The 265,563-nt window shown below is 42.0% G+C and overlaps 8 protein-coding genes and 1 long non-coding RNA gene across 19 annotated transcripts in view; 4 read left to right on the top strand and 5 right to left on the bottom strand.

The window, feature by feature from the left end:
* Positions 1 to 2,224: 2,224 nt before the first annotated feature.
* cerk (ceramide kinase) lies at positions 2,225 to 55,708 on the top strand. Of its 2 annotated transcripts, XR_004613067.1 has the most exons (15): positions 2,225 to 2,509; positions 16,542 to 16,649; positions 18,433 to 18,555; positions 20,817 to 20,942; positions 21,539 to 21,605; positions 22,696 to 22,841; positions 26,842 to 26,916; positions 27,119 to 27,271; positions 28,496 to 28,601; positions 29,165 to 29,244; positions 32,456 to 32,661; positions 36,034 to 36,248; positions 39,490 to 39,650; positions 45,881 to 45,883; positions 55,699 to 55,708. XR_004613067.1 is itself a non-coding variant. In XM_034578223.1 (13 exons), exons 1-13 carry the CDS (start codon positions 2,362 to 2,364, stop codon positions 39,596 to 39,598), a joined length of 1,662 nt encoding a protein of 553 aa, XP_034434114.1. In that variant the 5' UTR covers positions 2,225 to 2,361; the 3' UTR covers positions 39,599 to 41,112. The 2 variants fall into 2 exon arrangements, 1 of the variants encoding a protein (XP_034434114.1); XM_034578223.1 differs by lacking the exons at positions 45,881 to 45,883; positions 55,699 to 55,708 and having other exon boundaries at positions 39,490 to 41,112.
* A 24,116-nt stretch (positions 55,709 to 79,824) lies between these two features.
* gramd4a (GRAM domain containing 4a) lies at positions 79,825 to 125,115 on the bottom strand. 6 transcript variants are annotated; one of them, XM_034578237.1, is made up of 20 exons: positions 124,640 to 125,115; positions 116,235 to 116,448; positions 112,060 to 112,180; positions 97,539 to 97,659; positions 95,852 to 95,913; positions 93,926 to 94,061; positions 93,426 to 93,451; positions 93,002 to 93,093; positions 92,133 to 92,224; positions 91,601 to 91,649; positions 91,448 to 91,519; positions 91,305 to 91,348; positions 91,081 to 91,190; positions 89,218 to 89,372; positions 88,448 to 88,465; positions 86,908 to 87,052; positions 86,582 to 86,675; positions 86,095 to 86,185; positions 85,563 to 85,631; positions 79,825 to 84,560 (listed from the first exon to the last, which is right to left on the bottom strand). In XM_034578237.1, the coding sequence occupies exons 1-20, from the start codon at positions 124,666 to 124,668 to the stop codon at positions 84,450 to 84,452; spliced, it is 1,851 nt and encodes a 616-aa protein (XP_034434128.1). In that variant the 5' UTR covers positions 124,669 to 125,115; the 3' UTR covers positions 79,825 to 84,449. The 6 variants fall into 6 exon arrangements, with proteins under 6 accessions (XP_034434128.1, XP_034434127.1, XP_034434130.1 ...); XM_034578236.1 differs by having other exon boundaries at positions 93,926 to 94,064; positions 124,640 to 125,112; XM_034578239.1 differs by lacking the exon at positions 88,448 to 88,465 and having other exon boundaries at positions 124,640 to 125,111.
* Positions 125,116 to 133,045: 7,930 nt separating this feature from the next.
* Positions 133,046 to 224,435, bottom strand: celsr1a (cadherin EGF LAG seven-pass G-type receptor 1a). 3 transcript variants are annotated; one of them, XM_034578573.1, is made up of 37 exons: positions 220,695 to 224,435; positions 185,904 to 186,259; positions 185,527 to 185,815; positions 182,062 to 182,284; positions 180,319 to 180,434; positions 178,165 to 178,253; positions 170,679 to 170,759; positions 161,169 to 161,326; positions 158,908 to 159,071; positions 158,359 to 158,487; positions 154,650 to 154,816; positions 154,372 to 154,557; positions 154,164 to 154,277; positions 153,725 to 153,899; positions 153,494 to 153,635; positions 151,854 to 151,974; positions 151,381 to 151,564; positions 149,320 to 149,421; positions 147,950 to 148,044; positions 147,323 to 147,532; positions 146,548 to 146,731; positions 146,313 to 146,456; positions 146,030 to 146,216; positions 144,995 to 145,162; positions 144,723 to 144,849; positions 144,425 to 144,625; positions 140,495 to 140,669; positions 139,697 to 139,809; positions 139,520 to 139,599; positions 139,267 to 139,393; positions 139,007 to 139,132; positions 138,748 to 138,884; positions 136,695 to 136,795; positions 136,468 to 136,611; positions 135,898 to 136,161; positions 135,434 to 135,812; positions 133,046 to 134,803 (listed from the first exon to the last, which is right to left on the bottom strand). In XM_034578573.1, exons 1-37 carry the CDS (start codon positions 224,227 to 224,229, stop codon positions 134,779 to 134,781), a joined length of 9,318 nt encoding a protein of 3,105 aa, XP_034434464.1. In that variant the 5' UTR covers positions 224,230 to 224,435; the 3' UTR covers positions 133,046 to 134,778. The 3 variants fall into 3 exon arrangements, with proteins under 3 accessions (XP_034434464.1, XP_034434465.1, XP_034434466.1); XM_034578574.1 differs by having other exon boundaries at positions 138,790 to 138,884; XM_034578575.1 differs by lacking the exon at positions 170,679 to 170,759.
* A 2,285-nt stretch (positions 224,436 to 226,720) lies between these two features.
* Positions 226,721 to 230,704, bottom strand: trmu (tRNA 5-methylaminomethyl-2-thiouridylate methyltransferase). The gene is made up of 11 exons (XM_034578509.1): positions 230,482 to 230,704; positions 230,192 to 230,357; positions 229,370 to 229,476; positions 229,122 to 229,244; positions 228,845 to 229,017; positions 228,667 to 228,720; positions 228,446 to 228,512; positions 228,152 to 228,252; positions 227,803 to 227,947; positions 227,574 to 227,656; positions 226,721 to 227,412 (listed from the first exon to the last, which is right to left on the bottom strand). The coding sequence occupies exons 1-11, from the start codon at positions 230,561 to 230,563 to the stop codon at positions 227,263 to 227,265; spliced, it is 1,251 nt and encodes a 416-aa protein (XP_034434400.1). The 5' UTR covers positions 230,564 to 230,704; the 3' UTR covers positions 226,721 to 227,262.
* On the top strand, positions 230,631 to 234,230 carry srr (serine racemase). Its single transcript, XM_034578511.1, has 7 exons — positions 230,631 to 230,807; positions 231,295 to 231,472; positions 231,566 to 231,747; positions 232,286 to 232,416; positions 232,944 to 233,092; positions 233,193 to 233,282; positions 233,747 to 234,230. Exons 1-7 carry the CDS (start codon positions 230,652 to 230,654, stop codon positions 233,986 to 233,988), a joined length of 1,128 nt encoding a protein of 375 aa, XP_034434402.1. The 5' UTR covers positions 230,631 to 230,651; the 3' UTR covers positions 233,989 to 234,230.
* A 477-nt stretch (positions 234,231 to 234,707) lies between these two features.
* Positions 234,708 to 236,860, bottom strand: tprkb (Tp53rk binding protein). Of its 2 annotated transcripts, XM_034578513.1 has the most exons (4): positions 236,611 to 236,852; positions 236,383 to 236,505; positions 235,353 to 235,532; positions 234,708 to 234,990 (listed from the first exon to the last, which is right to left on the bottom strand). In XM_034578513.1, exons 1-4 carry the CDS (start codon positions 236,749 to 236,751, stop codon positions 234,904 to 234,906), a joined length of 531 nt encoding a protein of 176 aa, XP_034434404.1. In that variant the 5' UTR covers positions 236,752 to 236,852; the 3' UTR covers positions 234,708 to 234,903. The 2 variants fall into 2 exon arrangements, with proteins under 2 accessions (XP_034434404.1, XP_034434403.1); XM_034578512.1 differs by having other exon boundaries at positions 236,383 to 236,860.
* Positions 236,861 to 237,044: 184 nt separating this feature from the next.
* On the top strand, positions 237,045 to 241,379 carry alg10 (ALG10 alpha-1,2-mannosyltransferase). Its single transcript, XM_034578508.1, has 3 exons — positions 237,045 to 237,395; positions 238,483 to 238,680; positions 238,767 to 241,379. The coding sequence occupies exons 1-3, from the start codon at positions 237,231 to 237,233 to the stop codon at positions 239,826 to 239,828; spliced, it is 1,425 nt and encodes a 474-aa protein (XP_034434399.1). The 5' UTR covers positions 237,045 to 237,230; the 3' UTR covers positions 239,829 to 241,379.
* A 5,486-nt stretch (positions 241,380 to 246,865) lies between these two features.
* On the top strand, positions 246,866 to 259,494 carry LOC117757598. Its single transcript, XR_004613159.1, has 2 exons — positions 246,866 to 246,896; positions 259,042 to 259,494. It is a non-coding gene; the product is annotated as an uncharacterized LOC117757598 (long non-coding RNA).
* Positions 259,495 to 259,499: 5 nt separating this feature from the next.
* The window catches only part of LOC117757595 (copine-8), a 72,574-nt gene continuing 66,510 nt past the window's right edge, over positions 259,500 to 265,563 (bottom strand). For both annotated transcript variants that reach the window (XM_034578863.1, XM_034578864.1), the window contains 4 exons: positions 265,375 to 265,477; positions 263,372 to 263,429; positions 262,528 to 262,601; positions 259,500 to 259,926 (listed from right to left, as the gene is read on the bottom strand). In XM_034578863.1, the coding sequence (XP_034434754.1) occupies positions 259,738 to 259,926; positions 262,528 to 262,601; positions 263,372 to 263,429; positions 265,375 to 265,477 (424 nt within the window). In that variant the 3' untranslated portion in view covers positions 259,500 to 259,737. The remainder of the gene's footprint in view (positions 259,927 to 262,527; positions 262,602 to 263,371; positions 263,430 to 265,374; positions 265,478 to 265,563) is intronic.

Here is a 265,563-nt window from a genome sequence, read left to right as displayed (position 1 = left end):
ACAGTGTTATTAACTGATGATAGTTGTACTTTATTAAAGTTTGGGTATTGTATACACGTATTTATATACTTTCCATATACTTTTATTCATACACAACTTTAAAAAGATGGTTGTCTATAGAAAAGAAGATAATGTTATGTTCTGTGTTGACAAATGTTATGATGATCATTGACTGACATCTTTTATTGCTGTCTCATCATTATGCCAGTTTATCAATGCAAGCTTTCATTAGAATCACAATCAGCTTTATTGACCAAGCATGTGAACACATACAAATGATTTGACTCCGGTTTCACATTACCCTCATGCTCCACACATAGAAATAGACATTCAGCTGTAGGGACAAGGACAACAACAAAAGACGTTGACAAATAATTCAAAGAATTGTACAACTTTAATGACAGTGGTGGATGGTCCAGAGTGTACTGTACAATAGCAGGTGAAAAGAAAGCTGGAGACTATGCAATATATTGGATCTAAGGACCAACACCATAAGTATACACCATGAGAGTATGTACACAAGAAAACTGGTTCTGTAATGTGTGGCCAGCATGAGTAGTACAAAGAAGCAATAATGTAGTGCAATATTAATATCATGAAATATTAAATAAATGTGCAGACAGGGGATGGATATGTGTACCCTTTTTGAAATAGTAGACCAGAGAACAGGTTAGATGGTCTGTTAATTTATTAAACTATATTCATATCTAACACAGTAAAGTACAGAGCCCCTGAAGTCCCAAAAGATGATTTTTTTTTCTCTTGTGCCCACAAGATATTTATTAAGCTGCACACAGCCACCAGATTTGTAATATAACATGGAGAAAACTCAATCCAGTTTTATGTCATACTATTAAATTCTTGTTGCTCTTGCACATTTGTTTTGCATTGTGAAGGAAAACAGCCGCAGCCGACAAACTCTTAAAAACTATAAACGCAACTTAATGTTGTCTTTAAAGCATCGTCCAGTCATGTCTTTACAACGCAGATATTAACTCTGTGTGCACAACTTTTGTATCTTATGCGCACAACATAGTAAATTGTTCCCACAAGAAAAAAAAAATACAGTCTTTTGGGACTTCCGTATAAAGCATGGATTTGTCATGGTGGGATAAAAACATGAGACAGTAGAACACGACTTCATTCATAATTCTGAAGAAAATGTCTCCTCACCCATGGCTTCCCGAAGAAACTCCACTATAGGTCAGAGACTTAAGTTTGTGTCTGAATGTCATTTGCTGATTTAGTTCCACAGTTTAAAATCCCAACAGGTAAGATTTAAAAAAGTTTGTACTCCCTCCTGTTTTGTTTTCTCATATGAAGCAGCTTTGCTAAAACAAAAACCTGTTTAAATTCCTCATGAACTGTCTTCCTCTTTGTCACTGTCACTCGCAAGGCCACACCCATGAGCACTTCTCCAGGCTATGAGTAAAAAACTGAGAAAAAGGCAGTGGATTGTCTGTTAACACATTATTTCCATTATCTTGAAATCAGCCCAGTGTCTTTCCAGAGTTTGAGGTGAACACACAAACATCGGTGCCAAACAACTTCAACACAGTTTAGTCATAACTTGTGTTCACGTTGTGTTCATGTCATAATGATCAGTGTCTGAGTGTTAGGACAGGTTGAGATAAGTCCTGTACTGTGTTGACCTGCAGGGAAGCACCCAGCTTCCCTGCAGCTCTGAGTCATACAGAGTTTGCGTGTCCCTGCAGCTACTGATAGACGTGTCTGTTCACAGAGCCAGGAGCTATCACTCTGACACTATTTTCAGCTCCTGCAAACCTCACCTCTGCTATTGGCATTGACCATTGCAGGTTGTAAACTTTTTCATTCATCACTGCTTTACTTTACTTCATTTGCATTCATTTTACCTCCCAACTTATTTCTAAATCGTGATATAGATTTATCCTTTTTATTTCTACTACCTCTTTTTTAAAAATCTTTATCTTTTATTTTGCTTGAAAATGATCTTAAACTTTTTTTTTAATTTTGTGTCTGTTGTTTTTTCTTGTCTCTGTGCAGCACTGTTTATGACAGGAGCTTTGTAAATAAAATTGCTTTGACTTGTAAAGCACATTTACTGTGTTATTATTATTATCTTGATATCATTTCTATATCGCCCAGCCCTTTAATACATATGCAGCCGGATGTGGGCCGGTTTTACTTTTTTTTAACTGCTGGAGTGCTGGATCATCTCGCTCACAGACGATCTTGGTTTGTGGTCCCTTCTCCTCCTGTCAGCTCGGGCTCACTCACCGGACTCCTCACCTCACTCAACGCGCCCAGGAGCCGTGCCGTGCCGTGCCAAAGCGGACATGACAAGAACCGGGCCATAGAGCAACACGCGTGGGCGCAGTAATGGAGAAGCAGCCGCGGCTACTGTGTTCGAGGCTCCTCCGGGGACACAGGCAGGTGGAGGTGGCCCTGAACAACAGTGTTTTGGGCTGGAAGGACACTGACCGGAGCAGAAAGCGAAGCTCAGGATTCAGCAGTTTATCCGGAACCGGTGAGTGATTGAGATTTTGTCTCGATTCCACGCGAAACAGCTTCTGTGTCGTGTCTCTAAACTTCAGGAACACGTGCTAAACAACTCGAGTGTACACAGTGTTGCACAGCATACGAATGGAACGATCCCCCTGTAAATCATTGGCTCGTGGATATAAGAGCTGTCTTTGTCAGGATCGCGTTGAAGCAGCAGCTGTCAGGTCAGGCAGTAGCAGTGGTCGGGGTCTGCTCACTGACAGCAGCAGGTCACATAGGTGCAAGGCTTCTCAGTCAGAGACAATTAGCAGACCCTGTTTCTTACAAGCGAGCACTACCAGAGGCTGACAGTCATTTGATGCAAGTCTCCCAGGATAGGAGTGGATTCACCCCCCCCACTCAGACTCATGCATGAAAGCTGCCCTCTGCCCCAGTCAGCCCTTTGAACATCTCCAATACGTGAGAACAGCAGCCCCTGGGTTCAGCTCGGTCACTAGAAGTTTGGAGTATTTATCCAGGAGAGTTGGAGAAAGACAAACTGACGTAGAACTTGAAAATGCAGGAGATAAGATTTTTCTTCTCTTAATAATGATAATAGTATAATAATAAACTTTATTTGTATGGCACCTTTCATACAAGAAATGCATCTCAAAGAGCTTTACATGCAATACTACATCCATTCATTCGTACCTCTGGGTTTACTCTGACTCAAAGCTGGAGTGTATTGTACCAACTCTTTACCATTTTAGACTCATTTTAACCTTTTATTATGCATTGTAACTACTTAACATCACAACTTGTTTTACATATGTGTCACACGGCCTCCTAAAGCTGTTAGTTTTTCCATTTCTGCTCCAACATGTGACGTTCTACTTACGTAGCTGATAGCTATTTGTGTTCAACAAATGTTTTAACAGGCTGAGGCGAACGTTATGTTTGAATGTCTCTACCTAATTAAATAAACCAGTTATCTGAAACCAGCTCGTAGCTACTTATAACTGAGGGGAAACTTCACACACAGACACAATGTGCTTTTCCACCAAAGGCTTCTGAAACATATAAGTTCAGGAAGCTCCCCCCAGGGTAAATGTTCCTGCAGCGCACTGTGATTTATGTTTCTACCGCGGAGCCAAAGCCCTGATGTGCAGATACAGCAAATTAGACTGTTGAACTCTGAAAAGTGCCTTCACATTATTTGTGTGAGTGACAATACACTGAGATGATGGTGCATAAATCGAGGCGTAGTTTTATTTGCACATGGTTGTCAAATGTCATTTTTCCCCCTCATAATTGTGTTTATTTTTTCCTGCATAGCCAGATTACAAACTGACAGAAGAAAAGGAAGAAAATAAAAAAGTAACACAGCACATCACGCATAACACAGTTATAACCAAAGTCGCAGTTAAAGTAGGTATATGGTGGTGATAACAAAAAGGGACACACAGCTAGGTTCTTCACATCAGATTCAACATTTTATTTCCCACCTCCAGTTAACGTCAGGGTCCCATATCGTCTTTTATCTTCATTATATAATCTCAGTCTCTCCAGGTGCAGTGACGTTGACATTTCTCCCAGCCACGCATCAGATATGGGTTCACAGTCTACAGCTTCCTCATACGGAGAATGAGCAAAACCAAAAAAAACAGCAATTTGTTTCTTATTTATTGGCAAAAGCTAACAAGCTGGTTACTTCTAAGATTGCAGTCAGCGGGTTTCATACAGGCCCCGGCAAAAAAGTAAAAAATGCTTTCCTATGAGTTTGTATGTTAAGAATGTGCCAAGTCACAAATACCAGACCAAGATCTGAAAAAAGACTGTATCTCCTCATCATAACATCTCTGGAGCTGCTGCGTCCTCATTCTTGTTTGCCACGAGAGGAATGTAATACCTCTTTTACACCCAAATTATCACGTATGCATGTTTTTAAATATGGGTAAACACAGTTAAAAATAGGTCATTAACTCTTTTCCCATTGCCAGTGGGGAAGTTTGATCTCTGTTTTCTTTCCCTGATGGTTCATGTTCGACATCATGAACACACAGAGACACTCCTCACCTCACTGTCGTTTCAAATTATTGCCGAAGCCGATTCAAAACCTGAGAGTCAATGCCGATTGAACCTTCAGAAAGGTTCCAAGCTCGGACATTTTTGGGGATAAAACTTTTTTTTCTGAAATTCAGAGGCTGGTTTCTCCTCAAAAATGTCCCTCTTCCTTAAGTTCTATTCTTATATTGAAGACCGACCTCACATGTTGTGTCAACAGACAGCTACGCACCGCCTTCCAAGTTCTAAACAAGCTAGACTCTGAGCATACACTGGATCAACGGTATGTATCTTAAATTCTCTTTACTTTCACTGCTGTTGCAGAGCAGTGTCCCAAACTTTGGTCTTTTCCATCCTTTCTATCGGAAACCATTTAATCTGGACGTCCCTATGACCTCCCGGGGCTAATGTTTGTTCATCTAGATGAGGTCCCTGGTCTGCAATTGCTCTACCACATCCAGAGGTGTGATTACAGCTGGCACTGCACACTGGAGTTTAAACCCGGCCATTGACCTTCCTCAAAGTGGTATCAAGTGCCCCATAATAACCTGCCATAAAGACTTTCATTTGTTGAGTCTATGCTCAACGCAGCGACACCAAAGTTCCCCCCCCCCCCCCAGTAAGCATTGTGACAAGAGCAGTTCAGTTCACACTTGAGTTAGGAATCAAACAAAGAATGTTTGCCAGTAATAATACACAATACATAATTTCTTCTACAATAAACATTGTTGTTAAAGAAAAGGAATGGTGTCACCTTCATTTCTGAGAAAATCAAACAACTTGAAAGCGAAAATGGCAGATTCTGGTTTCTCATTCGTGGCTGATACATTGGAGTTAATCAGTTACTGTAGTAGAGATATGGTTTCTCGCTGTTTCTGGGCTCCAAGTGTTTTACATGTTGTTCACGTCATCGGCTGGTGAAACACTCCACGCTTCCCTGCCTGTGTGTGGGTATTTCCCTGTCTGTGTTTACCTTAGATTTGGAACAGCCCAAATTTCACAGCTGTCTGAGTCTATCAGGTGAAATGAATGTCCTTGAGATATGTCTCTCGAGCTGGTGGATTTTTTCCCTCTCTTTTGTTTGGTGTGTTTAGACACCAGCTCCTCACTTACACGGTCACAAATTGAGCTCAAATACCGCAGATGAAGAAGTATGTCAGGAGCCGGATGGGTTAATTTTCTTTGCCGCTTACCGTCTAATTTTTCAATTAAGTTTACTGAAAAGGAAAAATAAAAAGTGTGACAAATCAGGCCGGGGCACTGGGAGAAATATAGTAGATAGGAAGAGACGTGGTGGCTGGTACAAATTTTTCTATCAAGAAACATTTAGAGAATGAATGAGTGGCGAGAGGTAAGGAAAAGTTCATCCTCGCAGAAAATCATGCAGCGTGACTCAAATTAGACAAGTCTTCCTCAGCCTGTATTTTCCATTTTTACCCAAACATCAAACTGATGTGCAAGTGCCCTACATGTCCAGATGAATTGTTTTGAGCAGTGCACATCACTCTGGCCTTGATGTTTTGACTTACACAGCAGTAGTGTGTGTTACTGGTTGATATTTAAGTGGATTTGGCCCGAATCAGAGCATGCGTCAGTCAGATGTGCTGAGTGGAGCACCAGACAGGGTATCCCTAGTCACATGTTATTTGTGTCCACAAAAAGACTCACTGTCACAGATACACACATCAAATCCAGCCACTGAGGAGGCATGATCTCCGAGTCTAGAGTAAATCTAGAATAAATCATGGCATATGCTGTAGAGAGCGTCTCGCCTTCCCTCCAAATCTCTTTGCTTAGCGAGGAGTACTTCCTGAGGCCCTCTGAGCCGGGCCATTTCTCCTGGCCAGGGGGGGTTTAGATATTTGCTTTTCCGCGAGGTAGAGCTGGATATACATCTGATGTCTTATAACGAAGGATTCACTCCCTTACTGCAAGTCTTGGAAATCATGGTGATACAGGACAGAATTGTCTCTTTGATAAAATCCCTTCATAAAGTCAACATATTATTCGTAAAAATGTTTTGGTCTAAGTCTATCCAGTAGGATATTTGAGTGACATTTTTTAAATCTTTTTGTTGTGCTTTATTAGTCGATAGAACAATTAGGGTTCATCCTCAAGGGACCATAAATGTCTGTACAAAATGTCAAGGTATTTCAGCCAGTCGTCTGGAAGTGATGGATTATTCAACTGCTGTTGATATTAGTTCATAAAGCTGCTTTCGGACACACACTGAAAAATGTCCAGAATATTTCTAGAGGGGTTGTTTTTGAGGACACAAATGTCTGGACATTATCCGGAACTTTTCCTGCCAACCCCAGATACAATTAAAGATACACTAAAATTCACAGCAGTGCAAAAATCCAAGAGAAGCTCACGACAATTACAGAGAATCCAGTTTAATTGGCTATAATTGACTGGTACTCGTTTTGGCATGGGTAGTGAACTGACAGTACCACTGCACCTCCAGCGGCTGTTCTCCTGTTATCCCTTCCACCTTGGCTGCCCTTTCTCCTCCATCTGTTTGCCTAAGCATTGGCTTAACAAAACCGGCGCACCTGGGGGGAAATCCACGTCTTGTCTGACAGCTCACTGCCATGTGTACCCAGGCAGATCTGTGCTTTGTAATCTAAAGCTGGTGCTCAATGCACAGCCCTGTCTGTACATTGAGAGACAGCTACAGAGGGAGGGAGAGAGATACAGGGAAATAAACGCTGCCAGAAAACGACAGCTGGAGTTTGGGTAAACTGCACTGGTTTATACCTTATTGTGTGCATTTACCCGAGACTATGTTCAATAAAAGTAAAGAATAGGATCTCTAAAGCTAATTACTCTATACAATTACCTGAAGAACAATGTCGGAGCCCCTCAGCTATCACCTTATGATGAATTAGCCTCTGGGTGTAATATTGTGGAGTCTCAGAGACTCTTTGACCATACGAGTCGAACACAAACAAAACACAAAAAGCGTTACCTTTTCTTGCTATTTAATCGAGACGACATGTGAATACAGATAAATTACAAAGCCGATAGACTATGCCTTTCAGTTCATGTGTTCCGCCTCTTTTGTTCTCCACAGGGACTGTTTACCTGCAGGCAAACAAATCCTGGTCAAACTAGAAATGGAAACCAGATAATAGCTCACATTGTTTGGTTATACTAGAACTACTTAAATGGACCCTGCTTCCACTTACATCCAGCAAGGGGCCAAATAATCTTAAATATTAGGTTGAATCCCCAAGAACATAAACAGTTTTATCACACCCTCAGTTGAGTCTTATCTCCTCGCTTCCACCTGCGTCGCATGTCACTCGGTATACAGTATGTACGAGCAAAACAGGAATGACATAAACACAACAGAAACGGTGTTGGAACGCCTAAGTAAGTATTTTCTTAAGCTTGCACTGGCTTGTCCTCTAACACATTGTCAGTGCCAAACCAGAGTAACAATAAAGGGATTACATATTGATCCACTGTGTACAGGGACGGGTGCAGAGGACAACAGCAGAATGTGAATATGATGACAGCTTCGTGTTGTCAGACGACTAAAAGATGACGAAGGGCAGGCGCCGCGCTGTCACAGATATCTTGTAAACAAACATCAACTCTTGTGGACAAACATACTTTCATAAATTAAGCTGAATTAAGATCCATTAGAGTAAAATCATTTCCAAATTTCACATGCACGTTATAATTTTCCTTTACGGTTAGGGTTGGGTCACTTCAACACCAAAAGCATCGAGGGTGTGATGAGGAATTCGAAGACGTTAGGTTGACTTTATGAGTAAGCAGTTATTTTGAGGAGAATCCTGTAAGGTGGGAGGCCATCTTGTTTTAGGGAAGCAGGATGAGCAGGATCAGGAATCCAATCAAAACATTTCAGCAGGTACTCGTTGAATCAGCGTAATGATACCAAACGCGATCCAAAATTTATACTAATTAAATCAGAACTTAAATAACTGTCGCTAAAGTCAGTTAAAGTTGGTGAAACCACTTGCGTTTTGACCCAATAAAAATTTTATCAGAGGATTTGGTCGCGGGGCAACATAAATCTGCAATTTGTTTTATGACAAATTCAACTTTGGTAAACATTGACACAGGCATATGCACCATTGACCAACAGCAACAAGCTGTCTTGACTGTGTCGTCCAAAGGAGTGGAAGCTAATCAGAGCTTATTTACTACAATGATTGCATCATAGACTGTAAATGAAAAAGGATGACATGACAGCTGCCAAAAGTGAAGCACAATCATTTTGATTACCCCCTAGTGGCTGGCTGCAGTATTGGTCATAAAACCCACCTTTAACAAATAAAAGCAAATGAAAAAAATGCAATTACACATCAAATACAATTTTTTCAAAGATGATTTCTGGCATTTGGGGTAGTTTATTAGACTAATGCATCACAATCACAGAAATCTGCACAAACTGTGGCTCCAAATGACGTCAAAAGTGCGAGGTGGAGGTACCGTGTCTCAGAAATTGAATCGTCATTTTGTTCAAAGGGAGGAAGTGGAGACCCATTGTCCTTTATGTACTGTAAATAGGTTGCACCGTCCGCTGCTCATTGACCTTCTATGTCAGGATATAAAAAGCTTCACTTAAAGGTGAACAACAGTTTAGAGACAGGAGTCGATGGTGCAACTTAGTTTTTTCAAGCACCTGTAAAAAAAATTGCTGTTAGTTTGCAAATGCATTGCTGTGAATTCTCCTGCAACGGAAGTTCAAAAACGAACCCTACAAGTCCTTACTATGCAAACAAAGCTTCTAGAACCAAATAGGTCGCCAAGAAGTGCAGATGCATGTCACCATTGGGTCCTTTGGGTCTGACTGAGCCAAGCCTTCACAGCCTTCAGCCTGTAAGGGGTCGGGGGAAATCCAAACTGAAACAAAATAGCAAAAAAAAAAACGTAAGAGCCATACTCCTGATATTACATGGTGGATTGTGTTTCTACCAAAACCTCATGAGCTCTGTTACATTTACACAAAGATCCTCTTTGTTCCATTGTTATCGGATAAAGTTATTACCAAGATCAGTGGCTGTCAAACGAGTCCTGCTTGACTCTCGGCCTCTTTACTGATTTTAACTTTAGGCTTAACTTCGTCCTATAATAGACATTCTTAAAAAAACACTACAATAGTTAGTGGCCTCTGTCCTACACCTGAATGGGGGGGGGGGGGGACGACATTATCACATATAGGATTAAGCTGGAGTGACACAACAACAGATCACAGATTGTAGTTATCAGTGAGCGGAGGTCATATTTCATCTAAATTTCCTATGCAGACTTTACCCAGACTTAATTTTACCGACAGGCCCTCTGAGAAGTAATAATCACCGCTTGGTTACACAGGTCACCACCTGTAGATTCACACAATCTGCCTCATTTTAATGAGTCACTGGTGTAAACAATCATGTGCATAACAAATTCACAGATTGTGCAAATATCTGCACACCAGTCATGGCTCTTTAACTGTGTTCACTGTGAAGCGCAGGTGTTAATCCATCTCATGTGGCTGCAGTGGAAAGCGGTCGCACCCTGGCCCCTGAGGACTCAGATGTGTCGGGCTCAGTGGAGAAAGGCACTAACAATGCCAGTGCGAGGGATTACACTCCCACTGAGGGCAGAGCGACGCCGTGCCACTGCCAGAATTTGAGGTCCAGTTTCACATGCCAGGCTTGGGGAATGAATCTCTGTTTCACTCCTTGTTCTCATTTCACGTGCCCGTCTCTGTGAACCTGGCGTCACTCCCTTGGCAGTCAACCTCTCATGTGATCAAGTGAAACCTGAACTCAAAACCTGACAGGTTGTTTACACTTGTGTGCCAAGAACTCTGAGACCAACATAAAAAAGATATGTGTTACTTTGTAAACTTCTCAGGGACAAACATTAGAACCACATGGATCTGATAAGACTTACTGGAAATAAGAAAGTCATCAACGTAATCGTTCACTGATTAACAACTGAAAGCAAGAAAACGAGGCTGGAGCAATTTTGAAGGTGATGCAGCGCAGTGTCCATATTCTTTTTTTAATTTAGCTTTAGACTCATGGGTCCATATCTTTCAAACTGGAATATTTTTCTTTGTTTCCAGTCTTTGTGCTAGGCTAAGCTAACCAGCTGCTGGTTGTAGCTTTATACTTATTATACATATCTGTATGGTGAGAGTGGTATCAGTCTTCTTCTGTAACTCTACAAGCAAACCTATTTCCCTAAAGGTTATACTGTATTTGCCCCTCTGAAATTATTATTACCACCTGTACGCAACCATTTATAGAATCATATCCATAAGTCTATACATCTACGTCTGCATACCTCTATTTAAACAGCTTCTGGCACATTGTGAGATATAAGTTTAAAATAAGTTCTTTATTTTTTCCACAACTCACAGTTAAAACTCTTTATAAGAAAACACTGATATCAATACCACCAAGAAATCTCAAGTGTTTGCAGTGGGCTCAGTCGGGAAAACGCAAACACCAAGGGTCACGCTCCAGGTCGCACTAATCACTCATGCTTTGACTGGTGTTGAAATGACAATAATATTGTTTGCTTTTAATTTTCATGCAGTGGAGGTTGCTCTCCTCGTGACTGATCGTTCTTAGTTTGTGTCCCTTAAATGTTAGAGCTCGTCCTCCTAGGCCCTGTTGTCACATTCAAATCTTTGGAGCAACTGATGCAGCAGTAAGGTCAAACTTAGATTATTTCAAAGTTATGAAAAACAAGTAAATGATTTATGCCATTCATCTTAAAAGTATTACATGACCCAAACACCAGTCTTTAATATATCCGTGTTCTCAGGTATCACCGTAGCTGCAAAGCCACAAAACAAACATTTGTTATTGAGGCGAAGTGCTATGACATTATACAAGTAGAGCGCTAGCATTTTTTGTTTTCATCTCCAATTTAACAAGGAGGCAATGCATACCGATTCTCAGTGAACCAACCCTGCTTTAAACTTGATCACAGCAGTAAAATAGCCAAAGTAGAGGGTCAAATAAGATAAATAGTGCATATGAGTTATCATGGGCTGACAAACACCCACCCATTCACTACCCACTATCTAGGGACTTGCATGTAGAGGACCACACAGTGAGCTCATCTGCAAAAGAAATTAAAAAAAATTTGGACAGTACTTTGTCATTACGTCATTGTCGCAGCATTATGACGTACAGCAACAATTGATCTTAAAATAAATTAAATGTTTATTTTACACTTGGCTTTTATACTTTTAGAGAAAAGACGTACAGATAAAATAAACTAGTTTGCCGCAGTTTGTGCTGTGATGCACTGCTCTGCTCTGATTACATATTTTAATGCCACAAATATAAGTAGTAGAATCGGCTGAGATGAGGCTGAGACGAGCTGCCCCCTCTCCTCGGCGCCATTTGTTTTCGTGACCAGCAGTTGTACTCTACTTTTTCAAAATGCATTGTGGGAAGCAATGAGTCCATTATATAGGGTTTTAAGTAATTTCACTAAACTTATGGACAGTTATGGACGATATAGTGATTAGAGAGTGATTTTGGACACAGCCACAGAGAAAAGGAAAAAATAAATTGAAATAAAGGGATGCTTACATCCAGGCAACGCCACACATGCACAGTATAAATGTGGGGGTCTGGCTGTAAGTGTTGTGCACAGGCAGCGAGGCGTGGACCTGGTGTAGAGAGGAACGAGATGAGATGCTATGGCGGCATATCGCTTGGGGGAAGGCGAGCCGCAAAGTCGATCAGCAGTCCCCATCAGGAATAGAACTTATCGGAGGGGAACTTTATTTCTATTCCAATTTCAAGAGACATAAAGTGTCATGCAGCAGATCTTTAAATCAGAGGGGCAGAGGGGAGTTCCACAAAAAGAGAGTTTTTCTACGTGCATTTACAGAGGCGAAGGCGATGACTTTTGTTTGCCGATTAGTCGATGCTTGACCTTCGACTGGAGGATGGACAGATTTTAAGTTTTAAACTAAACAATTTTTCCTTTGAGTGCAGACACTGCAGAATAAACCCCTTTCCCCTCCTGTTCCTGAAAAGCGGACTTTCTGCAGATAGCAGTCCTCTCTCCAGCTCACACTCACACACTGAGCCCTGTGGTATGAAAAGGCAGTGCAGTGTCCTGGGTGACTGCCAGCGCTAAGATTCTTTTCAAGCACAAAGAAAAGTGTGTCAGCGCAGAGTCGAGAGGATCTGGCTTGTATGGCCGAGGGCTTAGCATGTAGCTCATAGGGACTGCACTGAGCTAAAAAGTCCTGGAAGTGTGAGTGTGTGTGTGTGGGGGGGGGGGGGGGGTCTACGTTCTCTGTTGGTGTGTGTGTGCTGATGGGATTACTGTGTGTTTATGCCTTTGTGAGTGTGTGTGTGGCAGGGTTATTGGAGCAGTGTTAGAAAGTGGGAATGTCAGCCATTGTCTCCAGTTCCTTCCCTCGAACCCACTTCACTGGGATTATTGGCTTTGTGCTTGTCTCTGGTGTTAATTTGACCAAGTCGTTCATAGGCCCAGCCTGCACAGAGACAGAGAGAGAGAGAGAGAGAGAGAGAGAGAGAGAGAGAGAGAGAGAGAGAGAGAGAGAGAGAGAGAGAGAGAGATAGAGAGACAGAGAGAGAGAGACAGAGAGAGACAGAGAGAGAGAGACAGAGAGAGAGAGAGAGAGAGAGAGAGAGAGAGAGAGAGAGAGAGAGAGAGAGAGAGAGACGCTGTATGTATTCAGTGACCCCGCAGGTTGTGAATACCAGATGAACACAGAAACATATTTCATGCATTTTTATATTTTTTGAAAGTCACTGTAAGCCAGGGAGCTTAAAACGTGTAACTGTGTAAGATACAAGATAAGATATTGATATATTCCACTCAGTGTTTTGGCACAACTCAGTTAAAAGTTTGGTGTTGAATCATCTCCACTTTGTTATAATCCTGGGCTCAGTGCGACTTTAATTGTCGCCATCGACGTGCAACGTTTCACCAAAAGATAATCTGCCTCTGCTTATCTAGTCACGCTGGCATGAAATGATTTGCGACACAGTGGAACATCCCGATCAATGCGACGCGTCTGTTTTTTTGTAGGCACACCTCGGTGATAAGTCAAAATGTCGGTTGGTACACGTTGCACGACTTTTACAGCAGCAGAAGAGTCTTCCTGCTGTTTGGAAGGTGGACGGTTGTGCGTAAATCAACAGCTCAGACAGTAAAAGTGCTCACTGATGTGCCCTTCCAGTCAGACTCAGTGTAAACATGCACAGCTGTTAGTCAGTAACATGCTGCCTCCTTGGGGGGGGATGTAAAAAAAACAACACATGAAAACATAACCTAAGTAAAAAACACGGGTACAGTTTGTAACTAGCATTCAGAGGTGAGAGCTCTATGCCCAGTATGTACTGTTTTTTTCTCTCAGCTTAATGACATATAGGTCGTGTGATTAAAAACTCTAAATTTAATTGTATGTATTGATCTCTATGTGTGACACATGGACGACTCCACCAGTGATGGTTCAGTGTCCGGCCGCTCGCGACCCTCAACAGGATAAACAGCTTAGAAAATGGATTGAATGTTAAAGTCTGAATAACCTTCAGTCATTCATTATATGTTTTAATACAACACCAACTATCACTTTGGCAGAGCACTAGGTGTCATTTTTCAAATAGCGGGAATAAACACCTCATTCTTCTTTTTTTTTTCTGAAATAAAGCCATTACCCACACGGCCATAACTCTTCTTCTTATTTGTCAAAGTGTGAATATCGATGGCCATAAAGTTATTCATGCCTGCATGGCGCATCATCTTTATTTGAGAAAGAAATGAAATCCTATTCCCTCAGACTCCCAGGAGGGAAATAATATGTCATGCCTCCCTCCCATCCATTTCACTATATCACCTGAATAAATTTGTAGGAGAGACTGGAATATCTGTGTGTGTGTGTGTGTGTGTGTGTGTGTGTGTGTGTGTGTGTGTGTGTGTGTGTGTGTGTGTGTGTGTGTGTGTGTGTGTGTGTGTGCGTGTGCGTGTGAGAGAGAGATGCAGTTGAGGAGGTCAGTTAAACTCTTTGCAAGTAATATCGTCCTCTCCGAGTGCAGAAGTGCTCTTGTGAATTTGTTCCGTGAGTAGCAAAGCCATCGGTTGAGCTCGGGCGCCCCGAATATCTGAATCTCGATATAGAAACTATTTACAATGGCGAGATATATTGCGAGATCTACTATAGAGCATCGAAGCGTCCCCCTCCCCCTGCAGAGTTGCTCTTTTTTTACAGTCCACGTCTTTTTAAAAAGTGATTTCAATGCCTTCGCCTGGATTTTCTCTGGTCACTCTGTGTCATAAGCTGTTTTCAGACATGAACTTTGAAGTTTGGCTTTCACATATAAATTCCTGTGTAGAAAGCCCAGTGTTTGTGTTTACAGCACATTGATGCTGGCGTCTTATCGCCAACAGCTCTCGCATCTAATTATTTGAAAGCTGACATCATCTTTGGCCTCCTTCTCATCCTGAGATATTTGCAGTGGTGGGATGTAACAGAGTCCATTTACTTTATTTCTGTACTTAATTGTTATGTATTAAGTAGATTTATATCCAGGTACTTTTCACTTTTACTCCACAACATATATCAGCAAATATCTGTTCTCTATACTCCACTACAGTTTTACAATGTATTTTGTTACACGTTCACATTGTCTCTGTATATTTTTAAAAGCGATCAACAACAAGGGGGTGATTGGTCCATTGATCCAATCAGAGTGGGCAGGTAACATTAGACTCCGCCTCCTGCAGCAGCCACAATGATGTAGTATTGGAGAGGCTACGTTCAGCAAGTAATTCAACTTTTAATACTTTAAGTATATTTAAATCAGGTACTTAGTTACTTCTAATCTAAGTTATTGTGGTACTTTTACTTGAGTACATTTAGTCTATTTGTACTTTGACATAAATTAAATGTAGGAGTATTTCCTGCACTGCTGGATATTTGTCTTCCTCCAGTTTTGTGCCCGTCATGTGTTAGAAACGTCATCAACGTGAATTGTTCAGACCTTTTTCCTGGTTGCTGGCAGGTAAAATTCCATTTGTGTTCTCACATGGGCTGTATGGGCTCACTCTGGGTGATTTCAGCAAAGGGTCCAGACTCCCATGACTGACAGCAGCTACATTACTGCAGAAAACAACAAAAGAAACCGTTTCCCTAAATTCTCTTTAATTTCCTAATCTCTGCCTTCCCATTGAAGTAAATGAACACTTAAGTTCTTTAAGGTCTCTCAGGCGCTCCTTCAGGCAGCCGACCTGCTCTGTGCCAGAATCGACTACATCACACAAATGACAAGTAATGAACTATGATGGTCTGACCTTCCTTGCAAGGAATAAAGTATACTTAAAAGATTATTATTCTCAGATCTCTTTATTCCAGAAGTCTCACCAGGTCAAGTTTCCACCCAAATAACGAACAAATCATTCAAACTTTACCATCCCAGTGGCCTGAATCCCGTTTCCATGGGAAGGAAATCCAGGCACATTTTTGTTCCTCCTCAGACACCCACCTTCCCTCTTGGGATTCAGCCTTGTGATACCTCACGTTCATTTTATTGCTTGTTCCAACACTGACAGACTTCCAGTGAGTCTGATGAAAGCAGGACTGAGCCGAGACAGTTATGTTTTACAACGGAGATCTGAAACATGCCAAAGCACTCTGCAGCGGCGTGGAGAACAGCAGGGTCAGGGGATGACTCCTTGGATATTACACGTAGCCATGTGATTATTGTTAATGTTTAAAAGATTAAATATTATAGCAGCTGTGATCTTCACAAAGGCGATGGTGTTTTTTTATGAAAATGTCCTTTGTGCGTGCTGCTGTGAGGACTCCACAGCTGCTTTGGTTTGTCATTGTGTGTATGCGTGTGTGTAATTATACTTTCTGTGAAAAACAGACTTCTTCCTAATAACAGAGACTAACTGTGACAGCAAAGGAACATCACCGCTTGATTATTGCTTCCTCAGCTCAGTGTTAATTCATTCATACATTCTTTTGTGAATCTCCGCAGCTCACAGTCACGCTGTTCCGGTGTGTGAGATAGTCGCTGTCAGCAAGACTGAAGATGACAACACAAAGAAGAAGCTCGGCTCCCAGCTGTATCCCCATGCATTCACAGGTACAACGTTTGATTAAAGCAACACTGTGTAACTTTTTACTTATCAATTCTGTTGGGCTTCAAGCGATTAAGTGTTTTTTATGTAGAAAATTAACTGAAACACAATTGAACGCTGGATATTACCCATGATCCCCAGCTCCCTGAACCAGAAGAGGTTTAAGACATTTTTTAAGTTTCCTTTTCAAATGTTGGAAATCAACTTTTTATTAACTTCTAAGTCTTACAAATAACTTGACTTCAGACTTGACTCATGAACTTCACTCTACAGAAAATCAAAGTCCGTTACCTGAAACAAACACGGATCATGTGTCAGAGCTTCCCTTTAAATATCCAAAAGTCGGCTTTCAGGGGTTTAGCTCCTTCGTAATTCAAACCACGCATCAAGCTAATTTTGAAGCTGCCATTTGAAGGTAAAAAAGTGGCATGGTGTTGTTTTAAGGCCATTATATGTTCACTAGTGTGCATTTGACAGCTTTGCTTTTACTGCAATGATTTTCCAATTCTTTGAAAAATCTGTCCTTCATCCTCCACCTTTCTGGAAGTGCAGAGCTTAATTGCTGAAGTGCCACTTTAAGAAACAGTTGCAGGATCTTTTTTTCTTTTGTCCTTCCAACAACATTGCCTGAAGCCGGTTTTCATCAGTCGCTTTCATTTTATGTGCAGTAGGTAAATGCCATATCACAGTTTTTTTGGTGGTGAGCGTGCCAAGTGGTACCAATCACAAGCGATCTGGCAGTGGGGAATAAGCCGGTAGACAGCTCCACAGTCTTGCAAGTAATGCATTAACAAGAGAGTCAGTCACAGCTTAGCCTGACTGGGTCTAGGATGGCAGCGTGCCCCTGACTTATGAGCTCATGCTTGATTTTGGAGCCATTAGATTATATCCAAAACAAGATCGGATTTACATTATTTATCGCAGCCGAATGTTGCAAAAAAAAAATTACCTCCCTAAAAGGAGCTTTTACTGGCATTAGAGTGCGTCGACTCTGACACGGCAGCATCCGCGGAAACTTGGCTTCAAAGACGCGTCCTGTCCTGATTATGTAACTTACTAAAAGGATGATTCAACATCTCTCCTGCCTACCTCACTGTAAGAACCGTAAGTGAGGCCTCCTGCCTGGAAAGTTAACTTCTCTATCTGATGGAGAGAGAAAAAAAAAAATGCTTATGTGATAACTTCACTTTGAAATGCTTAGCGAGTGAATCCGCTGTCAAAGTGCTTAGCGAGGGAATTTCTTTCGGTCTTTAACGTAAATATTTCAGTAATGTTCCTCGAAAGATATTTCGCGACTTCCATCTCCACATCCCACTTCCTCTTCCCTGGCTTATCTCCCTTTTTCCCCTCATGCCCTTATTTCTTACTCATTCACGTATATCTGATTTTGTTTCGACCTGGCGGCTGGAGATAAAGTCGGGGTTCATTCTCAGTAGCAAGTCTGAGCCGGAGGAAAGTCAGGTAGTCGGAGCCAAAAGGACATAGGGAAAGTATGATACGTCTGTGGTGACAAAATAAAGACCTGCACTAAAGCCCAGCAGCACTCGCAGTGATTCATAGCTGGGGAAGCACTTTTTAGATGGCTGATGGCAAACATGATATGAATGGGAAAGACCTAACTAAGGGTTTCTTTAGCACGTTTGAATCAGATTAGGAATTATCTTGTTTTCCTCTGTGTTCCTTTGACTATCTTTCTTACGTGACCTGAAAGTACCTTTGTGAAATATAAAATACAAGCCACCCTCAAAAGTATAATTTTTTTCTCACTCTCTGTTCTTTTTTTTACAGTTTCCTACGTGGTGAGGACGCGGCAGCACCAGTGGCGCTGTAGTGACGTCACCTTCCACTGTGCCGATCTGATGCTCTGTGAGCAGTGGGTCCAAGTTGTCAATGAGCAGCTGTCACTACTCAGTGCGTAAACTTTTATTTTTTTTGATTCTTTAATGCATTTGATGACGTTTATTGACTAGACGCCAAAAAAGTGTCATTTACAACAGCAGAGCTGTGAAATCGTAAACCCTTCCTCCTCCACGTTAGCAGAAAGGACATAAGCCAAACTAAAAAGTCAAAATACATATCCAATACATTACATACATATGTTTCTGTCATTTTTAATAAGAGCATGCATTTTTTACTATGCACTAATGTACTTTTATTAGCATATAGGTGCATACTAGTATGTACTTTAGTGGGTCACTGCTGCTGATTATCATCCTACGGGTGCTTGTGTCTGATCTATACATTATATTTATTCAGGTTTGATGTATTTCTGATGTTTTTATTCATTTTTATTAAAATTGCTCATATTTCTATGAAGATGGGTCAAATGTAACTGTAAGTACTGTATATTCAATAGCACTTAGTCACATGAAAGTGGCAGCTAAATGGCAAGGATACATTTTGAAATTTCATTGTAATAGTGGTCCATGCTGAACAGCTACACTTGTTCTGAATTATGGTTTAGAAGCTGCTACAGCTGTAATTTGCCTGTCAGGCCGAGATAAGACTAGAAGGTGTATATTGTGTTTGTAGGCACAGTGCGTGCTGTGAGAATCAGGCTATCTGACCTCTCGAGCAGTTCTAACAGCTGACAGCAGCTCTGGGCCGTGAATAAACAACACAGTGTTTTTCTCTGCTTTGTTTACGGACTTCTTCACAGGGACGCCGTACAGCATGTATGATAAGTTACTGTTGTTTCCCAACGAAAGCGACTCCCTCAGCCTCCCTCATCATTTACCGTAACGTCTGTTTGATTCATGACACTGCCTCCTGTCATGTTATGAAGAGATTAAATTATATTTGTATTGAGGGCCACATAAACAGTGTTTGAGACAGTCTGGGAAAATGAAAGAGCTTTAAGTGTACTGTTGAAAATCAAAGCTGTGCTTGCAAGTTACCTTCATAGACTGTAAATAAAGATGGACGATATGAAAGTTCATCAAAAGTGAAGCCGAAGCGTCCCGATCGCCCCCTGGTGGCTGGCTCCAGTATAGGACATAAATCCTGCCTTCTCCATGTCAAAGGATTTGACTGGGACTAAAGTCAAAAGTCAAAATATACATCAAAATATGTTTTTTTTTGTAATTTTAGGTAGTTCTCATTACACTGATGTATGTTTAAGTGTTCATGTTTACTATGAAAAACGCGGTAAAACGTCATTATATCGCACACTCTGGCTCTGCGTTCTTATCCAGGATATTTCTGCTTCATTTCTGTACAGTGGGAGGACATGGAGATGTGTCGTCCATCTTTATGTACGGTTACAGTCTATGTTCATTACAAGGTATATTGTTGCCAGGGAGATTGTGACCATACCTGCTGCAACTTGTCAAGTTGGTGGAGATTGTAGATGAACAAAAAAATATAATATAAAACGTCGGTGAATATCTACATCGTACAAACAACACGTCATCCATCAGAAATGTTTGGAAATAATAAGTCTACCTCTCGATGTCGTAAGTAATTTCTGTTTTCCAGTAATTTATGAGCATGTTAAATTACCATAAAAATGTTATTACACCATCAGTCAGAACATATTAAGCTTTATTACATGTTTGACTGAAGAAAACCCATTGTTCAGCACTTTGGGACTTGTATGATTTCACGATCGTTCTATTGGGCTCTAAAGGATTCAGTGTGTATCTAGCATGTGGAGATAAGCGTTTACTTGGCCTCATTTTGCCTGGAGAGATTAGTCAATTCGAGGAAATGAACGACATTCATCGTGAATATGAAGCCTCGTTGTGCTCCAACAGTGTTCGTCTCCTCCACAGTGCACCCTTACATCACCCGGTTTTCGTTGGTGCTCATTTACCACTTGATCCCAATCCATTCGTTCTCAACTATCTCGGTTTGTTGTCCCGAACGCAGTCTTCCACAGCAGCCATAAACAAACCATTTACCATGCTCCATCGCCGCACTTTGTAGGTTTATCACCAAATGATGCAGCACCTCTGAATCGCTCCCCGCTCCACCCAAAGCCAGTAGACACACCATTACTTCTCCAGCAGCGCGTTTTGGAGACCAGTCAGTTTGACGGAGCATTTTGAGAAAGGTCTCTGGTTAATGAAAACTTCATCAGGCTGCTGTCAACCACACATTTGAAGGAAAAAAAAGAAGGTAAACACTGGGTCTTTTTAATGACTATCTCAATCCCCTCCTTCACTTTGCAGCCAACCGGCCGAGGAGCCTCCTGGTGTACATCAATCCCTTTGGCGGAAAGCAGCGAGGGACGCGTATTTACGAGCAGAAGGTGGCTCCACTCTTTCGCCGCGCCTGCATCTCGGCCGATGTGATTGGTGGGTCCCTCTCAGTGGCGTTCTTCAACATTTAAATAAAAAATGAGTCCCGGTGGCGGCCATATAGATCTCTGTGGCGGCCGTGGCCTCGCGTGGGGACTGCAGAGGCTGGCGAGGATATGATGTGGCTTATGGCGCCATCAATCACATCAGCACCTTAATGGTAGCTGTGATAGTTGATAAGCTTGGGTATCCAAACACATCTATTATTCAATAAGTGCTTGCTACTGCTACACATAGTCTGGTGTGTTGATAGTCCATCAGAGTGAACGCTGCTCACTGGGCTTACTATGAATCGCAGGATTGTATCTGTGTTGACATTCTATGACCGGTGAACAGATTTACTTTTGAAATATTACTTTCCGGACTGATAGGAAACAGCTGAATTACATTGCTGGGTGCCGTTGTGCCTTTTTTGGAACATTAATCCGCACAACGGGTTCCGGGTTAATGTTTGAAAAGTGCAGCACTATTCCCTGTCTTTTATTTCAAAATGCCAGTAATAGCACACCTGCTGTACTCCTCAATCCACACAGAGTCAAGTCATTTTTGTCTGCGCGTTCCCTTTCATTGACACTTGCCATTTGTTTCTATAGTTACAGAGCGTGCCAATCATGCCAGGGACCACTTGAAAACAGAGGCCAGTCTGGATAAATATGACGGGTGAGTGCTCGAGCTTTCAGGCTTTTAACACTGGTACTTCTCTGTGGCATGAATAGAGTTGACTGTTGTGGTTCATACTGTAATAAAGCCACTGAGAGGCCCGACCATGAGCTGTATGTCACTTAGTGCGTATTAGAGGCTTTTTTTTATAAGGCCCTGCTGCGTTTAATGACTGGGACAAAGCCCTGCGAGTTTCTCACACTTAACCACTATCATTATGCTGATCTCAGACACTGACCTGCCTTCCCTTCTCCTAAACATCAACAAACACGTGCATGGTCAAACACCAAACAAATACTAAATGAATTATTGATATAAAGTATTTATATCCTGCTTTTCCAGTCTTATCGATCACTCAAAAGGCTTTGTACTATAAATCATATTCACCCATTCGCACACACATTCATATCGTGCTTCTATACACAGCACTTTTTCTATCACACTCAATTCATGTACTGCTGGCACAGCCTTCAGGGGCAATTTGGGGGTACAGTGTCTTGCCCGAGGACACTCTGGCATGCAGACTTGAAAATGAAGTGGTCAACTGGAGCAGAAGCAGCAGTTTAGCTCTAAAAGCACTAAAATAGATGTCACTCAAGATATATCAGAATTACCACATTTAATATATCCAGCATGTAGAAGCACTTACAATACAGATAAGTCAAAGTCACCGTTTATGTTTTCAAATCAAACTGTGCACAATGCTGCTGCTCAGGTCTGAGTGAGGGGAGAGTGTGACGTAAAGTGCAACTGATAATTGTAATTGCACATAAAAGGTACCAGTAACATGAAAGGGTTTTCCTGCAGAGAGCCCAACTCCAGCCTCTGTCCATCAGATATTCAGCAGCGAGGGGTTAGAGGCATTATGCTTTCACCCGGCAGTTCAGACAATTTATACGACCACTTCTCTAAGGTTTGGTGAGATGGACCTAAAAGACTGTAATGCAGGGTGGCACCGCGTGATATTCTGATTTATTAAAGGGTTTCACAGTTAAAGCTGCTGCCCAGATGTGTTAATGTCAAGGTTAGAGGTAAGAACTTTGAGCCATGTGTGCAACTTGTAAGTTGTCGATGTCATCTATCTGCCCAGGGTGGTGTGTGTGGGGGGAGATGGCATGTTCAGTGAGATCCTGCACGGGTTGGTCACCAGGACCCAGACTGACCATGGCATGGACCCGAACCAACCGGATGCTGAGCTGGTGCCGTGTTCTCTGCGCATAGGGATCATTCCTGCAGGTGAGCCTTCTCCATCATGCTCAAAGGCTGTATATGAAGATCCCGAAAAGTGAAGCCAAAGTGTCTTGATGCCCCCTGGTGGCTGGCTGCAGTATAGCATCATAAATCCCGCCTCCTGGCATAATAGGAAATGCTGGCTTCACTACTGGTTAGTGTAAGGAAATGGATACGTGTCGTCCATCTTTTTACACAGTCAATGATTATATCATGTAAAACACATATCCAGGTTTTGAAAACGTAATTAGTGGTTTTAGTGGTAATCCCCTCACTTTCACCCCCGCTGTTCCTCTCTCCACCCTCACATGAGCATAAGTCCCCCAGCGCTGAATGCAGAGTTCACGCCAGGTGTCTCGCTGTTGTCAAAATGTCCCTGGGAAATGGAGGAAATAACTTGTGACTCCATGGTGAAAGTTAAAAATAAAGATAATCGATGAAGTCCTGCAGTCACAAATTGAGTCAGAGGGCTGCAGTCATTCTACTGTACATGTGCAATGTATAGTGTTGAAACGTTTGATGGTGGTGTTGGATGGATGTCCAGTTTCTCTCTAAAATGTACAATTGAGGTGCTGGAGTTTTAAGAAAATTGACTTAATCTGTCACTCCTGCATAAACATCCCATCAGGGCTGTAATTGATTCTCATTGTGAGGATCAGCTGATCCCTGAGTTACACAAGAGAATCGCTATGGCAACAGGGCAGGCGGTCCCGCCTGGGCCCCGTGGAGGGTCAGTCATTCAAAGTGCCATCAATGGGAAACGTGCTGGGTGACACTTTGAAATAATTTCGAAATTTTCATGAAGATGGGAATACAGTGCATGAGGCTATGTGACAAATGGATTGTGATAACAGAAGGGTTCATTTACAGCCATGATTTGGATGTGGGAATCAAATTATCATCATTATTAGTTTTCCATTACAAAAGCAGATGAATTACAATGTTAGCTGTGAAACGCGGTGCTGTCGAATCCTTTCAGACGACTGTACAAAGGTTTAACATCTTATCATTACACTCCTGCTCAGGTACCGTAATCTGTCAGCGGAAAAAACATCAGGGCCGCCACGATGAAAAGTCTCACTGTTCAACACCTGTTGCCAAGAGGTTTTTAAATGTCATCGCTATGGCATTTAAATACGAGCACTTCAGTAGTTGGATGTGGTATTAAAAGTGCTTTCTTTTCTTGATGGCACCGACTTAAACAACCCCTCTCGTGGCCAAGGCCAAGGCGTCTCTTCAGTGTTTTTTAAAAAACCTTCAAGAACATTAAATAAGCACAAACATGTTGATGAGCAGTAGCTTGATTTCTAAAGGCACCTTCAAGAGTCTCACCTCAGCTCAGTCACTCATGGGAACAACTGCTTAGGAGTTTGTGGGTGACATGTGATGCATAGACACATTCAGGATGTATTGAAGGAAAGCGGTGGCCTGCTCTCTCATATTACCGTGCCTGTCCTCCCTCCTCACCACCCCGCGGACCTGCGCTCACTTTACATGTCACCAATAAACAAAACCACTAAACAGAAGTCATTAGGACATGAACAGGACTTTACTTTGTGTTTGTTTGATTCGCTCTTGAGTTTTAGACTCGTATTAAAACACATTGAAAAAAAAGTTCAACATTTTGTGATCGAGCGGTTCACCTGCCACACTCAACACGAGACGTGACGCGCAGCCGGGACATCAGGGTTAGAGGGACCTGAACGATCCACATTCATGAAAGCGACAGAGATGAGCACACAAACAGCAAGGTTTTATAAAGATAAGTTTTACGTGTGAGTGGTTAGAAAAGAGCAGACTCGCCGAGTAATGCGCCTCATGTCCAGGGGGGGGTTGCAGTGTCAGATCACAAAGGGCGTAAAATAATCGTTCTTTAATCGTAATTGAGGTAAAAGTTTGAAGTAATCATGATATTGATTTGAAGTATTATCGCCCAGCCCTACCAACGATTCCTGCTTATACTATCACAAAGGACTGTACCTTATCCACCTGGGTGTTGTTTATGATTTAATTGATGTAGTATCAATATTACTATCGAAGTAATACTTCGTAATAACTGTGGTACCAAAGTCATGGCCTTGTCACATGAACTTCTCTAACCACCTTTGGTTTTAAAGAGAATGTCAATTAACCCTGAAACTTTAAAAGACGATTATAATTTTTTTTTAAAGGAAAAAACAAGTATAAGTTGTACAAAGATCCCCTGTCTGATTCCAAAGGGTTCACTGATGTCGTTATGTGATACTGTCACAAGTGCAGCCATAAATCCATTCATGCACTGAGGATTCCAACAGCGGGAAACATCCCGCACTAAAAAGCATCTCGACCCCATTGTTGTCCCGGAGATAAAGATGATCTCCCTGTCAAGATGATCTTACTGGCGAGACAGTTTGGGGGAGGATACGCAGATAAAAACTGGAACTTCTCCGCTGAGGATATGCCTTGTGACAGTTTCCGCTCGCTCGTCTGAATATTCCAACAGGCTCCTGTGCTTGAGCAACTTAAGGGGGAATAAAACATTGAACATCTGAGGGCTGAACACCATTGAACATCTGTGAGCGCCACTTAAATCCATTCAAAGTTGGGTGGCTTTTACTGTGTTGCTTCAGAGGAGTCAAATGGCATATGTCACCGCTTTTTTTCTACGCTCGGCAGAAAGAGCAGGCGGCGCGGGGCTTGTCAAGAGCGATCGCAAAGTGTTCGGATGTGATTACAAAGCTCGGAGGAGAAGAGGCAAAAAAGGCCAAAGTCATCTTCATACTCATCTGTTTCCCCGCCGCCGAGTGACGGGCCTGATCTGCTCCGCCACGCTTCCGTGAGCCAACTCAAAAACATCACTAGTTAGATTTCACTCACTCCTCTCCGTCTTTTATCTGCGGCAGTGGGTCAATTTCACCACTGGAAGATGATCAAAGTTGGATGGATAGGTCTGAAATTATGGCGCGAGGGGAAAAAAAGAGGGATGGAGTCTTATTACCTCTCAAGTTGAAAGATTTAATTTCAAACTCAACATTTCTCTTCAGCCAGGGTAGGGGGCGGGCCTCTTATCCTTCATTTCCTGGCTGAAGGGAGCCGATGATCGCCCAGGGGTCAGCAGCTCCCCGATTGGTCGACTTTATGACTGAAAATGTCTCCTCACTTCCGCTTAAAATAAAATCCCTCAATTTAATTTTTCTCACTTGGCAGCAGATGTGCTGTGACTCTGACTTCTTTTAAGAATGTGCTTATGATAAGAATTTCAAGTCCACTAAAAACCAGAACTAATTTTTTGATTTGTAGAATGAGTCCTGCATCTGATTCCCTTCCCTTCTGCAGCACAGTTGAAAAACATGACTGACAGTTGAACCATCCTTGCAACTATGCTGGGATGGGCCGACCAGACCAGACCTTGACATAGTCGAATGATCCATTCATTTCAAGGAAAAACACATGGGTCATCTAATGGAACATTAATGAAGGAGAGATGGGATTTTCTCTGCAGATAAGATGAGATAAGATGAGAAAATTCAAAACTGACACAGCAGCAGGGGAAAATGTGGTAAGACATAAATAAAGAATCTAGAATAAATAAGATAAAAATAGATCATTGTGGTTTTTAGTCAAGTGTCTCAACAGCTATAATAAAATGTTCCTTTTGTAAAGCTGAGACAATCCAGATGAAACTTGAGCTCCTTTCAGACGTGTAATGAAAAGGGGCGGAGTTTCTCCGGAGTGACCTGACCAATCACAACAGAGTGAGCCAACTGGCCAATCAGGGTAAAGAGCTCAAAGAGACAGTGTTTCAGACAGAGGCTGAAAAGAGGAGCTGCAGCAATGGACAATATGAGGAAACATTAGAGCATGTAAACCTTTTCAAGTAATTACCCAAGTTATAATTATGAACCTGATTATGAGCATAATGTTTCCTCGAAATAGTGGATGTTTGTTTTTGTGACAATAGAGTCTATGCGTCTGACTTTCTTAAATGAAACGCTAACCATGGACCTATGTGCCTCTCATCCACCAGGGTCCACCGATTGTATCTGCTTTGCCACAGTGGGAACCAACGATCCAGTTACTTCTGCTCTACACATCATTGTGGGTCAGTAGAAATGCTTGCAGCCCACGTGTTGTGTAGCTCAGTGGGTTCAGGGTTGCATCCTGTTTCCGTCTCATAGGGTTTGTGTAAGAAGTCACAACAACCTGTGGATGATAATCACAGCAGCTTTCTGTTTGTGTTGCCTGTCGTAACAACCACAAAGCCAAGTGCCACCTCACAGCTTCCACTGGGCATGTCTCCACAGGTGATACTCAGCCGATGGACGTGTGCTCGGTTCTCCACGACGACGTCTTCCTCAGATACTCGGTCTCGTTGCTCGGCTACGGTTTCTACGGAGATCTGCTGTCAGACAGCGAGAGGCAGAGGTGGCTGGGTCCTGCCAGATACGACCTGTCAGGTACGAGGGCCGCGGTTCTCTAAACGTGACTGACTGTCCAGGCTAATCCTGCTGTGGCTCACCGGTCTCAGAGCTTTAATGACCACACGCCTGCTTATATTTATGTCGGGTAAAAAACTGGAGCTGATCCCAGAGCTTCCTGGTCTCACTCCAGGTCCAGGATTCGGGGGATTAAAGATATAAATAATACACACAGCCTCAGGCTCGCACTCCCGTGTAGTTCTGCAGTGAGACTCACTTACACCACCTGACTCACTAACACCACCAAGATTTCTCTCCGCACTGGGGCCACACATAAATACTCACATTCATTGTGGTGTAAAGGCATCCACCCTGTGATGCCAGTTATGGAACCAGGCTAAATTAAAGTGGGGCCGACTGTACAGAGGAGAAAAACAATGTTGAAACGGAAACCTGGGGCCTTATTTATCAACGCATGCATAAAACAAGTCCTAAGTGTGCCTCAGCATGAACACAAAAGTTTGCATTTAACTCTGACATCTTTACACTATGATGCACTGTGCTGTAAAGCAGCAAGGCACACAGGCAACAGGCAAAAAAATCATTAGGTTTTATTTTATGTCTTTTCCCATAAGGATACCAGTGTTAAAACATAAGATTTCACTGTGTCTTTTTTTATTTGTTCTTATACAACAACAACCTAATATAAGCAGGGGTGTTGGCCCCGAGCTGAGAGGGGGGCCCCTGAGAACGTCTCATTCTGTTAGTACGCAGCAATGACAATTTTGTGAGAATTCTATGACTATTTTATATAAATGTTGAGTTCATTATCACATTCGTTTCTTTGTCGATATTAATAGCGTTATGAGCAATAACGTAATGCCATATTGGTCTGGTTTTTCATTGGTCCTGATATCGCGAAATTACAAAAACAGCCAAAATTACCCTTCTCTCTCCGTCTGTAAAATATATGCATTTCATGAATCTATCACCAATTCGTATATTCGTATACGAACACCGTATATGAAACGAGTGCATCAAGGACAAACTACCACACTACACACTGCATTTATGATGGAGGCCACTGGACTGCATTAAGCACAACTAGACATGACACATGTTAACTTACAGCGGCCTCGATAGAGAAAAGGACGAGTAGTGCAGTTGGTTATGTCACATTTCTCCTCTTAATTGTCTTGTCAAATACAAAAACACATTGACACGCATTCCGTGGCTCACACTGTGTGGTTTTTTTTCTTCCAGGGGTGAAAACTTTCCTGAGCCACAAATGCTACGAAGGCACCGTCTCGTTCCTCCCCGCCGAGGACGATGTGGGGAACCCGAGGGACAAGCTGCTGTGTCGATCCGGGTAAATAAACCATCGCAGATATCTATTTCCCTGCAGCCTCCCGGCACTATTTCAAAAGGTGCTAACTTATCTGATGTGCTGTAGTTCAATAGCGGCGCTGCACCTGCCAGAGCTTAAATGGGCCAGTTTTACGTTGTCAGGAAGCCTAACTGATTTATGGCGGACCAAAACACGTTCGCTCTTTTCTGAAAAGTGCCTGACTAAGTGCTTTGTTGTTGTTTCTGTTTGAGATGCAGACATTGTTTGCATTTGTTTTACGGGGACTGAAAAGAGGGCTGAGAGCCATTAATCTGTTAAAAAAATAACGCCATGTTCCCTGACAGCTCACTTCACCATAAAAAAGTGGTTTGACTGTGCTGCACAAAGGCCGCTCTCGACTTCTGTGAGCAGCTCTGACATAAAAACCCTCTAATATTTAAAACGCAGTTACAGTGCACTTCAGTTAAAGATGGACCCAATTCATTCCCGCTTAATGAATCATTTAGGCTTGTTAGAGCGCCGCGTGTCACTGCGGGCGCTGATGGTTCGATGACTGTGAAAACAAGGTTACGCTGATGTTTCAGGTGCCACGTGTGTCAGCGCAAGGCCTCATCAAACGACAAGCGGCGGGAGATGTCAGCGGAGAAGGAAAAGTCTGATAAAGGTACGAGTCCGGGGGATGTTACTGGGAATATGTCAAATAAATCATTTCTGCCTCGTTATCGGCTTGTTTGTCTGTTTTGAAAGTTTGCTTGTGAAAATGAGCATCTCTAAACCTGTGGTAGGAGAGGAGAAAAAACCCAAAGCAGAGACGAGACAATCGCACAAAGGCTTTCTTTTCTCTTGAAGACACACACACACACACACACACACACACACACACACACACACACACACACACACACACACACCAAACCAGGGGAGATTTGCATTTTTCTCTCTTTTACACCGTAAAAGAGAGAAAAATAACATCATCTTCTGACTCTCATATTTTCACTTTATCTGCATTTTCTTTCGGGGCTATTTTGTCCCTCCCTCGGCAGCATGCTGAAACTGTTGATGAGATTCTTGATGAGTTATTGACGAGAAAATATAAAACGATTTTAGTGACAGTGCACGACTCCCCCCCGTCGGAGGCTTTTTTGGGCGCCTATCGATTTCCAAATCTCCATAATCCACCCCCTTCACCCTGCTTGATCACTTGTTCCTCGATGAGGCTGGTGTGTGTGTGTGTGCTGTCGGTGTGTGTGCTGTCGGTGTGTGTGTGTGTGTGTGTGCACTCAGCTTTGGGTAGGGCAACATTACCTCACCTAATCCCTCGCCTGTCCCCCCCTGACCGTGGCGCTCTCACACACACACACACACACACACACACACACACACACACACACACACACACACACACACACACACACACACACACACACACACACACACACACACACACACACACACACACACACACACACACACTTCATTATCTACAATCCTCTCAACCCATCAACACGGCAGCACAAGCCTCTGGAGGCAGTTGAAATACTGACTCCTGTGGTACATGTTTGTGTGTGCTTTGAGCTGCAGGATGAGCTGTGTGTGTGTGTGTGTGTGTGTGTCTGTGTGTGTGTTTGTGTGTTCTTTTCCCTCTCTAATTAGTGTCCTGATGTTTAATGTTTATCTTGGCCTGGCTATCTGGAACTGAGGCTTCCTATGGCACATGTGTGTGTGTGTGTTATCTTGTGTAAATATTCAAGCGAGCGCAACCTGTTTGTGTGTCATGTGTGACAGACTCCCACTAATCAGGATGAAATTCGGCTCTGGCGGCTCTGACGGGGGGGGTTCGCCTCACGCCACCGCCGCTGTTTGCTTTGCGATCCTCTCTTTCTCCTTCCTGGCGTGGGAAATCTCCGACAACTGCTAAATCAATGAGGCACGACGCACTCACTCTCTCTGCAAATGAGCCCCAGCCTCTCCTCCGAAAGCAAATACTCATTTGGAAACATTTCCGCTAATGAAGAGCCTGCAGGCCACAGTTGGATCTGTTGTTTAGTTTTTTGGGGAGTTTTTTTTTGAAATTTCGCTTTAATCACTTCTTCCCAATTAGAATATTGTTGTTTTTATGTAGCCTCAGCGGGCTTGTTATCATCGGTTCGCGTTATCACCTCCGTCGGTTTGTTTTTGCGAAATGAGGGGGAAAGGTAATGAATCGTTTTGCTTTGCGAGATCATATAATTTTCCCTCTGAGATGCTCGTAAAAACAGTCAGATGCTAATTTGGACGTCTGTGATCACTTTTTTGCAGCTCACTCCGCTGACTATCACGCCGGTGACAGGCGCCGCCGCTCCCACGGGTGACGCCACTGTGTCTTTTGATACGCCGCCGCTTGTAAACAGGCGCTTAATCTCCGAGGAGCAGGGTGGCGATTTGTGAAGTGCAGCCATCGCGTCTGTCACTCGAAGACTCGGAGGCCACGTGTGCGTCTAATCACAACAAAACAACTTTAAGTGAACGCAGTCTGTCTTCTATCTCTATGACTTATCTCCAGATAAGGGCGAGCCCCCTCCTCACCCAAACTTAATTGCGTTTTGGCACAGAAGACATTTCAGTACAGTACATTCAGCATCAAAGTTTCTATCTGGGCTCAGTCGTCAGGGTAACGCCGCTCCCAGGCTTCCTGCCAAGACATCTGGATCTTAATGGACCCTCATCAGCAACACTGACGTACTGTGACAAGCTTGGAACTTAACCTCAGGACTCATAAAGCACTTGGAAAAAATACACAGTGGGATTTCAAAACCAAATACCTGCTGGAACACAGATGATTTGTTTCAGAAACTGGAGGCTGAGAGGAGTTTTGTGGTTTATATTTATCTCTTATCTAACACACACATATGCACGTCTAACATACACACAAACTCGAATGCTGTGCTGTAAAGTCATAATCGCAGTGCAGCGTATTCACTGCGGCACCAGCTCTCTTCATTTTGCATCGTCAGTGTCAGACGGAGGAGCTTTAATGCTGCAGGAAAAGAGAGCAGCTTAGTAAATGGTTGGTGGACGAGGCCTGACGTGTTCGGCAGGGCTTGGTTTTTTTTTATTTATTTTGGCTTCAAACCCACCGGTCTCCCAGCGTGAACGTGCCAGATTTCACTTGATTTCGAGCGAAGGGAGTTCACTTATTTGTTCTAGAGTTATTTGAGTTTGCTGCCTGCTGAAAAAAACTCACAGGCGACTTTTTAAATATTTAAACTTGCCTACTGTGGTTTTGTGTAGCTTCTCAACAACAAATATACAAAAGAATTTTGTAAATTGAAATACTCACAAAGCACCTTAATAGGGCAGGATTCAATTGTATTATTATTTTGTTTGTTTAAGCTTTTCCTCATCCAAAAATACATTTTTCTATCTCTATGTTAGAGCATAGTAATAAAACACTTTTGTTTGACAAAGCCATTGGCTGCCATCATTTGTCATCCCGGCTCTTAGACCATAAATTGTCCTCCCTCAAAATTTTGAACAAAGTGGAAAAAAAAACAACTTGGACCCATCCCCATAATTTAAAGGGGTCTTCCTTGTGTCATGGTCAACTTCTCCACAACATTTCATGGAAATTGGTTGAATAGTTTTTGCCTAATCCTGATAACTAACAAATAAAAAAGTAAACCTCCTTAGACGAGGTAACTAACAAGTGGATATTTATTATTACTAGATTTTTAAATCAAGATCAACTTGTCAGACTTTACAGTGTAGTAGATACATTTGGATTAGTTCATTCACATTAATCTAAACTGTGAATTTAAATTGGTTGAACAGAAGTATACCAACCGAAAACTAGTAAACATGGTCATACTGATAATAACCCTTGACTTCTGTTTCAGATGACGACAGTGGTTGGGGTGTGATCCGTGGAAAGTTCATCGCCATTAACGCCGCCAGTATGAGCTGCGCGTGTCCCCGCAGCCCACAGGGCCTGTCGCCGTTCGCCCACCTCGCCGACGGCACCACCGACCTCATCCTGGTCAGGAAGTGTTCCCGTTGGGACTTCCTCAGACACCTTCTTCGACACACCAACAAAGACGACCAGGTAGGAGGGAAGCCGCTGCTGTTAACATATGCAACCTTATTATTTTCTATCTGCAGCATGTCCCCCCCCCACCTCATATGGCAGTTTACAGCACATGAACATTGTGCATGTGTGCAACATATTTCAGAGCTGAAATAAGCCATGAGTGGGATCCAGCAGGGATAAAAGAAGCCCCGTCTTCAAAGAGCGAAGAAATCTCTCCAAAAACCACAAAACTTTTTAGACGATTTCATTTCAAAACGCCCCCCCCCCCCACCAATCGCTCCCTCTGCTGCAGAGTTCAGCGCTCGACATCAAGACTTTCTCCATCTGTGCGCTGATGAATTGAGAGCGTGTTAAGTCTGTGAATGAGCCCGCTTGCTGTGCTAGCACCTCCGTTTGCTGACTCCGCTCAATTTCCCAACTATGGTTCAATTTAGTTCAAATGCCTCAGCCCTTGTGCCTTCCCACGTATCATAAATAACCTCCACCCCGGTCCGGAGAGGCGCCGGTAATCGCTGCATCAGGGATATGCTGTATACTAGAAAGCAGGCTGATACCAGACTAATGCCCTCTTAGGGTAGCGCAAGTATTACCAGGGGAAGTCTGGTGATTAGTAATTATTACCTCAGGAAAGACCTCGGGAAAGTTTATCCCATTTAGAAGAATCGTGTAGAGTAATTTGAGTTGCTGCCTTGGTACAAAAAAATGCATTGCCAAGTGTATTTTGAGCCAACACTGACATCCTGAGGTGGGTTTAAACTCCTTAAGATCCACATTTTGCCTCGTGCACACGACATTGTGGATCAAAAGGAGGAGTTTTACCCTCGGCGTCAGGTAAAACCGAGAGATGATGTTTTTTTAAAGAAACGAGAGCAGAGGATGGTGAAATGTATTAACTGGAGGAAATTGGATGCGGCTCTGTGACATGAAGCGTGTCCTTGGATTGCTTCCATCCAGACGACATGAAATGGTGACACGCTGAATGTAATTACCAGCGTGCGTGGTTAAGGTCAAATTATCAACTTTTCCCAGGTGATACTGCTGCAGAGACGCATTAAATCAGTTTTATGACAGAAGATTACAGTAAATTTCAATAATGAGAGACACCAGCAAGATGTTACTGTATCAATATAAGACACCTCGAGCAGTGATTCTAACAAAGGGTTACCGACCCTCACAGGAGCTGCGAAATAATTTCTGGGGGTCTCAAGGTGGCTGTGGAGAAAAAATAAATCATTGTACAATAATCATTCGGACGTTCTCTTTTATAGGTTCTCTGGCAAGAGAACTTCTGTGTTCACACATACAGCCGCTCAGGAGAATGTCCAGAGATTATCTGGAGCTCATGTGCACCCACCTTCGGAGAGACTCCCTTCGGAGAGTTCAGTGCATGTCACTCACTTTAAAATCACTTTGCAATTTGTTGACTAATAATAATCAAAGTTTTTAGGACCATTTAATTCTGCACTCATGGTGAGATTTTGAAGATCCAGTGACCTTTACTCTAGCGCCACCAGCATGTTTAACACATGGAAATAAAACGTGATTTATCGTAAACCTTTGCCTCAGGATCACAGTATATCTCAGTATCCTTGCTGTGGTGCCGGCAGTTAAAAGAGACTCCAGCTTCGGGATGTCTTGGCTGCTTTACTTGCAGCACACTAACGGTAGACAAGTGGTCGTAGGAGCGGGCGGAGCGGGACTTTGCATCAGAGTTCACTTAATATCAGCATCACTGTCCAGCCGAGCAGAGAGAAACAAGGAGTGAGAAGCCACTAAGCGTATTCATGGCCTTGTCAGAAAGCCTTTTAGGCAGACCGACCGGCATGAATGCAAAACGGCTGCAGTCATAAAGTGGGTCTGATGTGAAATAAATGGCTGTCACTCCTCTTTTCGGGACGATGGAGGAAGAGGAGGAAAGGAGAGGAAGAGAGAACAGAGGAGGAGAAAAGAGGAGAAAAGAGAGAAAGTGCCACAAACGTGAAGTTGGAGAAAATAGTGCGGCGGACCGAGCTGAACCTTTCTGCGACGCAGAGTGAGATGAAAGGGGATTTTGACAAAATAATTTATTTTTCGCCTCGCTCTCTCTTCTACTCTTCACTCCTCTGGCATTTACATGTTTTTTTTAAAGCACCTGAACTTTATCCCGACCTCCTCTCCCCCTCCTTCCCTTTTATATTTGTTCTCCTGTTTGCTGTTTTTTGATAAATAGCGGAAAAGAAGGATAAACCCACATGTAGTTTTGCACTTCATTACAAAATCAGTAGGAGTCCTTGAAAAAGACAATAGAGGAGAAATTACATTTTTACCTCTCACCGGGAGATTGTGGTCTTAAAAAAAAGGAAATTACATACCAAGGATCGGTTTACCGCGCAATGTAATCATCATATTTCAGAGAAATGGTCCACTGCCCATTTTCAGGGTTGATTTGTGTATAAAATAAAGTAGTTTAGACGTTTAGATGTTCAAAAAGTTTATGTTGTTTTCTGAAGACGGCCTGAGCTCAGTGTGAACACTAATGGATTTAGTTTCAGTGATGATGCAATCGTTTTATTGTTCTGACTTCAAGTAGAGCCATAGACCCAAAATGGAGATTAAGGAGAAAAATTAAAAAAATAAACAATAATAATAATTATCATAGTACTAGCGCTTCTCAAAATAAAGTTGCAAAGTGCTTCACTAACAAAAAACACAAGGAAGAATACATTAAAAAACACATAAAAACAAGTACAAACTCAGCTATGAAAGAATAAATAAAGAATAAAAACACTTAACGTGCGACAGAAATTTAAGTATCACCTCCCAATACGAATGAAATAAGAAATGGAAGGAATGCGATACAATAAAATTACATCTTATGCTTTGATTCAGAGGAAGCTACTGAGGGCTTCATAAATGGACCAACTGTTCAATAACTCGACAAAATTCTTTCAAGAAATATTTACTATACATTTAAAAGATAGAAATTATGAATAAATATTGAGCTAAACATACGCAACATTTGTTTATTCTAGTTTTCAAAAGAATGTTTTGGGATAAAAAGTAATTTACCATTAAAACATTCTCAAGTTCTTAGGTAATAATTCATGCAATAGAAGACAATAACCCAAAATTAATCACAGCCTCCTGAAACAATTATTAATAATTAAATATAATAAAAGTAATATATAATTTCATTAACACTCTTTTCTTTCAGCATATGTTCCTTTATAACATTTCTGTATTATTAAAAATAATTTTGTGATTAAACTCCTTAAATCATTCAAGAGACTTGGGGTCTGTAACCTCTGCACCATCTGTAGCCACATCTGTTCCTTCATCCGTTCATCTCTCCGTCCCCCTCCTCTCTTTCATCCACTCCTGCATCTGTCTCCATCTCCCTCCCCCCAGTTTGACCACTCCTTCGTGGAGGTCTACCGCGTGAAGACGTTTCGCTTCCTGCCGGGGGACCAGGAGCCAGTTTCGCTCGAGGACCAGAGCGAGACGCAGTCAGAGAAGACTGGCTCCGCTCCCATCTGCTCCGTCCAAACAACCTCCTACAGCAAAGCCCACAGCAGCTGGAGCTGCGACGGGGAGATCCTGCCTCACGCCGCCATCCAAGTCAGGTAACCAATCAGCTGCACAACTCCAAATAAACCATAGACTGTATTTAATGGACGACATGACAGCTCCCTCAAAGTGAAGCCAAATCATCTGAATTGATCCCTGGTGGCTGAGGCTGAAGTATAGGTCATTAACCCCGCCTCCTCTATGTTAGTGGATGGGACTTGGACCAAAATAAAAAAAAACTTTAAAAAAACACTTTCAGACAATACTCGGTTGATCCGTTCATATATTTCTGAGCAAATTTTCCCACATGAGGAAATGGGATATATTTACCGTCTGCTACAACCTTTCATTCTTTTCAAACTAAACTTTTCTGTTTGCTGCAGACTTCTATTGAGTTTCTTTTTATTCGGATGTGACATAATTTTGCATTCACATCATACAATACTCTCTTTTATCACCTGTCATAGCGCAATGCATGGTGGTATATATTGCTCGTTTAATGACCATCGGTTGGACACTACTTCTCACAATGCATTGTGGGATACAATGAGTTCATTGTATTGGGTATGCAGATTCTCACCAAACATTGGGACAGCGCTACACTAAGTAGTGATTGATTTGGGACTCAGCCCACTAAGGCGAGGTTTGGTACAATACTTACGTTCACGATTTCTTGGTAGCTTCAGTGGACTCCGAGATGACTGTGTGTTAATGAGTGTAGTCTGGTGTGTATCTCTAGCTAGTTTTTAGATAGATATGTGGAAACGTCCCCTATCCAGAGGTGGGTGTACGCCATAGACCTGTATGCACCACTACAGCCACTAAACCAAAGAAAAGGCAAAATATCAATAATTATAATAATGATGAAAAAAGTTATTGAATTGTTAGGATTAATCTTCAGAGGAACATGAATTCTTATTGGGATATTTTATTCTAGACCAAAGACAAGTGTGGCTATAAATTGTACGTGTGAATTTTACTTCAGTGCATTTTTAGCCCAGAGCTCCCAGGCACATAGAACATGGTTTCTTCCTCCTTCAGTTCATGACACTCAGTAACATTTTAGGGCAATTTAAACCAACATTAAAGCCTAATACCCAAAAGTAGAGTCTTTACTGTGAATACCCAGCTATGGTGATGCAATGGGTGTGAGCTCTGCGAGTGTTTCAATACTTCTTCCATTACAGCGCCTCTACAATATTATGTGCACAGATTCAAACCCATTTGCCAGTCGTCATCTAAGCAGAGAGTGATCCTGCCCGCCTGCCTGCCTGCCTCATCATTTTCGTCACAGGCTTCAAAATACAGAAAATAAGCAGGCACGGTGGGGAAATGATTGAAGTGTGCCTTTCTTTAGCAGGCAAAATGCCTCTGTGTGCCAGTGTTAAAAAGCCATGTACATGAGCAAACATTCATCACTACAAGTAACAATAACTTGTCTGTTTTCCACTGCTGGCTGCCAAGGTTCTTATTCATTCTCTACAACGGAGTTTGACTTTCTCATGTTTTCAGTTGAGCAACTTTATAGCTTATAGAAAACAGAAAAGAATGGCAGATGTCGCTTGAGATAACGTCTACTGTATGTTTGGAGCATAGACTGTGAATATAGATGGACGACTAGTCTCCGCTTCCTCCTGTTGTACTAAAATTTAAAATAACACAATACCGTTGTCGCTATCTTGGGCTTTATTTCCGTAAGAGTCTGCGAAGTAGTGATTGTGGTGTGGAGCCGTGGTATCGAGGTCCCACCCACACACATGCTTGACTTGCTTGAGCCAGTCTCGGCTGTCAATCATGACATTTCATCAATTCAATAATTTAAACCAAACTTACCTCTAAAATCCCATAAAACCCATGAGAAAAATGTATATGACGTGTACTTTGACTTTTCCATGTCCCATCAACTAACATGGAGGAGGTGGGTTAATGTAGCCAGTCACTAGGGGGGTATCAAGACACTTTGGCTTCACCTTTGGGGAACAGTCATGTCATCCATCTTTATGTACAATCTATGGGAAGTGTCTATACAACGAATGAGTGATTTCGTACACAACCATCGCCATTTTGGGCCTTTTAGCATTTAGCTCAAAGCAAAGTGGCATGGTTGCAGGTTCCTACTGCTGGTACAACAGTAGGTGTCTAAGAAACAGGATATGGATAAAGCAATTGATCTACAACAACAACAGGCCAAGTATTAATATGTAAAATAGTGAATATCAAGGCAAAGTCATGAAGAAGCTGTCCTACTTGGTGAGACAGCAATGAGAGCAGTCGTGCCATTAGCGCTGCAGAGACTCTTTCATTGTTCTCTGCTGGATCATCTCGGCACTGCGGTGGAACCAGCCACTCCTCATTATTCCGTCCCCGTCCGCACCTCAGCCTACCTCCCTATCAGATCTCTATACAACCAGCGGGCCGCCGCGCCACGCATCATTTATTTCATGCTCCATTGTATTTTGCCAATGATGCATGGCGCTGTAATGTTGCTAATTTAATGGCCCTCCCCGTGTTAAAAGGCTACTCCCCTTTAATTAAAGCAGAAGTCCGTCCTTTTATTGCCTCTTCCGCTCTGCTAATCGTTCTTAGAGTGAGCCAGCCAGAGTGCGGATAATTAATGGTGATGGCCCGGGCGAAATAGAAAGAAGGTAAGAAAGAAGGAGGGAAGGAGGTGAAGAGTTTTGTTTGGGAAGTTGCACATATGTTTGGAAGAGAAAGTCAAGGTGCAAACAAATGAAACGAGCTGAACCAACGCTAAATATGCTGCTGTAGTTTGATTTACGGGTTCTTCTGAGCCTTTTGGGGGTTTTTTTACATGATGTATAACAGGAAATAAACCTTTCTCATTGAGCTGAAAATGATAAGTTATCATGCTACTCCATTATTCCAACCGCAGCTGAAGCCTGCAAGTAAACAACAGGTGTTCCAGTAAAAACACAGGTGCCAGACAAAGCCACAGGCGATACAGCACTACTGTACTTTGACTGTTGCTTTGACTGCTGTTTTAAATCAGTGTACTTTTACTTGTATGCATCAGGGTGTGTTATGCATGTCAATAAAGTACGTCAGGCCCATCTGTATTATAACATCTGTTCTCGCAGCTCTTTATACTGAACACACTACAAAGAGCTTCTCACTTAAAAGTTTGTGTGTCAAGTTTGCACACAGGGGCGCCGTTCCATTCCGTTTACATCCGCCACATGGACAGTGAAGTGTCATTGAAATGAGCATAGTCGTTAAGTTGATGGTTAGTTACGCTAAATGATGTGTTGTGTATGTGTGTGTGTGTTTCCTCTGTAGTGTCCAGTGCCAGCTGATCAGGCTGTTTGCCCGTGGTATGGAGGAGCAGCAGCAGTGTGTTTCTGAAGACCCCTGCACTCTGTGGGCACCGGAGCCAGACACACACTGAGTGAGTGGACTGAGAGCTGGATGGGCCACTAAAAAACACAAACTTGGCAAAAGTAAACTCAAAATGTTGGCATCCACGTCTCTCTTTCAGTGCGTTTGCCTGAGGGAAACCTGCACTATCTGCACAAGAAGTGACGGAATGATTGAAAAAAAATAGCTCCAGAAAAAAGATGGAAAACTGCCACTAGAAAATGAAAGATGGTGATCCAAAGAGACCGTGTGGATGTTCACACGGCCACATGAAACAGAGCTGAACTGGACTGAGCTGGACTCATAGCAATCAGTCAAAGGTTTCCAAGCTGCCATGAAGGAGAAGGCAAATAGGATTTCTCCCTATACACAGAGGAGGGACAGCCAAGGAGATACAGCTTTGTGAGACGGATGAATTAAAAAAAATACCTGTGAAGTACACTGATAATATGAAAAGACTTAAAATGCCTGGGCTGCACCAAAAAAGACCAACGCAGGCAATCTGCTGGTCCTTTTTGGGACAAAAAATATTTCATTTCCTTTTCACCCAGGTGAAAGCCGATACGAGCCGGGGGCACTAATGAAAAGAACTGAATACCCTGCTAATACACTAACAGGACCCCGGTGGCTTCTGGGTAATAAGGCAAAGTGGTTGCTAAGTGATTCACTGTGTCTCAGCACTGCTGCGCTGCACCTGTGGCTCCGAGCTCTGCTCCCCTCCGACTGAGAAACTACCGGCAGTTCAGTCATCGCCTGGGATTAGCCAGAACTATACGTTGTTAATGTTTGTAGAGATAATCTATTGTACGGCTCTAAAATTAGCAGGTCAAGCTGGTCTTGATGTGTCTGAAGAAAGGTCCCTGCAGAAGGACAGCGGCAGCTTTTATTATTCCTACTGCTGCTTCAATAAAACTACATAGAACTGCCTCTATAATAATATCTAAACGAAATGAAAGGTGTGTGTATGTGTTTGTGAGCGTCCGAATGTCTATCTATAGTGATTTAGTGAATACCATATATCCTTACAAATTCAAAGGACTGTTTAAGGTTAAGGTAAGGGGCTAGGAAATGCATTATGTCAATGAGTGTCCTCACAACTATAGAGAGACAAGTGTGTGTTTGTGTGTGTGTGTGCGTGTCTGTGTTTGCAAAGGTGCCAATGTGATGAGTTAGTTTTATCACAATTAGCCTCATGACTGCTATTTTGCAGATGCTCTCTCACTGCAGCCAACACACTGCTAAAACAAGTATCTAGACAGGCGCACGGGCACACACACGCACACACACACACACACAGTTTCTCTAATGCACACACACACACGCTCTTTAACTTTTAACACCATAAAAGCTCTGTCCGCTCTTTGAATCCTCTCCAGTTTAGTTAATACTCACTCTGGATGTATGTGATGCTTCACCTTCAGCACTGGCTTTTGACAATCTGCACTTTGAGGCTCAGATGCTTTTAAGTCCACACACACAAACATGTGCCTTCAGCGAGGATTGTTTGAGAAATTTAGCAATTAGTGACTGACAATGCAAAAGCTGGAAAAAGTCCAGATGAAAATTGGAAGTTTCTTCTCTTTTGTGTAATAAACATTAAAGGTTCGGCGTGCAGGATTTATTGCCATCTAGTGGTAAATGTGCCTATTACGACCAATTAAACCAGCCTTGCCTCATGGCCCCCTTCAAGTGTGTAGGAGAACATGTGGTGGCTACACAGGTAGTGTTTACATGTGAAAGGTCCTGTTGAGAGCCGGTGTTTGGTTTGTCCTTTCTGCCATTTTAAGCCAACAAAAACACAACAATTGCGCTCAGCTAGCTAACATTAGCACGTATTACATGTCCTTACATTATACAAATTTGGTTAACATTAGCCCAGCTCATAATAGGACGACAATCTTGTGTCACAACTCAAAGTAACTAATATTTGGTTTTACTTTATGTGGACTAAAAGTCGTTGATCTCAGTGATGGTTAAACGCTAACAGCGTTTAAAATGAGGAACACCCAGGTTCACAAATCTCAAATGTCAAGAATATAATATACGCTGATTTCTTAGCAGAAGATAATTTGCATTTCAGCTTGACAAGTTTTTTTATTTAATCTTGTTGTGCTCCCCGTATTTGTGAATACGGGGAGCATAAATGAAACTGTGATGTAAGCAGATACTGTGATGTAAGTAGATTTGACCTATTTTATGAAAATGCTTAATAAAGTGCCTCTGAAGTGCGTCTCTGTCCTTAGTGTGATCTCCGCGGTGTCTTTGACGCCACTGATGTTTCATTCCCTCCTTTTCTTTTTTTCTCCCACTCATGCACAGAAAGGTCAGAACACCCTTGCTCTGGCTTTCTCAATCTCACTCTTTCTCTGTCTCCCTGTATGAGTGGAATTTAATAGGGTGCTCTGATGTGAGCGAGATGTTTCATTAAAGAACATCAGACATCAAAGGTCTCTGCTGAGATGGAGTGGTATTTCAAGCTGTGCTCATTCTGCACACAGTCTGGAGCTTGTTTCTTCTTTTTGATACCGCCAGGCAATTGCAAAAGTGTCAGGCGGCAAAGGAGAAGGGAAGTCGGAATTTGGCATCCGTGTTGTTCAAAAATACCAATCCATAGTCGGAGTGATCCCGATGATGATGCAGGCTGTGGGTGATACAACTTTTGATCTGTGAGTGGAGCTCATGGAATCTGGTGCCAAAATACACCACAACAGCAAATGTCTGTTACTCACCAACTGTTCAAAGGCAGTGCCAGAGTAGCCATTCAATGTCCATAAGATCTCCTACCCTGTAAATTGTTACTGATCACTTTACTTAAAAGAAATTTTGTATACAGGGTCATATTCCTGTTGGAAACAAGTGTCTGTCTCCGTCACAGCAGAACAATCACACTTGGCTGAGTGAGTTTCGAGGCTGCAGCAAACTCAACTCACTTTTATTTGTATAGCGTCAAATCACAAAATAAATTATGTGAAGGCACTTTATATAGTGAGGCTGAGACCTTAACAAATTACAGAGAAACCCAACACTTCCCACACTGGCGACTTTGGAGAGAGAAAACTCCCAGAATGATTTCATCTTCAAATTTCACGTTTTGTCCGATGTTTTTCTGTTTATGTGTAGAGATATAAAAGCAGAACATTATTTAGAGGATAGATCGCAGATGTAGAGATGAAATTGTGTGAAAGTTTTGTATCTCAATTACAGTATTATTGTTAAAATGTGCTGACAATGATTTAAACCTCTGTGAAAATATTTAGTAGAAGTAAAAATACTAAAGCAGCTTATTAAATGTGCAACAATAAGATTGAAGGAGTTTGTCATCAGCTTGTTAAAGAGTCATTTCACTCACAGTATCACGATGAGTCCATTAAAAATCGGTGTTTTCTACATGAACTTCCTCCTGACAGCAAAGAACTGACTCCAGAGCAGAGTTGAACATTGACTGAACTTCACACAAACACAAATCATCAGGTCACAAAGTTCCCGTGGAAAATCACACACAAGAAGCAATAACGTGGTGTGAACAGCAGCACATGTTTCTCCTCCATTGTCTGTTTCCCTCAGTGTGAGTCTCTACTGTGTGTTGTTGTTGTCACTCCCACAGTGTGTGTCTGTCACTGTGATGTTGTGTGCGAACACTTACTGTTCTCCCTCCACTCCAACTGGACTCGTCCGTCTCGGAGGCCGCTCGGTGAGGTCACGTTGCTCCGGTTCTGCAGCTTGCTCCTCAAACCCTCTTTCTCCCAGAGGTGCAGCACTGCTGCTGCTTGCTGCTGCTGCTGCACACCTGGGGTTGGAACTCAGATCAGAGACCAGAAAAAAATAAGATGTCTCACTCTGTATATATTTTACAAACTGATACTTTAGTTTTTCACAACAAGGTGCTGCTAGTTTTCACCCCTTCTGTTTGTTTCGGGATCATCAGGAGGAATCCCATTGGGTCTGTCACTCTGTTGGGCTTGAACCTCATATTTTGATGTGTCCTTGCACCAACCCCCCTCTAAGTATGTGATGCAGCACTTAACTGATGTAGATGTCATGCCAAAGCAAAACTGTATCGTGGAGTGATACCAGAGGCTGCAGTTTCAGGACTGAGGTGCAGTTGCTTTACTTTGGGGCTGGTCTGAGTGAGAACGACCTGGGCCATTATTTACTTGCAGCCATCAGGAGCACTGGAAGGAATCCCCGTGTGTTGGTCGCTCTGTGGGCAACTGGAGCAATCCTTTTTCCTGCTTGAGCAGCCCTCAGATAGCTGAATAAACATGCAGCAGGTTGCTCTCGTTGTAGTGTTGAATTTTATAATTTGTATTTATTTATTTTTATGTTTAATGTTAATTGTGTAGATTTTCTCTTAGCACCACAGACTCTGACTGACTTCCAACTTCCCTGCTCACACATTTACGGTGACGCAGTGACGCAGGTATATGTTCTACTGAGTTCTACTCTGGTTATCTTCTGCAATCCTTTTTGACCACCACAATGCAACTAGGCTATGCTGCTGTTACCTACACGTATTTAATATTCTCTAACAAAGTGACTGACTGGTCTCATAATCTAATACAAGCACGAGTGTGGCAACAAAGACCACGGGGGGATTTTAAAGCCTCTCTCCAGTCTGCAGCTGCAACCAAAAGTTGTTTCCCCTCGCTCTCATTTTCTCCTCTCATTTTCTTGCTTTACTACTTTCTTATTTATTTACCCTCCATCTGCTTGTCGGAGGCCCACGAGAGCCGCTATCTCATTCCCCCAACCCACCTGAGACACAAGGTGAAACCAAAACGGTGGCAAACACACACAGAGAGCGCGGCGGCTGTCCCCAATTCCCCTGGCGACTTCTCTCAAAGAAAAGGTTCCAAACAGGACGTGACAGCGCTGCCGCGTCCCCCTCCCCCCTCTTATTCACACTCTGCCCCTCTCTCACCTTCACACATACACACTCACACTTGCATCAACATGTCTCTCTTTCCTCTCCCACGTGAAGACTCACACCTACAACAAGCTCCCATCCTCTCTTTTTATTTCTACCAGAATGTGACCTCACGCATTCTCTCCCATGAGACTTTGTGGCTTTATGAGGTGTGTTGAGACGAATCCCATTATTAATGGTCTGATTTGGCCTTTTCAACTAGTTCCTCCAATCACGGGCAAAGTATGAAAGATTTTTGCGCCTTCAACCACCTCCAACGTCATTTTCTTCCTGTAACCTTTACCTCATCTGTGATTCACACATACACCGGGAGATCCAGTCTCCTATAAGCTAAACAAACTCTCCTGAGCTGGAAAGGTTGACGCCGCATTACACCTGCCACGGTTGCGTGACGTACAGTAAACAATTACAGTGGCCCACTATGGAAAATTACTGTTTTCCGAGCGCAGGTCAGTCAACAAGAGCCAAACAAAAGCATAAACTGTTTTGCTGGTCTGAGAGACTGAAGGGAATGATGTGGGTGGTGTGAAAGCTTTGCAGCTGAGAAACAGCGGGAGCAGATAATGCAGGGGCGGCGGTCCAAGCAGCACTTCTACCAGTATTGATTGGAGCGAGCTCCCTGTGAGAGATTTAGATCAATGAGGCCATAAAAGTCCATCTTCTCAGTCAGGAGCCACTACCGGCCACTTATCTCTCACTCTCACTCTCTGTCTCTGTCTCTCACACTCACACACACACACACACACACACACACACACACACACACACACACACACACACACACACACACACACACACACATTTCAACTCACTAATGCAGTCACACACGCTGGAGGTCTGACCTCAAAGGGATAGTTCACCCCCAAAAATGATCTAGTCACCACTATGCCGATGGAGGGGTGGGTGAAGTGTTTGAGTCCACAAAACACTTTTGGAGTTTCAGGGGTAAACAGTGTTGCAGCCAAGTCCAAGACAACTGAAGTAAATGGTGACTGATTCTGCAAACGTTAAAAAAACATAACATGTCTCCATGCTGTGTCATCCAAGTGTCCGTAAGCCCCGACATTCGAATTTGATGGCATCATTTACACCATGTTTTTAGCCTAAATGTCTGCTTTTATCCTCTAGTTACTGCTGCAGAAAGCTCTGATAAGGTAAGGTAAGGTAAGGTAAGTTAAATTAAGATAAGTTAAGATAAGAAGATAAGATAAGGTTATTATCAATCAGCTAAAAGCCAAAAATATGAATAATTTAAGGTTTGTCAGGAATCAGACATTAATACAAATTAGGTAAGATAAATAAATCATTTCAACCTCTGGTGTGTTTCAAGAGTAAAGTAGAAAACATCCACATTTAAACAGATGTGATCACCAGTTTATTTTGAAGGTTGTAAGTAAGTGATTGAAACAGCACTTACCAGCTCATAGTATATTCCTTCTTTCATTCATTATTTCATTCATCCTCGACTGCCAACCATTTTCCTTATTATGCTAATTTGCAGTAAAAGCCAACACTCAAAGTGAGAGGCCCTTGAATCAGCATTAATGCAGCAATTAGCCAAACCGTAGACGGCATGTTCGTAATCTGGAAAATCATAATAATCATCTCAAAGTACTGCAGCGACGTGTAATTCACTCAACAGTGTTTTCACTTGAGGAAGCGTGACCTCATGTGCACTCGGGGTGAAAACTCCTTACATGAGTTGTGGCTTAACATGGGCATTTACAAAATCTGTAGAAAAACAAAACACAGAAAAGGCATAGAAGATATGTTAAAGGTTCAAAAGGTGTTTAGTTTGTCCGGTCTGGGCTACTGTAAAAAAAACATGGCGGCCTCCGTATATAGGACCTGCTCCCAATGTGAATATAAAGTATTTAAATATAAAGGAGCCACTTTAGGGTAAAGAAAACAACAATTTGTACAATTCAGATGAAACACACTGGTGAAAACATCCCCAGGATTATTTTATATTCAATTTCTGCCAATAGATCCCTTTAAACTAAATCTTACACACTGAACCTTTAATAAGACAAAGATAAAGTTAAAATAATAATGGGCATTAACAGAATCATAAAACAGACTTAAGCTGAACTCAAAGCTGAACTCGACCAAGTGTTGCAAATCTTCTATGCATACAGACAATGTTAAAATAGCACTTTTTACAGTCTACTGTATTTCACTTTGTACAGCCTGTGGTGCAGCTGTAGTGGCGCAAAAGTGAAAAAGCTTCAGGTGGCAGATTTTGTTTCTGGGTGTCAATGTCCCCATTACCTGCTGTGATGAGGAATTCAATGCGTCATTTTATGTTTCGATTAACTGACTCAAAAGACATGATCATAAGAGCCTTAACCGAGCTAATCATCTTGTTTCTGGAAGAACTGGAACAAAAGTCTGAATATTTTTTTGTTCCCTGGCCACTTATAACGTGTGATGAGTGTATTTCGATATTTTTGGGCTGTATAATTTTCAGGTAATTAACTTTTTTTATAACATTTTTTAACAATCCCCTCCTGGCCATAAGCAGCCAGTGATGATGTTTGTTAATGATGACATTAGGTGTTAAAACAGTCAGATTGGTAATTTTCTCTTAGTTAATGTTTAAGTGTCATCTCATTTGAAAAAAACATATTTAAAAAGTTTCTTTATAATAATTAGCATTAAAGTGCTTCATCAATAGACAGTGAAAACCAGGCAATTACAAACTCATGACTAATAACTGTCTAAATCAATGGAAAGCTCTCCCACTCTGACAAGTCCATCATTCACGATGTAACAATGGTGCTTTGGGATAAACACTAATGATTAAACACTTCAACATGTCATCAAGCACAGATGATTGAAATAGAACCAAGCTGGGAGCGGTGACGGGCTCTAATACGCACGATCGATATACATAAAGAGAAAGTCACCAATGAGGCTCACAAATAATTGTCGTCAACGTGACCATAGAGGTCACAGTTAGAGAGGGTGGAAAGCAGTGCTCCCTTTAAACGCCGGAACAAACAGGAATACTGATAGAGGGAAGGTCGGTCCCTGTAGTGGATGAATGACAAATAGAGAAGTGATTTGGACCAATAATTTCAGTGTGTTTGCAGGATTCTCTTCTCGTGTCTCTCAGGTCGTCACGTGTGGAAACGCAACTCCATAGACCTTCATTCATATCGACTCTCAGCAGGTTTCTATTACGTGTTCCTAATAGAAAAGTGACACAGTGTAGTGTACTCCATAACTGTAGCAATTCATGGACCTCATCCTTCTGAGGCTGCATTTTAAGACCGAAAGCTGACCTGTGGATGGATGGATGGATGAATGGATGGATGGATGAATGGATGGATGCATGGAAGGATGGATGGATGGAAGGTGGAGGGATGCATGGATGGATGGACAGATGAAGGGAGGAGGTAGATGATAGATGTATGGATTGATGCATCAATCCATACATCTATCATCTACCTACATCATCTACCTACTCCATGGATAGAAGGATGGATGGACGGATGGATGAATGGATGAATGGATGAATAGATAGATGGATAGACGGATGGAAGGTGGAAGGATGGATGGACAACTTTGAGGAGTGGACAGGTAAAACTACTATCGTCTTGTCACCACAGGAAAGTGACAAAATCGGTTTTGTGGTGAAGTTGTGCTTCCCCTTAAAAGCGGATCAATCCAATGTGTCACTAATTACTTCCAAAGTACCTTAAGGCGGACCAGACTCCATCCTCAGTGACACACTGGGAAGTTGCTGCTGCAGTCGTAGCTGCTGGGTCCACAGAATCACTTCGGCCTGGGCCAGCGGGCGACTGCAGAGTGCTCCTCAGTGATAAGTCATTACCTCTGCTGGCACTCTGTTAGCAAACAGAGGATCTGTTGCCGGAGCAATCTACTCATTACTTGTTAATCACTTGAATAGGAGGTCTTGTTTGTACAGCCACGCATAAACCGAGCGGCACACGCACAGACACATCCGGCGAGCACGCTGGACTTTGTTTTCCGCTAAGCACGAGCGTTATTGTGTTTCTAATGGTGCTTGAAGTAATTACACTCTAATGTTACTCGCCGTCTAGTCCTCTCCAGCAAGCCTCAGCGTGGTAGCTCCGTTCAGAAGTACACACACACTCACTCTGCCATTCTCCCCTAAGCACCACAATGACTCCATTAACCAGAAGGCATCTGCAATTGCTTTGTCTTGTGCAAGAATATGAGGCATGCTTCAGCGACAGCCTAACTGACTGTACACACAGGGTGTGTGTGTGTGTGTGTGTGTGTGTGTGTGTGTGTGTGTGTGTGTGTGTGTGTGTGTGTGTGTGTGTGTGTGAAAGCGCTTAAAGATCTGGGAGAAGTTTCAGACAAAATGCTGTCGCACAAACATCTGAACAAAGACACTTTGCAATTCCATTGTGGAAATGGTTGAAGTGAATGTGAGACAAAGTAGTTGAATACATTTGAGAAACTCCAGCATTGATGCAATCACCTGCAACTTTCCCCGGGAGTGTGCACTGGCTGAGTGATGCCCTGAGTTTTGGAAACGGTGAGGACATGATGTCACGACGCCGCCACGCTACACACGGCAGATCCGGATACACACCAAAAAACTGAGGTCACTAATGAATTTGTTTATTATGACAGAGTATTAAGGCCACATTGAAGAAAAAACATCAGAAATTTTCAGAATAAGTCATAATTTTATGAGATTAAAGTTGTTGTTTTAGGCTTCTTGTCATGTTAGAGGGTGAATATCAGAAGGTCCGTCTCTCTCCTGAATTATAATGAAGAATACGAAGCATCTTGTCAAGTTATACTTGTATGTAAGCATCACAACAATGAGATTGGTTCAAGATTTTACATCCAGACGGAGTTGGACTCTGGCAAACATGGTTTGTCCTTACAGCACATTTCATAAAACATTACATTTTCTTGAGTCTCATAATCTTATGACTTTTGTCCACATTAAACTATGACTTAATATGACAACTTTTTTCTCTCAATTTTACATCTTCTATCTCTTAATATACAAACTTATTTCTCGTTAAATTACTTTTTTCCTGTTGTAAAATTACAGCTTTATTCTCGTAATATTAAGACTTTTTTCTTGCTAAATTACAGCTTTATTTTGTGATATTACAATTTTTTTCTCATAATCTTAATTATTAATTCTCGTTGAATTACAACTTTATTCTAGTCGTATCCTTCTTGTTAAATAATAACATTATTCTCTTAATAATAAAGACTTTTTCAAATTGAATTATGACTTTCTTCTTGTAATATTAAGACTCGAAATCTCAGAATAGTTTTTTCTTCAATATACCCCCTCTGTCTAAATTTACACTGTTAAATATTATGCACAATTTGAATAAAGGCCCTGAAAACCTATGTCGTCTTTTTAATTGGTTTGCAGTAGGTGGGTGGAAATACATCATCTCACTCTGTTTTTTTTTTGTGCTGTCAGTTTAAGAATAAATCAAAATCAAACTGCTTTAAGTTGTCAGGCAGTGACAGTGTTTTACTTCTGTTTTCACTGTTGAACTCGTGAAACATGAAGGGAAACTCACCTGTCAGGAGCTTTAAGTAAACCGAAGGACCCGCGCTGTCACCTTTAATGTCCTCTATTTAATGCTTCCTGTATAACCTTCAGCTTTGGATTCAACATGGCACAGTGTTGTCTGTATATTGCCTTCTTCCTGCAGCACAGGATGGATACGCTCCTTTCCACTGGCTCTTGGTCTGTGTCAAGACAAGATGCAGCCCAATCCAATATTAATGCACCTCAGCCGCTGTGACTGCACTGACTGGCGCTGTGAGGCAGTTTGCCCTCCGGAAAATTCAAACCGATACCTCCGCTCTCCAATCACCCTTACGACCCAAGCCTCCAAAGCCCCTGAGGAATATTTTGTTTAAGTCATTTCCTCCTGTGTCGATCTCCCTCCTCCTCCCTGCCTCCCTGCCTCTTCCTCCTCCTCTTCCTCCTCATATATTTCATGTCAAAGACTTATTTTCTGTTTATGACTGTGGATGATGGAGGCGCGACGCTCCCGCTCCAGGGGAGAACACAGTAGGACACGGACAAACAAAAACTGTCACCTTTACGAGTGGTTCACCTGGCATAGGGGGGATGAGTGTCAGTGTCTGTGTGTGTGTGTGTGTGTGTGTGTGTGTGTGTGTGTGTGTGTGTGTGTGTGTGTGTGTGTGTGTGTGTGTGTGTGTGTGTGTGTGTGTGTACGAGCATGCGGCCTCCTCCCTGGGGGCTGACATCTTATCTCAGCGGCGTCTGTGAGGAAAAACAGGCCAATATGTCGGTGCAAAGATGTGCCGTGGGTGAGAATGGATAAGGAGACTTTCTGATTTACCTGCAGTGACAGGACCATAGGGCGTCCTACTTTACTGTGCAACCAGCCATTGCAGACCAACTCTCAGAGACATGGAAATGGAGGCGGAAAGGTAAGGAAAGAAATTCTGTAGCAGGATCATCCAGGAGTGTTGTAGCACGCCACGTTTGTCTGTGGCAGACAGAGAAACCAAGCTGCCATATCTGACATGGGCTGACAAATAAAAAGTGGGTGTCCGACAGGCGTGATCGGTGGTGAGTTCATGCTGGAAACAGCACAGTCAACAAGTCACCGGACGTCTATTCATTTCCTGTTGAGCTTTGTCTACAGCACAACATAAATTCATTTTCCTTCTTGTTTCCCTACCAGTGTGATTATATGTTGTGACAAATCATCGCTGGGAGCTGGGGCCGTCACTTTTTATGACACTCGCCTCCAAGAGTCCACGATCAGTGATGAAGCACTCAGGCTAGGCCCTAAGACTTTGCTATACTTACAAGTGTTGACAACAGGATAGACACAAATCTCTTTGCACTATTCGATCACGTCCAGTAAGACTTCACCACAAAGCCATGAACACAGATTGTCCAAACACGTCTGAAGACGACAGGGTTTGTCATTGTTTAGACTGGTCCCACAGAGGGATGAGGATAATGGAGCTCAAAGTTGTTGCACTTGATTGTACAAACAAGTGGGAAAAAATCCTGCTTACTTCCTTTCCTCTGAAAAATTGACAAACTCTTCATGAAGACCTTTTCGAAATGCTACAAATATCGTCAGACCCCAGGTGACGAGGCTGCAGACACGTCAACAAGCACTTAGTTTGAAGCCTACTGCAATTTTGCAAAGTGTTCCTCCTTTAACAGTTGTACACTGACTTAGAGGATGACCAGCCAAGTTGATGGGCACCACCCAACCATCCATCCTGCAACATATGCTGGTCTATAGCATATCTACGAGACACAGCCAAGTTTTAATGAGGGAAATGCACCAGAAAAACAGAACTGCTTCTACTTTACCTTAAAATAAAAGCTCCAAAATCATAGTGATGGAAGCTGAGTTGTAAGAATAAACTTACTCTCCCATCCCACTCTCATGAATCCCTCATCCTGCACTATGTATGTATGCTGGCTAGAGGAAGTGCACAATGCATAAGCTCGGCTACTAGCACCTTCAGTTTAGTGCATAACTGCTGTGGGTTCAGATGTTTTCGCGCGGATGATCCAATGATTAATGGTTTGTACTGAGATGATGATTTTGTGTTTCCCTGCTGAGCGATTTTATGGACTTTGTTTTCTGCACATGAGCTGTTACTTTCTCCAGGTAAGCAGGGCCGTAGACAAAGCAAGGGATTCCCTGGGGCCCCAAGCTGAGAGGGGGCACCCCGAGAAAGACTGATTATGTTAGTCCACAGCAAAGACAATTTTGTAAGAACCTGCTTATATTCTATGATCTGCTCTGTACAGGAAACTTTGAAAAACAGAGTTTACAAAGTGCTATGACGGACAAAGCAGACACAGCATAGACAGACTCAGGGGAAATTGCAAAAATGCATTTACACTAATAACAACAAAAGCAATAAGACAACAGTATAAAAGTAGTAATTACCAATAAAAAAGAGGACAACATAAAAAAGGCAAATAAAGTAAGAGAATAAAAGGACAAAAACATAAAAGCACAAAAACATAAAAGCATAAAAACATAAAAGCATAAAAAGATGACCTTAGTTGGAAACCCCTTAATGAGAAACCAAACTTTTGGCCAAAAGCTTAATTTTAGAGACTAGACTAGAATTTCTAAATGTGTGTATGCTGTGCCAGGGATGATCTTTCTTTATCCTCTTTAGTATTATTTATGTGCATGCACTTTGCTTATAATTAAAGGAGTCATTTGATGATTGGAATTATGTGGGTTGAGGAAGGGCCCCTCAGTTCCCTTTTTCCTGAGGCCCCAAAGTCCCTTGAAACCCCCCTGGGTGTATGCTACTTTCAGTGTCTATAATATCTGCTCGTACCAACAGTGTTTAATACTCCAACGTCCTGCCATTCCCACTTGTGGCTCTGGAGGCCACTGTTGCCACTTCTCAGCAGAAGTTCACCGTCTTGCTTTAATTCAACCGACTTTCAGTCTATCGTCGGTTGACCTTACATCCTTCCCGAGAAGCTCGTTCCTACAAGTGGTCGTTACATCTAACGGCAATAGTGTGCATCTCAAAGGATCGGCCTGTGAGCTGCTCTCCTTCAAGCACTCCTCGAGAGGTGTTCATAAAACTGACAACCTGCTACCACTGAGAATGTAAGGAAACAAGTATTACCTTCAATTTGTATTTCCCATAAACTCATTCATCCCATGATGCTCTCAAAAATAGATCTTCTTGAGCCTGTGAGCTGGGGCCCCCCCCACATCTCTGCTTCCTGATTGCAGGTCCTCCAGTGCCCCCGTCAGGATCTTTTCTGCACCTCCACTGCACCTCTCTTCATTCTTTCTTTCTTCCTCACCAACTCATTTGCCTTGTTCTTCTCTCCACCACCACAATATTTCTTTTTTATTCCTCTCTCTCCTCATACCTATTTGTGGTGTGAGTCAGGAAATCCCACTGTATTGCCGTTGGGTGAAGCCATTAAGAAACGGCAAACAGAACCGTCGGGTCGGCAAACAGTGTTGTGCGTACAGGTGGTGCAGAGCCAACAGACAGGAATCATTACACTGTTCCACCTCGATCGCTGCAGGTCCGCTGGGACCGAGTCTCCACAGGCCTGACATACACGTCGATGGGTGCACGCGCACGCACACACACACACACACACACACACAGAATCAATCAGATATGCTGCACAGGTATATAAAAATAAAAGCATGCCAATACAGGCTTACAGGTGCATCGCTTTATCTCAGCTCCAGTTCCTGAAGAGAGGACAGACAGAGGAGGACAACTAGAAAGAAAGACAGCGAGCCGAGAGAAAGGCAGAGACAAACCTAAATCTCCACTGGTTATTGTACCTGAGGCCAGAGAGTCAGCTCGCTCCGCAGCCTGGCTAATGGTGCGACATTCTCCGGCATATTTCACCTGACACATTTACATTTGCTGCTGCTCTGACCTCGTCATAGCACATCTCTCCCTCATTTGTCCCCTACGACAGTGTGTGTGTGTGTGTGTGTGTGTGTGTGTGTGTGTGTGTGTGTGTGTGTGTGTGTGTGTGTGTGTGTGTGTGTGTGTGTGTCTGCAGCAAGGATAATGACTGCATTGATCAGAGACATCCCCAATGGGTGGTCTTGTTCCGTCAAGGCTGAGAGAAAACGAGGGAGAGAGAAAAGAGAGAGAAGGGGAGCAGGGCCAAACGGGATGCCCTCTGCCGCTACCCGCCTCATCGCATTAGCCAATCAAATATCCATCTTGGCTGTCGCCTTCCTGCACCACGCAGACTATCAAAAACCAATCTGCTGCCCTGTTTTTATCGCCTGTCATGTCTCCGTGCCTTCCTTCCTTCATCATCCCGCCTCGCTCCCGCTTAAAAGTATCATCTCTGGCGCTCACGTTTCAGATCTGCGGCTGATTTACAAACCTGGGGAAGAAAATTCTGCTCGTATACCTTTTCTTTTTGTAATTCAGCTGAGTTACTCACTCGAGTGGGTTTGACACAAACCCTTCAGCTCTTAGTGACAAAGGAAAAGTCTTTAAATGTAACAACTGCAGACGCTTCCTGCAGGTCAGGGTCACTGAGTGGTTTAATGAGTATGGAAATTGTGTGTGAATCATACACAATGACCTTCACAGTCACCTGATCTTAACCCAACAGAACACCCATTGGTGATTCTGGACAGTGGCAGTGCTCTGAGCCACTATTCTCCAAACACAGAGGGACCGGATGAAGCTCCTTTTCTCCAGTTGTGTCCATATTTGAGTCCTTTGCGTTGTGTTTTCTTTAAAAAAAACATTTCTCAACCCTGTAACGCATATTCCAGCAAAACCAGCTGCACTGCAAACCCCTCAGTTGCTCTTTTTTTCACCTTGCGTCACAATGAATACCAGGACTTGAACTTCCTACATCAGGGCTCTACACAGTACAGCTTGGAATCCTACGCACAGGGTCCAAGCTACATTATGATGCACATAGTTTTGTGGCTCCTCAAAACTATGGCAAGTTAATACTGAAGACAACAACAGGGAAGTTGAGGACAGTCTCAGCAATCAACTTGAAGTGCCTCTTCATCAGTGAGAAGTAAAAGAAAGTAAAAGCACTTTCGAAGGAATAAAAGGCTCTCTTCAGATTCAAGAGCAACGACGCTTACAAACAAGAGCAAATCCAAGGCCTGAGTTCAATAAATAAAAAAACGTTGATATTACATGGCTGTTAAAACATGACTGGAAATGTTATAAGACGCTTTGTCTGAGTGTTTAAGGTCAAATGCAAACACACACTACACACACTTATTCAACATAAATGAATGAATGAACCTACAGCACAGGAACACTTTCCTATTCATTAACGAATTTAACGGGATGTGACTCCATATCTGAGACACACAAGTTTATGTCTAACCCTCTGCCGCTCTTTATAGCATTAATAATTGTAATAATAATAATAATCATAATAATAATAATACTTTTAAATACAAGTAACACATTTACCAGCCTCTTCAGTCAACAGAGGCTCATTGCAAACTTGCAGAGGAGCGGTTTCTGTTCTGTGTAGGGACTGAAAACGGGATTGGAATGTCTCAAATAAGTTCTTTTCTGTCACGTATGCTACTTATTGTGTGAAGCTTTTTCAAGGATCTTGGATAAGAAAGAGAGTTTTAAAAGAGAGTCTGTAATTATTGAGAGTAGAGGTTCTAGGTTGGGTAATAGTAGTAAATAAAAGTATATAAATAGAGTTCCTGTAAAAACATAATGAAAGGCTGACAAGGTCTGAAGTACAATACAAACGTCAAGGATAACACAACAAAGTCGATTTGTGATCCTTGATGCAGCAGTCCTAGATTAAATGCATCTAACAAATACTTTGTGTATTGTAAGCAATTTAAAAAACAAATATATCAAATATGAATCACCCAAATTCTTGCACATACAGTATGAGAATTACATACATAAGTTTCCCAGACATTCAAACCGGAATCAGATCGAATAAACCAAACAAATGAAATCAAGACAACTAGCCGCAGCAGCCACAGAGTTTCGTTTAACAATTAACTTTGGTTTTCATCCAGCAAAAGCCTGGTTCCGTTGTTCATTTTCCCAACTTCTGTCCAACAAACGTCCTATCCACAATTTAGGTTTTGATCCAAATGAAATAAATTCTGTTTTGATGATATGAAACACAAGTCAATAATTACCCGCTGTTTATAGTCTTTACTCTGAATACATTTTTATTTGATTTCATACTCAAAGGAAAATAAAACAGCTGATTTATCAACATGAGAATACATTTCAAGTACAAGTTAAGTTAAGTAAATGTACATCCAAAATCAAATAAAAGGGAAACAACAGTGTGTCCAGAACACTACAGTGTGGGACCCCCATATGTAATTAGATAACCATGAGATGCTGTATTTGGCCTTGAACCTCATTTTTTACAGTGTAGAGACTATAAGGCAGGCCTAGACCTCTGATAACATTTACTGTGAAAATAATCACACAAGTGAGAAGTGTAGGATATATGGGGAAGATCGCCGACCCCACATTGTTTGACTTATGCAGTTTAAAATTGCATTTTAATCTACAAGGAAACAGGCTTCTTCTCACCACAAGGTCACCATGGTTCGCACGAAAAGTTTCCAAATAAGCACTTTTCTACGTCTCGCAACACATATGCACCCACTAACGTCTTCTTCTCATGACACTGAACATAAATTTGTATATGGAAGATCGAGGCATCGCTCTTATTTAAAGATAAAAAAAAAGGTCTGAGGTCTGACAGCTCTAAAGTTCCATTAAGAATTCTTCTAAATTTACAGTGAGAGCGAACCGCCACAGCTTGCCGCCCACAGAAACAAGGCAATCACTCACCTCAGCCCCTCCACACAGCCAGACAGCGTTCACACACACACACACACACACACACGCACAGGCACGTGCACACAAAGACGCAAAGACAAATGTTTGTGCATACATGCAGGCAGATTCGGAGATATATAGCCTACACACACTGGAGACTAGAGGAGAGTGCAGATGATAGTGCCAATGATTTCTCGTTGCTGACAGTTGGCTTCTCTTTCTCGAGTCCCACGTGTGTGTGCATGTGTGTTTGGAAACCTTTATGCATGCACGTGTGAGTGTGAGTGTGTGTGTGTGTGTGTGTGTGTGTGTGTGTGTGTGTGTGTGTGTGTGTGTGTGTGTGTGGGTGGGTGGATAAGGATCCGTCATGGAAAAGGTTACGTCTGGTGCCAGTGCAAACAAGAGGTGCAAGATCTAGCCACAAACCACCAGCCAATCTACAATACGCTTCCCCTTTGAGACATACATATTAAGGAGAAATGCGCACATGTGGCTCACAGACACACACACACACACACACACAGTCATGCCAACAAATATTGGAAAGAGGCATGTTGTCGCACACACACGTGGAGGGGAACACAGAAGTACTCCCCGTCTCATTATGCAATCTGAGGAGCACGTGTTGGGGTTGACACACACTTCTATGGGAGTATTAAATGTCTTTGCTATTCGTGTAGATGACATTCAGAAATATTGGATGTTCCTTGGTTTCTCATTTCTTCCTCTGCTCTCCCTGTAGGAGCGAGCAGGTCTTTACAAATCAGGGCATATGGCACGATGCCTGCAGGAGACGTGGAGGAAGGACCCCCCCCCATCTCATCATCAGCAATACACTTCTGTATTTGTGACTCGGGAAACACAAGAGGAAGAAGGAAAAAGGAGGAGGAGAGAAGATGAAGGGAAAGACAATGAGCAATGGAGATAATTGAGATGCGAAAGACAACAGTTTCAGAGCGAGATGAAACGAGTTGGCGGTTTGGGTGCGCGATCGCAAATTGACACAAAGCAAAAGAGCACACAAAGACAATAAATCCGCAGCTGTCTCCGGTGAGTTCGGCTGATGTCTCCCAGGCACGGTGAATATTAAATTGCCTCTTGTAAATCAAGAAGTGGTGTGTTGGAGTGGACTGAAACTGAACCAAGTGGGAAAGGGCACGTAATAAATTGACTATTTTCATGGATGATGCCAAAGAAGAATTCTCCCCACGTGAGAAGATACAGAGTGAAGTGTTGGAGTTGCCTAATGGCTTTGATTTTTCAATGCCACACACACACACACACACACACACACACACACACACACACACACACACACACACACACACACACACACACACACACACACACACACACACACACACACACACACTTTCAATAAGCCATAACAAGGAGAGTTATAGTACTGGTTTTATCTCATCATTTTTTTCATTTTCTCTAACATCTCACACAGTTGAGTGCACTTGTATTTGCATGAGTGTGTGTGTGTGAGTGTGTGTGTGTAAGTCTGTTTCCATGCCTTGGCGTTTACTGCACAGGGTCAGTGCAGATATTCGCACAGAAAGAGGAGTAGATGGAAACAAAGGAGGGTGTGTGTGTACTTTGTGTGCTTCTCTTTTCTTCCCTTGGATGCAGCCTTGGGTCGTAATGCGATGGGGAGACAGAGGAGAGAAGGCAACAGACATGAAGCGAGGGAGTGAAAGAGAGGGGGGGGGGGGGGGGGGGGATGATACAGGTGAGAGAGAAAATCAACCAGCCCTCACACAGAGACAATCAATAAGCTCTCTTCTCAGTCTATTTCCTATGGGCTGACCTGGGTAATAGCATTGTGCCAGAGCCGCCTGGGTGTAGCCTGGGAATAGGCTCAGGACGATGTGATAGTAAAGTACGAAGCCAGCGCTGCGGTGGATCTCACACTAATTGTTACTTTTGTCATAAAGAGGGCAGAGGAATCAGTGGGCGGTGATAAACGCACAACATCAGGGGAGTTTAGGTGCAGGGAGAGGAGGAGAAAAGCGCAATTACTCATATTTAGTTTTTCTTTAAATGGCCTGAATAGAGAAATTCACTTTGAGATATTTATGGGTTCTGTTTATTTAGGTTCCCAGTGCTCAGTTACAAGCAGAAGTCAAGCGAGCTCTTAATTTTCTTTCATACATTTTTAAGGCAGAATTAAAGCCAAATAATGATAATGTTACATTTCATAGTTTCTTTAACATCTGCCATATATAGATAAATGTTTACGAAATGACATGAAGCCAAAGACTCTGGCTGGCTGCAGCATAGGTTATAAACCCTGCCTCCTCCATGTTAACAGATGGGACATGCACCAAAGTAAATAGTCAAAGTTCACGTGAAATACTTCTTTTGTCAAAGATGGGTTAGGGAGTTCTTATCACTTTGATGTTTGTTAAACAGCTAATTTTTCTGGTAAGTTTTAATTACTTATAAATTGCTATAAAAACAGAGTGAAACGTCGTGATTGACAGCTGAGACTGACTCATGATTGGTCGAGCATGTGTCACCGAGAGGACCACACCCCCATCCCCTGATCACTACAGCACAGACTCTGGCTCTAAATGTGCAAGGTGGCAGCGTTCTTTAAGTTTATCTAGTGTTTATGTTTATGTATATTTAATAATTATTTAATGCGAGTACATTTTTCTGCATGACACAATATTTAGCTTGTTTGCAATCCAAACTCATTCATGTTAGAATATAAATTACACATCCCACTTTTGGCGGATGAAAGAAAAAGCTAATATGAAACATCACTATGTGAAGAGATGCTGGTAGTCAGCCAGTCAGTCGAGGTGGGCTGGAAAATATAACGTACAAGCACAACCCGCAAACGCTCGGGAAATGTTTTAATGGGAAAGTGTAGCTTTTTAAATACTACCAAACAAAATGTATTTTACATTGCTACAATCCTGAAAGGTTTATTTGGTTGGTTGACTTTAGTTAATCATCTCTCAATCAAAAACTAAAAATACTACTCCCCCCCCCCTGTGTTATTATTTGTTAATGCAGGAGCCCTATTTTTGCAGAGGGATGATTAAAATCTCATCTCATCTTACAGTTTCCGTGCATCACGCGCCTGCCTGTCCCTCTGAATCTCCACCAGGAGCAGGAAATAAAACCCAGTGTGACACATGGGGGATGACGAGAGTGGAATTTCCACTCCAGTGCAGGTGAACCCAATGATTCATTAAAAAGAACGAGCAAGTCAGCATGAGTGCTGTGGCGAGCAGGGATACTTGGGCAGGCGAGGGGGCGGGTGGCGTGGGGGTGGGCAATGCGGAGAAGAGGAGCGCGGTGCCGAGTGCAGCTTCCATCCATATGGTCAGCCAGTTGGTTGGTGGGCCAGTAGTCAGGTCCCGTTGATCCTGAGCTCCAACACGCACGATCGCCAAATCAACACACACCCTCACACTGCTCACATTCTCTCTGAGAGGCGAGAGGCGAGTGTTGAGGAGTGTCCACGAGTGTGTGCGTGTTGTTGGACAGGTGCACCAGATGTCCACTTTCCACTCCCATGGCCGCTGTCACTAACATGCTCAGGTATCATGGGGAGGGATGGAGGCCAAATGGCAGAGGCAGGAACCAGCGTATCGAGGAAACTGAGAGGGGGGGCTGCATCCACCTGGCGAGCAACCCAGGTAAACACCTCGCATGGCAGCAAACCCTGAAATATTTCACAACATTTAAAAAGGCCAAACAGGAGTCACACTCAATCCCTTTCTTCACTCCAAAGACCCAATGAAGTTTTCTGGATAACTACGGTGATCCCACCCGATTAGGATTATCCACTGCTCATGATAAAACACAAATTATGATTCTGTTTTACATCAGCTCAGTTACAAAACTTGAATGGGTCAATTAGCAAAAAGCTAGGTAATCTAGTTTATCATAAAAAGATCTGACACAGATAACAGAGGTAACAAAAGGAATAAGTCACAAGTGCCTATAAAGCTCATTCATTACCGTGTTATCTATTTAATAAACACTTTTTGTAAAAATGAGGGTGGGCAATCGACGTCATCGACACATCTACTCAACATTTGCGTTCTCACATACAGACCCTCCAATGTCTGGACTTCAGTGCTATCTGAAAGCAGTTGTAGACAGAGTGCTGTCAGTCATGTTTTACTCTGTACACAGACGTGTTTTGCTAAAAAAGCTACTTTTCCTGACCTCATAAAGCTGTTCTCATAATACAGATTTGTCAAAAGCCCAAATTGCCCAAGAATTTCAGGAGATCCCACACACAATGTTAATTAAAATCATGACAAAGAAACAACCGTTGCCGGGCAAAATACAAATACAACTGCGGCCTTTCAGACGGTCTTTAAACTGAGATCCTGATCACTGAACTCAGCTCCACAGGCCCCAGACCTCTCAGCGCCTCGGGCTGGAACAACGCAGCAGACAGACACAGAAGAAGAGACATCAGCGTTTGTTTTCCGCCCTGGAATAATGCACAAGTTCTTGCTTCCTTGATTGTGACTAATAGTATTTTGACAGAGCAGCCAGCTGTTGTATCGGCAGGATGGGCTAGCGCATCTGTTATCCTTCTCAACTTCAGCACGACCTCTTTGAGGGAAGTTGACAATGCAAACACACACACACACACACACACACACACAGCACAGGGGGCCGGCGTCCCATGCAGGGCAGCTGAGTGAGCGAGCTAGCAGCCTGTGACCACGCTGTAATTATGAGCTGTTTTCTAATTATGATGCACTCTGGTGGTTCGGCCTCGACCACCGAAACTTTTCTTTTCTTTCTTCTATTTTTCCTTTTTACGGGCTGCAGCAGCACAGACAAGAAGTATAAGGATGAAGGGAAAGGATGGGAAACAGTGGGGGTCCGTTTCTACTACTTCAGAAACGAGAGAGAGAGAGGACAGAAAAGCGAAAAGCAAGACAACAGCAAACAGTGAAAGAACAGGAACAGCTGTCCCTCAGCTGCAGTCTTCTCAGCAGGATTCTCCGTGGAGGAAAGTGGCAGCGAGGGGCCTGTAAAACACAATCATTACACCGTTAACCCCCAATCCATCTTCATTTGACTGTGCTGTAAGAAACTATATCAGTAAAGAAGCCATGGAGCTTCTCGGAGTCGAGTGGAGTCGAGTGGAAATGGGGTGGAGCGAGGGCTCGGACCGCTACCCCCCCCCCCCCCCCTGTGGATCTGTGGTTGGGTGCAGCAATGAGAGGTGACTCGTTGCCGATTGTGATTTATGTGGCGGCAGGTTCGGGCGTACGGGGCGTGGGCCGGTGGAGGGGAGAAGATGGATCCGAGGCGTGACCGAAGGAGACAATCTGATTACGGCCTTCTACCTCCTTTCATCTTCATCTTCATCTTCCACACTCGCCGGTTCACTCGCCCACGTCACGTCTCCATGGTAACCTCAAAACCCGGTGAGAAGCCAGGTTTATTTAGAGATTAGAGCTGAAGAGACTGGAAATCAGATCACAGAGGTGGAACATCACTTCCCAACAGATGAGCCAGTAACTCTCCAGTTTCCCACGTGAGACAACCAGCTGAGTGAAAACTTTAAAGCTCTTCATCAACACTTTCACTCATTTCAGAGAGAAGAAAACAACTACACATGTGTTTATCGTTAATATTAGAAGTTGGTTCATCAAAATAATCAGTAGGTCACCTTTAAACTGTTGCATACGTAGAAAATGCAACAAGTGAGTGAAGATTAAAGGGCACCAGTTAAACCTCGAACTGTGAAAAACTTAAAAAAGATTTCTCTTCACCTCGTGTTAATTTGAGGAAAGTGTCATTCAGATCAGATATCTTTGTTCTTCTGACAATATTTTGTCTCTAGAGTGGAGCCAAAGCTTCAGTGGACCCTGTTGAGTCACTTGCTTTATTTTAATTACACTTACATATGTTGCTCTTTTCCACCACATGAAAACTATTTGTGATTTTCGACATTTTTTTAATTTTGGCATTTACAAATTCCTTTTTTTTAATGTGCTCATTGAAGACAGGGGGTGAAACCCACCTGCTGGTTACTGCTTTAACATCCCAACTATTTGAAATGCTTATTGACATTTCATGTCTCAACTCTTCAGCTTTGAAAAACACACAATTTACTGAAGCTGCTTCTCACTTTCATTACACTTCAACTTACATCTCCCTTGGCTTTATACACTGACATTTCTTTTACAACTTCAGCTGTGACTGACCCTTCCAGCAGAATTTATCTCTGACCGTACACGTCTGGTGACATTTCAACTCCCTTAAATACTTGAACTCCAGCTGAACGCACACACACACGCACACACACACACACACACACACACACACACACACACACACGCACGTTTTTACGTTGTAGACTCAAAATGATCTTCCCAAAGATATCTGTATACACATACAAACACACACACACACACACACACACACACACACACACACACACACACACACACACACACACACACACACACACACACACACACACACACGACGGTGATTGACAGAACAGTCTGGTTTTCTCTATGTGGTGAGTGTGTCGTCTTCCCAGCTGCAGAACGCTTCTGCATCTAACATAGAGATTGTGATTAGTCAACAGGAACCTGCTGATCTCATCAACTCACCTTATACTCACCTCTCTCCCTCTCTCCCTCCCTCTCTCCCTCTCTCCCTCTCCCCCTCTCTCTCATCTGAATGCCAACCACTCTCACCCCCGCAGATTCTTTTATTTAACTCTCTTAAACTCAACGTTATTCTGTATTACGCCGAATCCTCACATCACGAGGAAACTTCTGTTGAATGAGAATAATGGGATCACAATTGCAACACCTCACATGTCTAATCCCAAAATGAGCCAGTAAATAACCAATCAGCTCGTCCTCTCACTTGAGAAGCAGCCAGATGATTGGCCGTGACTGGCACTGACAAAAACAAAAAAAAGTAACTTTCATCTGGTTTTTAATTGTTTGTCAGCTGCCACCGGTTGAGCTTCATCTCAACTGATCCTTTCGGAACAGTTAATGCTCCGACAGGCACTTGGGCTCCCTTCAGTGTTTCAACCTCAACTCAATCCTCAAATCCTCTCTGCACATTTGCTTCCACTGATATTTGCACTTCATGTGGCACTCACAATTAAAACGACTTGATTTGCATCTACAGTATTTCCCCTGTTAGAATATTTCACCTTCAGTTGAGACTTTGAGCTTTGTGTTCTGACGGGAGCCAGGTCAAGGTGAATCATGCATGATAGTTGATAAAGCTCAGAGCTGCATATCCTCAGGTGAAAATGTGCATGTGACAGCAGTGCATTGTTGATAATTGTATATTGAAAGATTTACAACTCCTGGTTTTATTATTATGAATGTATAAATCCATGAATCAGATATACGTCTCCTATCCAAACCCTACGAGCATTTGCAAACATCCACACAAACATATACAGAATGAATGTGCATGTACGTCAAGGCCAGCCATTAGTCCACTGTGTGCTGAGACTGCCACCAAGTGGCCGAAAGAGGGAATGGATGAGAGTGCAAATTCTTTTCTGCACTCATATTTGATGATAAAAATTATGTGACTGCATGAAATGAAGAATCATTTTTGGGTCGGATTTCAGAATCCTGGTTCAGTATTTATCTCTGCAGGGTCGAAGACCTGAGGACGGAGAGAAAGTGGAGGGAGGAAGGAAAGAGGGATGGATCTCACAGGGGTTCGAAGAAGAGGAAACAGGCGCTTAGAGTAAAGTAAAGAAAATAAAACAATCGGCACCATCAGCAGTGAGGGCTCAGCAAACATATTTAAATTGGCACCGACAAATGCTGACTTTCCCCACACGGCCATAACGATGAAGGTAAGCACTTCTTAGCTCTTCACTAAATCACAGCACAGACAGTAAATATGAGCAGTTGATTGTCTCATCTGGGGCCCGGAGGGAGAAGTGAAATGTTGGTCTTCCCCGGATTAGATCATTTATCACCATCGTCGGTACAGTGAGTGTTATTGTGCTGCGGAGGGAAGAGAAAACAGCTGAGCACACTGTGCAACCTACACCCCCACTTACAGCTCTCTGCTCCTGACTAAGACATTATGAGAGACACTAAAGACCCACACCTCTGATTAAAGAAGCAGCTCTAATGTCAGTGAATCACTTTTTAATGTGAAAGTTACAAAGATTAAAGTTGGTTTTCAAAATAAGTAGATTGAGGGGAAAAAAAGAACTGATAATGTATTTTTTGTATAATTTCTGGAAGGCCTAACTCTCTGTGTTAACTCTTTAAAATCAGTTTCCCCCCTTTTACATTTGTCATGTATCTGTACTTTACATAAGTAGATGTATTTTCACTTTTACTCCAATATATCAGAAACTATCTGAACCGTCTACTCCACAGAGCATCGTGTACAGGATCACATAGTTTTTAATGTTTTTAAAAGTAATCAAAACTGACAGGGGGATTTGTCCACTGATCCAATCAGAGTGCAAAGGTTTCGTATGAAGTGAGTACAGGTCGACAGTGTGCAGGAAGTTAAAATGATTTACCCGAGCTTTTAAGGACTCAGACTCAAAGACCACATTTTGAAGGTTTGATAAAGGTGATAAGTGGTAAATTTAAACAACATTGTTTATTTCACTGATATCCTGAAGACATGGAAAATCATCAAATGTGACACTTATGCCTCACACTGCTAATTTGACTGTAGAGACTGTCAGCAGCATTTCTCACGTCTACAGCAACACGAGCGTGTTTCACGTCGCACCCCACACGTCATCCAGTGTCTTTTTGGATCTCGCCTTTCCCAAGCTATCAAAACGAATTTGATAAAGATTCAAAATCGAGCATCTGAAGTTTAATCCCTCCACCTGTCAGGTTGACTGACAAGTATAAAAACAGACCAAATGGGCCGACAGACTGATTAACATCCAGACAACACTTCAGCTTATTACCCTCTGGCCTCAGCAGAGCAGTGTGTGTGTGTGTGTGTGTGTGTGTGTGTGTGTGTGTGTGTGTGTGTGTGTGTGTGTGTGTGTGTGTGTGTGTGTGTGTGCGCGCCGTGCACTCACTAACTTCCACCTTCCTCCTGCCTTCCTTCATTTTGGATGTGACATGAATAACCACATAACAATTATCCCCGGCTCCGTGATGCAGCACAAGCCTCCTACGCCAAGAAGAAAAAAAAAAAGGGAAAGGCTTTGTGTAATTAAAATCAAGACAACAAAAAAGCTTAGGAAATAACTTTTGAGTGTCAGGATGGACGACAGGAAAATGAGAGGGATGGGGAAGATGAAGTGAGGCCGGGTGTGAGGAGCCTCTGTAATTCTAGTTTGATTAGTCTGAGAGAAAACGGGGAAATAAAGATGGACAGCGTGGGTTGGAATCTTAAAGATGTGTCTCTTTTAGCCTAAATGAGAACAAATATCAGGGAGAAGCAGTTTTAGTTGAGACAGATCTGCCTCCGTGTCATGTGGAGCTAAAACTCTGTTCAGCTGAAAAAGACATTTTACAAAACCAAAGTTTAATTTCTTAAATGCTTCATCCGTCCCTGTTTAGTTTTCTCAGAACAATGTGAGTCACAACCCAGTTTCTTCTCATCTGATAAGGAATTAAAAAAACGAACGTGAATCATATTATACAATTTGTTTCTCTATTGTGGAGCAACGGTATTTAATTCTCAGTTTGATTCATCACCTGCTGTGCAACACATCAGTTTCCTGCCAGTGGCCACGTCCAACAGTGGAACTGAAATAATAAAGGTCCTAAGACTCAATTAGTGGAATAGAAATTCTTCTATGAACAAATGTAAATAACACACATGGGATTAAAAGGGACTGACTCCATAACTTCACAGCCTCATATAGTTGTAAAAAGCAAATGGCAGCTTCAGACAGAACAAACACAGCTTTAAATCTCAGCTCAGGAGAAGAGAGGGAGAGAGTCACAGATGTTCTTTTATCACCATCATCTGGCTTCTCCAGCTCCAACCGGCCAATAGATGCAGAGACAGTGAATTATCTCACGAGAGGACACAGGTGTGGTGCTTCTCCTGCCACCGAAAAACAAACGGTTTGTTTCCTCCTGAAAGATGAGAAGAGACTCTTCACTTTCCTGATGGACACGTCCTGTGTTCAGCCCTACAGCAGGAAAACAGATGCAAAGAATTACCTTAGGAGGGATAATTTGAGGGTTTTTAATTAAACCTAATTAGACTGAATCAGTTTATCGCCTAGGTTATCGCCCTATCTTGTCATTGTTATGTAAAATAAATAAAAAATATAAAAAATCCAGAATCCACCCGTTTATTCGGATCCGTATTAAATGTATTATGGTTCTTTCTTGGGTCTTGTCCCAGCGTTTCAAAAAGTCAATGGAAATCAGTTTAGCAGTTTTTGTGTGATCCTGCTCACACATAAAAAACTGACAAAAATCAATGAACCCAAACCTCCTTGGTGGAGGCAAAACTAGTTCCACTATTAGTACCACAAATACCAAGATGCAGCAGTTTACACTGAATAACATGCACATTATACACATTATTAATTATTATTAAGTCAGGGAAACAAGCTATAAACCCAAAATAGACATGGTCTACACACACACACGCACACACACGCACACACACACACACACACACACACACACACACACACATGCTCAATTCCATGCTGTCCTTCTGGAGAAGAGAAAATAAGGTGCCAACAACAGCTTTCATCAGACTTTCCAATGTTTTGCAAGTGACAAGCAGTGGCACAATATCTATTACACACACACACACACACACACACACACACACACACACACACACACACACACACACACACACACACACAGAGATTCCCTGTCTGATAACCATAGCCTTCGATGTCATGAGGAAACACACAGTTCTCTCCAAAGCATTTGGAGACTGAACATATGAAGTCACTCAAAATGAGCAGATGAGTTTTATATGTGCTGTTAGTGAACCATTTAGCCACTTCATCAAATTCCAACATTCATTCTACTTGTTTGCTGCCAAATATTGAAGGAATATCCAGTATGTTGGCTTTAAATGTTGTGTCTTTTTATTTGATGCTATACTGACTCCTGATTGGTCGAGTGTGTGTATCTGTGGGACCTCAACTCTTATCGCCACTGCGCAGACTCTTGCTGCAAATGACATCATCGGTGCAAGATGACAGCGTTTGTATCCAGGATATTTTGGCTTCTATCCTTTCTGGATAGTGGAAGGAGGAGGGCACACGTCGTCCATCTTCATTTACAGCCTGTGGTTCAAACTAACATTCAAAAACAAGTTTGTTCTAACTCACTGAACAGATTTAATGATGACTAAAATATCCAGGCGACACTGCTGCTCATCTCCAGGGTCGGTTTTCTTTTTTCAGCGCTCGACCCAACGAAACAATAATGTGAGTTGAAGCTTGCCCTTTGACGACCTAACAAATCTGCCACTGTCAGCAAGACAAGAGAGTACGAATCAGAACGTTTCAATAGTCAAAATCAGAGATACAACGTGTTCCTTCATTCGCCGAACGCTGGGTCGTGACACTCCTCGTCCCCTCCCTCATTTTACACAGATGCCAGTCCCACGCGCACGCACGCACGCACGCACACACACACACACACACACACACACACACACACACACACACACACACACACACACACACACACACACACACACACACACACACACACACACCATCTCCCTGTTCCCTCCTCAGACGTGTGCCAAATAAACATCATTAAAAGCAGGCAGCGGTTGCCCCCATGCGACACCCACCATGCATGTCGGGTAAACACCACAACAGCTCATTAGCATCCATAGCCATCAGATTACAGTGTGTGTGTGTGTGTGTGTGTGTGTGTGTGTGTGTGTGTGTGTGTGTGTGTGTGTGTGTGTGTGTGTAAGCAGATTCACTTTAAGTGCAGTGGGTAGCGGTACAGTGAGAAGGGAAATAGTTCTACATGTTCATGTGTGTGTGCTCACGACACTACATGCATGAGCGCCTCCATTGATGTGGCTTCAAGCGAAAGGGGGGGGGGGGGGCAGCTCATTGTGCAATAAGCAAAACTGGTGTTCAAATATTCATGAGCGGGCTCCTCAGCAGGTTTAGTCGGGTCGAGCTCATTTAAACGGCAGCGCGAGCGAAAACCGAGACAGCTGGAGAGTTAGGGTCAGTGATTTGAAACCTTTCGCAGCGGTGATGCAAATGTTGAGATGACAACATCTGAAAGGATTTCAAAAAGTCTTTAATGCCTTTAAAGCTTTGCATATATTTGGCAGAACATTTTCTGTTTGTCAGAGAAAAGATTAAAAGTTAAGTTTGGCCTTATTGTAATATTTCGCAGTGTTAATGCAGTGAAAACACCAAACCTCTCACTGTCCATGACGCCACAGTATCCCGGATGCAAACGCTGCCATCTTACACTGATGACGTCATCTGGAGCCAGAGGCTGCGCAGTGGCAATCAGGGGATGGAGCCGCAGTGTAGAGGTCCCAGCAATACATGCTCTCGACCAATCACAAGTCAGTCTTAGCTGTCAATTATGATGTTTGACAGTATTTTTCAAATTAAATAATGAATTAAAACCCAATTTTCTTCAAAAATGTGCACTTGACCAAAATCGGTGTGAAAAGAACTTCCGGAAATGACAGAGACCATCTTTGAGTCTTTAATTTGGTTCATGTTTGATCCGCTAACATGGAGGCGGGGTTTATGACCTATACTGCAGACACGTATGGGCTCATGTATAATCAACGTTAGATACGTGTTCGGAAACAGCCGGAGCCTTCTGTCTGTAGTCTGCGTTGATTTCGCACAGGAACAAACATCACAACATCCTCCACCGTCAACATGTTTGTTGTCAGGTACTCCTGACTCTGCGCTGCCCTCTAGTGGACGTATTGCATAACGACGGTGCCAACAAGGACGCATGGAAATATGTGGGCGGGGACGGTTACATCATTTGATGAGAACGCTTCTCTTTTTGGTTTCATAAAAGCAGCATAAACGATCCCGGAGAAAACCTCCTCTGGAGTGTGTTCACTGATAATCGGGCTGAAGGCCCACATTGAAGTGAAGCCGGAAAAAATCCAGCCCATTAAAAAAGACAGGGGAGAGATGTAGTTACACAGTGTGTCAGGCTTCCAGTGCGAGAGGAGAATTAACAGACAAACACAGTTTAACTGAACAGCTGAGCAGAGCAAACAAAAAAGTGCCTCATTAAACAGGGATTCAGACACAGGCGGCGGGAAGGATTCACGAGTGCAAACAAACCACAGCAGAGCGATCCGAGCATTAGCTGATGATTGTGTCTTCAGCACACGTCTGACTTATTAGATCTGATGCATTAATACATTGTTGCTGCCCAAAGTGCAGTTGCACAACTCCGTAGCAACTGCAGGAGTTGACTTCCCCCTTCTCCACTCTCAGTCTTCATTTTACAGCAAACAGCTGGAGGCCTTTGGGAAGGTCGTGAGTGTTCCTGTGTGTGTGTGTGTGTGTGTGTGTGTGTGTGTGTGTGTGTGTGTGTGTGTGTGTGTGTGTGTGTGTGTGTGTGAGAGAGAGAGAGAGAGAGAGAGAGAGTCGTGAGGGAAGGTTTCGGACCTAATTGGCACCGACGTGTCAAATGTTCCTGTGAACCGAGCTGGCACCCCTGTACGTTGCGGAGCATGAATGCGAATAAGTGAGCCAACCCCAGAGTGACTTTTAGCATCTGAGCGCTGCAGGCAGGTTATTAAAATGAACAAATAAAAGAGACTGTGACTGGTACACAACCTGAACTTCAGGCTCACTTGTCGTGCCTAAAATCTCCTAAAGCAGAGTTTCACTGCAGGATCATTTGCGAGCAACGCGAGAAAAGGCAATCCCAGAATATACGCCCATTCTCCTCCAGAAAAGAGGAGGAGGAGGAGGAGGACGACTGGCTGAAGTGACTGTAACTGCTGCATTGGACCTGTAGTGGAGAAGAAGAGCAGTCAGGGCTGTTGTGTGTGGGTCCGGAGGCGCACACAGTTTGGGGAATATCACCGTCTCCTCCAGAGACACATGGGGCTTCTCTCTAATCCTCCTCCTCCTCCTCTTCATCACATTCATGTCTCATTAATACATGTCACTGACTTGACTTCTCCCAGGAGATGGGGATTAGAATTACAACTAGACTGTTTCGAATATGACTAATCACATATACTACTATTACTGACCATTACACTTGTCATTGCTGCTCCTTTCATCGTTGTCAAACATTTTCATATTGTATAAATACTTTTAACATTGATTAACCTTTGATTTCCAAACTCCCCCATTACCATTACCTTTATAACGGTTCGACACTGAAGCGCAATGCATCCTGGGATAAGTTGTGCCACCGGTTGAGGCCTTCAAAATGGGAACGTCTAGCTGCTGTGACACAATAAGTATTCGAATGCAGCCACTGAATTGAGACACAGCCACTTTCTTTTCTCGTGAATGTTGTAAATATTGTTATGTCATTGACGTGCTCTGTAACACGCGACATCTATTGCACCTCTGTCGGTCCTGGGAGAGGGATCCCTCACTTGTGACTCTCTCTGAGGTTTCAGTCGAGGGTTAAGAACAGAGGATGTTAAGCCCAATGAGGCCAACTGTGATTTGTGAATATGGGCTTTACACATGAAATCAGGTTTGATTTAAAATGACAGTTTAGAGGTATATATAATAAACATTTGTCCTTTCTGCCTCGTACAAACTCTACTGCAACACTGAAATATTCTGAAACCTCATCGGTGAGCTGTGTGTGTTCAGCAGAGTCGATGAGCTGATTAAAGCCTGAAACACCTCAGTGGATAGATTTAGATTTTAATGAGGGGAGAGGGGAAAAAATATCTTCAAACTCTTATAAGTCCTTAATAAGTTAAGATGCAGCGCTGCCATTAATAATCGCCATTATGTGGAGACAAGGACGCTGACACAGAATTATTTGCTAATGAACTTGAATTAGCTTAATTAATGGCCTCATTAACATAACTACTTATGTTCAATATATCACGGAGATATGGCGCGACATTAAGCCGCTCAAGTGCCTCTCATTTATTATGGCTCCACCTAATTATACTATATATTTTAATATTTTATGACATGTCACATGTTACGTATGTATTTCACAGTTTCAGGATGTTTTATCTCATATATTCTGCACTTGTGTTAATCTTCACAGATGAGCGTTGGTGTTTCCGTGATTAGGGAGAGTCCAAAATTTATTAGGAAGGGGAGGGGGTCTAATAACCAAAGAAAATATATCTCTGTGGTGATTTGGCCTAGAGAGCGTCATCAGGTCAATAAGGTGATCCTACCCTGGAGAACTCAGCTCTCACAAACAAGAAAAAAAAGGCAGAAAATGGAGGGGATATAATTAAAATATGCAAAAATGATCTTAGCATCACAGGAAGAAGGTTCCCAGTTCGATTCCTGTAACGTCTGGTTCTTTTCTGTGTGAAGTTTGCATGTTCTTCCTGTGTCTATGTGGGTTTTCTCTCCTACAATCCAAGACGGCGTCCAGTTAATTGGAGACTCTAAATCCTACGTGTGAAATATGAGTGTGAAATATGAGTGTGAAAGGTCTCTGTATGCTGGCCCCGATTTATGATGGCGACCTGTCCACTTTGAAACCTCTCTTTGACCCTAAAGGTTAATACATGGTCACACATACTCAAATGTATCAGTGGCCAACTTTCGCCTCCTGTTCACTTCCAATCAGCGCGAGCGGGGGGGGGGGGGGGGCTTACGGTGGCGGGGCAAATCACAATGTGGCTTTAGGTGAACTTGAGCTGCGATATTCTCTTTGTATTAGCATGTGTGACCAGTGTGATATAGAAAGTGGATGGACGGATGGATGAAAAATGTTCTAACTAAAAGAGAACGAATAAAATCAGCCTGTAAAAAGTGAAATGCTGCGACGTTAAAACCTGCCTGGGGGGAAAAATATCTTGTCCAAATGTAAAAAGAACTAATGTGTCCTTGAGTTCATTTCTTTCTATCTTACTTAGATCTCCTGATGTATTCAGTGTAGCTGCTCCTCCTCTCTCATCTCCATCCTCTTCTCTTTAAAGGAGCTCCCTTTACATTTTACACAATGAAACCATAACATATTAGAAGAAAGCTAACCCTAACCCTTTAAGGGTTGCTAGGGAAGCAGGAGCTAATCCCAGTTCAAGAAATGACGTTTATCCTGGACACATCCCAAGCATTTGTGTTTATGTTATGATAATTATGATAGTCATTAACACTCACTCATGGCGAGTGCTTCAGTAAGACAAGTAGATGTATTATATTAAGAGGTCAGACTGTGTGTGTGTGTGTGAGAGAGAGATTACGCTGGGTGCTAGAGGAGAGCTGGGACCAGACTGGGCTGCTGTACTTTAGGGAAGCGTCATTTCAACATTTAACTCCTGACTGATGGCCTGGCAGACACACACATGCAGAGAGAGAGGTCACCTCAACCCACCACAGCTCACGGCTGGACACACACACACACACACACACACGCCCTTGAACATGTGTATGTAAGGACAAGGTCAGTAAACTCTGGTTACACCTCCTGCTTTGTTAATAATATTGACAGATGCAGTTAAATTGTTAAATCAAATGAAGTTACAAACATGTGTTGAGAAGCTTAAAAGCTTAGGATCGCCCTGCACCAGAAAGTGCATGTGCAAATCTGACAGCATAACACAGTGTGTCCACCCCCTCGGTCTGGGGAAGAGGTCCAATTAGGCAGTGAAGTGAAACTTGTGTAGATAAACAACATTATGGTTCTAAAGGTGCAAAGCTTCTGTTGCATTATCTGCAGTGGACTACAGAATGTCTCCCTAAATAAGTACTGCTAGTGTAGGGCTATGCAATAAAACAATCAATAATTATCAATATACAATGTTCATCATTAGCAATATAACAAAAGTCTAACGTAAGAGGAATTGAAAAGTTAGATGATACATTTCATTTCATATTAAATCCAGTTAATTAGTTGTTAATATAAATGCTGAACTCAGGCTTAACTTTACTCGTAGATTTAACGATTTTTTTGCCAGCACACAAACCACCAGAAAATTAAAGGGTTCTGAAATTGATTTGTGTTTACGATTTCATTATATTCTTATATATCTCATTATATTGTAGAATATTGAAATGTTTAAAATTGAGTGTTTTAGCTGTTCTAGTTTGAAAATAAAGTGTCCATGTCAACAAATGAGCAGCTAACAATGGTCCATGCAGTGGAGCAGTTCATACATTTTATGAACTTAGTTTAGTGAGTGTGTTTGATATGTACAACATGTACACACACACACACACACACGCACACCGAAGTGGACAAGGAGACAGAGCGGAGCTGTCAAACCGTGTCACCATTTTGTACGGTGTACAAATGGCAAAAGGTGCCACGTCTGGCTATGTCTCTTTTGGGCAGACTAAAAATATGCCGAATCCATCAAGCCAAGCAGCGGGGAAGACAGAAACCTCCCAATGACTCTGAGGTGTCATTTACAGAGTGTCGCTTCAAAACCACCTTTAACTGAACCACAGTTCCTGACACCCTTTTCTCTCGCTGGGGTTTGAAGTCGAGCGTTTATGAACAAAGAGAAAAAGTTTCTGTGCGTTAGAGGAGGAATTCTTCACACTCGCACGTCAACACAGATCAGAGGACGAGGCGTCTTCTCAAAAGTCAATGTAAGAGGAAAAGAATAATCTGTGTTGGCTTTGAGCTCTGACAGGTTCTCTGCAGGAAATCTGCTACAGATGAGATGCGTATCTTGTACTTTTGAAGAAAAATCAAATCTTGATTTCTCTATTGATTTCTTCACAGGTTTGGAATGAGAGGACATTGGCACTGTAGCAAATTTCTGTGTCAAACATGTAGAGTCAAGTGTTTGACCCTGATACATCAACTCCGATGAAAGAAAAACGTTTCTTTCAGATCCGGCTTTGTTTAGCAATGGACTTCTACTGGAACAGAAGACAATACAAAATAATACTTTTAAAACTGTCTTTTTAAATATTATAATATGCATTTTTATAAATATGCATAAAAGATGCACTTTTCATTAGTTTTTTGTCATTCTTGTGGAATACAAACACTGTAAGTCATACTCATATTAGCATTGCTTTTGCAAAACTGATATTATAAAACTAATATTATATTAATAAGTTTTGTAACTGTTTTCAACAGAACCACTAATCCATGCAGCTGGTGATGTGGAATGATCCAGATGGGAGATCACTATTCGTCCTTGAAAAGCAAAGCTGAATCATGGTGCCTCTCAGGCACACCAACCTGTGTACAAAATCTGTTTATGTATATATAATATATATACAAAATAAATACAGCAAATCTGTTTAATGTCCCTTTATTTATTACTGCACTTTTCATTTCAGTGTAAACTCAACTGAACAAACTATTGCAAAGCAAATGTGTGAAAATAGTAATAGAAAAACAATTACATTAAAAAGATACAACAGAAGTAATAATAATAACCCTAATTATATCCGTATGCACCTATATGCAGGTGTGTGACCTATATACTTATATACCTATATACTTGTGGTACTGTATGAAGCTTCCAGAGGAACAAATACAGCAGCTGGGGACGACAACACGGGTTCCCTGGACTAAAGAGCCATGTTGCCAATAAATAAAATGCTGATATGCTGCGGTAACAGTGTTGTCACCCCCCCGCTCTCTTCTAATACGATCTAACACCGTAACATCCTCCTGGTACTGCCTGTGAATATGTGAAACACTTCAGGGAGTACTGGGAGAAGTGCGGTGGTAGATCCTGACCACAGCATTTCCTCTGGCCGTCTGAAAGCTGTGTCCCTACAGCTCATAAGAACACCATGGCCCTCCAGCAGAAGGTGGGTCACCATGTGTGCAGCGGTCAGCCCCTGTGCTGCTCCACACTCATCTCTTCAGTAAGTGTCTGAAAACAAACAGAGGAGAAACTCAGGGAAGGATTTATTATTAGCTCTATGTTATGTTGGTTATATGATGATGTCAGTGATCAGGGCTTGCAGGCTGTAATGTTTTTATCCCACATGTGTAAAACAATAACAAAATATTCCTGTAACATACAGTGTTCATATAAATATAGTCCAGTGGTGATTCTGAGGTTTTACAGTCAGTGACTGACGTGCACTGCACAGCCGATGTTACAGTTACATTACTCAGCGAGATGTAAACACAGGGCTTTAACTTTACAACACACTTTAATAAAAACACAAACCTGTGTAGCTTCAGTCTGGTCCCATTGCTCCCAGTGGTCCAGTCCCTCCTCACTGCTGCAGATCCAGGATCTGTCCCTCTCCCTCGCCTCAGTTCAGCTCTCAGCTGTTTCAGTGTGTAAACGGAGAAAACACGTGTCCCCTGTTATCAGGCTATACGAGTCTGTTTGCTAACGTTAGCCCGCATTAGCATTCAGCTAACGTCAGTTATAAACGCAACAGCGTGGTAACATATTTCCTCCATGTAAACTAACTCCTGTTTACGGAGGAAATACACAGGTGACATTAGTACATATGGATCTGGAGGCCATTTTAAGCTCGAGTCTGATAAAGTGGCTTTGAAGTCACGTGTGAAAAAATGCACCGTTGGTCTCCATGACAACCACAGGCATTTAAGTTGATGTCCGTTCTGCTGCAGGTTCGAGTGACACGTGCTTTCAGACAGTTTGGAGAGATGTCCGGTCTGCGGGCCTTCGGTTCTGTGCCCGTGGACAAGTGGACAGTCCACCGCGAGTCCAGAAAGAGATATTTCTGTGAAGTCTTGCAGTTGGGATTCCGCCAGAGGAAACCAGGAAGCGCCTCCAGAGAGAGGAAGAGGATCCGATTCTACGGAGAGAGAAGGCCTCGCCGTCAGCCCGTCCAGAGGCTGAGCTGCAGAGGCAATACAAGGTCCTTCAGCGAGATGACTGAGGACATGAAATGTCCCCAAGAGATGTCCCCCGCCCCCAAGAGGAGGAGGATCAACACTGGGGAAGCGGTGAAGACCAATGAGGCTCCTCGCACCTCAGCAGTGGATCCTGCACCTGAGCTCAGGGTCCAGAGGAGGAGATGGAACCTCTGCTATTCGAAGGTAACTTTTTATTTACTTGTTTTCTCCTCGTGTTTCATATTCAACTCGAAACGGTGAACTATCCCTTTAAGTCCAAGAAATGATGTGATTTATAAATAATTTACAGCAGAGTTCACCGTCAACAGGTTTCTGTTGTATATTAACTACAGCATTGTGTTTTTTTATTAAAACAGCATTTGTTAACATTTATCTTTTATTTATTCATTTATTATTTAACACTTTCTTTTCTTTTCAAATCCCAGACGGTGCCAGTCACTGAAGACGAGGTCACAGAGGCAGAAAAAGTCTCTCACAAAAAGACCTGGATCACCGGATCCAGCTACATCCACCGTGACAGTGCTGAGGACACTGAGGCTCCTGGCACCTCAGCAGTGGATCCTGCACCTGAGCTCAGGGTGAAGAGGAGGAGCTGGAACCTCTCCTATTCAAAGGTAGCTTAATATCATCTACTTTACTTTACTATTCATTCATTATTATAAGTCAGCAATTTATTTCCTTGTTACAGAAAAAAAAAACTGATATCTAACAACATTTTCTTTTATTCTTTTCAAATGACAGATGTCACCTGTCACTAAGGAGAAGGTGACAGAGAGAAAAGTCTCACACAAAAAGATCTGGATCATTGGATCCAGCTACATCCACCGTGGGGAGAAAGCTTCCTTTGACTGTTTCGGCCAGAACTTTGGACTCGATGCCAAAGTGGAGTGGTTTGGCAAAGGAGGCCTGCGGTGGAGTGGAGTCCTTCCTCGCTTTTACAGCGAGCTGTCGACGCAGAGTCCCCCAGACATTCTGGTCGTTCACGCCGGTGGCAACGATCTGGGACTCGTGCCAGCCAAGAAACTTGGCGCTGAAATCACGAGAGGCTTGATGCAGCTCCACAAAGACTTCCCCTCCATGAGGATTCTATTCTCCTGCATCAATGAGCGGCAAGCGTGGCGCTACGGTGAACCAAGGGTCATCAACGGGGACAGGAGGACAGTCAACCAACTGATGACCAGGGCTGTTCACCACTTTGGAGGGGAAGTGGTTCAACATCCACTCCTCAGGTTTTTCAAGAAAAAGCTCTATCTCCCTGACGGAGTGCACTTCACCCAGGAAGGAAACCACATCTTTCTGTCAGTGATCCACGGAGTCCTGAGGAAGATGCTCCTCTAAAGAGACTCACTCGACTCCTCCCTGGGAGAAAGTTGTTGATGTAAATAGATTGTTGACGATGAAACCTCCTGATCAGTCGGGAAGCAGTGAACTGAAAACACTTTGAGTCTTAATGTTCAGTTGACTTGTTTCCTGGATCACAGGATGTGGATGACAGCACGTGTGCTTTGTGACATTTACAACACTGTTGAGAAAAGACGGCGCCTCACATGATTGGAGAGGTTTATCAATGTTTACAGTATTTATACAAAAGAAATGCAATGACAATAGTAATGATGGTGTTGCTGAGAATGATCGTATAGGAGTAGGCATGTTGTGTGTGTATATATAATATAGGACACATCAGCTGGGAAGAGGGGTGAAGTAAAACCTCCATATGATTCTATACTAGTGCACTGTGTAGAGATTATCGTGTATAATTATTTGTATTATTAGTAGTAGTATTGTTTTATCTTATTGTGTAAATATTAAAAGCACTAACTTTGAATAAATGAAACTAAATGCATTGGTGTAAAGAGTACTTTGAATTTAAGAAAGATTAAGTACAGTAAGGTGCTTGAATCAACAGTTTGCATCACAGCACATATATTACAGAAACAGTTCATTATAAGTGTTATTATACTCTTAATAAACATCTAATGCTAATAAACGTGTTACTGTTAGAGGAAGACTTTCATTCATCTTTGGTGTAAGATTTACACCAAAGAAAGGGATCTATTGGCAGAAATTAAATATAAAATAATCCTAGTGATGTTTTCACTCGTTCCATCTAAATTGTACTTATTGTTTTCTTTACCCTAGAATGGGCCATTTATATTTAAATACTTTATATTTACATCAGGAGCGGATCATCTCAAAATCTGTATTTTGACCAAGTTATTATATTTCTTTATTTCAAATCCGTCTTTTAAAAACATTTCTGTGGACATACTGCATCCCCTGGCTTCCTTGTTTTCCATTTGCAGTCATCCTTCACCTGCACAGAAATAACTGGTATTTGTCACAAGTTACCTTTCAATCAGACAGATGGATATTTCCACCGCCCGAATCCAGTCCATGGACTTCATCTCTACTGTGGCACAAAGACAACTCGTCACCCGCTCGCCCAAAACAAAACAGAAACGGTGTCATTTAAGCCAAATTGCACCGAATGTAGAAGATCTCAAACATCATCAAGTATCTTGCAGCCGTCATTCAAGAGGTGTGATAAATATAATTTACCCCCGGTCCCTTGGAAAAAAATAAACAAGAAAAATAAATAAAAGAAACATTGAACAGTGGTTGCAGGTTGTAGCTACAGAGTGTACATGGCTGTCGCTGATTTTAGAAAGGATTTATGTTTTTATTGCTAGGACATTTACTTAATTCAACTGCCTTAGAGTATTGCTGCCTGAACTCGTGAAGGTCACAGGAGCAACACAGAGTGTAACCACGTCTTCCTCCACATCGATCCCTTGGCCGCGCAATCTCCACAGAAATGGAGTGAGATTTGGTGGGAATGCAGAACGTGTCAAACTGCCCACTTTCTTATTCCTGCGACGAGGATAAAGGGCTGAAATATCCCTGAGTGTGAAGGTTACACAGCCAACCGTGACCTCTGACCTTCCAGTGGAGAGAGGGAGGGGGGGGGCTGAATGAGAAATCTCTGCCGGGCTGTTCGCTTTCACACGAGGTGTCACAGTGACCTCACATGGGTGAGCACTGGTACTGCAGTGTCGAGCCAAAAAGGGAAAGAAATTAAGTGGAACAGACAAAGAGAAAATAGCTTAAATTCATTTACTTAAATTAAAAAATGTACATCACATTATCCTTTACAATAGACATGTCTTTTAAAAACTCAGTGGTTTTCCTTTTCTTCACTGTACATTTCAATAATCTGTATACAAATTCCTCTTTGACGAAAAGAAAAAAAGAAAAAAGGCCTTACAGTGACCGTCACAAATGAGAAATGATTTACTCATCGTAATGATTCCCAGTAACACTTGGGCTTTAATTGGAAATTCACTGCCTGTACCAAATATCATGAGCTCTGTGTCCGTCCAGAAAAAAAAAAAAAGGACTGAATCCTTGAGTTTGGATTCATTTCGAGCTTTTACATTCACCTCATAATGTCAGGTGCACACAGTTAATTTGTTCATTTTAGAATGAGACGTGAGCACTTTGTCCACTCAGTGTTTGTATGTTGAAATGCTTTTTGGAAAACCCTTACCTAACATTTACACACAGTTAGAGGAACTACATATTTAATACAACAGCGAGGACACCAGCTTCAATGGAGGGGACCTTGAAAAGACAACACCACTGTTTTTGACCCAGTCCCTCCTTGAATATGACGGCAGTAACATCCTCAAACCTTTCTCCATCGTTCACCAGTAGCGATACACACAGTGTGGCAGTCGTTATGTATCTGGCCATTCATGGCATTAAAGGAATATTGCAACATTTTGGAGAAGGAGCATTTCTTGCAGGGTTATTTATGAAGCTAGTAACAGCAGTTGGTCAGCTTAGCTCAACACAGTGTCTGAAAACAGTCAGACACAATAAGTCTAGCTCTGCCCAAAGGTAATAAAATCTACAATGGAGGAGAAGTCAACAAATGGAAACAGTGTTTTATGAACCCCTAACAAACTTTGTTGTTGGAACTCATGCACACCTCCTATGACAGGCACACATGGAGAGCTGCTGCACACGAGAGGATTTTCAACCACAGACATAATGACAGGTTAAACCAATTTGTAATTACAAATCTTCGGGAACGCACACACTAGTTGATTTTGCCAGAATGTAAAACCACACACTTGCCCATTGTAGGGAAACGATTTCAAAGTGGCGACTCCAGAGTTCATCCCGTGTCATTAGCTTCATATTTATTTGTGCAGACGTGACAGTAGCAACATCATCAAATTCCTGGCAAGAAAGCAAAGTGATCCAATTTTCCAAAATTACTAAAACGGTTTCTTTAAGCCACTGCAGGACACTTCTAGTGCACAATACAGTAGAGTGCACACATTCTAGTTCCTTTTAAAAACAATAGGTATCAAGCTGTCGCTCTATTCGTCTTTCTCTATAATCTTCAAAAAGGTGCATCAAGTCACAATGAACAAACTTAACGTCAAAAACACTAATGTTGCCGTTTCAGTCCATCATGACCATCTCTGCTCTGTGTGAACCCTGTGAATCTGGTGTTACACTGCAACGTAACCAAGTACCGTGATGTTGGATATGACAGTTTACATGCTGTATGCGCTTTTAAATACTGCTCCTGTCGCTATGGTTCGAGTTTCCTGTCGGTTGAGCAGAGATAGTCAAGTGGTGCGGAGCCAATGAGACATTAGTTCAACAACAGTGTAGCCGTCCAGTCTTCATAACTCCAGAGTCAAGGGAATTCAAACTGGCTTCTTAAAAACAAACAAAATAATATTTACAAGCATCTGTAAACATGAGCGTAGGCAGAATATGGCAGACAGAAATTTTAAGATTTGGCAAAAGAAAAAGAAAAAGAAAAAAAAAGACGTGATACATTCTGTGCTTTACCCGAGCGCAGCCTCGTCGGGGTCAGCGAAGCCCGGAGAGCTGGTTTTCAGAGTTAACAGATCACAAAAGGCTTCAGGTAAAAAGCTTTAAGACTACGACGAGCCGTCCAATCACACAGTGAGACAGCATTCACTGATTTCATCTGCTCGGGTTTTCCACCGTTCATGGATTCAATTTTATTCCTAAACAAAAAAATACACATCCATGTGTGGAAAGGCAGCCTATTAAATAACAGGCTAAATACCCATGAGAAACTCGAATAAAGTGGTTTGAACTGGTCCGTTGCAGCTCTGGCAACTTCATATCCAGTCCCGTTGACTATAATTAATAACGATGACATGAGGATTTGAACAGACTTCAAGAGAAACCTTGACATTTTGGACCAAGGGCAGTACTAAAGGGCAGAGAGCTGAAAATAATCTGGTGTTCTTGAGAAAGGGTGACACAGACGTGATTAAGGATTGTTAAACTAGAAGGACGTGTTCAGTGAATGAAAATAAAAGTCAAGGTCTCCCTTTGAACCGTGTTTTGTAAGATTTACAAGGAAACTAAAGCCTGTGCTGCTGGGCTTTTAGTGAATAAGTGATGGGAGGGCGGAGCAGCCACCCCACCGTCTCTCATCATAAAATCTGAAGATTAATCAAGACCTCCAGTGTTACAACTCGTCTCACAAAACACAGTCAAGTGTCCGATGTAGTTTGGCATTATACTTCTACATATCGCACCGTTCCGCAATCGCAAAGACCGGCTTTATGCTCGCGAACGGTGTCTTAAAATAAAGTGACGGTGAAATATTCAGTCTAGACATTTATCCGTATACTTCATACAAAGCCGATAGGTTTAGAGGATCTGGAACAAAGTGGAAGAGCACCCAGATGACAGTCTCGACTCACTGTGGCGTTACACATAAGCAGAAACGAGAACGAATGAAAGAAACAATTAGGCATGTCTTTGTAGCTCATAATCCTGGTTTGGGATTTTTTGAAAACAGCTCATCTAACCTCGAGCAGCCTCACCAGCTGGCATTTACTTTAAGTGGGAACAGCCAATAAGAAGAAGTTGACTTTAACAGATATTTCTGCACTTGTTTCGGATGAGGCTTGGGTTTATATTTGAGGGGCTGAGATACCTCAACACTTTAATGTGTGAAGGGGCCGTGACGTGACAGTAATCTGCCAGTATTTTGTTCTCAAGGTAAAGTACCTTCTTCTTTTACGGCTCGGGGTTTGAAGGTCGTCTGACTCAGAGAAACATCCTCGCTGTGGTCGACATCAATCCTGCGTTAATACAGAGTGCTCAGACGGCGCTTTGAGCTGCCCCGACCTGCGCCGACTCCCGTACAAAAACAACTATATGGCAGCTTTGAAACTATCTGCAAACACTGACATTGGATTTGAAGTATATTCAATGCAACAGGTGTCAGAAATTCAAGGTGACGGTCTAATAAAGTGCAGGTAGAATACTATTGAGGGGGGAAAAAGAAAATCTTGGAATACGTGTACAGATTGTGCCTTGAAAACAGAAGCTTAGACATGGGAGGCTGTGTTCTCCACTGTGCCTCTAAATGGCAGTCAGTGTTGTGCTCTCATCTCCAGGACCAACAGCTGCTCATCCCAAAGGCTGTTTGTTACGAAGAAAACAAAAAAAAATTTTCTAAAATAAAGGCATTTGTTGAGAAAAAAACCCCTCACTGTACGTTTCACATATGCACACTTACAAAACACAGAAGCGGATACTGAATGCAGCGCGTGTTTTCTGTTCGTTGGGTGACTAACGCGTTCTGAAGCTGCCGACACGTGTCTAAAAAGCAGAGGGGGAATCCAGGAGTTAGACAGCAGCAGTGTAAACTAACAGAAAGGCTCTGTGTCAGTCAAACGGTGATCTGACACTCTCACAGCTAATATACATTTAAACACACACACAGACAAAATCACTGTCCACTCACACTTGTGCACTCTTTCAGTTTTGTTGAGCCATTCCAAGAGGCACCAATCATCCAGTTTAACGTCAAAATATTTCATCACTTGACTATAAGCCGTTTTTACACTGATTTATCAGGCTAAACTTACAGATATATAAAATCTGGCAGTTTAAGTTTCTATTATTTGTCACATCTGCCAAGTTATGTTTTCGTATGTCAGCACGATTATGTAAAAACTACATGATGCATTTCCACAAAACTTGGTGGAAGGACCCAATCAATTTTGCATTTAATAACCATAAAATAATTCATTGATCTGGGTGAAAAATATCAGGCATATTAAGGGGACTGACATCTATGAGTGTGTGTAATTTGGAGCTGCTTGATTGAATTTAAAGGGGACTGCAGGGCCTTGGCAGAGGTGTGGACTCTACTATTTCTAGTTTTATGATTTTTATAGCCAGGTGGAGCACTTTTTGAAATCTTCCTACTATAGCGAACCACAGTGACATTAACCCACCCCCAAAATACACACACACACGTGCACACACACAGGTAAGTCAGACACCAGTCGGTCAGTCAGTTGGGAGAGGAGAACCAGCCCCCTCACCAGCCATCTGCTGATTGATAAAAACCACACTTTAGCCCCTCTCCCTGGAAAATTTGTTCCATTGTCCCACACACCCACAAAGTATGTCCAAATCCAGACGACACCCCCATATCCCCTCAGACGTGGCCTGGACAGAGAAGCCGCCTATCAAAGCCGGCTGATGGCCACCAATGAGGAAGCTGGTGCCCGTCACAAAAGGAGCAGGCTTTCGCAGAGGAGTGTGGTGTTGGAAAGTATCTGCCATCCCAGTACAAACTCAGGAGGCTCTCTGCCTCAGACTGAAGCCCCAGTGCAGAGACGCGCTGCAGGGATGGAGTCTGTCTAGAGCTCTGCACTGGCTGGTGGTTTGGTGGTGGTCATGATCTTCATGTACTGTGTGAAGATGGCCTCGAAAGCCTCGTCTCTGTGGATCATGGCACCAAACACCAACGGCTGGAGGAAATAGAGAGATGCTGAGTCATTAAAACATATCTACAGCTTACATGAGCAAATCAAGACAGCCATCATAAAATAAAATTTAAAAAAGAATACGTGTAAACTGAATTAACTGATCATGTAGTCACATGTCTGAAGTCTGCAGGATTTCTACACTGACCTCATGTTTCCACTAGGAGATGCTAATGTGCAGTTATCCAGCCTAGATAACTGAAGACCTGATCAAACACATGTAAACATGCTGTGTTAGATCTCATCTACACACTGGCTTCTCATCTACTATTTAATTGTAGAAAATATTTATTCCATCTATCAACACTACAACCTTTCTCTCAGCTCGATGATGTTATCTGTGGCCGGTCAATTATTGAATGAAAAAAATGGTGAAAAACATTTCAGCAACTATATTTCAATGTTTTGAAGAATCTATGGTTTTGATAGTTGCATAAAAGTTAAATAAGATAATCCTTTATTGAGCCCAACGGGTTATTACAGCAACCCGAGTACAGAATATATACAGGTAAAAATTAAGAGCGTAAAAACAGGACTATATAATTGCACTACAGTCAAAAATAACTGTAGTGCAGTACATCCACTTGAACGAGTGGTACAAAGCTGTTACACAATGGCAGCAGGGAATCGGGTATGATCTTGTACACAGTAAGGTGAAAGTTGTGATATAACATTATAAACAGTACAGCAATATGACTCATCCTAGAAAGATATATAATATAGAATGAGCAAAGTTCAGTACAATGTACAATGAAATACGTTGCACTAATAGTAATGCTGCTGCTACTACTACTACTACTACTAATAATAATAGTAATTATTTATACATATATTGTACTCTATACTAACAAACAATATATATTATAATATACGTGTTGTCTGCAATATCTCAAGTCAGTCAAATAAGCAAAGTCTCACACAGTATATTTAATATATGTATAAATCAAATGAATCCACAATAAAATGGGAAAGAAAACGGTACAGTACCTTCTGGGTGGAGGGAGTTGCTATGGAGATTCCCATTCCACTTCCTGGCAGGACCGACAGCACTTTGTACTGAGATTAAGTTAAAAAAACACAAAGATGAGTATTTAACAGCACAGACTCTCACAATAAATCACTCAGCAGGTAAATAACTTCATGCTGGAAATTGATCAAATACACAAATGATCTATGATCAATATTAACAGTTAAAGGATGCAATGAAATCTACTGTTATGGATTTAGCTAATTAATAAGTACAATAAAAATCAATCAACATTACAAAGCAAGTAATCATTTGATATTTTATTGTCTAATAAAATGGGGAATTATATAAAGAAATTATACAAATTTAATAATAATTAACCAATTAATGCATGTTTCAGTACAAGTACTTATTTATTATTCAAATTCTTTATTATCATTTCCATGACACTTGTGATCCTTATATGTTTAACTGCATTTGCAAAAGTTAACTTAGCTGAAACATTCAATTGGCTTTTTTAATTAGTAATTAAATATAATTAAGAGTGATTACCTTTTGTATGTCTGTGATGTCCACCAGCTTAATAACTTTGTTCTTTTTAGAGGCGCTGGATCTGGAGCTGGAGCTCTCAAAGCACAGGTAACTGTAAGGGAGAGAGGGATGGAGTGAGTGACAAGTTGAAAGGGGCGCTTTGAGAAAAAAAAAAACAAGCAGGGCAGCCAAACAGAGAACAACCTTAATGGACTTCTTGTCAGTTCAACATCCAAAGAGGTGAAGAGATTTAAAGATCAGACATATTCTCAGGAGGAGGCCCGTCCTACTTGATACACTATTAACTGAACGATTGACACATGCACACAGGGAGGGAGAGAGAGAGAGAGGATGTGGTGCATCTCTTTGTTCAGAACGTAATACCACAGCCCTCGCTCAAGTGATTCCTCGTCTCTGCTCCCTCCTTTGAAGTGACATCTTTTTCTCTGCTGCAGTCAAGACATAAGACGATAAAAGAGACTCTCATGAGAGATAATGCCCCACTTACTTTTCTGTGACGTAAAGCACTCCGTTCCTGATGTAGTCTGTAGGCATCTTCCTGTCGCGGTTTATCAGGCAACACCTCCAGCCGTTCTCACACACTGAGAACACACAGAATAGAGAAAATTCAGAACTTTGTTTGTACTACAAGTGGTTGAAAAATCCTGGTACTAACCTATAAAGTAAACAATCTAGTTTCAAACCATTTTGAGAACTTCTATTTTTCTCTTGTTCATTCTCAGTCTCAAATCGTTCATGTGACATGCTTAAGAAAACAGATGCATGGTTTTTTTGTTGTTGTTGATTTTTAAATTCTGCAGTAAGGTCTCTTACCGGCCAGAGGGCGCTCTAACTCTGACACGCTGAAAATCTCATGAAAGGCTCCCTTCTTGGTGCTGTGGGAGCGACCAGTCTCCTCCTCTCTGCTCACCCCACATGGGACCGTGGCGAGGCTGCTGCGAGAGACTATCGGCTGGACCTGGAGAGAGAGAATGACACACAAAAGAGAGGGAAGGCGGGAAAGGAGGGAGGGGTGACAGAGAACGAAGGGGGGGGGGGACAGGATGATGGGGAGTGAGAGAAAAATGGCCACGGAGGAGGAGAAGAAAGACAATGTGATGGAAAGGGAAGAAGAGGGAGAAATATTTAGAATCAAGTATCGCTTTAAGTTCAATGGGACTGCATGTTTCCAGTTCTGTTAGGACAAGTGGCCACGCTTCAAACAGCTCAGCCTGTGCTGCCGCATCATGTGCTTCTCTGCATGTGCATTGTTTGCAGCAGGTGTGACATGCAAAGCACAGAGTGAGGCCATCATTCATTCATCATACAAACATTATCTGTAAAGAAATCGTGTAAAATACGTGAAAATTAAAGCAACACTAAGCAACTTTTACTGAGCAACAGCGCCCTCTGCAGTCACACATGGTCATTAATTCTGTTGACTGTGTAGTCCCACTCACTGAACAGAAACACCTGAACGCTGAATGTTACCCATGATCCCCGGCTTCCTGAACCAGGAGAGTTAGTGTATGTCAACACCAAACTCTGTTTAGAATTGCTCTAATATTTTAAAAGTTTCCTCACTGAATATTAGTATTATTATAACTGATCTACAGTTCAGCATTACTCGGAAACTTGCCGGGTCTGATTCTGGAAGTTTAATCAGTTAGACCCTTCTCACAGGGGATACCCCTGACACCCACTCACCCAAAGTTACATAGAGCAAGAACAGATGTTATGAGTAAAGAGTAGGAATTAAAAGTAAAAAGTTCCATAGTGTTGCTTTAAATTTACATATGAAGGTGTATGTACACAAAGTTCTACTAAAAATATCCTGCTTAATGTGCTGACGTTAGAATAACAATGTTGTTAAGACAAGTGTTTACATTATGACAAAAAGGTTGCAGGTAATCAATTGACATTTCAGCTCAAAATGCAATTGCATTAAAGGGTAATTACATAACTACAAACAGTGGAGAACAGTAGGGACTAAATGAGCCAATATGAAATTACAGCGGACAAGGAGCTATTCTACGTGCATGTAAACTACTCAGTAAACACACTGCTATTTCCCACCGAGCATCTATGTCAATGGATCAAAAATGTCAGTTATCATAGAAACGTTTATATATATATATATATATATACACAAATAGACCACTGGGATTTTTATGAGAAGTTGAAATTTAAAATATTTTATTAAATTATAGATTACAGGCTATTCTGAGATTTTGATCCATTCTGTTTACGATCACTGACGCCCAGTACCAAGGTGTCAGGCATCTCCCACGCACACACAAGCATACGTCCACACACGCGCTTAGAGGTGAGCTGGCAGCACACCCAGGCACTGAACACACACCAGAGTCCCTACCTTCTCAATGCCAGAGAGCTGAGAGAGAGAAACGACAGAGTAAACCTGTGACTGAAGCCACAGCAAACACTCACAAATGCTCGTACACGCAAACTGACAGATGCAGACACTGAGTGGTGTCCACACATAAAGACCACAGCCAATAAGAGGGTGCAATTTAGTGTCTTATTGGCAGGACTCATATTGGTTCCATACTTTACTGACCACTTCTATCCCTTCTGGTCAGTGGTGGGTTGAAACAGCAGCTAAAAGATCAGCTCATATAATATTCTGCCACTCAAGCATGACATAATTTTCACATCCATCTTGTGTCAAATGAAAATATGCACATTTAGTGCATTTTTAACATTTTATTACAATAAGCTTCTTGGCTTAACTGCCTCATTGACGTATGTAGACATGAGCCAAATTCAGAGATTTGGGGCTATTGTGTTCACAGAGCTGCTGTTAAATCTCCAATTGGCCTCAGAATAGTAGTTGCTGAAAGTTCTGTGACACAAATGCAAACCCTCTAAAGATACGAAACTGTTGACACTTCTCGTTTTTAGGTTAGCGACACAGAAAACTAAAGCTGAAGGGGAGCAGAAATAATCCCACATGCATTTTGATCATATATTATCTTAGACAGGATTCAGACCGTGTGTGTGTGTGTCAGAGAGAGAGAGAGAGAGAGAGAGAGAGAGAGAGAGAGAGAGAGAGAGAGAGAGATCAGAAAAACAAAGCCCTGTGAGGGAGGTGATAAAGATGAGTTTGAGTTTTCGCCCTCTTACCCGCCGTGACACAGTGGCGTTGGTCCTCTCTTTTAGTTGGGGGTCGGTGGGGAGGCTGTTCCACACGATGTGAGGCGTGTCGTACTTGTCCCGCAGCTTCGGACAGCTCTTAAAAAGGAAGTCTATGATGAAGAACTTGATGCCGGCATACAAGCCTGGGGAGAGGAAAACAGAAAAAAATTGGGGAAAGGATGGAAAAAACGTTGCTATGGAAACAGAGGTGATCAACTAAATCTTGTATAGCGATGCTGGTAAAAAGATAAGTCACGTCCTCCTTTCAGAGTCCTCAAATAATCGTAGACTTTACATTTTCCAGTTCATTTCAAACCTCAGTGCCATTCAAGGTGAAGCTTTTTTTGTCGTCTTCTGAATCATTTAATTTCATGGTTAAAATTCTTTTAGATAATTTCCTTTTCAATATCTTGCACATTTCAGTATTTTTAATCAGACATATCGAGGAGAGCTGAAGTTTTTACTGGCTTTATTCATACAACAAGAGTTTAGGACAAAGGAGCAGTTTTAATAATAAAAGCCTTGAATCCTACTGTTCATATTTCAACAGAACAGGGAGACAATGCCACTGAATGTACGAATGGAGTCAGCTCTTTAAAGTAACTTGAAAAGCCCAACAGTGAACATTGATAATTAGCAGACAGCGAATACGTTGAATGTAGTCACCAACAGTTGCCTGATTATCAGACTGAACTGCCATTTTGTTTAATTGCATTCATTCAGCCTCGACACTGTACTCACGTCAGTCAATTTGTTGATTGAAACGTCATGTCGGTGTTTTTCTGTCATTTCGCATCTATCTGGCACACGGATGTCATTTTTAACGAACATTTACGCTGCAGCTGCCTCCATTAGCGTCCATTGATCAATGACAAATGAGTTTCCATACACTGACATTGTACAAATACTTGGACAGCTGCATCGATCTCATCCACCCTTCGTCCTCATTTTACTGATCTATTTGTATTCAATATAGCTAGTTAACAATGTATGGAATGGATGACCCTGTTCTTAAGTCCACCTACTAAGCTCTGATTGGTCAATCAATTTAAGATTGTAAATATCCCTTGTACGTTTGAAGGTTCTCCGCATTACTTTGATGATAAGTTGCCAACCACCAGCAGATCTTAGTGATCACCAGTGGATGTTAGTGACACATCATCAGTTGTGTATCTTAGCATCATCGGCTGTTTCTGACTTGTAATCAAAGGTAATTCTTTCTTTTACAAAGGTTTATGTAAAACTTAACAAGTCTCAGAAGTGGCTGGCGATTGAGAGGTATGAAAGCAGGCTAGTCAAGTATATTTAGGGCTCAAGCTAAGGGTGACAACTCTGTTTAGCTCACAAAAAAACCCCTCAGCGTGTCAACTATAATTTTTACCGTAAACACCTATAAAAAAAATATGAACCCGAAGCATGTCGGAGACCTGTTGCTTAGAAGAAATAGCTGAAAACTATAATAATCAGAGAGAAATACCGACAGCCTGCAGCTGCCCCGCACAGGGAGGACTGTTACATAAGTGCTGTATGAATGTATTTGTTTGTGTGCATTGAATTGAGAAAAAGCATTCGCATTCATTCAGAGCCAAATGCAGTAAACATACAGTATGTGACATGATAAAGAAGCTTTGTGTGTATGTGTGTGCATGTAAAGAGCATTCATAAAGTATTCAGGCATTTAGTTATTCTTCAGCTTGATGCTAAAATCTTTTAAATACATGTTTTCCTCATCACTCTACACTCAATAGATACTGGTGTACGGAGTGGCAATGATTTCAGCATAAAGCTGAAGCAGAACAAAATGTAAGAAAGCGAAAGGGTTCTGAATTATTAGGAACTACTTTCTCTCACCAATCATGAAGCCCATCAGTTTGTATGGCAGGACGCAGGAGGTGATGAAAGCCATCCACAGGCAGATGTAAAGTTTCCTGGTGCTCTCCGGCTGCACCCACATGAACAGGCTGACGGGCAAATGCACCAGATCACACACGAAGGAGAAGAGAAGCACAATATAAATCAATATTTGAGTCATTTATTAACACTGCTTGCAATGCAGATAACTTCTTCACACTTACTTCTTTATCTTCTCCAAAACATCTGCCATCTTACCAAAAAGGTTCTGCAAAGAGAGTTGAATCACTGTGTGAACTGTGAACCAATACATGTTTCATTATCGCTGTCTTCTCTAATCCGACAGGAATCCTGATGCGGGTTGTACCTGTGCTTTTTGTGCAACGTCAAGTACAAGCTGGAACTTTTCAGACACTGTCAAGTCTTCCTTTGGAGGCTCCTGCAGAAATGACGAAAGACATGTTGACCTCTGCTGCTGGACAGATTTTTGTTTCTGACAGACAGGAAGCTGTTGTCTTACCATGGGTTCAAACACCTCAGGCACTATGCTCCACTGGATCCTCCAACCTCTGGAAAATTGGGAGAAAATGTGAGTGCTGTAGATTTACAGTGTTCTGTTTGTATAAAACTAGGCCACCAAACTTCGATCTCTGAAGTTAGTGTTTTCAACAGCTTTAAAAACACCAGTTTGATTAATTGCCTTCATTTCATAATAATCCCGGGAAAAAAAGACTTTAAATGATTGAATTCTATTTGTGTGTTAGCAGCTGTGAGTGAAGGCTGGTGTTTAGCTTGTTTTAAAATCCATTGGTCTTCTGTGGTGCATTATTATGATCATAAATACAAGCGTGTGAGCAGGTCTTAAAAATCTTTCATTATACCCACATTCACTGTGTGTCCACAGAGAGCATCTGTAACCCAGCTGTAGCCTCCGTTATTAAGTTAAATAGAGTATTATTAGACAAAATGTACAGTAAACCTTCTAACAGCAGTGTGGTAACCATATAATAAAAACTTGAGCTGCCACTTGAATAGATGAGAAATGTTCTTACCTGGCGATGAGGTAATTTAAGGACAAGCGCAGGATAGCCAGGAAGAGGAGCATGGGAATGGCCCAACCATGCCATGCAGCATTCATATAGATCTGCAGACACAAGGAAGTCCAGCTCAGTATACAGCAGTTTCTCATTTGGTGCATTGACCATGGGAGATTCATCATTAGAATTATTTTAGCCAACAATGATGTGTCATTGTTGGCTGAACTTATTGTACTTTCTGTATTGTTGTAGAGGCTTCAAGTTAAACTTTTATAACAAGTATTTCTTGAGCTCTCACTCTTACATCATTTAAGTATATTTTTCTCAACAGCCAACAGGTACTAGCTGTATTTGACAGACTTCTGCTTAAGAAAAGTGGGTGGTTTGACAGGGAGAATCTAGAGATGGTCTGTAATGATGATGTGGGAGGCTCACTCTTACACAAGCATTCGATTTGGGGCAACCTAAGATGCTTTAAGTCAAATGTGAACACAAGAGCAAGATTTTAAAGAAAGCCTTCCTATGTATGGCCACAATAAGTGGGTTGAACTTTCGGATTGGACCTTCGCAGTGTTTGGTTGAGCAAAAACATTCTACCATTTATTTCCCTTCACAGACATTTAATTTGGGGTTGTTGGCTTTGGATACATTTATAGATCTCCCTTTTTTGTAAATTAAATGACATGTGGAGATGTTGTGTCAAATACAAAAGTATAAAGTTCAAACAGAAATTAACTTTACAGTGACGTGTCATAAATTATTACAAATAAAGTTGTATTATTATTGCTATATAGTATAGCACTTTTCTAACTAGAACCCTAAGTGCATCACAAAAGGATAACAAAAACAACAATAATACATTTTGTTAAATCTGTGAGACTCACAATGAAGGCAATAGCTGAGGTGTAGACAGAGTGCCAATTGGATAAGGCAGAGAGGTTCCTTAAGAAGTTGGTGACAGGTCTGGCTCCTCGCTCTGAAACAAGGATAGAGGAATCTTTAGTTGGATTTATGTCATAAAAAAAATTCTGTTACATTAGTATTGATTTCAAAGCATTAAAATGCATCACATATTTGAGTATTTCCTAAAATGAGACTGTTTTTCAATGTGAAGGACATTTTTACTCTGAATTATCAGCTTTGGAAGCCTAAATTTGACTTCATGTTAGTCATGAGGTTAGTTCCTGCAGAAGTAAATTTGAGTTGTTGATACATAAATTCCAAACATCTACTCAAAACATATTGATAATGAAGGCAAAGTGGTTGTTTTTATAGTTTTCTGTGTATGTGTTTTTTCGCAGTACTCACTGAGTCGCCTCATATTCTCTGTCAACCTGCATGGAGAACACAAAACATGCAAGTCAGAACACACACAAGTGGCTGCTTGTGTTCAAACAAACGTGCACACAAAGAGAGAGCTGCTTTCAGTGTGAGAGGAGGTGGTGACAATTTGGCCTTCATGAGGCTGGCATGACAGATTCATCTTTAATAGAAGAGGAAAGAATGAACAGAGAAAGGAGCCTGTAATTTCATGTTCTCTCGTCCTGTGTTATAAAAGCTGAACTGAAATAATCATATGGAGCAATCAACAGACTGCAACTGGAGCAGTTAGCACTTTAAAAAAAAAAAGGTACGCACAACTTTATATGGTTTTGATAAATTATTATCCAAAGTGCAAGGTGAGAAATGAACGTCTGAGATGACAACTGTTTGAGCTGCACTCTGTCTCCACGTCTCCTAGAACAAGCACAGATGCTACAACTCAGAACAGAACTTCATGTACTACACTGAAGAAGCCCTTCACTCACCTTTTTGCACTTAGTGGTTCCTCTGTCTCCACGGTGCTCTCCTCCGGCTGGAAGCGGAAGTCTTCGATGTAAACCCCGAAGCGCTCGTGCAGCCACTTCTGCAGCCGTGAGCTCCACACCTCCTTCTGCTGTTTCTCTGCTAATGATTGAAGTCAATGTAAGTTTTTTGTTGATGTCTGAAACTCCACAAAAAAAGTATAGCAATGTAAATAATAAGAAATACTGAAGGAACAACATCCTGTGATGCAAAATCAAATCACAGCCCCAGATCCGATACATATAATATAAAAGTCTTACTTAAGACTTAAAGAGGTATTAAGACTTCAAGACCTGCAGATACTCAGTTTATTTCATATGGTGAATTACATTACCTCACACAAGTCAGTGTTACATTTACTTAACTCAGGTTATTCCTCATCCTCACATCCTGAAGTGAAGCATGCAGTTTGATATTATGCTTACTAAAGCATAAATCTAACCACTGTGTGGCTTGTTCAAGTACGTTTGTCTATAGTAACCTTTTTCAAACCATCCAAAGGTTATGTTAGTACAAAAAACTCGCTATCCCATCCAAACCACAAGCATAGCTACTGCTTAATTTGTGCTTCTTCTACAAGAACCATCAGCTGATGAAGAGGTTGATGTTTTCTCATGAACGTGCAGCTTCCGTCTTTAGACACAGTAACATCACAAAGCACCATCATGTTCTTAATTAGACCATTCGTTTTTTTAACCAATGGGAAACCTTTTAATAGTAAGAGGGACAGGTTTCAACCAACAAACACATTTTGTACTAGAACGCATGAGCTGATAAAATCTGGTTGTTCAGATCAGAAGCTTGCTTTTGTTTACCTCTGTATGAAATCATGACACATTATTTCAAATACTACTATGAATTTCTAAGGTTAATCTGCCAGGATCATTCCTGTGAACGTCTGTGCCATGCAAGAACAAAAGGCCTGACTGGCATAGCAACAGTAACTAAGTGGGGTGAGCTTAGTATACCCAGTGTTATATAAATAATATAAATGGCATCCAGTTTAAAATCAATTCAAACACATTTGTAACATTAACATTTGCGTTGGTTGGTCCCTTGTCAGACGGTAGAAGTTGGGAAGCACTGCACGTACTGACAGGTTGTACTGAGCAGTGACCACAGGTGACTGAGTGAAAAAAATAAAATAAAATCAGCCTGGGCTCAGTCCAGTGTCACTTTTGTACGAATTATGTCATCTCGCCTGTCTCCTTTATCCAACACATGATACTCACTTTCTCTCTGTCCTCTAATCCACACCAATAACCCCCCCCCCCCCCCCCCACACACACACACACACTCTCTCTCTTAATCCATTCCAAAAAAACACTGATAGCCACACACACTAGTTAGAGCTCAGGCATGTCTGCCCCAGATAAAGTGATCTACAATCATAACCCATTTTCCAAAATTAGCCCCCGTCTCTCCCTCCCTTTCCATTGCTGAAAAAACACACATAGGAATCACTAGGTCACTGGAGGTCAAACCACGGCAAAAGTTGTTATTCTGCCAAAAATAGACTGACCACACACCCACTCCCTCTTATGACACTGACAATGGCAGAGCTGATCTATAGTGATAACAGTAATTGGTTTTAAAGCAGATCCAGTTGTGTGCTTGTTCTTGTTAACACTTAGTACATGCTAGAAATCACCCTGGAAGTGTGTGTTTGTCATGATGTGCCGCTACACACTGTTATGCGCCCTAGAATAACCAAGAACACTTCCGACACACTATGTTCCTGTTAGGCACTCCTCCACACACATCCTACTTCCCCAGCTCCTTTGCACGAATGCACATACACACACCTCTTTATTTACATCCACACGTCTTCCTTCCCTACTCATTTCCTCTCACTCACCCCTCCCACTTTTTTTTCTTGAGGGCCTTACCTGTTCCATTGTTGGAGGGCGACTGCTGTTTCCGGGGAGGCTGTGGTGGAGAGTCCTCCAGTCTGGGGGGGAGGGAGAGAGAATTTTTGTCAAGTCATGGTCTCACTTCTCTATAGTCAAGAGCTGCAGTCCCACCAGACACGTCTCAGGAAGTTTCTGGACTGGACATATCAACAACGGTCAAAAGAGTAAGAGAGACATAGAGGATGAGGAGACGCCATTTCAGTCCCCTACCTTTGTGAAGTTAATATTTTTTAGAACAATCATAACAAAGAGTAAAAGAAAGCGCCGACACCAAGATGTCGGGTGGTCCTTTAGTATTTCTCTCACATGCAGTAAGGAGGTTGTATTGTATCAGATACTCTTTTCAACTGTGACCTGTAACCCTAACTTATTTTCAGCCTGTGTGAGTGGTACTCAGTAGAACTCATATCTCCTCTAAGGCCCAACAGTCCCCGTCGAGTCAATCAAGCTGCACCAAATTTCACACACTCACAGATATCAGTCCCCCTAAAGAGCCTGATTACTTTTCATCAAGATCCATGAACTATTCCCTGGGAAAATGGTGAAAATGTTGAAAAATGCCAATCTTCCCAAGTAAGTAAACAACAACAAAAAAAACTGATCTGGATCTGTAACAAAAATGAATGGGTTCTTTCCTAACACATACCTCATCCTTCCACCAAATGTCATGGTAATCTATCCAGTAGTGTTTTGCATAATATTGCTTACAAACAAACAGACAGGGGTGAAAACATATTCTTCTTGGCAGATGTAAATGTATTTCTTGTTTTCTATGACTTATCACAATGTTTTACTGTGAATTACTTACTAATTAATTATTCTCCTAAGACAAGCCACAAGTTACTTATGATATTGAAGTAATAGTCTTCCTGGTGAATCCCATGTCTGATAAATATGTTCACAAAGCAACTCTTCTGCCTTTTATAAAGTCTGCTTGGATATTAGTGAGAGAAGTAACATTAAGTGTCAGTTAACTTTGCATCTCTCCTGACACAGGACTAAATTAGGAAAACTGAGGTTGTCATAAATTAGTTCCCCTTTAACAAAATCCTGAAGTGTTTGACATTCTTGAGGCGGTTTCTCTCTGCTGGTAATCACTTCAGGAGCACCAGTGGAATTTCCCCATTGGCAGGGTGTGTGTGAGGCATCATCTGATCCCTCACACACACCCCCACACACACCCACATACACAGTTGATGTGCACCCTGGGTTTAAGGTTGGCTTGGCTGGTGTCAGGAGACACAGGTTTTGCCTGACACCAGCATAGCTACAGTGTCACAGTGCGCATTTGGAGACACACAGCAGCGCGTGACTCGTTTCTTGTTTTGTTTTTTTCACTCTATCAATCATCTCACTTGAAACACACGCGCACAAACACCTCCTTGTGGAATTCCATGCCTACCAAGCTGGTGAGGCGTCTATTTATAAACAGAAACCTTGGGCAGCACTGGGACTAACACACACACACACACCCACAGGCACACACGCGCACATATGCACTTGACCCATTATAAACCCAGCTGAGATGAAATGTTATGAAGTGCAATGTCATCATTTCCTGTCTTTCCCTTGTTATTACTTCCCACTTCACACATTTGAACCTCATCTCCCATCACCCACGTCATTGCACTTAGCTCTGTGTGTCTCAGTCTTCCTGTTATACCTGGACTTGAGCACCTCATTCATCTTCTGCTCCAGGTCTATCCTCTTGGTTCGCTCCTTGTCCAGCTCCTGTCGCAGGGAGTCCACATTTGTCTCTTCCCGCAGCTTCCTCAGCTCCTCCTCTGGGGAAAAGAAACACGACAAAAACATAAGTTTGAGAGGAAAACAATACAACTGAAAGAGGCTCCACACAAGTTTGCACATGGTCATGAAAGCAGTCCAGCATTTCAGCCATCATTTACATTTTTGGGAGTTAAGACAACTTAAAATGTTCCTAAACATCACAACATTGTAAATAATGGCAAATCAAATTATGGTTAAGGACTGAAGTCAAACTCTAGTAGTAGAGGAGATCTAAAAAATCTGCCTCAACTTGTGTGTCTCTCTTTCCATCTCTCCCTCCATCCATCCTTCCCACCTTCACCTGTCCCCCACTCTCCCTCCTCGTCAATCAGCTCCGAGCATTAAGTGGTATCAGGTATCAGGGCTTTGAAAGCAACATCAGCAGCGTTTCCTCTCAGTCTATTGTCCCTGACTAAAGGGACACATGAATATTGGAGGAGGGGGAGGCAATAAAAGTGGGCGAACATGTAGAATATAGTTTATTTAGGTGATTATAACCGTAGGCACAAAAACAAGAACAGAGAGGAGTGTATATAAAATACTTAAAGCCAAACCTTTTGATTTGACATAATTTCTTAATTTAAAAACGTCATACTGAGGATTTATAAGAACATTAAGCATCGTAACACTATGACATCAATATCTCTCCCACCTAAAAGACAACACACACAAAACCAAAGATTGTGCATCCCCTGCTAATGAAAATACATATCACCTTGTCCTCCCGCTCTCTTTCCCTGATATCATTACATCTCACACACACACAGTAGGGGATTCGTATTACAAGAACTTTGCTGGCAAATTCTCTTTCTTTCTTTCTCGTCACCTAATCTAATACCTCACTCTCGTCTTGTGTCGCTCCCCATTAATGCTAATGAAACATTCATTGCCAGCACCTCCTGCAGCTTCAGCCACATCACAGGGTGTTCCAACCGAGAGGGGACATATACTGTACCAGTATCAGTGTACCTGATAAGTACGTTCTTCTTTTGTAGTTTGCAAAAGCAGCTTGATCTGTCCTTTGAGAACCGTGTGCATTGGGGCATTAAGACAAAAATCACGTGGGTTTTTCCTCTGTGTAATATGACAACATAACAAAGAGTGTAAGGTGCAGTATTAATGTTCGAAAACAAGAAAGAGTGTGCGTGCCTGTGTACGCAGGAGACACAGAAAGCCAGAGGTTGGCCAAAGGTTGCTGTGGGCTAAGCAGCTTAGCGCTGGCTACCCTATGCCAGGAGATCCAAGGCCAACGGTAAACCTTTTAGTCAAATGGGTAACGGCAGCAGCAGTGCACCATGGGTGGTGTAGATAAAACTAGATCAGAAGTTTACAATGCAAGGATTAACAGCAACATCACTTGACACCTGTAAGTCCGAAACAGGCTTCATGTTTGTGTTACACTGTTTACATTTTGTCTGGTTAGTTTTGGTTTCACATTGTAATTCAGGGGGTGCATTTAAGAATTTTCTATTAAATACGTACGTCCTTGTCTTCACCTAAGTGGGCTGCATCTAAGTATACTTGACATTGATTGGTTTGTTGACCCTTGTGCCTCTGATGCTGGTGTGTTGTCAGTTCAGCAGGTAGTTATCTTTCCATTTAATGGAGAAAATGAATCAATTGGTTCATTTCGCTGCCACTGGAATTTGATGGTATCACTACTTCAGGTGCAGTACTCCACACTAGCTCGAATGCACCAAATGAATGTCCTCGACTCTCATTGTATTGTCTAAGGTGAATTTTGCAACCTATTCTTAAAGCCACTTTTGCTTCTTTTTCTTCCTCTATTGTTTAATTGTGTCAACATCCTGCATTAGTCTGAAAGTCTTAACTATTCAAAAAAGTGTTTTCACATTGCAAATGAACTGAACCGTGGTTTTATTCGGACCAGATTTTGGTCTCTTGGTCTGGACTTTGCTCTGAGGCACCTTCCACACCTGTTATTTTGGTTCAGGATAAACTTAAAGTCCAAAAGTCCAGACCAAACAAGGTTTGAAAATGCCCTAAGTCATTGAAGACTACTTCAACTACGTCCTCTACAACTCCTTTGGCTTTTCTTTCCAGCCTCTTCCCAGTTCCTTCCTTCCTTCCTTCCACACTAACTATAGCTGTGTCCCAAATCAGGAGCTGCATCCTTTGTCGACTGTATTCGTAGACCGATTACATCACAGAGGTGCGACTAGGCTGTCCCAAAACGAAGGCTCCTCCAAATGTGTCCTTCCAGCCCCGAGCAACGAAGGCTCCACCAGGTAGACCCTTCCCGGCCCAACATATCCCATGATTCATTGCGCTTCAGTGACTAACTGTTTTTCAAAGAGGTAATGGCGGCAAAAACAACATATTTTTAAATGTCAGTACTCAACCGATGAGTGTACAAACGTGTTAAAGAAACATGTTTTCAACATTTTTAATCAACCGAAGAACATTTAAATCCGTAGCTTTGTTGCTAGGCCACGGCTGTAACGGCAGGAAAAGCTGGAGACCAACGTGGTTTACGCGGGCGGCGTCGGTTGCGTAGAGCGTGTCCTCCGAAGGATGCAGCTGCTGAATTGAGACATATAGCTTATATCCTTCCTAACACCAGAAAAAGAGACTCCTCATTCCAAGCACCCATAACATTGTATTAGGTGTGGGGCTCTGTCTGTGTGATACAGCATAGCACAAATATGCTATGTGTGACAAACAGAGAGAGTACAATAATTTTTCTGTTTCACAGAGGCCCTCTACATCAGATAGACTATTAATAATTCTGTCAACATGCCCGCTCTGCTTCTAAAATTAATCTATCTTCTATATACAGTGTGTTCAGAAAGTACAGAGCTCTTTATTTTTTTTTACACACTTTATTGTGTTGGATATTGGATTTAAAACAGGGATAAATGGCTGTAATTTGCAAAGTGAAAACATGTACATGTGCACGTACTAAGCCCACAGCTATTAAATTTAGCTCCGGTTGCTCAAATTTCCCACAGATCTGGGAAATGCAACAGACCTTAAATTTCATTTTTTCCATGTAGACTAGGCCTACACTAGGAATATTTTTTCTCAGAATGCAATTCTCCACTCCATAAAATGTAAACACAAATGGTGCTGATAGGGTGAGAAAAGGTTGGATAAACCGTGTAAATATTGCAACACCTGATTTTACAGTTAGTCTGACAAGTGGTGATCAAGTCATCATATCTGACCTGTTTCCATCTTTCAGATATACAATGCAAATACTATATCTACTGTTCCCTTCAATGTAATCTATGAGATCACACTTCTAGATATTTGCTTACCAATGATCAAATACAGAGAGATAAAACAGAGGTATATTTAAAACTGCTTATGCAAACGTAAAGCACAATCATTCACATTAACACAGACTCCAACTGATGTTGCAGTGATAAAGTGGTAATTAAAAAAAGATTGATAGCTTCTTTGATGCTACTTAAAATTGTATCAGCTGAATTATACAATGTTTTTGCATTCGTCCCCAAATATTGTGGAAAATAAAACTGTGGGCATGTTGGATTACACACAACCCAGGTTAAAACTGAGGAAATAGAGCTATCATAAAGTGAGGTTGAGTTTCTGTTTTCATTTTGACAGATGAGTTAAGGTTAACCACTTGTTGAAATTGATAATGTCTTTCCAGTAAAGACGATGTTATCAAATTGCTATGGACTTTGATCAAACGAAAAACTGAAGTCTATGGTACCTGCTGACATGAGGTTTATTTGAGTGATTAATTCAAGATAAAGTTAGTTTGTAGTAGTAGTTTGAAACAGTGCAGTGTTACCTAATAAGTTACCTTATTCAAGTTTACAAGTTTACGATGAATTCCTGATGCTGAAGCTGATGAAACTTACTGAGGTTGAGGTTACTTTTATGGCTTTTAATCTTATCGACGGCTCCGCTGTAAAGCAGCTCGAAGCTGTCAACAGTTAAATCCTCCATTTTGCATAAATCCATTAGTCTCTGCAGTCGACCTGTCCCTGGGAAGCTCGAATAAGATCGGGTCGGCAGAGTGGCTGCCTTGGTCCTCTCTTGAAATCGAGCCACGGCTGCAGGATCTCCAGGGCTGACCCAGCTTGTATTGCACCGTCTGCTTCCTTATGACCTCAATACTCCTCAAAGCTCATCAAAGTTTAGGTTTATGCTCCATGTTTACTTGTCCCATCCAGAGACAAAGCACAGATCAAGGACAGGCTACTCTGTCAATATTTTGACAGGCCTCTACACACAGAGCGGTCAGTGACCGGAGCCTGTGTGAATGTGAAGAAATAGGAGGGCAGAGGAGGTAGGAAGAGGTGGGGCTTTGCTGGGTGGCCAGCGGATAAGAGGGCCTGGAATCTGAGATTTCTGTGCACACAAGGAGCCGTCTGACACGCGCATCATGCGTGTTCACGTGTCAGTACGGGTGTATGTGACTGCTCTCCGCACTGCATGTGTGAGCAGGAGGTATGCGTCTATTGTGTTCTAGTTTGTGCGTGTTCACATTTGTGTGCAGCAGCGTGAGCATGCATGAGTTACTGTACGTACGCAAGCAAATCGCTTTTCATCTGAACAGGCAAAGTTTTAAAGAGCTCAAAGGAAAAGTACTGTGAGGGTTTTTCAATCCAGGCCAGAGACAATAGCTCCTTTCATTAAAGGAAGGTGGGGGCACATGGGGGTGAGGGGGGGTGGCGGTCAGAGAGAGGGAGAGAGAGAGAAAGAATAAGCCGCTTCACGTCGGCTTCACATTGTTACCACTCACCACAGTGTTTGTCACAGCCAATCAGCAAATGTCAATACACCATTGAAGACACTAACCATTAAAAAGAAAAGGAGCAGATAATGAAGTTTAGAAAACAATATGAAGCCAGCACTGGAAAGTGGAGGGTTTGAGGAAAGCCTAAACTGTATTTGCGAATTAGAGGAAAGACTTAATCGACCCACTAATCTACACCGAAACATAATTTGTGTTGTCAATACTGAGACATCATGCTCTTTCAATTTGACCTTTGCCTTAGAAATGGAACCTTTTTATTCTCATTCTGCATGTGTCACAACCATAAAATTAGTTTAATGTTTTTAGGGGATTGCCAGTGACCATGTTTACATGGACAGCAATATTCGGACTAATGACCCTACTCTGAATTAGACGTTATTTTGATTATGATGTTTACATCAGCTGCCATTAGAATATTCCATTCATATTCCTGTTTACATGAAGTGCAATTACAACTCATGTAAACATTAAGTCCTACAACTTGTTTACACTCGAACACAGGGCATGAGTCGTCAAGCATCTGCCGTATGTCAATGTCACAAAAAACTGTGAAAACCAATAGGACGTTATAATGTGATTAAGAGTATGACCTTATTCAGGTTAAGGTAATCAGAAAATGCTGTTTACATGGCAGTGTCTTATTCAGACTATTGTCTTAAGTTTAATATCAGAATGTTGGTGTCCATATAAAAGTTTCTTATATTAATTAATACTAATCATAATATAAGGCAATTATTTAAATTGGTTGTGGACTAATATGCTTTGACACTTTTATTTCCAATTTTTCACTGTGAAGTTATTATGCAGTTTCTCATCAGACATGAACAAGTTAAGTCCTGTACTTTGTCTTCCTTTTGTCCTGTGTCTTTTGAATCCTCTGTCCTCTCAGTGGCCTCCTTCCACTCTGGCCTTGTTATCTGTGAGTGACCTGGATTTCACTTTTCCAACATTATCCTGACTTTATGGCTAAATCTCAAACTTCACACTTGTCTTGTGCCTTGGTGTCTTCACTGACCTATTGTTCACATGGAGCAGAGCCAGACTCCTTGACAGACTGTGTGTGTGTGTGAGAGGGAACTAACAATACGTCTGCCTCCTCTCGCTCTCTTTTGTTGCGGTCTTTGTTGTGTTCATGCTCAAATATTTACTAGGGAAAGTGAAATAAACATGCCATTAATAATCCAGATCAACAAGTTCCATAATCCAATGTTGTGTCAGCAGGGAGCAGAGCATCTGCTTGTTTGGAGAACAGTAATCACATCATAGATTTCATTACGTCATAGTTATCTGGTCAAGGCAGCGCAGTCTCCGCCAAGCACTGGGAACCAAGCGGTGTCACGGAAACCGCAAGATAAACAAAACAAAAGACATTTCCACAGTTTTTGCCAGTAAATTCAGGCAACTGATGTGAGAAACGTCCCTGCTTTAGTCCAGTGGAACTTCTATGTCTTGCTTAAAAACACAGACAGAACGTACAGTACATCAATTTCTGGGCATGCTGCCTGTTCAAAACACAGTTTGAGAGTTTTTTACTCAGGAATTTAGTCTCTCTACCCACATGACCACCTGTTGCAATCCCACATGCTCTGCTGCAGCAAATGATGACTTAACACTGCTGCCGCGTCTTAACTTATGAGAGTACAACAAAAATAACCTGCAAAAACTGCGACATGAACTACAGCACATCAAGAGAAACTAATGTCAAATTAAATATCTACATCAATATGGAGCTTACATGATTTTTGGTTCTATTCAACAATCTCAATAATCTAATTACAGAAACCTCTGCTTCTGTCAGGAAACCATTCTGCCTCATGGACTTAATTTCCTGGGGAGCAGAGCTCACCAATGACAGACGTCTCTTTAGCACTGAGCATGATGTCTTCATTAACATGCAGCATGTACTGGAGCTGCCTATTTAGAGGGAGAATGAATCATCATCACCACCAGAGTACAAGTATGAGTAATGAGGCAGTGTCCCACAGAATACTCAATCACAGATAATTAGCTCAAAGAATAAAAAAATGAATTTTCCATTCTTCACTGCAGACGTATTCTCCAGTACCCAAGTCATAATTACACCCAGTACTGAAATAAATTTCTTTCGTATTGTACTTTTAAATTAATGCATTAATAAGCTTGTTCAGTATCGTTTCTTAGTATTCATCTCACGTAATCAGCATTGTTGCTACATATCCTATGGCAGATAACTAACAAATGCAGACATGGTTGGATCATGGCAAGATGTTTTCAGGGCTGCTACAATATCCATATATTCACGGCAGCCATTTTGACATGAATTATTAGGTAAACACAAGTGTAACTAATCACATTGATTGAGGTTCTATCTAAATGGAGCACAAGCTGAAATAATGTGATTAGCAACACTTGTGTTTACCTACTATTTCATTTCAAAATGGCTGCTGTGAAAATGGTCTATTCAGGCTGACAGCAGAATTTTTTTTAACATCATCAAATTGTGAAGAAAATTGTAAACAACATACATTACAAAGACCGATATCAGTTTCTTTCCCAAACAGGTCCCAAAGGTTACTGCTGCAGTAGCCAGGAAATATTTAAGATTAGCTCAACCATTTTGAAAAAAGGGTTGATTTGATCAAAAAAATATATCACTGGTAAAACTTGAATAATGATGCAATTAAGAGAGTTTGAAAAGTTGCTAACGTGATAGCAGAGAGGTCTAAACTTCCAACTCTACTTAAACCCATAGTCCAGACTATCGGGATATGAAGTGCGGCTCGGGCTGCAGTTTTCTGTCCAACCCCCAAAGAAAAGTTAACCGAGCCCGACCTGCACCCAAAAGGCATTTTTGTTTTTTTGTGACTGAACCTGACCAGAGCTCAATGTTTCCCTGATTAGAGGCACATGCAGTTTAAAATAATCAAGTAGATAGCCCCAGCCAATATCACCAAACCCAACCCTAATGCGATTATCATTTCAAAGTTATTGTCCAACCTGCCTGGACCACTCTAGTAAGTAGGCATAGCTCAGAATTCCTAACATACGATTTTTTTATGTCAGTAGGGAACGAGACACTTACTTATTTCAGTTTGAAATATGCCACAGAAATTATTATTCTGGGTGGCTTCCCACTACCAGTGGGTTTACACAGTACCAGAGGGTATTGTGAAAGAAGGCTTTGCATTACAGCCCTATTGTAGCTCATCTCTGAATCCATTAGCTTTTGGTTGTGCTTGTTGGTGTGTGTGTGTGTGTGTGTTCCCCTCTGCAGTATGAAGTAGGACAGCAGCTAGGACACTATTGATCAGCCAGTCACTGTAGAGTACTGAGCGTGGCCTGATCCCTCGCACTGACCTTCAACACACGACCTCAAACAGAATTGCCCCACACACACACACACAATTAGTTCTTTCACAGAACTGTCACAGAACTAGTAGGAGTAAAACCAATAGACCACAATTAAGGGAGAGACTGGCTATTATATAGACAATGTCAGACTGTGCATCTGTGTGATTATCTTTTTGCCTCCCAAGCTCTAGGTACAAATGAGGTTAGCAGTGTAGTAAAATAAACTTAACAGAATAAGCTAGAGGTAACAACAACAAGCCAAGAATAAAAAGTAAGCGAGAAAAAAATAAAAAGAAACCACAAGGACAAAGGAAGAAAGGCAGTGTAGTTTAGAGATAGAAATGAAAGAGAATAAGAATAAATGCAGGGGAGAAAGAGAAAGGAAGCAGAAAACTAAGCACTTGAAGTCTGCTGTGTTACCCACGGTACAGATTCTAGTCATCTATCCCTCTGACTTTACTTTAATTATGACTGAACTATCACAGGGTTGTCTCTCAAGGAGACTGTTCTCAGAGTGCCTATTATAAATGTTGGTGTGGAGTATACGCAAACTGAGAGGCTCACAAAAATACAATTAAAAAACCGTGGTCATTTAGAAACACACACACACACACACACACACACACACACACACACACACACACACACACACACACACACACACACACACACACACACACACACACACACACACACACACACACACACACACACACACACACACACACACACACACACACACACACACACACACACACACACACACACGAGGAGCAGAGTACTGTGCAGTTTTTATGGTAAAACACTTGCATAATTTACATTTCTGTGTCTTCTGTGGCCGCTGCTATAAAGCTCCGACCTGTCAAAGCTCTGCAGGTTTGTATAACAGACAATGAAGCAGCAGTCGGCATATAATCGAGGGATGTTTGACTGAATGATTATTACACTGAGCACCAGCATAGCCAGGATATTGTTTTCACCCCCTGTCTGTGTGTACAAAATAACTCAACTACACATGACAGGACTTCCCCAATCTTGGTGCGAATATTACTTGGGAGGGTATATCCAGATGATTAACTTTTGGAGCTTATCGGTTGGGGGAGCAGGGGGATGACAACACACAGTGCATTCGTAAAGAGCAGGGCCAGTGTTAATCTGAGGTTTGCTTGCCTGATGAGAACGGTTTGCTTTTCATGTGAATGTGAACAGAAAAAAATAGTGTCAGTAAAATAGTGTAGAAACACTATGTACACATGTACTACTAGCACATTTATATTGTTCAACCGTAAGTGAAATACAGCCATTACTGTCTCCAACACGACTTAAGCACCAGGTTGAATTCAACCTCACGTTAATCCCACTGGTAAATTTCAAGAACATAGTAACATTTGCATGTATTCCAGCTTGCAACATAATGAAATTGATCTACACGCCACACTTACAGTTCTCACAGTAACATGACAAAGACCAGCTGACACAGAACATGTTCAGTTTCAGAGGATAATCCCCATACCTCACTGCAGACAGTTTATCAGGAGCTGCAGTTCTCTCTCTACGTCTGCGGATTATCCTGCATGTGTGACCAGAACAAAGCTCCTGAAGAAATTTTCCAAATGTAATTTCTTAAGTTAAATTGTATCGCAAACCAAATTACAACAACAAGGGTATGTAATAAATTCAGCTTTTAATGATTTGATTAAACCAACACTCACAGACAAATGACTGCAACAATTCATTTGAACAAGGTAAATTGAGGTGAATATCAATATTTATGCATGAATTCATAATGAAGAAAATAAGAAAGAGCGCACACTGCTGGCCCTTTAAACTAATGAGAATAGTTTGTTATGGGATGTGTGTGTGCATACTCACGACCCAGGGAGAAAAGAGAAATGACTGAAGGGAGTAGATTAGAGGAAGGGAATAGATGAGAACCAGGGGAACCGAAAAGAGAAGACAGGAAGGAGGCACAAGCGCAACATGGCAGAAGGGAATCACTACCGTGTGTGTGTGTGTGTGTGTGTGTGTGTGTGTGTGTGTGTGTGTGTGTGTGTTTTAGGCTCCTTCTATGTGCGCTCACGTTCATGGTTACAAATTAACCAATAAAGAGCCTTCGGAATAGCATGGGACAATCACAACAGAAGCCAAAAGAAAAGACATGGGTCAGTGTATTCACACCAAACACACACAAATAGAGACACAAACACTCACGCACCATCTGGAATGGAAAGTCACGCCTCCTGTGAAGGCAGGAGACTATATACTTAAGCAGTGTGCTTGTTTTAGCATATGCGTGGGCCCCAGCTTTATTTCAGGCAGCAAAAAGATATAAGTCAGAGGGAGGGAGGGAGGGAGGGAGGGAGAGAGAGAGACAGAAAGAGAGAGAGAGAGAGAGAAAACGCCTCAACTCAGTTCACTTTAAGTGAACAAGAAATTCATGTAATAACAATGACTGAAGATAAAAACAGAAGTACTTAACTTGTAGGAATCTACACGTTAAGCACTTCTGTTTTAAACTGAAAACCATAGACTACTTCCCTTTGATGGGTGAGATATATGCATCTCAAATGGAAGAGGAGATAGAGGCAGCAAAACAACACGGCGGTTCCAAAGTTGTACGGAAGTAAACCTTTGCTGCAGAGAAATGGAGCTTATGATTCCAGAAATTGACATTGATTTGACAATTGATGTCTCCAGCAGTTTAACAAGAATACATTATTTTACCTTCCCAAAATCTACCAGGGAAAATTATTGCTGGCTGGCCAAAAGCTCAGTTCTTCCAGGTGATAAGAAAAAAAACAATCACAACACATAAAATGCTGTGTGAGAGACCACATGTTTGTCCCAGAAGGAATAAACACAAGCATCTGGTTATACTCCTGCAACTGCTATGGGCTGAAATGACTATGCTAGCCGAGAGTAAAAGATATGTTTCATCATAGAATGTGACATTTGATGTGACAACGTTCGGGTGTATGTATTTGTAGATGCAGGATGATGGCCGATCCAGATGACTCCTTTCTGTGTATATTTTCAGTCACGAAAGAAGAATCACATTTATCTCTTCATGCTGTTTTGTGCAAGCACCAATTTCCCAGGGTCGTTACAGTGGAGGTGGTAAGGGCAAACGTTGTTAACCATAATGCAACAGCCACAATTGTGGTAAATGTGCCAGGCTGAAATAAAGCAGAATTACCCTTTAAGTCAGACACTGTGGTTCTACATTACATCCTTCGAGCAAACTATTTAGCTCTCATGTAATGGTATGTTGTGTTCCTATATTACCAGATAAACCCATTACACAACACACAAACTCGTTAAGTTTTGCAACAAGGAATCTTTTGTTTCCCCCCAATAATCTCATTAACTCTAGCTAATGACCAACTGTATATGAGTGTTTAAGTCTGTGTTCATCTGATCTCAACACATGACTAAGGACACGATGAATGCACACTTGTGTAGGTCGTTCCGAAGTCAGCTGTACTCTGTACTGTACTCGGCAGCCCACGCTTTTCTTACACGATGACTACACAAAGCACAGTGCCAGTGCAAAGGAAAATGGTAGAAATAGAATACACAGTAACTAGAGTGCAGGGCAGGGAGCTTAGGACTCCATTAGGTGCTAATGGGTTTTCATGCTTCAGTGTTCCCTGAAGTACGATTGCACCGGGCAGAGATTGGACAGGAGATTGAGAGGCATAAGAGAAATTGATAAGCAGAAAATGAGATGGTCAGGGTGAAGCATCAGGCGGCTACAAGAAATCACAGGGAGCAAAAAAAAACAAAAAAAAACACAAAAAGCTTGAGATAATGTGAAAAGAAAAAAAAGAATTACCCAGAGGTGCTACTACCCTTTCCCCATCACCAACAGAAGGCAAAGTGTATTAAGGTTTATCCCCTAAGAAAATGCCAAGCGGCTGCCATCTTAGTTAACGCTATGACATTTCTCTTCGTAACTCTTTGAGCTCATGAAACGGTCGCAGCCGTTTCACCTGCTTTGTGTGCAAACACATGTGTTTGTCAGATCTTAGAGGAACCTCCGGATACTGTGTCTGACGGAGAGGGAGCATAAAGGGAAAGGGAAATCAAACGAACGAAAAAAGAGGAGAAGAGGATAAATGAGGAGAGGGAGCGTCGAGACTGATCCAGAGACGAGGAGGAGAGAATGGCGGGCAAATTCTGAAAGAGCGGCTCAGCGGGATGGAGGGAAAAAGGCAAAGAGATCCCTGGAGGAATTCTTTAAAAGAAAAAGGTGGGAGGGAAGAAAGACGGGAGGAGGCAAGGAAAGGGCAAACAGGAAGGAAGGAGGGTCTAGTCTAGCTAGCTGCCTGACAATGTGACAATGGATTCAGCCCTTTTAGCTCAGGCACAGGCATTATGAGGGAGGACATAGCCTGAGGTATTCTCTTTCACATACACTCTACACACCACACGGCTGAAAACGTGCTGCACTGGAAATGTGTGTGGGTTGAGGGGGTGGACTCGGGATGAGCATCATACAGTTCGTTTCCCCTCTTTTCTCCCTGCCTCTGCATCACCCATTCGTTCCCTCACCAGCGACAGATAATCCATCACATCTTCAACCCTCAGTTTATCTCTGTCATTATACAGTTACATTCACTTTGCAAGTATTGACAAGTACACCCTGAAACTACACTGAAAATGTAACAGCAGATTCACAGCGGTGCCATCATTTTGGTACAGGAAGCTGGAAATCTTTTAAGTGTAAAAGTTCTTTCTCACCATTAGGATTGGTGGTTGGTTTCAAATTCAACTGTCTCTATGTGGTACTTGCAAATGTAGTAATATGTTTCAATGGGTCACTGTTGATTATACAGTGTCAGTCCTGGTCTTAAGTAGGGGCGGGATTCTAAATATTTACTCCTTGTACTGGTCAGCACGAATATCAGTGTTAATTTGGATGAAGTTAAAAGCTCTGTGTAAAAGTGAGTTTAAGGATGGTATTATTATTTTTCTAATTTCAAACAAATATCATTTTCAGTACAAAATCAATTATCATCCGTTTCTTTGACACTGGGCACCAAGGCCTCGGGTTCCTATTGAAGATGTAAATCTATTTTTAAAAAGCTCAGAAAGAGAGTTTCATAAATTTTCTTTTTATAGAAAATATATATTTCAGTAAAGTAAGTAAGTGTAAAGTAATAGAAGCTGGCTATTATATTATGTTAGATTATGTTGGCATGATCCTAATTTATGTTAATAAATTGGTATGATTGTTTTGCCATCACCGTCCCTGTAGACATTATGATATGCATTAAAGAAAAAGCAAATGAATAAACAGTAAGGTTTGTGGGGTAATTGAAGATGCAGTGCTGCTTCATGGATGCTTCCCCTCACAGTGAGTAGTCTCTGGTGAAACATGTTAAATTGATGAACATATGCTCAGCAGCTGCTTGCTTCCATTACTCTTCCTCTGCAATTTCAGGGTTGCTAACCTACAACTACCAAAACAGGATGTTACTGTCTTCAGTGCCAATTGTAAACATCAGATTATATAAGCTAAGTCCATGCAGCTTTCTGTGTTGACTTTTAAAAACCCTTCGCTTGAAAGATAAGACAGAATAAAACACTTGAATTTAAGCTTTTGACTGACAATGTTTGCACTAGAACAAAGAAGACAAATTAAAGCCTTTTGAGTTTTTTGTTAGTCAAGCTGCACACGGCAACCAAGAGCAAAGCACAAAACCCATCTCCTGCAAAACTGTGAAACCACAAAGCAGACTGATATCACGAGATGCTTACAGTTCGATAAACATCAGGAAGTGCCGGCATGTCAGGGAGAGAGTTTCATTTCAGCGACAACCCAGTTTAACTGGATCTTCTCATCTATGAGAGAAAGGCTTCCTTCATTCACTATTTAAGAGTAGAATAAATTGTATGGGAAAGCAACTGTAGATAAGAAGTAGAAAGAGGCAGCATCGTTATAACTGACTTTTTCCTCATTCTGTTGATTTCTTGCTCACCATCTATGTGTTGTTTATAACAAGGAGCTGAATGACACAAGATCAAGGCCTCTCTCTGGGAGCTAACCAGGGTCGCTCTGTAGAAAGCGACAATCTCTCACCAAACTTAGACACACTGGGAAATCGAAAAACTCCACCGGACAACACAGACTCGAAACATTTGGTCTATATACTAAACAGGCAATCCTGAGACACTCTACTGACCCTCCACTGCAACAACAGGGACACTAACATGTCTTTTTAGCATGTTTGGCCACATGTGTGTCAACCACAAAGATATGGAAACTGCATCTGTGTGTGTGTGTGTGTGTGTGTGTGTGTGTACTCACGTAAGAAATGTTTCTCCAGTAAGGCAATTTCCAGGTGACCTTTGACTTCATTCAGTCGGTCTGACTCTGACCTCTGGAACTCCTGGATGGCCGCAGCCATGGTGGGAGACCCTGAACCTGCCTGTGCACGCACACATGCACACACACACATACACATTTATGCATAGAGCACAAACACACATACACACATACATGGACCCATGCGCACACACAAACGGTTGCATTCACAAACAGAGAAGAAAGAAAAACATGTTTGGTTATAGAATTGCAAGCACAAGCAGGAATATCCCAGCTGATCTAACACACATGCACGCAGGCACACACTTGAGCCCTGCGCTTGACTCACAGTAATGTTTCCTCTCCCGGTTTAGGTCCAGCAGGAGTGAGATCAGAGGAGGAGAAAAAAAAAAGAAAAAAAGAGGATATTCCCTCTCTTCCGACAACAGCAACACTGATGACTCACACACCCCTGACTAAGGGCTTTCGCACGGACACAAACACACAGCTAGCAGCACAACGTGTGTGTAGGTGAACAGAGTGAAAGTCAAACGGATGAGAGATGACGACCGCGTGAGAGAAGAGGGGAACGAGGGAGAAAGTGTGAGGTATTAGGGGTGAGTGGATAACGGAGGGGGGAGAAAAGAGGAGAGAACGAGAGGAGAGGTGGCAGTGTTAGCAGGATGATGAGCTCTGCAGGTTGAGCAGCATCAGTGCTCGGCAAGAGCAAGGGTCCTTTAAGAGGCGCACACACACACACACACACACACACACACACACACACACACACACACACACACACACACACACACACACACACACACACACACACACACACACACACACACACACACACACACACACACACACACACACACACACACACACACACACACACACACACAAGCTGCAGCAGCTTCTCCCAGCCTGTAACCAGCATGGTGTGTGTGTCTGAATACTGCAATATCTTTAGCTGATGTGCTCTCTGCAAGAAAGAGAGAGGGAGAGATGTAGAAAGAGAGAGAGAGAGAGCACAAACCTGGAAGTGACCTCAGAAAGAATAAGTGTTTTGAGAAGGAGCCAGAAACCAACAAGGCAGCCGGGATGGAGAGATGGAGAGTGTCTCAGAATAAAGAAAACAAACGAGAGCCTCTTCTGGAAGTGTGTCATGGAGAAGAGAAAGGGGACAGCGACAGTTTGTGAGAATTGAGTGGAGACAGTGGGATGAAACGAAAAAGAAAGCGAAAGAGGCAGAAATGGAGTGGGCGCTCTACTCTGGTCTTTGGTTTGAATTTTGACAGCTTTGTATTTGACTAAATGCCGAATCAGCACAACTTCATGTGCCTAATTTTATAATCAGTCAGAGCGTCCTCGTCCTCAAAAGTAGGTCAAGCCATGACGTCACCCAGGGCGATTATCGGCTGATTAATTATAGTGTTCCCCCTCTCACTCGTTCATGAGCGTGGAGGAATGAGACGTTGTCCTGCTGGTTGAAAAGCACCGTCTCTTCTACGACTATTTTAACACCATTTTTTAAGCAAATATTTTTAATGAAATTTGTCACGCATCAGAGATTAACAACTACTGCACTCAGTCATCCTCCAATCATTTGAAAGTGCACATAAGGTCAGTGAGCAAGAAAGGAATCTCGTCTGTGTGGTGTGGAACAGAGGTGGACAGATGTTGCCAGAAACATTTTCTGCAACAGGACTGCGAATCTAAATTGAAGGTACACCACGTAACCTGTGGTAAGGTGTTATTTTCAAGACCTTGTTCTGCACGTAAACACAAATATCTCAGGAGACCTTCTCCAAGGGGCGACAGTGTTGTTGTCTACAGTTTTGATCAGCGATATACAATAAGTAACAATTAAGGAAGACATCTGGCCCGTCCCAAGCATACCAATAGTTGAATGTGCATTTTGTGAGATGAGCTGGCAACTGCTTTAAAAGAAAAAGAAAAGAGCAGTTGAGGTAAAAGAAAAATATCTGTGACTATAATCTCTAAATATTAGGCCTTTATGACACATGCTGTCAAATCAATGAGGGATTTATTGAGAAAAAAACATAAATCAAGCCAGAAGAGATGATGATAAATCGTCCGCTGATGGAAGAAAATGCTGAGAGTGTAACAGATAATTATACGGTTACACTCAACTTGACAGATGAAATTATCTCAGTTGTCCTTTCTACTTTCAATTTTTTTCCCGTCTGTGAAACCACACACCTTTCTTCATATATATTGATGAAATTAATGTGTTGAGTATGTTTCGTTGTCTTGACCTGCAACATAACACTATTCTTTAAATATAATTTAGATAGTCAGACGCAGTGAGGGAGCCATCTGATCAGCAGGGAAAGTGATGCAGGTCGTGTGCAGTCGCTTGTGCAAGGACTGAACACCATCTGCTTGATGACATTCTACCTACTTAGTATGGATGACACAAGCTAGTTTGTCATAAAGTCTCACTTCATGTTTCTGCAGCCCAAGGGCACAGCGTGTCCTCTTGTTAACAGATGAGGTAATGAAGGTGAGCTTAGGACCCAGGTCATGTGATCTGGCTACAGGAGAGATAGACATCGAATTAGGATGAGTGGGACTATAAAGGCCCATCAATCTACTATGAGGGACCGGGGATCTATGAAGGGCAATATGCAGGAAAGATGAAATCCCCACCAAAGCAGTGGCAGCTCTGAGATACTGAATGCAACAGCATGCTTTGTGTGTGCATGTGTACGTGTGTGTGTGTTTGTTTCCCAGCAGGGATAACAGCTAGCTTGGTCTATTTTGGGGCTTCAGAGTGTGACTCATCACTGCCGTTATGTGGGCGATGCTTTCCCGGTGGGCTGGTAATCATGCAGCCAAACACCAGTGCACATACAGACATACAAACACCAGCTCACAGTCACTCTGGTGGACAGAGGAAAACTCAAGTGCATACGTGCAAATGCAGACGCGCGTGTCACATGCCCATAGTCTGCAGATCACAACATCAATATATCCTGCTTTAAAACAAAATAAAAAATCTGCAGTTTAATTTGATCCTTTTGTGGTTTAAAGGTGTATTTGTCTATTTCAACTCAGTACCACTGAATTGACAGCGGGGCTTGAGTAGATTTCAACGGAGTGCAGGAAAACCCACAAATACAAAGGTTGCATCAGTTGTCTTTTTGAAGAGGAACGATGAAACTGTGTTTTTTGACTCTGGTGTCTCCCTCTCATTGCATGTGCATGATGATGACGACAACGCTGCCGTTTGTAGTCATCAACAAGTACGAGAGCAAGCTGCGGATTTCATGAAATATGAATAGTATCAAGCGCGGGTGGAGGAAATATCAGAAAACGTTATCTGGATCGTCTTTTCTAAGCATTTCCTCTCCATCCTGTCCATCTCCTCCCTTCTAGACATCAGAGTCCACTCGTCTGAGGCTACACTCCTGTCCTCTAGCACCCTTTATCACTTTCCCTGCTTTCATCTGTTCCCTCCCTCTATTTTTCATTCCCTTCCTGCTATGCAATATCTGTTCATCTCACCACTGCTATTTCTGTTCATGTCTGCGGCTGGTTGCCACCATTGGAAATTTGTTATCGCTGTCATCTCTTCCATATCATAACAAGCCTTCCATCCATCATTTCCCTCTTCTCTTCAGCTCAATGGCACAAAGTATAAAGAGAGAAAATGTAGCTTAGATTAAAGCTACATCACACTCTAGAATCAAGCTAGAATCACACTTCCACAATTCATTCAGTGAAACATCAGTAAGGTGAAACAGAGGCTTACTGCACATTCTCCTCGCTTCAGTTTTTTATGTTATTCTGAAAACGATGATGAGTCACACAGAGGTCAGATCCTTTTTCAGAATGAATAATTGACATTTTTGTAAACAATTATTATATTATAATATTATTGTATTTATGTGTGCTTGACTGAGCAACACATGGCTAATTGTATAAATGTTTCTGACAAAAAAACAAGATAACAGACTACAAAGAGGAGGGTGACATGGCGATGGATAAAATGACAGAACAAGATTGCAAAAGCAAAAGAAAGAAGAGGAAATGAAACAATTCACTTTTCTTCTTCCTCCCTCAAATGTGACCAAGTGCATGTGGCCATAGGAAAAAAGCCCCACCCAAACACACCCATTCATACAAATGCATTCAAAGCGAGTACTCACAGGGTCTCGCAGGAGGTCCTCCGTGTCCCGTAAAGCTGCCCTGGGCTTCACCTGCATGTCATCGCTACATTCGTTGTCAGAGGCGGGTGGCGACTCCGCCAAGTCCGGAAACTCGTCTCTCGTCCTGGGGCCTCGGAAGCGGATCTTGTCCAGGCGCTTTAGCATGGTCAACACCGCGCACCTGGGCTTTACCTTAACATGGTGGACGGCAACCCTGCAGGGACAAAAAACACAGTTTGTATACAACTTCTTTTGCCAGAGAACTGCGGGTCTATTTTCGGCCTTTTATTAAAATCAAATAATTGCTATGAATTTTTACCCTTGTAATCTCTTCTCAGTTTATCTATTTTTTTAATTCTCCATTTTTTCTTTTTAATTTGTAATACATTTTGTCTTGATGCCTTTTATATTTCAACGTAAGTTCCGTGTGAATTGCCTTGTTGAAATGCGCAACACAAAAACCGCGCCTTGCATCCAACCTCAAACCTTTCATAAGCATCGGTGCTCTAACCTAGTTTTTGCTCTCCCCTACAGCCTACACAGGAAGATGGAACCAGTAACCACGTTAGACCCATAATAACCACATCCTTTCACTCCTCCATCCTTTCAAACAGCAGATCTGCACATCTCACTTATTGATTTGATTTTCACAGCAGGACCAGTGGCAGTGCTGGAGACATGTGAAAAGCCTAATGGTTGTTTTATTTATTTTTTAAAAAGTATTGAAGGCCAAGATGTAATGATGACAGATCAGGAATGCTGTTTGTGTCATCGCACATAGAGCCACACAACTCAAGCTACTGCAGCATCTCTGCTGCATTCAGCAGCAGAGGCTTCCCTCTGCAGTAAAAATGAATCCCATTGATAGCAACTAAATAGAGATGGTATTTGTAACCTCATTAATACTCCAATATAGTAAAAGGGTGCCACTAATCATTATAGGTAAGTTGAAATTGGTTCCACTATTAAACCACAACAGGTGCTAACCTGCAAACTGTTACTGGCAAATTTATCACAGGCTGGTCACTGCTATCAGTTAACGCTTGTTGCCGGCTGGGACCCAGATTGACCCAATATAGAAAATTTAAAATAAAAAATTACTGTGTCAAATAAATATCACAACATACATTTATACATACATTCCTAATGAATCCATCCATCATTTAGTTCCCATTTAGTAATTGTTGACTTTCCTCTTTGAATAAAAAGTGCTGCTGACTGAACAAAACAGTGAGATTGGCCCGTAGTACTCCTCCTCTATGGGGTCCTTCCTGATCCGATTCAATGCAATATGTCAAAAACGTTCTCACAATGATCCATCACGCTTTCCAGCAGCTGACCAGGGAGCCTCAGCACGTCTAGTAAACATGACTGCGTTGTTTTGGACTGCTGGGGTTTGTCATTTGGGAAGAGATTAAGTGTAGTTCTTCTAGTTGTAATCCTTAGAGATTACCTAATCTGTTTGACCGGATGACAAACTGTCAGGCTGCCAGGAAGGTTGTCTGACCGATAAATTGTCAGACTGTTTTCTCTGAATGACTGATTGAATGACTGCTAGTCTACGTTGCTGACTCACTCGGTTTCAAGAAACTGTTGTTTAGCAAGTTAGCTGTCTAAATGCCAACACCCACAGGCGTAGTTTTCTCAATGACTACGCATACATTTAGGGGTTGTTTGGGCTAAATAAAGAAATGAAAGTAAAGTCACCCACTCACTTTCTTTTTGTGTTAATGTGGGGGAAGTGTACGTCGCCACTGTCAATTCTCATAAATATAATGATTTACCACAGTGGGTAACTTGACATTTCAGCAATTTCTTTGAGCAAAGAGACCAAACATTTAATGGTTCTAGCTTCTCAAATGTGAAAATGTAAAAACTGTTGTGTTGATACATGAAAGTAAATTGGATATATATAGAGAGATTTTTGACTGTCACACAAAACAAGATGTACGAATACACTACCTTTGGCTAAATGAAATTATAACAAGCATTTATAAAATGTTCTGTCATTTCACAGACACAGGGACTGACGTTTCATCTTGCAATGACCTACTCCTGACATTTGGACCACAGAGGCCTTGAGATCAGTGAACATCCTAAGAGGAAAAAGCAAGAGATGGCAGGTGTTATGGGATTTACGAGGTGATCCAAATTTGGATCGGAGCTTTACTAAAGTAAATGCTGAATCACCTGGTAACACAGCCCATAATTCCTGTAACCCCCCCCCCCCCCCAATGCTTTTCCACTCAGATCTACAATGATAGCGTACAAAAGAGATCTGTGAACCCTGTGGAAATGATTGAAAGATTAATCAATAATGAAAACAACTATTATACGGAGACAGCAGCACAGATGCTCTTTACATCTTGGATTCATCTGGGTGGTCCAGTAGGATAATGACCCTAAAGAAACATCACAAATGGATTTGGAGAGTCTTCACTAAGAGAAAATTAAGCTCTTGTGATGGCCTTCGCAAAGTTCTGTCCTCGGTCCATATGGTTTGGTTAAACGCTACCAATTCTGCAGAGACGAGAGGTCAAAGGTCCAACAAGTAGTTTGCCAGAAGCTTGTTGATGAATATCGAAACACAATTCACAAATATAGAGAAATCATATAAGGGAATGATTTTAGTTAAAACAAAGCAAATTTTCAAATAACTGATACAGGAAAATCACAGCTGCAAAAATAATTAAAATGCCAAAACATGTCCGTTATAATTTGCTATTGCACTTTGATCAAATAAATTACTCTTACATGTTAATTATGTACCCACACAATAAACGGAGACAAACATTTTAAGGGGAAACATGCACAGATTAATAATTTACTTGCTTATTTCAGTAGCATTGTTAGTACCCTTATTAACTGGGCAGAACGTGACATTATCTGTGCAAACTCAATTTGTCTACAAACGGTTTGTCAATTCCAATTTCCTCGCATCTCTAGACTCCACACATTCTCACTGAAAGGCACTAAACTGGATTCTCAGACAAGTAGACAAACAGGCACACAGGCAACAATAAGTTGAGATATTGGATTTTCACACAGGAACAACCAACCAACATCATGGGCTCAGGTAAGTGGAAATTGCAGAGGTGACTGGTGGGTTGATATTTCCTCCCAGAGGGGGTGAGTGGAAACATGGCGAGCGGCAGGTTAATAACGCTTAACCCCCCCCTCACGTCAGGCCACCTGCAACTGTGAAATATGTTCTCACAATAACTACCAACATCCACTTACAGCCTGCTGCATGCAACAGCTCAGTCAGTCACTTGCGTACTATGAAATCTACCCATAACACAGCATCTGATGTACGTACAGTACACTAGTTCAAAAACAACCTCAGAGTTATATTGAAAATCTGTTAATCTGCAATAAGTGCTAATATCATTACACCATTTCTTATTCATTTCCTTTTAAAAGATTTCCTTCTCCAGTTCTGTTGCAACCACATTTTGTTCAGAAATGAAAGAGGAGGAGGAGAAAGACGCTCCAGCTCAAGGTCTGATCAATGTGAATGTTACTCTGGGGAACACACACAAACAACCATCGTGAGTCATTTGCTCGGCTGAGTACAAGCACAAAGACGCCTCCATCCACCTTTTACCTAATCGTAAGTCACTGCTTACACCGGCTGGGGGAGAGGCTCACAGTGCACTTATAAAATATAACAAGAAATGGAAAGATACGCACACAAACACACACACACACACACACACGTGGATATGTGACACAAAAATAACATTGTAGCAACACATACACCAAGGCTCAGAGAGGTTGTTAATAACAGCATACATTAGTCAAGAGTGAGTAGCTTTACAAGCCCCTACACAAGTGAATATACTGTGTGTGCGTGTGTGAGTAAATCTTCTGCTAATGACCTGTAGTATCTGGAGGTTACTCTTGGTCAAACAGGTCCCACTCATAGAAACAGCCAATCACAGTCATACATGCATCTCAGGGTGTTGGAGGGGGGGGGGGGGGGGGGGGGGGAGGGAGAGTTCCGTGCCTTTTACCCTACATTAGTGTTTTTCAGTTTTATTACAGAATAACAGAGAGGTCTCATGTAGGGGTGTGGCGAATCTTAAACCAGGACTGAAAACACAATAAACACCCACAGTGGTGCAGCACACCACCATTAGAGGAACCCACAATAATGTTTTATGTTTATTGTCTTCATTTCTTTCGGCTGGACCAACTGATGGATCGGGAAAACAATCAGCATTTTCTATGATTAATATTTAATGAAAAACTACCATTAAAGAAACATTAAAATCTCCACTGTTTGCGGAAACATTTCAAGATACAAGAAGTAAATAAAATAAGATACGATTAAATAAGTTATACTCCTTTGGTTTATGGTAAGGGTAAGCAGAGGTTTTCTAAAAGTCATTTACTTAGATAAATTCAGTCATTACCTCTATATTTTGTTTTCATTGCCTGTCATTGCTGAGCTGAGTTGAGTTCAAACAGCCTTCACGGGATACAATGCATTTATGTAATCCAGCATGATTTTATCTCAGCGGCATCAGCCTCACTGTTCACTCTCAACACTGTATCACAGCTGCGTAACATCCCACTACTGTTGCATTACATTTACGTTCAGCTGTCAAAAACATGGGATTACTTTTGTGAAGAGGCTGCAGCGAACGCAATGTACCAATTGTCCCTGTTGTTTGCACAAACAGCAAGCATTCATCTAAACTGTGTGCAAAAAAAAACAATACAGTCGTGCATGTTGCCAAGTCAACCGGGACTGAAATATTAAGCATTATAACATAAGAGAAACATTAATCTGTTGAATTGAGTTCAAGAGTGAATCTCTTAGAGATGTTAGAGTGATCCTAACATCGCACTGCAAAGTCTCGGTAATTCTGGCTAAGCAGCCTCACCACACTACACAGATCACAATCACAAGAACCTGTCTTTTTTCTGGTTTGTCAGCAGGTTTACGCAAAGACTACACAACAAACTTTCACAAAACTTGGTGGACGGATGGGGCATAGGCCAAGAAAGAACCCATTCAATTTTAGAACGGATCCAGACAAGGGAGGGTCCAGGAATGTTTTTATAATTTTTGTATCACTTTCTTTAAGATTGTAACTTGTATTCATTCATTGGGCTTAAAGACAATCAGGAATATTTAGAGGACTAATATCTATGAGTTGGTGAGAAACCAAAAACTAAATAAAACTTAAAATCTTACTACGTCTAAGCTGATGTGGTTTCATAAGGTGGTAGGGTACAGTACAGTAGCAATCAATACTTTTAGAACTATGTCCCAACATGATGCATTTGATGCTGAATTTAAGCAGACTTTTGGGTCTTGGCAGAGATATTTGCTCAACTGAGTCAGAGACCTTTTAGATGTTTTAATCTCAGTATCAATTTGTTTGATTTATTATGTGCTTAAACAAAAACAAAAAAAAGACTTATGCCACCCCGTGCCACAGGAAATGTAATTAAACAAAGTTTCGATCCAGACTGGGGTCCATAGACTTTATATAAAAAGGTCAGGTCCTTTCCTACCTTGATTTATTATTTGGACCAAATGGTTGTCTAGCAAACCTACATGTCCTCAGCTACACCAACACACCAAGACTTGAATATCTATCCAGGAGCATTGCTATCTCTCCATCACCTCGGAGTATGCTGGCATGACATAGTCACATGACCTGGGAGTGGATGCACTCAAACAGGCACATACTGTTGAATACAATAGAGGCCGGAGCACTCGCACAAGTAGGCCTCTTTCTGTGAAAGTGCATTTTCTGGGACATTAGGCAGTCAGGTTCCATTTCACAATGAGAGAGAGTTTGACAATAACTACTTGTTAGTTGGAAATGCCACAGTGTAGTGTTTCCGCTTGAGGTAGCTGATGCCAAGCTTGTTTCCTTTTACAGGTGCCCTCAGGAAAATGTGCTGCGTAAAAACCAAGTTGTCCTCATCATTATCATCATCAGCTATGGTGCTTAATTTCTGCAGAAACTAGGCTCAGGATAGGAAGACAGTCACCTGTGGAGCTTATCTCTACTTGAATCTTTTAAAAGGCACTCAGAGACAACAAAAGGAGGTTAACACGACCACCCTTAAACATCTCATCTGTCAGCACTAACCAAAATATTACAATGAACACTTGCAACCTTCCCCCAGTTCATTTTAACACAATCATAATGAAGTGACAGATGACAGAGGGTCACGAACGCTGCCTGGTGCCAGAACAAAAAGATTCACTTTTTTTTTTTTTTAATCAGTAATTATTGTATCACTTCTCCCACAAAACTGCCCAAATTCTGACAAGTACAAATCAGCTCAGATGATTCACGTTCTTATTAAGCTGGAGCACGATCCTAAGCTTGACGCACATTGTTCCTGTAAATGTTTTCATCATGCCACTTCTTTTCTATTTGATGTCAGCCCTGGGGATGGAGCAGGAGGAAGGGAGGAGAGTGCAGATTTGATGGACTTTAATTAGACCCATTACACTCTGTTTGTAGTCGGAGGCTAAACAACAGCAGAGAAACATGTGCAAGTGGAGTCAGTAAACAAATTTGGAGAAAAAAAGAAAGAAAGAAAGGGTAGAAACGAGAAGAATGCGCTGGCTTTTATCTAGCCCACTAATGCAACCCTCTGGGCAGAGTGTTGTTGAGTGAACCAAAATAAAAGTCAGTTATGGTATTGCATTTTCCAAAGCCAACATCATGCCTGTGTTTTGGTCAGTGTAGCTTTTAAATGCTACTCGTCAGATTGTGTTTTTCACATTATAAGTCATGTGACTTATCTCTATTGGCATTTAAACTGTAGAAACTAAATTTTAAAGTCTGCTGAAGCCAGAGTCGGGGTAGAGCAAGCAGGAGGCAGGACATGACGTATAAACTCAAAGCACTTTGGGGTTTTCCTTTCACCGGTGTCAGCCTTTATCGCCAAAAGCTATCGAATCTCGTCTTTCCAAGTTGACATCTTTGCCAGATTCTTTTACCTGTATGACACCTCTTTTTCATCCTGAGATATTTGTATCTTTTTATTGTCATCTGTTGCATGTTAGAAACGCTATCAACATGCCCATGATTGCTGTGAGGTGCAGCCCCCTTGGACATTTGCTTTCTCACGTACAGCCCTTGAGCAAAAGTTCAGGAGAATTTTTGCACTTCGTGTCTGAAAGCAGCTCATGAGAGGACAGAGAAAACCCATCTCAGAGAACATCAGCCATCACGTGGCGACGAATTAACCTTTGGGGCAACAGCCAATATTTTGGGGCCTCCGGTGCAGACAGCACATATCAGGGTCTCAGTCCTCTGTTTGTCCTGCACTGTTTGCACTAGTTTCTTTTATCACGTTTTCTCCACACAAACTAGAAGGGGAAACCAGACGGCTCCGGCCCTCGCCTACAGATTCTGCATATTCGCATGCACAATCTTTTTCTACACATTAAGAAGAAAAATAAAACAAATGTAGTGGAGATAGCATTGAAAATACAAGGTTGCAGTCGTCCTGCAACTGTGCCAGTCGTGCAGCATCCACCCCAACCCCGCTGCTATCACTCCACCATGCAGTTATATAAACAAGGATATCCACAATCAATTCTCTCGCAAAAACTGGTCAATCTGCCCCGTCTCTCGATTTGGACATCGGGGACAAAGTGTGATCAGATTCGACCTGTGTGAGGTGAACACAGCTGCCTCAGCTCAGGGACACAAACAAAAAAATAAAAGTAAAACCCAGTGTCCCCAGTTGCACACAGAATTTGAATAGGGGGTTGAGAACATGTAAAACTCTCAAGTCTCAGAGCTTGTCCCTGTCCCTGAACACACCACGGCAGCACTTTCAGGTACATTAAATAACTTTGACCAAACATAAAACTATAATCAAAAGGTCTACATTTCATCCCCTGGTAGATCACAGATTGAGTTTCAAGTTCATTTCCTATGAACATGAATGAAACGCTGACACAATGGCTGCCTGAGGATGTATTTAAAAACATGAAAACACAAAACTAGCTCAACTGTATCATTATTCAGGGGAAGAGTTGTTAGTGTTTTGGGTTTTAAAAAAACACAGAATATTGAGCTTTTAAAAGACGTAATTGCAAAATACAAAAAGACTCCATCACACATTGGTTCAGTTTGATGTTAGCTGGGCCACACTGTTGTTGTATAGGAATATGTCCTTAATATCTTTGCTTAATTCGTAGTTCTCAGTTATTATCTGAATTAGGCCTCGAGTGCATAGTTTAAAGATGGTGGGACATGTTTTTATGTCTCTGACAAGGAGACACAAGGAGACATGACCCTGAAAGCACCGCGGGACAAACGGATGATACAAAACAACAGCCTTCATTTTATCTTAAATTAATGGACATTTTCAGAGTGGTTCAATGGGGAGGCAATGGGAAACGTTCTTCTTACCCAGCACGTAAATCGTAGCAAAGTTTCATGAACACTGAGATTCCCGCTGGTCTCCGTTTATCCTTCCGTACACCTGCTGCTCAGCACCGCCGGATTAGCGCCTGTCTCACGGCGAAGACCGCTCGCCAGGTCGGTCCATCCCCGCGGTGCCCGCTCCTCTGTGCCCGCTTAACGGAGCGTCGTCTCCCGCTTCGGCTCGAGCAGCGACGCCGACACACCACAGCGGAACGGAGAAATACCAGTTGCGTGCACCCTCCCTTCTTCTACTTCTTCCCCGGAGAGCAGCAGGGGTCCCCGTAGCAGCTCTCGCAGGTTGGTGCTTCTCGTGTTGACTCCCGAGGAGAAACGGGCAGAGGCCGAGGAGAGAGACGAGCCGAGGCCGAGGAAGTTCCGTCAGAGCTCGGCGCCGAGTTCTTAAAGGGGCCGTTAGCCGAGGAGGAGGAGGAGGAGGAGGAGGAGGCCCCAGACAGAGACAGCTAACACGGACACTTTCTCCTTTACCACCGCCCTGTGGCTGCCACCGTCGGTGGGCGCCAGTAGAAATACAGGTGCATGAACAATGGCCTCATTATGATGTAGGACGAAAAGATGAAGTATAATATTACTGCAGTACGACTACTGCAATCATATATTTGAAAATACCTCAATGCCCCATGACTGTCCTTTGTTATTGTAGTTTTAAATGCTGATTCAATCATTTTGCTGTATAATTCAAATGAACTAGTTCCTCTACTGTTTGTTTTCTTCCTAAAATCAACACAATTTAATAACATAGTTCTTTCCTGGTAACTTCTTCATAAGAAAGCCCTTTGTGTTATTGTTAGTGCTGCATAGAACAACCCGAGGCCGCTGCCATCAAAAACAATATAACAGTTTCAATAAATTAAAAATAAAAACACAAATATACTGTGATGTGGAAATAAGTAGCATTGATATGGTATTGCACATGTATTATTATAGGAGGATCCTCATTCATGTAGGAGGAAGTTGTCAGAAGTTATAAGGATGCTATGGTGAAATTGAGTATTACAGGTTTTATTTGCAATTGTCTCAATGCTATTCCAACCCTGTCTTCACACTTTCAGGAATGAAGGAAACTAAAATATTTTATCTTGAATATCTTTTATTTACAGTGCAATACAACACATTACTATATTACTTTTGTAACGTGAGGGACAGAGAACTTTCTGAAGCGAGCACTTTCAACCTTACACTCTGCTGTATATAAGCTGTTCATAGTTATGAAACCCCCACTATAGGAATCAATATCAGTTCCTTAAACCTGCCGGATTTTCTTCATCTAAATCCATTAATTATTTACTGGGGTTATGTGGTAATCTGTCCAGTAGTCAAAGAAAGAGGTAATATCTGAATAAAGAATGGATGACTTGTTTAGTTGTTTTTTTGGTTTGTTGTGTTTTCTTAGTTTTTCTTCTGTCTTCCGGGGGGTTTTGTGTTTTGTGTTTTTTCTTTCACCTTTTAACTATTACATTATTGCATCTACTTATTTGTTTCCGCTTTTGTTTTCTAATGTTGAAACCCATAACAGGTTCTTCCCTGACACATGCCACAACTTTCCACCAAGGTTCGTGTCGATCCGTTTGGTTGTTTTTGTGTAATCTTGATTACAAACATACAAACTAACAAAAAAACAGACAGGAGTGAAAACACAACCTCTGTTGAGGTAAGCCTTGATTTCACAGGCCTCTGAATACACGTAAATAACAGCTACTGCATAGTTTACGTTTCGCAATGAGATTTCTGTTGTAGAAAATCAATTTTTACTCCTGTGACCTCAAAAGCTTTGATCCAATCCAAACCATAGATAATTTATTTAAGTGGAACTAATCAGATAGATGTGGTCTCTGTGTTTGACCTCTTGCGAAACAAGACTATGGACTCGAGTAGACAGAAGAGACAAAGACTTGGGCATTGTATTTGCAAGTAAGGGGCTTTCCACGCATCCCAAAATTAAATAGAGAATACATAAGTGTTTGAAGTGCTGACCTTTGCATGGTTGCCATGTCAGTCTGTGGGATTCTCTTGTCTTCTGAATCCAGTTATCCCCCTTATTTCAGCAATCCTTGTGCTGGGTTAACGGATCCTTCTTACACTGTGAACAAGTCAGAGAGACAAAAAAAAGAGGAGCGGGTTTGAAGGGCCGAGGAGTGAAAGTGATAGAAAGTGAGCAACCTGAGGAGACTGACTCCTGACCCCAGAGATGAGAGCGTAGATAAGGAGGACGTAATCACAAGTATTTTCTACGACCGCTGTCGGACTAGCAATGAGGATCAGTGTCCTCGCTGTAGCGCGTTGGCCCGGTTGTCCGGCGGCTGCCACCTCCTCACAATATGACACGGTCAGCCTACGTAAGATCTCAGCATGTTAGCATGAAAGTGGATCAGACTTTAAGTTGATGCCAGTTATTCCCACATAATGATGAGTTGCTTTCTGCATGCAAGACCTGAGACAGACAGAAAAAGTCATGGCTGTGTTTTTTAAGTTCTTACCGGTGCAGCTTCTGTTGACAAGTCCACGTCTATGTGGCTTCAGCCGCTTGTGGTGGTTTAGATAAGCTTCATATTTGTGTAGGCAAATGTCTGCAGCACGAAAGAGGAGTTTCCATCTCCAGTCCATGTGCACTTTCTGCAGACCTTACATGACAGGGTATATTTAGAGCCATAGATTTCTACATCCCATAGTCTTTTGCATCATTGATCTGATGATATGAAAATCACCCAGGAATTAAAGAGTGTGACTCCAGCTAACAATGTTTGCAGTCCTTTCCACACATTGGACTAATTAGCTATGATTCCACACTGGGTGCCGCCAGGTCTGTGCCATCAAGTCTTTAAAGTACTCTTGAATTCCTGCACCACTTAAACAGTTTTTGCTTTCCTATTTTTTCCCCGGTATCATTGAACTACACTCTGAGGTTCATTAGCTGTTATTAATATGTTCATGTTAGCGCTGAAAAAAAAAAAATTGTGTCTATTGTGTGAATGTGGTTATTTGTTGTGATGAACTGAGAGAGAATAACTACAGGGCAGTTTGTCAGCTCTACGAAGCTTCGTCTTTGAATTGTCTTGCCATCTACCCAGCACTAAACAGCAAAGTCAGCACCTAGCTGATGAACATTAGAGCATAGCAGCCACATATTTCACTCAGATGGTGGAGACCAAAAATGGAGCTAAAAGAAAAGTGAACAATGGACGTAGATTTGCAAGGTAACCAGAAACACATTAGCATGACCAGTCTACATAAATGTTTCCATCAAGATATCTCTTTATAGTGGGTGTTTGTTCATAGTTTGCATATTATAGTGTTCCCTTAATCCACTGGGGCAGCACTGATGCATCTTTCCAAGTTCAGTTAAAATCACTGGGAACCTTATTTCGTAGAAAACTATGTAAATATGTATTAAAATATGGAATCATCAGGAATCTATTTTATTAATCCCAGTTACATAATCATTTTGAATACGTCAATCCACATGCATGTTGGCTCAGACATAACTAAAATCTGTCTCTATATTCTATCTATATCTCATTCAGGTTATTTCAGCTGTTCATGTGATGTATGATCCTGTATCATTGGAAACGACTGTACTAAACTTGATCTGTAAATACTGTAGGCTCTTCAGAGATTGTGCAGGCAACAAAGACTCAAGCTTTTAGATGGGATTCCCCTTACAAACGCTTTACTTACACACACACACACACACACACACACACACACACACACACACACACACACACACACACACACACACACACACACACACACACACACACACACACACACACACACACACACACACACACACACACACACACACACACACACAATGGGTTTCTGGTTTGTGATCCTCTTCTGAGGTCTTCTAGTAAAAGTACTGCTGTTTAGATTTCCCCAAATCCTCCCTCTGCGCCAATTTAGTAACCCTGCAGTAAACCCCTTAATCCCAAACCGGCCATTTTCCACAGGGTTGCACAACCACTCCTCTTATGCAACTGACAGAGTATCTAGATTCAATTACAGAACAATTGGACAGAGAGGGAGGCTGGATGACGAGGGTGCTGGTGAAAATCAACATTTGAATTACATGATTGATTAAATTATAGGATGTCATTTAACAACAGAAACACGTTTTAATGAAAACATAAAATATACAAGAAATAGATAGCATTATGGCTGATGATGCCCTTTTCTTTTTGTGTCAGCGTTTGCATTGATTGTAATTCTATATTTCTGAGGATCCTCCTCTCACGTCACCTTCTCCTATTAAAGCAACGCTATGTAACTTTTACTATATTTAATTCTGTTGGACTCCCTATCCGGTGATTCAGTGGTTTCACCTCTGACTGTGAAGTCTCACTCACTGAACTGAAACAACCTTATGGTGGATATTACTTTAGATCCCCAGTTTACCCAGCTGCAGCATCCTCTACTGGCGAGGAGCTGTAACTGCAAGGCAACAAGTTGTACAAAACATATCAACTAAAATAACTCTCATTTCATTTTCTACAGCTCTGTGTAGCCCATCTCATGCACAAATGTAGAACATGATGTAGATAACATTAGGCACAAACTGAGAGGATGTCATTGGTTGTAATAGTTTGATACGTTTGTCTTAAAAACTAATTTCACATTCCTTGGATAGGCCTAGAGCCAAGTTTACCGTCTGTTGTGATGTGAAACATGTTCTAAAACTGGCAGAAAATGTCACCTATTCAAATCCATTCATTCAGAAGTGTTTATGTGAATAAATGTGCAATAAGTGATAACTTACAGACCAGAAACTTGATAAGATGAGGTGGAGGTCAGAGCAAAGGTTAAATACTGCAGCAGGTGAGCAGTTGATTGACAGTGATGAAGCTCAGGTGTAAGGAGTGATTGGTGGAGGAGGAGCTATGATCCTCCTCCACCAATCACATTCTTTCGCACAGGGACACGTCAATAAAACTACACTGAAGCCAATAGAATCCCTGTACCATCAAACAATAAACACTGACAAGACAAAACACCACGAGGGTACCATCACTGCAATACTCTTAAAAAAAAAGACACAATTTACCAATCTGGGAAAACGTCAGTCAATTGTGTCTTGTTTTCAAGGTATTAAACAACATGGCACCTCGACTACTCCGTACCTATATAACATTTAAACAATTGTAGAGCAATAACTAGAGGTGATTGTCTTACAGCTACAAGACGAAGTAGGTTTTGGCCAATCTCTGCTTTTTCTGTCAGAGCCTCCCAGGATTGGAACAATTTACCACAACTTCACTTTCCTTCTCCTCCACACGAAGAGCCTGGTTTATATGAAACCAAAACTGTGAACACTAAAATGGTATTCGTGTTATCTGTTGTCTTACATGTCTTGTGCCTGCAGTTTGGCAGCTGCTTGTCATTGTGTCTTTCATGTCACCAGGGCCTTATATTAATATTGTGTCGTCTTGCTATTTGTTAATTGTTGTCATGTACTTTTCATTCTGTGTATTCTAACATCTGTTGCTCTTGCTTTTATGCACTGCAGGCTCTGTTTATGTGTCGTTTTTCTCTGCTTTTATAGCTGTTTGTATTTTCTTTCTGCACTCTTATTGCCTGCCCAGGGACTACAGATGGAAATTAGCCTCTGTGGCTCACTCTGGCATATTTTCAGAAATGGTATTAATATGCACTGCGTCTGTCAAATAAAGTAATAAAGGCTTGAAAGACACCGAGGGGGAAAACTAGCAAAACGGTGACCCAGGGAAACACACACATTCTGTTGTGGCAAAACAAGAGAAGCAGATTTAAAGTCTCACGATCCCAACAGTGGGTCAATGATAAACAGTTACTCCCCCTTGAAGTTTGAGGAGAAGGTTATTACCTCCTCAAACATGACGAGGGTAACCATTTATCAGGAGGTTTATAAAGAGGTTATATGTTTTCCTCTGTGTTTGTTTGCTTGTCTGTTTGAAGTCTTATCTTGACGATTAAACATCTTTGTTGTGTTGTATGTAAATGTTTCTTCTTCTCAGGTCTCTCTTGAGAAAGACATAGAAAATCTCAAGTGTCTGATCAAATAAAGATCCCATTTTAAAAAATCTGCAAGTCTTTTGTTTTCTGCCGTGATGAGTTTTATCACTTGTGAATTCATGTTTTGATTATAATGAGAAATCATTTGGTGTTTCTTCTTTTTTTTTAAGTGACATGGCATCCCTTCGTCCTGTCTTTACACGTATTGACCAGTAGATGGCAGAACAGCATCGGTTGTCCTCTCTCGTCCTGCCTGGGAACTGTTGAGCTCAGTTCACTCAGTGTTTCTCCACATTGTAAATTATTCAGTCAGCCTGGCTGTGATGGAGCAGAGATAAAGAGGAGGGCAGAGGGTCAGTCTGATCTGATCGTGTCACCGCTGCCTCCTCCACTCCTCAGGTTTCAGTCCAGTGAAACATAGACCACCCGATGGAGTCACGCCTGTTTGATTGAGTTATCACTACTATAATGGGAGTCAGTGTAATGTAATGTCAGAGTGTCACAAACTGTAGACTTACAACAAACATGTTGCATCTCTGTGACGACTAATCCTGCATTAATTTCACATGCCACCACGGTTTCTTCATTTTTACACCTTGTGCCACCTAAAGGGAACGAGTGGCGTCTGTCGCCATAACAACTGCCCACCCAATAGCCTTCTGAAACCTGACCCTCTCATCTAGCCTTTCACACTGCCTGCTTACAATAACTCACTTGGCAGTACCCAGTGGCAGCAGGTTGCATGTGTATGTGTCTTTGTGACGGACTTGACATAGAAGCTATTTCCGGGCTCTTACCTGTTAACCCCCCACAAAAAAACTACTTTAACAGTGACATGAGGACACTTAACTGATTTATACTGAGAAATGTAGATAAGAAAAAAGAGGATGCATGCCCCACATAATTCATTTCTATCTCCCCTCCCAGTTGAAGTAAAAAGAGCATTCGTGGCCTTTGAAACCCTCCCCTGGCTCTTTGATCCGCCGCCACCTTAAGTGCATCTGCTGCATATGGCTGAAGACACATTCCTGCAGACAAACATTAAAGCGAGGGGCTGCGTACAGTCGGCTTTACCTTGGAATGCCAGAGCAAAGTGTTCGGCTTTAAATCCAGTTGAGCTGTGGACAAAAAATGTAAATAATGTGAAGGGGGGAAAAGGACTCTGCAGTGGCTGCACAGGCATGTCGGAGTATGATTCATGAGGTGCAAGAGTCGGGTTTATTTTATAAATAAATAGCTTCTTTCACTTTTCATTGAATTTTATATTGTTACTTTGCAACAAATAGAAATCAGACTAATCATTCTGGCAATTTTTGTAGTTGTCTTACTATTGCATTGTCAGAATTTGAGGAGGAAATAGTAGTTTCCTTCTCATATAAAAAAATATTAAAGTATTATCCTAAATTTATCAATATTAACAAGTTATTAACGTTTTCAGCGTTTCTACAGAACAGTGGTGAGTTAATCTCTCTCGCTCTGTGTGTGTGTGTGTGTGTGTGCCCATATCAAAGTGAGGCAGCCTTTCAGTACCTCTCACAATGTACCGACACACGTTAGATTCACTCAGTTGTCTCAGTCAGTCAGACTGCTCTCTCTTCACATGACCTTGTATGGACAACATCTACATCGCAAACACAGGACTTCAGTTTGAACCTGTGTTTGAAATCAAAATCATCTTTGGTGGATTCTTTGTCTATTTAAGTTTCCCTCCGTCCTTCTTACCAACAGAATTATTCTATTCTATTTTCAATTAATAATTAATATTAAAAGATTTCAATGATTTATTCATGATTAAAAAAACAAGTTCTGAGTCTAAACTCAATGTGCGCAGTTAAAGTACATCGTCTGTCATCACAGATTTAAATATTGGTTTAAATATTGGTTTAAATATTGGCGAGTCACGATTGGTTTGCAGATGTGCTGACATCAGCTCCTTCCTGCTGGGCCCCAAGTACTGAATCTGCGAAATGACAGAAGACTTTCCAACAGTGGCAGAAACTTGTGTTTCACTTTAAAAAAAAAAATGTAGTTATTGTACAATCTCCCAACACGTGTATTGTATACGTAAGGTAGAAAACTTTGTTAATGAGTTAGATAAGTAAACACAATCCATTATTTTCAAGAAGTAGAGATAATGAATCTGAAGGTTTGCCTCTATACATGAAGATTTACTGACCAATGTTGATCAGAATGGGATCTTCTTATAAAAAAATTAATAATAATAAATTAATAAAAGGTTGACGTTAAGTATCTCAGTAGGAGCCAGGTAAGCAACAGTTGCTATGAAGGAGCTGAAACCTCTCTCTTTTACCACACTAATCTTCATTGGTTAGTCCACTGCTAACTTCGCTAAATGACACATAAAAAAAAGCTACAACACAGTTTTAAAAAGTCATCATGTCATCTTTAATTTTACAGTCACAATCATTTCTTTCTTTCCAGTGTCTGAAAACCATAAAAAATAAATATACATTATGTTACAAAACATTTCCAGTGTCTGGGATCAATAAAACAACGAGGACATTTATCGGCAGCCTCGTCCGCGTGAGGGCGAAACACAGAGGACGAACAGTCTGTGTGGTACTAAGGCGTTCAGTGAGTGGTAAACCAGGCTTTAAGTGGCATTATACAAGCTGCAGGATGCATTAGAGATGGGGTAAATTTCACTTTGAATTTAGATTCAGACATTTAGTAATAAAGGAACAATTTGTATTTATGTTCAAGAGTTTATATTAATTATGGTTTTGCTTTTGAAACATTTCGGAAACGTATTGCTCGCCAAGTCAGAAAAAGAAAAATTGATCGTTACATTATAACTTGATATATTTGAAGTTACAATATTAAAAATGTATGTTATCACTTAATAACGTAATATGTTTAACCATTTATAACGTGGGAAGATTTATGTTTTAACAAGAAGTTATCACGTTATAACATGATACGTTGTACGTTATACATGTGTGGCAGCAACATGCTTCTGCACGAAACTAAGTTCAAAGTGAAATGACCCAAACTTGAGTCTGCATGTTGACTGTATATCAGGACTTTGGTAACCAGGAATATTTGTTTGCATTGAAGAAAGAGGCAGGACGGACACTGGAAAGAGAAGGCTTCAGGTTCATAGTGCTCCAACTGAAAAACTCCATACACACTCAAACACAACAGTCTTTAATCCGTTATGTGTGTGTGTGTGTGTCTTTACGGCAACAAATGCTGCCAGAGTGATTACATCACCTGGAACCCCAACTCTTATACAGTAAGAGTATGTAAGCCTGTGTGTGTGTATGTGTGTGTGTGTGTGTGCGCTCTGGATTGAGGCCTGAAGGCACGCAGGTAATTGTTCTCAGTCGATTACACCAGCATATCAAGTGATTTTCTCAACAGGAAAGCATTCCTAGTGCAACACAGGCGAAATGATTGTTTTAGTGTCGAAACTCGTCCTTGCTGCAGCTGAAATACAAAATAGATCATTTTCTTTAACAATATCTACACATTAATTACACTCTAAATGCACTGGATGCCTTTCTTTGAGTTAAAAAAAGAGGAGAAGAGGAAAAGCACTTGGCGTGTGTCGGGAACAGCTTGTGTCGGGGTTTACGTCTGTAGTACCGGCACGTATGGTTCATGCACAGTGATTATACGTCCGATTTTCTCCATGAGAAAAATGCAAAGTCCCAAAATATTGTCCAGCTTTTTGACCGAAGTGTCATAATAACGATCCTTTTGGGGATTGCAATGCATTCTGGGGGCATTCTTCATCTTCGTCCCCCTTTACGTTAGTGGTTTTGGCACACGTGGCTCCATTTCATCCTCTGTCCAACACGGTATTCCCTTTATTATTTCTCAAATCTTTTCATTATCTCTGCTTCTCAGGCAGTCTTTAAGTCTGCAATTAATACTGCTCTCCAGAGAGAGGGAACACCAGAGGGATGGAAGGACGGATCAGGCAGAGGAGCTTTTTTCCCACTCATTTCACCCTTGTCTTCAGCACCCCTCCATCTTAATTTATTCTTTCATTTGACTCCCCTCCACTCTTGGCTCTCCTTCCCTGGTGGTTTGTCCCGCTCGCTCCCTTCTTTCCCAGGGGCGGACCGGCCTGGGTTCATCCTGACAGGTCAGATTGAAGTCTCGTTACTGCCACTGTGAGCGGAAGAAGAAATGGAGGGAGGGAAAGAAGAGGGGAGAAAGGGTGGAGGATGAAACAACACAAATCTTATCTAATTTCGTGCTATAATCAAATGAATAGTTTGATTTGATAGTCTGTGTTGCTGTGCAGCAAAACAAAAACATGTGATTTCTGCATTTCTATGTCACGTCTTGCCTCATGCAGGCGCTACACAGACGCCACCCCTCGCCTGAATGTTCTGGACATTTTCCTGTTGTTGTAAACGTGTCCGACTCGGACAATCTCCTGCTGCGTTTTCATTATATGATAGACCTGAGAAAGCCCTAATAGTTCGGAAAATGTCGAAACACAATTTTCTGGAGTTCATGTCTGAAAACAGCTTTACAGACATGAGATGGGCATTCATTTTCTCAGCAAGAAAAAAACAAGCGTTTAATAAGTTAAATAAGTTTTCAATATGTTGAACTCTTCATGGATAATGGTTGACATAATTTCATTTCCCTCTATATGGTGGCTGAAAATGAATTTCCACATGCTGGTTGATTGATTTTGGATCATACATTCACTTCAACTATATTATTATGTATGTTGTATTAGGCCACAGAATGGTGTCAGCTGCCAGTGTTCGCTGAAACACTACCTACTCTGAGTCTGACTCGTTGTCTCCGTTGACCGTCCCTGACTTCAAGTGCATGGCCACCCCCCCGTTGGTCTCCCGGTAGATGGCCGCCGGCGGGGGTCCGACAGGGACCTGCGGCCGCGGGGCCACAGGCGGCTTGATGAGGGAGCTGTTTTCGTGGTTGCCGGGGCGACCACCGTCGTTGGAGGCCAGCGAGGGCGGCCGTGAGGAAGGGGTCATGATGTTGACGGAGGACGGAGGCGGGGAAGACGTGGTGTTGTTGTTGTTGGGGGGCGGGGAGGTGATGGTGGGGGAGTTGTAGTCGCTCAGCTTCTCCCTCAGGCGGTTCTTCATGTTCTTGTCGGTGAGCGGAGGAGGGTAGCTGATCTTGTTCTTTAAGATGCCTGAGTTTGGACAAACAGCTCCAGTGTTAAAAAATAATCTTAATAAATGAATTTGATTGAATTCAATCGAGTTCTTCTCTCTTACCTTTTCTCTGCTCTGGATGATGGTTGCTGTTGTGCTGGCTAGGTGGCGCTGTATCTTTCGCATTACTGGTCGTCTGTTTGTCTCTCTCCTGGGGCGGCTCCCTCTCTCTTTCTCCGGTGTGGTTGAGCTTATTTTCCGAGTGCAGCTCCACGTTCACCTTGGTCTCCACCCTCAGCCTCTCGGCCCCAGCTGGATCCTCGCTGTCGCTGGCTGTGGTGGGCTCTGTGGGCCAGTAGGGCTTCATATGATTGGGCACTGAATCCACTGATGGGGGGGGGGAAGAGACATATTTGAAGCAGAAGAGTGCATACCTCCACCAAGGCCCCACATGCCAGACTCTTATATCAGTCCCTCAAACATGCCTGATATTTTTTATCAAGATCCTTGAATTATTTCCAGAAAAATCATGGAAATGTTTAAAAATGCCAAATAGTGCTGATCTCATAAAGGTTAGTAGAATAACTTAAGTAGCATATAATGAAAAAACTTTGTCTCAAGTATGAAATTGTTAGAGTACTTCTCTAACCACTGACTGAGCTTCATCATTAGCCTCAGTCGGACCACACATACCTTTAGGCGTGCTGTGAACGGGCTGCCTCTCGTTGTTCCACTTCGGCTTGACGTCGATGTCGTCGTCCTCGCTGTCGGAGGAGTGCGAGGAGGCGTAGGAGGAGCTGTGCTCGTCCACTGACAGCTCACTGTCTGAGTCCGAGTCTGGGGGGGGGGGAGCAAGGAGGGTTAGTCAGCTGAGAAACTTTGATCTGATACAAACCCCTGAAAAACCACGGCGAACTCACCATCTCCCTTGGTGCCGTTTCTATGGAACAGAGGTCCATCCAGATCTGTGCGTCCTTTAGCTGCTCCTGAGGAGCCGCTGGGCTTCTGACCAGACTCCTCCCTTCATAGATAAAGACAGATGCAGCAGGGAGGAAGGGAGAGGAGGACAGGGAGTGGAAGAAATGGGAGTGAAAAATAAGAGGTTGAGATAAACAGGATAAAGAGGGGGGGGGGAGTACAGCGTCTCTGGAAATAAATTCAAGCCCCAACTTTTATACAAACAGACATCTCTTATTACAAAACATTTGCCTCTGTTGTTGGCTTCAATTAAGAGAAGAACAAAAAATAGCATGTGGTTTAGGTGTCCTTGCATCAGGTTAAAGTCTTGATCATCAAAAATAAGACGTATGGATACAAATTCAAATCATTACACCTGCATCATTTATTGAAGTCTATTTATAGTATATTTATATAGTTTCTTTCAGTGATTTGTTAATTGAATCTTGCCTAATTTGATCCATAATTGATTACAAATGATGTGGATTCAACTCCTCAGTCATCTCCTCCGGCTTATTCCAGGTTGGTTTGAGATCTTGGCTGGAGGGTAAAAATGCTACCGGAGACTCTGACTTATCTGATGGTTGTTCTGAGAGGAGCTTCTGGAAGCAGCTGCAAGCATGCCCCAGGGAAGATGTGTATATATATATATATATATATATATATATACATACAGTATATGTGTGTGTATACCCTCCTTTCCTTAGCCTCCTGCCCCTCTCTTCTCCCATTTTCCCTTGCTCTGTCTCTGAAAGGCAGCACGCCTAATCGCTCGCCCCCCAGCATTTCTGCTCTCTTACTGACCCCAGTGTCAGTTCGCATTACCCAGATGACAGCTTTACGAGTCAAGGCGCACAGTCAGACCTCAACTTGATTCTGTAAAACTCTTTTAAAAACACCAGGTACATGTAACACCACTCCATTGCGATGAAAACACGCCTGTGATAGTCTGAAAACAGGTGAGATTAGCCCGAGATGAGGAGCCACTCGATCGTGGGAGGGCTATATCTCAACATGTCAACGTCACCTGTGCTGTTGCTCAGGTGCTGATTAAGAAAGTTCAAAAAAAGGAATGAAGATTTATACATGCTAATAAAAATCTACTACACTCAATTGGTAGTAAAAGAAGGACATGCTACAGCATGTTTTATAATAAATTATACATATTTACAGCGTAGAAGTGCCTGAGACTGATGCTGATGCAGTTTAATATGTTTGTTTAAGAAAGGATATCGATGTATATACAGTTTGTAATTTAGACTAAAACATTTGAATTCTAGTAAACTACACCGAGCTTGATCTGAAACATAAAAACACATTCTTAGCCTAAATGTCTGCTGCTGCCCTCCCCCTAGTTACTGCTGCAGCTTTTAAGTCTGCATATCATGAAATGTTCACATCAACAACACAATGCGTCGAATCAAAATGAACATGATCAAAGTTGAAATAAAACACACAACACTCAACAATGTAACACAATGGACATGAATAGTGTGAGTGGATGCACAGTAGGTATGATGCTCCTTTGTCTGGGTATCTGTGAAAGTAGGTACGGGTATGTCTGTATGGCGTTTTGCAACAAGGCCGTGCACCATGCGCTGGCAAAGCTCAGCCTCATCTTACATGCAAACCCGATTACATCTCCGTGCAGGTGCCATTATGTGGCAGCATTCACGTATGGAAGCAGAGAAAACAAAAATGTAGAGAAACTTAGCCGCTTGATTTATCCCCAGGTTTGGACAGGGCTTGGAATAAGGACAGGGTGACAGAGGGTGACAGAGGGTGACCGCCAAGCGAGTGTGCATAAACATGGAGCCTGAAATGTGTTAGTATGTGTGAGATATTTGATGCATCAACAGAACCGCGGAAAGCACGACCAAGAAAAAGCAGAGAGAGAAAATGAAACTGGTCCCAAAAAAAAAACATGCTTGGTTGCACACACACACACACACACACACACACATGTGGTGCAGCAGTGTAGTAAAAGCAGCCATGCAGTCAGTGAGCGTGTTGTACCTGAGCGCGTAAGCCAGGTAGCTGCTGCGGCTCTTAGCTGACCTGAGCGTACTGTCCAGGGACACGGTGGACTCTCCGATGCCCGAGCGGTATAACGGGCCGTCTTCTGTGTACGTGTTGTTGCAGTTGAGAGAACGCTGGAAATGGAGGAACGAGTTTGAGCAGATTTAAAACAACAGTCCCAAACAAAGGGCACACAGCATTCTGTGATGTGAACTGCATGTGAGGATACACAGTTTGTGTGTGTCTGATCACTCACTGTGAGCAAAGACGCCCTCGTGGTGCTGGACTCGTCGGGCACGCTCTTCTTCCCCGTGAAGACGTTCTTGAGGTTTTTCCTCACCTCTTTGTTGAAGACCACATGGAAGAAGAAGATGAAGACTCCCTGTGATAAAAAAAAACATTTGTTAAAACAGCAGCGTGGGTATGGGGAAAGATACACCTCTGTGCATGTGTTTAAACGAATAGAGAATGTGAGCAGAATCTCTATGGAGAGGTCCAGCATCAACCCTGTGTTACCTGCAGACAGCTGAAGACGGCGAAAAGGTAGTGGAAAGTCATCACGTCGCTGTTGACTGCCATTAGGCCGAGCAGCCAGGTGGCGCTGATGAGCAGCAAGAGGAGGAAGGCCATCCGGAGTGCAGGGCTGAAGAGTGAATCACACACACACGATGAGATTCCTGAGACTTACGCTGCTGCTCTTTCCAAAAATAAAGATGCCAATGTTAAATGAACATGCGCATGTTGTGTTTTATGTGACAGTGAAACGTACATCGCTCCTGACTTCTCCATCGCTTTCTGCCTGCGACCACAGGAAGCCTTCGCAGCGAGGATAAAGATCACAATGTTCACCTGAAGAGACGGTGAAGGAGGGAGGAAGTTAGTTTCATTCTTTGAGAGTTTGCTCCGTGTTGAGCTGCCTGCGGACGACTTCAGTTCATGTACATACCAGGACGACAACAAAGATGGGTCCTGCGAAGCTCCAGATGAGTGTGTCGTGGACAGAGAGCCAACAGAAGTCTGGGTTCCCGTATCCCTGAGGGTCGAGACCTACCGCCAGACCTGACCACACACAAACACACACAGTATTATCCTCCGAAATGATTTCAAAAACTTCACTGACGTCCGTGTTAAATAACACGAGGTGACAAATCCAGGATATTCCCCTTTGTTTTCCTTCCTATTCCAATTTTCCAACTGTCATATCCATCACTTATCGCTGTCATTTGCACTTTCATCTCCTTTGGATCTCTGTGTATTTAGCGCTGCATCTGTCTCGCACTATTTCTCAATCCGAATTCCAATCAGGTGAAGCTCTGCTGGTCTCCATTAAAGCATGTCAGTACATCACAAAGCATTTGAACCATTACAAGATGGGTTACAACAGTAAAATATGTAGAAAATGACAGGCTTAAAGAACGGTGACTAATTGGAGATATGAGCTGGTTAAAATGTAATGCTGCATTTTGATCAAGTAAAAACTTTAAAAAAATAAAAACATGCATGTTACTTTTGTGTTTTATTGTGTAAATATTGTGGGTTTCTAAAACAAAGCAGGATACAATATGTCTGTCTCTGTCTTTGAAATCTCCTCCGTTTCTTGTTCATTAATTTTCCCACGAGGATTAAAGAGAGGAGACGAGTCCCAGCACGAATCTCCCTGACAACCTGCCATCTTCATTTGCTTTGTACCTGAGTGTGGGAGTCTGTGAGCGTGTGTGTGTGTCTGTGTGTGTGAGGGCCTCACCCGTGATGATGGCCGGTATGCCCCAGCCCATGGCGTAGTAGAACCTCATGTGGCCGTGGTTGATGTTGCGCAGCTCGGTCAGCATGCGGTAGATATGCAACCCTTCCACGAACATCCAGGCAAAGGTGCACATGTAGAAGTAATGCAGGAGGATGGCGATCACCGTGCACACGAACTGCAGGGAGAGGAGATGCAGAGGAGGGAAGAAGAGACAGAGATCCGTAAGGATGTGTTTACATTTTGATGGAATCCAGATGAGCAATAAGAGAAGCTGCTTTATTTTTGAACCACTCAGTGAGTTAATCCATTCAAGACAGGTTGTGAGCTTCTTCAATGTGAGCATTTGCGGTTTTCCACTGTGTGTCAAACAGATTTAAATACTGGGCTGTTTGGCAGTCAAAACAAGCTATTTGATTTTATTGTATGTCACCTAACTTATGATGATGTTTTCGACCTTCCAGCACTTAAATAGACCAATTAACGAATCACATTGTCAAAAAAGGTATAAACAGATTAGTCGATGGGGAAAATAATACTTTCAGGCTTCGCGGCAGTATATCTCAAACGTTTTTTATGCCAAACTTCACCAACTTATGTAATGAAGCAATAATTCAGAGAGAGAGAGAGAAAGACAGAGAGAGAAAGAAAGAAAGAGATAGACTACCTTGACAGGGTTATAAATCATCGTGCAGATGGCCCTGGGCACACACTGACAGCATTCCACAGTACTGACACACACACACACACACACACACACACACACACACACACACACACACACACACACACACACACACACACACACACAAGGACATGCTTGCACATTGCACACAAACACACTTACGAATTCAGATATATAAAAAAAGCAAAGTAAAACCACAGATGAAAACCTCTTTCTCAAAGAACTCCCTGCAGACTTGGCTTCTACAATTCATTCATACAGGTGCTGATAACGCAGCGTGTAACTCAGTCCCCCTCTTCCCAGTCAAAACACTGTGAGTCAGAACATTTGTCCCAGAAACAAGACAAAACTCCCACAGCTCCCCCGAAACCTGTAAACATACATGCTCCTAATCTTCTATTCTGGTTTGGTGGTTGGACTCGGACAGAAATATTATGCTATGGTTGGTACAGAACAGCTCAGTGAAGGGCAGTGAAATCCGATTGTTGCTGTAGAACAGAGGAGGTCATCTACTCTGTATTGGAAGAATCAGAATGCTGTCTAGATAGTTTTATTTTTATGTCTCTTGTCTTTTGTCTCTTTTTTTTTTCAGTATTAGCTCGTAAACCTCCACTGAAATATTGTTTATGATATAAGGTTATTCTTGACTTTTTTTCCATTGTCATGGTCAGAGCCAAACATCTGGCTGACAGCTGGCGTTCAGCAGCTTCTACCCATGATGGTGGTTCAGGATTGACAGTTGGATCTGATGATCCGGTGACGTCTTTGTGTAACGGCTGTAAACATCTGGTTGAGCCAGACGAGTCAGAGCTGAGGCATTGGTTTCAAAGGGAGATTGTGTAACTTGTGAAAGAAGAGATGAAAAATTTAATTAAATTAATTAAGATCTGTCTGCTGTTCTCCTACTTTCTATCAGTTGCTTTAAACGTTTTTGGATTTTGTGACACTGCTGTTTTGTACACTTTACTTTAGCATGTACTATTTTGCACTCCTGCAGTGGCTGCTGTTTAACAGACATTACATTGTCTAAGTGTGCATTTGCGTGCTCCTCGGAAGCTGCCATTCCCCGAGTTCTTCCAACTTAGGTGTGTTCATGTGCTTTAGAGTCAGAATTGGGAAAAAACATGAATACTATAAACAGAAAGAGAGTTTGTATTTATGTGTTTATAACATAAAAAAAATACCTTCACACCTCCTTACAATATAATAAAACTAATTAAAAACCTATACGCATTAATCATAAAAACAAACAAAGGACAAACAGTTTGCAAGTGAAAAAAGTCTAACATTTAATAAGTTAAATTTTTATTGCAAAGTTACGTTAATTGGTTTATAAGTAACATCAGCAGCTTGGCAACTCGTACCAAAAGTTTCTCCGAGTTGTTGCTCTGTCTTGAGATGGCATTCACATGAATTTTCCCAGAGGGGAACAAATGTTTCTGATTATTCCGACACCACGTGAAGGCATTATTACTTTTGCATGTGTCTTATTTTGAAGACTTGAACCTCAGGAGACACAGTAGCCAAGGAAAGCTAAAGGCCTCACTATGCACCCAGAAAGTGTCTGAACGACAACAACAATTATGTTCCACAGGCCAACGTGGCATCCGTGTCACTATCAAATTCACAAAGCCACTTTTCACATTTTCAAATATTTTACTTTTACGAGGTAACTGCTTGTTTTTGACATCTCCCCAAGAGCTATCAAGTATTTTGACTTTCCAAACCCCATTGCATTCATAATGAATGAGCAGGATAACCTGTCAATTAACATATTAATGATGTTTTCTGTTGCCGACACGTGAGAGATTCATCCAGTGAAAACTAAGGAGTCGTTTTTTGAAACCGTTCCAAGGTCTACAACCCCAGGGGCCTGTTCCTGGAGACAGGTACCAGTCACAGCATGTCTCCGCTACTGGCCCACGGAGGTGTGTGTGTGTGTGTGTGTGTGTGTGTGTGTGTGTGTGTGTGTGTGTGTGTGTGTGTGTGTGTGTAGCTGTACAGCTGTGTGTGTCCGAATGTCTATGTCAGCAGACTTCAAAGTATTCCCACACTGTTTGATCCTTTACTGTATGTCGAGTGCGCTTGTGTGCGTGCATGTTTCTGTGACCGACCTAACTCCAAAATAGATTATGAATGCAATAATCTACACTAATCAGCTCAGTAGACAGACTGCATACTCTACAGTGTCTCACCCTACATCCTATAGCTCTTTAATGAGAGAGATTTACTGACATTTTAAACTTAGACAGTAGAATAAACTGGTTTTATCAGGTTTTGTTCAAAGAGGTTTTTGGCAACCAGTGGATTCCTAACTAATATAGTCATTAGCTGATCGCCCAAACACATAATCTGTTGTATAAAGACAGACTCTCAGGTAATCCTCGGGCCATTGAGCGTGGTAAACCCCTGTCAACACGACGTTAGATGGCAGCCCGCAAGCCAAACAAATATTGTCGGGTGCCTGGCAGTTTAATACAGTAAACACATCGTTATCCCGCTTCATGTTCCACAAAAGTGCGCCACAAGCACAGGAAAATGTACTAACTGGTGTGTGTCTGTATCACCTTCGCAGTCTGTGTTGTTTCCATCAAAATGCCCTGGATGTCATTTTTTCCCCTCTTGTTTCTATACATCACTCAAGAAATCCAACACAATCGAAGAAAATGTTGAAAAAACGTCCCCTCTCACACAATGTTAAAGAAAGTGAAAAAAAAATGCCTGGATCCGCTCCCTGATCTGGATCCACACCAAAATCGAATGTGATCTTTCCTGACCCATTCTGCCTCCTTCCACCAAGTTTCGTGAAAATCCTTCCAGTTACCTTTATGTAACAGACAAACCAACAGGGGGGAAAACACAACCTCCATGGCAGAGGTAAGCATATATCCCTGAGTCACCTGTAACACTTGAATGCACTGAAATCCAATAGTGTTGCTGAGTGTGTTTAATAAACACTTGAAAATGCTAAACGTAATGGAAGGATAACACCTGAAAACGTCCACCTTCTGCCACTACAAGTGGTACAAGTAGAAACTTGATAAAAACCACCTAAGCAGACAGTTTAATTCTCTGCAAACATCAGTGTAACAATATCCACTCTGGTATAAATAATAGTGTTGAATAACATCCAATTTAAAATCCCTTCAAAAGAACAGGTTTGGAACATGCTTGGTGGTGCTGATGAACGGGAACTTGAGTCCATCTGACGGGGTTGCGGGGTTATGTCCGACAAAAAACACACTCACCGGATTGTCAGTCTGGTTGATGCCGAACAGGAAGACGAGCTCAGAGAAGAAGAGCGCTGCCACCAGGTTCCGATGGATGGCGTGGAGGTTGGAGCGGAGCCGGCGCAAGAGGCACAGCAAGATGAAGGTGAGGAGGAGCAGGGTGAGGGAGACGGACACTGTGGTGTAGGTGACGATTTTCAGGGGGAGAACGTCACCGTGCTGCAGAGAGAGATTCAGACATGGAGTCAGGAAATCCATACAAAGGAAACTTTTAATAAAGCGATGAAGCAGCAGAGACAAAAGTTTAAGGACGCACCTCTCTCTTGGAGATATCCATCAGCACAGCGAAGCTGGTCAGGTGATTACACTGACAGCTAATGTGGCTGTTGTTTCTGTTCAGCACCTCGCAGCCTTTAGAAGACCAGCCGCCTGTTCCTCCGATCCTAGACACCAACGCACACATACACACAAAAGTCAGGAATGTAGAAAAGTACAACAGACTCCTTGGAGAGAAAAAAAAACATAACTACATCCACTAACCGTGCAAAAGTTTATCTCTGAGATTCTGAAAACTAAAGTCCAACTTACGCAATGGAGTGGTCCCAAAAGACGCAGACAGGCTTGGTCCTCTCCTCCGTCTCCAGCAGGGTGTACTCCAGGGTGATGGGGGGGTCTAAGGTGGGTGGGAGAGGCGGGCCCTCACTGTGGACTGTGGCGCTCACTATGGCCGTGTTGATCACCGGGCGGTTGGGGAGCCTGGAAACACAAGACGGTTTTTAAACACTGAGCTATAGCAAGATTTCACAACAGACCATAGACTCCCATTTTTAGCATCAAAATAACTAATTACAATAATGAATACAAAATTACACATATAGATCAAATAAATACAAAACTCAAAAAAAGTAGTTACTGTTTAAAGTAAAGTTTAAAGGGACCATTGAAATGAGCACCGACATCAGTGCAATAACAACGACCGAAAGTGATAAAAAACATCTTTGAGAAAAGTTTCTTTAACATGTACTTTGACTTTTAGTTTGGTCCATGTCCCATCCAACTCCACGGAGAAGGTACGGTTTATGACTTATACTGCCACCAGCCACCAGGGGTTGGTCAAGATGCTTTTGCCTCACTTTTGGGGAGCTACATACAGTCTATTCAGGAGGGCCAGAAGTTTGAACACACTTTATTCTCTTATCTTATCATTTTGTTAACGTCCCATTCTTGTCTCAGTATCATATTTTTGGTCCCCGACTCAATGTTTTCTCAGTATCACAGAGGCCTACGTGGGCAGTGATAAGGTGGTTCTTTCAAACACACTCAAAGTAAATATGATACGTTTTAACATCAAAGATGAAATATTCTCATGTGATGTGGGGTCTCTCGAACAGTTCACAGAACATTATGAATTATAGTGAGTATAGAGTTCAGACAGAGTGTGGGCTCTTTCTTTTTGCCTCTGTTTAGTATCACTCTGCATCTGTTTGACGGCTTTGCACATCATGATTTAATCCCAGCAGAGTATGTGAGAAAGTGGGAGTAGAGTCTATGTAACGGTGTGTAGGTCTGAACATTTTGACTTAAAGCCTGAAAGTACTTTATAGATAAAATTCAATCGTCTACCTCAGACTCCTGCGATCGGGGTCGTATCTTTCCGGGAGCAGCTCCCCCAGTGATTTGTACACTATCACCACGGCAACCGGCAGAAGGGCGTCAGGCTCGAGGTGTCGGCGTCTCCTATCAGACACTGTGTGCTCCTCCTCCTCCTGAGGGAGGTCCGTCGGAGTCGGAGGGGCCGGAGGGGGTTCAGCTGAGTAAGATGGAAAGATAAAGTGATTGACTGAGAATGCTGTTTCAATCAAGTGTGTTTCACTACACTTATGAAACTAGTGTGGTTTTATTCTACCTCTGTGGTCCTGGGTGCCGAGGTTGAACTGGGGGAAGTGGACGGACGACCCGAGCTCTTTGGGATAAGTCTCCCGGATTTCCTGGAATCGAGGAAACGTCGCCTTTTCTGGATCCGACACATCGAGGTAGTCCACGGTTAGAACTAGAAAACAGGCAAAGAGGGAACATTGTGAGCATGGTGTGACACCGTGAACCTGTTTGTCCCACAGGGGGTTTTCTAATCTTCCACTCACTCATGTTGTCCGTAACAATCGTGAAGGGTTTCAGGTAGGTTTTCCTGACGTTCTGAGCCAGCGTGTTGGTGTAGTCCTCGAAGTTGCGGAGCAGATGCGCCGTGCCGCCGTCGGTCTTCTGGATCTGCTCCCAGTGCTCCTTGGTTTCAGGATCCAGGATGGCACTGCCCGCACGCACCAAATACTGGATAAAAAATTAACAGGTAACATGAATGGAAAATTTGAAGAGAACTTTGTGTGTTGGAAAAGGGAGAATGGAGCCGCTTTCATTCCCACTCCTCATCCTGAACGCCTGATCTTCCATGTAACTTTGGTGAGCGGGTACCATCTCCGATAATAGCAGTTTAAATTTCCAGAATCAGGCCCAGCAAGATTAACAGTAATGCTGAACTGTAGATCAGTTAAAAAGACTAGCAATTCTTTCAACACAGTTTCTTTTATATCCACTATTCAGGCAGGACACTTTAAATATTAAGATTTCTAAACAGAGTCTGTATTTGTTACAGCAGCAGCTCTTCTGGTTCAGGAAGCCGAGGATCAAGGGCAAAGTCCACTGTGTTTCAGTTTGATGGACTTAGTTTTTTCTCTACTTGAAAATTCCTGATCGCTCAAACACAGGGCTAAACATATATAATCACCATGTATGGCAGGAGAGGGCGCTGTTGCTCGATAAAAGTGTGTCTTTAACTTAAAATCTGTCCAATCCCTTTAAAACACTTTTTAAAAGTCATTCAATCGAAGTTTATTATTATATCCAGTCACTTTTCTTTTCTACCTCATTGAACTCTGCGTCCCTCATGGCGGTGAGGTCGAATCCCGCCTGCCGGCTCTCATACAGCAGCACAAGATTCAGCAGCTGGGCGGCCGTCTTCACGTCGTTGCCGTAGTAATGCGGGGTGTTGCTGGTGGCGCTGTTAAGCAAGCGCACGATGTTCTTGGATTGCTCGCTGTCCATCCTTGAGCTGTTGCGCTGAAGGTCGTCGCTCTGGAAGAATGAAGGGAGGGAGGGAGGGAGGGGTGAAAAGAGAACGAGAAGGAGCGCTGAGTGGGTGCAATGAAACAACAGAAACTGGTCAATTCCAGGATTAGTGAGACTTTGAGAAAGTTCAAGACTAAAGTATTAGGTTCAGGTTCCAACACAATAGGTGAAAAACCTCCAATAGACTGCTGATCAAATTACACTTGACTGAAGACAATGCTGAGAACAGATGAACTCATATGTGAACCAACCAGCAGGTGTAAAACACTGATATTTCCTTTTCTCTGTGCTCATTCGTGCATCTCTGAATTAAACTTACAGAAAGACCAGAGTTGATTTTGCACTTTACTCAACGGACATTGTCAGCACAAATACCTGAGTGGAAGATTTTCATCTCAAACAGTTCAATTTCATTTGACTCACCAGCTTCTTCAGGTAGGAAAAGGTGACGGTGGTGCAGTTGAAGAGCTCGGGCGACAACCAGCCTTTCTCGTCACTGCAGTGGCGGATGGCGGTGCCTGAAAATACAAAAACAGAGAAAGAAAAATCAAGCTCACGCTCACACAGAGAACCATATACTTAAAAAAATACTTTACGGCACCGGAGGACTACATTATTTTAGAAATCAAAATAAAAAATAATATTTTATGCCCTGGGTTTTGCCTCTCAGGTTGCTGGATGTAGGTAATACCTGCAGACTGAGCTAAAAAAACAAACTGCATACTATGGCTGTGGGGGTTTTATAAGAAATCTTATAATCTATACTTTCATTTTTGTGTAGTATTGTCTTAAAAAGATTCTTTGAATAGACAATAGTCAAAAGTTCTGATGGAAAAGACCATGGCTGTGCTCTTTATAGTAAAATCACATGTGGGATCAGAAACTGGTCGGAATATGTGCTGAAGTTAAACAGTTGAAAAAATATAAAAACTTCTTGTTTTAGTGGTTTAAAAATCTGAATCCGTCATTCCAGTTTGAATCAGTCTGAGAAAAGACTTCATCCAAATGTGAAGTCGCTTCTCGTGCTTTTGTCAAGAAGAAGAAATGGCTAAAGGAGTTGCCAGTTGAAGCCCGGAGAGGGTGAAGGGCAGCGGAGAAAGTTGGGGGCGGACGACAAAAGGGGTCACCATGGTGATGGCGGTTACTAAGGGGTTGTAACAAGGAAAGTGATGGCGCTTTACTGAGAACGGGTCAGCGAGCTCAAGTTCTGAGTTCACCTCCATTCTCTCGTCTCAACCACACACACACACACACACACACACACACACACACACACACACACACACACACACACACACACACACACACACACACACACAGAGCTGGCGGAGGCGGGGTATTACTGTCAGTAAATGCACATGGGGTTTCTCTGCAAATTTCAAACTAAACATTTTTTGGTGAGAAAAGCTCTGCTGGATTAACCGACCAATCAGGGAGCTTCATTACAGTTTTTTCAGTGTATGCCTTAATATATAATCACTCAAGAAGAAAAAGACAGACACACACCAGGTGAATTCAACTGACGAAAGCAAAACTATATTTACTCTTACAAATACAACTTTACCTCAACCTTGTTATTGACCTTGATGTAATTTTGACCATTGGTGGCCTGATGCTCAGTTGCTTTGACAACTGTCATCAGAGGGTTTTAATGCTAATGTTTGTTGAAATCAGTGTTTCACCTTATTGGCGATGCGTGTGCATGAATGTGGGGGGGTGGAGCTTCTGAAGGAGCAGTGAAGAGAGGGGTGTCCTTCTCCACCTTCACAAACTCCACCTTCAAGAGCACTCACCAATGGATCCTTTGGGACAGTTCATGGCCGCGGGCCGTCCAAAGTTGGTCTTGGGCCACCAGATGCCTGCGTCGAACGCCTTGGGGCAGCCCTTGTACACCACTGTGGAGGAAAGAAGGAGAGTAGACGGTTCAGGTGGTGTGATGTCAGACAAAATTAGCCCTTTAAGAGGTTAAATCGTTAACTGAACCTGAACTACTTGAGAAAAACTTGACATGAGCTCTGGTTACATCTTCCCCACTATTAAAAAAACAGCCACACAAACTAACACAGGGATATTTGTGAATCCTACAGAGCCACTGCACAATAGTGTGGATACCCGACCTGATACTCGGGTTGGGTTTGGTCACATTGGCTGGGCTACTCTACTTGACATGGTTATTTTATGTAAATTGCGTGAAACTCTAGTATTATTTATCAAATTTAGGGACTTTCTGTCTGTGTAGGTGCTACGGGGCTAGTGTATTATATTTACCTGACAACAACTGCACACAACGACTCCAAATAAACAATGATGGTTGGATTAGCTAAGTAGTTCCGTTGACAAAAGGTGCAGTTGAGTTCAAGAAAGGTTCATGAAGATAAAGACAACTGACAATAGTAAGATTGCTATTATTGCTCTCTATTGCATACGCAGCGAACCATGGTGAGGTTCAGCATATCCGGGTTAATAAGCTTCCATGAGAGTCCCACATTGTTTCATTCACTTTCTGTAGCAAAGTCACTGCAGTAACCCATAACTTCTCCAAGTCTGTTTAATATGGGTCTGTTTGTGAAATGTGACTGAAAACCTTTTTGAGTTTTCGTTAAAAATAAATAATATATTATTAATATAATAATAATAAATGATCACTTTTACTTTTCCATACTCTCCTTTTCCTCGAGGGTCATTTCTTTCCAAACCATAAGAGCATCTGTCATCATCAGCGGCTGCGGGGACATTAACTGAGTTTTTGAGAGGCTTCCTGTCGTCTGGGCTGCAGAGCTGACAGATCGGTATGAGGCCTGCCATGGATGGTTACATCTCAGTGACCCGCACAACATAAGCAAAGAACTCTCTTCTTTTTTTCATCCTCGCCACTTCCCTGAGTCAATTCCTCGTGTCAGGATTCATTTAAGCATATCCACGTGAAACTATCATATCTGAAATCATATCAAACAAATAAAACTCCCTGATTTGGAACATCTGTCATCAACAAAGAGAACTACATGCAGCTCCATTCAAAGTCTGAGCACGTTCTGAGGCGTGGAAGAGCTTCATATTGGGTCAAACAGTAAACGACATTGACATTTGTTCTCAGGCCTTCGCGGTTTTGTCTTCCATTCATCTGTACTGTATTGTGTGTGCGCAGTGCCGCTGCCAAGTTTGCCCACAAGCCAGACTCGCCTCTTCTGCTTGGCTGGCCGGCGACAAAGCCAGCGAAGTTAGCTCGACTGCAGCACCAGCAGATGTGAGCGACACTATTTGTCTCCTCCTGACACTTCATCAATTCATCCGGGTACACGTTGTGAACCGGAACATTTAAAGGAATAATACACCCAATACACCCAGAGCTGTCCTTGTCATAAATATCTGACCTTCATGGATGGTTTCACTTCTCATGAACAGCGTGGTATTTATGTGATCGGTCAGCATTTTGGAACAGCTACGGTCAAGCTATGTTAAGTTATCTTATGTTGTGTGTAATGTATTATTGTATATATTGTATTTTAACATATCCTTACTTGGCTTCTTTTTATATTTTGTATTATAGTGCACATATTTTTAACAACCTTATTATTTTATTTTTGTTTTAATATTGTATACTACTCATTTTAGACCTATACTTTGCATTTCTATTTTTCTTGTTATTGTCTTGATCTGTATATATATTTCTATTCTTGGCTGAAACGGCTGTAACGTTTCTTCTTTATTTCTTTCAACTTAACCTTAAACAACCATGGGTTTTGATTTCAATATAACAATTTCCTGTTGAGGATAATATAAACTTCACTTGCAAAAAAGGTGTAAAGAATTGGGAAGTATCACATTACATTCACAAAATTAATGAATTCAAATACCTTGACATCCAGTGGCCGTGACTTCAGCAAAGGGGTTATCGCAGCGGTTGCACTGACGGCCTATGACTCCTCCCTTACAGGGGCACTGTCCGGTGATGGGGTCGCACGTCCGAGACTCAGAGCCGACTGAGAAGCACTCACAGGGGTAACAGGTGTCCTCGCCCTCGGGACGATAGTGGTTGTCCTGTGGGACGAGAAGACGCGTTACAATAATGAAATATTCAGTTCATTAAAAGAGAGCCGGAGGACATGAAGATATTTTGAGGCGCCAAGATGTGCAAGCAAAAATAAGAGTTTTAATTAGATAAATGGTTCAGTAATTCATGAGTTGTCGAGCTACATGTCAAACAAGACCACATGAGGTTTCCACAAAAATGTCCTGTGCAACCTTCTAATCATTCTCCTTAATCACGACACAAACCCTTTAATATTCCCTTTTAACCTGTGAAATCTCATGTTGTGTGTGTTTGTACCTTGCAGCGACACTCTCCTGAGGTCTTGTTGCAGTCTTTGTGAAATCCTCTGGAAGTCTCACAGTTACAGGGACCACACATGGGACTGCCCCACCAGCCCAGGGGACACGGCTTCTCCACTCTGTCATCGAAAGACATGGACAAACTGAATTAGACTCAGCACACACATATATTTATACCATTTAACTGAAAGAAAATATAACCCGGAATTATTAAAGACCCTTATGACAAGGAAATGTAATCGGGGCTTGATATTTTACAGATGAGTAAGAATAAATAACACACAAAAAAATAAGAAAGATAATTAAAAAAAAAGAAAACTAAACCATTGAATTAAGAAAACAAACGCACTTTTTAAAATGTGTTTAAACATTAATGCACATATTTTCTGCTTTGTTTATTCTGTGAAATTAAAGTTTTTATACCGATATATCAGCCAATTTTATTCTCTAACCGATAAATCAGTCAAGCTCTAATGCACTAATTCTTCCAGAAATGCAGGTTAATCTCGCATGCAGCCTCAGATTTGTATTTTTTCTTCAAATTACAAAATGAATAAGAAGAACCTTCTTCCTCCAGCTGCTCTTTATACCAGCTAAGGAGAATGAGTACAAAAGACAACAAAAAACACACTACATCTGCTGTGTATTCAACGTGATGGTTGATCAGGTTTCAACATGTTGCTGACTTGGTATCAGCTTGTACAAATCTGATTACTTCCTATCAGTTAACTAAATGTCTTGTGCTGGCCTGAATCTAGAATAAACTGCCTCCACAGTTTGAAGTCAGTGAATCAAGTGTGACTCAACACACAGAGACTTCCTTTCTCCAAAGAGAGAGAGAGAGAGAGATGGGATCTCCGGTGGAGTGATGTGATCTGATAGGGGACAAGCGCCGGTATGAGGGCAACTGAGACTAAACACCTATGGAGGATCAGTGAGGCGTGGCGAGGGAATCCCACATCCTGCTCCAGACAGGAAGTGATGCGTGTCGGAAGGGTCAGGGTTAAGGGAGGAAATGACTGGTTCTCAATCAGGGTTGGCTAATTCACGGCAACTGTGTGACAAAAGCTGACTGTGCAGGCCCACACACTTCTCTCTGCATGAATAAATGAATTTCTTCTCTTTTTGATATCTCTCTCTCTTTCTCTTTGTCTTTCTCTCCTCACACACACAGGCACACGCACTCTCTCCAGCTCGGATTACTTACTAATAAAGCTGCTCTCAGAGACTCAGGCCATTGGCAACATTACGAAAGGAGCAAGGGCCTAACACAACAAAAGAAGATTAGTGGGCTTTGTCTCAGAGGGAGGCAAAGTCCACTTTTAGTCTTTTTAACATCTGGATACGAAGGACTCTTGTATGTCTTGGAGGGATCATTGGGCACAAAGTGTTAGAAGCGTCATCAACACACCCACTCCATCGCAGTGAATCCTGCAGACTAGAGGATCCCCTGCTGTGTTCTCACATCGACTAAGGGGCTACGCGGAGAAAGTCCGCAGAAACTCCAGAGGGTCTCACTCGAACATTCACGATCACACATGCACCTCCTCCAGAGAAACTCCAGATGATCTCTCCAGAGTTCAGAGCATGTCTGAAAGCATCTTAAAAGACACGTACACAGAGAGGAGGTGACCTTACTTGTTTTCACAATACTGGCCATAGTGGTTCGGTCCACATTCACAGGTGTATCCATGGGAGGAACTTGGTTTGCGAACACAGGTGGAAACATGCTCACAGGGGTTGAGCTGACAAGCGTCCACACACCCCTTACCAAAGTAACCTGGACAGATACAAAGTAAGAAATGAAGTTACTGAGTGAAATAAACACTTTACAAAAGTACTTGTGTTGATGCAGGTGTGTATTTTTACCTGAGTCACACACACAGGTGTACGTGCTCCAGTCATCGCTGCATTGGCTGTTGTCGGGGCAGATGTTGGAGTCGCAGGGGTCGTCCAAGTCGCAGCCGTCCTCCACACGGATCTTCAGGGCCCGAGCCATGTTCACGTTGACTACATTGGTGGATGTCTCACCCACACGGACACCCTGATGGACAGGACAAAGTGATGAAGAGTGGAAGCATAAGGACGAGGAAAAAGGACGAGAATAGAAAAGAAAATAGTAAAAAGTTGTTTGATACTTTTCAAGAACGCAATATTTCTCAGACTATTTTTTTGCGAAACAAATGAAATACACACACACACACACACACACACACACACACACACACACACACACACACACACACACACACACACACACACACACACACACACACACACACACACACACACACACACACACACTGACCTGTATGCAGCCAACAAATCCTTTGTTGACATGGTTTCCTTCTCCAGGCAAACCTCCAACGTGCAGAGTTTGCAGCTTCAAACCTGGCAGGTCGTTACCAATCTCCACTGACTTCTGAATAAACAAAGATTTGCAAAAAAGTAATACATTTTCATGCTTGAAACTTAAGGCAGCACGTTTACAACTCGTAATATAATGTGCCTTTTACCTTGTACATGCTATAGTCCAGGGAAACCGTGGCCATGTATTTAATGTCCTTGCCGTCTTTAATACTCCTCAATTCTACCAGCAAGTGGTGCCACTCTCCGTCATTGACCCGAACTTGGGGGAAGCTTAGCGATGCCACGAGCTGCTTCCTCTGCCACACTTCCATACAGACCTGTTGCTCACTCACCTGGACGATGGGGAAGATTACATTTATTGAAAATATTGCACTATATGCTGACGCTGCTGGCATTTCTAATGATAGTAAGCTATTCATCTTACCATGAGGTTGATGGTGGAGGACGGTCCGACGTTGGCCTGAATGAGGGTGCCAGAGGGCTGCCTGGTGCGGAACATGAGGCCCATGTACCAGGGAACAGCGACGGTGATGTCCGGGTCGCTCAAGGAAACCAGCGCCTGACCGTCGAAGAACTGGGGAGACGGCATCACTGGAGAACGACACGACAGAAGAAATTGATTGGTGTTATTTGTTTAAAGGTGCTATGAATAACTTTTAAGGGCAAGTCGGCGCTATATTTACACAGAGACAATTATGTAACTCCAAAAAATGATCAGACGTCTGCTGAGAGGCAGTTTTATACAGGACAGGACAAGCTTTCAGAATTTCGCAAAGGGAACAGCCAATTGTGAAATCCCACATAATTATCAGCTTGGGTGCAGTGAAGGAGAAAGAATCAAACAATGGAGGTGAGCCTTTTGTGTGAGTAAAGACCAAAAGCTTTATACTTTGCATATAAAGCCATCTGCACCCACTGTATTTCTCATTTACAGCGATTATACAGAAGTGTCACAGTCGTTATTGAAAATATTGAGTTGATGAAGTATTTAGAGTTTGGTAACAATGCTGAATTTGTCAGGTTTGTTAATCCCAATTTAATATGTATGGTTACTATCAGGTTTTTTCTGAAGGAGATATAATTACAACCACACGCTAACTTTTACACAAACATCCAATGTCTGCAGACGTTCATAAAATTCACACAATATCCGATACAGACACGACGTGGTTTATATGTATGAACTCCAGTGGAGTTTGAGAGAGAGCTCATACAAAATCAACACTCACACACATGCAAACATACAAAGCAAGGGTCAACCTTTCAGCAGAGCATACGGTCTGTGTTTTCCTCCTGCATAACCTGCAGCGGAGACACTGTATGGCTCCTCAGGGCACAGATTTCAACTGAAGCGTTCGCAAACACACGCGCACAAAAGCTGCAATTAAGAGATAAAGCACATATTTGTTCCTCGTCGCAGGTAGCTGCAGCCGTTTGAGTCGGAGCACTTTGCTAAAAGCTTAGTGCGGCGTAACAGGAAAAAACAACCACTTCTCGGTTCTCATTAACTCTGTCAAGAAGAAGAAGAAGAAGAAGGCAGGGAGAGGGCCTCTGTGAGCGCGCTCCATCAGCGTGCTATCACCTGCTAATCAGCACTAGAACTATGATTCTGCTGTGGCTGACAGAAAATCAGTGATTACTTTTGCAACGGGCTAAATGAAAAAAGATATTTCATTGTGAACAAGGGGTCGAGTTTGCTGATTCCTTATGTTGCTTTCAGACATTCTCTGTATCTTAATGTATCAACCTGCGAACGTCAATTAAGGACACACACAGAGTTTCCTTTGAATAGTAACTTATTGACAACCTGCAGAATATGTTGAGTGAAACAGATTTTCCTCCTCTTATTTGTTTGCATTAAAACAAAACCTTTTAACCTCTTTAAGACAATAAAACAAAATATTCCTCTTCGAAAATAAAAAAGACGAGTATTTTGGAAAATAGCACAGCAGTCCGTGCCTCCGCCAAGGCTCAACCTTAAATTTCATGAAACAGCAACTAATGAGCAACTACTCGAGAATGTTTGAGTGAGTCCATGTGATAATACACCAGGAAAATGTCTGGAGAATCCATAGCGAGGAAAGTGGGTGTTGTGATCACATTTCTAACACGCAATAGACGCAAAACTGAATAAAAGACAAAAAGACTATGTCAGGATGAAAGAGAGTTGTCATTCACGTGGAAGACACAGATGACTTGGAAAGACGACACTCGAGATCTTTCTGTGATGAGGGTGTCGATGTGCCGTTAACACAAAACAGTGATTTCAGTGAACGCGTCTGACTCGAACAATCTCCTGCTGCGTCGTTCATACGAGAAAAGGCAAAGTTCATGTGTAAAAACGGCTTTATTTAGCTTTTTCAAACCTCACATCTTTTCTTGGAATAGTGTTAAGAGGCAATTGAGCATAAAGCTGGTTAGTGGTCCTAATCTGAGTCTTTAAATTCTTCCGGATAAGGGTGAAGCTCAAACAGAGCTGCAGTTTGTGGATGGGAGAGCAGACACAGGACAGCATTGACCAGAAACAAATTAGACCCTACATCGAGAACCATATCAACTTTCATGATTCCTTCTGTGATGACTCCAAAAACGGTAACCAGATATATTGACATTAAACACGTTTAATTGCTACACCACCTTGTTTGACACCAGTCCAGAGATTTTAACTCTACTTGTCATAACAAGTTAATGCCACCCGTGAACATGCAGACCTATTTCCAGTGTATAGTAAGCTTATACTTAGCCCGGCTTTCAGTTAGCATGACACAACTCATTCCCTGACTAAAAAAATCTGTCTGTACAGTTGAAACCTCTTCTGATTGAATACAAAGAAAAAAACGTTTCCAGTCTGGATGCGTTTGGCATTTTTGGAAAAATAAATGAGGACAAATCCCTTGTTTCCCATGCGGTGGCGGCGAGGTCGCACGGAGCCTCAAACCAAACGTGTCAACAAAGCGGCGGAGCAGCCAAAAGCCCTCTTCCCAGCCCGCTGTGATCCCGGGCCCAGTCCAGACACCGGATACCAGAGGCTGGCACTGCCGAGGCGGCTACCTCATAGACGAGATGGCAGCGAGAGGTATTCACACCTTCGCATATTGTTTGGAAGCTCGCCCTGAAGGAGGGGAATCAAAGTTCTCGCCTTTCATTAGGAGAACATGAGATGGACGTAAATATCAACACTGTTGGGAAGCGATGATGTTATGTTCCCTGACACATTTATTATCACTTAGGTCCTGATCAATCTTTCAGCACGTATGGCTGCAGATAAACTGTATACACTCGGACCACACACAGTAACATGAGCCGCTTGTCACATGGCTGCTGAGGTGGCAACTGTGACAGCTATGGGGTTACTGCAGTGTGTGTGTGTGTGTGTGTGTGTGTGTGTGTGTGTGTGTGTGTGTGTGTGTGTGTGTGTGTGTGTGTGTGTGTGTGTGTGTGTGTATATGTATATGTCTTCTGTTTCATCCTTTGAGTCCAGTTTTTTGAGGAGTGACTCAGAGTTTGATCTTTGTCCTAAACTCCAAACCCGAGTCCTGTTTTTGTGTGTGTGTGTGTTTGTGTGTGTGTGTGTGTGTGTGTGTGTGTGTGTGTGTGTGTCTTCTGTTTCATCCTTTGAGTCCAGTTTTTTGAGGAGTGACTCAGAGTTTGATCTTTGTCCTAAACTCCAAACCTGAGTTCTGTTTTTGTGTGTGTTTGTGTGTGTGTGTGTGTGTGTGTGTGTTTGTGTGTGTGTGTGTGTGTGCGTGTGTGCGCGTGCGTGCGTGTGTGTGTGTGTGTGTACAGCAGCAAGCGGGGGGGCTTTACTGTGACTTTCTATTGTGACTGCTGCGTGAGTCAGACTGAGATGAGGGAGGAGTTATCTTTATCCCACTATCCCAGTTGATCTCCCGTGCTCACACTATTTCCTGGAAGTCCTCGAGACTCATACACTTACTGCTAGTAAACACACACACACTTGTCTGCACACACAAGCTCACCGGGATGCAGGTAGACACATGCACCAACTGTAAACCCAGACAATTTCTGACTCTATTTTAAGAGATTATTCTTGTTTAATGACTAGAAAGTGAAAAACACTCCCTCTCGAACACACTAACACACACACACACACACACAGTTGCATCTTTTACCTTGTTCACAGTTCTTGCCTCCGTAACCCGTTGGGCAGATGCAGCCGTAGGTGTTCCACTTGTTGTCACACACTCCTCCGTTCTTACACACATTGTTTTTTGCGCAAAAGTCTTTCTTCGCCGGACAACCTGGACATTGAACACACACAAATAATAATTTGTTAAAGTGTAACTTCAGCCTGAGACACGCCTGCCTACAAACGATGTGGTGGTTTAGGGCCAGATCACACATACGCGAATATGAAGCGAATATCCAAATGTTAAGGGTCAGAGTTCACCAAAGAAGCAACTCTGTGATTTGCCTCACACTTTTGATTAGAGGGTGTTACGTTTTTTCAATTGTAAATAAATGTCATGATGTAAAGACGTCTAAAACTTGAATGTCTTAATGTCTTTCGACTCTACGTAACTCATCAAAGAACAGTCATATATTTTAGTTTACAGCTCGAAAAAACACATTTAAGTGCAGTATGTCTTTAATATGCATGTGTAATGCCCTGTATGTCAGTGTCTGTGAACCGTTTTGGTTTAAATTGCCACACGTCGAACCTTCTGCGGTGCCGTTGTTGGCGATGTAGCCGGCCATATCGATGGGTTTGCCGTCGATGCTGAGGTCTCTCATGCAGCCCACAAAGTCTCGGTTCCTGACGGGGAAGTCCTCGGGCAGGTTGGGAACGCCACCTAGCAACAACGGGCCTGTTAAGTCCAGTGACCTGCAGACAACACAGACAGGAAATCAGAATAGCGTCCAAAACACACAAAAAAACAATCTGATTTATTTTTGCCTGAATACATAAATTATTTATTATTACATAAATTATAGTAATTCTTTGGATTTAGGGTCTGCAAGGATCAAACCCATTTTTGGACCATTTGAGAACATATAACATTCAAAATTGAACTGACTAGACTGCAACATCCCATCGATGCCCCCACTTCACCCCAGAAAGGGCGACTGAGGTAAGGCATCAACCCTTAGCATGACTGACATTTGTAAAATAAAGTTATTTTTTCTGAGGATTAAGGCTGGCCCAAGGCTAACGGCTACCATCACCACAACTGAGTCCGGATCTACACAGTAGGTCATGAAGGAAGCTGCTTACACCCACAAGCCCCTCAACATCAATAGCCACAGGGCTTTGAGAGACTTAATGTGAAGCAACGCTGCACAAAAACATGTTCAAACACCGACTTTATAAATTGTGGGCATGTACAGTAAAGTACAAACAGTGTTGTGTGACCAGGAGCATGTGGAGCTTAGTCGAGGAGTCTTTAAGGAATTAAATCCCTAAATAAATCAATTCTGCTGCAAACTGCTACTGATTTTAAAGCTGTTTTAATTTAGAAATACCTCCCCAAGAATATTAATGTGACAATTTGCATGTGAAGGTATTATTAATCCAGACTTATGGATCAACACCGGTGGTATTAGGTAGTGAATTTATTTAAGTTCTAAAAGACATTTTTAAAGGGAAAATATTACATAATTTCTGCAGGTAAAAGCTTTATATTTAAAAGAGCCGTACAAAAGTTAGGGAGTAAAACATCTATAATACCAATATATTGGCAGATAATTTTTTATTAAATTGGCAAAGATTTCTAAGATGCCATTATCTTAAACCCCCAGGACATATAATTGAAGGTTAATAATTAGTTATATAGTTATAATAATAGTTTAACCGTAAATTCACTTGTCATAAATAAAAAGAAAACACAAATACAACTAAATATATAGAATTTGAAAATAAAATTGAATGAAAATTACTTTTATGGGAAATGTAAATAGAAAAACACCTTTTCTCTGCATTGTTTATTCTGTAAAATAAAGTTTTCACATCAGCAAAAATTATATTATCGGTTGCGCTCTAGTGTTAAGCAAATGTAAGTGCGAGTGAGGAACAATGATCATATCTCTTCCCACTCTGGTTTAAGAATGCATGTCAACAATAACAGTAAATCTATCAGGGACTTTCATTTACAGGTGAAATATTTACAGAAACATGTCATTAGAAAGTTTGTAAGATGAGAAGAATTTACCAGATGCCTCTCTCATATCCAAAATCTGAAAATAAAACAATAGCCTGTTATAGGCTACCTAATGTTTGGCCAAGTATCTTATACTTCCTATATATAAGACGGTGCCTTTGGGAGGAAATCATGTGAAAACAAACCACTCTGGTTACAAAAAAAGATTTTCCCAGCACTGAAAGCCATGTGGTTCCTTCCTTTGTGTTAGTGACATGCATTTCCAAAAGTGAAACTGTTCAGGGAGCACATTACATAACATGGTAATGTACCGTATGTTTGCAAATTCAGGCGAGACACAGTTTCAGTACCTCTGAACTCCTCTCAGCGTCTTTTACCTGTGCAACAAGTTCCCGAAAGAATGTAACCTCATTATCTCCCCTTGAAGCGCTGCGTCCCCACCCTCTGCATACTAAATGTGCCCCAGCATGTTAGCTCTCCAAAAGACTCATTAAAGAAAAAATGTCTCACGCTATAGAAATAACAATCAATTAGTCTGTGGCAAACACACGGTAAGTCATTTTAAGCCCGTGTTTTGAGGAGCTATTCGTTGTCTGAGGCCATGTCTGACAGCAGGAATACCACAAGGATGAGTGCACAGATTAAAATACAAAAGGAGGAGAGGGTGGTGAAAAGAGAGATGGGTAATCTGGTGTAATGGAGGCGATTGTGGGCTCTGAGGTACAAAATTGTCCCATAAGTTTCTAAGTGGTCCAGACCTGACGTTTGACAGGAAAGAAAAAGATAAAGGATGCATGAAAAGGAAGACAAAAAGAAGAGCTTACTTCTTCTGTCCGGTCTGGGTGCCCTGGGCAGCGCAGGAGTAGTTGCCGATCTGCCTCCCGAAGCGAATCGCCATGGAGATGTCACAGTCGTCCACTGCAACCACAGCCACCTTCTCTCCAGAGGGCCCATGAGGGACGCCCAGACGCCCGATGTTAGGCTGAAAAGTAAAAGGAAATACAACCGAAACAGTTAATCACCGACATGTAGTGTTTATCTAGTGGATAAATGTTTGAGATACTTGAGATAGAAAGATAAAATGAAGGGATAAATGGTTTAAAAAAAAGCTTTTCCATAGAGCCCGACCAATTCTGCTGTTGGCCAATTCACATTAGACATATCAGTATCTGCGTTTATGTTTGTTGATGTACATTTCGTACATTTCTTTGTAATTAGGGATTAATTGATGACGGCATTTTAGGAATCTGTATAATTTTCTTCATAAAATAATGCACTTTGTACTCCCTAATACCAGCATCGACAAAAAGTCCCCATCAGGCAATTATTGACAGGTAGTGTTGATGAAAGGCTGTGGATGTGTGTTGACAAATAGAAAGTGGACAGGAAGCAGATCTATCGTCTCCTCTTGTGTTTTTCACGGTATTGTTATGATAAATGACCTCAACCAACTGAATTTAGTTAAAGATTTAGTTTTCCTTCTCAGTTTCTTCTCAGGTTGGCCGGGACGGCTTTTTGCTGCTCGATCGCTGCGGGTCAGCGCTACACAAACAATGTCTCACTGGCTTCAGCCAACCTGCGGCAGAGGCACACAGGCTCTGCTGGCTTAAGGCGACAAAAAGCCCATTGTGCGCTTTGCTCGCAACTAATGATTACAAAGTAGGCTAATTCCTCCATCAAGGCTTGTGGCCGACGAATGTTGATCTGAGAAAATGTGGATCAGCTTAGAAAAACCAGGCCACCAAATCGCTTTAGTTCTTGTAATATCGAACCTGAGACCAAAGTTTACTGGAGCATGTCCTCGATAATAGTGGACTTGGAACAGGGAGCGGGAGGTATTTGAGGAGTTTAATTAAAAAATGTTTCCACCAATTAGAAAATAACACCTCCTTTCATTACTGGCATGAAAGTGAAGCAGGAGAAATAATGTGGGTGAGGATATGAGTCATTCTAAAACACTTTCAATTTGAAATCAAATGAAAAAACGTGTCATTTCCTTTTTGTGAGTGGTGTACAGTAGATTGGTGATTAGTCTGCTCTCTCTTCTATCTCTCCTGGGAGAATGGTAAATCTCTAGACTACAAAAACACATAACAAAGGGACTGCAGATCCCAGATCTGATCACAGCGCTGTGTTTACACTAGGCACCCGGGCTCCTTAAAGCCTGACAGGTTGACAGATAGCAAGAGAGACTTTCAAACCGCTGGGGTGACGGGTCGATTAAGGAAAGAAATCAAGAACAAAAATTGAAATAAAATTTGCTCAATGCTTTTAAGACAAAACATTTCAGGTATTTTGTCTGTTTTAATATAAAATAAGAGAAAAGTAGTTACCAGAGAAAGTAACAGAAGAGAAGGAGGGGAAACCCAGGCCTGGATAGAAAGACAATGTGTGCGCATGTGTTTGTCTCCTACACAAATAGGATTAGAGTAATGAGATACTGGCGGGGCAGACACGCAGTAAAGGAAGAGGAAATAAAAGAGGGTGAAAAACAGAAAAGAAAGAGCGACAGGCAGAAATAGGGTCAGACACAAGAGACTGAAAGAGAGAGACAAAAGAAAGACCGGCAGACGGGGAGAAAAAAAAGAGCGACAGAGGGGTGCAGTGTTTTTCTATTTTGGCTCAGGTGGACTTCGCCTCAGCATATTTTCCGACCCAGGGGGAGTTTTGTTGTAGTTTGTCTCTGCCACTCCCGCTAATGTGCTGTTTCCACTAATTCTGCTAAAAAACAACTCTACACTTTCCATAAAGACAAAGAGAAAGTACAACATCCTCTGACACCACTGCTGCTCTTCTGTTTTCAAAAAGTACAAACACGAAACTTGCGGAATAAATCAGGAGAGAACCCATTAGGTTTAGGTTTTTTCGGTGTAGAAATGGATCAGGGTGCGGATCCAGAAACTTGTTTAACATTGTGAGATTGTACATAAAACTTATTTACTTTACATTAATTTTGCGTCCATAATGATTATTTTCTTTTTTTTTTACTTATTATATATTTCATATAATTCATACAATTCTTAATTTAGGAAATAAAAATTCCCTGTTGCTTGAATACATTTTTGGTCACGTGCTTCACGCCAAGCTTCTCCCTGTGGGTTTGTGTGTGTGTGTGTGTGTGTGTGTGTGTGTGTGTGTGTGTGTGTGTGTGTGTGTGTGTGTGTGTGTGTGTGTGTGTGTGTGTGTGTGTGTGTGTGTGTGTGTGTGTGTGTGTGTGTGTGTGTGTGTGTGTGTGTGTGTGTGTGTGTGTGTGTGTGTGTGTGTGTGTGTGTGTGTCATCAGTAGCCTCCTGTATAATCAACCTTGTATGTCGAACACACCCCTATCTCTGCACAGGTATCTGCAGGTGTTAAAACCCACCCAGTCCACCTCCCAGCGTCACCATGGCGACCACAGACATCTGTCTCTATCCAGACGGCACACGCGTGAACCAGTAAATTCTTGTCGGGGCCTCCCACTGTTGGCCGCAGCGCTAATAACTCAAGGCGGAAAAGAAGGACGAGTCTCAGGATTGAATGTGTCGTTATGTAACTCGGATTCTACTTCCTGAGACAACATGAGCTGCACTTCAGGAAATCTATGTCACAGCTGCTTTCAGGTGAGGCACATGCATGGTACACACCACGTGCTCAGCAAGGTTGGAAATGAATACAGACTTGTGGCCAGATTGGTGATTAAGCAGGTCCCTGGTAATTAGGACAACCTCATGCATAAACCTGCTGTGAGATACACGTGGATGAAAGTCCCTTGTGGGAAGCCTGGGAGAAAAATACAAAAAAAAGATCTGATTTTGCTTTGAAGGCAGTCGAGCCTGAAGGAGAACAATGACGACCCCAACACAAGCAACCAAAATAATCAAAGAGATTCCACAGTGGAAAATACACTTAAAGAAGGAAGAGAGAAAAAAGAAAATGTCCAATGTCCTCTTCGGCATAGTTTATTGAAAAATAGCACAATTTGATTACTACTATTTCTTTTGCTGTCCTCATTTTACTTCTCTTCCTGAATCTGGAACCCAAAGATGAGGGAATTCATTTGGAAAATGTGATGAATAAGTGCCTCCTTCTTCCCTTAACAACTAATAGCAAGAAGAAATTTAAAAGGAATAGCTTGAAATTTTGAGAAATACACTAATTTGCTTTCCTTATCATTTCAGTACAATTTGTATTCATCTGTACTTTACTTAAGTAGATTTATTTTCATTTTTACTCCCCTACATTTTTACAATACACTGTGCTACATGTTCACATTGTTTCAATATTTTAAAAAGTAATCAATGACGAGACAATGAACTCAAATTATTTTTCAAACCAGTGAGAAGATGAGAAGATGCGTGTGATAACTGTATAAAAGGTTTTCACATGCAACAAAAGGCAAGATGTTGAAGATAAATAAAACCACGGTGTGAGAAAGACTCTTCGGGTTAATGTGAAGTCACGCTGATTAAAATCTTATAGTCGCTTAAAGAATTCAGTGGAGTGAAGAGGGGATGAGATAAAGAAAGACAGGAAGCAAAACATGGGAGAGAGAGAGCATACCCACATAATGGACCCACAACCTAAGATCTGCAGCTGTTACATGTGCTGGTAACTTATAGACTCACACACACACACACACATACACACACACACACAAGCATGCATGTTCAGTATAGTGTACAGTACACACTGTGTAAGCGCTAAACTGTGTATTTATGGAATGCGTGTAATGCGTGTGTGTAATATGTGAGGGATATAAAAGCTGCTGTTGTTTCAGGCACAGAGTTGTTACTCTGCACAATTATTATAAGCACATCTTCAGATGCACTGCATGTGACGAACAGTATGTTTGAACAAATTAATGAAGTTTATTATGATGTCATGCATGGAGCTGTACCCATACTGTATACTGTGATGAGTGGGAATAAAAAGTCCATCTTGTCTTGTTTTGTATTTAAAATTGATCTCATACAATAGAATATTAATAAATAAGTATTATGATATATAAATTCAACACAAGTAAATCATTTTATGGCCATTACAAAAAAAAGGAATGCCCTCTTAAGCTGAACATGGATAAAGTACATGTAATATAAAGAAAAACCGTAAAAGTAAAATTTTTAAATAGTTTTACAGGAAGTAAATCAATCAATGCTCAATTGCTTTTACATAAAGGTGATGTTCAGTGCAGATAACCTCTGGCTATAATCAAACAAATGAACAAGATTTTGTATATGAACGATATTCCCTGACTATGACTCTTCACACGCAGTGGATGCCATATCCTCAGTTGAACATTTAGCCTTAACTGAATGTGCGTGTGGCTGGTTGCACTGTATATAGTTTCAGGCTTCTGTCTGGACCCTCGTTTTAAAGTGCAATTGGCCCTGGCAGTGAGGGGCCCCCATGAGAGTCTCTTATGTACCCTCCCCCTGACTGTGACCTGTTGAAGATTCCCTCTCTCTCAGGTGTCGTCTCCAGGGGCGAAATGCTTGCTGCGGCCATGGCAACGCACTTGATCCCCACAGCTTGCCACAAAGGCGAGGAAGGCAGAGGACACGGGTGGACAGATGAAGTGACCCGCGCGCGCACGCACACACACACACACACACACACACACACACACACACACACACACACACACACACACACACACACACACACACACACACACACACCGAACACCCAAACAAACTCACAGTAACAGTTAAAATCTTCAGCCTTCACCAAAAACGATGCCAACTGCAATCGAAACACCCTCACTTTCTCACAACAGTAACAGTCTACACGCAGACCCACCCAAGTTGCAAACACACACACACCCACACACACACTAACACATTTGCACACACTCTCCCTCCCACCAATGGAGGCACACACACTGACACCTCTATTACGACCAGGCTGCCTGTCAAAGCCGACAAGATAACTCAACCACCCCTGCGGCCGGGACAAAGAGTTTTGCTGCGCAGATTGAGTTACATGCTAAACACAGTTCGTAAAAAAAACACACACTGTCAAAATGAGCCACTAATGACCATGTAGTGTGTGTGTGTGTGTGGGTTTGTGTGTGTCGAGGGTGAGATGGAGGGAATGCCTGGTGGTGATTATGTGTTTGTGCGTGTGTTTGGGAAGTATGGGAAGGATGTCTGCATAATTTGTTTGTGGTGTTTGTGCAATGTGTTGAGTGAGCAAGCAGTGTGTGCACGTGTGTGTGTGTGTGTCTGTGTGTGTAAGACAGGAAGCAGCTAGCGGAGCTGCAGACAGCCAAACAGTTCATTTCGATAATAAAGGGAAAAGGGGCGCACAGTCTTTTATTATATTTGGGCTCGCCTGAGGATGTGCCATTGTTTCTGTGAGTCTTGGATGAAAAAGTGACTCTTGATGGATATTAGAACATGAGATGTGTGAGTGTGAATGTGAGTGTGTGTGAAGTTGATTTTAGGCCTTGTCATGCCGAGGCTAGTATGTCCAACCTTCCCTCTGGCAGACTCTATCATGTCCACATTACCTCACCTGCCCTCTGGCTATGTAAACCTAGAAGTGTGAATTATTCAAACACACACCCACACACACACACACACACGATTCCCAGAGGCTTTACACAGAGCTACGATGTCCTGTTTTCAAGCCGCCGACATGTTACTGGTGTCCCACATCTATCAGCGTAACAGATGGACAGCGGCCATTGTTGTTTTTTGGCTTTCAAGAGGTGAAACAAATGTGCAGATGCCATAAAACTGAGGTAAGGGAAACCGTATCCTGTTTGGAAAATTCCTCCAACAACACGACAAATGTGGTCACCTGCATGTGCACTGACATCAACGGTATTAGCTTCTTTTCATTCATTTGTTAAAGCATATTCCACAGACAGGTTTTGTCTCTCAATTATTTTGCTTGATTAATTTTTTTTTTTATTCCCTCCTTCCTCTTCTGTGTCACCGTCAAGTTGTATGTGATTTTTTAAACCATAACAAAACATAATGTAAAATCATCAAGTTGTGGTTTTAGGTTTATAAGTCTTAAAGCTCAGCTAAGCTATCGAGCTTCATATCTTGCATATGACAGTCGTATCAATCTTCTTATCTAAATCTTGGCAGTGGCGCCTCAACGGTGACCATCTAACCTTTATCTAAACAACCATGAACATCGCCGATTGATGCTAATGTTTGGCAGTAAAAACAGTGGGTCAATAAAACAAGGCCTGATAGGCATCATAAGAGATATAAACAGTGTAAAAAGATAAGTGAGAGGGATGTGGAGACGGAGAGGCGAAAGAGAGGGATGAGGAAGACACATTAGGGCCTGGTTATAAACTATACGGACTATATTTCTCTCTCTACACTTCCTACACAGCATTTTTATCTGTTCTTTTCTCTTCTCCCCCAAATTCCACTGTCTGCCTGTCTCTCTTAACGTTAATAAGAGGTTTGGGTCATGCTAGGTGAGGTGTGTGAAATTTCCTCCTCGCATTGACACACACACACACACACATACACACTCCCTCACATCACAAGAGCGGGAGAGGAATGTAAAAATGGGAGAGGGTGGGGAGAAAGTAGATAGACATGAGACAGGGATAAAGATGTAGTGAGTTAGTCAGTCATGTATGGAGGTGGTCTGTAGTGACAGATTTATCAGATTTCTCGTCATTCCTCTATGACACAATGCTGTATACATCCGCTGTTCCTGCTGACTGGTAACACTCATCCACACACACACACACACACACACACACACACACACACACACACACACACACACACACACGCACACACGCACACACACACACACACACACACACACGCACACACACACACACACACGCACACACATTAAGGTTCAACGACTGTGTCTGTTTAAAGACTTTTGGAACTCTTTCATAGCACTTTTGATTTTGATGGGAATTTTAAACCTTTATACCCATATTGACCAGCAGTCAAAACGTCTGTGTAGATGGTCACAACCTTTGTGCCAGGACCCTCTACCTTCAAATATGGCAAGTACAACTCCCCATTAGATGTAAATACTTTCTTTTTTGATCAAGGAAGTTATACTGGTATCCCTGGCCACCAGCACCAAACTGTTTGACGGTGTGGGTTCGTTTGTTAGACTTGGGTTATATGTAGAGAATAGTTTGGGTTCTGAAGCAAGAAGATATACTCATATGGCAGTTGACATTGGGTCACCATATATTTATAAAGGCAGAGGCTCGTGATTAACCAGTCCTCCAACCTAAACGACCGTTTAGGTGGCTTGTCCGTACCCTCGAATTCAAAAGCATGGACATCAAACCTTCATTGTCATGATAACAATAATAGACACATGGTTTAGGTGGCGGGGATCACGATTTGGTTAGGTTTAGGAAAATCTAGTGGTCTGTGTTAATATAAGTACTTCCTTAAGGCTAGAGGACCTTTGTAGTCATAGTTATAACAATATACAGTCAGTTTCCGGTTGCCAAATGGTGAAGGGTAATAATACAAACCACAGGAAACAGACAGCGGTCTTCTGTGTGAAAGTCCTCGGTTTTATCGACCTATCAATCCCGGTGTAAATGGTCATGTGCGTTATAGTGACAGAGGTGATTCCTGACACAGAGCTAAAAAGCCTGAATGGAAGGTAAATCATTTTGTTCTGAGTGTATAAGAACCAACAAAGACTCATGTTAGTGTATCACAAGACAAGACTAAGCACCCAATCTAAAATTAAAACTGAACGACAGTCTAACCAGACGCATGTCATCTCTCAGACATTTGCTGTCAATACTCATTACAGGAGCGACATCTTCAACTATGTTGTTCCTTCTCTTTGACTGATGCTTAGGCCTGCCACTGTGCTGCCAAGGAAAACACAATCACTGCTCTGTGGGAGTCCACCTACCTGCCTGCCTGTCTGCAGAGGCTCAGACATGTTTACTACACCTGAACAAACCTCAGTGGAGGACGTCGATGAGAGCTGACAGATGAGCAAGAAGGCTGTTACTGTTTCAGTCATGCTGATACTTCGCTGGGTCATTGATAGATATTAGTAGCTTCTCAAAACGAAAAATAAATAGAGCGAAGCAGATGAGAGAAGAGTGATAGGAAGAATAAAACTGTGTATGGCTTAACTTTTCAAGAAAAGCCAGAAAGATGCAGTAGTGATGAAATGACAGTCCTCAATGACGATGAGAGATGTTCTGTACCAGAGACCACAGACTTAATTCATCCCTGTCTGAGAGTTGTCCCTACCTGCCTCACCTGCACAGACCTTTACCTCTGACCCCTCTGGATAAACATGACAAGGGGTAAGTGTTGATTGATGAAGTAAAGTAAGGTCAGAATCCTCCAAAGCTACAAAGCACTGGCTCTCAAAACATCTGTGTCAAATGTTGAGCAGAGAACCTGAACATGCGAAACCAGGCTGAGGCAGGAAAGCACAGTGAAATCAGAGTTTTTAAATTTGTTACAGGGCACCTTGTGGAGTATTTGAGCGTTGGGTCCCTTTTTACGTTAATCATATATTTGCACAAGAACACACATTACATTGGAAACATGATGCACATTGTTCTTCTGGTGGTGTTACACCGATAGGCCATTTTCAGACATGGAGTTTTTTGGAGTTTGCCTTTCACATATGAAGAACGCAGCAGTAGACTGTCCAGGTCAGATGCGTTTACAACATGAGGAAGATGTCCCGATCATTACGGCGAGGAGTGGCGCCTGGGTAGGGCATTCAGGAGGCAGGACGTGATTGATAAATTCTGCTGCAGAAACCACGTGTTTGTTTACAGCACATTGACACCGGCGTCGGCCCTTATCACCAAAAGCTCAAGGATCTCGTTGCGATTCTTAGTTGGCATCTTTGTTGGTGTCTCCTACATGTATAGCACCTCTTTTTTATCATTAGACATTTTTCAGACATTTTACTCGGAAAAGTGATGTCAGTCAGTGAAAACTGACTGACATCTACGTTCTTTTTCGGAAGATTTCAGGAAAATGTTCGGACTTCAATGCAGGTCTGAAAGCGGTGCATGGTGGCAAGCAAAGAACAAACAATCGTGTTTGTTAACAATAAACTCAAACGCCAAAAACAGAGGAGAGGGAAAAAAGTCAGGTTACCACAAACCTCCAGCAGCCAAACTACAACCAAAAAAACACCAAAACCTGCAACAGCCCCGTCTACAGTCCACACCTGACCAGAGCCACACTAAACTACACACCCTGTTGTTAGCGGCCATGACACCTCTGTCTACCTGAGGGAAGCAAGTACAGTAGTTAGTCAAGCAGACTAGAAGCAGAGCAGGGACTAAGACCCTGGAGGGGGGGAGAAAAAAACACCAGTGGGGACTACAGGCTAGAGGTCAAAGGTTACCTCCTTCTGATTGAGCTCCAGCCAGGCAGTATAGAATGGGAGCCGCAGAGCCCCACTGGAGTCCACCAGACTCCCCCCGTCCTGGTAGAGAGACACCGTGAGAGAGAGACACCGCATTAGACCTGCAGCCCACAACCAAGCCACAGCACTGTGTGTGTGTGTGTGTGATGTTTGTCCATATTTATGGGAAAGTCTCATCACATAGAGATTATTTGCCTTTATTTGAGTGCAGAAAGAGCTGTATTAACAAACAAACATGTAAATGTCTACATCTATAGTATTTTCTAGAGCCTGACCTGATTTATCGGTTTTCCAATGATATCAGTGTTGCATTTTTTTAATGCCCTATATATATCGGGCCCAAAATATCCAAATCAGTCGGGCTCTTGACATTTTCTTAACTGTAGATGTACAGTGTGTGCACTACACAGTATGACAGCAGAAATATTATGACAAACACTGCTGTCATCATTTATTGCACATACGCATGTGCACACGCCCGCTGAACTGTTTGTTGTTGCACTTGCTACCAGCCACTTTGCCACAACAATAACTACATCCTTGACAAAACGTGCCCACTTCAAGAACACCTCCCCCCCACTACCTCACACAATAGGCTACAACTCATGCACGCCACCTTCGGACAAAGGTGTCTCTTTTAGATGTGTATCCCCCTGTGAAGTGCCACGCTATGTGACGAGCAGATGAAATTTACAGCAGGAAGAACACAGGGAATATTCCTTTCGGCACAAGCGTGTGAAAAACCCCAGGAGCAGCTACTGTGTGTCGACAAGAACAGATTCACCACACGAACACAAAACATAGATTTGGAGTCTGTTTACACGCAACAGTATTAAATTACCAAGTGTTCTGATTGTGTCTGATTCATTTAAAGTACTAAACACCATAATCGTCATATCTTCTGAGAGGGAGTATAACACCATTTGCTATATATGAATTTTGTCTAAATGCGTTATAACTGGTGAAAGAGGAATTCCTGTTATTGAAAGGTAATGTGTGCACTTACAAGTGATGATAACCTTAAATGTTTGTGGTCTGTGGAAACATACAGTGCGTCAAAGAAGAACAAAGACTAACATGGCCTCTTCCTCTAACAACACACCCTGCGGGGGAATGTGGAGTCTGGGGCTTCACCTCGAAAAATAACTACTTAACCTTTCCAAAAAGGACGTGGCAGCGAAAATACACAAACCTGCACCCGTGTGTGTGCAGGAAAACATGATGATGGGCAGTCTCTCATCGTGTGTGTGTCTGTGTAAGTGTGTGTGAAGGCGACTGTCTCAGTCACTGCGGCCACCCAGGAAAGTACCACTTAAAACTACATCACAAAGAGAGAGATGACAACTCCAGGCTCTGCAGTTTATTTAAAGAGCATTTATGTATTGTGACCATGCAGTGTGTGTCCCTGTGTGTGTGTGTGTATGTGCGTTTGAATATCAGACAAGAGAGAAGAGGAGACAGACCCACATGGAGTGTAATAGTTCTTCCCCGGACGAAGACCAGTGTAATATATTTGTATTGATATAAAATAAAAGCTTTCATCGTTAGCATAAGCTTGCTAAAAACAGCTGCCTGCATCTGGAAACAACACTGAGTTCAGCTGTGAACTAAGACTTTTAAGTTTGGGTCTATAAAACCAAAACAGAGCTGAGTTCTGCAGAGTACAGTAAAAATGATATCTGGGTTTGTCACGGACTGTAAATAAAGATGGGGGACATAACAGCTCCCCAAAAGTGAAGCCAAAGCGTCTTGATCGCCACCTGGTGGCTGGCTGCAGTATAGACCATAAACCCAGCGCCTTAATGTTAGTGGATGGTACATGGACCAAAATAACATGGCAGAAAAGACTTCAAATTATTTTTTCTCAAAGATGTTTTCTGTCATTTTGTTCAAGTGATCATTTATAAAAAATTGGGTAAAACGTTGTGATTGACTGCTGAGGCTGACTCACGATTGGTTGCTTGCAGGTATTGGATCATGCTACTGCAGCTCTACTCCCAGATGGCTACTGCATAGTCTCTAGCTCCAAAAGACGTCCTTGGCGCAAGATGGCAGCGTTTGTATCTGGGATATTCTGCCTTCAACGTCTATCTTTATGTACAGTCTATGTTTTGTCCCCCTTTCTACATTACAAGCTATCATTTGCTCTATTGTTAATATAAAACTGTTCTTATTATAGCAATCTTCAAAACACTCTGTCAGCCTGAAAGTGGTTTAAATCATAGAAATCGTTATGTCTGAATTGATAGTCCATTTGTTTAGAGACAGATAAACCTTTATAAACCCTGTATTTTGGGTATTTAGGGTAGTGGTGAGGTAACTTGGTGTCAGGCTTTTGCAACTTCCATTGATTCAAAGGTATATTAAATAAAAATATAAAAATATAAAAGCATTTAATAGCAAGACAAGTCCTTATTCAAGTAAACCCAGCAGGTTTCCTTATTCAGCTGAGTGGTTGACTTACATAAGTGTTTCAACCCAGCAGAGGTGGAATGCAAAAATACAGACATGGTACATTAAAAAGTACTTCAAGCTATGCTGTGAAGTAATTTGCACGTATGTTCTGATGATTAAAGCGCTGCCGTGTAAACAGCACCGGAGTGAGAGCGACGGAGGAACAGCAGAGGCAGAAAGAGTGAACTTTTGATACTCGCTGGTGATAAGAGCCAACTAAGCCTGTCTGGGAATGCTGTCCACAGACCCTGGCTGTAAATATCACAGCCCATATTAGCCAGTGCTAAACTATTAAACATGTCTAGCGTCGAGGCTGCGTGCAGCTCAGGCAGCATTATAAAAATGCTGCAAACACACAGACTCATCATATCTGCAGTCATGCTCTGCTTCGCTGCACTGAAAGCATGTGTATGGATCACATGGAGGGTAATTATAGTATATTTATAGCTGAGGTTCACATGCAATCACACTGGTAAATGCAAAAGTCATTAAGATTCTTCATGTTTGACGTCTTAATTTTTCCAAATGTTAAATCAAATTGACTCTGCCCAGAACTGCAGGCTCATCCTGTCACCACTCTGAACTAAATCAAATGAAAAGTTACAAATGAGATTCTTATTTGGTAATGACAGCTGCAAGTCCAAAAGATAAAAATCCCCAAAAAGTCAAAACAGTCCAATGTGCAACAGCTACAATATGATCAGTGTGTGTGAGTATAGAAATGAAAAACTCGATGTAAGTTTGATAAAAAAAACGTGTTGGTCTTCATCAGTGGATACAGTTTATTTGTTCAAACTTCCAAAGTCAATTACGACAATAAGTGTTCATCTCGTGTTCCCTTTAAGACAAAGCTGCCTTTATAAAATTGCATTTGTTTTGATGGAACAATTAGTGTGAGACTATCATTGTAGTCATTGCAAAGATCAGAGATAAAACAAGCGTTCCTCTTCTGTTAGGCTCTATTTTATCCCAGTGTAATGCTTGCAAGTGGTGTGGAGGAGACAATGATACAACTGACATCCTGTCCAGTGTCCAGCTAAATAGCATCATTTCCTGCGACCAGGGACATCATTTCCTGTAGTTAGCACACATCAAAACCCAAGACAAAACCTCCTGCTGCTTCAAGAATATCCACATATGCACTAAAACGGTGTGTGTGTGTGTTTATTTCCTGTTTAGATTTGTCGTGCTGACAGTCAACTGTCCTTGAGACATTACATTCTGGAATTTCAAAAATGTTTTCATCCTTTCACCACTATTGTGTAACATTCCTAATAGTTGTATGGACACATGCACACATTCAAAAGCACACACATACACACCCAGACACTCCCCCACACAAAAACACCCTCTGTTTGTCTGCCCCCCACAGATGCAAACACACGCATCCACAGCTTTCCAAACGACCCAGATCATTGCAACAATAGCAGGTCCACGTCTGTTGTCATGCCAACCCTACCCGACCTTTGACCTCTGTTTTTTAGCGGAGGCACCCCGGTTCTTCTGAAGAGAGCTGCAGCGGATTTAAAAGGGGGCACCCGTACAGCCCTGCACAACTTTAAGAGCATCATCAACTGACCCAATAAATCACCATCTGTGTTTGAGTGTGTGTGTGTGTGTGTGTGTGTGTGTGTGTGTGTGTGTGTGTGTGTGTGTGTGTGTGTACTCTGTGCGGACCGTTAAAAACAACTTGGGCTCATGTACGATGAATCACCCTGGATAGGACTGCTGTATCGAGCAGTCCTGATTGCAGCAGGACTGCTCGATACATAGTATTTCTCCTCAGACACTTGACCCTTAATGACATTAATCCACCAATTCACTGACCTTCAGTTATACTTCAAAATGTTTACCCTAATCAATGCTGCTAAAACCTTTATCTTGATGTTCTCCTTTACACTTGACATCCATTGCACTTCTGTCCGTCCTGGGAGAGGGATCCCTCACATGTGGCTCTCTCTGAGGTTTCTACGTTCTTTTTTTCCCTGTTAAAAGGGTTTTTAAGTAGTTTTTCCTAACTCTTGTTGAGGGTTATGGGCAGAGGATGTCACACCATGTTAAAGCCCTATGAGACAAATTGTGATTTGTGAATATGGGCTATACAAATAAAATTTGATTGATTGATTGATAGGTTGCACCAGCTCTTCATGAATCAATTTCTTACTTATCTAATCAAATTTAGGGTTTAAATGTGGTTGTTTTGATGTAAATTGCATTATAAGTCATTTTATATCAAACAGCATTTTGATGGAATTTAAGGTCAGATATGTTTCTTCTCGCAGAAAGATCACAAAGCAGTGTTTAGTATCACCTAACTGACTGACTAATAAATAACACAATTTAATTAACTTACTTTATTGAGTGGTGCAAACTTTAATTTTGAAATAAACCTCCACTTAAACACTTAAATACTTTATAACCACAGTAAACTAAGTGCGACAGGCAACTTACAACAGCTAAAACCCCTAAAAACCTCCCGGTAGATATGAGGAAAGAGAGAGAACAGTATTTATGTGTGTGATTGTATGTGTTTGCATCACATAAATCTGGATTACATCACTGTTTAAGATTTGGGATCAAGTCTCTCTGGACTATGCCAACAATGCTACCTCCAGAGAAATGTGAGTCTTCCTTCATATATACGGCAAACACGTGTGCGCCTTCATTCACGTCTGTACATTCACACGTCAACACGTCTAATCTATTGTGAGAACATTACCGCGTTCTGCCATATACATTTCCAATAATCCCTGCAGCAACTCATGTCTGGTTAGATTACCATCACTCAATTTGACTTCTGATCATTCAACACGTGAAGAAAAAGCTGACCCTGCGTGAGCTCTGCAGTCGAGCCTCGGGCTAATTTAACGGAATGTGTCACCAGCTCTGCAAATCACTGGTCTTCATTAAGACTGACATCGGTGGAACGCACCCACCCCCCTGTTTTACAAACTAATAACACAAGGATATGCCCATAAACCCATGTAATAGTGTGTGTGAGTGTGTGTGTGTGCAGATTCTACTTGTATCTGCATGTCACAGCAGCAAACAGGAGGCCTATGGGATCGGTGAAGCTGAATAAATAAGAGAAGTAATCTCCATCGAAGAGGAACGAAGCAGGAAATCTCTTCATATGTGGAAATGAATTTCCATGGCAATCCCTACGAACACTAGACAACCCAACAGATCAACAAAATAAAAAAAGTCTCTGGTGCCAACGCTCTGTATCCTGCGAATAATATCTGTGGTCGTCAGTAGCCTGGCAGCAGTTTTCACAAAGCTCTACAAGGATTCAGCCATTGTCTCTATCATCATAAAGGCAGTGCCGTCGAAGAGAGGGACATACAGCCAGAATACACCTCAAACAATAGATACAGGTGTCACCCTGCAGCTAACACAGAACGGTATTGTAGCATGATTCATCCCCTTTGATGCACACTTCACTGTCAAGGCCACCGAGTATGCTATGGGCTCTATAGCTGGAAACAAAGAGGCCAACAGCGAGTGAAATGTGAGATGCTGTGCATTGCAGGCTGGCGTTGGGTCAAAAAGCAGCAGATTCTTTGTTTTTAACAAGTTGCAAAACAATTGTCTTGGGTCAAGCCAGATGATGCTACAGCTCCCAGAGTCAGATACAAGAAGGAAGAGCCAGAGAGAGAGAAAAGAGATGAGGGAAAATGATGAAATAAAGAAAGATTGATGTAACAGCATAGCACAGCACATGCATACCTGATAGCATACTAGCTTTGAAAGGCTATGAGATAAAGCCAGAACATAGCGTCTCTCACATGCTTGAGGTAGAACCATTAGCTTGCCTTTGGGAATATGACAAATGAACTGCTCTAACAACTTTGAATCAGGGGAAAACTAGAAATACCATCCTGCGGTTATGCCTCCGCTAACCAGTGCAGTTTCAGTCTACATACATTTTGTTGTACCAAATTTGGTGTTCCTGAGATATTGCGTTCACAAGACCAAAAACATGATATGTAAGGTCACAGGGACCTTGACCTTTGACCACCAAATTCGAATCAGTTCATCCGTGAGTCTAAGAGAAGGTTTGTATCAAGTTTGAAGAGATTCCCTCAGGGCGTTCTTGAGATATCATGTTTACAATATCACAATCACATGGATAGACGGAAGGCAAGGTTAGAAATGTATTGTTATGGTATCAACCCCTTGAGATGTGTCATTTCATTTTTGGAGGAGTTTTGTTAAACTCCCAGTTTTCATGCGTATCAATGCTATTATTACTGCCGATACTGAAGAACTCTCTAAAAAATATACAGTAACCAGACAAAACTATACTGTTGCATCTCTTCAGAAGGCCGGTGTTATCTTATTTCCTGTCTGGTTTAATATTATAAGAACAATGTCCCCAGGCTCTGGAAGTTTGTTAGAAAACAACACCAGCAATTGACTGCACTGTAAGCCCTTCTAATATGATATCACAACTGAAGTGGTTACTTGAGTCTCTATTCTGAGATTCGACCATCGTGGGAACATCTTGAAAAATGAGACTCTGAGAATGAAGTGAAGATAGAAAAACTCTTGCTGGTGGTAAAGATTGTTCCATTGCATGGACCATTGACTCAGAGACACATGTGTATCTAAGCTGTTGAGCGTACAGATGATGAACTTTTAACCCCTGAAGCTGAAGCCAGGCCTCTGTGCTCATAAGAGCCGAGCGGTGATCTCCTCTCAGAGTTAACATCACTAGTCAAAGCTGTACTCTGACGATAATCTCTTAAATCAGCAGCCAAGGTCAACCGCTTTCAACCCTCAAAGAAAGCCACATATCATCCTCTTCACTCCCACACCATCACTGCTCAGCCTTAGCATTGGCCAACTAAGATCTTGAACTTTTATATGGGCTGTACACTTTAAGGAACAATGCAATATTTTCAGTCCCCGTCTCATTTTTCGTGAGCTGAAAAGGCTGTTTTTAAAAAGCCTACTGAAGCAGGAGAAGCCACGGTCGGTCGGTCAGTTGGTTGGTTGAGTTCCTTACCTTGTTGTAGTAATGGAGCTGAACAGAGTGCCACTGGCCGTCGCTAACCCCGCCTGGGATGTAGGGAGACACTGTGGTCTTTGTCTCACCTGGGTAACAAGGAAAGGCGGGAAGAAGGAGGGAGGGAGGAAAAGCCGGGAGAGTGACGAGGCAACGAAAGATGGGAGGAAAGTTGGTGGAAGAGGGGAGTTAAGAGAATGAGAAGGGAGAGAAGGTAGCGAGTGAAATGAAAATGGTGACGTTGGGGTGAGAGGAAAGATGAGGGGAAGGAAGAGGAAAGAAAGAACCAGAGCAGAAGTGAAGAGTCAGTTCAGATCTTCTGCTTAAATATTTTCACCATGTCAATTTCAAACAACAGTATGAAAAACATTTCTGTGAGTGGCACTGCGCCAAAACAAACCTGTTTCCTGATGACGTACACTTAGTTAAGTAGTTAATTAGTTTAGATTGTTATCGTATATCTACATTTTGCTTAACATAAAATAATGTGAGCACATGATTGTTAACAAACGTGCCACTATAAACTACTGGTCAGGCCAAGAAAGGCTGTAACTGCAAAAGCATTGAGTGTATTGAACTGAACAAGTGTGCATTTTATTACCTCCACCAAAACATAATAATTCATGGATCTTGATTGGAAAAATCAGCGTTGTTAGGGGCCACATATTTCTAAAGCCGTTTTCAGAAATGAACTCCGGAAAATGAAGACACAATTGTATTCTCACGTGGGCTCACTCGTTTATTCACCAGACAGTTTATTGTCCACAGCAAGTGACCTGGACATTTGCATTCTCACATACATCCCCTCCTCCGGAAGATTTCATGTTGTATGAAAGCAGCATTAGTTTTGGCAATTTGGTGCTGGTTTATAGAACATAACTGTTGAGCCTATGTACTCTACTAAGTGCCATGCTAGTTTCTAATGAATTCAGCTTTTCATGTACAAAAAGGAAGCTGTGTGTTTACTTATCTTTCAGAAGTTAAATTGTCTTGCTTTAATGTGGGCCAATGAGAGGAGGAATATCTACATCACTCAATATATCCTGCAGGTTGTCGATAAGTTGCTATTAAAGGGAAAACTCTGTGTCCTTACTTGACGTACGCAGATTAATACGCTAAGATACGCACACACCGCGGTCGTAAATCAACTGTTGGGAAAGCCAGTATTAGTCTGCGGTATCAATGGCTCTCAGTTGAGAAGATTGTAGAGCACAATGGCACCAGATTTAGTGGGGGTTATACTCTGTTTGTCAAAGGCAGGGGCAGCCTGGGCAGGAATCCACTGCTCTGGAAATCAGTAAGCCGTACAGCGACACTGACAAGCAATGCCAGGGTTTGTATTAGTGTGTGTGTGTGTGTGTGTGTGTGAGTGTGTGTGTTAATAAGTTAATAAATGATGTCTGTTTACTGGCTGTGCACTTGAGAAACAGACGGATTTGACGATTCCTGCGTTCAGCATTTAGTTGTATTTCAGATGTGAAGCAGGGCACAAGGACTTGGCCTGGTTCCCACAGGCTTCGCCCAACATAATCATACTGAACTGGATTCCTCCCTGTGCGGTACCATGGGAAAGTGGAGCGACTCTGAGAACAAGAGTCACCAGTCCAAGGAACATGCGTTTGATCTGCAATCCAACGGTTACCAGGTCTGGCAATCAGTACGGCTGTTTGTTTGATCGGGTTTAAACTCTGTGTGTGTGTGTGGGTGTGTGTGTGGGTGTGTAATGAAGGTGTTTTTTGGCCATCATTAATCAGTGTGGCAGCTTCCACTCTGAGAAAGCAGCTGTTTTCAAAATAGTAACACACACCCATCCCTCTTAGCTACACGCACACACACACACACACACACACACACACACACACACACACACACACACACACACACACACACACACACACACACACACACACACACACAGCGACAAATCAAAACTCTGAACATTTGGATACATGCACACACTGACTGACACACACTCTTGTCAAAAGAATGCACACGCTGATAAGAATTGTTTAGCGACCTCTTTGTGAAAGTCACTTTAGTTAATGTGTGTTTACACCTGAGTTAATCTACTCGCAGTGCAGCGCAGTACAGTTACTGTAAGTGGTGACCACACATGCACAGGCAGAATAACACACACACACGGCGAGGCCTCACCTCCAGAGAAGGTGAGCTGAATCTGCTCCTCGATGATCTCCAGAGCGATGAAGTCGTGTTTCTCGTTAAATCTGCCGTTGTAGAGAAGCAGAGCGTTTCTTTTTCTGCTGGCGAACCTGCAAAGACAAATGGGATTGTGCTTTTTATGGTTATTCCTAAATACTCTATGTCAAGCAAGAATGCAAGACAAGGATATTGATCAAACCAAAAATGTATAAAGATCATAATAAAGGAGTCATGTATACAGTAAAAGGGTTATGCTAAACTAAATTAATTTAGTCAAATTTCTGTGAATCCTGACCAAAGTCGAGGTGAGTTAAAAGTTCTGGGATAATGAAAAATTCAATTATTTCTAAATATGAAATAAATATATTATTATTTTATATTATTACACATCATTATTATTATTATTATTAAATATGGTTGCATACAGGAAGGTCACAGGGAGAAAAGATTAGCTGTTTAAAAGATTATAATTTCTAAAGTAAGACTTAAAACCAAACAAGGATCATTCAGATTAGTGGAACAGAAAAGGTTGAGTGATATCCAGTTGTTTTTCTCTTCTCTGAATTCTTAAGTTTCCTGTCACATTTCTAAGCACCTATCCAACGCAAACAGACTGAGCAGTTAAGTGCATGGCAGATAGCTTCAGGATGAAAGGGCCGAGGAGCTCTTAAGGAAAAGTCGCTTGGAAAGGAAAGGCAGGATGTGTAAACCCGGTGGGCCGCAGAGAGGAAGCAGCTCCCGTGCTTTAGATGATGCATGAACATGTCCACATGTGAGAGAGGGAGACATACCTGGTAACTGAGCCAGTACCTTCTCGTGTGTTTTTTCTACCAGCGTGCAAAGTTCACATTTGGGCTTGTTTGTGTGTGTGTCGGGAGCGCAAGGTGAGGGCAGAGGAGTCAGCCGGCAGATGCCAGTGAGGCCAGGAGGGCAGGAAGTCAGGACGGCTGTAGCCAAACACTGATAAGGGAAACTCATCACACAGCCTTTCCTGTTTTCACCGCACTGCAAAAACCTCTCTCACCGTCGCCGTGTGGCCGATGAACTCGCACTTTTAAACTGATCTTACCTCTGTGTCAGAAACTTGCCGAACCAGGGTTGTTTACCTGCAGCAGTTTCAGTTTGTTTGAGAACACAAGCACGCCTCATAAATTTGCACGTTCAGGCGGAGTGTGTGTGTCTTCCCTGCTCTCCCATGTGTAGGTATGCACATATTGAAACGAGGGAACTGAGACACAATGGAAAAAGTGTGTACATGTCTCGATACGCCCCAGTTGAAACAGTTTAGCCCAACTATGTTTATTTGTGCAGTTCCATTGATTACCATTTGCTACAATATCTCAGACGTACTGATGCTACAGTCTACAATTAGAAGTTATGTGGTTTAGCACACTTGCATGGGAGAGAATAAAACTATTATCTAGATCATCCAGCCAAGATTTTGTAAATTAAGTTTTTTTTTTTTACAATTCAGTCTGTATACAATATCTGCCTATATACTTACAAAGACAAAAGTTTATTTCAATATCTCCCTATACTAAATCACAAATACAGTTTTATCGTTTATCAGTGTAAACTGTATATGTCCCATGTGAGAGTGGAAAGTGTTACAGGCGTAGTCTTGAATTTCATCCAGACATAATTATTAGAAAGGGAGGGTTTGGCGGTTTGTGGTAATTAACGAAGACAGGAGCTAAGGGAACAAAGGAAGAACGGAGGGTTAGAAAGTGTACTCACATGAAAGAGACGGTGAAGTGGAACCTTTGCCGCAGGCCTCGGAAGGTGATGAAGGACTGTCCGGGGAAGCTGCGGGTGGTCATCTCGCAGTAGGGCTTCTCGTACTCCCCTGGTGGACACTCGCACATGAAACCGCCTGCGAGACGGTTGACGCACTGGCCGCCATTCTTGCACACGCCGGGCACACAGCGGTCTAATGATGCATTCAGCTCACAGTGTTCACCTGCGAGAGAAAAAGAGGAGGAATTACTATAACACAGTTTCAGAGTTGTGGTGCAGCTGTTGTATGTACTTTAGTATCATTCGTGTTTTTATGTTTTACTTCCAGCTGTGGTTGACACCTGCCTTGGTTTGAATAGGCCTCATATTCAAACCTTCGTAAGAGCTGATTAAAAAACTGTGTTTGAGCAATCAAGCTTAAAACTTTACTTTAATTTAAACACGTAACTTGTCCCTTCTCAAACACTGGTTAAAAAAAAGCCTTTCTCAGTCCAAACATTAGCAGCAAACTGCCGAGCTCTGTGTATATGCCTTTTCTGGGAAGCGCAGGTCTTAGCCACAAAGTAATTTGGCCATGTTTGGAGAGAAGAGAGAGGATGGGAGATAAAGAGGAGCACAGAGAGTGGAAGGGGAGTGATAAGGAAGGAAAGAAAGAGTGGAGTGGAGGAGGGATGAGACATTTAAGCCCAACACATAGTTGCTCCTGCCGATAACTGCTAAACCATATGAAGATCAGATAAATGCTGACCAGTTAAATCCCTCTTAACATCACAGCAGCTTGGATTTGGGAAGTGTCAGAAAATGTCCTGTCGAGAACACTAAACAACATTCCTACAATTTGAATGTAAAATAAAGCAGTGGTAAAATGGTAAAATATTTATGTGTCTGGCCAAATTTTTAAAAGCAAGAATATAAAATATATACTGGTTCATAAAATGACAGAGCAGCAGTCTCATTTACCTCAGTAGATGTGAGTTTAACCCTGTTCTCTACAAATTAACCTGGTCCAAACTTCTTGAGTCTATCAGTCCATATTGTGTTGTATTAACCAATTCATATTTAGTTTAGGGGAGTGGAGAGTTGGTCACTTCATGGTCAAATTATAGGCTGTATATATAGACAGACAACACGTCTCCACTTCCCTCCACTGTCCAGAAATGAAGCTTAAATATCCCAGATACGAACACTGCCATCTTGCGCATTGGGAGCCAGAGTCTGCGCAGTAGAAATCAGGGGATGGAGCCTCGGTAGCAAGGTCCTGCTGATATACACGCTCCACTAATCGTGAGTTAGTCATATCTGTCAATCATGACGTTTTAACTCGTTTCTATGGCATCCAATATGTAATTAAAGCCAAACCTACGAGAAAAAACAAACACTTGAACGTACAACTGTCTGATTCGAACAACCTAAAATGATAGAAACCATCTTTGAGAAAAACTTATTTGACGTGTACTTTGACTTTTTAGTTTGATATATGTCCCACCTATTAACATGGAGGAGGCAGGGTTTATAACCTTTACTGCAGCCAGCCAACAGGTGGAGATCAAGATGCTTTTGCTTCACTTTTGTGAGCTGTCATGTCGTGCATCTTTATATAAAGTCTATGGGTCAAACCGTACAGAATTTCTCTTTATAGGAAGTCCTCTGTATGTGCAACTACATTTTAAGGGTCAGGTTTCATGTCCAACTTTGATGCTGCATGTTGATATTAATCTTTTTGATATTATTATCTAATTTATGACTTACTGCAGTGTGGCTCTCATGGGAAATTCCTCCCAAATGACCACGTGGATCTAGTTTTCCTCAAAATCGGTTGGGCCCAGTTTCCTGTCTCTGCCTCATTTACATTCCTCCACTAATACAGCAGGAGACTTCTTTCTGACTGTAATATTATTTGCAGTGGGTGCCTCTATGTCCCATGCAGTGTTGTGTGTCAGCTTGCTGTCCAGACAAAATCTGTCCAGCCAGGATACACACAGAAAGAACCCTAACACCACCGCTTGGAACCAGCTAATGGCCCTTCTCTCCTCAGCGTAATCCTTTTTCCGAGGGGGGGAATTATAAGGATCTGTTTCCCTGTAATGTAGGTAACCCAAGGAGGACAGAGAGGGCCCCCCTCCCCGCTGTCATCAGCCCCATAATGGCCCCTGATGGGCCCTGGATATCTTAGTTGAACTGTGACCTTCGAGACGGGGACACCGAGCTGTAGGTAAGGGGAAGAAATATGATGGGCGAGCGGAGAAGATGGACATGCCAAGGAGGAGGAGAAGGCGCGAGTGGGCCAGTGAGTGACAAAGGCAGCTATAATCAGGTAATTAGATCAGATAAGATAGAGGAAGAGAAGGAGAGGAGAGGTGGAGTGTTGGGGGAAAGGAGGGATGAAGGCTTGTCAGAAGCCCAGTAGACTATTAGGGAGACACAGAGGAGCGGAGACAGTCGCTCAGGTATCCGATGTTCCAGGGGGAAGTTATGGGAGGAAGATCACTGACATCGGGAAATATTTCACAAAATGATTTGAATAGAAACGATGAAAGCCTTAGAATCTTCCCATAGTTCCTCTAATGCTGTGCAGAGTCACGTTTACGGGCGGCTTCCAGGCAGGAAGAGAGAATATTTGTAATTTCAAATAACTTTTTTCCATTGTATATACAAAAATATTGATAAAAGTTATAATTTAGTTTAGTTATAATTCCCTGTTTCACGATTATTTTGAGTTTTAAAGTTATTACAGCCAATGTGGTTTGGGGTTAATGGATTAACTGATGTTCGAGTCAGATCTGGTTCGACCAGTGTCGTCAGCATTCCTCACACACCTATACAGCAATAAATCAACTGTATTGTATGTGCATACGTGTGTCTCTGAGTGCAGGTGGCTGTATACATACAGTATAACAAAGCACGCTTTCTGCTTCCTGCACCGGGGTCGACCTCAAGCTACAACAATAGGCGGTTGAGAGCTCTTACAACCTGTCAGTGCGGTTAAGCCATTTTGTACGAGCCATTAAAGCCATTGTCAGACACAAGAGGGAAGATCGCACTTACTTATAAAGACTTTCACTGTTTTCTTTGGAAAAAAAACATGTAATTTCATACAGATATTACTATCATAGTCATTTGTATTAGGCACATTACATAGCAGTGTAGTTGAGGCTTTCTTTTTATAATAATCATAATACATATTAAACCTATGCTTGTGCGCCGCTGCTATTGGCAGCCTGACACAGATGATCCGTCCCCCACGTGATTCAAAGTGCTTTGGGGGCTCCAGACTATATTGTATAAAGCATTTCTATTTATATATTATTTATTCTAGATTCTGTTTCTATTCGTATTTTTCTTACAACATTTACCCCTTGTGCTGCCGTGTCAATTTTGAATTTCCTATATACTCTGGAGGATCAATAAAGATTGTTTTGAAAATGTTGATCTAATTTAGTAAAAAATCATAACTGCAGAGCTCACCAGTAAAATCTTCTGGGCACTCGCAGGTGTATCCTCCCTCTCGGCTGCGGCACCTGCCGTTGTTCTTGCAGGGCCCTGAGTAGCACAGGTCGATCTCGGTCTCGCAGTAGTCCCCAGTGAAACCGAGGGGACAGCGGCAGCGCAGCCCGTTGATGGGGTGGATGGGCCTGAACAGAACCGTTTCTGAGGCGATGAAGGGAGGGGAGCTGTCGAACTTCAGCACCGATACGCACTTCATGTAGTTCTCGCAGGGCTCGCGCAGGCAGATGTTGTCATCGAACGGCAACACCTGGAGAGAGGATGACATTTCAGGCACATTAATTGATTTGGCTTTGGAGTTCGGAAATATACAATTTTAAGATCGTGTGCTCATGTACCTCCTGAGATGATATCAGCCTGAGCAGAGTCCTGTTGAGGTAGATCTGCTCCTGCAGCTCCTCCGAGGGGAAGAACGTCCCTTTACCCGGGACGCCTCCAGGCTGCATTGCCGAAAAGGTGACGTTGAGGATGGAGCCTTGCACGTCTGTGTCGTTTTGGATGTTGAACACAAACACTGACTCCCGTTTGGTGGAGAGCACAGCCGCTACGCCCTCGAGGAAGAGGCTGAGCAGGGGAGAGAGGAAGCGCTCCTGGGACATGTTCTCCAGACGCACGGTGATGCTGTTGGTCAGCATGTCGTCAGTGATGATGGTGACGCGCAGCGTGCAGCGGCCCACGACAGTATGGAGACCATCTGGAGGAAAGACAGTAGATTCACCGTTACACACCTCATAAACCTTTTAGATAACAAGACATAGATGAAAAGAAAAGAGATTATAGGGTAATATACAGACTGATACAAAAGCACAAAGACGGGTGACGTATTCTTAGACATGAGACCAGCTTTCATTAAGATGAGTGCTGAGATACTGTGCATACCAAGAAACCAGAACAGTCAACAGCAACACACTGCTGGAAGCCAAGCATGTTCCCAAGGTTTCAAAGGAGTAAAAGAAGAGAAAGTTGTGAATATAATCATAGACCTGTTGTACTATGCTGTTTTAATTATGTGTAAATAGAGTCTTTCTTTACCTATTTCCTTACTACTATCATGTTACAATAAGACTTGTATTTCCTGCCTGAGCTGCTGGTCTTTCTTAACTGCCATTATCCCACTGTATTCAACACAATAAATGTGGAGATGCATGAAAGCGTTTTTTAATTAAATATCTGTTCAATGTAGAACAAGCGAAATGTGAGCATCCTCGCTAGCAGACGATCCGTGTGATAGAAATGTACTATAATGGTACAACAAATAGAAAAAAATCTTGCTAAAATAACAAGGCAAAGCCATCCAAAGAAAACCTCCTAAAACCTAGAGGAGCAAAAAAGAGACGTTAATGCTCAACACTAAACGTTACACCTTCATACAACTATTGGTCACTTTCAAGCCTGAACATGGCTTTAAACTGATTGTATGCAAATTGCTTTCCCTTCACAGCTTTAACCCACATATGTTAAACCTGATTCTGTCTCTTCTGCTTCTCTGTGTTCTCTACTGTGCAGCTTAACAGCTTGACTTGTTTACCGTGTAACACTTTTCCGACTAGATTAAATTAAGTAGTTGCCAGTTGGTGCGGATTCTGTGTGATTCCATCCTCGGGTGGGAGTAATTGGATCAGTCTAGGATTTCTGCCCCTGGGGAGGTCTGGGTCTGGTTCTTATACCTTCTTCTGCACTACTGTACGCTCTGGTGCCTATGGAGGGAAGCAGAAGGCTATAGGCTGCACAAGCGTGAAATACAGCTGACAACAGGTGGTGAGGCCAGATGAAATTGGCAGGGGGTATAATACTGTTCAAGCAGGGGCAGGGAGATGGGTCAGGTTGCACAGCTTTGCCGCACCATACCGAGCACTTGAGTGTGTGGTGTATCCCAGTGTGTAGGTTCAGGGGTGAAAGAGTCACTGTGGAGGTTCGACCACAGGTGCCCTGTCAGTCTCATGACACACATGAGGTCACTCCTCAGGACCTCACACTCTCCTCGCACAAACACAGACGCACCGTCAATCAGAGCAAGGGTGCGGACAGGCCCGCTCGTCAGGCTAGCCTCGTGCTAACGTCAATCCAGACTGGAGGTCAACTCCAACAGCGTCAGGATGGATAACCCACAAAGGGAGGTAACATGAGGGTCAGCCGGTTGAGTAAAGCCAAGCTACTGCAGTGACAAATAAAGGTGGGTGGGACGAAGAGTGACAAAAGGCACACGTGCAAATTTAGACGCACATTAACAAGTCACTCTGCAGGACGGTGACATTAAGCAGCTGCTGTGGTGTGTTCGGCTGCTGTAATGGAGGTTTTCATTAAACACACTGCTAACAGACGGATCTGCTGGCTACTGTCTTACACTCTGTGTCTGGCAATACAATGGCATTCCTGAGGCTGCCAGAGATTCTTCAGCTCCTTGGTTTAAACACATACAGATACAAAATATCCTGCATGGAGTTACACTGTATATGCAATCAATACAATTCTGCTTTGATGGCTCATGCCCACTTTATTTCACACTAAAAAACAAACTGAAAGCAATGGCAGCGTACGGCTTATACACACTGACTGACATGAGACTTCAACACCGACGCTACAAGCCAAGTTATTTCTTGACTAAATAAACTATTGCAGATTAGCACTCGGGCACAGTCAGCGCTCTATGATTTACAGTCCTCACCTCCCAAAGTGATGTGCACAGCTGAGACAGTGTGACTGGCACAGGACGGCGGGGGAACCATTGGTGTGAAAGACCAAGAAGCACTAAAGGGCGCTGTTGGAGACCAGCACTGGATCCAAAAATGTTGGAGCGTGACGGAAATGATCACTCAGTCATGGAAAGATGTGAAATAGAATTAATGAGGCAGCCAAACACAAGGGGAGAGCTGGGAAACCTGATTGAGATCGCATCGGCGATGCAGTCGTGTGTTTTCACCTAAGCATACGGCGAGAAGAGAGGGGGCAGTATCTGTGACCTCAAAAGTGACTGTCTGACCAAGAATCTAATAGAATAACATTGTTCATATTTTAGCTTTGACACATTTTTACAAGACACTTGCTTGTTTTCTTTCTCTCTCCGGGGGCAACTCCATCCAACATTATTTATAGAGCCCACCAGCTGCTCTCATGGGATGACACACACATGTAGAGGATGGGCTGAACCATGGAACGGGTGTGTCACAGACAGACGCCATGGAAAAGAGAATTCTGTGTGTGTAAGCATGTTATCACACACAGACACACACACACACACACACACACACACACACACACACACACACACACACACACACACACACACACGCTGCCAACCACAGATGAGCACAAACGGACGCACAGGTTTAAAAGGACTTATTGCTACTGAGAGTTTTTTCATAGATGACCCTCCAAGTAAAAACAAGAGGTGGGGGCATCAAAGCTGCGCCGTAATCTGACCATGTTTGATATAGCACGGGTGAATCATTCATTAACTACACACACACTGCCTTATCTCTATTACCTGGCACATTCAGTATCTCCGCTGTTGATATAACACAAGCATTACAGCACTTTTACAGCCTAACAGCACTAATAAATGAGTATCAATGTGAATACATTTGCACGATTGAACACAGTAATTGGAGACTAATAGCTCAGTCATCATTGTGGTTTGGATTTGTTGCGCAGCAAGGTAGATTAGATATCACGGGCCACACGGTTTGATTCCGTCTGTGTATGTGCTGGAGGCAGCGGAGGTGATAAGAGCTGTTAATGAGCTGTGAAGCAAGACGCACCAATGACACGCCCGTGTTTGTGTCTGAGGACAAGTGACCACACACAAGTACGGACACACAAAAAGCTCATACATTTGTCTGGCAGCTGTCTGTGTGCCTCCCTGGTTATGGAGCTCTCTCGCTCTCTCTCTCTCTCTCTCTCTCTCTCTCTCTCTCTCTCTCTCTCTGAAACAGTCCCACACACACACCACGCACACAGGTGTCTACGGACAGCTGTCATCATAAGCTACAATACACACAGCTTTCAACAACACAAAAATAAACACACACACACATTGATATATATATATACACACATTATATGCCTAAATTACATTAAAGTCTATGTGGTTGTGTTAAGAAATACATGTAAGAAAAATGTTATTATATAATAGCACATTTTAAATTGCATCTAGAGCATATTCAAAGACTGGCAATCATTCCACATATTTAGTTTATAATAAAAAAGTATTCGAAATATAATTGTCACAAAATAATCATGAAACATTTAACTTTTTTATAGAGCAAACATTTCCTTTATGAATTTGCATATACTTGTTGTAAAGAGACACAGTCGACTTCAACTCTGGTGGCCGCGCCCCCCCCCACCCCCCACCCCCATCCCCAACCCCCTGGTGTAAAATAAACAGCAGTGTTTGGTCAGTTAGTGACAGGGAGGGTCAGTAAAACAACAGCAAACCAACGTGACATCTGCAGCTGCGGCAGGTTTCACACAAGTGTCAAACCCACCACAGAGACACACTTCACCGCGTTTTACACACAAAGAAAGATCAACCCCTACAACACTAAAGAGAGCTGAAATCTAGAGCCTATACATGTATAATTGAAAACAACAAACCGTTTCCATTTCTTTTATTTTTATTAACTCTTTCTGGATTTTCATTCTTTTCATATTTTTTGCCGTAAAATTATCTACAAAAAGTTTTCCTAGTGTAAATACCCTCCAGTAACGGACGGCCTTTCGTCCATCCTGCTGACATTTGTCACAACTAAAGAGAATAGTAATTGATAGCTCTAAATGTTACAAGCTCAAGGGGAGGCCTGACATTATGAAAGCAGGAAGCCTTTAGGACAGGGCATTGTTAAAAAAAGTCTGCCATTTTTTCTCGCCCCGCAACACTTTTTACAGCACAGTTACAGTTTTACAGCAGAGCAGCCAATTAAAAACTCTCGTCAAAATCCCTCAGAGGAGAACTCTCTCCCGCTCTTCCTCCCTTTCTTTTCCCCTTTCTCCCACTGTCTCTCTGGTTCTCCTATAAAAGAGAAGGTTTCAAATATTTGAACCATTACAAAGGCAGTGAGATGGGTGGCCTCCACCCAATCACTGGTTAGAGATTTAAACTTAAGCTCCTCCTTAGTGTACACACCTGAACACCTCTGGCCTATCAGGAAGAGAGAAACACACAAAGCTTTGGAAGTGATCACACACTCTCTCACACACGCACACAATGAACAATGTAATCTCGCAACATCTCTACTCTTCCCGTGTTTTCTTCTCTTTCCAACACCAATTAAAATTTCCCAGTGTTGTCCCATGTTTGTGGTATAATTTTTAACTGAGTCCAATATCATGCCAAGTCTCATCTCCTTTTCTCTTCTATTCTCTCATGGCAACCAGCGCTGACATCAGATCCTGTATCAGCCGCCTGCAGACACACTGACTGACATCCTGTGCACTGGGAGCGGAGGGAAATCACCGGGCAAAAATCACACCGAGGCGAACGCAATCGAAGCACCATCAATCAAAAGATGCCAAAGTCAGCTCTGCAGATACAGAAAGACGAACAGGAAAAAGGAGATAAGCGAGAGCAGGAAATGATTAGAGAAACGTCTCGGAGACTGGACGGGACAAAACTAGGGGTGCATTTTAAAAAGTAGAAAATATCCATATCCCCCACGACTCGGACAAGGTCATTCAATTTACCTGGAAAATATAAGACTAGCTTTATCTAGCACAACTAACAAAAAATGTGTTCAAATGATGATATAGAGCATCTGCCTATTGTGGGACCTGCCAAACTTTGGTATATGGACAGCGCTTCTTCTATCATACACTGTTGCCACAGCTGTGAGGAGCAATATGGGGATCAGTATCTTGCCCAAGGACACTTCAAAATGCAGACCGGAGGAGCCGGGGATCGTACCACCAAATTGATTAGTGGACAACCCTCTCTTCCCACTGAGCCTTGTCACCCCTGCTGGATATAAAAAATAAAGAAAGATATAATGACCGCCTGGGCCATTCACTCTGTATTTCTGCTTTCAACCTTAAGGCACAGATGGGATATAGTGGGTGTGATATATAGCAGGTATTAATATGTTGTAAATATCATCAACTCTAATACAATGAAAAGATAATTCTTATGGAATGATTGCAGTTTATGCATTAATAGACATCTGGGGCTGAACGTGAAGTCGAAATCAGCTTCCTCCTCTTTTAAAAAGAAAACACTCACTATTCTTTCTTGGGCATGATATCAGAACAGCTCAGAATTATAATGTTTCCTATGATAAAGAGTGTGTTTTAATTCTTCAGGTATAACAATGACACAGTGGTAATTCAAATGCAAACACAGGCTAACCAGGAGTAGATCATTAACCACAGGAATGCCAGAGGCAGTAGGTTAACAGAAACAGACCAGAGAGAGAGATTTATATATACGCAAAGAAAGAAATACAGAAGACCATGACTCCTGCTGTATTTTATATCATGACTACTTAGAATTGCATTTTTCACATCGAAGGGGGAGTTATTCCAGCAGTGACGATATGATTTCTTCTGGAGCAACAAAGCCAAAAGTTGAGGCTGTTGCACAAGTGCGGTCACGGCCAAGGACAGCTTCGCTATCACTGTAATCGCAGCTTCACACGAAAACTGACAGAGCCACGACTCTGCTCCAGAGCAACTGTCGGCTTACACTCAGCACCAGAGAGCTTCTATCTGCTGTCACTCATCTGCTCCTTCCTCTGTGTGTGTGTGTGTGTGTGTGTGTGTGTGTGTGTGTGTGTGTGTGTGTTCTCGATCTGGAAGCACTCAGATAAAAACCCTCTCATCTCCTTCCACAAGCTGTCGGCCATATTTTTCACAGGTATGCATGCCCGTGTGTCCGTCTGATCAAAGGGCTGAGGAGAGATGGGGGCTGAGATTTGAACACTTACACAGACACGTGCAGATAAATTTTGACGGACGTGAAGTCCACTTGGCTGTCAGACACCAGGGTGAAATCTGGAAATGGAGGGAATCTATGGACTTAGAGGATGGCAGACGAAGCAGATTCTACACTGTACATTATTTAATATGCATCATGAGTAAGAGGGAGTAAAAAGAACAATAAACAACTGGAAGGAGACGTGTGTATGAGAAATTGTGTATTTCACTCATGTCCTGTAGTGTACTGTGGTGGCAGAGTTGCCAATTGTGTGTGCATGTGTGACCATATATTATCTCACACACACAGACACACACACACATTCACATAAAGACACAGCTGCTGCGGTCTATTATCCACCCCTCCACCTCTTCTTCACTTCCACTCTTCACCCTCCTCTCACTGCAGTGACCACACTAGGCAGGCACACAGAAACGACTCCATTCCCCCCAGCAGTGAGTGGTGGACATGAGGGGAGGAGTGTGGGCGAGGGTGTTCGGCTGGGTGGGTGCATGCTTGTCAGAAGGATAACATCCCGACTACAGCCGGAGAACAGGTGGGATTACACGCAGACGCGCTGACTAGACCAGGATCAGCGAATGAAGCAATCAAACAGCCCTTTGAACGAACAGGTGGGACGACAGTGTGCCGAGCAGAAGTAAGAGACTGAAGTGTTCGTTTTAAAAATCACAAAACTGCTTTTCTTCAGCTGTAAAAGAACAACCAAAGGCTCCATGAAACAGATTTCCAGTCAAATCAGCCATAAAATACGATTTTATTACATTTATGCCGATGCTTTTCTTCACTTACACATCACCAGGAACCCTTTCAGCAGTATATTAAAAAACACAGGTTCCTCATTTATTAGAATGGGAGTGTTGCATTGGTTTAGTTCTGCTGTTCACTCTACTGCTGTTCTTAATACAACTTCCAGCACATTGCAACACAATCTCAGTAAAGCCCATTAAGTGTGATGATGTTGTTCTTGTACTAGGGTTTCGATACTCAAACTGTGCACCACACTCTATTGTAAGCAGCTATTTTGATTATAAAAATGTTTTGCCCAGCACGGTAGTCAACTCTCATTTGCATCGGAAATGTTGCACTGTTTACACTTGGAGAGAGAAACCATCCACACACTGTGATGTCACACTTTGAAACCTCTCGCTCTTGGCACACGAGGGAGTTCGGAAGCTTGCGCCGCCGCATCAACTTCTCCTCCGCCTTCACCTTGAAGCAGAATGGACTTTCACAAGCCGTCCACAAGTGCCCTTAGTGGCTTCGCTTAAGCAGAGCACTCAGGGGCATCGAGCACCGGGGCCAAAAACCGACCCGGCTTGAATATCTATGTCCCATTTAGGATCCCTGGGAGAGAGGGGTGAGAAGAATAGAGGCACTGTTGCTGCCCAGACAATGCCGAACGAGCCCAAATGAACGCAGGGCTTGTTTTGGTGCCTGAGGGCTGACTGGCGTTAGTGCACATGTTAGCTCATCGCCCACCTGACGACTGCCAATGAAGGTAATTAATCACCAAGATCTTGGAGGGAGCTTGATCGGTTAAGTGCAGATGTGGACATGAGATTGAAAGCAGAGGGAGAAAAAAGGGCATCAGGGCTTGTTGTTGTGACACGGTTACCAATGATACTATCAGCAGCTGGCGGTGTACATCACATTCTGGTGTTTAACAAGCTGGAGACGACACCCTCGGGACAGAGATGAGTAGGAATGGGAAGGTGGGGAGTGAGAAACTGCATTAAGCCAAAAAACCTGAGTAAATCACTGAGAAATAAATTCTTTGTCGATTAAATTAGGCGAGTGTCATGTGATGCACAAACCTAATTCTAACATTGCAGTGCGAAGCATCACTTGCATTGTACAGGATCGGGCCTTGAGAAAGCACCAGCACATGTATCACGTACCATTAGCTCTCTAAATATAAAAGCCATCAGAGGCACTATCAAATCTCAACACTGGTTTCGTAATTGATTTTAAAACACTGTTGAATCCACTTAGCTGTTCCACTCCAGCACTTTGGGATCTCTGACTTTTAGCTGTGTCAGCCCTCGCTCTCTCTCTCTCTTCTAATATCTGTCGTCCTCCCTCCTGAGCCGACTAATCAAGTTAAAGCCCTCCACTTCCTCTTATTAAAGGTTCAAAGGTCACGGCTTCCAGGTGTCGCCTGGCTCTGTTTTCAGCCGATGACAGAATGGCAAAAAAAAAAAACTTTAGGCTAAAATAAGTGCCAAGTTTTAACCCCACACCGTCTGAAGGTAAATTAACGAGACAGAATAATTATCCAGGAACAGCTCCTCTGTCTTGTTTGACAACTGAGAGACAGTTTAATTGAAGACCTCTATTGCTAAATGTAATTTAACCGTCACTTATATTTTATCATTCAAAGATCTGGTGGTAAAAGGGTCATCCAGTTTCCTCAAAAGACCTTCAACTGATACCATGATTTGTTTTTAGTCCAATTTGTAATTCAATAACTGTAGCTATATGTTTTTTTATAGGTGGATGTCGTTCATTGTTTCTCTCAAATTGGAGGGAAAGACGGGCGAAATGGAAGAAAGGATGGCAAAGATAAGTGGAACGAGTGAGGGAGTTGTTTAACAGAAACTTGGAGACAAATACATGAGATGAGAGATTGAGTTGTACAGAGATCAGGTGAGGCAAAGACCACATTTCTACTCCAGCACAAGTCCAGACTTGTAATGTAATTCACCTCCAGGTAGCCATTAGCCCCTGACATCATGTAAAAACTAGAGTGAGCATCATTATGACCTGTCAGAGCGGCATGATGAAAAGAAGAAGAAGAAGAAGAAGAAGAAGAAGAAGAAGAAGAAGAAGAAGAAGAAAACTATGAGTGATTTCATGCCTGACCTATTTGTTTTCATAGTTCAGACAAACTGATTTTGATTCATTGGTTTGTTGACATAAAAGCTGTCAACCAGACTCGACTTCAGTTGAATCTGGAGCAGCTCATTTGTGGTGTAAAAACAAAGCAAACAAGGTACTGGATTTTATGACGGCATATCTGTGATTAGGAAAATTCCGGGATCCACCCCCTCTTTCCTGGTTTATACCACATTCTTCCACTGAGTTTTGTGGCAATCTGTTACCTGCTGACAAACAATCAAACCAATAAACAGGGGCAAAAACATAACCTCCTGGGTGGAGGTAATAATTCTGCTGATTATCAGAACTTTCAAGGAATTAATGAGCTTTATTTTTTCTAAATACTGGAGTTATTTGCACAAATAACATGATATACTTAAAGACAAAGTTTGCCAAGGAGGTGTAACGGAAATAAATGTAATAACATTTTTCTACAAAACAAAATTCTTGTTTTCAAGTTCAGGGGATTTTTCTGAGGTGTGTTTTACTTTTGTGCTCAAAAAATGAGAGGCTATACCTGTCCTACATATGCATTAACAGACTACGCTGAAAAAGTATCACTATGTATCACTATGGTGTTTAGGCCTTTCAGCATGTGTATGTGTGTGTGTGTGTGTGTGTGTGTGTGTGTGTGTGTGTGTGTGTGTGTGTGTGTGTGGTCAGCTCATTAGTATTAGCATTATTAGATCTTTTCAAAGTCCTCGTTCTAAAGATCACAGAAAGGTGAAGAGTCAAACAGGCCATCCTCGAGTTCGTAGGATGGAATCAATCAACTTTAACTCCGGAATGCACCCACATGCACGCAAACACACATACACACTATCTTGTGGCGATTCAGCCTTCAGTTGCTCATGCTCTGCTGTTCCGCACACACACAAACACATGTACATATGCACACACTGCTCCTCCTTTCCAACCATCGTCCGTATTGATCCCGTTTGATAAGCTAACAGTGGACAAATAGCTGGAGCGGTGGGAGGGCACACTGATCAAAAGCCTCCTCACAGGTCGGCCTGCACCGCTCTCTTAAGAGCTACCCAGCCATGAATGGCCTAATAGGACCCGAGTATCCATTACAGTGACACTGGATCCTCTCTTTCTCTCTGCCTCTGTCGTTAGCTCTTGCTCATCCTGGATTCTTGATTTTACTATTACCAAAACCTTATTGGTGTTGTAAAAAGATTAAAATTTGAACTGCCAAAAACAAAAGGTGGACATAGCAACATAAAATGAATGAGGTGAATGATGAAAGAAATCGTTTAAATATAACCATCAACTGAATTGGAACTAATTTTGAATGGAAATTCCTGACTTTCTGTTTTCGTTCCTTTTCGTTCTCCATCTCATTCCAACTCTCTCTACTTTCCTCCGTCTCTTTCTTTCGGAGGAGGTGTCGGGTTACAGTTATTGTTGGCGCTGGTAACAGATAAATAGGGTGCCTAGTTACCGGCCAACGCACGATTGGCTCTTTTCAACAAAGCAGGTTGGTGTGTGTGTGTTATTGGGGAAAGGAGGGGGGGTGTCACCCTGGGAAACCATGAGACTTGTGTCAATTTAAATAGAGTCAGGCAAGTCTTCAAGACGTGTGTGTGTGTGTGTGTGTGTGTGTGTGTGTGTGTGTGTGTGTGTGTGTGTGTGTGTGTGTCTGTGCACGCATGGGAGAACACTCAAGTGTGTGGATGTGGATACGTGCGAACATGGAGTTGTTTTCGTCGTCTGCGCTGGGACAAAGCTTGGGAGACACTGACCCTAACAACACCCCCTGAACAGCCCGCCGACACCTGCTGAATGCCCCCTGAATACCCCCGTCCTTGCCTCCTCCCCCCGCTGGCATTGAAGGGGCACTCTGCCAAACTCCGCCCCCTTTACACAGACATAGGCCGCCTAAGTCAAGGGACAGTTGGGTAAGAACGATCCCACCCAGAAGAGTCCAACAGTAATTGTCCTTCTTAGACTGAAAACAATATATTTGATTTACATTTTGGCACAAAAACAATTGTTTTACATTCGACAATGACATGGACGACAGCAAATAACCCTAACCCTAACCCTAACCCGCTCCGCAATAATATAATAATAACAATTTTTGGAGATAATTAAATGTTTTGTAAAAGATGGTTACATGCAATGTAAACAGGCAGAGACTTTAACTGCCTGATGCATTCAGAATACTACATCAAATCACTATAACTGAATAGGAACAACTGACAATGTATTGCTAATAAGTTGTTGATCTTTTAAAAAGTGTTGGGCAGACTTTCATGTTAAATTAAGATGTTACAGGACATCCTCCCGTGTTTTGTTCAAGTGCCCCTCAGCAAGTGGCAAGTGTGCCGGTTACATGGTGAGCTAAAAGAAGAGAATACCCGCCATGCCTCACTTTAGGTCCTCTGTCAGCTCCAAGCAAGCCAGGAAAAAGCTAATCAAACTCCACAGAATAGTGACTTTTGCAGAAGCAGGTTGCTATAATTGTTAGTTTTCGTTCCTAATTAGACACGGTAAAACTCCCCAGCCACCTCTGCCTTTGTTCTCCTGTCGAGAATTCCATGCCTGGAGGCTCGCTTTCAGACCTGCTGTCAACTTCAGGAAGTCTAGAGAAACACTATAAATTGTTAATGTATTAGGTGGATCTGTGGGGCTGTCAGGGGAAGAGCGAAACCCGACAATTATCAGAAGACACAAATGCTGAGCGAGCAGAGTTATATACACACTGGGGTTTGTAAACTGTCTTCAGAGATGTTTTCTTTAATAAATGAGGTGTCCTCAACTGAGCAGAGAGGTGTCGATCGCCACAGTCGTGTTCCTCAACACTTTCATTGAATAAAATCCTGTTTTGATGCTGTTTTAAGTCGCAAAAATGGATATTCAGCATATTTACTTGCTTAAATTACCTCCAGTGTTGCTGTGGGCAAAAACTGAGACTATATTCCAGGGGTTTTAAAAACTGGGAGGGAGGGGGAGGCCCAGCGACAGACATGAGGCAAAGATAATGTCTGAAGTACAAGGGACAGGTGCATTGTGGTGCTCTGAAATCAACTTTAAATACAACAAACTCTGAAAAGTTGAAAATGTTGAAGTTGACTGACTGGTGACACACTACATGATCTTTCTCCAGAAGAAACCCGTGACTGATCTGCTCTCGAATTGCATCTTTGGATAGTTCACACATAGCAATTGACGAATCGAACACCGATTTGGTTCCGATCTGGGGCTTTTCTCAGAAATTCCGGCTAAAAACCGTGCAGCTTGACCTGGGCATTAGTTATAGTAGATTGGCCAACTTATCAATGATATCAACAGTTGCAGCAGAGGCAGAGGTGCACAGCTAACTGAGAGAATTCAAATGATCACATAATCACCAACAATGCTGTCATAACAAATCTGCACACGTGTGCATGAGACTCGTATTTTTATATTAAATGTGACATTACGTTTTCCTCGGATACAATTATCTCTGAGGTCGATGGCAAAAAAATGTCAGAAATGGAACAATCGGGTGAAACAAATCACCAATATCAGTTCTAATTGTTGTGTTGTAGTCCCCAGTTCCATACATGATTCAGATTGAATGTGTACACCTGTAGATTCTCTGACCTTTTAGACTGTTTTAACTTCTTAATCCTAAATGTGAATGGATTTACAGTGTTTTCTTAGATTCTCGGGAGGCTGAGAATACATCTATTAATCGCTCCCACCTCTAGTTGTAACATATGTAGTGTATCAGCTGTTCATGCACAGTGGGCCAGTTGGTCGACCAGCCAAACATTTGCTCAATCAATGAGTCATTCATTAAACGAGTCAGCCCGGCAGCCAGTCAAGCGGTCAAATTTATTGATTCATTCATGCATTCAGTCCATCAGTTAGTCACCAAGCAATCCAGCCTGTAGCTTGAAACAATGCTGATACAGACACAGATGTCTGGGCGCTCGCACAGACGTCTCAGACTCAACCAGGCTCAAAGCCCACCAGGAGCTGCTGGCTGCCAGATGACCTCTTGATGTTTCTATCCTCCTCTGGCCCTTTGCCGTCAGCGATTCAGGCTGGACGAGCCACAACTGAAACATTTTATTCTCTCTCCCTTTCTCTGATTTAAAAGGTTGCAGAAAGATTGTAAAGGGGCAGCTCAGGTGCATTTCACAAAGGCCGTTTGTGCTCCACATGTTTTTTTTCGTGTGTCTGGGTTTTATGGGCCCTTAACTGGGTTTTTAATGGTTGGGGCTTTCATCTCGTTAATCTCCAGGGATCTTAGTAATTCGCTAAGGTTTGTGTTCCTTTGAAAGAAGAAAAATCCATACTATTTTTAGTTTTAACAAAACTAGTGCAAATATGCAGCTTTCTTTAAATGTGGGTAAACTTTACTTCGACACAAGTTATAGGAATGAATGGCAATAGCTGAAGACAAAATCCAGATGTTAGTGGCTTCAGAGAGATAGCTACTGCAAAAATAAAATAAAGTAACAGCAAAGACACTTAGCACCACTAGAAGCTTTTAAATAAAGTGGGTAACGTCCCATTTACAAGACTAAAAGCAAAAAAGTAGATGGCTGTGATGGGGGTTGTAGAGGAGGAGGAAGAAAGGGTAGAAAACAGTGGTGTAACAAAGCAGTACGGTTGAGCGGAGGGGAATAATTCCTTCTCACCGGGAGTTTCTTTGAAGTCAGAAAAGGAGGGAATGTGAGGGTAAAACAGGGAGATGACCCCCCACCTCTTCCCACTATCCTCTCCCCTTCCTTCCTTTCTTCCCTCCTCCTTATTTCTCACTTTACTCCCTTCTTCTCATGGCTTATCGCAGCAAGACCCTCCATCCTCTCGCTCTGTATCTGTCTCTTCCTTCATCCTCTGTTTACCCCTCTCCTTCTCCCCTCCTCTTCTCCTCCTGAGGGTCAGCTAAATGTCACTGTATTGTGCTCACTGACATGGCTGACAAGAATGGTGCGTGGTAATGAGTCAGCTTCAAGGAAGAAAAGGAGGGAGGCAGCGAGACGGATCAGTTTCTGTCAACCTACTAGGTGCTTTCTGGTGAATCTCGATGTAGTTCAAGTTCTGTTTGGCAATGCACTTTCCTAAAAGTGGCGACAGTTAATATTTTTATATAACTAATTATCTAGTTTAACAGTGTTTGCTCCTATTGCCAATTGTTGATACATTCGGTAAGAACTTTTATTGAAAGCCATTCAATTCTTGTTAGTTATTCCAATTCAGACCTGATTAAGACCAATAAACTACCTCCAATATACAGATCGACAGAACCAATCAACAGCAGCTATGCTAATAAATGATGGTGCCGTTGAGAAAATGTTCAAGCAGAAGTGCCAAAATAAATCCACTAGTTCCAGCTTTGCAGCTATTTTTTGCACCTTTTCTGATTGTGGTCTGACAATACCCTGATTATTGTTGGATTTTGAAATGATAGCTAATTCAAGATGTCTTCTTTAATTGACTTCAGGACACGTATTTAAACAAAACAATTATATGAATAAATTTGTAATGATAGGAAGTCACACTTAACACCACGGATGTTACATAATCCATTAAAAATCTAAGTATTGGCAAAGTAGTATTACTGGCCGGTGGACAAGTGCTACATACCCACAGTTTTAGCATGTGTGGTCTCACTGATTCTCACCATTCCTGACAAATTGACAACATTCCTAACTTAAATCAAGGTAGTTATTACTGTCAGCGTGTCGTATAGCATTACTAACTTCTTATTCTAATGGGGGCAGTAGCGCCATGTTCAATCTTCAGACTAAAAACTCTCTTTTACTTTTCTCCTCCCTGTTTCGCAATCATGCTAAAGATATTAATACTCAAATAAGCAGTTATCACTATACAAAACATACAAACATTTGTCTGGTCTTGGTCCAACCAGCTTTAACAATTCAGATGTGTTTCTTGTCACCTTAAATTACTGCGTCTCCCTCTTTAGCGCTCTGCTCATGAAGGGGGATTTATTAGGGTGGGGAAACACTGAAGTATATTTTCGGCTCAACCTGCAGGTACACGCCCCAACATCACACAGCTATTGGCGCGACCCCCAGAGAGACAAATTTTAATAGTTCCATAAATTACTGTCTAAACCTCAATCAATCACAAAACGGGAATATTTCTGCTCAAAAAAAAAGGAAGGCTACTGAAGTTGGGAGATAAGTTACGACATGCAGGAAAGAAAAGGAACAAGGTCACTAGAATAAGACTAAGGACTAACAGGTCCACTGGATATGTATGCTAAAGGTTTTATTAGGTGCCTCGGTTAATTCTCTACATTGGTAATCTGCTCATTTTATGCATCTGTTTTGAGGTGTATTTTAAGATCTATTGGCAAAAGCTGAACACATGCGCCATGAAGGTGCACTAGCATGATTGCATACACACATTTATGGGCAAATCTCGGTCAAATTACAAGGATGTTTCTTGATTTAGCTTGCAGGTGAAGTCATTCCTGTGGCGCAGGCTGGAATGTGGAGACTATTAAGTAGGAAGAGAAATCTGGGAGAGACATCCAAAACATAACGCCAAGTACAGCACAAACGAGTGTGAGTTCTCTATTGATCCTGCATCTGTGCCAAGTTAGCCAGTGCTATCCTGGTGGGAGGTCTTCACAAGACTTGATAACCAGAGGGAACGATAACTGCCCTTTAATGGTCGTAGAAAAGTGTCTGCGCGTGTGTGTATACATACCAATTACCATGGTTAGAATCTCAGTTGATCGTGTTAGCATAATAAGTGTGGGACAAATACATTTTTTTAACTGGTGGTGGCACTAGAGGAAACGTTGGGGGATCATCCCCTGGAGACGATGAATGTCTGTACGAACTTTCAATCAATCCAATAGCTTTTCATTAATGCGTTGGAACACCTTAGCAACTAATGGACAACCCAAAATTCCCAGAGCTTTGCTGCTGGCATAGCTAAAAATAAACAGCTGATAAATAGTGTTATAAAGGATGAACAGTATTAAACAACACACAGAATTTGCAGAAAAAGAGCAATAGTGTGCAAACTGAAATAAAGGACAGTTCCGCTTACACACTGCCAGAGGTATGCCTGTGTTTGATGCCTTCCTACAACTACTGTCATCGCTTTAGTAATAATAGACCATTTCCACTTAATCAGCCCTGCAGCCCTCTGGACCCCACTGACTGAATGAGTGACTACAGAGAGCAGGTATGGATGTGAACACAAGGGTGGTTGTGTGTTGTGTTCATACATGTGAATGTGTGTGTGGGGTGATAATCTCCACAGTGAACCAATATCCCCCCGAAGCAAAACCACAACAACTAACCACAGCTCTCCTCTGTAATTTTATGGATACTGTCTTACAACACTGACTCATATTTGTGTGTCCCCTATGCACAGTGTGTAGGGGAGAGTCCCGCCATAAACACACAGATGGTGTGTGTGTGTGTGTTTTAAAGTTTCAATATGTCTTCGTCAACCTTGAAACACACCTTAAAGAGTAAATAAGTGTGGTCACACTTCAAGCAACACAAATAGAAGTAGGGGAAATCTATTCATTTCCTATAGAGCTGAGCACTCGAGGAACTCTGGTTCGATTGGTTGGATACTTAGCAAGCAAAAACGTGTTCTGTCATGAACAGCCAATCACATTTCCCATGTTCTTTAAAAGCCTTCACAGTACGTCGTTTTTTTGTCAAACAACACGCTGACCTGCAGGTGACAGGAATGTATGAATCAGTCTGTTTAAAGGAAAAACATGACATTTGGGGAAATATGCCTATTTATTTTGTACTCAGTGTTAGATGAGAAGATCGACAACTTTCCTAAAGCATCTGTCCAATTAATAAGAAGCTACAGCCTGCAGACCAATCGCTTTGCTTAGCATTAAACTGGACCACATTATACTGTTTCTCTTCCATACTTGCTGAAGTGTAAAAAATATATAAACCGTGACTCTTGCTACCTTTGGACTGACCCAGATTAGCTGTTTCCCTGAAGTAAGGTAGACCAAGTAACTATTATTACTGGAAAATCCCCTTTTTTCTTGATTCTTCAAAATAATGTCCATCACAGGTTCTCAGAGCCGGTGGTGATGTTTTCAAACTGCATATTTTGCCCAACTTGCAGTTGAAACACCTAAAATATTTGGAAGAAGACATTGGGGAAATCACATTAAAGAATTTGGAAGCACTGTTTCTTTTTGTTATTTTGCTTGAAAAACGAGAAATGTTGCATCAAAAGTTGAAATGAAAAACAGATCATGTGACGAATCCATTTTAGCTCTTCTCTGTGTATATATATTTCATGACTGTGTTTATCCGCACAGAAAAGTAAACGTAATTTTTTCCATTTGCATTCAACAAAGCTTGTTATCCAACCTAATAAGAGCAGTAGCCAGCTAATCTCCAGCACCAGTGGAATGTTATATACAAGTATAGGTTTGTGTGTATACGTAGTGATGAATGTGTTCGATGGCACCAGTATGCAGGAGCATGCCAGGCATGAGGAGCCAGCTGTCAGCCCTGTACCCTCAGTAAGGAGAGCGTAAGCACTGGAGTCTGGAGCTGAACCGACTCATTCCTCACATCACACACATTGGTGGGACACGAAGGGGCCTCTCTCGGGCCCCAGGGTTTCACGGCTCAGATGTATGACCAATTCCTCAAAGCCGCCGCGACCACCAAGCACCGAATACCTCAGAAAGCGGCCCAGTGCAAAGAAGAAGCACTAAGAGGTCACTCCGCCATTTCCAGACTTTATTGAGGGCTTACGAAGATCATTTCATTGATATACATATTTTAAATTAGGGTTCACATTAAAAAACACAACATGATCATATGTTGTCCCACAAAAAGAAACATGTGGAATTGTGGCTAAAAGCAAACTGAAAACAACTGGATTGTGACAAACCTTCCAGAGCCTTTAAATGTACTCAACCTAACACTGGTCCAAATAATAATGGGTTCCCACTGAAACTCTTAAGTCCCTGTTGAAATGCCTTGTCCTGTGAGCCCATTATAACCCGTGTGACTCTTAACACGCTGAGACCAGCACTTCACACCTAAAACACAAAGCTGCTCACTGGCTCTTTGGAAAGGCAATCAGCATTTAAAGGCAGAAACATATCCACACTTTTAACATGTTAAAACAGAGCAGGGGTAATGTATCCCCCAACAGAAAAAAGTTCCCAGGTACAGGAAGATAAAAATGCAAATGAAAGCCTGACTCTTGAATGTCAGCACTGTGAACTTTTTGTTTGTCTGAAACCATGGGCGTGGTCGCGTCAGCCTGAAATGCGAATGGTCTACCTGCTGCTGGCTTCACCTCCGCTCTCTGCTGCACAGTTAAGTTAAAGGAAAACATCCACGTAGTCTGTAAACCATTATTCTGATGTGTAAATCATTATTTTGGACCAACCATTAACAGATTTCATGAGGTTTGATATTTAAATGTGTAAACCATGAGCGCGCCGAATACTTTGCATGCAATTAGAATGAAAAGAACTGCATCTGGCTATTAAGTGAAAATGTGCTAATAAAAATTTTATGAGGAAACGTTGCACAACTAAATGATCATTTATGGCTGCAAGGTAAATCAATAGCAGTGCTGTTTGCATGGGCAAATACCAGCCGTTAGAGCGGAAGATAGGACTCACTGTGCAAACAGCTCCGAATCAATCACACAAACAATGAGGCTTAATGGAAGAGAGGAAATCATCTGCCAATGTAAAAGCATCCACTCCTATAAATGTCCTTGTTTGTTTCCCTGTCTTAAGGCCCTTGTAAACATGCAGCTTTACAGTAAACCTGATTGTAATTTTAAATGTCACAGAAGAACACCGGCACACTGACTCCAATCAGTTTCAATCTTCATCAGATCTGAACGCCATGTTCATTCTATTTTCAAGTGCGTTACTGAAATGAATATCCAGCAAAATTGATCACAGCAGGTGAGCAAACAGGTTTTAACGGTTTATGCCTGTACACTGTCAAACATTGTGAAACAGGCAGTTGTATTAGCTTTGAAGTAAAGGATGAATCAGATAAGAAAATTATTCACTGTGAGAAAAGTCAAAAATCCATCACTGACGCCACCTGTGAGGGATCAGAAAACACATGTCTTCTTTCATATCGACCTTTCGACTTACAGCTGTTCTTCAGTAGTAGTACTACTTCTCGCACACCAGGTACCAAATACCATGTGAGCATTTCAACTCTCTAAAGCTGTTTTCAGACATAAGCTCCAAATGATGTATGAAAATTGGGTTTGGACAAAGACTGCATGAGGAATGCGGTCCCGTGGTCTTTCCAATTTGACATCTTCATCAGCAACTTCTATGTGTAGGGCACCTCTTTTTCATCCCGAGATAGATTTTTTCAGTTTTGTTTCACCACATGTAAGAAATAAATTCAACAAGCCTACTCGCTTGCTAAAAAATGTCTGCACATTTTCTTGGCGTATTCTCAAACGGGCTCACTCAGACATTTTAGTAGAGGGCAGGCAGGAAAAGTTGTGGAGAACGTCTGGAGCAACTGACTCAGACTTTGCATTCTCACATACAGCCCCTCAGGGAAATATCTGTAATTCAGTTTTGAAAGCATCTTTAAAGTAAGAATCCCATAAAAGGCTGGAAGGAACATGCATGTAACACAACAAAAACAGAAAAAGGTCCCATTAAAGCTTGATGAAACCAGGAATGTAACTTATTCCATGTCTGATAAAGGGTCATGTTTTTCTCCTTGTTTCCCTCAAAACAAGGCTGTGACATTATCTGTGATGCACAGACAGTGACAGTCCAGATGACCCCACAGTAAGTGGAGGTTCACTCAGATAAGACCTGTGTTTAAAGCCACTGAGCCCTCCACTTTGTCTGCCTGACCTTTTGGGGGTCAAAGTTGAAATGGCCACAGTCAGAGGTCACAACCTGTGAAATTGCACTGCCTCATCAGGTAACTTTTCTTTTTGACCTGACAGAAAGCAGACATGCAACGAACGAGATTCTTGACGATACCAGCGCTCCATAATTGGCTTAATTGGCTATTTAGGAGACATGGATTTCTATCACTTCAACGTTGAAATGTTACTTTTTCATATCCTGATAAACTGACAATGATCCTGAAAAACGTCTTATTGCAGTTCTGAGTGGCAGCAGCAGTTCGTCTACAAGCATTATAACAGTGTAATGAGTCTGACGGCTACATTACTGACTGAGCTAAATCAAAGTGGAAATCAATCAAGGCAGTGTCTTCGAGCTTCCTGAGCAGAGTGGAGGCAGCCAGTCAGTCAGTGTGCTATCAGGAGCGTCTGCAGTCAGACAGCGAGTGCCGCCATCAGTCTCTAACAGCACTCCAGGAGGGTTAGGAGTTGGCAAACAGCCTAGACTGACGCACTGGTACAAGCCGATGTGGCGTTGGCCAACATCCCACTTTGTTGCAGTGCATCAGTGTTGACACCAAGGGAGGTGACGTCAAGTTGAAGTCGCTTGGGTCACAGAAGTTCAGCGGCACCGTCACATCTTTACCCTGAGTTTCTCCTCCTAATCAGAAAGTTTGCAGTCCGGTACGACACACACACACACACACACAGACACACAAAGACACTAAACTCATGCAAACACAGACAGACAGCTTCTCATTGTAACCCAGGCTGTAATTTGATAAGCGGCTGTTGAAGGGAGACAGCAGCACGACTGTTATTTCCAAACATCACATGGGACGAACAGAGAGGAGCATTGTGGGTCCTGCTCCATAGCAGAGGTGTCAGGAGTGTTCCTGAACATCTAATACTCATATTGATAAAAAACACTTTAATCAGTGTTCCATACAGAATTAGATTCTACTTGTGGGAGTAGCTGATGAGGGGAAATGGTGGTAACACTTAAAATGTCCTTATATCTTCTTGTAAACGATTATAATATGTCTATATGTAGTTCAAGTGATGAATGCATATTATGTCAGACATTTTATTGCACACACTAAAATCAAGAGCACCCACTCGTAAGTAAAATTTAAAAAATAAACGGAAAGTTTTTCATGATTAGTTAAGTACTAGTAAAAATCTATATAAATGTGCTTCATATAAATCATGCAAAGCTTTTTTATATGGATGTGACAACAAGTGCCAGAAAAAAATCCCTGGAAACCTTAGACAGCATTTTTAAGTTGCTGGGTAAAAGCTGTTCCTGAAGGATAAAGTAGCCTCGACTTTGATACACATGTAACTGAAGACATTTTGGAAGGGTGAGGTTTTTTGTGTGTGTGTGTGCTGTATAAAAGAAGGAGAAGATCTTTGTGTGAAACTTGGCCTTAACACCCCAGGGGAAGAGGTCGGCCACTGCAAAGTCCACGTCTGGTTTACGACCTGGATCGCGTGTGACATGAGGAAGGGGACTGTACCTGTGTGTTCATGTGCAGGAGCAAATGCAAATGCATGCTTCTGTACAGTTAATGTGTGTTTTTTACGTGTGTGCAAGAGTCACCCTATCCAAAATGTAACAGGAGGATGTCTCAGTTCAAAAGGAGCATCTTGACACCCCATCAAAAGGCAAAGCAAACCCAATACACCTTGGAGCTCCCTCTGTCTACATCTATCCGTGTCTCCCACTCTCTGTTAAAAGACGAGGCCTGGAGGGTCTGGAGAAAACATACAAAGCTTCAATCCGCACTTCTTAGACTCTTCCTTTGAAATGCTTATAGAGGCCTAAGCCGCTCCGCCAGTCGGAGCCAAGTATGACTCAGGGTGTGGTGTAAACTTTTCCTGCTAACCCTGCTCCACTCTGTATCCTAAAATATGAGGTAATGGGCCATTTGTTGCAGGTACATTCACAAATAAATGTTTGCTTTGTGTTAATATGTAAGTGTGTCTTCACGTGTATTTTCCAACTTAAACTTGAAAGGGGCTGTCAGAGTAGAACAGGAGCTGTCAGGGGGTTGTAAGGTGACACCCATGATGACAGCAGTTGTCTGTGACTGACATACCAGAGAAAGACAGGGGGTAGGGGTCAACCCAAAATCTGTGTCCCCTCTAAGTCAGAGTTCAAAATCCTCCATGACAGTAAATGTCCAGGCCACTGAAGTGCCTGTGAGCAAGATATTCAATTCTTTTGTGCTTGACCTGCTCAAGAGGAAGCAATTTTACCTTTGTGGGAATAAACAGAGTCTTAAAACAAACATTTTGTAATATATGTTTTGTCAAAGTCATGTGATCAACATCTGAATCTAAAGATGATCGTCAACACCGATTTATCATAGACAAGTGACATCCTTTCAGCAAATATAAATCTCCCCATTTTTATAGCATCAAATGACCAATCAAAACCGAACCTACCGGAAAACTAACACTTGAACAAACATCAGCGTGATAAGAACGATCTAAAACGACAGCAAGAATCTTTGGGAAAAATGTATTTTAAAAGTACTGCGACTTTTTACTTTGGCTCATGTCTGGTGGCTTACATGGAGGAGGCAGCCGCCATACAGTAACCTATACAGCAGCCAGCCACCAGTTTAACTTCACTTTTGGGGAGCTATTCATCTTTATATACAGTCGAAGGTCTGCACTTGTACATTATAGATTATAGAGCTAAACGCTAACGGCAGTATGATAAGAGGCTCACAATGACAATGTCAACTTGTTGATATTTAGCAGGTGTGTTTGCCATATAAACCATCTTTTTGTTAGCATCTGACATTCCTATTCCTCTTTAGGGATACGTTGTGTACTAAATTTCATTAACAATACATCCAGAAGTTGTTCCGAAACTTGGCCCTGAAGTGGAGCACCAATCAACCGACAAACACTGTCATCACTTGTTCCAAACCACCAATGTTGGCCGGACACAAAAATTACCCTCAAACTAAAAATCTTGAGAACACGGTTCAATTTACCTGGTGAGGCGAGGTTGTACTCAATGCCCTGGAAGAAATACTGTCTATACAATCTATATAATTAAAGGCTTTGAAAGTATGGTAATCTATCATGCTGCCAACCACTTCAGTAATAAATCTTAGAGGGAAAAGCAGAAACCACAGATCCATCTACACCACCTGTAACCTATACACAAAACCAAACGAATCAAAAGATAACATTTTGAGAATGTCGAGTGCTGTTTGACAGACAGTACGGCATAAAAGGGACAACAATTTGAGAGCTGGGCGGGTATCGACAAGTTCCCACACACAAGCTATTAACTGTCAAGATTACACCTGTCACCAACTCCTTCTCTGGTGATGGGGGAATGACTAAAACTGACACCTCTGAGAACACAATCTGGCATGAAGTCTTTCTGTGGAGTCCAAGATCAACATTCACAGAGGATCAGCGATCAAGCCCCAATCAAGGACTTCTTGAAGTAGGACATTTACGGGAAGGTGTCAGTTTCCGGGAAAGTTGCTCTTAGAAAAGTTTTCATCTATCTGTAACTCAAAAAGCTATTCTGGTCTGTTTTAACTAGGTGTTTATTAAGCCTCTGTCACACTGGAGAACAAATACATTAACATCTAACCCCCATGTGGCTACAACTTATTTGTATACAGTCTATGGGCTACACACAGCATGGCACAACTTATGCAGTTCAGCCTCACTGAGAGTGGGCTACACTTGGGGCTGCAAGAGCGAGCGCAGCACTGGAATAAGTTATAAAACACAGAGGCTTGAATACTGACAAAACCACAAGCGACCGAGAAGCAACAGATTCATGACAGGTGGCGGTTCGCTCAGTCAGAACAAAAAGGCAATTTAGCTACTGACAATGTGAAAGTTAGTGGGATTGTCCTTATTTAAAAAACGTTCCATATATGGTGGAATTGGTGTTTGAACTATGTTTCTGCAAAAGGGAAACTGTTTATTTAGCTCTGGATTAAGCAATAGTACTTTGACGTTAAACAGATACTGGTTTGTTTTTGCCAGTGACCTCAATCCATTTAAGCCGTCTGACATTTCATTCTAATACCTGCATTGTCAGAGCCAATGCCAAGTCTTAATAGCTGAGAAGATCGCAGCCCAATGCATCACGCATAGAACTATCACACCGCAAGCAAGGATTTCTTTATTAGTAATGGCTAAGATATGAAGTTACAGGGCATGGCAGAAAAAGTGACAGGACAGAGGTGCTCGGGTACACCCTGAAGAGCAAAGTATACTAAAATAGGGTGGTGATGGAGATGAGTCAGTTTAGAAGACAATTAAACATTTTGGGAGATACTTATTACGATCCAATCTCAAAAATACCTCATGTTTTTTCTCTATGTCCTGGATGAGGAGCTTTTAGGACTGTTATGTGCCTAATTTGTGCTTTTCAAGAAGCAGCAAGCTAAATACAATGAGACAAGTGACCGTTGCTCCTCAGACAGGTAGTTCATCATCGTAGGGGCCCTAACGGTGACTATTTTGCTTCCCCTGGTCTTCGGTCTAGACTGAGGACCAGCCGGGATTCATCAAGGTAAAGTCTGGTTTCCACAAGTAAAAAGGTCAACGATGGAGCTAAAGGCCAAACCATTTATAAAGTAACCAGAGAAACTTAAAAATCCAACTCAAACTGATGTATGTTTGTTTCCATGGGCAACACGTGTTTACAGTGCATCCGCATAAAATTTGACCTCATGGCACGCAACCTACACACGACTGGTATTTGAATGCTCAAGTCTAAATTTGTTAGTGCTGCTTTGACAGCAAGTAAATGTCATGTCACTCACATGTGGCACCAGAGCAGTTCGCCTGAGCCAGAGTTTGCATTAGGAGGACAAAACAATGGAGCAAAAGCCACAAGCAGATAAACAGGGATGTGTTTGGAATAAGTTAATATTCTGCAACAGCATCATAAGACATCCCTTTCAGTCCATCATGCAGGTTCCTACGGGCAACATAAACTACATCCCACAAAATCAGATATGAGCCAAAATTAGTAACTGAGCATGAGGCCCTGCGGCATGAACACTGGCCAACACACAAAAAAGAGGCTTCAGCTGTCTCCCTGTCTTTTCCCTCTTCCCCCCTTACTGTCATACTCGTCGTTCACTCTAGCTACATACTGTATAGCTACACCCTCAGGGCCCACCAAACTCAACCTCCACTGCCACCACTTAACATTCCAGCAGCTGGTCATCGTGCATCATGACGCATGTAATGTCACACTCGTGAGCTGCCTGCGAGCCGCGATGCTTCCCCTGCCTCCACAGCGAGGGAGACAAAGACAAGTATTGTGTCGCCATCCGAGTGAGAGGGAATGAATTGGAACAAGAGGCTGACAGAGGTGTGTCAGGTTACAATCAAATACGACCCCTCCACCACCCAAAACCTGTTGGAGTTTGAGTGGTGAAATCACTGTCCTGCAGCATGTAAACGAGAGATAACCCTGGCCGTGTGACAGTGAGGGGAGAAACGGTGTGTGTGTCATCTGTGTGTATAACTGGATGAGGATCACAACACAGCACAGACATCCACACACACACTTACAAAATACAATTATACACTCAAATGTTTTAAAAAGAAATTGCAAAAATCCAAAGTATTATCACACACCACATGAAAAAACTAAGCCTTGTTCTCGTACCCCCACTTTTACCCCCCTTACCTTGCTGAGCCAGAGCCCAACGCATAGGTGTCTGCAAACAAACAACCCCTCTTTGAAATCCCCACAACAAACACACTTGCGTGATGGGAAGTTACCACACTTTGTAGCTCACTTTCCATCCAGCGACAGAACCCAGCGAAACGCTTAGAGAGATTTCCTGCTGGAAATAAAAACACTGATCTGGAGACAGCAGCGCATGGATTAAGTGTGTGGGAAGAAAAATGTTGCTTGTGGCAAGAAGGATTTACATGTTCAAAACTACCATGCTTTCCTGTGAATCAAAACCTTTGGACTTCAACACTTTTAAATCATATTTCACACAAATTAAAGGGAAGCATCTCTCTTGGGGGAGTTGTTGGGGGAACCCAACCCACAGTCCGAGTGTGGCTATAAATAATGCTTCTCACTCGCAGTGACGGCATTAGAAGACAGCCTTGGATCCTTAAACGTCCCTCGTCTCTTTACCCTGTAGTTGAGCTTTCAGACATCAGTGGAGTTGGAACAGTGACCGGTCCTGTGGTATTTACGCTTCAAACTAGACTACAGCCTGAAGGCAAACACACACACACACACACACACACACACACACACACACACACACACACACACACACACACACACACACACACACACACACACACACACACACACACACACTCACACACACACATTATAGCACAGTGTGGATGTACAAGATTAAGCATGAATGTGATTCCTTTCCCATTCATTGAGCACACAAATATGGAGACACCTGCAAGTGTTCTATAATAACTCTCCTTCCCTGCTTCCAACCCAGGAAACATCCCACGGTTCAACTGAGTCTTTGGTGCTAAAATATATAAAGTGCAAAAAACATTTAACATGTATTTTGTATGTTGAGCATTTGCAGAACACAAAATGCCTTAAAGGAACAGTCCGACTTGGAGAGAGTGCAGTGAGGAAATAAAGCTTGTGTCTTTACAAAACGTGACCAATTATCTTAGCTTAGCATGAAGACAGGGTAATGGGTAAAGACTTGATAGAGACATGAACAACACACAAAGCAGTAGGGACGGGCAACAGGTTCCTTCTTTAAAAATGTACAGAGAGGACTTAGAAGACAAATAGAAAAACAATGAGACTGAAGGTGAGAGGACAGAACTGTAAGATTTATGTAGTAGAAGGGAGGGAGGAGACAGAGGGGAATGAGGTGAGGGGCAAATTTTGTAACCAAACCGGAGTGTGTGATATCTTAGGAATGAACGGGATCTCCTGATATCAGTTACTGAGGGTGCCAAGCCCTGGAATGGCAGCATATCTCACACCGACACAGCAGGAAAACATATGAGCTGCTGTAGATATGGCTGAGACACACAGACCCCAACCAAGTAAACACACACACACACACACACACACACACACACACACACACACACACACACACACACACACACCATGATTTAAGTTAGAGCACGGTTGAATCTGTTGCTGATTCAACTTTGGTCAGATTAGAGTCTTTTTTCTGTCAAAAGAAGAAAACTATGGAGAATATTATTTACACAATGTAGATTTTTGCGAGGTCAAAAATAGGTGAAGGTTTTGTACTATGAGAACACACATTAATTTTTCCATGCAATCCAAAACCAATATACAGACAAAAAGCCACATCGACAACATCTCTCCTTTGAACACACACCCTTTTACTACAACCACTTTCTCCATCGGCTCAAGTCTTGTTGAAAAGTAAAGGGTTATATCTTTGTAAAACCCCATGTCTTGCTTTGATCTCACACATGAGAGGTCAAACGGCATCACCATCTGTGTCTGCGCATCGCTGCCACGCCTGCGCTCCAGTGAGGAGTCACATTTCTCAAGTCAGAACATACAGCAAAAGATGGGAAAACTGGAATAGAAGGGCGCCAGGAAAGGGTTGGCCCCTTGACTCACACAGTGAGTCAAGGGGCTTTGAAAGCAAAAGAACGCCAAGAAAAAGGGATGCAGAGAGAAGAGAGGAAGGATTCTTGCCGGATGAAATTAATGATTTCATACAGAGATCAACGCATCACAAGCAATAGTCTCCAGTGTAACTGAGCCTCATAAAGACGGAGTAATATACTTTTCTTTCCTTATAAATGACAAAGCTGTAGTTTTAACTGGCATGTTATCAAGTGGTCTTTCTGTGAAAGTTCAGCAGCAGATTGCATTTTATCTCAGCTGAGCTCAAGTTCTTTTGTCACAGTGGAAATCCAATTAAGAATAGTGAGAGAGGGAGTGGTGAGAGAAAGCACAGGAGGTGTGTATTGGGGGGACGGATGAGAAAAGAAATGTTAAAAAGCTTAGCTATGCTGCTCCTTGTGTTGGATTAAGAGCCAACGCAGAAGCAGCTGGAAGCAAAGCATCATGGGGGAAAAAGGGGGGTTGGGGGCGTTTCGAGGGTATAACTGCATGTAGCAGCACGCTGTCCCGCTCACCCAGGGTAAGGAAAGAGATCAGAGCCAGGGTGGAAAACATTATTTAGCATCAATCATTTCTAATCATTTAAGTAACAATCACAGCACAACTCCACCTATAGCCAGTTCAAGCAAGCTTTAACATTTGCAGTTTGAACTCGAAGGAAAAAACACACATCGGCCTAGAAAAAAAATCTCAAGTGCACATTAGGGGATGCCTTTTGCATATCAGGAAGCACAAAACTTCAAGAATGTGGCAGCTACATGTCTGACTAAGCTGGTAGCGGGGACATATTACACTGCTCGTAAATGCCTTCCCTGCCCTGAAAGACACATGCAACATCATCTGCTTTCAGACATGCACTGAGGGCCGAACATTTTCCTGAAATGATCTGGACGGTCTTCATGTGAGAGCTCAAATGTCCCATGTGAGAATACACCAGGAAAATGTCAAAAGTGAAAGAGTCGGTTTGTAGATGATCAAACAATCAAACAGATGTGAAATGGGAAAAATACAAAAATCGAACGATGAAAAATAGGTGCCACACACGGAGGACACTTACAAAGATGTCCGCTTGTACAGACAATGAGATTTGAGAGCTTTTGGCGATAAGGACCGGCACAGTAAACCAAAACTCTGTGCTTTGCGCAGCTGTGTTTACACGTCATGGCCCGCCTCCTGCATGCTCTACTCAGGCTCCCACCTTTGTCTGAATGTTTTGGAGATCTTTGCTGTTGTTGTGAAAGCAATGGACCAGGACAACATTCTGCTGCATTAATCATATGCAAAAGACAAACATGTGAATGTGACAACAGGAAAAAAGGCAGAATCACACTCAGAGGGAGATGGGTAATCACAGACGACATCTCCATTCACATGCTTCTGTTCTCTACTCTGCACCTACTGACTAATGAGACACTCTCCTCTGTCACATGTAGCATGCTGCTTCTTTTAATACTTTTAGAAATCTACACTTTGACAGTGAACCCTTGTGCAGTGGCCATGAACTGCATCAACTCTGATTGGTTCCTTGGGATCAATTTAAATCTATGTCCAAATTTCCCCAAAGGTCAGAAGTCCCTTCAGGGCTGATTAAAATCAAGCCTTCCTTTTTATCGCCACTTTAGAAAATCTCTCTCTGGATTGCAGACTGCTAAATCTTATTTTTTTAAAAGGCCAGTCAAGTGCTGGTAAATTTGGGCCAAGCATTGTGGGCCTGACAGTCAGCTCTGGCTGTGAGGGAGGGATGAAGCTGCAGTGCACTGAAATGCTGCACCTCTCTGATTCAGTGACACTCAATGCCGTCAAAAGAAACTGACAGATACTCATCTTTTGGAAAACAGAGTGAAAACTCCAAAGGTTTTAAGTGAAATTTAACAAGCGCAGATAAGAGCTCTTACAGTGAGAACACATAGCCCTCAGGAATCAAACCACTGAGCTACAGTTCCACACACACATCCACACAAGCGGAGGGGGAGTGAGAACGAGGACAGACTCAACAGTGTTGTGGCTAGCAGAGTGTGTTAAGTGAGTGTAGGGCTTGAGAAACATTCTCAGGCCTTTTGCTCGCCAGAATAAAAGCACCTGTGCAAGAAGTGCATCGGTTCAACCTTCATTGAAAGGATGTCAAGAAAAAAACGTGTCATTTTGCAGCAGATGGCGATTTCCGCACCTTTAGCTTGTTATGGGCCCTTTCCAAACAAGCCAAACTCTCACTTTAGTAGATAATTGGAGTTTTGTTCAGAGCAGAATAGGGTTTGTGGGAAAAGATGGAGCTAATTCCCGCTGGTCTCAAGAGCAGACATAATGAGCTGATAAAGATGATTTTGGCCAGCTGATCTTACAGGGGAAAAAATACAAGGACTGGTGAGTCTGCATCCGACTAAAGGTCTTCCTGGGTCCAAAAAGTTACCTGAACTCAACATACATAAATACATTTCAAACAAAAGATTCAAACCTAAGGGGTTCCAAGCACAGTTAGGACACATCCAAACAGATAGGGATAATAAGATTTGATCTGAAATGCAGTCAACCTAAAAAGACCCTAATAGAGAGAGCATCGTCAGCAGCATGATGGACTGTCAATTAACAAGCAGCTATGAACAAATGTTTAGGGTTGCAAAGGGGCGGAAAATTTCCGGAAACTTTCCATGGGAAGTTAGGCTCGGGAATTTTGGAAATATTGACACTTTTTTTGCAAATGTTAGCTTATAACAGGTAACTTAAATGTAGTTGAAAACAAGACTAGGCAAGCCTAGCTCAGCTGGAACCTGGATGCAGCTAGTTGGGAACATTGTCTGCCAGAAACGTAAACCTATGACTTTCTGTTGTTTTTGAACGTCTTTGTCATTACCTAGCATATTGGTTACTTGTTACACTGAAGCCATGTTCATTTTAATACCAAGTTTATTTGTATACAGTAGGCTAACTTTTTACAGCAGTGAGAGTAGGTCCACACAAAAGTACACCATCACCTCGATTACTCGCGGCTGTTGGGGTCCATCAAAAAAGCGCGAGTTGGGCTACTTATCAAAAATAAAAGTAATTACCGCAAATTAAAGGCTGAGCAATAAAAACGTCATTCAAAACTCTATTTTAAAGATGTATGGAATGCAGCACACACTGTGTTTCTTTGAAAAGGATTTAGCTAGCTATTGTAAACCAAATTGACAGAATTAATGGATTGTTTTATTTTTCTCTCAACCCGACATGATCAAATGCGTCAAATGAAAGTCCGAAGTCCTCTTGTCCGAGAAAGCACGCAATATCCATTATTGATTGACAACGCAAACAGGTGACTGTATTTATAGTCCACAGGAACAAAATTGTCTTGCTGGCAAGTGGCTAACGTTAGCAATTCTAGATCTTGCAGCATGATCTTGGTTAAAACAACCAAGATCATGGTTGATCATGGTCGATGACGTCATCAGCATCGCTCTCTCCTCCGCTGAGCCACAGGAGACATTTAAAGGGGACATAGCATGCCCATTTTACCACAAGTTGATATGGTTCCTTGGGGTCTGAATGAAATGTCTGTAACATACTTTGGTCAAAATACCACAAGGATCATTTCAAACAGCACCCTTTTTACCCTGTATAAAACAGCCCTCCACAGAGTGACCTGTTTTGACTGCCTGTTCCTTTAAATGCTAATGAGCCAGCTCCCCCCTCCCCCCTCTCCCCCCATGATTTTAAACGATATAAATTACATATTTTATATGATATAAATTATCAAATATGCATCCCATACTTTGTATTCCCCTTCTGTTGTCCTGGAGTTTTAATTTTCCAAGACCATGTAGGGAGACTTCCAGTGCCTTGTTATGACACAAAACCCAGGAAGCTCAATCGAGTCGCTCAAGCATGCCGTTTCTGACTTAGAGGAACTATAACAAAACGCGCAAGTGTTTTTTTCCCAGAGTTTTTGGGTTGGTAGACATGAGCCAGATACCCACATTAACCTGTAGAAGCACTAACAAAGTGGAATTTGCATGATATGTCCCCTTTAAATGGTGAACTACTTCCCATTTAAAAACTGTGTAAAACCACTTCCCCTTTGCACTTTACATCCATTTCCAAGTAAAAATATATTCAGAAACCACCAATAGTCATCTCCAACATACTGTCACATAGAGGAAACTGCTGAGGTCAGATTTTCCTATTTAAGTCCATCGTTCCTGCAGGTTTTGATAAGTTTTCACTGACCTGGTTCTATCCTGAGATCCACATAGAGACGGTAGAGTTCTACTCACAAATGGATTAAGTCAAAAATGTCATTTTTAAAATGTGTATTAGAAATGTTTGCATGCATGTCTGCTTATGACAAAACAAAATGTTTATATTTATGTCTGTATATGACAAGGTAAATACAGTTAGTATAAATTACCCCAAAGTTTCCAGTTTATTCCCATTAATTCCCGTATATTCCCGTTAATTCCCATGGAAAGTTTCCAACTTTGAATATTCCCGGAATTTTGCAACCCTACAAATGTTTATGTCATACCTTTAATTCTTTTGGTTCCACTCTACTTGACGTATTGATCTGAGATCCATAAGTGTAAAACCAGACTCTAACCCAGATTGAGGATAATTTGGACCCAGCCCAACCTAAAAATTATGACGAAACAAGCCTCTACATCAGATGGTGACAGAGAAAAGGTCAAAACAGACAACAAACATGCCATTAAACTGAATGCTCCACAAAAAATGTGGGCATCCAGGGAAGCCAGAGAGTGATTAAAAGTGAGACACAACCAGAGTCTTGTCTCTTAGTGCTTGTTAAGGGCGCTGTTAGCTCACCAATCCCCCCCCCCACACACACACACGCTTTCCTCTCCCAGGAGTACTAGGTTAAAAGGTCAAGACTTCAGCCGTAATGGTTACCTAACACTTGACATCAGAGTGCGCCACCAGGAAAGGGGGGGTCGGAGCTGTTATTCAATCTAAGTGTGCATTCGTTCAATTGTGCATAAGTACGTGCTTACTTGTATGCATGTGTATGTGTGTGGACATGGCTACAACTAATGATGTCCACTCCTCTTTGGGACTATCGTGAGGTCACTGTTGTCAGGGATACTTCAGGCACTGTCAACCGTTATTGACGAACATGAATGCAGAGGCGCTGAATGAGGGCCATAACTATTGTGGTCAGTAACTGCCTCTTCAGATGCTCCGCAGGTCGTCTTTAACAACTATGAGAGGCGTTTAGAAGAGGAGAGTCTGTCTTTATTCCGAGACAAAGGGAAGCCACAAATACTTCAGCAAGAATCCTGTCAGAGGTAAAAGGAGAGACATCTGGTGAAAGCCTAACACGGCCTGATGCACCACCGTGTGTCGCATTAACTCGAACATTAAGACTAGCGAAGGAACAGCTGCATTATGCCCATCAATGTTTCTGTCACTAGCCCAGAGACACTGGGAGAGAATGTGATCAAAGAAAGATGTTCAAGTTGCCAAAAGTTTCCAAGAATGGGCATGGAAAAAAGATTATGCATGCAAAGTCATAAACAATATATATGCAGAGCCATAAAATGACCACAGGCTTGACTTTGTGCTGCGAATGTGAGTTTGCCGTGGTGCAGACATGTCCACAGCAGCTCATTTGTATTCTCACTTTATGTGCGATATGCTGGAATTTTCGAGCTCTGAGAGATGATCGGATGACACCGAGAGCAGGAGGGCTGCGTTGGGCCGTTTGCCCATTTTACGCTTAATGTGCTTCGAGAGAGAGCAACCAATACAGACATAGGGAGAGACAAGAGAGAGAGAAAGACAGAAAGAAAGGTTGGGCAACCAGCTGTCAGTATGTGACAAGGTAGTTATTCTGTCAGGGTATTGGATTTACCCTGCCTGCCTCTGACTGCCTGATTAATGCCACTGTGCTTTCTTGTGTGTGTGTGTGTGTGTGTGTGTGTGTGTGTGTGTGTGTGTGTGTGTGTGTGTGTGTGTGTGTGTGTGTGTGTGTGTGTGTGTGTGTGTGTGTGTTTGTGTGTGTGCAACTGGACTGTAGCTGTTAACTTGCCAATTTAGGTGTGAGAATTTCCAAGTGTTTGCGTTTGTCTAATCTTTAACTTAAAAGAACAAAGTCTGCTTCTGTTGTGGGGGAAGGAAAAGCAACTTAACAGAAATTCCTTGTGCATGACCTTGTAGCATGAACTCACACGCCTTCTGATTCAAACCACTTGATATAGAAACCTCATTTAACACTTCTCAAGTGTGAACAATTTGTAAAAAACTTTGTAAAGCAAGGAAAGCAACATTAGCGAAACATCTTGCCACAAGATGTTGATCCACACCCCTGCAGCGCACCTGCAAAATGCCGAAAAACTCCTGGCTCCTCAAAGAGTGCGACCAATACGGGCTCTCAGGGGGGTAAATCACGAGTGTGCATATGCTTGCACCATATGCATGTGTGAGTTCCTACTTGTGACAGAAACCCACATATCTGCAACAACAAAGCGGTTCAGTTATGAGGGCACCCTGCTAATAGCACTTTTTACTACCCCAACCAACCACTTGCACATAATTCATTTATCATCCGAATGGCATAAAAGCAGCACAACCGGATCCTGCAGAGAGCCTCCAGCAAACACTGACTGAACATACCGCCAACAGCACACAGCCAAAACCTGCCCTGTGTCTATTCAACAGAGAATTCTTCATCGACTCCGCAGTTAAATGATACACAACACGTGGTGACAAAAGAGACAATGAGTCACCACATGTGACTTGCCGTTTTAACCCGCTTAATCGATTTTTCTTTGCAGGTTCAGACACATGTAACTGACGTGAAAAGTTAGAATTTCCTCAGAGAAAAACACATAGCATGCACACAGGTTAACAGAAAAGAAAATTGAACTCTACCTGAAACAGAGATGGTCATGGGTGCTTCCAGGGGCCTGTCGTTGTCCAGATCCCTGCTCAGCCTCAGATCCCCGGTGTCCTCATTCAACAGCAGTAGACGTAGCTCATTTCCAGACTCAAACTTGTACCGTAGCTTATCCGATACATCCGGGTCATGGGCTGGTACTTTTCCTATTATTCCTGATGGAAAACTGTTAGACTTGTTGGTGACATAGTTGTTGAAAATAATCTCAAAGTTCTGCAGCACAGGCCGATTGTCATTCATGTCTACCAGGCGGATGTGAACAGTGGCCCTGCTCACTAGTGGTGCTGAGGTGGCCTGGACCACTATGACATATTCTGTTTTGATCTCATAATCCAAATCTGTGAGTGCAACGAGGTCACCGTTAAAAATGTCCAGTTGGAAAACTTCAGGGATATTTCCTTCTACGATCTGATACATGATCTGAGCATTGGTGCCCTCATCGGGATCTGCAGCAGTTATCCGGGCCACGACGGATCCGACCGGGCTGTTCTCCTCCACATCAATAAACAGCTCATCCTTCTCAAACACTGGGGCATTGTCATTTATGTCTTGCACTACAACATGAATGGAAACAGCTGCTTTTAGAGGTGGAACTCCCTTATCTACAGCAAAGGCCTTTAGATTATACACAGCAACGTTCTCCCGGTCCAGTTTGCGAGCTGTTCTGACGATACCAGAGTATGGCTCTATGAAAAAATCCCCCTCTCCATCATCGCCACCCTGAAATGTGTAGCTCAACCGGCCATTCGACCCAGAGTCTCTGTCTGAAGCAGAGATCTGGAGAACACTGGTGTAGACAGGTGCATCTTCAAATACAGACCCCTGGTACATATCTCTGACAAAATGAGGAGTATTATCATTAGCATCAAGGATGATAATCTCCACATATGTGGTGTCAGATTTCTGAGGGATGCCGTTGTCTCTAGCAATGATGGCTAATGTGTAGGAGGCCTGGTCTTCATAGTCAATCTCCATTTGTGTTGTGATGGCACCTGTATCCGGGTCAATTTTAAACTGAGGAACATTGTCTTCCATCACATAAGTGATGCGAGCATTTTCCCCCGTGTCCTCGTCCGTTGCACTGATTAGCACCACAGTGGAGCCCACTGGTTTTTCTTCACTGATCATCACCTGGTAGTTGGCACTTTGGAAGATAGGCCGATGTGTGTTGGCGTCCGTCACATTGATGAACACTTGAGCTGTGTCGTAGCGTGTTCCATCACTGGCGGTGACTGTCAGGACGTACTGGCGTTCCTGTTTGTAGTCCAAGGGGAGGGCTAAGGTGATGAGACCGCCACCGCTCTGGCTGGTGATGGCGAATCGGTTCCTGGTGTTCCCGCTGGAGATCTGATATGTGACGACGCTGTTCGCGTCTCTATCCACAGCTGTAACTGTCAACACGCTGGTCCCCACCACAGCGTCTTCATTGATTTTCAGCGAGTACATTTTCTCTGTAAACGTGGGCACGTTGTCATTCACATCAAGCACCGTGATGCTGACGCTGGCGGAGGAGGACATCTGAGGCATCCCCTGATCTCTTGCCTCCACGCCAAAGGTGTAGAAGTCGGTGGTCTCTCTGTCAAGTTCAACACTCACAGTGATCCAGCCTGTGCTGTTATTGATGGTGAATGGAAAACCAGGTGAGGTGTCAGTGAGCCGGTATTCCAATCGAGCGTTTTCTCCTGAATCACTATCAATGGCTTGAATGTGGATCACCGAGTAACCAATGGCCACATTTTCCAACACAGTAGCTTGGAAAGGTGTGCTCACAAACATGGGGGCGTTGTCATTCACATCCACCACTTGTACCACCACCATTCCTGTGCCATTTATCAGCGGAGGCCTCCCACCGTCCTGTGCCTTAATCCGCAAATTATACTCCCGAATTATCTCATAATCCAGAGGATTGATGACATCAATCACACCAGTGGGGGAGTGAATATAGAACTGTCCTTTAACATTCCCACTGATGATGCTGTAATGGACTTTGGCGTTGTTCCCCTCATCTTTGTCCGTAGCCTCCACCTGAATGACTTTTGTGTTGACTGCCACATTCTCTGGGACCTTTACCACATACCTCTTTTCACTGAACTGCGGGTAGTTGTCATTCTCATCCTCCACGGAAATGTTGACAGTGGCGGTTGCACTGCGGGGGCCTGGGTCTTTGCCCTGGTCATTGGCCTCCACAATCAGCTGGTACTGGGACCAGGTCTCTCTGTCAGGCCTTTCTCTGATCCTGACCAGGCCGTTGCGGGGGTCGATTTCAAAGACAGTGTTGACCCCTTCGCCGTTCACAATTTTATAAATCATGTTGGCGTTGGAGGGGGAGTCCCCATCAGTGGCTCGGATTGTCATCACTTCAAAACCCACTTCTACATTTTCCCGGATACTAACGCGGTACTCAGTTTGCTCAAACACCGGGTTGTGATCATTAGTGTCACTTACAGTGACATAGAGGAAAGAAGTGGCAGATCTTTTTGGAGTGCCACTGTCAGTCACTGTGACTTTGAACACATGGGTGTTTTTGACTTCTCTGTCTAAGGGCTGGACAGTTGTTATGCTCCCTGTCTGAGAATCAATATGGAAAAGGTCACTGGACCTGCTGTCAAAAAAGGCTTCCATGCTGTACTCCAGCCTCCCTGCCTCTCCATCATCCGGGTCAGTGGCCTTCAGGGTGATTACGCGCGTTCCCGCAGGCTCATTCTCGGGCACGGACACCTGATAGTTGGGGAGCTGGAACTGGGGAGACGTGTTTACCTGTCTCTTTCCCCTGCGGCTCACTCTGCCAGACTTTTCCTGGACAGTGTCTGACCAGGATCCATGCGGTTTGGGCACTTTAACGAGTGTCAGGCTCAGCTGCACGGAGAGTCTGCCGCCTGGGGAGCTGTGCAAGGCGCAGTGCAAGTTAACTTCTGGCTGTCCTCTGTGCCCAAGACACAAGTCCCTGGCCAAGAATAAATCCCCACGTCTGAACACTGCAACCGAGTCTCTCCCGACGCATTCAGTGTCCAAAAAAGCGATGTTGCGCGTAAAAGCAGGCAGATGTTCTGTTACATTCAACAGCACTTTACCTGCGGGTAAGCAGGAAGTTGCCTCCACTTCATAAAGGTGTTTTATGAGGATGTCTGGCTTACCTGACGCTTTCCTTCTCTTGTATTTAATAAAACAGTCTCGGCCATGGACAAACACGTTGAACTGTGTCAAAACGACGTCCCCAGATGTTGAGGAACCTGTACTGAAATAAACAGGCGCAGGGTTCCTCAGTGTGTGCGCGCACTGAACTTCTCGGGACAGGCGGACGACTCCATCCTGCCTCCCCACTTGGAAAAGGCTCTGGGGGAATTTGTGGGATAAAGTCCTGTCAATTTTATAAGTCCATCCAGGTCCCAGCGACAGGTTTGCCAGGACGGTCCCGGGCTGTAAAGTCTCCGAAAGGCGCATCTCCAGACACCTCGCAAGCGGCACGTTGAGCAGGACACAGACCCACATCCAATACATCTGTGGCTCCATGCTCGTAAAGCTGCCAAAAAAAAACACACTAAACTTCACTGAAACACCTCCACAAGCGCATTAACTTTCCCGACACCGCGCTTTACTTTTATCCCTCATGGTGAAGTTTCAGCGTGGAAAAAGACGCACGGTATCCATAGTGCCTGCGTATCCAGGGCGCGCGGCGGCTGCGTTAACCAGCACTGAGTTTAAAATGAGTACAAAATGGCTCCGTGGATCTTCCACTCCTCCTCCTCCTCCTCCTCAGGAGCTTATTACCATAAACCTGCTGTGTTCCCCCTCTGGGACGCTTTCACGGGAGGGGTGGAGGGGTGTGTGTGTGGGGGGGGGGGGGCCTGCTTCTTTATTCTTTTTCTCATGGAGATTTAGGGAAGTGGCCCAATGCGCACAAGTGCATTGTTATTACAATGGGCTTAGAGTTGGAGGGGAAAAAAATTCTAATGCCTCCCAAACTCTTTATTAAAAAGACTTCAAAATAAGACATATAAGTAGTTTAACAAGTCCAAAGCCTTCGAAAATTGTAAACTTATTTTCAGCCCCATGAATCACAACTGTCACACTGTCACACCTTCAACACATAACTATTTTCAGCAAAACATAGGACTGATACAATTTAATAAACTGAATTATTAGTGTGTTATTTCTTCTGTTATGTGTTGTAATGGGGAGATCTCATCATCATCATCATCACGCACGAACAGAAAAAGTTTGCTCAGAAAATCAACAGGGTTTCTTCTACTTGAGCTTAAACAGTTATAGTGGAAAGTATGAGATGACAATTTCTTCACTTTTTAGACATTTACTCTTTCTTTCTGTCTTTCTGTAATTTTGTTGTTACATTATTTTTGATATTACAGCATTGTTTGTTTTTTACTTCTTTAAATGGAGAAAAACTAAAGAAAAACTCTTATTTCATATAGTTATTAGAGTCGTTTGAGCCCCATTTGTTTTTCTCCACAAACACAAAAACAGTGTTATGCTGAACAGAGGAAGTTTAAAAAAAGAGAGATCTCTTTCCGGGAAAATAGATGACACATTAAAGTCAAATGTTGCTTTGACCTGACTGTTTTTTGTTTAATGAAAATATGCAACATGTTGTTATGCAAATCCATGCATATTAGAGAATGACAGGTTCACCCTGGAGAATAACCTTGTATAATAGCGCCCCCTTGTGGATAACCTTCTAAGTACTAGATTATCTGAGGACAGACACTCACTGAGCACTTTATTGGAAACACTGTACTAATCACTGGGTTCAGCCTCCCTCACTCAAGTTCTTCATATTAACAAAAGGTCAGACACATTTCTTTGAGGTTCTGCTCCATGTTGACATGATGCATCCCATCATTTCTGCAGATTTGTCAGCTGCACACATCTGTTCCACCACAACTCAAAGGTTTTCTGTCAGATTCAGATCTGGTGAATGATGAGGCCTCTGAACTTGACCAGGTTGAGTCAACTTTTGCTTTGCGACAAGAAGAATTATTTTGCAGGGAGAGAATGGTAAACTGTGGCTATAAAGGGATGAAAGTGGTCAAGTAAAATGTAGCATTCAACTGATTCCTTTACCCACACGACTACACCACTAGCAGCAGCAGCCTGGAATCTTTACACCAGTTTGGGTCCATGGATTCATGCTGTTGACTCCAGATTCTGACTTTACCACCTGCAGCCTCAGCAGAAATACAGACCAGGCTTCTTTTCAGTCTACAACTGTCCAGTGTTGGTGAGTCTCTGTCACTGCAGCATCAGACACGGTCTTCTGCCTTATCTCTGCCTCCGCCACAAGGTTCGACATGTTGTGCTTTCTGCAATAATTTCTGCTCACCAAAGTTGACTGGATAACCACATGAATAAACAGAAGCACAGTTGTTCCTAATAAAGTGCTCAGGGTTTTTGTTAAGTATTAAGGTCAACGAAAACAAGTAAACACAAACTTATTCGGTTTATTCACTTATTTACAGTTACGCCGATTGACAGCAACATCACAACAGTAACTGAAAAGGCACTAGAATTCTTTTTAGCAAGGAATCAATATGAATTATAAAACAGTTGAGTAATAACACTAAAATGTCATTATTTTTTTTCAATTATTTGACAAAACAGTCTCTAAACGTGGCAGACACATATTTAGTTTTTTTAAATTGTCATGTTTTGAGGAAAGTATTTCCGCTATATTCACCATCAATTGGCTTTTTACAGAATTTCACATCAGAGGAGAAAACACAAAAAAGGGTAAAGACAATTCGCAACAAAACAAAAAGAAAAACTGTCTCATTTTGTGACAGTGAATCAAAGAACTACGCAGAGTCACCGATTACTACTGATCACCGCTGTCAACATCAGATAATATGTCTGGATGCAGCTTTAAGTGTCATGACACATATTTTAAAAAATGCTGTGGAGGTCTGCAGTCGGCTCAGAGGCAGAATGAACATGAGTGACAGTGAGAAAAGAAGAGAGGGAGGTTTGAATCTGATTTCACATAAACAAAAATATTACAGTTGTTTTAATTTACAGATTAGTCTGATTCCACCAGACTGTGTCATCGTCATGTACAACATCTGTAAATCCACATGTCGCCTTGTTGGCTGACATCTAATCCCACCAGAATCACGAAAGAGCTAAAAAAAAGCTCCAAGTAGCAGCTTGAGTTTGTGGACTGTTTTCAATCAACAACAAAAATAAAATATGACTAATTCTTTAAAAAGATGATCTTGATTTTGATTTCTATTCTTTTTGGGGTGATTTCTTTTTGAAAAACACATATTATTTTAGCCCAAGTTTAAAAAACCCACCTTGAATGTGGAAGATATATCTGAGCAGTGAGCAGATACAGACACAGAAATCAACTATTTTGTTCCTGTGTCTTCAACACTGCTGAGATGTCAAAGTTGAGCATTAAACAACACAATCAACTGTTCCCAGCCACCTAGGTTTGGCCTCCAGGGGGACATTTAAGGCCTGTTTTCATGAACAGTGTTGCTCTACCTAATGTGTCGGACAGACCACATCTGGAGCTATGAGGTCTTCTCAGCTGGGCGGTTCAGGGGTCGGCTCCTCCCTTTGCCGTGCCGCTGCCATCAACCTTTCTCGGCCCTGCTGGAGTGTGTATTCACTGGGCCCCAGCTGGGTGATCTTCCCACTGCCCAGACACTCGTCCCCTTTGTAGAGCACAGCAAACTGGGGAAGAAAGTCAAACACAAGGAAAAACTAAAATAATTTGCACATATAAAGCAAAGGAAATGTATGTATGTTTTTTTATATTTTGTTATTGTAACTGGTGTAACAGCATCACCGTGAGCGATTACACTGTATTCTGTAACTGGTGTGTGAGTCGTTACCTGTCCAGGTGTCAGAGCTCTGATTGGCTGGGAGAGTGAGATCCAGACGGAGCCGTTCATGTTCAGAGTCACCGTGCAGGGAACTGGAAAATATAGAAGTATTAAGTCACACAACAAGAAAATACTCAACTAAAATATTTGTCAGATATGTTCTTGAATACAATACTTGAGTTACTGTACTTAGTTACTCCGCACCACTGTCTACAGACGCTGACAACACAACACTCACTGAGCGGCATCTGGTGGATGAAGCGGAAGTGACAATCCATCATCTGGGTCTTGACAAGTTCAGGGGGCGGGTCCACTGTGAGCCAGTGGAAGCGGTCTGTCCGCACAGTGTCACGGAAAAGAGCTGGGTGATTTGTCGTCGGAGCCTGAACAACACAACGTACTCAGGATTAGGTAAATGTGTAGGGAGAGAAAAAAACAATCACTAAAATGCATGTTGTGTTTGGAAATCAATGAAGAAATCAGCAGTGACAAAAGCACCTATTAACTCTAAATCTAGATCTGTAGATCTAGCCTGGTCTAAATGGAGGCTACAACAGAGGGAAAGTAAGATATTTCCACAATCTCACCACAAACACGTCTCCTGTTGTAATGTCTTTATCCACCACAAACAAAGCGTCTCTCTGCCCCCCTATCCTCGCCCTCTGGCCCAGCGTCAGAGTGAACCAGCCTGCGTGGACACAAACAATCAGGAAAACACCAAGTCACAGGACAGGATGGAGATTAAACACGAGAACACAGTGGATAGTATATAAACAGAAAACAGGGATTTTAGGTTTGTTTTAATTGGCCTAACATAAGATAGTAATAGCCACACATACTAGCAGAGATGTTCACAACTTGCAAGTCTCTGAACTACAAACCTTTGTGTGTTCCCATTACTTTCCCATCTTCAATGGAGACAAAGTTCCCTGGTTTTGGCTCTAGATACTGAAAACAAAGTTTACATGTATGTTTAGAAATTATGGCTTCAAATAATTGAATAACAAACAGAGGCTCTGGTCCAAAGCAAAGGAAACACTGAAGGAAAAAACCCAGGGGAAATTGTGATGTGGAACAAATCGATGAATTTTAGTTTTCTCACCTCCAAAATAAAGTTTTCAAAGTTTCTCTCACCGATGAAGCAAATGCCCATGCTCTGACAAAAAGAAACACATTCAGATAAGTCACAAGATTCACTTATTTAGAATACAATGTGTTTCTAAAACATTTCCCCTGTATGCTGTTCTGATGATTAATTACATCATTTGTTGGTTGTGTACCTCTTTCTTCTTCAGAACATGGTGAAACCCTGCTTCAGCAGCAATCTTTTTGACAAACTCCTTGGTGAGTCCAGCGAGCGGGAACATGGTTTGTCGCAAGGCATCCTGGGAGATCTGACTGAGGAAGAAGGTTTGGTCTTTGAGGAGATCTGCTCCTTTGTACAACCTCGCCGCTGATGCAGGAAAGACAGACCACAGAACGTCAGTTAGAGGATCTGACCTTAAAGCCAGAAAAAAATCACTGCTAAGTTTTAACTGGACATCAGGAGCCACTTACGATTTCTGATCTCAAATCGATCTCTGAAGAGCGTGGTGGACGGAGCTATGTGCGTCTGCTGGAAGACATCTTCATCTTCCTGTGACGTCCTGGCATAGTGGCCTGTTGCCATGGCATCCGCACCTTAATCAATAGAAATTAAAAGTATTTGACACTGATTGGTAGGAAATCAATTCAAGAAAAGAAACAAGTCAAACTGTTGTTAAACAGCAGAGAATCAGTGTATGATCATTGTGATGACAACATACCCAGAGTGTTGATGGCATACTTGTGGAAATGGTTGAATTTGATGTGCTTGTTGCAAACTATGTCTGGGTTTGGTGTCCTGCCCTTCTCATACTCTTTCAACAGATAACTGCAAATGGAACAGGACAGATGTGACATGTATAAAAACAATAACAACAATAATAATAATAATAAAAGAGGGTGACTCAATATTACAGTATTGGCAAATTAGGGCTGTGCAATAAAACAATATGAATAATCATCACAATATAATTTACATCAATAGCACACTATAACAAAAGTCCAATCAAAATCAGTGTAAAACGTATGTATTGTACAAGCACATTGAGGAGCTATAACACATAACTGATCGACATAAGATTTGTCAAATGTTTTGGTATTTATCAAGTGTTTGTCATTAAAGAGATTTTAAAATCACAATCTTCACTCAGGAGCAAAAATGAGTCTCTAAAGTCTCCAGGAGAACTGCAGGCCAGCTGACAATTTTATATTTAAGATCAATGCTGAAGACTTTCCTGTTTGCCACGGCCGCTGTTATTTGAACTCTTATTTCTTATTCTGTTTATTTATTCTTGTATTTTGTATTAACCCTTTTCTTTTTAAAACCTTTTTTGTATCGTCTAGTGTCACACGAGACGATACAAAAAAGGTTACAACATTTGTAATTGCCTTGTTGTTGAAACGTACTATACAAATAAACTTGCCTCGCCTAAACTCAAAAGACCTGACCTGACATTCATTGTAATTATTGTGATGATTATCGATTGTTGTGACATATTTCACCTTGACATCTTAACTTTATGGAGCAGAAAAATGGCAAATACCTGAAAACTTCATGCCAGTACTCTTTGACATAGGACACCTGGTGGAAGGGGATGTCCAGGATGTGACACACTCTGTAGGCGTCCTCACAGTCCTTCTCTGTGGAACACACTCCTCTCTCATCCACAGGGTCCCAGTTCTTCATATAAACCCCTGTCACACTGAAGCCTTCACATGAGAGACAGCAGTCAGAAAATAGATCCACATCTGAAAGACTTTGACTTTTTATGTTTTACTTCTTAATATTTGACATTAGCTTGTTATTTCTCTGTGTGTTGTTGTTGTTTCTCACCTCTTCTCTTGAGTAACAAAGCAGTGACAGAGCTGTCGACGCCGCCGGACATGGCGCACACGACGTGCCTCACTAAACCCATGTTTTCAAAGTAAAGTCATCATTAACACACTGTTGTTTCAGCTCAGGCAAGTTTACACAGTTTATACCATTGACACACAGAAGCCGCCATGTTTAGGGTCCGTTTGATTATAACCTCCGTCTGGAAACACCACTCAAACCGGAACCGTAGCGGTGACGGGGGCCGCAGATGTTGTAACACCGTAAACACCGCGGAGCTCTCGCTTGTTTTTCAGAGAAGAAGAAAAGTCCAAGGAAAACATAAGGTCGGCAAAAAACACTAAACACGTCAATTCAACGACTTTTTATGTGATTAACGCTTTGTCATTTACCGGACTTTGTTTTTTCCTCTTAATAAATGTAGAAGTGCTCAGGAATGTGTGGAACTGTTCACCTGACTATTTTTAACTAACTAAAATCCTTCAGACTAATTTTATATATTTTAACTATAAATACTATTATAGCTATTTTGTGCAGGGGATCAATGAGAGTTTCAGTGTTAAGTGAAATTCTTACAATAATATATGAATAATAGATACATAATATATAAAATACAGTGACTATTATGATGTTATAACCCATTAATATACTATATATAATAATATGGCTTATTAGGGCTTGGGATAGCTAATAAAACATTAATAACAATGATAATAATAATAAAAATAATAATAATAATAATGATTTGATTGATAAATAAAATGGTGGCCACACAATACAATGGTATTCCTGATGTTTGTGTTTCTGACACAGATGGCTGAGGTGTCGGCAAATGCCGTCACCTTGGATTTGCTGAGAGACGCCAGGGAGACGGTGCGGCGCAGTCCCCTGGGTGTCATCAACACTCCCATGATCCCCTGGTGCCAGACCACCCTGCCTCTCGACGTCGACTGCAACATTCACATCAAACTGGAAAACATGCAGAGAACCGGTGGGAAACACTCGGACTCTCACTCACAAATGTCTTCTTGCAGTTGTGAGCTGATGTAGTGACACTTGTGACCGCATGTTTTTTGATTGACAGGGTCCTTTAAGATCAGAGGGGTGGCCAATCAGTTTGCCAGGAGACCAGAGGGTGGTCATTTTGTCACCATGTCTGCAGGGAACTATGGGAAATCGTTTGCATACGCTTCAAAACACTATGGGTCGAGGGGCAAGGTGGTGATGCCCGAAACTGCCCCAGTTTCCAGATCCATGCTCATACAGGTCAGAGGTCATCTGCTGACTGACAGACAGACAGACGCAGGATTTGACAACAGAGGTTAAACCTGAAGAATCACATATTACATACATATCACATACTTTTAAACAAACCTAAATATAAATCACAAGATGTACTGTAATAGGTCAAGAAAGGGATTCAGATATTTATGTTATTTTATGTTTTATCAGCATGTGCTCGATTTCTCCCTTAAACCTTCAAAAATGATATCTGAAATCATTTAAAGAAGCAAGGTTTCATTTTATATTCATATGCTATGCTAACAGTGGAAAATAATACGTATCAAATGGAACCAATACAAGACCCACATAGCATTACAATTCCACCCTGCTTACATTTTACTTATGAGACCTCAATTTAAAACACTTAGTATAGAAAACTGTATGGCTCTTTCTAACTACAGACGTGTTTCCACATCATAAGTTGTGGCATTATGAATACCAATTTTTAGATTGTGAGATTGTTTTTATTTTCTGGAGCATTCCCTCAGATAGGTTTGAACTCATTTGTTCTCGTCCTCAGAGCTTTGGGGTCGAGGTTGAGCGAGTTCCCACCTCCAGTCTGATGAACGTGGTGAACCGCTGCATTCAGGAGGACAACATGACGTTCCTGCACTCATATGATGACCTGGATCTGATAGCGGGACATGCCAGGTATACTCATTGTACTTCATACATTCATTCCACCAGGATTGAGGGTGAATTATTGAGCTGGTCTGATAATCGCTTAAAATGTAATGAATGTGCAGGGAGAGAGTCTAAAAGACTACAACAGAGGATGTTCTTTCTTAGGAAACTGAATCATTTTAGAGCAGACCGTCGCATCCTCCAGATGTACTACAAAGCTGTGCTGCAGTGCGTTCTGTCCTTCCTACTCTGCACCATTGGAAATATGCAACCTCAAGATCACGCCAAACTGCAGCACATGAAAGGCGAAGCAGATCCTCAATGATCCTAATCATTCTCTCCAGCTCAAATTCAGAGAGAGTAGTAGGTCAATTTGCAGAATTCTGCAGCAGAAAATTTAAACATCAAGGTACAGCAAATCATTTGTCCCTACAGCAATTAGACCACTAAATGAGAAATAGATGTGCACATGTTTTGGGATTCAGATTGTGAGCTTATTGTGTACACTGTAGTCTATTATCTGTTCTTGTGTGTGTGTGTGTGTGTGTGTGCAGTCTGGGTATGGAGGTGCTGGAGGTGGTCTGTGAGCCTGATGTGGTGGTGGTGTGTTGCGGTGGTGGGGGGCTGCTGGCCGGTGTAGCTGCTGCCATCAAACTGTCAGGCTGTGAAAAGACCAGGATCTACGGTGTGGAACCAGAAGGAGGTAAAAACTCACTTACAGCTGTGTTCAAAGACTCATCCGTGACATCAGCAGTCACACACTTGATGTTTTACATTGATTTTGAGTTTGTGTTTAAACTCAGCCTGCACCATGTACAAAAGCTTCATTGAGAAGAAACCAGTGGGGATGGACACCAAGAGCATCGCCTCAGGTCTTGCACCACCTTTTGCAGGTAAGAATAAGTCAACCTTTCGGTCAAGAATGTTGTAATATTATGTTGCTGTGTTCTGCTACACGCGGCATCTATTGCACTTCATGTGTTTCTCCTCATGTGACTCACCTTGAGGTTTCTACAGTTTTCTTCCCCTGTTAAAAGGTTTGTTTGGTAGTTTTTCTTTACTCTAGTCGAGGGTTAAGAACAGAGGATGTCACACCTTGTTAAGCCCTATGAGACAAATTGTAATTTGTGAACATGGGCTATACAAATCAATCAGTTCTTATTTTTTGATAGAAATGGTAAAATGGTCGTCAGAATGTAATATTCATTATTTGTGAAAGACGCAAGAACAAATTGTCTTATCATAATATTCTGCTAAAAAATAAGTAAATATAAAATAGTAGTATTTTGTTCTTGGTGATTGAAAAACTGACTTTTTTGTCGAATGAATGTCACTGATCCTGAACTCTGGCTCCCAGGCAGGCTTCCATATGAGTTGTGCCAGCGCTTCGTGGAGGCGATCGTCCTGGTGAGCGATGAGGAGATACAGGCGGCGGTGCCCACCCTCTACAGGTCAGGACTGGTGGTGGAGCCGTCTGGCTCTGCTGCCTTCGCTGCCATCGTTAACAACAAGATCCCTGAGCTGGAGGGGAAGAACGTCGTGTGCATCCTCAGCGGAGGGAACATCGGAAAGGACGAGCTCGCGAACTTCCCAGATTGACAAGACGTCTGTCAGCTCTTCTTCATGTGACTGATCCTGACCAGTTTGAGCCAATGTTTTGCTGCTGAGAAGAAATCAAGGACTAATCGAATGATAAACTGAGTTTATGCTGCATCTCTTTGTTTGCATTTAAAGTGGCACTTTTCAAGTAAATCAATACACATTTAATTTCAATGGAAGGTTGGTTTTCTGTAATGTATGGAAATATAGTATATTTTAATAAACAATCTCATGTCATTTTATTTTGACTATGTAAATATTTTATGTCCTCAGAAAAGCTGAGATTGAAAATCAAAGTTTGAAGAGAGCAAACTTTTAACGTATGAAAATAAACACCCACGGCCGTGATGCTCTGATATTTTAACTTTTAAATTGTTCTTTGAACTTATCAAGGTGATTCAGAAGAACAAAGCTGTAGCAAATACACATCTGCCAAAAGCTGCATCCAGGACTGTGCTAATATTTGGCCCACAGCACTTTGATTGTTATGAGAGCAGCTTTTACATATTGTCCCTTTTAGTAAAAACTATCTCAGAGCAGACCGTCAGCGTCCCTGGAAAGTGTCAAAGAAACAAGAAGCTTTTAAATTTGATGTAGGAACTAATGATGCTAAATAATGGGCTGCAAATCCTCAAAACTTTCTTCCTTATGTCTTAGTGTCTAACTATGATGTAGCAATGATAAAATAAAAAGGAATCAAGAAAAGTTCATGAAAAGATTTAAGAAAAATAAGATATATTTAGCTCAGCTGGGAGAAATCTTTTCCACAGCTGATATAAAGTTCAGTTTGCAATGAAAACAAGAAGGACAGTGTTTGCAGGCTCTGGACAATGAAGTGAAATAACAGTATCAAGAAAAAAACATCTTGACTTTGCTTATATGAAAAATGTGTCCTGCTCTTATTTCTTGTTGTAGCTACATGACGTCCTTGGTGGCCATTCTGCAGATGACCGCATCCAGTAGAGTCCCACACGTCTCCTCCTGAGGAGCAACTTTATACAACTGGTATGGAGACAGAAAAAGGGAATAGGATTTTTAAAATGCTCCCAGTAACTTCAAGAGAGCAAACATCCAGGTCAACAAATACATGGATGGAGTGGAGAAGAAACCCCATTTTGTAATTAAATCTGCTACGTAACTTATAATTTACAATCAATAATGTCCATGTAATTAACAGTTAATAATAAAATATGCAGAGAAATAAATCTGTATCTTATATGCAGTATATATATATATATATATAACATACATATCAACATTATATATATTTGAAAAAGTAATTGTCCAGTCAAACTCACACAGATGCACGTATTAGTCAATATGCTATGGAATGAGTCACATGATTTTAAGTATTGAAGTTGAACCTTTCTGATCTTTGCAGAGTCCGACAGTGAGGAAAGGTCTTCCACTGGAACCTGTCGTCCGTCCACCTTGGTCACGATGTCCTCCACAAGCTGCGACTCGTTTTTTTTGTCGTGAATGATGACCACCATCACAGAGTCATCGCCATCTGAGATCCCAAACCTCTTAAAGGCCTCAGAGATCTGTTTTATGAAAGGAAGGCAAAATACACAGTGAATGAGACTACAGGGCACAGACCCGGGTTAACGTGACTTATCATTACCTGACTACACTTGAAAACTTTGAAGAGACACAAAATGACTACACAGACATAAATAAACTTACGAGAGACATAAAATGGCCAAAAAGAGAAACAACACGAGTTGAAAAAGTCAAAGAGTGTTTCTGCAGGTTTATGGTCATTATGAACAGATATGAAGGAGTCCCAGAGGTTTATCCCCACGTTATCTCTCAAACTACAGGCAGACAGTGGGTATTCATAGTCTTGTTCGTAGTTCTATTAAATGCGCAAATATCTGTATCGGTGAGGAAAACCATAGCACATGGATACAAACATGCACGCTACCAAAAGAGTTTTCTAACACAGAAACGTAACTAATTTTAAGAGTAGTGTTAAATTTATGTCAACATAATCAAGATATACAGAAGCATATTCAAGACCTACTAGTACATAGTATTTTAACATCTCAAAGTCATTTTAATGACTAAAATTCAGATTATTGAAAAATTATCCCAAAACAAAATGTCACAAAGTTAAAGAATGACCACAAAGACAGAACAACTAAAGAGAGACACCACAAAATGTTTGTAGTCAACCTGTGTGTGTCGTGTGCAACTAAATAATATGCTCATGTAATCATAAGGGTCCAAAGTCCTGACAAATACTCCAGATCTCTTTAAGTAATATTGGTTGCCCACAGAAGATAAACAATCAGGAAAATGAATGAACGATACCGTGGAAAAGAGGAGACGAGACTGAGACTTAGTGTGTGTGCGGGTAATGCACAGGCATAACGACAGGAGTGTACTGACATTGTTAGTCGGTGACAGGTTGAAGATCATCTCGGAGTTCAGACTCCTTGTCTTCATTTTCCCAGTGTTCTGCAGGTGGACAGCTTTGTTGGCAGCGACCAGCACCTGGAGAGGATCCACCAGCTGTAGATGAAAAAAGACAGAAGATTGTAGTAAATATGCACACACAAAAAACCAACATGTGACACGTGAGCGTTTTATGAAATCGTCGCTAAAAACTGTTCCTACCATCGTGGGGTTGATCAGAGCTGCGATTATTTGACCGTCCACTGCACTTTGTCTGAGCTCTGCGGCGTTTTTCACCTCCGTGAAAAGGACCTGAGTCACTGTGCGATCGGGGAAAAGCTCCAGCTCGTGTGTGTGATGCATGTTGAAAAGATTCGAGAGGAAATGTAGGAGATTCCAGACAAGAAGGGAACTGATGTTCACGTGGGGTCTACGCACTGCGGGAACCAAAACACGGTGACGCCGCTCCACCGGAAGTTTAGCAAAGTAGAGGGGAAATCGCCAAAAATAAGAAAGGTGTCTCTACAATTACTCTTTAAAAATGTATTTAACACACAGATGAATTTAGTTGTAAATTAATGATTAAATAATGGCGCTAAACAACGTAGCGCAGTCTAGGAACTAACGAGTAAAGATGAGTTTCATACCGAGCGTGTTTCAGAAACGTACCGTCCAGCTGACATAGATCTCTTCCGTTTATAACAAACAACAACAGAGACTGTGAGCTGCTCCCCGCTGATCTGTGGCTGTGCGGGGATTTTAACACGCGGGTGTCGTCGTTATGCGTTTAACGCATCATCACATTTAACTTCTGGACATTATTCACTGTTACGCCGTCAAACATGGAGAAATTTGAAGGCTACATCTTCACCGCACTGTGCAGCAGCAACTTCCTCATCTCCTGCCTGCTGTTCTCCGCAGTGACCCGGGAGCAGAGGCTGCCCTACATGGACGAGGTGTTCCACGTCCCGCAGGCGCAGAAATACTGTGAGGGCAGATTCACTGAGGTAAAGCGGGTTTTTCCTCCGAGGCCAGTCCGCCATTGTTCGTAATCCTGTCGTTAATCATGATGCAGGGACTTAATCTCCGTGTCCTACATACGTTGGATGATGGCGTCAGTGAAGCAGTTTAAATATGGGATAGATTTATGAATCGTATTTTAAAAACATGATGTAGTTCACACAGAGAAGACACACAATCCTTCACATCCAGTAGAGGACAGCGCAGTAGAAGCTCAATTCAGTTTTATTTGTGCAACAACCTTCGGTAAGAAACCACATTCTCTTCATCACCGTCAAATTTGAACAAAACATGGTTTCTTGAGTTTGGACAATGTGGTCAAATATGCTGACATTTTACATTTGGCTCCCCCTCCACTCAATGAGTTCATCAAACTGAACAGAAACACACCAACAAGAGCAAACAAGCGGGGATTGTAGGATAGCATTTAGAAAAAGTAGTTTTCAGCCACCATCGGCCCATCGAATGAAGGAACATCACAGCTTCCAACTCATTTTCCAATTCTGTAAAACAAGGCTTACTGGAAGCTCAAATATGTTTTTTAATCTTTTGATTAATAAAAGTTAACAAGTGTTATGCACAGAGAGATTTGAGATGTGATGTAAAATAAATGAAGATGAATGGGATAAAACAGGCTCCTTTTTAAAATAGCAAATTATGTCACAATTTGAAATGTTCTGATACCGATATCCCACTCCCGATACTTAGCTTCTTATTCGATACTGATTTCCAATCCGATACCGACGCATTAAAAAAACAAAACAATTTCCAGAACATATTTTAGCAGCTGATTGCTTTTAACCTTGTTTGGAAGTGATGATTTTTTATCTTTGTTGTATGGCCTGGCTCTGGTTACACCCTTTGGAAATCAAGTAGGTACAGTGAATGAATGACAGAGAACTTCTTTTATGATTTAGTTTGAATGTCACAACTGAAGAAGAATTCAAACAAATATTATATGAATGTGCAACATTTACTTCCTTTAAATGGCTGAAAAAGAGTTTAATACATTTTTAATGTTCATGTTTGAAATTGGTGGAGCGCCCCTTTAACATGTTTCTGATCCTGGTGCAGTGGGACCCGATGATCACCACCCTGCCAGGCCTGTACCTCATCTCCGTGGGAGTCATCAAGCCCGTGGTGTGGCTGGCTGACCTGACGGGCGCGGTTGTATGTTCCACGGCGATGCTGCGCTTCGTCAACCTGCTCTTCAACTGCGGCATCCTTTACCTGCTCTACCTGCTGATCTGCAAGCTGCACCTCAAGGAGAAGGTCAGACCAGACCCAGAGCACTGTGAAGTTATCATGCCTGACTTTTGTCATTTTCTTGTTTTCCTGATATGTTTCTTCTCTTCCAGACACGAACAACCTCACGCCGCATCCTGTCAGCGTTGTCTCTCTCAACCTTCCCTGTGCTCTACTTCTTCAACTTCCTCTACTACACCGATGCCGGATCTACTTTCTTCATCCTCTTCACCTACCTCATGACGCTCTACGGTTGCCACAAGGCCTCGGCCCTCCTGGGTGTGTGCTCCGTGCTCTTCCGCCAGACCAACATCATCTGGGTGGCGTTCTGCGCAGGCACGCTGGTGGCTGCCAAAATGGATGAAGCCTGGCGGGTGGAGCATTCGAAAAAGAGGGATGAGAAGTCTCCGCCATCCCAAGTTCCTCTGTCATTCAGCGGAGCAAAGAAAATAATACTGTTCACGCTGGAGTTCCTCACGTCACCCAGTCACGTGAAGTCGGTGCTGCTGGTGGCATGGCCGTATGCAGTGGTCGGCATTGGTTTCGTGGCGTTCGGGGTGCTGAATGATGGGATCGTGGTGGGTGACAGGACGAGCCACGAGGCTTGCCTCAATTTTCCTCAGCTCTTCTACTTCCTCTCCTTCACCCTCTTCTTCTCCCTCCCCGTCTCACTTTGTCACCACCGCGTCCTCCGCTTCCTGCAGTCTCTGAAAAAACAGCCTCTGCTCTTCCTCTTCATCACCGGCATCTCATTGCTCCTGGTGTGGAAGTTCACCTTCGTCCACAAGTACCTCTTGGCAGATAACCGCCATTTCCCCTTCTACGTGTGGAGGAAGCTTTACCAGAGTCATGAGCTGGTGCGCTTCCTCCTTGTCCCTGTGTACGTGTTCGCCGGGTGGAATTTTCTGGACTCCTTCAGGTCGCGCTCGCTCTTCTGGAGTTTGGCGTTCCTGGCGTGCCTCCTGGCGGCCACGGTGCCCCAGAAGCTGCTGGAGTTCAGATACTTCATCGTCCCCTACCTGATGTACCGCCTGCACATGCCCCTCCCTTCTCTTCCCAGACTCGGAGTGGAGTTTGTCCTCTACATGGTGGTCAATGCCGCCACAATTTACATTTTCATCACTAAGACTTTCCACTGGCCAGACAGCCCAGCCACGCAGAGATTCATGTGGTGAAAACAAGAGGCGAGTGAGGTAGTGCTTCTGGTGTCAGATATCAGGAGGTACTGGACTCAAACATCGATTGGCGTCAAAGCATTTTCCCAGAGAAGCACAACACATGTGACATCTCAAATGTCAAAGCAAAACCTCTGTTACATCTCAGTAACAGACAAAAATGGCTCATATATTCCTGTCATTTCTGTTCAACTGGTGTTTCGCACACAGTTCAGCTATAATATTCGCTTGGCTACAGCTTGTACTTAGAACTAGCATTGCGATTTTTAAAACTAAAAGTAGAATGGAACTCAGTAGAGCAAATACTGCCGCCAAGGCCCTTAAATTCAATCAAGCAGCACCGGATCACACACACTCATCGATATCCGACTCCTAACAATGCCTGACGTTTTCTCATAAAGATTTCTGCGTTATTTCTTGAGAAATTCACAAATATCTTGCAATGTTGAAGAAAGTGAAATAACATTCCTGGTTCAACCATCTTAATTAAATCCGTTCCAAAAGTTAATGGCTTCTTCTTTGGCTCATGTCCCACTCTTCCACCAAGTTGGTGGAGGTAATGACTGAAAAACCGCGCAACACTAAATGTTAAATGTCCAGGTTTTTAGGCTTATAATGTATTTTCACCGACAAAGGCTCCAAACCTAATACAAAGTCTGCCAGTTCACTGTGAATCAGTTCAAAGTTACATGAACACGACCAAGAATATTCAAAGTATTCATTTTGTACAAATAATAATAATAAAGTTTTTGGCTCAGATGATAAAGTGACGACATTGTTACTGGTCTGAATTTATTGCATAGACCTTTTTTCTACTGAACCTGAGCTCTTTGTGGTTTAACTGTTGATTCTTCTCCAGGGTGGAAAATATATAATGTTTTGTTTTTTTGCAGGTGTTTTTCTTATGGTGAGCAGTTTTGTACTGTAAATATTGTGCAGCTCTATGAATCAATGACTGTTGACATGAAATATGAAAAATAAAGAGACCAAAAATGACATAGCCATATAGATTAAATACAGTGTGTTGTAATGGCTGACATTTTTTTGCTTTTGCCAGTGAAGAACACACATAATTGAAGGAAAACTTTATTATTTTTAATATTATTAGTATTATTCTTATTCTTATTAATGGACTAAATTCAACATACATGTATTTTCCTTTTTTTTGTACCTTGATTAGTACTTTGCCAAGCCATAGGGACCCAGCAGAGGTGATTCAGAAACGTGCTCATTTAAGTGTTTGTGTCTTGATGTTTAATTAGTTTTTGACGCTTTGTGGTTTAATTGCAACAGATGATGTCTAAGCGAGTTCAGTGTAACTAATTTAATTTCCGGGTTGAGTTTCATTGAGTAACTTCAGTTTGACTTTCTCCGATTTATTCAGTGTAATTCATCATCTGTGTTTTTCACCTGTATCTGCGTCTTGTTGCTGTGTCTGTGTTTACTTATTTTCTGCCTATATGTACCACACTTCCTTTCCATCTGGCTGTTTGCTGCTCCCCTGCTGATACAATCTTATGTTAAGATTTGAATAAAATGACTCATCCAATACAGACTCTTAAAATATTTGTTTTAAATAGTACATAAACATGTGAATACAGCGTTTATTAAAATACAAATTTTAAATACAAAAGACATACATCATAGAAAGTTTATTGTTTCATCATATTTTTCTCAGTGCTTCTTACAGTTCACATTAGACAGGAAAGTTGGGTACAGAGAGTAGATCTGCCTGTTGAATAGATTTTCATATGTACAGCAAAAATGGGAAATTCTCACTTCGCTTGTCCTCCATTGACACAAGATTTAACCTAAAAATAAGATAAAACAGAAATAATAATAGATATACAAATAAAGCTAAACTTAATAATAGAAATGCACACACACACACCTGTTTAAATATGCTTGAACTCGATTCACACGTTCAAAGATTTTTAAATGTGACTCCTGTTTTGAGCCCTGACACATTACTGCCAAACCTGGACCCTAGATGGTGCTATAAGACAAAGTGTGATATTCCCATTGGAGAGAACATGTCATTTAACCTGAAGAGGAAAAATCAATCAAACTGCACACAAAAAAACATAATCAAATTCTGGCTGAACAAACAACAGACAAAGAATAAACCCAGGCGGCCAGATCTCATAATAAGAATCTGTCATTCCTCGGTATGTGATCATAATAATAATAATAACAAGGATTGATTTGCTTTGTTGCTCGTGTACTTCGGAGTGATCTTCATTACGTTGGAAGTGAAAAGCTCAAGTGGGAGGAAGAGGCAAACAAGTGGCACGATGGCTGCTCTCCATCTGACCCATATCACGCAGTTTCTAATTACATCAAGCAGCGTGGGGCCAGCTCACAGGAGAGACTTTCATAAAATCAAACTGGGATGATTATACAAATGTTGATTACACTATTCACACTCTGAAGGAGCTGCAGTCTGTAGAGTTTGAGTGTTCACAGGGAAAATGACTTGGAAAATACAGTATTTTGTCAGTTTTTTTGGCTTTGACTTAATCTCTCTCTCTCTCTCTCTCTCTCTCTCTCTCTCTCTCTCTCTCTCTCTGCCTCATTGATTTTTATTTTTGGAGGATGATGAAAGCACAGATTCGTCCGTCTCACCACCGCATTCAGGCGTCTCAGAAATTACAGCCCAACAGGCTCATTCCTAGATTTTGTCCTTGCACAACGCTAAACATCTGATTAATCTGTGTTTTGAGGAAGACATGTGAAATGATGGTTTGCCAAAGTTACAGAATCACACTGATTTGGCTTAAGCATACAGAAGTTCTTTCATGACAAATAGTTTTCAGAGAGCAGAAACTAAATTTTTGAGTAAAAAAAATCAAACTGGAAACACAAGTACAAACTTGTGTTTTTAACGTATAAAGGGTCAGAAATGTTCACTTTCTGTCAGTGACTTTCGTGTTGTTGTTTCTACGTTTTATGGAGATAGGCTGCAAGGCTAATACTGCTATATTCATATAATAATTATCACAATCATGTTATAATATATAATTAAACACATAATTATGAATTTGACTGGAAACCAATCAACCGACAAGTCTCAACTTCCTCCCACTATCTAGAAATGAAGCCACAATATTCCTCATATGGATGCATTTGGAGCCAGAGTCTGTGCAGGAGTTAGGTCACGAGTCTGTCTCAGCTGTCAATCACTACATTTCACCCCCTTTTAGAAATCATTACATAACTAATTAACATCAAACTTAATCATCAATGTGATAGGAGCTAACTAAAATGACGTAAACATCTTTGAGAAAAATGGATCTCATGTGTATTACAACAATTTTATCTTGGTCAATGTCTCATTCACTAACATGGATGAGGCAGGGTTTATGACTGAGAGGCTTTGGCTTCACTTCATGTTTTACATTTTCACATCTTTATTTCTCTGGTTCTGAGCTGTTGTCAGGCAACAGCTGAAACTTGAGAAAGTTGCCAGTCGTGGGAAAGAAAGAAATCCAGTGCATAAACATCTGTAAAATGCCTAATTATCGTTGATAGACTTTGCGTTTTGCAAGATTTAACAATCAAGTAACAATTAGTGAGCTTTGCAGGTGTTGGTATTGGTGGATTGTTTTAACCTGAGGCAGAGCGAGGCTGGTTGTTCCCTCCTGATTCCAATCTTTGTGCAAAGCGTAGCCAAACGGCTGTAGCAACAAATGTGGGAGAGTGATATGGGAATAATAATGTTTATTTTGTTCTTTAGCAGCATAAAGAGCCAGGCTTGTGAGTCCAAAACGTTGTTTATTGCAGATTTATGGATTTACAGGTTGTAGCTTGGATTTGTTGTGAGCATATGTTTGTCAGAGATACTTGTCCGTACAAGATGTGCAGCAGCATGAATTACAGGTTAAACACATTTTTTGTATTGGATATTTTCTCACATAAAACTACATTAGTTATTAGATTTGATATTTTCACATGCACACACACTAACATTTTTGCATTAGAGCAAAGCACATTTTTGTTTTTCATATCCCCATCCTACACACACACACACACACACATACACACACATTTTAGTTTGTGTAAGTGTCGGAGGCTCTGAACCATTAATTAGAAGAGGAGCCTCCAGAAAGAGCCTTTTGTTTCCTGGAGCCAAAGGTGAGGACAAGAAAGCACAGAAAGACACTGAGACACATTTGTTTCTTAGATTTAATCAAGAGTTGCTCTCTATGTAAAAGTTGCAGGAGCAGAGAAATAATTAGGGTAAGCCAGCCGGAGGAGGAGGAGGAGGAGAGGTACAAGGAGCTGGAGGGATGTAGAAGGAATGAGAAAACAGGGAAAATCAAGAGGCGGCTCGTTTGTTGAAGTTGCTGTTCAGGTTTTAAAAAGGCACATTAACAGTGTTCTTGTCATGATTCCCACTTCTACCAGTGATTCTGTCACTAACTTATTATTTATGATATTTCAGACCCAGCCACCGCTCTGCTCAGTGTCCCACCAGCCGGACGCTCCAGTGTCCTCACAGCCAAACTCTCCAGACCCTAGTTTGCTCATCTGCCTGATTCCTGTTCCTGACTGTTTGCCTGTCTGACTAAGATTCTCTCTTTGTACTGTTGTCTGTCTGTTTGCCTTTTTGTGTTTCTGTCAGCAGGATTTCTCAAAATCTATACCAAACACATTTCCATGAAACTCGGATGGGACATGGATCAAGAAAGGAACCATTACATTTTGGGGCAGATCCAGGATTTTCTTTTTTTCTTCAACGACCCCCACCCTGTTCCCTCTCACAACCCGAGACAGCAGGAATGGAAATCAAGTAACAAAAATGAAAGTAGAAATAAGTCGAAAACATTACATAAAAGTAACTAGTATTACAAACACCATTTACCAGGAGAGGTTGTGAAGACGTGTGCCTCAATAGCAGCCATATGTGTGTGAAGTTCAACATGTTATAACACTGCCACTCATGGAATGTTACACAAATGCATGACTGATGATGAGGGTGACATAAACTAAATGAGATGATATGCTGGTTGCGGATGAAAGAGCAGATCTAAGATTTGTTTTATTTCACCTTCTTGAGTAAATTATCTGGGTATAATTTCTTAACATGTGATATTTCTAGGCTTACGAGTTCTCTATTGTATTCTTTGTGTGTGAATGTCACAGTGCTTGTATGAAATATCACTTGGCTTAATCAGGCTGCGACTTCCTTGTTTTCCACCACTTGGTTATTTACATACTTATAATGAATGACTCAAATTCACGGAGCTGTTTCACATGGAAAAGTTATTACTTGCGAGGCAAATAGAGTAAATTCAACTCACAGTCTTCTGCTCACTGTGCACAACTCAGTTAACCTTCATGGTATTTTGTGATGACTGATCTCCCTCTTATTAAAAGTACTTGAGCTGTATAAACACAGTCTATTTACCATCCCTGCCTTCTGTTCCACCAGCAAAGTCTCACAATAAACCAGCTCCTTCAAAAATATAGCACTATCCTTACATAAATCCTTCCTCCAGACACTGTGTGAACCCAGGTGTAACTTCCTCTGTTATGAGATGCATGTTCAAGATGGAGACATGTACGCAATATCTCAGAGTGTGTGTATTGCAGTTCTGTATAAATCAGTATATCCCTGCAGTGTCCTTTGCAATCCCTCAGTTTATTGGAGCTGCTGGCTGGAGAAGCAATACGCTGCCTCCAACTGTCACTGACATTATTTCAGAAGGCGCATACATGCCATTCCTGATAATTATTATCACCCTTGCAGTGGGTGGTTACAACGGAGACCTTTTCATATTCCATTCTGCCTCCTCTGCCGGGTGCGCGTCAGGGTCCTGTGAGATGGAGCTCGGAATAAATGTTTTTCTTTTGTCAGGAGTCATGATCGTCTTGGGGCTTTTTCTTCACGGTGTTATTTCTACGGTGAGAACAGTCGCTGGGAGTTTAAACATTTAAGCATCAGCTAATCACGATTGACTCACTCACTGCAAATGATAATGTAGGTAAATATTGTGTCGTGCAGAGAAATGTACTCGTATTAAATAAATGAGTAAATATGCATAAAAATGAGGCCACTATGAAGCAATAGCCTATTTGACCATTTTAACCTATAAAAGAGACAATGAGACCAATATTATTATTTTTTCAGCTTGATTTAGGGGAAAAAATGACTTTTAAAGGTCCAGTGTGTTGGATTTATTGCCATCTAGTGGTGAAGCTGCATTTTTCAACCAACTTTTCTAAGCACGTTGGAGAATATACTGCAGCTACTGTAGAAGAGGGCCAGCTTCGAAGACTGGATATAAAGATGGACGACGTGTTTGCGACACTGTTTCAAATAAGAAAAAAATCAAATAACAAATTAAAACCAAACTTATCAAAAACAAACATCGGTTTGATAAGATCTACCTAAAATGAAAGAAACCATCTTTGAGAAAAATATTTCATAAACATTTGTATTTTGATATTTGACATGGAGGAGGTGGGGTTTAAGACCTGTGATGCATCCAGCCACCAACGGGCGATGAAAATGTTTTGGCTCCACTTTCGGGAGCTGTCATGTCGTCCATCTTTATTTAGAAATTCAGGAAGAACAACATATAGTATACAATGTGTGTGTATGTGTGTGTGTAGCTGTGATGTCAGATGATTGTTTAAGTCTTCCGACATTCTCGGTCCGTCACTGTACATCAGTTATCTTCCTACACACGCACACATACACTACATGTCAGCGCACAATACATGTATTCACATTCACATGTAACTCAACAGTAGTCACACTGGCTGGAGACCACACACACGGCATATAACACATCAGAAACTCCCTTGTTTCCCCAGTCACCTTCTACCTTCTCTTTCTCTCACACACACACACAAATACACAGACACACACTCTTACAAGACGATGAGGCTGCCAACACTCCATGCATCTGCCTCCTGTCTCCCTGCATAATGCATTGGCAGGTGAGGAGGGAAAACACTCTCACTCACGCATGCTTACACACAGTTAAGACCCACACAGAAGCGTTTAGCTGTGATGCATAATGTATCAGGCCAGGTTACAGAGAGAGAGAGAGAGAGAGAGTGTGTGTGTGTGTGTGTGTGTGTGTGTGTGTGTGTGTGTGTGTGTGTGTGTGTGTGTGTGTGTGTGTGTGTGTGTGTGTGTGTGTGTGTTTGTGTGTGTTCGGCATCCACTGATTAAACTCATCAAGCACAATAAAAGCTGTTTGTCAAGTAAGTGGCTGAGTTGGTGTTTAATCTCACTTAAACTCATTTATTTCATATCAACAGAAATAAAACAGAACCAATGTTTTTACATAACTTCCTCTCCCTCTTAGGGGGGGTCTCTTTTTTTCGGTTTCACCCCCATGATGCTGACGGCGGCTGTTCAACATGAGATATTAAGCTTCGCTCCATTTGATCAGAACGTAATTACCCCCACTCTGTAATAATGACTCAAAAACAAATTATCAATTATATTTTGAGAGTAAGCTGCGATTGCAGTTTGTGCCTTGATCACACATTACAGAGTAAACATGGGGACACAGAGGAACAGTGCAGAGGGCGCCGTGTGTTGACACTCATCTTGTTTTTAAGGAGCGGGGATACTCCACCAAATTTACCCACGAGGCTTTTAAATCTGATGACCCTGATGATGTCATTAGCGTTACCGTAGCTAGGGGCTAGGTGAATGCAAATTTCTATTAGATATATTAATAGATAATAGATATAATCTGCGTTACAGTTTGTGGGGTCATGGGTGTTTTGAGGAGCAGGGAGGGTCTCATCCATAGACTGTTTAAAGATGATGAGCATAAACATGATGGCTCCACAAAGGTGTTTTGACCGCCATCTGGTGGCTGGCTGTAGTATAGGTCATACGCCACGCTTCCTCCATGTTAGTGTACAGGACATTAATCATACTAAAAAGTACATGTCTAGTAATTTTTTTCTCAAAGACGGCCTTTCATGTGTTGATGTTAACTGAAGCCCACCGTAGATTCTCCTTCATGCTTAGAAAGGGAGGGGTGAGTGGTATGGAGTTGGTTGCAATATGCAACTACACCAATAAATGGCACTAAATCATACACACCAGACTTTTAATGTCATTTTATCCCCTAATAAAAAAAAGATAGTGGTCTAATTGTCTCTTCTACAAGTTGTTGGGTCAGATATTGCTTCATGGTGGCCTAATTTCTATGCATATAGCCAATAGCCTAATGTAGGACACTAATGAAATGCACTAGGGTAAATGTAGGCTCCAGCTTTGCACTATATCAGGCACTAAAAGTCAGAATATCTCTGCACCATGAAGATGAAAATCAAATAATGCAGATTTCAATCAAATTATACAATGTACAAGGAAAATGAAATGAGGCTGTTTGGCATCCCTGCTTTTGACAAAAACAGAAATCCCATTTAGATATTATATGCTGTAAGAAAAATACTGTATAACACGTATGCTCTAAAACTTATATAATGCACATGAACCTGAAAAATGTGCCATCTCCTCGCACCTTGATCAAAACAATTACAGCACATGGAGAAAAATGTTCTATTAATATGAGAGTGGTGGGAGTTCAGTGGGCAGAGTGGCCAAAACATATGTTTTGATTTATTAACAGCACACAGTAATTTATGAAACCCGCCCACATTCATATCACGTTCTGCAAAATTCTGTCTGCAGAACGTGGGGCGCTGTGAGGGTGTGTGAGAGAGGATTCTGGGAGATTCTGGGAGATGTCCAGATGCCGCCTTCAGGTTTAGAGGATGCAAACTCTGCGGTACGAACCATCTGAACTTCTTTCTTTTTTTTATGTCTCTGGGAATTATTCAAATGAGATCCAACTTTAGCCCTGTCTCCGTGGCAGGTTGCTAAGCTACAGGCTGTGTCAGGAAGTGACAAGCGAACATAATTACGACCCTGGTTGACAGACAGCGACCACAGTGTTCATTAGACTTACTCAAGCATTAAGGCATCAAGTCTTTTTAAAGGACAAAAAAAAAGGAAACTCACACGACCCGACTAATTACCACATAATCATTTGGTGAATAAGTATTTAAACAATTAAGGAGCAAAGGAATCGTTTCTCACTTCCCCAGAGTCTGGATGGAGTGATGAGACAGATGAGTACTCCACCCTCTCTTAGTTTTAACATTCTTTCATTCTTTCATTCTTTCAGATTTAATATTTGAACTAATGCACAAATAATGTAAATTCATAAATTAATTGCTCCTCCATGACGTTCATTTTCTCAGGTGCATCTTGCCTGAATTCTTGGCCTTGATGTTGTCCTCTATCGCTGCTAATGAGCGGCACTCCTCTGTCATTTTTTTTGTACACAGTATCAGGACCTGCTCTCTCTCTCTCGTTTCCTCTCTCTCTCTCTCATTCTCGCTGCTGCCGCTGCATTAGATGTTGATTGACAGTGATATTAGCACCTTTCCCTCACCGCCTCTCGTCGCCCCTCAATCAATCCATCCATCTCCTCCCTTGGCCTCAAGGGATGCTGGGAAAATCAAGCTATTTATAGCGACCTGAGGCGTGCATGTGCGTGCGGCTCTCCCTGCTCGTGCAGAAGGAAAAAGCACCCCGGTGCATACAGCATGATGAATCCTTCACCTGAGTCTGCTCTCTGCATTTTAAACCTTACGAATTATACATTTATCAGGGTCCATTTTAAATCATGCCAGGTTTAGACAAAAACAAGGACAGATTAAACCTCATACATAGTTCCCTTGTTCCCCAAAATTGGCTTGTCTGCAGTCTTTCTTGCAGATTCTCCCTCCATCCATTATCCTATCTCAGGGGAAGTTGGAACAAATCCCAGCTGACATTGGATGTAAGGCGGGGTACTTCCTGGACAGGTCAAAAGCCCAGCACAGGGCCAGCATACAACCATTCACACCTACAAGCAACCTGACCCCAATCTGCAGGTCTTAGGCGTGTGGGAGGAAGCTGTAGTCCCCAGAAAAAACCCACGCAAACATCGGGAGAACATGCAAACTCCTCAAAGAAAGACTCAGCCGGGATCGAACCAGAATTGAATTGTTCTTGCACCACCGCCTACGAAGCAGATACTTTTTCTAATGTAAACGAGGGCAACAAAGAGGTCCTGAGGTCATTCCAGCTGTTAAAGATCAACCTGGAGGCCACAATATGTCAATTTATTTATATATTCTGTATTCATCCAGTTGTTGATGTTCCAGAAGAGTTTCAGCCGAAACAACTCACACTTTTCTCAAGTTAAACACGCATCTCTGTGACTGGAGGAACAGACCACAGGCACGATTATAAAACAGGATTTTATAACCTGTGGTTTAATCCTAAACCTTTCAGAGTGTCCACGGGGGTTCACTTCCTAACGGACGGAACATTGCCATGGTTACTTACCCTACACACATCACTGGCTCCAGATCAGAATAATGAATCAAAACCTGTCAACAACTGACCAATCAGATCACTATATATCATTTCTACAGGATCCTGACAGGGACAAACTAGACTTGTAATGAAGAGCAGAAAGATATTTACATCGATAAGTGGAATTATTTTGGTGTGTTGATGACTTCACTTGTCCACTCTGGTCTTAAAACAGAACTGTGGAGCAGGTCACAGTAAATAAATACATCATAAATATTATAGCTTCATTTTGATTCCTGACTGAATTCCAAGCAGCGTTGATGCTTTTACTTTCTTATTCTGTCACTGTGGATCAGAACAACCTGAGTAGAAATACAAAACTAAACCCTGTGATGCCTTATATGACAAAATTCTCATAACACAAATTTTAATATTCCCATTGATTATAAATAAACATTTCAGTCGGATTGATCTCCTCTCTGCTTTGGCAGCAGAAACAGTTTGACACGACTTCAACTGCATCACGTGTAAGAAACCTTTCCTGTCATTATGTACAATTGATCCTTTGCCATACTTTTATGATTGTGGGTTATTTCTAGCATTTCTTCTCTTTTCTATTTATGTGATCACACTGTTTACATTTCTCTTTGTTAAATGTCACTTGCATGTCATTATAACTTAATTTCCCTGCAGGTATTCTCATGTATTGGGAATTAAGTAGTTTATTCATGGTTCTGCTTCTAATGAATGACTTTGCTTCTTCCACATGAACAGGCTCGTAAAAAGGAGAACGATGACAACTGACAGCTAGTTTCTTAATGCAGGTAATCCAGGTCAGATAATGTTCGGTTCAGTGAAACCACATAATTAAAAATTCATTAGAACTTGTAATAAAAAACAAGGCTTTGCACAATTCGCATTCTCATTTCTCAACCCAGCTCCAGCGAGGACAAAGAGGTGAAACCACACGTGAGTTTTGAGTAAAGGATTCTAGTAAGATGAAAAAATAAACAGGAAAAAAACAATAAAAACAAAGTGAAACCTATTTGAAGTCATATGTGATGCATGAATAGCTGCGAGGCTGTTGCAAGGTGTAGGAAAAGAAACCAAACGCAGCCAAAACCAACCAGCGGCAGTCTCGGCTTTAAGTAGAGGAGCATGTGATGAGTCCAGGTGACGTTCATTTCCCTGATGATCTCACCTCACGCTGCCATTTTGGGTCCAGCGAGGAAATATTTTAGAGGAAAGACTTTCCCTCATCACATCTGTCTGAGATATCAGGGGGAAAACTAGACGATGCAAACACTGTTTACTACTTGCTGCTAACAGTTTAAAGCAAAGTAGTGTCTGATCATGCTCTGTTTCTTGAGATATTTTTTATGGTAAATAAGAACTAAAATAAACAGTGAGACACATGCTGGTAAGCAGGGGCATTGCAACAGTGCAACAATCATAATCATACAATTTAATTTCTATATCACTTATCTAAACAAGGTTACGGGTGTTTTACAAAATACATGGGAATGAAAATTGACATAAAAGAACGATAGCATATCAGAAAATATCAAAACAAAGACCATCCTTTAAAACCAGTTAAAAATCAGGTATTAAAAGGCTTTACTTTAAAGATATGTTTTATGATTTGAAAAAAAAAACGGTAAAGTGCTGGCAAATACACCCGACCCAAACCTATCCCAGGATTCTTTGCGCTTTGGTGAGGTAATAGCGCCAGAAGCGCTGAGAGGTCAGAGTATTAGGCTTCAACTCAACCGAACAACTTACAGTACACATGTTTTAAAAAAAAATAGACAACAGGATATTAAAACTGTCTCGTCGAGCCAACTGCAGCTCTGTTACTAGGTAACAGAAACAAGGGTGGGACGAGCTGGTGACACTAATCACGGAAAGCCTCTGCAGACGATACTGACTTATTTCAGACTCTTTCCTGGGCAGGGTAGATCGTGTCATTCGAAGGGAGGAACTCAGGAAAGCCTCGGGGTCCTGATGGCAGAAGCCAGGTCACACTTAGTTACCAGCCATGACTTAGGAACTACTAGCAAGTGTTGGTTGGAAGGGAAATCAGTAAAGTAGGCAACTGCCTGGGGCTACGAATTGAGAGAGGCTGAATACGTTTGTCCACAGCAATGACAACTTTGTGAGAAACTCCTTAAATGTGTTAAGAATGTACAGGAGACTGCACAGCACCATGGTTGGAAACGTCCCAACAAGGCCACATGTCACCTTCTGCCAAAAGCTTGGTAATTTGGGAGGTTTGGATGAAGACTAGAAGTTCTAGGATTCTTATTCCGAGGATGTTGATATGTTTGGGGTTAGGTTTGGTTCAATGTCGGCCGCCCTGAGTCTGAGGAAGAGCCTTTTGCTCGAAATGCAAATAAATCCTTTGCCGGGAGCTTTTGTTGAACCATTAAAATATTATTTCTCTACTGGATGTGTGGGCTGTTCCCCAAAGTCTCTTGAAACACTGCTGCTAGTTCGCTTTATAAAAGCTTAGTAACCATCATTAATGTTAATGAAGTTCTACAGTTCTCCACGAGCGGAGAAAATTCTTTCAGAGCTTTTCTCCCAGCAGACTCCAGAGGAAGATGGTTTTCACAAATATCTGAAGATCGATAAATTGATGAATGACGACCTTTTACATCAAGATGGAGAAACGTTATATTAAACAATATTACGCTCCCTGCTGATCCCTGTCATTCATTACATAAATACATTTTTAAAAAAGCAGTGATTTAATTTCTGCTAAAATGGGATCCTTCCTTCACCGCTGTCAGATTTCATACACGGATGTACAAACTTCCTCTGAGCTCTGATCTCAGCACCTGTCTGGCAGCCGAGCCACAATTACAGGCTTGATTTTGAGCGAGACCAAGTGTGAAGCCAGCCGAGGGAATTTGACACATAATGAGGCAAATTCATCAGCCAATTTTGTCCGCTCTCTAAGTTAATGCAGGTATTTAAAAAAAAGAAGAAATGTTTGGGCCAACACCTGACATCTTATCTAATATACAAGAGGAGGTTGATGGTGATTGATCGGACAGCAGGACACTGCGTGCACACTTGATTCCATCCGCCTATTACAACACTCACATAAGCTGTGTCTCAATTCAGGGGCTGCATCCTTAGAGGACGTGATCTTCCCGGGCCAATGTAGATCGCCTCCTTTGTGGGCTGCGTAGATCGCGAAGGCCAAACCGAAATGAGACGATCTGGTCTACAGAGGCTTTTCGTGATCGGCGTCAGTCATGTCCATACTGCTGTTGCCTGGCGACAGAGCTGAAGTTGGATACGATGAGAATGTTTTAAAGCCCCTTGTACTCTTAGATGTTTGGTTGATGTCTTGTCACTTGCCGACGCAATTATCTCTGTTACCACCTGGCTCAAGGCTGGCAACAAAAAGGGAGGTCACACACAGATCGATCAATCAAAAGTAATTTATTTAACTCAACTCATACATCATATTAATTAACTAGTGAGGTGTGTAAGTATGAAGGACATCAGTTGTGTCAGAAGTGTGTGGATGAGTGAGAATATCGTGTGATGTGTGTTTGTTAGTGCAGCAAACCAAACAAAGGAAGAAGGTTGAGGCTGGTGCAGCAGGCCCTGCTGAGAGAGAGAGAGAGACTCCCAGAAGAGCAGTCTTTTATGCTTTCTTGGAAGGCCCACCCAGATGGGCAGGTAGGTGGGTGTAGCTCCACCCACCAGCACAGAGCAAGGCACACAGGCAGGTAGAGTAAGAGGGTCGTCACACTCTTTAAAAAACGGTGTTGTAACAGAAGCGCAATGAATCCTGGGATATGTTCCACCCACTTGAGACTTCGCTTATAGAAAGACACATGGCCTTTGCTGTCTAGTCATACAACTGTGACGCAGTGGGTCTTTGAACGCAGCCTCTGAAAAACGCAGCCCCTGAATTGAGACACAGTTAGAGTCCGACTTTAATTCACACATTGATTCTGAAATGTCAGTGATGCGTTCAAGTCCATGCTAACAATCTGGAAAAAAGAAAAATGAAGCGAGGAAGAAGCAGGGAGACTGTGATAATTGCGTTTCCAACAAGTGGACAAAAACATTAACCTCACACCATGAGTATGCAAAGTGATTTTTATATGTTAAATTCTGCAATACATGGAAACTCCCCTCACCCTGGGAATGCAAAGACAGTGATGCACCCATTTACTTATTGAGTACGTAAACTGTTGAAGAGTTGCATAGCTATTAAGAAATTTTTTTTTTACATTTTCAACTTTGAAAAAGCTTTGTTAATGTTTTGGTGTATTTCGGGGTTCAGTATGTTGTTATGCTATATCAAGGAAAAAAGACAATTGGGTTAAACTCCTGATTTCCTACATTTCCCAAAATACCTTTAGACAAGGCCCGAAGCATAGCAGTATTGGTGCCATACAGTGATGGTGGTAAGTAATTCACACTCACACTGTATTGTTTCATTTCTTTGTTGACATCCTCCATGCTGTTCCTCAGATAACTGACATTTGGAAACAAACCGTATATTGTTGAAGCTCCAGCGTCGATGGCGACAGCTCGTCATCGCACAGCGAACGACACATCCTCACGTATTTGTTATCGAGCCAGAAACACATGCAGAGAGTGAGTGGGAGGAATACCACTAATTAAAGGCCTAATCATACACGAGGCAGGCGGAGTCGTAGGCAGTTACCATGTAAACAGCAGCTCACATGGACACACGTGATGGTGTTTTACTGAGCTTTAAGTGAAGGTGTTCATTATACAGTGAGATGGAAGAAGTTTCCACAGGGAAGTTTATCTGAGAGTTTAAAGGTTGGTGAAAGTGAGGCGGCGACATGGTGATAGTTGTGGTCACGAGTACGTTCACGTGACTGCAGCTGATGGCGAAAATGATTACCTCCACTGTCCTTTACACGTTCTCCTACCAAGAGTGAGACAGAAAGCCTGATTTGAGACTCATGTCTGCGTTTAAAAGTGAAATGTTTCGAGGTCTAACTATCTCTCAATAAGTAACCTATGATCTCTATGAGCAACAGGAAGACGATCAGCTCTATCACTGGTGAGTGACACACTGAGACAAAATCTCAGACAAAAACAAGCTGAATTGTGACTTTTGAAAATCAAGAGATCTCAGCAGCTGCCAAACAACTTGCTGAGTTATTGTGGTGTTGATGAAAGAAACAGCAGATTCTACAGAGCTGCTGTATTTCTGCGAGACGGGGCTCTGACAGTTTTACTGATTCGCTCTTTAAACAGGTGACAGTTAATTTCAGACATAAAAACTGAGAATGAAATATTTTCCTCTTTCATATTTCGGGAAACAGTTGCCACCTCAGTGGGCAGATTCAGATTGAGAGAAAGACTTGTCAGTGACCTTTGACATAACCAAATATTTTGGAGGTCATATTTTGCAGAAGCATTTAGTGGCCGACTCAAGGCCAGTGCTTCTGTATCCGTGTATTTTGTACATTTATCTTGTCTGAGGGAGCCAATCAGATCCATCAGTCCAAATAAGGTGAGAATGGAAGAAAAAATACAGTGGTGCAAAATGTCCAGCAATTGTTGTGTTTAATATGAATAATATTTGAAAAATCCATAGTTTGATACAGAAATAGTCATCTATTATATATATATATATTATCAGACAATCAGTACTTCAGCCATGCTTTCTCTGATTAATCACCATTTCAAAAAAGTACAAGACAAATAGTTTTTTTCTCATACTTGTGCAAAGGAAATACACTAAAAAGCAATAGAAACACTGACACAAAATAGATAAACGATCAACTCCTTTAAACAATTCATTTTTCTGAAGAAGGCATCGCACAATTCCGAGAAAAATTGGTGAAAGATTTAAGGCAATTTTGTACAGGTCATTTTCATACAGTTTTACATTTCAAAACACACAGTTTTTAACAAAAGGAACTGGTGCATCCTTTGTAAAACTGCCCATGCAAACATAGTGCACGTTGTTAAGAAGATATGACGAGCATACAATATGTTATTTGGATAGCTTTAGTAAACAAAGATCTGATGTGTAACCTCACATGGTCTATTAAAACTCTCTTATAAAGCACATACACACACACACACACACACAATCGCACACAAGCATATGCGTCCAAATTATACTTGTATCTAAAAAAACAGACACACACATACACACACTCTCTTCTTCATGGGCTTAGTAAGCTTAGTGAATTGTTGCACAAAAAAATGTGTATAAAACGTTTTAAAAAAAAGTTAATTACGTATAATTGTCGACACTAAGCAGACCACCACAAACATACACTTATTACTACAGTAGTAATTTGTGTCTGTGTGTATATTTGGCTGCAAATAAGGCCAATACAATCTTTATTTGATACGCAACTGAATAAATGTTGATACTGAAAAATGTCAAAAATGTACAATATCTCAAATTTTACAGCATTCGATATGTTTTCATTTTGAACCCATATTTAAATTAACCTTCTTTAAAGGTGTGCAATTGTCTTATTTTTGCAATTTTCAGTAATTGGTTTTAGTCCCTCGGATCATATGAATGATATGATTGACTGGTTGCCATTGGTAAGCCTTGGTTTAAAATTTTCATTTGAAATTTTGCTGTTTGAATTTCTCCAATCCAATTTCAGCAGCTTGATTCGACTCAACTTACACCAATAGAATTTAAGTCACTCGAATAAACGTATTTGAATATATCTCATTTGTGAACACTAGAAATAATAAAAACATATAAACTTTAAATTACCTATAAGAGGGTAATCCAAAACATATAAATGTACATACTTTGGAAAATATGTAATTTCTGTTCTACAAAATCAGTGGGATCAAAATTTCAATCTTAGGTATTGCATAATGATTTTATAGTTAAGTATTCAGTTGGGAATGAAATTCAAGAACTTATGGCTTTTTTCTGCTCTCATACTGTGTCCTGTCCTTGTCAACAAGCCTTGTGCAGGGATTTGGTGAACTGAGAATGTAATAAAAGCCGAAGTATTAAGTAAGTGTTCACTGAAGAACATGTAGCTAGAAATAGGAGGTAGATTTCCGTTCAAATAGCTCGGCAGGATTTTAAATTTAGGCTGTTTGTGAGTCCTGGGATTGAATCTGTGCAGAATCATGTCATGAAAAAAAAAAGCTTTGATAGTCTGATGTGATCATTAGCTTTACCTAGATATTGCTACGTCTGACATTACTTTATCAGTTTGCTGACCAATGGCTGGAGCTACAAAAGTTGTAAGAAGTTAAGAAAGGAAGATGGAGATGAAAAGCAGATTTAAGATTTACATAATGTATCATCAGTTTTACGTTTCTTGTGTACCATGGAAAATAAAGTAAAAACTTTGCGTCAGCTGTTGTGATGTGTGATTAATAAACCTTGAGAACAATAATTTCACAGGTGCATTTTTGACTGTAGGACACAACATAGATGCTTGTGACCCTTGAAAAAAAAAGTTCTATAATCCGATTACGCAGATTATTGTTTTACACCCAAAAATCTGGGAAATCTTGTCTGTGGATAATGAATATGATAAAAATTAGACACGTTAAGACGTTGGTGCAGCTCGTCTTCTATAAGACGTCTGGGTTAGTTAGTGGATGATGTAGTTGTCAAAAACGTTTTCAGTAATACATACAAAATAAAATTTAGCATTACATTTTATTTTATATATTATAATATCATAATCTGTCTAATTTGAAATTTTGATTTAATAGGGTAAAATACTGTTTTGCAATGCTACCGTCACTTGCTGCACTGTAATTCACATATTAATGATAAAATGTTCCTTCATTACTACTTTTTGTTAAGACTTCTCATGTTGTTTTAAGATAAATATTCCATTCATTCATACACACATTCACGATCACTCATCACTTCAGCACACTTACGTTATAATCTCATTCTTCATTTGACGCCATACAGAAAAACGATCACTCGTTAAATTATAAACTTGTGGGACGTTGTCGGTGACATTACACAAATCATCCTTTTACATATGATTGGCACGTATAAGTACACCTCATAAAAACAAACATGTAAAAAAGCTATATCAAAGGTGCAATTAAAAAATACACATCCCAAAAAATGGCACAAAAAAGCAAACATAGGGAAAGTGTGTTTTTCTTTGCATTTTTGACCACTGGGCTCTTTTTGCTCAAACAGTTTCCCATTTGAGAGCAGCTGCTGTCGTTTTAAACACGGGGCAGGGATGTGGGTGTTAAGACGACGTGATGAGACGAAACCCCTGGGGCATGTGGGCATCCTATTGCCAAGGCAGTTTGAACGACAGAGACAGAGACAGAGACAGAAAAAGAGTTGCTGTGTTCCCATTCAACAATCAATATATGCTACATAAAATACCCTCATACAGGGTCATCACATCTCTGGGAAACTGGGATTGATAAATATCTTTACCTGTAATCAATCAATCAAAAAATAAATATGGTTTATGTATCATCTCCTCTCAAACTGTTGCATGGGAATACAGCAAGTAAAAGTGACAAAGGCATAAAAGAAAGGAAAGAAAGATTGAGAGACAGATAGACAGGAAGAAGATAAGTAACATGGCGACAGACAGACAGACAGACAGGCCTGAGAGCAGTGCAGACAGACAGGGTGAAGTGACAAACTGAGAGACAGACACTCACCCTCCCCACAGACGTACAGACAGTCGGACAGATGGGTAGAAGAAGAGGTAGTGCAGGGTCACTAAATGCATGCACTTGACTGAGGCTACACCCATGCAAAAGGTTAATACAAACACGAGAATACAGTACAGTACGGTACAGCACGGTACGGTACGGTACAGAAGGGCTACCAGGACCTGCACTGCTGCTACCTGACACACACGCCAGGAGAGAGAGAGAGAGAGAGAGAGAGAGAGAGAGAGAGAGAGAGAGAGAGAGAATTACATTGGAGAGTATTAGAGAGAATAGCAAGCTTCGTACTGAAACAATGTGAATATAAAAGTATCAACAGTAAAAATCCTTGTCTGCATTTACTGTAAACAGTGAGTTATCTGAGAGAGAGAGAGAGAGAGAGAGAGAGAGAGAGAGAGAGAGAGAGAGAGAGAGAGAGAGAGAGATATGTCCAGTTATTTACAGGATCAGTTAAGATCAAGTGATTCCTTTGTTTTGTCTGGAGACATTCTCTCTACAGTGTTTCTAAAGGCCGCTCCTTCATTCCCTTTCTTCCTCGCTTCCTCACTTCACCAGGTGGATCCAGGCAGACGGAAATTGATTCCCTCCTTGAATCCAAACTTTACAAACTCCCAAAGCCTGACCAAATTTCCCAGTCAAGAAAAAAAGTAAAAAATCCAGACAATAACAGGAATGCTTGACAGTGGTGGAAGTAAACAGACTCTCATTGGCTTTTCCTGTACTCAAAAGCATCACTCTCTTGGCTCGATATGCAGCTTCCCGAACACATGAAAGATCAGCGTGACCCACGACGTCAAGGCATGGAGAGCGGCTTTAAGGAAATGGAAGTATATCGAGCGTTAAGTCAGTTAAGTTAAACCCCTGGCTCCAAAAAAACAAACTTCTCCACCCTCAAATCTGGGTTTGGAGTGGTTGGCCCGGCGGCGTATAGGGAGGTGGTGCCGGTGACGGCTTGATCCCACGGGTCCTCATGTAGGAGAGGAACTGGTCGGGGATCTCGGCCAAGACGTCTTTGGCGAGCCGGGCCATGCTCAGGATGTGGTTCCCTGTCCGGTCGATGTAGTCCCTGAACGGGACAAACTGATGAGGGAGGAGAGGGAAGAAAAGAAGAGATTTTGAAAAGAAGAGATGGGAGGGTTTGGATGGGGAGACAGGGATCAGGAAATTTCTCTTAAGCCTTTGAATTTATTCGAATGTAAGCCGCTACTGTTAACATGTCCAGGTAAAGGGACACATCCCAACTACATTTCGTTACATTTAACTCTAATCACAACGAGCACTTTGCATTATTTTCTTATTTCTTTTCTTTATTTATGGAAATTGGTCCTGGTAGTTGAGTGCGCTCTAATGTTAGCAGCTCTGTGCTAATTTTTACTTTAGTTGATTGAAGTTTACTCTCCAGCATCCATCAACTTAATCCTTCTGACCCCTTTTACAGAGTCGTCATTATTAAATGAGGTGGAAACAGTAAGAAGTCAGCTGGACTTTACCTTTTTCGACCAACTAATTTAGCATTATCTTGATCATCCTTCAGAAGCTGCATATGAGGATCGATAGCAGCTAGGCCGTCCCATTTCAAATGCTTTTGGAAGTACAAGTGGAAGATGTGCTTATGAACTGCAAGATGAGTTTTGTAAAAAAAAATGTATATGTATTGAAAAAACTCCAATCCAGACCAGAAATTGGCGCTGCTACAGAGAAGACAGTCACAGCTAATTAAGACACTGCAGGTTTTCCATTTTTGCTGAAATGAAACTCCACTGTCAGGGACAAAGGAGGGGGTGAACATTAGGAGCAAACCTGGTTACTGAACAGCAAAAGTAGACACAAGGATTGTGCAAATTATTGAAATCAGGTTTTAGTGAGGATATTAGGGATTCAAATCTAATGATGCTATTTAGGGTGAAATTGACCAGTTTCAGCTTTGAGACAGAGAGAGGAGATAGGCACAGAGCCAGCAAAATACAGATTTCAGACACTTCTGCATTGGCTACACTTCTCAGACCTGGAGTCTAAGTCCACATTTATTAACTACAGTCTATGGGCAAGACTACTGGCTTGTTTATAACTTGTCCACAGATCTCACCAATAAAACTGGAATATTCAATATTAATACTACTGATAAACTATGAACATCCGGCTTAAGTTGAAATAAAGATTGAATATTTCTGACTGCATTAGATGTACAGTATGTGTATCTGTCTTTGCTGGCACAACATACTGGTGTGAATGCACTATACTCTCTTAGAGGTCAAATGTTCCATTATATAATGAGCTACAAACCATTTTCCAGGGTCACTTCACCACAAAACAGGCACTCACGTTGACTTCCAGGCTCACGTTTTAGTTTTATTTATATCCTTTTTCAATGTTTTGCTGAAGAACCCATGGACACATGTTGTTCTTGACTTCTTTATCTAACAGGTCACAGTGTTGCAACTCATTATTTACATCTAAAGACTGTGCTGCCTCCTTCGCAACCTTAATCCTGCTGTGATTTAATAAATGCTCACATATTTCAAACCCTTTTTCATGTCACAGACCGTCACTGGTTATATGCTCTTACATTGCTGAATTATATAGAGACAGATCTGAGGATGTCTGCTTTTCATTTACTTAATGAGCCGTTGTCACCTACAGTGACAGGATCATACAAGGGGCCAATTTGTGCTGGAAAACCTTGCAGCGAAATGTAAACCTCGCCAATGTCACTCTGGGTTATTTATTAGCCTGCTGATAATGAGAGCCTGTGGGTAGAGCTGGTGTAATGTTCCACCAGCTTTACACCATCTCCAGGTCAGCATAGAGAGCCAGTGTATGTGTGTGTTCTTCAGCTTGTTAAAAAGCCAACTAACTAGTGTGGCTCCCTCGCCCACGTGGGTTCAGGTAGCAAAATATGACAGTGGCGGTATAAAGGTCACAGAGCAGAAAACCTGACTTTGACGTGTCAAAGCTGAGCAAAGGATCACTGAATTTTTGTTGGTTTTAGTTTTTATCGCTGTCTTGATGCAAGGGAATTATATAAATATGCAAAAAATAAAAAGGGATGAATGTATGGTTGAGCACAAATTAAGACAAGAAGTGACATTTTACGAGTGACTGCTGATGACATGCTTCACTCTAGGCTTTTTAAGATAAACATTTGCCTGAGGGTCAGAGCTCAGGGTGTGTGTTCATCCACTTCAATGAGAAAGTGAAAAACAGAGAATCAGAGATTTGGCAGGCTTCACAGCAAGAGGGGAGCAAATCATTGTGTGTGTGTGTGTGTGTGTGTGTGTGTGTGTGTGTGTGTGTGTGTGTGTGTGTGTGTGTGTGTGTGTGTGTGTGTGTGTGTGTGTGTGTGTGTAATAATTTCTCTCATCTGACACTCTGAATAATTTCAGAGCCCCTGGTTCCCTGGGTATGTTTTGTTAACTACCACAAAGGCAAACACTGGGACAAGTATAAACATTACACAGAAAAAGGGAGAAAGACAGGGTTAATAAAGGCCCAGCCACTAATATTTGCCTCGGTTTGACCCAGTGATGTTTGAAATAATAAAAATCTGAAAAATGATGGTCAAGAATCTCCCTTATCATGTTCGATTTTGATATCTATCAAAAGAAACAGATTAAATAAAAGAGAGTTGTAAAAAAAAGCAGTCGGTGATAGTTTGAGTGAAAGAAAGAAAGACGTGTGTACCTGAACGATGTCTCTCTCAGCATATCGTCCTCTGGATGAAATTCTGACTTCATCTCCGTCCAACTCAATCATGGCTAAGGAAAATAAAAGTGTACATTATTGATTAAAAGACCCACAGATCACAGACATAAACCAGCAAGATATCAATTAACCACAAAATGTAACCAGTCAGTAGAGATCAATAAGACAGTTGGGGTGAATGGATTTTCATAGTCAGATCCCGTGTAGAAGCAGTTTGATTTCATGTGAACTGACTGAACCAAAATTTGTCATTATGAAAGATCCTGGTAAATTTTAAAAAGTTGCCGAAGATCAGCAGCCATTCCTGACAGCATCATGCTGCTACATCCAACTTTTTTGCATTTGTAAAAAAAAGAAAATTGAAAATGTGATTTACTGCCGAGCTGACGCCTATAATAGGTGAAGAGGCGGGAAGATGGTCATAAAAGTGAATTTTTCTGGGGTGACGGCAAGAGGAGACATGGCAACTTAGTCTCAAAGAAAACTATAACTTCCCCATATGACAACATTGCAGATTTGAAGCAGACAAATTGGAACGGTTGTACTGAGTGTGTTGCCGCTTTCCTCTCTTTTAATATAGTATTTATTGCCTGTTGGTAAACCAGCTTAGAGGTGCATTACTCATTCATGGACACTCTCAGTTTCGTTATAATCGACTCAAGAGGATCTGCTGAATCCAGTGCGACACATAGTGATACAATTCTGTATAGGCTCTGGTACGATGTTTGACATAACATCAAACCGGATTTAAAAAATGTTACTCAATTTTTTTTCCCAACAATTCAATTATTAATAACAAATTCAAATGTTCTTGGTAACCTACCATCAAATTCCGCAGGTCCGACCCCCACAATGATGATTGACATTGGCAGACATGCTGCCTGCAGGAGAGGAGAGGAGGAGAAATAAATATGAGACATTTAAAAAGTCTGAAAACAATATTTTACTTTTGTACCTACGTGGGCCATTAATACAGCTGAGCTACAAATGAGCTACCTGTCATATATGGGCTAGCCTTTGTCATCATCCGTGGTAAATGAGCCCCTCAGAGATCATGTCATATTTAAGCCTTGCCAACATTTATATGACATACAGTATGTGTAAGCATATGTGTGAATCTTTGATGTGTGTGTTCTCTACAGCACCTCCCGGAGCGCTGCGTGGGTCGAAACATCGCAGTGAATAATATTAGAGACGAGAGAGAATCAACAACCCGCGCTTCTCTCACTGACAGCTTACAAATGACATGTGTTTGTGTTCTGTGTGTGTGTAGGTGTCAGGAGTGTGTGTATTAGAAAGGGAGGGCCAGCAGTGTAATGTGTGTATTTGAGTAATGTGTTGACCTCAGGCAGTAGAGCAATGGATGATCTTATCAACAGATCTCAGTTAGTTTTCGCTCCCCTCCGTACGGGTCCTCTTTACGTCTCTGCTGCCCTTTGCTCTCTTTTTGTTTTTCCCTGTGCGCTCATATCTGCCGACTCCTTTTCTCCGCTCCTCCCAGCCTCCTCTTTAAAGGCCTGAGATGGATCAGTGCTCTCACAAAAATGGCTGATGTTGCCTGTTCATTTTGTTTGCATTCTACACAGCACACCAGCTTCCCCCTGGAGCCCGCAGTGACTTGACAGTGATGGAGAGGACAGACGAAGGGCGAAGAACATGTTGTCAAATGTAAGGACGGCAAATTTTTTTATAACAGTAGTAAAGGCTCCCCAGTACAAAAAGACAATATAAAAGATCAATTTCAAATTTTAATTGACTCCCCATTATGATTATGTACACTTTGAGATTTTTTGGGATATAAGGCCAAATATATGAGCTTTTTCTTTATTGTCAAATACATTTATAAGCTTACAGTTATGACCAATCAGGCTAATTAGGAACTAATACCACAGCCGTTTTCCATCTTTCATTCAAATACAGATTATTGCAAAAGAAGAATTTACATTTTGCTAAAATGTAATTAGTCTTCTGGGCATCACAGTGCCTCTCATTTCCATATATTTGTTCATGGCTTTATAGTTATGCAATCGCTTGACTTAACACCATGAAACACGACATACTGTTGCATAGTTATGGCATTATTTGCAAGTGTATCCCATGGTAAATTCTTTCATTTAGTTTTATAAATATCCCTATTCTTTAACGTTTTTGCCCACTTTTCACACCATTCAAACAGCTGCTCGAACATATGTTTATACAACTGACTGACATAAAAATCTGAAATAACAAAAATAACAAAATACCTTCCCCGTCATCCACCCACAGTTATCTATACAAGCTGTCTTTCAGATACAACTGTCATACACTTTAGGTTCTAACTAAATAGGCGGCTGTCTTTTACAGATGGACTTTTCTCAAAGTAGAAGACTGAAAGATTAAAAACAATTGACATGCATTAAACTTTTGATGAACTTTTGATGTGTTTTGATGGTCATTAAGCGCGACAAATGTGATTTGGGCACGGTGGCTTTCCCGTTAATTTTTTTGTTTGCGGCGCAGTGACTCTGTGCAGTCTTCCCCTAAACGACAGGAGTCACACCTGAGAAAAATACAACCACACTGCCGGGAAAAGGGCAAAGAAGAAGAAGAAAAAAACGTTTGGGCATCAGGTTGTTCCTTCCAGGAGCTTTGATTAACCTTAGTTTCAGTTTGCAGAATGCCTCGTCTTAACCAACAGTAGATCTTTGCATCTCCTTCATTATTAAGGGGTCATATACACCTCTTTAGACCTGCACGACCAATGTGTGTTTAAGGACAGGAGCAGTGATCATAAACCAAGCTTTAGGGTGGATGTTCAGGTGTTGACACCAACAAGATATGCCTTACGTTAACAATAGACTCCTTGGTCTGGGCCATGTCTGAGATGACGCCATCAGTGATGATGAGGAGCACAAAGTACTGGGAGCCATCTTTCACTGAAGCTGCATACCTGTGTACAAAAAAAGACACCTTTGTAGTTATTTCTGTGCAACCATCATGTATGTGGTTTACAATGATGATTCATTCCTTAATCAA

Source organism: Hippoglossus hippoglossus, chromosome 23 (genome assembly GCF_009819705.1).
Source record: "Hippoglossus hippoglossus isolate fHipHip1 chromosome 23, fHipHip1.pri, whole genome shotgun sequence".
Lineage (NCBI taxonomy): Eukaryota > Metazoa > Chordata > Actinopteri > Pleuronectiformes > Pleuronectidae > Hippoglossus > Hippoglossus hippoglossus.
This window is presented reverse-complemented; position numbering and strand designations above follow the sequence as displayed.

Excerpts from the sequence above, each read along its gene's own strand:
- cerk (XM_034578223.1), top strand. The coding sequence starts at position 2,362 with ATGGAGAAGCAGCCGCGGCTACTGTGTTCGAGGCTCCTCCGGGGACAC. Across the intron at positions 16,650-18,432 it reads GTATCCCCATGCATTCACAG|TTTCCTACGTGGTGAGGACG; the intron begins GTACAACGTTTG and ends TTTTTTTTACAG. Across the intron at positions 20,943-21,538 it reads CATCTCGGCCGATGTGATTG|TTACAGAGCGTGCCAATCAT; the intron begins GTGGGTCCCTCT and ends TTGTTTCTATAG.
- gramd4a (XM_034578236.1), bottom strand. The coding sequence starts at position 124,668 with ATGAAACTTTGCTACGATTTACGTGCTGG. Across the intron at positions 93,452-93,925 it reads GAACCACTAAGTGCAAAAAG|GTTGACAGAGAATATGAGGC; the intron begins GTGAGTGAAGGG and ends TTCTCCATGCAG. Across the intron at positions 91,650-92,132 it reads TTAAATTACCTCATCGCCAG|AGGTTGGAGGATCCAGTGGA; the intron begins GTAAGAACATTT and ends CCAATTTTCCAG.
- celsr1a (XM_034578573.1), bottom strand. The coding sequence starts at position 224,229 with ATGGAGCCACAGATGTATTGGATGTGGGTCTGTGTCCTGCTCAACGTG. Across the intron at positions 146,732-147,322 it reads GGGACGCAGAGTTCAATGAG|TATTTGGTGCGTGCGGGCAG; the intron begins GTAGAAAAGAAA and ends TTTTTTATCCAG. Across the intron at positions 139,133-139,266 it reads CCGTCTTCAGCTGTCTGCAG|GGAGTCTTCATCTTCTTCTT; the intron begins GTAACACAGGGT and ends TTTTTATCACAG.
- trmu (XM_034578509.1), bottom strand. The coding sequence starts at position 230,563 with ATGGGTTTAGTGAGGCACGTCGTGTGCGCCATGTCCGGCGGCGTCGAC. Across the intron at positions 228,253-228,445 it reads AGTAATGGGAACACACAAAG|GCTGGTTCACTCTGACGCTG; the intron begins GTTTGTAGTTCA and ends GTGTCCACGCAG. Across the intron at positions 227,413-227,573 it reads GAGCTCTGACACCTGGACAG|TTTGCTGTGCTCTACAAAGG; the intron begins GTAACGACTCAC and ends TTTCTTCCCCAG.
- srr (XM_034578511.1), top strand. The coding sequence starts at position 230,652 with ATGTTTAGGGTCCGTTTGATTATAACCTCCGTCTGGAAACACCACTCA. Across the intron at positions 231,473-231,565 it reads GGAAAACATGCAGAGAACCG|GGTCCTTTAAGATCAGAGGG; the intron begins GTGGGAAACACT and ends TTTGATTGACAG. Across the intron at positions 233,093-233,192 it reads CGGTGTGGAACCAGAAGGAG|CCTGCACCATGTACAAAAGC; the intron begins GTAAAAACTCAC and ends GTTTAAACTCAG.
- tprkb (XM_034578512.1), bottom strand. The coding sequence starts at position 236,751 with ATGCATCACACACACGAGCTGGAGCTTTTCCCCGATCGCACAGTGACT. Across the intron at positions 235,533-236,382 it reads ACCTGTCACCGACTAACAAT|ATCTCTGAGGCCTTTAAGAG; the intron begins GTCAGTACACTC and ends TTCATAAAACAG. Across the intron at positions 234,991-235,352 it reads ACTCTGCAAAGATCAGAAAG|TTGTATAAAGTTGCTCCTCA; the intron begins GTTCAACTTCAA and ends TCTCCATACCAG.
- alg10 (XM_034578508.1), top strand. The coding sequence starts at position 237,231 with ATGGAGAAATTTGAAGGCTACATCTTCACCGCACTGTGCAGCAGCAAC. Across the intron at positions 237,396-238,482 it reads GTGAGGGCAGATTCACTGAG|TGGGACCCGATGATCACCAC; the intron begins GTAAAGCGGGTT and ends ATCCTGGTGCAG. Across the intron at positions 238,681-238,766 it reads AGCTGCACCTCAAGGAGAAG|ACACGAACAACCTCACGCCG; the intron begins GTCAGACCAGAC and ends CTTCTCTTCCAG.